The sequence below is a fragment of the Clytia hemisphaerica genome, unplaced genomic scaffold, assembly GCF_902728285.1.
Source record: "Clytia hemisphaerica strain Z4C2 unplaced genomic scaffold, Clytia hemisphaerica genome assembly, whole genome shotgun sequence".
Lineage (NCBI taxonomy): Eukaryota > Metazoa > Cnidaria > Hydrozoa > Leptothecata > Clytiidae > Clytia > Clytia hemisphaerica.
In genome coordinates this window covers 26,009-301,900 of record NW_027104433.1, presented here as the reverse complement: position 1 = coordinate 301,900, position 275,892 = coordinate 26,009, and the positions used below count along the sequence as shown (strand labels likewise).

Here is a 275,892-nt window from a genome sequence, read left to right as displayed (position 1 = left end):
AGATTTTAATTTCCATTTAGTACATTGTAAAAGCTTTCAAATAAAAGCAAAATGAAGGAGAATGTTTTTCTCCTTCTGTTTTAATAGCAATTTTAAGAAACATCATTTTTTTTGAGTTTTTTGGTTGATTTTTGCAAATTGTTGATACAATTGATGACGTCATCAAAAATTGCATTCAATTTTCCAAAAAAAAATTTGATAAATTTGTTTGTTATATGTTTAAGCATTGCTGTACCAAATTTGGTAACCAAATAATGCTCCTATCCTAAGTTATCCACGGGGGGGGGGGGGCACTATGTGCCCCCCCTTTCAGTTCTAAGGGACCCAAATAGCTCTCAGTAGGTAGGGTTTAAAGATATATTTCTTTACAGCATTTTGGAAACATAGTTTTGATTTTTCTCCACAAGTTTCTTTGAGATCACTACTAAGAACATTGTTCCACATAAAAGGACCCCTTATCTAATAGCAAACCTTTTGACATCTAATCGTGCACCCTGTATTTTAAAAGCATTTTTTGAGTATCTTGTTTGGTATTTATGATTTATTTGAGGAAATTGGTTCAAAAATAAGTCAGGACAGGTTTTAGTTTTAACGCTTTGCATAAATGCAATTGTCTGGTAGATCATGGAGGTATAAAGAAACAGGAGAAGTATGCTATTGTAACCATGCTCGCCCTACGATTAAAAAAATTACGAGGTAGGCATGCTCATAATCTCATATATCGTGCATTTTTAATGAGTTCTTTTGTTGATAGGTGAAATCTTATTGACTAACTTAAGTGTTGGAAATAAGATGAGACGAGATTCATTGTTTCTGACATTGGTGTAAGAAAATATTTGGACTAAAAAAGGGCCTGTAAACTTTGCAATCCTTCATCAAATGACAAGATTTTTCGATCAACATTTTCTTCAAGGTGAACCCTATTGCTTAATACTTTCCTCCAAAATTCTCCAGCGACCTTTTGTCTACAAATTGGGTCTGAAATTGTGTGTGCTTATAAAGAACTTTTTATTTTCTGGCTAGAGAAAATATCTTTTCAAAACAAAATTTAATGGATGCCAAAATTGAACGCAAACTTATTTCGTGGAGCTAAATTTTATTTTATTCTCGTATATTAGAAGGCTAGAAATCTTCGATGTTGAAAGTAAGAATGTACAGAACAGACTTGAGTTCTACTAAAAAGTCGTATTTCGTCGGGCGAGCCTAGAATTTCTTTTGATTTATTACATAAAAGAAATCAAAAGACTTTAACGACCAATTACCGACAAATTCATCTCCTGTCTTTCTTTATACCTCTATGGGTAGATGTTTATTTGATAGATATTAAGCGCGCCTAAGTCTTTAAAGTGATGATTAACCGGACTAAATTTATTTACACCAAACATGATGCGGAGTGCATGTTTTTGTTTACTAAAGAGTTTTTTTAAGTTCGATTTAAAAGTACTACCCCATATTATGTTACAATAATTTAAATAACTGTGAATAAATGCAAAGTAAAGTTTTTTGAGCGAGTTTAGTTCAAGGACTTGCTTAGCTTTAAAAAGAACTCCGATGTTTTTAGAGATTTGGTTTTAATGTGTTTATTCCAATTTAAGGATTCGTCAATTATTACTCCAAGGAAGCTTGTATCGTAAACTCGTTTAATTTCTGTATCGTTAATTCGTAAGGAAGGGAGTCTTAAAGGTAGGTCGTCAACTTTACTGCGTTTACAGAAAAGTATGTACTTCGTTTTTTTAACATTCAGTGATAATTTGTTAGCGACAAACCAGTTATTTATAAGGTTAAGTTCATTGTTAACTACTTCAAAAAGTGTTTTTAGGTCTTTGTTTGAATAGAAAAGATTAGTCAGCAAATAGTATAAAATCAAGTAGTTTCGATGTGTTATGTAGATCGTTTACGTAAATGAAAGTTGATTGCAAATGATTGCAGTAGATTTTAGCAACGAAAGATCTTCTTTCCTTGCTAATAAAGTTTCGATTCGATGATCAAAGTAATTCTACCATTTTCAATAATTTTTTTTAAGACAGAAAGCGATTTTTCTTGAAAAATCTACTTGGTGAAACTGAAAAGTCGCATACACGTTTTTTTTTTATAAGAACGTCAAAAATTTTCGAAGCCTTCGGATGTTCTTAGTTTTTTGGATTTGAAGCCTAAAAATGTTCTTAAAATGTTCTTATTTTCAGCATTTTTTGAGCATTTTGATGTAATTTCTTAAGAAAATGCATGTTTTTAAGTCACCAAAGCCTTAGAATGTTCTTAGAATGTTCTTAAATTTTTGGGCCTCGAAGCCTTATGTTCTTATAAAAAAAAAACGTGTAAAAAAGGTTTAGATAATTCTATTGAAACATATCAAAATTATCTTTCGTATTTTTTTCCTTGGGAAATACACGAACTTGTGTTGGTCGATTTTCCGATTTTCCTTGAAAAATACAAGGATTCGCTTTAGGTTCTTTCTCTTGCAAAATGCAGGAAAACTATATAAACGACTGGACATCTATCTTCTTTAGCGAGCCTTCGTTGCCGCGTCGTTGCCGCCTGTATTTCAAAATTGGTACAAAGAATTCGACAGTGTTTCGTCACAGTTTTATTGCTTTGAATTTCCGAATTATCTAAGTAAAAGGATTGATAGAGCTTGAGCATTACTAGAAATTCAGAAAAGAATTATTCTCAAATTTTTCATAAGTTTGCAACATATTTCATCAACATTTTTCAACTCTGAAATGCAGACATATACACAGCGTGTATACTTTTGAATATTTTTTGTAACTCCAATAATTTTTTATGACTTGAAGAAAATAGTATGCCAAATGTTGAGAGCATATAAGATTATCACAATTTCAATCCCATGCTCTCTAAAATTATTCCATACTTTTGAGTCATTTTTGAAATATTAGTCGGAGTTTTGACAAGCTGATGATGATTTTGCCTTTGTTATCTTTGTTATGATATAAATATAAGACTTGAGAAGAGTAGAATAACCCGTTCATCTTGTCCATCGTGCTACCCAAGGTAGTGAATTTTTGTTTCCTTTCCAATTTTCACACATTTTATATTATATTCTTTTGTTTTTCTTCCTTTTGAAAAAAAATCGCTTGTTTTTTCGAAAAAGTGTTTTTTTAAAGATATTTGTAATTTTAAAGGAAAAGTATTTGGTATTTTCGAAGGAAAAATTTATTATATTAAAAGCGAAGACTTTCAAAAAGGAAGGGAGAAAATTTTCTTTAAAAAAATACATGTCCCTAATAATACGGTCTTCTGTGTTTTCAAATAAATGAATTCTTAGTATTTCTGAAGGAAAAAGCTCTTCAGTAGCTCAAAAAGTAAAACGAAAAGGAAAATAAAATTGTTGGGTACAAACTTTTTACGCGTGAAAGGAAGTTATTTGTCGCGAGCATAAAATGAAAATTTATATACAAAACGGTCGTTTCTGGACTGCTTATTGATGTTTGCTTGCTATTTTACGGCGTATTTTATAAGTACCGCAAATTACAGCTTACAGTAGAGTCTTCACAAATCGAATGTCTCCTTAACTTCAACAAGTTTTATCAATGAAAACCCAGCTTTTGTTATTAAATTAATGCTATGCCTGACTATTCAAATATTTTATATCAAAAGCCACTGCTGTTTTGGTCTCTGCTGCGTATTATTTTATCATTATGTGGACTTTAGTTTATCTAATCTCCAAGCTGTATCTGGTACTCCGCGCTCGGCACGTACACACTCCAAAGGCCATGACTATGTAAGAAAATCTGCCAAGGTTGGCGCACCGCTTTGTTCTTTAGAGATAATTTTTTGGATGATCTGTTATGAGATTAAAGTTTATCTATCGTATTTCAAATTCAAATAATAATAAAATGATATTTTCTCCTTGCTGACAGATTTTTCACCGGAATATTTTCGAGGATTGTTTTCAACGAGGCTTCCATGACCGAAACTGATTTGACCAAGACACTGATGCAGGGATAATTAAGCTGATACAAAATATGTAAGCTCACTGCAAAGACTTCCAAGCACGAAGGGTTAACCCCGAGATTTCTGGATGGGAAATTAAACCACTAAATTTCCCATCCAAATTCTTTTCAAAAATTTGGTTGTGCTCCTAAATAACAATAGCCTCGTTAAACGATGTGATTTTCCGCAACACGAAAAGAAGTGTCATTCAAGTGATAACCTTGTATAGAAAAAACCAAAATTTCTTCGTTAAAGAATTCGCATGCTCGATCACCAGCACTCCATTTCCTGTTTCATTTTAATGAAATAACCACAGCTCGTTACATAATCGATATACACGTTTTTTTATTAGAACACCTAAAATTTGGCTGAGCCTGGTTGTGCTTATTTTTTTGGCAGTTTTCAGCCTAAATTGTTCTTAAATGCGTTCTTAAATTTTCAGACTACTCTGAATCGAAAATATCATACAAAATAAAAAGCACTTTAAATTGGTAAAATTTGGACAATATTTGACTCTCGATTTTAGAAAATCCATCCCTAAGTTCGGTTAAAACTGCTTGAAAAGAGGAAAAAATTGTAGTTTCTTGTCATTTTTTTCCAAACTGAGGCTGGGCTTGTTCCTATCATGTTCTTAATTTTTTGACGAATTTCAGCCTCAATGTTCTTATAAACTGGGTTCTAATAAAAAAAATCGTGTAATAGTTTTAAAAATAGAGTGTAAGAAATACTAAAATTGAACCCGTATTTAAACTTGCTAAAAGTTTGACTACGTTAAGTTGAATCTTTAATTAATCATAATTGCCAACAGCCTTAGCGTGCATTCTTTGGCTTCTAGATTTCGTGTTCAATTTCTCGTCACAAGTTAACCTTTAAATTATTTACTTGACAAATCTGAGAATACTATTGAAACGGGGGTATCAAAGCCAAAGCTTTATAACATAAAATCAGGTGCAATAAGCGTCATGCCAACCCCCTAACTTTCTCAAACGACCAGCATACTTAAGCTCAAAAGTACCATGTATTTGTTCGAAAAACACTAGCTCTTTTTGGAGAAGCACCAAAACATTAGCAAGATGATGAATCTTAAGTTTTTGATTTCTATCCTAGTTGTTACAACTGCTACAGGCGCACAGCAAACACAGCGATGTAAGTTACTTTAATACATTCGAAATGTCTGCTTTATCTGTTCACTTTCGTTTTAAAACGGACACTGCCGATTACTAGTATAAACGTAGCAGAGGTGTCAAAATACCGGCAATGCTTTCAAAGGGCCATTACTTTTGATACAGCCCTTGGGAGGGGGGGTCCGAATAAGCAGGGGGTAGGAAATTTTTAAATTCTAATAAGCGGGGGGATGGAATAAGAGGGGGTAATTTGAAGACAGAATTTTTTTGCTAGCTATTATTTCCATTTATACTGAGAGGGAAAAATCGTCTGAGACGAGAAGTTCGTAAAATGTGATCTGTGGAGGAGATCCTATTTATTGAAACATGAATGGAAAGTACACTCCTCCATAATGCTCATTTTCTAAATTGCTCGTCTCAGATAAATTAATCGTCTCAGTATAAATAGAACTATTTTTGAAATCTACGTAAAATACTGTGTCGATTGACATATAATTTGAAGTCATTTGCAGAGGCGGATCTGGGATTTTTCTGAGGGGGTTCAAAAATCTCTTTTCAAAAAAAATTTTTCGGAACAAACGTTTGGGGCGTAGATTTTGCACCCGCCCTGTTTGGGCGGTGTCACCTTTTTTCCATTCAACATGGGGGACGTTAATGAGCGCCTGCACGTCTGCAGTTCCCATTACCTATGAACTCCAAACATAGGCCTCAGCGGGGGACCATTCAAAAAGTATGTTCGTAAAGTATGCTCGAAAATGGCAAATTTTTGACTCCCCCTCTCCCCTTGTACGCTTTATGTGTACCCCCTCCTCAGCGTATGTACGCTTTTTAGTACACCCCTTAACCAAAGTCGAAATGTGTAACTCTTGTAACAGTAGAATATGTAGGCATCCAATCGTATTTATAACAAAGTCTCAAGAAATTAAAAGAATCTATAAGATGAACAAAAATACCAAAGGAGAAATGAAAAATAACAATCGCAAAAACCATTTTTTGATGTGAAAATATTGCGTTCTTCTCCCAAAAAAGACAGTTTAGGAAAAATTACGAGCGTACGTACTTCTCCTCAAGGACCCCCTCCCCCTCGTACGTTTTTGGGAGTATCCCCCCTCTCGAGCGTACGTACTTTTTGAATGGTCCCATGCGTTGAAAGGAGGGCGGTAGGCCAATTATCTTTTGAGCCGGCTTGAACAGCCAGATGCTGAACGCGTAATAATCGTTTGTGGTGATATTCATATATACATTGGGAAATTCCCTAACTGCAATTGCGCACATCTAGTTTCTTCTTTTCAATCTTATCACACAAAACGTTCATAAAACGCAAATATAGTTAGTATTATATTTCTTATAATTCTTTGGTTTAACCTTTCATTTTAATAAAACAGACACCCAGAGCATGCTCAGAACTGCTTGTTTGGTGTATATTCTTTTATATATTCATGGCTCTTGCAGAAAATGTTTTTGAAAAAGCCATAGATAAAAGAGCAAATAAATGGTTTTGAAGAAAAGTTTGAAGAAAAAATAAGACAATTTATACTATTAAATACTTTACACACTTCAGTTTCATTTCGTGAATATTTAAAACATAGTAAAAAAGCTCGATAATTTATTCTTATAACCATTTTTTATGGAATTTCTTTGTAGCGAATTAATTGGCTGACAATCAAGCAAAAACTTTTCATGTTGAGTACACGTTTTTTTTTATAAGAACAAACTATATAAGAACATAAGGCTTCGATGCCCAAAAATTTAAGAACATTCTAAGAACATTCTAAGGCTTTGGAGACTTAAAAACATGCAATTTCTTAAGAAATTGCATCAAAATGCTAAAAAAATGCTGAAAATAAGAACATTTTAAGAACATTTTTAGGCTTCAAATCCAAAAAACTAAGAACATCCGAAGGCTTCGAAAATTTTTGACGTTCTTATAAAAAAAAAAACGTGTATGTTTACATTATAAAACCAGAAATGGATAATATTTTGAAAACAGTGATCAAGTTAAAAAATAAAGGAGATTATTTATCTAATACATATAATACAAGGGAATACAATAAGATGGAAAAATAAAAGATTGCCAAAAAGTGGAGTACACCATGAGTACTGATATAATGTGTTTTATGTGCAAATAGACTCAAGAAATTCGAGCTCTCAAGTTTGATGTTTTTAAGCATTATTAAAGGTACTAACAGTAATCATCAACAATCTGTAGGAAAGCACTTTTTCAACTTTCACAATTGTATGGAGTGTTGTTTATAATTATTTTGGGTAGAGATTGTTGTTATTTATCATTTCATAAATTCTGCATTCAATCGTACTCTTCTATGCTTACTTGTAGGGGGTGGAAGATGCAGGGGCAGTACTCTCAGAGAAAATTCATAAAATTTGATAAATTAGAGGTCATTACAAAATGCTAATTGGGTGATTTTTTCCAAAAAATTGCAAAATGTCCACCTACAATTAAGCAAAAGAGGGTAATTTTTTCAGAGGTCACCAATGTCTCTTTTTGTATAAAAGTACACCATATTTTCATATGACCACGTAAAAGTAATCTTAGTTTTGTTTTGCAAGTATAAAGTGGTATGAACTCTCTCTTCTTATGACATGACGAAACCAAAAATATTTCCTCGCATCACATTATCTTGAAGCATGCATGAAGGTTCACCTTTCCAGAAATTTCATTCTTCAACCAAATTCAATCAAATTGCTAAAATGTTGTTCCCTAACCTTTCTTCCAGTCTCTGTTATAAAACAAATTTTGTTTTGTTTTTCTATTATTGTTTTCAAAAATAAAGCTAGCTAGCTTTTTTTCCATGTGAAATTCATCAATGTCCAATGATGGGAGAAGAATCTCTCGAAACGTAGCAATGTGAAATTCATCAATGTCCAATGATGGGAGAAGAATCTCTCGAAACGTAGCCAATCGCAAATCTCGTGATCCCTATGTAGCTAGGTAGATTTTTCCCCGTGATATTCCCGATGCCCGATGATGGGAGAAGAGCCAAACGTAAATTTGTGATTATATTCAAGACACGATAAACTTCCACCAAATATTCACAAATAAGTCCTTTCCCATAAATAAATTCCAAACTTCATTTATCAAGCAAAATTGATTTAAGTTTTGTTTTTGTTGGTATGAATGCTTTTCTTCTAAAGATAAACCAAAACAATAATGTTTCCTCAGAATGAAGTCTTTTTCTTTTGTCACTCTTCACCACATCAAACAAAAGCAGATAAAAATTCCATCACACAGAGTCTTTGTCAAAATCATCATACATTGATTGATATTGTTGTGTGATTCTCAAATTTACTGATTAAATTGAACCAAAAATGTCCTCAAAAAGATAAGTAATTGCCTGATTATTACCACTTTTCAGGACTTCAATTCCTTTCTGTAAAACACTGCATTGAACGCTTGCAAAGAAGTGAGGTCGTTTGCCGTACGAATGGCTACTTTTCAAATCATTTCAATATTTTGCCGGCGACGACATGCGGGTAAAAGTTATTTTTGTAGGAGAATCTTTTACGCTCAAAACGGTCGGTCTCGTATTTTCGAGAAATTTCCTTGAACCACCTCAAATTTGCCATTTCACTGGATGCATTTTCTGAACCAGGTTCAAAATCAAAGATTTTCCTAGCACAGAACACAGCTAGATATTAATCCCGCAAAAACTAGTGTATATGTATAAGAATTGCGAAGCGATTCAGGCAAGTCACTCGATTCGCAAGTTGCAAGCAAAATATTTATAGGGTCACTAGAATCGTAAATAAAAACCCTAAATACAACTGCTCAGGTCCAGGAAGACTGTGCCCCTTTAGAGATTTACTCAAACACTTCAGGCGTACAACAAACTTACGACGTTTACTCCTACGAATTTGAGGAAAATTATACAAATTGTTTCACAAATCGTTGGAAAATCAGCAATTTCAAATGAATTTGACTTATATACCCTAAAAATATTTCTTTAATCCATTATGCTCTTCTCTACTCTCTAAGAATATTCAATAAAAAGTTCAAAAATTGTTTTTGCTCAGAAAAGTTTGTCTGCCTTAAGCATTGAGTATTTTTAGTTATTAGTTTTTGTTTTGAACTTGTTTTACTTCCGGTTTCGAATTCCTTGCGTTCGAAATCGAACTTTCGAGTTTCGAATCTTTAATTTCGAACGTTCGAATTATAAAAAGAACATTCGAAAACTTTTTTTCAAAATTGCAATTTTTTGATACACCCCTTAACGAAAGAACTAACATAAACACCCCTGTGTCACATACCCGCTGGAAAACTTGGCAAAAATTTCGTCTCCGGTAGAAAAATCGAAAAATACCCCTTTAGCCTCTTCAAAAAGTTTCCCTTGCAGAGAACCCAGAGGCAACAAAATTAAACAAACTTAAAACATCACCCGGTTTATTGAGACAGGGATGTAAAAGAAGGAGGATTTCAAGACTAGAATTTAATGGAAATAAGTCGACTTATACAATTTCAAAATTCAATAATCGTACGCAGTTAGGAATATCGTATAATTGCATCATAAATTCTGAAAAATTTAACAACGTTCTAAAATTATATTAAAACTATTAGCGCTGTAAAATCCTGAGATGAAAATTATGAAAAACCAGATAAAAAGTAAAGATCTGAGATTTTGAAAGAATTCTTCAACGATACTACTAAGCAAAAACTCTATATTTTACTGGCTGTGTATTTTTTCAAAGTTGGGAAATCTAAAGGCTCTTAATCTTAAGTATGTTGGAGACAAGTATGACAAGTCTTTCACCCTTGAGTTGTTGACAAACAGGAGCAAACTCTTCACATAAAAAAGTTAAAAAAAATCTGTGACTTTTTTCTCGGCTGTATTAATTGTAGCACAAAATTAAAAACAGTTAAAGTGCATCATAAAAATAAGGTCAAGTTTTGTCGATGTATTTTGACATTTTACAAGTCATTAACATTACCATTACCAACAATAAAATCCTTTAAAATACAATCCCATTTCAATGTTCTATTTCCCTGACCACCAATGCGTATTCATAAACAACAAACAACAACCACGGAGTCCATATCATCGAGGGTCGGCCAAGCCAAAATTTAAAAACAACAACAGAGAAACAGTTCTTCTTCCACTCAATAAGAGGAGGAATAAATTCTTCCAGGTTAGCCATATCCAAAATATTTTATCTTTTTCCCATTTCAAAACATACTAAAATTCCAAATTCATGTTGTGCTCTCTAGACTCTACTACCAAGATCCAATCATCTAAGGAATGGTTCTCCCACCATCATAATACAGTTTATTTTCCAGCTTTGAACCTCTTTTTGCAACGAAGCAACAACTCCGTTTAGGCTGCTGTCCTGTTGACGAAACAATAAAAATTCCATCTTCTTTCTTTCTCCAGCTGCTTTCTTCGTTTCTTTTCATCAAGCACCGTTTCTTTTCAATTCAAAGCACCAACGTCTCTTTTCAAAACAACAATGATTTTATTTTTCAAAGACAGAGTCAACATTCGAATTCAGAGTCAACATTCGAATTTGGAAAAGTTCGAAAATCTTTTCCCGAGTCAATGCAACGACTTCTTGAAAAACGAGCGTTTGAACGCTTCCAGCCCGCGCTGATTTTCCAATCTCTTTTTTAAATTTCCTAATTTAAACATTAGAGTGATAATCGAAACAGAAACTCAAGGCAAGATTATCTCCGCAGCATTTTAGATCTGGTATACATCCTCTACACTAAAAACCAATTGTTCCAAATTTACGGAAGCGACGGATAGAAATGTATGAGAAAGTGCCGCCTGATGGATCGAAATGATGTTTTCGGTACCGTAGAAAACGCACATCAATTTTTCCTTGGCGCTCCCCTGGTATATAGAATTTAAAGGTACATGCGCACGATAGCAAAACTGCTTCGCTCATGTATATTCGCTTCGCAAAAAGTCACAACAAAGATTTTTTACAGCGCGGGAAAGCTAGCTACGCCGTACACACATAACCTAAAGATTTTTTAGCGCGGAAAAAGCTAAGTTTGTCGCGCACACCACGGAAACGCACGCCACATGCATACAACCCCTGGTAAAGTAATATCGAGATATGACCAAAAAGAAAAATCAGTTCCGATCAGAAAACTAGATTTCACTTGAAGAAAGGGTCTTTGTTTTTTTTATGTACTAAAAGGGTTGGGGTGGTTCAGCTGAACCATTTGAACCCCCTCAGATCCGCCGCTGATTTGAAGCAAAAGTTAGACCACAGGAGCCTCTGAAAGTCAAACTTGCGATAAAGTCCCGAGAGGTTAAATTTTCGATTTCAGAAAAAAGGGGCTCGGCAGTGAACGTGTTATAAAGTCGTTCGTGCTTTTCATACGGCTGATTTTTACACAAATAGAAATAAATGTCAAACTGCAAATAAAATCTACTAGCTTTTAAAATATAATACCGATTGAAATCAAAGTAGTGGTTGTTATAGAATTACCTCTGGGACTAAATTCGACCTTTGTTTCATAATTATATTTGTAGTGAACTGTGGTACGAAAACAACAATATCAGAAATCGCATTGGTCGTTGATTCCTCTGGAAGTATCGATGCTGAAGAATATAGAAATCTAACAAGGTATGAATTTTTAAGCTTTTGAGAAAAATCTTTTTGCTAAAAAGAATTTGATCTTAACTGAACACCGGGTCTGAATAAAAAATTGCCACAGTCAAGACAAAATCAAGTTTTGTAGCATAATCGACAATTTGATGCTAAAATCCCATACGAATTCTCGGAATTCGCAAATAGAGTGTCTTTAAAGAATTAATGTCTTTCGTTGTAAATTTCAAGATTTTGACTATCCACAAAGTTCTGATTCGCCAAGTTTGTACTTGAAAGTATTTAAAAAATATTCCAATACTGTAATTATAGTAGCTGTTCTTAGTAAAAAGCAACATGAAAAAATAAGTAGATAATGAATGATCAAATGAAGATATTTACTCGAGGCACTGAAATCCTCTCATCAAAACATTTTTTTTTAATTCTTAGTTTCGCTAAAACCATTGTCCAAAGAGTGACAATCAGCAGTAATGGAAGTCATATGTCATATACCAGTTTCTCAACAAACGCATATATCGAAATCTCCTGCGATCAATTTACCACAACTGCTGGATTCGTTGGTGAAATCGATCAGATAGACCGTGGCAGACATGATGATTTTACCAACATCCAAGATGGTTTGATCAAAGGTGACCAATCACTGCAACAGAACGGATGTGGAGACAGGAAAGACGCCAAACAATTCGTGATTCTGATGACTGATGGAAAAGCTAACCGTGGTGATAGTGAGACCGCCCATATAGAGAAGGGCGAGGCAATTCGAAAACGTGGCGTTGAGATATTCGCCCTTGGAATTGGAAATTCAGTTGATATGAAGAATTTGGAATTGATTGCTGGTGATTCAGCGCATACACACAAAGTGGATGATTTCAAGAGTTTGTTGGATGATGGAGTTCTACAGAAAGTGATTTCTATTGCCTGTCCACCTGAGACTGATGGAAGAACGACCCCAACAACAACGACCACCCCTACAACGACAACGACCACTCCTACAACGACAACGACCACCCCTACGACGACAACAACAACTACCCCAACCACCACAACGACGACGACCAACTCAACAACAACAACGACCACCCCTACAACGACAACAACAACGACTACCCCAACAACAACGACGACAACGACCACCCCTTCGACAACAACAACGACTACGACCACTCAAGTTCCACTTTGCAAATGTGAAATGGACACTAACATGCTACCGTGCAAAATGTCAAATATGAACTATCAAGGTATGTTTAAATCAAAATATGCGTAAGGGTGCGTTAAGTCGAATATAAATAGTCGTTTTTGAGGGGACTGGGACTACAGTATGACTAGTGTATATAGAACAAAGGGAACAAGGAAGTGTACTAATTGTCTTGAATATGGTAACACCTTTTAATTTTGAAAGTCTCTTGATAGGGATGCAAAATATATATCATAAGAAATATCATAGCCTATATACGGACCCATATACCTTATCGGGGATAACTTCGTCGGGGAAAAGTGACGAAATTTTGGACAAGTGACGAATATTTTCCCCGACGAAAATTTTCCCCGGCCTTAATGCGTTTACCAACTACCAGCAAGTGACAAATTTTTCCCCGACGAAAATTTTCCCCGACGAGGTTTTCCCCGATAAGGTAAGCTATGGAAATACACAATCCCAAAATTTGTATAAGTTGTAAACTGGTACTAGTCTTTGTTTTAGATCAATGTACTACAACAAAATTACAGATGAAATCAATGTATCTACAAGAGCGTTTGAACAACCTTACAAGTATGATTTCTTCCTTCAACAACTGCAAGCAATATCTCTCAGACGTCATTCTTAATACTGGAACAAAGAGTGATGTAGCTAGAGCCTTACCAAACTATGAGGAGTGTGTCTTAAATTTGGATTGCAAACTGGCTCAATGGAAGGCCCATGCACACTTGAAGAAAACAGTCGTGGACGAGAAATTGAAATTAAGTCAAAACCAAATGTGGTGGACTGAAAAGTTTCGTGAGTATTTTTTTGTTGACTTTCCCGCCAACTACTTTAAATTGAAAATTTTTTCGGAATTTCGCAATACCTGTATTTGTATTGGGCTCTTCCAGAAAATAACCGTGCATGGGGGGTGGAGGATATAGTGTCCAGGGGGTAGTGAAAAATATGCTGTCCGGGGGGGGGGTCAAAAGTAATGATGTTCGGGGGTAAATTTCAAAAAAATGTTATATCCTCCACCCCGTATTCAATTTTTTTCTATTGTAGACTTCCCTTAAACTTTTCGTTGATATTAATGAGTGTCGTTAACTAAGAACAAAAAAATTAAATATCCTGAAGCTTGAATTCCAACAAAGTTGACTAAATTTGAGTTGACTAAAACACCCCCGTTTCACAGACCCGGAAAATTTGGCCAAGATTTCATCCTGGTGGAAAAAAGACTTTTTCTACAATTTCGGCCCCACTGGGAAATTGACTTTACTTTTATCCACCATTTAGGCCATTTAAAATTCAATGGAAAAAATGCACTCCAAGACCATGATGATCAATTGGGTTTTTCCACTGGATTTTTTGAGCTGGGAACAAAAGAACTAATGGCATTTTATAGAAATTTTCATCCCCACTGTGGGAAAGAGTCACACCTGGACTGTGAGACAGGTGTGTAGTAAATGATAGCTTTCCAAAGTCGAGCATTAAGCTAGACGATCCTATCGTCTACACAAGATCACTAAAAAAGGGAATAGTTTAGGAGAGGCGTGATAAATTCGGGTGGGGTAAGCAGTGGCGGAAATGTTTACAGTGTTCTGCTCCAAAACTCTACTGCCACTTTTTTCCCTTAAACCGCCCTTACGCCCTAACTCTTTCCCGCGTTTACTGACTTTTAAACGGACGATAGCATCGTCTAGCATTAAGCATGAAACTTTAAAGTAAATTCTATTTTTCAGTTAAAGGTGACTACTGATACAATGGAGGTATGTGACGAAGGTCGAGTTACCCACGAGATGCTTCATTGAAGGAGATGCAGGAGTTGCATCATAGCATATTACTACAACAAACCATGTGAAAATAATATACAAACATTCTAAAGCTTATTCTATGATTTTATCCTTTTTTTATTATTCACTTATATTGTAAGATTTTTTACTTTTGATACCTAGTCACTCATACACTATATACTTTTACTGTATTTCTACGTTGAAAATATTATTTGTTCAGCACTCAGCAAAAATCTTCTTTTTTTCTCACTGACTGGTAAATATAGAACATAATAAACACAGCAAGGAAAAAACCAACGAGTGACAAAATGACTCCATTCTTGACTACAAGAACATAAGGCTTCGATGGCCAAAATGTTAGAAATAAGTTAAGAACCTCACATGCTCTAAAACACCCAACTTCTAAAGCAAAAAGGACAAAATCACTCACAAAATGATGAAAATAAGAACATTTTTAAGCTTAAAAATATAGTAATTCAGAACATCCAAAATATTCAAAAATGTTTGATATTCTTCTAAAACACCCATGGAAACCATAACAGAAAACAGTGAAAAATGAAAAATAAAGCACAAAAGTTACCGCAAGGAAAATGAAGAAAAGCCAAGAATACAATGAAAAACCCAACCTGACTCCATTAAAAGAAAGAGGGTGACGTGACAGACGGGATCTAAGAAGCCTTGACGTCATTTTCACACAGCCTCCATGAAATGGCGGTATCCACGGATGGCTATTCATTAATTAACACATGTGTCTGAAAAATTGCTTCTTATACCTGGAGGTGGAGTGACAAAAAAACTTTTTAAGGAATGACATTCAAAACATGTTTTTTTTAAGAACATCCAAAATCTTTTAAGCCTGCCGATGTTCTTAAATTTGAGTATTCAAAGAATGATCTTAAAGTGTTCTTATTTTCATTATGTTGAGAGTATTTTTGTGCATCTTCCGTCCGTAAAGCCTCAAAATGTTATCAACTTGTTCGTAATTTTTTGTCATCGAAGCTCTATGTTCTCGTATTGCTCTTAGGAAAAAACGTGTATTGTCATGAAAGTTGGGAGCGAAAAACGTTACTCAATGCTTCAAGGGGGTTTGAAGGGGTTCGAAATACCGTTTTCCCGTCAAAATATTTGCTGAATCCCGAAATCCCGAAAATTGAAAAAATAATGACACCGTCACACCGGCTTGTACAGGGCAAAACGTACCTAAATACCGTCACCGTCTGATTTTAAAATACCGTTTTCCCGTCTCTTTTTTCGTCAAATCCCGTAATACCGTACTAAAAAGGGCCAATCCCGTCACACCGTAAAAGTACAACCCCCCCTTCAAGGCAGATAAAGTAAAAGCATTTTTCTGGAATAGTGTTCTTATAAAGTTCAGAAAAGATATTGTTCTCCATCATGGAGGATAAGAATACCTTAGACGGTTATTCTCGTTATGCTATTTTATAATTAGCAACATTTGTGTGTAATGACATTTAATTGCAAAGTGAAGTAATTACATTAACAACATTGTAATCGAAGGGAAGGCAGCATCAAGATGTGATATCTGGTGCAACCCTTCTTCCTTTGAAATAAGTTTCTTTTTATGCCTTTCATTTATAAGAAAAACGCTTTTGAATGTTGAGAGGATCATTCTACAATTTTCCTTCAATTTCATTCGGCTGTCCTGTAAAGTTATTGCTCGGATTTAAAAAGAATATTTGATTGAAAGTTCTGGGGCCTGAAGTCAAGTAAGGCTTTAAGTAAACTCATTGGGCCTGGTGATAACAAATTTGATCGGAAGTTCTGACTTGATTTTGATTAACTTTTGATTCTTATAAGAAATACTGTATATTTTAAAGATGACATAAATGATTAAGAAAACGAAAAACAAAAAAGAAGCAAAGCAAAACATCCTTACATATCATCATTCTTTCACACGCTGGTGGCAATTTTCTTTGGTCAACAAAACAAAATTTTTCGTCACTACAAAATAATTCACGACCAAAAATAACATCCGCTAATTCTTTTTCGATATATAGAAATGTAACGGGTGTTCTAAGTCTCCTCATCCTGGGTACCTATTCAGTATGATTCCTTTGAACAAAAGAAGAAAAGGAAAAGGTTTGGCAGTGGAAAATTCATATAAAACCTTCTTGAACTAGGACCATGAAGAACATTTATCATTTCAAAAACTTGCTTAACTGAGAGAGAAGAAGTGTATTTTGAAAATGAAGTTATTGGCATCTTTGGGATTTGTCCTGCTCATTGCAGCTCTTCAAGCAGGTATGCATGGTTAATAAATGAACTCATTCGAAAAAAAACTTGACCCCAGAGATATTTTTGTTCTCCTGACTAAAACAATGTGATAAGTGTTTCTCCTCGGTGTCTCGTCGATACTAGTACCTCGACCAAAAGCCAAATATTTCATTTTCACCACGCAAAAAGCGATGGTCGATATTTAAATTAGTAGAGAGAATAATAATAAGGCATTTAAAATGTCTTTTTGGGGGAAGGCATTCATAACGAAGTTATGACTTAGTTTATGACTAGTTTATCAAGTAAGTTATCAGAGATCGGCAACCTTGTAAGCACTTCGATTCTCTCTAAAATCACATGATCTCGAGATACAGACAACTCTCTCTCTAATCCGACCCTTAATAGTTCGAATCTTTATGTAATTCGAAGTGAAACATTGGTTCCCACAGTCAGAAGGTAGTGTTAAATTCTCTATTTAATTCAAATATTTCCTAAGGCGAAAGGATTTCTTGGTCCCTTGAAGATCGAATTAGAGAGTCAACTACGATGATTTAATAAGAAGTCTAATTGATTCTTTGTATACTAATTACCTAGATGCTGCTGAAAAATGTCAGTCAGAGGTGGTGGTCACCTTAGATTTATCAGATACAATCACCATAGAAGAATTGAAGCAAGTTAAAAACTTTGTCAAAAATGTCGGTAAAGAACTCTCCAAAAATAAAGATAACCGAGTTGGAGTGGCCTCTTTTGCTGAGACAGCAAAATCTGAAGCTGAATGTTCACAAGGTACAATCAGATATGATCAATTCTCATCACAAGTCAATGCAATCCAAAAATATGGTGAATTTACCAATATTGAGGCTGGTTTATTGAAAGCTGAAGCTATGTTAGATCGCGCAGGATGCTCCTTGAGTCGACCGGGACGTCATATCATCCTCTTGGTTTCTGATGGTAATGGCAACTATGGTTATGAATCTTCATTAATGCGAGAAGCTGAAAGAATCAGAAATAAAGGGATCAAAATTTTCTCACTTGGTATCCAGAACCAACATTACCGCGAAGGTGTCTTGACTCGAATCTCTGGTCATTCTGAATACGTCAAACCAGTTGCTGGTTTTGAATCTTTGAAAGATATCGACTTCCGACAAATCATCGACAAAATCTCATGTTTTGCCAACGTTGTCAAACCAACAGCAAAAATAACCACAACTACTCCTAAACCAACAACAACGACAACCGACGAGCCAACGACAACCACCGACTATTACACAACAACTACCGAAGAACCAACGACAACCACCGACTATTACACAACAACCACCGAGGAGCCAACGACAACCACCGAAGAAATAACGACAACGACCGAAGAGCCAACAACAACCACCGAATACTACACAACAACGACCGAGGAACCAACGACAACGACCGAAGAAATAACGACAACAACCGAGGAACCAACGACCACCGACTATTACACGACAACCACCGAACCAATCACGACTACCGAAGAAATCACAACAACAACAACAAAGAAACCCATGCCAGTACCAAAAAGTAGGAAATGCATTTATGTTTTCACTCACGCAACACGTCTTTATCTACAACATAAGTTAAACGTAGGCAATCACCTGTTTCAATAATTTCCTCCACTTAGATTTCACAACCTAGATTTTAATTTCTTAATTCCAAATTTTTATTATTTCTAGCATGCGATTGTGTTATTCCAAAAGACTTCATGCCATGCTTAACCTGGACCAAAGCTGATATCTTGACCAACTTCGAGGGTAAGTCTTCTTTCCACAACCCATCATTTTATTAAATCCTTCTTACATGCCTCATTTTAATGTGACGCTCCTACCACACTCTTTACTTCGGTGCAAACCTTTTTCTACAGCCCTTTGTATCTTTTTATTGAAGTTGTTCCACTTACATTCCCTTACACTTTCACATTGGTGTAAAACCATCCATATCCCTTATATATTGTGCAAAACCAATTCCTCATCCTTAACATCGGTTGGTGTTTATGTCTTTTTAAATCCTTTATATTGGTGAAAAACTCTGACCACATGCCTTATTACCTTGGAGTAAAACCTTCTCTACCTAACTTACATTGGTCTAAAACCCTCTCTTCGTCCGTTACGTTGGATTGGTGTAAATTTCTTTCCACACCCTTTACATTGGTGTAAATCTCTTTCCACATTCCTTACATTGTTGTAAAACCCTCTCTTAAATTCCTTCTTTGGATACAAAACCATTTCATAACCCCTTACATTGGTGTAAATTTATTTCCACACCCTTTACATTCGTTACAGGTGACTGTGTTGTTGACAAGTTTAAGAAAGCTTTGGAATACATCAACCACCGTGCAATGGCCATCGTCGGCAAATTGCTTGCATTCAGACAATGTCAAAAACACATTCAAGATCACATCATCACCACCTCCATCAAACAATTCGGTTCAGGACTTCCTAGTTCACCAATCATTGACAAGTCTTCAGTATTGCAGAGATTGTTCTTAAAAGAATCACAATGTGAATTTAACATTCGTGGTCGTTTGATGCAATGGAAATTACAATTGATGACTGTCAGACAAATGATTGAACATGAAATCTTGTTCCAACAAAATGGATTCTTCAGTGCTTTTGACTGTAAGTAGACTAATAGATTGGGCTATGCCAGAAAATATCCGTACATGGGGGGGGGCTTGGGTTGAGGATATATTGTCCGGGAGGTAGCGAAAAATCATCAAAATTTGCTTGTCCGTAAGGTAAATTTGCTCTGTCCGGGGGGTCAACTGATGCTTGTCCGGGGGGTAAAACCTGTTGTCCGGGGGAGGGCAAAAGTTACTTTGTCCAGGCGGTAAATCACTGATAATTGTTATATCCTCCATCTCCCCATATTCAAATTTTTTCTGGAAAAGCCCATTTTTAGTTAGAATTATCAAGATTGCAAGCGTTGGACTCCCTTTGATTCATATTTGGAATAGGCAAGCGCTCGTTGTGAACTGGTCCGAAACGTAATGTATTTGTGCCATTTTTCAGGTCTCCCTTTATCAAAACTAATCATCCATGTCTATCAAACAGAAAGGGTGTCTTTAATAGATTGCACTATCAATGAATGAATTACGTAACAACTATGATAAATTGAACATAAGCTTTATGATGAAGAAAGGAGGTGCGCTTTAATGCTCACACGGTAGAACAAAGAAAAGTATTTCGTAAAACATATTTTTGCTTTGTTTTGAAAATGCTATGTAAGCAAATGATAGGTAAGTTAAATGTAGAATTTGTCCTTTAACGGGTTCAGGAAATCAATTTTTTTCTTTTCTTTTCAGCCGTTCCATCTGGTAAAGTGAACACTGGTGCATTGTTGAAGAAAATGATGATGATGAAGAAAAAATAAATTACCAAAAAAATGAAAATGAAACTTTTTGAAAAGTCACGATGTCTAATTTATTAATTAGTTATTATTATGAATGAAGACTAAAGAAATTGTTATAAAATCTTATTAATTTATCAACACAAAACAAAAATTATTTTTTATATGCATTTTATACTTTTACTTGCATTAATTTTTTTGAAAAAATAAAATTTTATTTATTTGTAATTTAAAAAAAATATTTCTGTTAGATGAGATTCTTAGTTCATGAAAAATAAAGATCTTGCAATAGAATTCAGAATTTACTCATTATTTAAGATGATATGATATAAGTGATTCGAATCAAACAAGTTCACAAACTCAGAACATATTCTACACCCCCTTCTCACAGAACCACTGGGACCCTTTCCCACTGGAAAAATTGGCCAGAATATCGTCCCCGGTGGAAAATTATACTCCAATCTTTGTCCCCATTGGAAATAATAAAATAAACCAATCCTCACAACAAAATATCATGCTCTTTTTCTCATCCCTCCTGAATTTTCTGACTTGAAAAAAAAAAGAATTTGAATCTTCGATCATAAAAATTATAGGAATATCAATCGAGTTTCAGTCCGTTATTTTTACCCCCGCTGGCTGAAAAAATCCTACCGGGTCTGTGAGAAGGGGGTGTCTAACACTAGCTAAATTCAGGAAAGATCATCAAACACTGCAGATAACTACAAAGAAAGACCTTCCGAAATTCTGCATACCGTAGTTATCGAAAGTGATTTAAAAAGCATACTAGCTGAAATGTCTCCACAGATTCGATGGATAAAATAAATGAATGGGATTTCGGACAGGACATGATATGATGAAATATCTACCATGCTTATGGAAGAAAGTCATTTGTTATCTAGAAGAAATTCTACGGCACCTCTTATTTGACAGATGATTCCAAGTGACTGTTTGATTGATTGATTTAGTTCTTCCTAATGCAAACTATGACACAGATAATCTCTAACTTGGCGGGAGTCTAAACAAAAAGGGTATAGACCTATATTAAAGAATCGAAGAAAATTTTATGTAAAATTTGAAATATCGCACTGGCTTACTTGTGTGAACTAAAACTCCAAATTAAATGACTTTCAGCTTAAGATAATACTGGAGATTTTGACATTGTCACGTCACGTTAATTTCAAACAAGATTATCATCTTTATTTATTTAACTGTAGTTTCGAATGAATTTCAAATGTGTGCCAAAAAGAACCATCAACGACTTTTTAGAGACGGCTGAAAAATTAACGCAACATTTCATGACCTTGCATTTCCTATTTTCTTTTATAAAAAGTTGAGGCTTTACATCTAGCGAAAACATAAGAACAAATTCAGACAATATTGACTAAATAAGAAGGATTTCAGAAATTACTTATTCTACATCTCTTTTAGTTCTGAAGTGAAGAAAATAGGCGTATACGAAAACAACTTTTACAGTCTCAAAATTTCAAAAAAATAAGAATATTAGTCCCAGCCAAAGTTTGATGTTATTTATAAAAAAGTGTATAAAAAATTTTGAGAATTTTACAGACCGACAGAAAGAACTCAATGTACCCGAGGGCGGGGATGTTAACATTTAATCACAGGATTAGTTTAAGCGAGAAGTATTAAAGGTCTTGCTGAAGAATGGAGAAAATAAAAATGAAGAATCGAAAAAACAACAAAATTCAAAGTAATTAATTGAAATTCCTGAAAATATTATGATTAATGACTTTAATAAATGAAATTTGTCCTTGATGATAAATGATTCACGTTTGAAAACCATGTGCTTGCATTGAAATGTAAAGCATGGACCAGGAAGGTGGGTGTTTCATACAGATCTGGCAAACTTGCCAAGTAAATAATTAGGGAGTCGGGAATAATATAAATAGGGCTGGTCCTTGATCAAAAAAAATTAAGAAGTGCAGATACTGGAAAGCCATAAAGGAACACGTTTGCAAAATATGGTATAAAAGAAGACAAGAAAGAAGAATATTCAGGAATTAAGGTAAGTGGTACTGATGTTTGTTCTTAAAGGCCAGGAACCCACCAGGAAAAACCAGCCAACACTTCATTTAACATTATTTCCCAGTGTTGGATTTAAATATTGGAAAAACGTTTAAGGCCAGTGCAAACTGGTCCAACATTTTATCCATTCGAATGTTTGATGAAATGTTGGACCGGTTTGTTCAAATGTAAAATTTTCCAAAAGAAATGCAAATTAAAAAAGAAAAAAGAAGAAAAAAACGTGTTAACTGAAATTTGTTTGCCATCGAACATTTGATCCAGCATTTGTGGCAAGATCAAAGACTCTTAAAGTCTTAATATTCGAAAGCTAAACGTTTTTCGTTTTTCATTTTCATCCAACAGTTCATCGAACATTGAAAAATAATGATGGATGAAATGTTGGACCTGGTTTGCCCCGGCATCAACATTGCGTCCAGAATAAAGACAGTTTTCTGGAAGCTTTTAAGTAAAGTTATCTTGGTTGGGTTCGAACCCACAACCTTCATTTCCAGGTCCTTATAAATTGGATTTACACGCGCACAGAATATTCCGCTATAAATAAGGGTTCAAGGTGTACCCGGTTCCGCAATTCCGCTAATTTTTTCCGAATTTCCGTCAAACCGTCTAAAAACAGACCGAAATTCCACCACCGCAAATTCCTTTGAAATTCAGGATTTTTGTCAAAAATTCCGCGAATTTCGAATTTTTTTGGCCATTCCGAAATTCCAGAAACCATTTTGCAAAATTTCGTTTCTCCGCACTAAAATTGTCCACCTTTCCGTCTCCGTCAGAGGGCCTATCCTAATTTGCGAAATTCAGTGTAAATGTTCGTCAAATTCCGTCAACCGTTCGAAAAAAGGGCCGATCCCGCTCCTCCGCCAACCACCCCCCCCCCCCCCCCCCCCAATAAAGACAAAGCAACCAATACTATATAGTTCAACTAATTAGCAATTAGTAAATAGCAGTAAAATAATCAAGTGGAAAATATTTACTAAATTAAGTACAAAACACCCACTTTATTTTGGTGTTTCGTTGCAGCATTCGAAAATTCAATAATTATCAATCAATGAAAAACTAATTGGCATCAATAGAAAGTATTCCGGACGTTTAAATGAGAAATTAGCTTTGTAATTATATGACCTGTGGTTTCTATAGGTTTATAAAAAACAGTCTTGGGTGAGGAGTGTAGTTAATGAATGAACGTTGGAAAACAGGATCAAGCCAATGACTGTTTCAGCAAAACATCTATTCTAATATGATTTTTCTCTCATAATTGGGCATTGTCCTCCACATTGCCCCATGATGGGAGAAGAGCCTCTCGAAACGTAGTCAAACGTAACATCTATTTTACCAAAAAATTGGCCTTTTATCACAATTTCCTACCCTTACAGTGCAGTTCAGTGCAGTTTTTTAATTTTCTACCCTTACAGTGCACAAGCCGAACTATGAAAAACCTACCCTTAAGGGCCGAACGTCTGGTAGGTCATTTACCTTGACTGGAAGATTGGAAGATTCTTAAAAAAACCGAATTAAAAAATGTTATTTTCTCATTCTAAGCCTCAGCATGTTTCTTGGATGTTTCTTAGTTTTTAGGCATTCTGAGCCTCATGTTTCTTAAAAGTGTGTTTCTTAAAAAAAAAAAACGCGTACGTCGTTTCACATGGTGGGGGGATATGAATAATCAGATTGCTATGTTTCTCACGTCAAGACTGGTTGTTGATTGTCGCCAATAGAAAACATACAAACATTAGTAACTGCGATGACGATACATTGGTTGAAAATACACGACGTAATGTTTTCTACGGGAACACTCCGTTGTTTCCAGTAGTGGCAAATTTTGTGCATTTTTTCTCTATTTCAAACTTCTTAAATTTGCCACTACTGGCGAAAACCCGAATGTTTCCGTAGAAAACATTACATCAATAATATCCGAAAACCCTTCACCAACTTTAGTTAAATTTTCTCATTAATGGAATCGAGATAAAGCTGTTATTCAAACGATCGACTCGATTTATATTTTCTTTTTTTTAGTGAACCGAAAAATAGATTGAGATCATTTATTGAAATGTGGCAAATTCAAATCTTGGCAATCTTCGCGATGGGTAAGTCAATACTAATTTTAATTTCTCAGAAATTTATACATACGAGACTTCAATTTTTACCAGAATCTTGTATCAGATACTTGCTTTGGAGTGACACAACATTTAATACTTTAAAGTTTAACTAGCTTGGCGTCCTGAGTCGCCATGTTGAATAACTTCCTAATTTCAAAAACTTTTTAATAGTGAAGGCTTGTTTATTTAAAATATGGAAAAGATCCTCCTACTCTCAGGTTCCAAATATACGACCCCCCCCAGCTGTCAAAGACCTTATTTTTGGGTTTTCAGAAGTACAATTTCAAACCCCCCGGCAATTAGGTCACCCCCCCCCCGTTTATTTAAATCTCGAAAAATTTTCAACCCCCGTTTATTTGGAATCTAAGAGTACATGAGTTAGAACAACATATTAGAATAATTAAATTAAAGTACAGTGGTGTTTCTTTTACTCGAACACGCACGGGGATAACACATATTTGTTAGAGTTAAGGAAATTTCGGGTTTTATAATCGGGATTATAAGGTATTGTTAATTGAAGGGACAAAAAAACTAAAAACTTGTTCGAGTTAAGGAGAAATTTCACTTATAGAGGTTCGAGTTAAAGAGACAAAACTTGCGTTTTTCAATAGCCATCAATCCATCATTTGGAGTGAAACCAGGAGAATTCAACAAAATCATCGAGCGATACGATGAATGTAGACCAGAAAATTATAACGAATTCAACGAAACATGGCGATTTCATGAAAGAGAGACTTTTAGATTTGTAAAGGAAGATGATACCAAGATTACTGCGGGATGGTACCGGTTTACGATTGGCTCTTTCCGTATGTTGGAACAAACGGAACTATTCCAAGATGTCTTAAGAAACAGGGTAAGTAAATACGTATAACATTGAGTCTCAATTTTCGGGACAAGCTGGAGTTTTTACAAGCTCTCGTTTGATTTGGTTGGTCGTTAACCTGTAATAAAACAATTTTGTTACTTTTTCTAAAGAACGCGTCATCTCTATTATTCCAAATGACCAATTAGTGAAGTATCTTATAAATACTCCAGCTCATCCCCAATTTTCAGCCAAAATATAACAACAAATGAAGAACAAACGAGGCTCATTATGCTAAAATGACCAAAGAACATAAGAAATTAAAGCTATTTAATGATGATTTAATGATAATGATGATTACACTATGAGCATCATTTTTAGGAACGGCTTAAGAACATCAGCTAAGCCAAGGTTTATTAGTTAAAAAAATCCTTAACGCTTGGAGAGAAAAGTGATCATTGAGTCTAGATAGACTTGATTATAATGTAATTAGAACAAATAAAATTCCCGTTTTAGTTTGAATTAGCGAGGTTCAACTTAGCCTATCTCTATCCCAACACGCGATTGCGGTGTCGAGGAAAAAGCCGTGATCGTCTGGTACAGACAAGGTTCAACTATTTGTACTGAAGATTGATTTCTTTCTTCGTAGGAGACCTTCAAACCGAGCGGTGCACGTCAATTCCAATCTTTTGAATTTTCACCCTTTCCACCGAGGTTATTTCAAGGAACAACACCTTTGTATGTGTTGGATACTAAACATCCTGACATCCCTGGAGGTAAGTTGACGGTAACCTTGTTTATTCAAACTTCCAACATGGAAATTAAATGAAATTTTAAGAAAGAAGTCAATGAGGCTCAAAAATGCCTAAAAATAAGAATAATTTAAGACCAACCATCAGCCTGAAATGGCTGAATTTTTGGCAAATTAAGGGTCAAAACGGTAAAAATAACTTGAAGTTAGAACAGGAAAAGAACAATTTGAGGCTAAAAGTATCAAAAAATAAGAACAGCCTTCACAAATATTTGCTGACTCTTATAAAAAAATAAGTTCCACATCAGAGACATGCATGTCAACAAAACACAACTGATAAGCTTTAATATCAATATTCTCATTTAACTTTTTTTATGCAGAGTCTATAGAAAGCACCTCATCAGAGTGTTATTATCGTACTGTTCTGAACGTCTTTGGACCAAGTCAAGGTATCACCAGACAATGCAAGAGAGATGAGCCTGAAAGACGATTTTGTACATTTTATCATTTTTGTGTTGAAGAAAAAGTCAACATCACTGTTCGACATTGTGGATCACATTATGTCTACAAGCTGAAACCTGTCCGTATTTTACAAAGGAATAGGTTTTTTGAGATTCCCAAAAGTGGATTATATTGTGGAACAAAGAACGAAACAATCCCTGAGCCTAGAGGTAAATCAATCGTGAATTTTCTCTTAAAATTTTTTTAAATTTTCCGTAACACACTAAACAGTTGACGCTCTCTAATCCGATGTTCTATATCTGACGTTCTATCATTCGATAATATTGAGAGCTACTGCCAACAAGAAACACTTATAAACGATGCTCTACCTTTTGATAAGCTCCCTTATTCGGTGAAAATCCAATTCCCCTTAACCCTTTGAGTGCCAGGGTCCTTTTTTCTAAGTTTTTTTTTAAAAATTGCTAGTTCAAACTTTAAGGGCTTATATCTTCTGATCTAGAATGAATTAGAAGCTCGTATATAGCTCGTTGGATAGCTTAGAGTCTCCTCTTTCTTTTGGGCGCCTTCGGCGCCGCCCGATTTAGGAAGGGCGTGGTGGGCGGCGGCCAAGGGGGGGGGTAGGTTAGGGGATTAAAGCAGTCAGGCCCGCTGCGCGGACCTGACTGAACTGATGGAAAGGTGCCCAGTGGTAAAACTTCAAATCGACTCACTAGAAGACAGAATAAAGTAAAACAGGGCCAAATTTGGAGGTTCTTGGATCACTCGTTGACCAAAAATAGTCAAAAAACGGTCAGAATCTCAAAAAAGTGAATTTTTGTCAATTTTTTGCATTTTTTTGACTTTTTCGCTTAAAATCTCGCTGGAAAGACTCACTTTTGAATTTTTTTTTGCTTGACCATAAAGGACAATCTAATTCCTACGAGTTCGACCAAAAATAACGATTTCTAAATCAAACTGGGCATTACAGGAGGGCTTCGCCCTCCTATATAGCCCATGTCGTATATATATACGACATCGGCACTTAAAGGGTTAAAAATCAAATTAGAGAGCGTTAACTGTTAGGATTATAACTTAAGTTTAACTCAAATCTCTCAGTAATTTCAGTTAAAGTATCGGTCCCTCAATTAAAAGGTCTTGCTTTAGCGACTATCCAAAATTTGAATTCTTCATTTTTGCCGATTCTTTGGCATCCCCCTTGAAGATTAAAACACAGAGAGAAATCTCACAAATTTTCGCCTGGGTTTTGAGTTGGAGCCAGCCCAAAAAGAAAAGAGCAGATTCAATTTAACACAGTACTATTCTTTATAGCGCCTTGTATTTGCCAAGTCAAGAAGGACGTCCAAGAAATCCTTGATCAAACCAAGTGCCAAGTTGATTACGAAGGTATTTACTGACATTATCTACTTTAATGGGATAAATTTTCATGGTATTAAGTTTCGCGAATTTGGGTGTCATCCGTGAAATTAAGTCCCGATGGAAATTTGGAAAGGTTTAATCCGCAAAATTTTTTAAACAAAACTCAAAAAATGTCAAATTAACTACTGGCAGCAAAGAAGCACTAATAAAGCGCATTTCAACAACCAATATGTAAAATCTGGCAGTAAAAAGACATAAAATCATGAAAATATTGTCTCCCGATAATGCCTTCCACGAAATTAAATCCCCGCGAAAATTTATCCCATTAAAGTAAGTAAAACCTATTTCTCGATATTTTAAGGAAAGTTTTCTCAGAAAGTGTCTTCGCACAAGCAAACCTCTTATTAGGTAAAAAATATTAAATTCAAGAAAAACTGCTATTACCATAGTAGGGGGGAAATTTGTTCGTTTTTTTGAGGTCGCTCGATTATTTTGGTCAAAGCACTTGTTATACATTTTTGGAAAGGTAAGGGGTAGGGGAATCAAAATTTCAATGTTTCCAATTTTTTTTCGGACACTTTGGTGTGATTTTCGGACAAATATGACGGTCTCAGGCAAAAATCATAGGGTCAAAAATTAATGAAAATTTTAGCTTGAGAAAACGGAGACCTGTTGTATATTTGTGGAAAGCTCTCAAAAAATTAAGATTAGAGATATATTGCAAGTATAGGTGATTTCTGTACCTAACTCGAGATATTAACCCTTGAAAACCGTGTTTTTCAGCCAGAAACAGCTTTTTTGTCCAGTTTTTGCGCTTTTTGAAGCTCATATCTCGAGTTAGGTACTGAAATCACCTATACTTGCAATATATCTCTAATCTTAATTTTTTGAGAGCTTTCCAAAAATGTACAACAGGTCTCCGTTTTCTCAAGCTAAAAGTTTCATTAAATTTTGACCCTATGATTTTTGCCTGAGACCGTCATATTTGTCCAAAAATCACACCAAAGTGTCCGAAAAAAAATTGGAAACATTGAAATTCGGACTCCTCTATAGTTGTACTTTCCAAAAATGTATAACAAGTGCTTTGACTAAAAAAATCGAGCGATTTTACAAATTTCCCCCTACTATATGACATTTATCTGGAGAGACAGGGGCGGGAATTTTTCACCGGGGAGCTCCACTGGTAAAATGAAACAGGGATGTGGCAAGTTGGCTTCCAATAGAAAAAATAATGATATGAACATATGTTTTGTTTACGATTTTAGGTAACGATCGAAAAGTTTTAAAATCCATTACAAAATGCTTAAAAAAAGAGCGCAAAATGATTTTAAAAGAATTGAAAGTATCATCTAAATGTCATATAAAGCTCAACAAAGCATTATGGAGGAAAAAAGCAAAGAAATTTACAAAAGAGAATCTCAAGTCACAAATCAGTGGATGTGAAAGCGTCAAGAAAACCTTGATTAAAGGAGTTTATAACAGGTTGGCATTGACACGCAAATTCACCACCTCTAAACTACATTAAAACCTCTAATTAACGGACACTCTAAAAGGCGGACACCTCTGATTAGCGGACAATTTCATTTTCCCCGGCCGTTTCCTAGTCAAATCCTCATAAAAAAGTTTCTAAAAGGCGGACACTCAATTAGCGGACCCTCTGATTAGCGGACAATTTTTTTCGCACGAAATGGCCAAAACCCCTATTTTAGCTCTCCAATTAGCAGACATTTAATATCAAACGTCTAAAATCGAAAAAAAAAATTTTAGATATTTTTATTTCAAGCACTTATTAGTCTTATTATTCAAATTATTTCTACAAATTTCCAGTTCCCCTTGACGCATTCAACAAATTTAGGTAGGCCAAAGGAATCATAAATCACTGGTACTTCAAGTCCGTACCCACTACCTCGATTTAACCTCTTGCCAGTCACTCGAGCTCTGTTTTAATAACCTTCCTCTTGTTCTTCTATGGCCTAGTGTCTGCAGATAAGTACTTTAGACCCCAATTTTGTATTTTTAACACCCTGGGATGGCCTAATTTCAAAATTGGAGCTCCGAGATCAAAAGTTTCTAAAAGGCGGACACTTCTAATTAGCGGACACTAACCCCTTTCCCCGATGGTGTCCGCTAATTAGAGATTCCACTGTAAAAGGAAGGAAGCACTGACAAAAAACGCCGAAAATCAATAATGGGCTAAATTTTGACAAACAAATATATTCAATTTTATTGTTTGTAGTCTATTTTTTAATTTCTGTTTCCTATATATTGTAATTCAATTTTTGAATTAATTTTTGAATTATGCTGGTCATAAGAAAATATATGTCTTAAGTTGAAAAATTGCGCTTTAGTCTATCAGAATTAAAAATTGACTTGGAAAAAAATTCTGCGTAAGGTTTCTTGGTACCGTTAGAAGCGCAATTTTATGTACATTAACATACTCAAAGCCTCGCGATGAGGCCCTTGGGGAAATTTTTTTATGGAGCAAAGTCTGAAAGGTACTTTTTCTCCAAAATTACCGTCACATTGAATTTTTACAAGTGTTTTCGTTCATAATTTACAAACATTTAAGCCTAAAACATCCAATAATATTCATTGTAGTCAGCTAACTTAAGTACTAGATGGATACTAGATTAGAAATGGGTATTAGAAATCGGGTTTTCGGGTTAGAAAAATCGGGAAATCGGGGATAATATCAGGCAAATTTTTGAATCATTTTTCCAGAAAACACTACGAATTACATTAGCAATCGTATGCTGTACAAAGTTACATATCTATCTAAGTCACAAATAAGTTTTTAAAATATCGGGTTTTCCGGGAGTTTTATCATCTTTGGTGTTTTGCAAGTATAAAGTTTTGATCCCGTACGGTTTCTCTCTAGCAGCTCTATTTTTAGAGACAGTTGGAGCACCAAAATTGGCGAGCGGGGCTAGTGTAGTTTTTATCCGAGGGGATTAAAACGGAGGCGTTACGAAAAAGTTTTTAAGTAGTGGGTATTGAATAAATATGTTGAGGACCTAGGATTTGAATTGTGGTTAGAATTAGGACTAGGATTAGGATTAGGTTCATTATCACTAGGAATAATATATTTATTTTCAAGTTTGGAAAGTTCTACCCAAAGATTAGAAGAAATCCAAAAATCATTTCTCAAAAGAATAACTGGCACTCCAAAAAACTATTGGGATTGTCTGAAAAAGCTAAAACTTTACTCACTTCAAAGAAGAAGGGAGAGATATCGGATCCTGTATACATGGAAAATAGCTGAAAATCTGGTTCCAAACATCAACAATAAATTTCAATTCAAGGAACTCCCAAGATTGGGAAGGATGTGTGTTCGCACCCATAGTTCAAAACTACATGATAGCACGCTTGTTGTGCAAGGTGCTAAGTTATTCAATTCAATGCCCAAGAGTATTAGAGATATGAAGAATGTTACAGTCGAAAAGTTCAAAAACCCTCTAGACAGACACCTCAGTTCGATCCCAGACGAGCCACAGATCCATGGTTACACAGCGTGCAGGAGAGCCGACTCTAACTCCATTCTTGACATGAAAACTGTTTAGTTGCCGACATCCTTCCTTTATTCAGGTTTGATGGATGCAGCATTGTGGTGTGAAGCAGAAAGTTTCTTGCCAGAGCATGAAGCTCGAAGACAACCAAAAGTAACCAAAAGTAAGTAAGTATATGTATATTTGGCTTTGGTACGGCTCCTACCGGGGGAGGGCATTCGATTTTGAAAATGACCGTACGTTCGGCCAAAAATCAGGTCTCTGAAATCGGACCCTTACAATACAGGAAAAATTTGGCTGAAAATCGGCCCTTATAGTGCAATTTTTCGCAATTTTTTGCCCTTCTCAGGGCAAAATTTTTTGAAAATTCTCAAATTTTACCTCAAAATTTGGTATTTTCTCAAATTTTACACCCTTACAGTGCACTGTTTCCCACTTGCTCACAAATCAACCCTTACAGTGCACTTTCCAAAGTCCAAAAAACCTACCCTTAAGGGCCGCACGTCCGGTAGGTTACTTACCTGGAGTGCCCCCCCCCCCCCCCGGGAGCTCCTACTACTTAGAAGACATCAAGTCTGTCTCGAAATTGAGATTTATTGTTGTTTTTCTTTTCCTTTTCTGTACGTTTTTGAGGTCAAGTATTTCGGAGAATTAGTAAATAAATTAAGTTATTTTCGGTTCGCAAATAAGAAAATTTGTGTAGACTGTTCCGCCAGTACTAGTCAAAAATTAAAAAAGTTTTGTTCAAGTGGTAAGACATTTCATTCGAATAGAAAGAGTTAAAAATTCTCAAAAAAGTCAATGAATGGAATTTTCGGAGTTGTTAAAAAAATCTCTCGTTTAGACCATAAACGGCCCACTTTTCGCCCTGCCTATTCTAATTGTTTGAGCAGGCAAAAAGTGGGCCCGAAGTTAAAAGAAGACCTTGCATTGACATCAAAAGGGGCAACAGAAAAATTTATTTCGCCTTAGAAAATTAGAATTAAATTATTTGATTATTCTTTCTTTCTTGACAGCTCTCGCATGGGTACTAGGGTTGCGAACTGAAGGGATGTACCACCCGGCTTTCGAGGGACTAAAATAGGAGGACATTTTGGTGAATTTTACGATCCTTATTGGGCTAGGACCTAATTTGACAAAATTTCGATCTTCCTGGGGACAAAAAGCTGAAATTGATTTTTCCTACCCTTACGGGGACTGTCAGGTTCCAAAAAGGCATCCTTAGGGATAGCTGATACCCGTACCCTTCACTTGTGCACGGCTCGATTATTGCATAAATTAAATGAATTAAGCCTTCAAGGCTTGTCGCTTTGAACGGCGTGAGCATTTTTGAAAGTTCTGAAGTAGCCAATCAGCGAGAAGGTAAACATGCTGATTGTGTGTTTGTTTTTATCATGTACCATTGTTTGTTTTGATTTTTTTACGCACAACTCTTTTCTAACTTTCAATTGAAGGATAAAAATGCTCAGCGACCAAAACGCTTTGGCCGTGCGCGTTGTTGGGCGACCAAAAAAGCTAAACTGTACTCTCGATAATTAGACCATATAAGAGGACATACTGAATTTTTCATGCACGTACTTTATTCTTCGGTAGGAAAAATTTATCAATTATACAAATTAATACCTTCAGAAGTATAAAACTAAAAAGAATATTATGAGAAAATAAAATATAAACCCTTGAAGATAAGATCGGATAACCAAGCGATATACTAATACCATTGCAGTGAAGATCATGAATTAATTGCCAAAGTATTTGCAAATCAACTGAACGCCATTAAGAGCTGAGTCATCACCACCTCCTTGGTTGGATTCGATTTGTGTTTTGATGCCAGTAATGCGGTAACCTGTTGGACAATACTCAGTAGGCGTCCATTCTCCCCAGTCCCCCTCACCGCTCTTGTACCATGTTTCATTTTCTGTGCACCACATCCGGATAGCGTTGGTAGTCGAGTCGTCTTGGAAAAGATTACCACCCTGGAGGAAGATTAAATTAAAAAATATCACATAGTATCCTAATCCTTCTTAATACCCATTTGTAAAATGTGCATGTCCCAGAGAGAACCGCCTTCTCTTCGTAGAGTTTTTATGGTGGCAAACATGACTCAATAGTTTCTCACTTCATTTTAAGGCTAAAAACCCTTCCCTTAATGCCTACCCTCCTCTAAACGGAAATCTCTACTGACCCCAGGATTCTTGTGATTGCCACCCTTTTTAGGAAGGGCAACGTTCCCATTAAATGTACATATCTATACACAGAATGTAATGACAACTGTTGATATAAAATGATTTTAAAATGTCTTCACGGCTCCAGGATGTCAAAGGGATCCCATGTGCACCCACTGATTTCCAAAAAACAAAACCTTCATTGTCCAATTCGGTAAAGAAAACTACCACTCAGTAAAATTCAAAGCTTAAAACTCAAAAATACCCGTTAAAGATGGCGAAGGGAAAGAATGAAGGAAAAAGAATGAAGGCAAACCTGTTCTTCTTCGATTTTCAGCGTAAATCTTGAGAATCCATTTTGGCACGTGTTTGATTCACCTCTCCATTCTCCCCAGACTTGTTGTCCACTGGAGATCTTGGTGAATAAACGATCACTGCATGTCATCAAGATAGCATTCAATGCAGAGTCATCGGTGAAATGAATGGATCCACCCCCTTGGTCGCTCTCAACTTTGGTCTGGAAACTAACTACCCAACTGCCAGATGGACAATGATCCCATGATTTCCAGCTACCATATGCATCTCCAAGCGTTAAAACTGAAAGTAAATAAAAATTTACTTATAATTTATTTAGAATTTACAGGCTGAGAAAATAACACTACGTACCCGATTCTGCAACAAAAAGAAGCGATATGGTCGAATGTTCTAAGGCGACGGCGTAACACAACCCAGGAGTACCCGGTTCTAATCCCCGCTCCTTCCCATGTTTTATTCAGTTCTTAGATAGCTGTCAAAGTTCTAGATTACTGGGCTGCCCAGGGAAAACATCGACTCTATTTATCAATCAGCGAAGCGAGATCTATAATTATCCTCTTGCTTAACCTTTCTAATGACTGATTCTAACAAAGGATTGCACTTACTTTTATCTTTGTAACAAGATGCAGGTTTACAGATGCTGTTTGCTCTCTTCTGCTTGGTCTCTCCATCACAACCACTACACGTGCGATTTCTTGGTTTGTTGAACATGTGCCTGTACATCTCCAATCCGTCCATTCTTTAATTGAAAAATAAATTATTAAATTCATCATACCTTATTGGCCCAAACTTAGTCAGCCTTAATTTTAGTCGGGCCTTAATTTTAGTCGGCCTTAATTATTAGTCAGCCCTAATTTTAGTCAGCTCGTCAAAATTTAGTCACTAAGGGCCGACTAATAATTAAGACCGAATAAAAATGTGGGTCATTTCTAAATTTACAAGCAGATGGAAAAAATGAGAAAGCTTAAAATACTGGAAAATAAGGAGAGCTTAATTAGAAACTTTTAATTTGGCCCAAATTTTTAGTCGGCCTTAATTTTAGCCGGCCCAAATTTTTATTCGGCCCTAATTTTAGTCACCGAGCCAAAATTTAGTCACTCAAGGCCGACTAAGTTTTGGCCGATAAGGTAGGTACCACAACTAAAGCTGGCGTTGAAAGATCATGTAAGAAATAAAGATGCGAGAAGTCATCGAAGTATAACTTTCGATTTATTTTTAAGAAAGCTTAAAAGGGCATTAAACCTTTTCGGAATCTCAGAGATTCCTTACCTTACAAACATAATGTTAACAAACAAGAAATAAAGAAATGTCAAAATTTAGAAAATAAAACTTACCAGTGCATTGGTGTTTGTTGGCACTAGGATTGCAGATGGCATCTACAGGACATTTGTCATCGATTCCACATCCTTCTTTCGTCTTGCACTCTACACCCATCACTTTGCAGTAATCCCAATACAATGGTAAAAACCAACTACGGATCTTCAAGCTGTCGCTGATTTGATGTCCTCCAACTGTAATGTTGTTCCTCTTCAAAATAGAATTGGTAAAAAGGTTGACGATAGGAGACAGCGTAAACTGAATAGGGACAGGTTTAAAGTCTTGTGTAGACCAATCTTTAATATCGGTTGGTCGTGATCCTCGAGTGATTACGACATCCTCCACATCTGATCGACTCATTCCTCCAAGGTTCTTTTTGTCGCTATCTGTGCATTTCTTAGAGTCCTCTTCCACTTGAAGGCCGAAGATTTTTGATCCAGCGACTTCGCTACACTTTTGCAATGTATCGACATTGTAATGTCGGCGAACTTCACCAGAATATTTTGTCTGGTGGATAAACTCGGCGCCAAGGACAGTGTGAGCTAGAAAATGAGTACCAAATTCACTCACAAACTTTTTGAAAACGTTCACTTGGTGTTGTTGGGATACCGAATACAACTCTTGGATAGCATTCTTGAAACTGTCAGTAAAAGGAGGGTAGCGAAATTGTTGCAAACGTAATTGATAGGAGAGACAGATTCCAACAGAGGTCGTCACGCGTCTTCTTTGAAAAGAACGATCTTAGTGATTCCATGTTTTCAGAATTACGCCATCCTCTTTGGAAGGGTGGTGGAATAGTTGATGTACTTGACGCCTCCACGCCCTTGATATTCACACCCACTGAGACTTCTCGCTCTACACCGATCTGTAAGTCCATGCCACTTTCAGCTGATTTCATAACGTGGTTGCTTGAAAATTTAATTGTAAAAATTTTATTCTATTCAATTGACTCTCGTTAATTTGAACTCGAACGGAGAATTTCATTTGTTCGATTTACAGAGAGATTCGAATTATAGAGAGTATTTATTTCTCCCTGACGGGAACTGAGAAAAATTTCGTGGTGGCCACGCACGAAATCAATATTCTTGCCATTTGTTTCTGTCAAGTATTCAATCTTCAACGATCAAAAAGTTCAGAATAACCTTTACCTTTAACGTAGCCTTATTTATAGTAAACGTGAATAGTGAAGTTCATCAGAATAACAGTACAGATAACAATTAAAAGGTGAAATGGACTTTTCCAGAAAAAAAACGTTACCCCCTGTTGAGGAGGTCTATCCCTCTTATCAGACCTTACCCCCTTGGAACGGAAATAGACCTCCTCAACAGGGGGTATACGGTTTTTTTCTGGAAAAGCCCAATAAAAATAAAATTAATTATCTATTTTGCACGTAAACTGAGGCAACTGAGTAAACGGCTTATAAGGGGTGTTTGGCTGTGTCTGTCATATCTATTTGGTCAGTAAACTGGGGCAACTGAGTAAAACGGCTTATAAGGGGTGTTTGGCTGTGTCTGTCATATCTATTTGGTCAGTAAACTGGGGCAACTGAGTAAACGGCTTATAAGGGGTGTTTGGCTGTGTCTGTCATATCTATTTGGTCAGTAAACTGGGGCAACTGAGTAAACGGCTTATAAGGGGTGTTTGGCTGTGTCTGTCATATCTATTTTGCACGTAAACTGGGGCAACTGAGTAAACGGCTTATAAGGTATTTAATATCTATTTGGCCAGTAAACTGCGGCAACTGAGTGCAAACTTGCCCTAAGAGCTATAAGTTTGTTTCTCATAAAGAAAATAATTACAAAAAAGCAATATGCTTATGTTCCTGATATACATTGTAAAAACTGTCAATACCGATCACTAAGTTTCATTCAAGAGTTATAAGCTTGTTTCTTATAAAGAAAAAGCTTACTATGTTTCTTATAAAGAAAAAGCTTACTAAAAATTAAAATGTTAATTATCTGCACTGCCCCGATTTGACTGTCAATACTGATCACCAAAAATAGTGACCCCGCAAAAATATGACCCACGCAAAAATATGACCCACGCAAAAATTTTGACCCACGCAAAAAATATTTTGACCCAAGCACCCACGCAAAAAAATGACCCACGCAAAAATATTGACCCACGCACTCCCGCAACCCACGCACCCACGCAAACCACATAATTTGTCCCATTAAAGTAAGTAAATACTATTTCTCGATATTTTTAGGAAAGTTTTCTCAGAAAGTGTCTTCGTTCAAGCAAACCTCTTACTAGGCAAAAAATATTAAATTCAAGAAAAACCGCTATGACATTGAAGTTCCTGAACCGCTTCTTATCCAGAGAGACGACAGGGGCGGGAATTTTTCACTTAGCAATCTGGTGAACTTCATTGGTGAAATAAAACAGGGGTGTGACAAAGTGGCTCACAATACACGTTTTTTTATAAAGACAAACTATATAAGAACATAAGGCTTCAATGGCCAAAACATTAAGAACAAGTTAAGTTAATTTCTTAGGAAATGGACCCCAAAACCACGCAAAAACAGACCAGACAATGCGAAAAACTTTTGCGTTAGCAAAATACCAAACAACAAAATTATCATTGATTGTGATGGGGGGAGGAGGAAAGGGTTGTAGGGGAAAAAATAAATAGGGAAGTTCTGTTCGCAAAAAAAGTTTCCCCCATTGCAATTTGATATATTGTTTTCATGTGTGAATTGTTGTTATCCAAAAAAGTAAAAATCTGCTTTTTTTTTTCCGGCATTTTCAGCCGGAAAAAATTTTTTCTCTTCGAACTCGCCATTTTTGAGGAAGTTGCGGCAGCTTTGGCAAAAAATAAAATTCCAAGAAAAAAAAACGTTTTTCGAAATCGGGCTCCGTCACATTTTAGGTATTGTCATATTGCATCAGTGTGCAAAATTTCATTAAAAATATATAAAAGTACAGCTCGAGGAAATTCAGCCATCGTTTTTCCGGCGAAATAGGTTGTTCCGGCGACTTTTTAAAATAGTTCCGGCTTCAAAAATCAATTTTATTGAAAATTGAAACAAGCTTGATGTGGGCATTGCTATTTTATTTAATTTTTTGAATGAAAAAAAAAAAAAAAAAAAAAAAAAAAAAAAAAAAAAACAAAAACCATAAGGAAAAAAAGTCAATTAAAATCTAGAAAAAACGGCGCCCGATTTCGGCATATTTCTCAAAAATCGAATTGCCATGTTTTGGGCATTGTTAATAGCATCTTCTTTGAGAAAAAAATCAGAAAAAATAATGATGAAAAACTAAGTTTAAATGCCAAAAAAACCCAAAAAGTTTTTTTTTTCCGGCTTTTCCGGCATTTTCGGCCGGAAATAAATTATTTTCGAAAAATCGGGCTCCGTCACAATTTAGTATTGACATTTTGCATCAGTGTTGCAAATTTCATGAAAAAATATAAAGTACAGCTCAAGAATCGAAATCAAGAAATACCGTTTTTCCGGGACTCGCGGTCGGAATAATAAATTCCGGCGGCTTTTTTTTCCGGAGATTTTTTAGAAAATTCCGGCTTTCCGTCACAATTTAATTGTTTATGGAAAATTGAAACAGTTGATGGTGGCAATGAATGAAAAAACAAATTATTATGGAAAAAGAAAAAAACGAAAAGAAAAAAAAACGGTTTCCCGGCATATTTCCGGGCATTTCGGCCAGGCAAATTTTTTTTTTCCAAAATCGGACTCCGTCACATTTTGGGCATTGCCATTTTGCATCATTGTGCCAAAAATCAGAAAAAGCTAATGAGCCAATCCTGAGAAAAGCTGGTAACAGACGGACGAACGGACGGACGGACGAACAGACGGACATCGGTTAATTTAATAGGACCTCTACCCCACCGGGGTAGGTCCAAAAAGTTTAAGAACATCCTACGTAAGGCTTCAAAAATTTAGGATGTTCTTATAAAAACAAGTGATACTTTTATGGACCTACCTGGTTATGCATTTAACAGATATATAATTAATATCTACGCGAGCGTGAACAATCAATCATTCAGAACACAAATAGTGACGATCTATTAAAATTAGTTGTTTTTTTCTTATAAAAAAAACGTTTAGAAACCAAAATTTCATGCTCTTGAAATCTTCTTTCATATTCAAGACTTCGTGACCAAAAAAACATCTATCTCATCAAAAAATTGAGAACTTTAAGTACTTAATTAGGCTAAGAACATTGATGTATGCTTATTAATAGTGATTCTTATAGATAAACATGCCTTTTTTGAGCCAACAAATTTTTTTTGAAAAAATCTGCTTCAGCCATCTTTTACCTATGATGGTACCCTACTTTCATGCAAAAAATCAGAAAAAGTTAATGATCCAATTTTTCACAAAGTCCAAAAAACCCGTTTTTTCCCCCAAATTTTTTTTTCGAAAATCGGGCTCCGTCACATTCGAGGGTTTATAGTTATGCATCTTTGTGCAAAAAATCATAAAGATCAAAGAGAAGCCATCCGAGAAGCGCTATACCTAAGTCGTAATGATAATGTGCATATATAAATAAATATGAAGTTGGCCAGTTTTTTTATAAAAACACGCCAAGCAAACAAAATTTCATGTCTAAACACACACATTCTTCAAAACGTAAGCCCTCTGAGCACAAAAAAAAACATAACATATCTCAAAAAATTGAAGTAATTGGCTAGATTATTGTTGTTGCTTATTAAGGTTCTTATAGATAAAACATGCGTTTTTTGAGCCAACAAAATTTTTTTGAAAACGAAAAGGAAGGAAGCACTGACCAAAAAAAACGCCAACAACTTTTTTTGTTTGTTGTCATTTTAATTGTTTCTTTTTTAATTAATTTTTTGATTTCTCACTGTTTTTTTTTTTTTTTTTATTGGAACATAACGTTTTGTAATATGACAATATCAATATATTGTGGTCAAAATTTTTAAATCTGTCTTAATTTGAACATGCTCTTTAATGTTGCGATAATGTAAAATTTTAATAATTTATAATTTTTATTATGCATACAAATTTAAAAAACAATATGCAAGCTCTCTGTCTAACAAATTTAAATGTATAAAATAAAATAATACATGGTTCAAACTACGGCTTATTCCAATTCCTCCTTTTTTTTTAAAACTGTAATAATAAACAAAACTCTAAAAAAAATATACCATAATATCTAAGATGAAATTCTTTTCACGTGGCTGACCCAAACTCCTGGATGGGAAATGAAGCTACTTATTGCCTATCTAAAAGGCGCAACCCTTGTGGTTTTCATACAATCGTCAGATTGAAAGTAAAACTCATCGCCAGATTTCGAAAAATATACCGCTTAAAAGCAAAGAAAAGGCTCGATTCAATCTGTCATTCTAAATGCAGCACTTTGTCTTTCTCGAGAAAGATTAGGCTTTAAACTCATTGACTGGGCCTTCAAATGAATAAAGTACTATGTATATATTCAATCACAATAGAAGATGCACGCAGCCCAGAAAAAAAAGATTAAAGGAAGTAATTCCAGCGAGCAGCTCAACAATCCTTAAAAAGTTTAATTTTGGCGAGGCATTGAATTTGCCAAAATCGGTTTTCGCCGAAATTAATTCCCTTAAGGCAACTGTTTAGCAAGACATTTTTTACCCTACGTAAACTAGTGATAGTAACCTACGGAGTCAAGACATAAAAATCTAGAGATTGACCCCTCAGAAAATCATCATATTTATCATCTCAACGAATGTTGCTCGATGGATATACACAAATATCAAAACTCAAATTAACTTACTTTGATATGGTCATCTTCGCCGATAATGCAGTGTCGTATTAGATCTTATTTCATGAAGATATATCATGTACTTAACAATGGTCACCTGTGATATGCGCATCGTCCATTGTTGGCATCAAGTGGCATCTCCAGACACTCCAGCAATCTCATCTGCTTCCTCGCGAAGTGCTTCCACTTTTTCTTGCAAAAGCATCTTTAAAGAAATCGAAAAATTTACATACCAATTGTAATATGTTTAAAAGTATTTTTTGATACAACATTTACTATCATAAAGTGAATTCAGGACTAAACAAGCAACATGCTGAATGGACCTACCTGATGATGAAACTTAGATAGCAATAAGGAGAAAAACAATCATTAAAAAAATATAGCGGTTAGCGAAAATGCATTAAATTTCATCATTGATTGTTGATAGGGGGGAGGGGTTTAGGGAAAAAAGAAATAGAAAGTTCCGGTTGCAAAATTGCAAAAGTTTTATTGACGATTGAATCATGCTTGATGGTGGCATTGTTATCAAAATTTTTTTTAAGTGAAAAAACAAAGAAATATATGGAAAAAGCCCAATTCAAATCTGCAAAAACGGCGATTTCCGGCATACTTCCGGCATTTTCGGCCGGAAAAACATGATTCTCAAAAATCCGAATCGGCCACACTTAGGGCATTGCTGATACACATCTTTGTGCAAAAATCGGGAAAAACGGTTAATGAAATCTCGACAAAATGGCAACAAACCGGTTTTGGCCGAAATATTTTTTTTTCCAAAATCAGGCTCCGTCACATTTTAGGTATTGCATTTTGCATCAGTGTGCAAAATTTCATGCAAAAATATAAAGTACAACTCGAGAAATTCAAGAAAAACCGTTTTTCCGGCGATATTCGGCTGTTCCGGCGATTTTTAGAAAGTCCCGCCGGCATCAAAAATCAGTTTTATTAACAATTGAACCATACTTGAAGGTTGGTTCCCATTGTTATCAATAATAATTTTGCGTGAAAAAACAAAGAAATATCAGGAAAAAGTCCAATGAAAATCTGCAAAAACGGCGATATCCGGTATATTTTTGGCATTTTCGGCAAGAAAAGAATTTTTTCTCAAAAATCGAACTCGGCCATGTTTTGGGCATTGCTATTACACATCTTTGAGCGAAAAATCAGAAAAAACTAATGATAAAATCTCGAGCCAAAAAACCGGTTTTTCCGGCATATTTCCGGCCGGAAAATTTTTTTTTCGAAAATCGGGCTCCGTCACATTTTGGGCATTGCCATTTTGCATCATTGTGCCAAAAATTAGAAAAAACTAATGAGCCAATCCTGAGAAAAGCTGGTAACAGACGGACGGACATCGGTTAATTTATAGGACCTCCAAGGTAGGTCCAAAAATCATTTTTAAAGAATGAATGGTATACCTTAGCAGAAGATATGATGAGATTAGCTTGCTTTCTTGGTAGAAATTCAATCTCTTGACAGAGCTTTCCAACTTCAGCACTAGCAAGGTCTTTCAGAGAGTGATAACCTTTCTTGAATAATTGACGAGCACGCGCCTAAAACAGTTTTAAAAAGCATGATATACACCATTATAATGTCTTCTGTGAATTATATCACCAACCACCGACAGCTGATTGGTTAAAAGTGACGTAAAATCTATGAATACGTTAAATGTAACCAATCAGCTAGCATGACTGTGAAGTAATACCGAGTTTATGTATGTGTGTTTTTCAGCGACGGAGACGGTAAGGTTCTAATTTGACTAGATCATGACCAACTGAGGACGACGGTTAATCAGCACTTTTACCGTCCTCGATTTTGCGGGTCAGAACTGCGGGTTTTTCCAAATCGCTTCAGTCACTTTACCGTCCTCAGTGCAAATACATAAACTCGCTAATGTCTGAAGAAGGGCAGTCGGCAACACGGGAGGGCAATTATTTCCCAAACAGGAAGGTGGTGTTGACCGAAAAGAGAAAACTTCCATATTCTTGAATTTTCCACCGATCTTATGTGCGACATTTGGGAAGTACATGTCAGAAAGTAAAATAGGAAAAATGGAGTCAAGAGGTGGCAAACTCGTGCCGTGGCGTGAAGTTTTCCACCTTTCCATTCGAAAAATTATTCCCCGTTACGTCCTTTAAGGCAATGCTTGTCATTTCAATATAGTGTTGTCGACTCAAAGACTTTGGTCATTGACAACTATCTGTAGTTTTCTAAGACCTTAACATTCCGTTTGGTTAGCGAGCTTTTTTAACCAGTTGAAAATGGGGCTCGTTTTTCAACTCGAATCAAATTAAAAAATTTAGATTATGAGCCTACCTGTTTGACTCCGGGAATTTCCATCAACGGTAGCAGATCAACATCTCCAGTATTAGTGAGATGAGATACCAAATCTTGAAAGAGCAACTTCAAGGTCCAGAATTCTGGAATCTCCTGCAATTGAAAATCAACCAGTTGAATAAAGAATCTCACTTCACTTTGATTTTTATATTCAAAGTCAATGGATCAAAGGCCAAATACACGGTTTTCTACCCGGGGGGGGGGTTTACTTAGGCAAATGGAGGGTACGGTATGTGCCGCCCTTCAGGGTACCTTTTTGGGACTTCCAAAGTCCCGCTAAGGGTAGGAAAAATCAGAAAATCAAATTTCAGTCCCAATAAGGGTCGGATAAATAGGAAAATTTCAACTTTTTACCCCCTGAAAGATCGAAATTTGGTCAAAATTGGTCAAATTTGTCCCGCTAAGGGTCGCAAAATTCCCAAAATTTTCCTTTGTTTTTTCCTTTTTAGTCCCCGTAAGGGTCCAAAGTTCGAAAGTCGGGCGGCACCCCCCCCCCGTTAGCTCGCAACCCTAGTACCCCTCCCCCCGGGTTTTCTACAAACGCAAAACTGAAATTTGGCCAAAATGTAAGAACAACAAAAACTAAGCTCGGCCGCATATTTAGGCAATCAGACTGCGGGACTAACCGGGGTTTTCAGGTATTTTTGACCGAACAAAAAAATATCGAAAATCGGGCTTCATTTCCATTTAGTATATTTGTGCAAAATATAAGAAGAACTAATAAGTCGTTCCCTAGAAAAGCTGGCAACAGACAAACAGACAAAAGGACGTACTGGCTAGTCTAGCAAGCTAGACGACTAACTTATACATAGTAGAAATAAAGCAAAAAGTAATGAATGGAACAATTTTAGTCGTCTAGAAACCTTTGTGCACTAACTCCAAATAAAAGAAAAGTGTCAATATTGCAATTATAATTTTTCCCTGCTCAAAATAATTCTTGAGAAAAAAAATATGTGTGGATTTGTGTATTGAAAGTTTTTCATTTGAGTTGATTTCGTTTTGAGAGTTTGTTGTTGCTTGATAAATTGTTTTCTCGCTACGCAAGTTTCTGCGTAGCTAGCCCCTGTATCTATAAAGCTGGAACACCGGATTCTTCCAGTCGTTTATACAAACTAAATCCCGTATTATTATTATTAGTATTGGTATTATTAGTATTACACGCATTATAAACGACTCCAGTCTACGTACTGGCAAATAAGGGTTAATTTATAGGACCTCCAGAAGGTAAATATGAAATTACATGAGGGTGGAAGATAAAACATTACATTTCAGAAGTTGACCCTCCCCGGAAAAAAATTGGTTTTCGCCTCTTGCAGGTGTAAATAGATAGCTCATGATATTTTTCGGAACCAAAACAACATTTTCTGGAAGAGCTCAATGGGCTTTTCCAGAAAATAATTTTACCCCCACTGTTGAGGATATTGATTTATCAAACCACCTGGATATCCTACTTTATTAGTAAAGACCCCCTGGATTTCCACTCTTAAAAATGTGCTCAACCCCCTGGATATCCTCTCTTATAAAGATATCCCTAGATATCGTATTTTTTTACTTGAAAAGACACTTTACCCCCTGGATATCCACTTTTGAACAAAAATTGTTAACCCCTGGATATCCGATATCCTCAACAAGGAGGGGGGCACGGACTCTTTCTAGAAAAGCCCATTTATTTCAACAAAGTAATAATATATCTAAAACTTACTGCCGTGAAGTAGACAAGAAGTGAAGTAAATGATGTTGCTGACGACAGCAAATTTTGCAAAAAACCACGAGTAGTTTCAAAGAGCTCTGCAACATACCAAATGGTCTTCTTCTTGACCAATAAGTAAAGCATCAATGTCAGGTAGAAACGCTTATACGTAGTTTCTTCGAACTAAAATGGAAAGTAAGTCCGTGTCCATCAATTACACCTTTTTCATAAAAACATTAAAATTATTTTTGAAACCTTCGGATGCTCTTAACTTTTTCAGTTTTTAATCCTAACAAAAATGTTCTTAAAAAATGTTCTTAAAATATGTTCTTATTTTCACCATTTTGTGAGTGTTTGTGCAACCTGTTAAGAAATTGGTGTTTTGAGGCCGGTCCCCACTTAAGCGCGCTGCGATCGCACTTTATATGGCAAAGCTTCCTCGCTATTGGTCAAAAGAAGAATGAAGCAATTTCATTGGCGCGATCTGACGTAACGGTTGATAAAAGTTGAAATGTATTCAACTTTTTTTTCGAGCTCGCGGTATATTTTTATGACGTAATCTTTTTTCCAAGCAAAAAGGATTGAAGCAAAACGGTGCGATCGCAGCGCGCGTGAATGGAGACCAGCCTTTAGAGTACGCAAAGCCTTAAAATGTTACAGCGCTGTGTAAACCAAGCAAAGTGGTTCTTTTAAAAGTCATTAAGAACTGGAAAATTATTTTGTGTGCGTTTGTGTGTTATCTTAGACCATGTTCACACGATACGGTTCCGTTTCGCTCCGGTATAATTTTCGTTACGGATCGAGTGTGTTCATATTGGTTTCGGAACGTTTCGGAGTAAGAAAACGAAGCAGTTCCGTTCCGATGAAAAAAGTGGAGCGAAACCGTTTTGATCTGTTTTGCTTTGTAACGTCTTCTTTTTTGACGTTTTGAAATTTGACATTCACACTTGTTTCGGAATCGTTTCGGAACGGAACAGAACGGATCTGTAACATTTGAAAATGGTCTTAGGAAAAATCTATTGGGACTTCAGATGAGAAATTGACTTTACTAACTAACCTTTTTGGACGAACTCCCGGTGGCTTTCTTCATTAACATGCCTTCTTGAATACCAATCATTTCCGCTGCTTTCGTTTCATTCTCGTTGAGTTTGGAAAACTAAAGTGAAAAAGACATACACGAACAGGTTGATAACAGTTTTTTGTTAAGAACATAAGACATTCATCTGCATCTAAAACACCCGATTTCTTTGAAAAGTGCGAACAAAAGTACTAACAAGATGTTTAAAATAGGAACACGTTAAGAACATTTTAGGCTTAAAACTCAAAAAGTTAAGAGCATCCGAAATGCAACTTGAAAGCGTCAAATGAAATGTATGTACCTAATTTTAAATTTTTTATCTCTAAAGATTCGCATTATAACGGACACAGTTAGCGATTATACCCTTCAGTGGGCCACCCGGTATAGCTTATATCCATATTTAAAACAAATAACGGTATATTTCCTTAGGCATTTTAATTAATGTGGTAAGCAAGCCAAGTCAAGTAAGTGACCCGTGCCCTTAATGAAAAGTTTAATATAAAAGGGGTTACTCTTAGGTTCCAAATAACCCACCCCCCCCCCCCCGCTTGTTAATTTTCGAAAACTTTTTCAACCCCCCGGACCTTATTAGGACCCCCTTGTTTATTAATTTTTAAGAATATTTTCAGCTGTCAAAGAGAAGACCCCCTATTTTTCTCTAAATAGCATGGTTTTAGCCTATATCTACCTTATCTTTGGGTTTTCAGAAATACAATTTCCAGCCCCCCGGCAATTAGGTCCCCCCCCCCCCGTTTATTGAAATCTCAAAAATTTTCCAACCCCCCTCGCGAGTATGTATGCCCCATGACTCCTCATATTACTGCACCATATTTACATTGCAAACTCTCTTAAGAGAGCCTTGACCCATCGTTGGATCAGAAATTTGATGGAGAATACAACGAGAGAAGCTATGAGGCTTTAATTGACTTTAGGCAAGCAAACATTTTCACACTTTAGGCACGATGACGTCACCAAAATAGCAAAAATGCAATATCTTGAGTGTGGGTAGAATCTCTTTGGTCTTTACTAAGCGTGAAAACCAACCTGGCGATAATAAGTCATCCACTTCACCGTCAATATAGCTGTTTGGTCGATCGGCGTGGCCAAATATAACAAATGTAGTTCAGTAGCCAACACGATCCCTTGTAGTGATTTCTTCAAGTCTTTGTAGAGAGTTGGTACGAAGTCTATATCGATGCAACCTAGGGAGATAATGAATATTTCATTACACGTTTCTTAAATAACAATTTCAAAAGAACATGCACTAATTTCTGACCAAAACCAAAAAAAAAACTTCCAAAAGAAATAGCAAAATATAAAAAAACATATTCTTAGAAAAAGGTGACATTAGAACACTCGTAGCAAAGCTAATTATTGACCAAAAAACGTCGGTAAAATCGCCTAAATTTCCTCATTCGCCGTACCAGATTTAAAAAGCTTCCGGCGTGCCGGGATAAAGCATCTTATGTTGATAAAGTAAAGTTATTGAAGGAATTTTAGAAAATTTGTGCTCGCGAGAAAGTCCTTTTTTATTTTGTTCTGAAAATTCAGTGTAAGCAAATGGTATTGAGATACGTTAAATAATGCCTTAAATATACAGTTGCCTCTTTCTTATTCGATCTCCATGGGACTATATGTTTCTTCGAATCATAGTGAGCGTTTTACACTGAGGGGACCAATGTTTTAGTCCAAATTACAGAAATAATCGGATTGTAGAAGTTCGAATTAAAGATAGTTGACTATAACCTTTAACAGTAGCTCGTCCGATGTCAGTGATGACCAGTTTACTGGGAGTTAATCCAACATTGACACCGTCCACTGGATCATCGGTGGTTCGCTTCTTATCATTGGTGTCATTGCTGACGTCAGCTTTATTTTGTTCATCTTTCGTTTGAGATTCTCCTTCTATAGTGATACTTTCTTGCGAGTTCTCTCTTGACGGACATGGTGAGGCTATAATGAAAAGATTTACAGTTGGCGCTCTCCAATTCGATTTTTAAGGGCAATTGGATTATCGAATAGTAGAGCATTGGTTATAAGAGTTTCTTGTTGATGGTGACTTTCAATATTATCGAATAATGGAACGTATATTGAATAGTAGAACGTCAAATTAGAGAGCGTCAACTGTAGCTAGATATTTCTCAAGATCATTATTTTTTTTACTTTTTTGAACAGCTAGTTTTGCCTGGCTGATACTCTGCCTTTTGTTCAGTTATCAAAATTTTCAAGGAATTTCCAACATTATTCAGTGTGTAATCGAATTCAATTATCTATGAGCAGGATTGGCTTCAAGAAAAGAACGGCAGGGAGTTAGTAACAAAAGTATATGACATCATGGTTAGCGAAAAATATTTTTCTAATTTCAAACCTTCCAGATTCCCTAAAGCGGTATTTTTAAAGGGATAATCAGATGGTCTGAGATATTTTGTCTGCAGATAGCATCTAGGATGTTAGGAAAAACCTCTAAATTTTTCGGTGTACTTATTTTTCTAGCTCAAGTTATGCCACTTTGAAATCTCGAAAAATGGGACTTTTCAGGGACTTTTCACACTTTTTTCTATTGTTTTCAAGAAAAAGTTCAAAATTTCAAATTGGCATAAGTTGAGTTAGGAAAATAAGTACACCGAAAAATTTAGAGGTTTTTCCTAACATCCTAGAAGCTATCTGCAGGCAAAATGTCTCAGACCATCTGATTATCCCTTTAAGGTCTAAAGTTGTGTTTTTTTTTAGAAAAATGTGGTTGGACCAAAGCTTGCCCTCCCTTATTCATACATTTTCTTGATATCATCGACATAGACATTAAAGCTTCGATTTGTTTGTTGATCATTTGGAAGAGAGACTCGCTGTCTTCTCTCTTGGGTTTTTGGTTTTCTTTATCATATGTTGCTGCATTAGTGCTCGTCTCTTGCACATGGTATAGCGTGGTTCGGAGGAGATTTTCTAACTCGGATACAGAATCGCAAATCTAAGACGAAGAGAGAATTTCTTAATACAGTGAAGTCTCCGTAACTTAAATGCACACGGGGAATGCAAATTTGTGCGAGTTAAGGAAATATAGATTTATTTCAAATTTTTGTTTCGGTTAAAGGCGGGATTATTACAATTAGCATTTAGGTTTGCCAACATTATTCAAAATTTGTCTTATCATAAAAACACTGGAAAATAGCAGTATTCTCGGTAGGTAGAGATTCTTCCGAAAGGTCGTCCTTAAGGGAAAGGTAGATTTATAAAGTAGAGTAGAGGGTCCTCTGTACACTTTGATACCACCATGCAATGGACAACACATGCGTTTTCTAATCTTCTAACCTCGATTTCTTGGTTAAACTCGTAGGAGTAGGAGAAAAAGTTTGGTGTACGTTTTTAGAGAGTACGTTTTCTGTTTTGTTTTAACCCTTTGAATACATTTTTGAAAATCTAGAAAAAATTATATAATTTCTATATCTATAATAAACTTAATACTTCATAATGATATTAAAGCTTGTAATCTGGAAGTTAAACAATCCTTTTGGTACCATTTGAAAGGTAATTTGATATTCTTTCAAAAACCATACGGTCAATGCCCCTTTAAATCGAGTCGTAAGGAGCTGGGACCTAAAGTATGGGATTTTGTATTTTGCGACTATTTCAAGATGTAAAATCGCGTCCCTCAGAGCCTAAGGGTGAAATGATTTTGATTTGGAGTTACTCCGAAAGTAATAGGGTTCAGAGGAATTTCTTGATAAGGTTGGGGTAGGTTGACAAAGAATGGGGTTCAACTTTAGAGGGTGCGGTATCAACCCAGTTTGAAAGTGTGCAAAAACAACTAACCTTCAAGCCGAGCAGGGACAGAATCAGCTGCCTGAGTCCTTTCCCTTTTTCGTACATCAGACTGCTTGAACAAGATCCCATAGCTCCTCTGATCAATTTGTGGAGTTTATTCTTGTCTTTCTTTGCGATGACTAGGATGCTTTCACCTGAACTGTCAATCCCAGCCCTTCCGGCTCGTCCAATCATTTGCTTGTATTGAGCACGTGACATGCATTGGTTTCCGACATATGGTGATCGAAGTATTACTCTTACAAACAAGAAAAGATTAAAATATTAACTCTTAACCCTACTTGGACCAGGTGAGACAAAATAATTCCTGACAAAGATTTTGTCGTTACACTTTTAAAATTAGAGCTATTGCCTTGAAATTTCAAAAGTTTTCCTAGCTTTTATTTTACCCCATTATCCAACAAAAAATTTTTGAAATTCAAACCCGCAAAATTTGATGACGTCAGCATTTTAAAAAAGTGACCCAAATTTTACAGGTAAAAGGCTCGATTTTTTTTGAAAATGCAAACTCTGATAGTTTGGGAACCAGTTAACGTATGGACTTTAACTAGATGTTGTAATGCAAGAAAGAATTGAATTTTTGGATGACGTCATTTTTTTCAGAATGGCGCGCGATTTTCGAAAAAAATAATATTTTCGATTTTGGCGCCTTATACAGACCCAGAATTTGACAATTTCGAATATCTTATTAGATATTGTCGAAAGACAATTTATCTAGCTATCCAGAATATCAAAACAGGAGCTGTTTAAATCATGAAGTTCTTACAAAAAAGTGCTGACGTCATCAAACTATGAGTAACATCAAACTTTTCTTGGTATAAACATAAACTTACATGATAGAATTTTCAAGCTTTTTCAACCCTTTTTGTGGATTTTATGGAAGGGGGGGGGGGATGTTTTTTCCCCCCTCCGAATTATTTAACCTCAAAAAAGGCCCGGCCCAAATAGGGTTAAAAGAATTTCAATTTGAAATAATTACAGTAGATATTTTAACGTTATTGTCTTGTAAGTGCCATACTTAACATAAGATTGAACATTAAATTTTCATAGTCGTTCTTTATTGTGTTTTAAATTTACAACAAAGATTTCGAACGACTTAGTGAAGGTCTATACAAACAAACATTTGACGTAAATAACTTGGCTATATAATGTTCGTCACCGGCATTATTGAATTCAAAACAATGATGGCGCAATTTAGTTTGGTAAATCGTAAAATAAAACAAAAAAGATATAGTGGGCTATGGAATTCTTATCGAATCCGAAATCAAAACATTCTTGAAAATGATCACTCAATAATACCTTTTAGCTGGTAAATTGACACCTGCTGCTAAGGTCGACGTACAACATAATAGACAGAGAACGCCAGAAGAATAAGCTTCCTCTACAAGCTTCCTCTCATCCATGGTTAACCCACTGTGATGGTAAGCTATACCGAAGGGTATGGTCCTGGCCAGGGTCTTACAGACACCGTTGGCTACGTTGTGAATGTTTTGAAGGAGGGCGTATTTCTCTTCTTCCCGATGGTTCCTCAAGTCTCTTAAATAGGTGACAAAAATAAAAATTATGATAGATAACATGAGATGTAACCCATAGTGGGACTATGTCCCATCTCCTCCATACAGAAATTATAAGTTCTTATAAGCCTGGCACTGTCTGTAAAGAATCTCACAGGAAGAATGACAAAAATTCATCGTGACCTTTTAACGGAAAACTCAAAAGGGGAGTCTGGTAACACAAAAAAGACTTCAGTTTGTTACAAAAGCTTGAAATTTGTCCCAGATGTTCCGTAAGGGTTGTAGAACTTAATTTAAACAGTAACACCTAGTTTTATCACCTTGACAAATGCAATAATGCCTTCACCAGGTGTTTTGGCAAAAAAGAAATTCAGCGAAAAGAGCATGGAATTCCGATGCCACGTTCATTAATACCTTGGTAGACCTTGTGCGATCAACAAGGCAACATTTTCACAATTTTTCTTAGTAGCACAAAACACCATACAAGAATGTTGGGGAATCACTTCCAAGGCTAACGAACACAAATGGTCAGGATCGGAACGTTTGTTCTCTTCTTTAAAACCCTATGAGAAAAATTAGAGTATACACGTTTTTTTTTAAGAAACTAGTTTTACCAAGCAGCCTCAATGTTTCTTAAGAAATCGGCCTTTTGAGCCTTTAAAAACGTTTCTTACATGTTTCTAAACTTTTTGACATAATCAAGCCTATTTTTCATGCAAAGAAAAAAAAGCATTTGTTTTGATTGGAAGGTTCTTAAAAAAAAACTAAATAAACAATGTTATTTTCTCATTCTCAGCCTCAGCATGTTTCTTAGATGTTTCTTAGATTTTAGGCATTCTGAGCCTCATGTTTCTTAAAAGTGTAGTGTCAACTTTAGAAGCGGAAATCACAATATCATTGGACAATTTTGAGTCATAAATAGTCGAACGTGCGCAACGCACTGGGCTCAACTTCAGTAGCTTCAAATTTTTTATAGCTATAGGCCCAATTGTAGACCCCAGATATTCACCCAAGGAATAAGTGTGCAAAATTTCAGCCAAATCCGACCATTTTTGAAGTCTCCAGGCTGCCCCAAAGTTTTAGCCTCGTTTTGGCGAAAAACTCGTCCCCAGTCTCCAAAAAGTAAAATTTTCAAAAAATGGAAAAATACCCCCAGATATTCACCCAAGGAACAAGTGTGAAAAATTTCAGCCAAATCCCACCATTTTTGAAGTCTCCAGGCTGCCCCAAAGTTTTAGCCTCGTTTTGGAGAAAAACTCGTCCCCAGTCTCCAAAAAGTAAAATTTTCAAAAAATGGAAAAATACCCCCAGATATTCACCCAAGGAACAAGTGTGAAAAATTTCAGCCAAATCCCACCATTTTTGAAGTCTCCAGGCTGCCCCAAAGTTTTATCCTCGTTTTGGCGAAAAACTCGTCCCCAGTCTCCAAAAAGTAAAATTTTCAAAAAATGGAAAAATACCCCCAGATATTCACCCAAGGAACAAGTGTGAAAAATTTCAGCCAAATCCCACCATTTTTGAAGTCTCCAGGCTGCCCCAAAGTTTTAGCCTCGTTTTGGAGAAAAACTCGTCACCAGTCTCCAAAAAGTAAAATTTTCAAAAAATGGAAAAAAAACACCCCCAGATATTCACCCAAGGAACAAGTGTGCAAAATTTAAGCCAAATCCCGCCATTTTTGAAGTCTCCAGGCTGCCCTAAAGTTTTGGGGCATACACACAGACAGACATTCCCAAATTCTACAAAGTTGAGAACCATCCATAACATACAAACTTCGTTAAATTTCTTAACTGCAACAAGCAAGCGCATTGGAGGAGACGAACAACTAGATCTTTTGGTCCCGATCCTTCTCTCATAAAACCATAAAACAGGAGATGTGAACAATAGGCTGAACGTTTTGATGATGACTTTAGCTAAATGGTTTTACACAGATTTCATTTACTCGTATTTTGATTGGTTCTCCATTTTACGTCGAAAGAAACGGGCTTTTTTTTGAGACGAGAAGACAAACTTTTTTTTCAATAAAACTATTTACATTTGTGTCAATTCATATTGTCATAAGGAGTAAAAACGTGAAATAATGGCTTCCTCACCGACAGTACGAGAGAAAAGATTCATAGTCAGATCTTGACTATCCCCACCAGAAATGACTACACGCTGATGACTACTAAATGACTACTAATTTTATAAGAATGGTGTAAATCCATTTCATCATGGATATTCTTCTTCTTCTTTTTTGGGAAAATCATCCTAAAATATTCTTACTGCATTCTTAGGTTAAGATCCTAATTCAGACTAGATTTAACATTCATTTAGTACATACGTCTCAAGCATAAAATTGACATTTTTGTGAAAGGAGTGAGCATTACCCCAAATTGACAAAAAATGGCATTCTTAGCTTGAGTAGCAAAATTCCACGAGGGTGATGTTCTTAGCATTATTCTTAAATTTTTGGCCATTTTCATCATGGACATTCTTATATTTTAAAGTGTATTCTTATAAAAAGAACAAGCAACATGCTGAATGGACCTACCTGATGATGAAACTTAGATAGCAATAAGGAGAAAACCAATCATTAAGAAAATATAGCGCTTAGCGAAAATGCATTAAATGTCATCATTGATTGTTGATGGGGGGGGGGAGGGGTTTAGGGAAAAAAGAAATAGAAAGTTCCGGTTGCAGAATTGCAAAAGTTTTATTGACAATTGAATCATGCTTGATGGTGGCATTGTTATCAATAATTTTTTTAAGTGAAAAACAAAGAAATGTATGGAAAAAGCCCAATTCAAATCTGCGAAAACGGCGATTTCCGGCATATTTCCGGCATTTTCGGCCGGAAAAATCTTTTCTCAAAAATCGGACTCGGCAATGATTTGGGCATTGTTAATACGCATCTTTGAGCAAAAAAACAGAAAAAACTAATGACAAAATCTCGAGAAAATGTCAAAAAACCTGTTTTTCCGGCATATTTCCGGCATTTTCGGCCGGAAAATTTTTTTTTCCAAAATCGGGCTCCGTCACATTTTAGGTAGTATCATTTTGCATCAGTGTGTAAAATTTCATAAAAAAATATAAAGTACAGCTCGAGAAAATCAAGAAATACCGTTTTTCCGGCGAAAATGGGCTGCACCGGCGATTTTTAGAAAGTTCCGGCTTCAAAACTCAGTTCTATTGACGATTGAACCATGCTTAATGGTGGGCATTGCTATTAATAATGTTTTTGTGTGAAAGACAACGAAATAAAAAAAATAAGGAAAAAGTCCGATGAAAATCTGCAAAAATGGCGATTTCCGGCATATTTCCGGCATTTTCGACCGGAAAAATTTTTTTCTCAAAAATCGGACTCGGCCAAGTTTTGGGCATTGCTAATACGCATCTTTGTGCAAAAAATCAGAAAAAACTAATGATGAAATCTCGAGAAAATGCCAAAAAACCGGTTTTTCCGGCATATTTCCGGCATTTTCGGCCGGAAATAATTTTTTTTCGAAAATCGGGCTCCGTCACATTTTGGGCATTACCATTTTGCATCATTGTGCCAAAAATCAAAAAAAACTAATGAGCCAATCCTGAGAAAAGCTGGTAACAGACGGACGAACGGACGAACAGACGAACGGACGGACATCGGTTAATTTAAAGGACCTCTACCCCACCGGGGTAGGTCCAAAAAGCGTGTATTGGATTCTTAAATTCGAAGTATGAATCAATTTGAGTTACATCATCACTAGCTCTGTTTCAAAATAATATTTTTCTATTTTTTTTTTTTATTAATTTAATTCAATTTTATAGCAATATATTTCGCTGATCTACTGACCTCTTTGAAACAGAACCTTTGATTTTATATTTTTTCACAAAGTTTTCCCTCCCATTCTATTTTATCAAACGTTCTTTGAAGACTTGTAAGGATGGTGCTTCAACAATATCTTCTTCTAGATCATTCAAAAGTTTAACACTTCTGTAAAAAAGAGAATTGCTTTGGTTTCCCCGAAAGGAAGTTTGGTACCAGTTTTACGCCTGGCTGAATCGTTTCTTTCATTTAGAGGCTCGATAAAATGACGACGCTATAAAACCAAGTAACGTGCAAAAGATAGAGAACGCGGAAAATTTTCAAAAAAAATTAATTATAAAATAAAGAAAATTTATTTTAAAAAAAATAAAGCGAATTGCTTTGATATGCGAGATTCGAAAAATAATTCTCATAGCAACATACTAGGCCAGCATGTCCAAACAAAGAGACATTTAAGGCTAGTTTTGTTAGGCAACGCAATAAAACAATAGAACTCTTTATCTAAAATTCAAATAAGTTATATGCATAAATGGGCATCCATTTTTTACAATTCTCATCATTTTTGGTTTGAAAAACGACGAAATAAGGTAAGAGTCTTCTTTTGTAAATTCTCTTTCAAAAGGAAGACTAGATGAATTGGGCAAAATTATGTATGGGAAATTTCATTGTCGGTTTCTGAGGCCCTGTTTTCTCTTGTCCGAAATAGATAGGTAGCGTCCAGGTTCACTAGTCAATGGCCACCAGGCTAGGCAAAACAACGTTTTCTTTGAAAGAAAAAAACATCAAAGTATTAGGTTTCTTTCTTGTTCGAAGATTCTTAGCCCGAAAATTCCCAGTTCAGGGCAACACATTTCACAGTCTCACTACTTTAAGATATTAATATTATATAGTCTTGTGATTTTTTAGAAACAATGGAAGGCTTGACTATCTTCGCTTTGGTCCTTGCACTGACCACTACTACCTTGGCAAATCCAATGGGCTGGGGTGACGAAATGGGCTGGGGTGACGAAATGGGCTGGGGTGACGAAAAGGGCTGGGGTGACGAAAAGGGCTGGGGTGACGAAATGGGCTGGGGTGATACAGTCTACAATGCGGCGCCCTGTTTCATCCGAAACTGCCCCAAAGGTGGAGACGAAATGGAACCATCTAAGTCCTGGTCAGATACAGTCTACGATATGACACCCTGTTTCATCCGAAACTGCCCCAAAGGTGGAGACGAAATGGAACCATCTAAGTCCTTGTCAGATACAGTCTACGATATGACACCCTGTTTCATCCGAAACTGCCCCAAAGGTGGAGACGAAATGGAAGATGAAAAATCAAACGATGAAGACACACCTGAAGCCATCTGAAGCCTTGTCGTAGTGACTATTTGAAAAATTTACTTTAACTTTAACTTTATTGTAGTAATTTCAATTTCACTTAGATCATTTAATAGAAAAATTTGGAAGGGATTAAATGAAAACTTCAATGTACGATTTTCTGACACCTCCCTGACCATTTGTGTTTTTAATAAAATAGAATCCCGCAACTGATCTCATTTAAACACCCACCAACCACCAAATATTCTTTCCTTCTCGACCATTTATCTCCTTCGTTAGTAGGACCTTTTCCAAGATCCACCATCCATTTCTAATAAATATTATCTTTATTAAAGAGTAGTGCGCAACGCACCGGGCTCAATTTCTTGACCTTCAAATTATTCAAGATTTTTAAGGCCAGATTGTAGGAAAACAAACGAACAAGGAATAAATGTGCCAAATTTCAGTCGAATCCCACCATTTGGGGAGTCTTTAGGCAGTCCAAAAAGATTTAACCTCGTTTTGGAAGACTAGTGCCCAGGTCCCAAAAATTCTACATTTTTGAAATATGAAAAAAAAAGTCATTAGATATTCAACCAAGGTGTGCCAAATCCGACCATCTTTGAAGTCTCCAGGCTGCTCCAAAGTATTTGGGATATACACACAGACACGAACACACAAAAAGGCATTCCCCGATTCTAGTAGGCTGCACACATCCCCTCTAATATGTTTTGATATAGAGAATGCGTATATCGTGAATAAAATTCCCGCTCGAGAATTACCCCCACCTTAGTGTTCTCGAGTTATAAACTTGATTAGCTAGATCTTTAGATTTCATTAAATTTGAATTTAAAATTTGAATGGCCAGAGATTAATACAATCATTGGAATTTTAAATCTATTTAAAGGAAATCGAAACAGGTTACCCCAAATTTGGGTATCACCTATATCAAAACATATCAGAGGGGATGCATGCAGCATAAGATTCTAGGTCATCTGAAGGAACACTTTCAAAAAATAAAATAGTTCCAAAAAAATCTATCAAAACGCCTTGCATTCAAATTCAAACAGCTTCAAGAAGACGATAAAATCCTAGGTCATCGCGGCTAAAAAACTTAAGTAAAGTGTTGAAATATCTAAAAAGTTATATCTGCAGGAGCAGACGCAAGAGTGAAAGAAAACACAACTAATTTGGTTATACAGTTGACGCTCTCTAATTCGACGTTATACTTTTCGATAGGCTCCCTTATTCGATAGGCTTCCTTATTCGATGAAATTTGAAGTCCCCGTCAACAAGAAATTCTCATAAAGGTCGCTCCCTTATTCGATAAGCTCCTTTATTCGATGAAAATCCAATTCCCCCTGAAGATCGAATTAGAGAGCGTCAACTGTAATTCTTTCACACATTCCTTATATCGTCGTTGTTTAAAACCTTTCGTCATTTTTCTGAGGCCAGAGAAAAGCACAATAAATTTCCGAAATATATTGCTGCTGATATTGCTTGCATTTTCGGTTAGGAAGACACATGATTGAAAAAAAAGTGTTGAGACCTTTTTTGATGGAAAAATGTTAGAACACCCTAAAAGGCCTCAGAAGGTCAAGGCCATCAAGGAATAGGTCACACAAAATAAAAGAAGAGTTTAAATTCTTTTTTCGGAAGGTAATTCTTGTAATTTGGGAGCTGCAATGAAAAACGTTGGTCAAAAAACAGCTGGAAAAGGCCTTAAAAAGGTCAAATGTAGCCAGAGAAAGGTGAAAAAGTGAATGAAATCTTTACCTACTCTTAGGTTCCAAATAAACGTCCCCCTCACTTGTTAATTTTTCGAAAATTTTCCACCCCCCCGTTTATTGATTCTTAAGAATATTTTCAGCTGTCAAGGAGAAGGCCCCTTTTTTGGCTCTAAATAGCCTGATTATAGCCTATATTTACCTTATTTTTGGGTTTCAGAAGTACAATTTCCAACCCACCCCCGGCAATTAGGCCCACCCCCGGCAATTAGGCCCCCCCCCATTTATTAAAATGTCGAAAATTTTCCAACCCCCCGTTTATTCGAACCCACCGAATAAATTTTGTTTGGAACCTAAGAGTACAGGACTTCTGATTTATTTTTATTTTCTCCATTTCCTATTGGTTATGCCACTGAGTGGGAGTGGGGGGCTGGTAAAAGTTTGAGCATTTCTTCAGGGCTTTCAGCTGGAAGTACTGATTGATGTAAGAGACTAAATTGTTTTAACGTAAACTTTATCGATAATTTATTTTTATTTTGGGGGGGCGGTAAAGGTTTGAGCATTTCTTCAGGCCTTTAGCTGGAAGTACTGATTGATGTAAGAAACTAAATTGTTTTATAACGTAAACTTTATCGATGATTTTGAATGATTATACAAACCCTTGAGTTGACGAACACGAGAGAATTCTAATCGACGTCAGTTTTCTACAAGTCAATTTTGACCTCGTTTTTAGAAAACCTCATAACTTTACAAAAAATTCGTTTCAGACATTGAGGTCAGAGTGCTCTGAATTAAGTCGGACTTTAGCCGGACAAAACTTGAAGTTGATAGTACAACAAAAAAAAATTGTCAAAGGTAAACAAGTTTGAGATAAATATGCATATATTTATTTCAAGACAAATGCGATAATATTTGTAATGCATGATAAAACATTGATTCTACTGCCCAGCAGCAAGTATAGAAAAAAAAAGAAGAGTTCTTAAAATAAAATAGGTTGCAACGTTAAATGAAAACCACGTGAGAGCTTGACACCAGTTTATCATCAAATGTAAATTTTAAAATAAAATTCTCCATCTACTGCGGAGACAACAAAAAAGGCTTGTAATTTTTTATAGAATTCGAATTAAAATCTCGGTCGTTGCTGTTTTCGACAATTTAAAGTTCGGGCGAAAAAGTCACTTTTGGGCAAATTGATAAATTTATTCGAATATTTCAATTTGGGAGGGGTTTATAGACTTCTAGGCTATATTCGAGCCCTATTGAACCATTCTTGGACTTTTAGTTATCCTCAGATCCTAATAAGGTCCTAAGTATTAATTCTAGCGTTAAAACTCTACCAGTCGAATCTAATTTAGAGCGCTTCCAAATCGTTTATGGTTGTCAGATTTCGTGGGAATTTCCCTTTTTTCTCAAATATTATGACTTTGATTGTAGATGGCGGTTTTTTTTGCTCTTTGAAAATATAAATATTTATTAATAATACAAAAATTTACTGCCTTTTTTGGCTCCCTTGCAGATTATACTGAAACAGACTTCAGTAAAAATTCAAGGAGTTTCAACTAAGACTTTATTAAGATTTTAGGCCCTTATCAGCTTCGTGTTCTTACAATACAAAGAGAATGCATTTTGACTTACCACAGGGTGTGTGATTTGTCGGTTGACCACGCACAGCTCTTCGTCTGTTTTTGCCATAGAATCAACTTTATACAAAGTGTCCTCTAGTTTGACATATTCTGTCAATTCAACCTGAAAAGAGCGAAATAGTCCTAAGTAGTCATATAGGATCGACTTTATACAAAGTGTCCTCTAGTTTGACATATTCTTATTTTTGCTTATCTTTACTATGTTTCAACTATTCGTCTAGCATGCTAGACTAAATGGAATGAATCGTTTTTTGCAATCTAACACGCTACTTTTAATTGAAACCAGCACATTTTGGTTGAGGCTTGGTTGCTTTCACGTTTTCACAAGGCTTATTATATTTTATCATGTCTACTTTATTCATTTATCGACTTAAAAGGGGTAAAAAACCATTTTCTTGATAATTCGTGAAATGTTAGGCCAGGATTAGTCTTTCCTTCGTTCTAAGGTTAAGGCCAAAATTAAGCCAAAGGTTCTGGTATATTATTTTAGACAAAAAAAAATGAAGGTAAAAAATACTTTAACTTTACCTGACAAAAATTATGACCACTTTAACCTCAAAAACAACTTACAGGGCGAAACTCATTGGTGAAGATCTGAGCGTTAAGGAACTTCTTCAAATCATCCATATTACCAAGAGTTGCACTCATACCAATGATTTGAACGTGTGCTAAAAGAAAGATAGTAGACGAATTAAGAGCCAGTGACATTCATGAAATAATACATGAACGACCAAAAAAAAAAGATTTTAAATTCAGTTGGGTTTTCGAAAAACAAGTCTTAGAGAATAGACCTTATCGGAGTTTTTGATTTTTCTAAAAAAAGTGATGCATTGTGGGATTGCCTTGAGTGTATTACAATAGAATTCCCTCGAGGAATTCCTAAGAGATTTCTATTGTAATACACTCGAAACAATCCCACAATGCATCGCTTTTTTAGAAAAATCAAAAACTCCGATAACGTCTATAGGTAGGCCACTCAGTATCAATCTTTGCCATTGGATAAATTTTTCGAAAGTGCATTTGTTTACATCAAAGAAAAGATATCATGCTCAGTATCTTGAGGTCTGCCTGCTCTATAGCACTTTAAAGCATTTAAAGAGTTCATTTACTCTGTCATTATATCATATTAGTGCTTAGTCTTCAGGAGCGGGTAGTGGAAGGTGTTTTTTCATTGGTATAATCGGGAAAAAGTGTACCAGTATGGCAAAGTACCCGATTGGGATTAAACATATTTTTTTATAAGGGTCCAGCCCTGAGAATGGCCAAAAAAAAGAGCAACTTTGTCTTAGCAATCTAGATTGCATACTGAGCATTAACCGGGAAAGGAACCAAAAAATACCTTAAAAAAGGCATTTTCTGCATTATTTGGCATTTAAATGTGTATGGATGGTATTTTAATACCAAATTTAAGGTGTTTTAGACAAAAAATGAGATGGAAAGTCAAAGTTTTTGAAGTTGCTAGGCATTTTTGGGTCAAAATCCATAAGCAGCTTTTTGGCTGAAATCCGGAAAATCTTTAGTAACTCCAGACCTGATCCGAAAATTGGGATTGCTTACAGACAAATGCGTAATCCTGCATCAAACATGCAAGCTTTTTATAAGCAAAAGGTTTCTATGATGATACTGGCTACACGAATTCCCGCTAAAATGCCAAAATTTTGAAAGAAGAATATTTTAAAATCAGCTCCCCCTCTGCCCCGTTATTCCATTGTCATTGTTATTATGGCAGTGTTAAGGTAAGTAGATCCTATATAAAATGTCAGATTGAGTCAGTAAAAGATAATAAACGAGGAAAATGGACAGAAATCGTGATTTCCCCCAATGTATATTGCAGATAATGTTGACCTTCCATTTTTAAAAATCAAAAGGTGTTTTACACATCGATTGTCTTTCAAGAATTACCTTTTGATTTTGAATCACGTACATGTTTTTTATGAGAAGATCTACATTTTTTAAGCCTTTAGTTGTTTTTTATTTATTTAGTTTATAAAGCTTAAATATGTTCTTAATTTCGCCATGTTGTGAGTGTTTTTGTGTAATAATTTCCTAAGAAATTGGGTGTTTTAGCCTACAAAGCATTAAAATGTTTATAAAACGTGTATTTTGAAATCGTGAGAATGTTAATATAAGAGGAGCTACGGATGTTAGGTGTGGTATATCATGCTCGTGATGAAAAGTTACAGGAAAATTGATGGTTGAGACAGTGTTGGTTCGTGATATTATTTCGAAAGGAGGTTGTCAATGGAAAATTAACATTTTAAGTAATCTATATAATTCAATCAATCATTGTATATGCAATTGAGCAGAAATTGTATTCTGATTTCTTAAAGCATGTGCCTCAGAGAAAAATGTTTGATTCAATTTAGTTAGATACTCAGTGGTCAAACCAAGATTTTTTGTCCGGGACGGAAAAAGAATTTCAAATAGCAATTTCAGCTTGAAATTTCGGCAAATTATGTTCAATTTTGAGACCGAAATCCCTCTTTATTAACTTCACTAAGACGGAAATCCGTCTGAGACGGGGGAAGTTTGAACACTGGATACTCAGTAGAAGAGTTCTTAGGCTAAAGCCAGTAAAAATGAAGGTGGAGTTGTTTTGTGGCATGCATAAACCTTACGCTTAAGCTCCATCGGTGTAGAAAAGGTGCTTCTAGAAAAAGGGTTTTCTTCTGTGACATTTAATAAAAATTTTAAAGGTCTTATTGAAGCTTCCACATTATGACGAGTAAGACTTTTATAGACTTATCTTGTAAAAAGTTGCGGCTAAGAAGATTTTAGCATTTAGCATTAATCGATGACGATTCTATCCCGGTAAACTGTTCAATTTCATGGGGGTCGAAAGACATAGAGATACTTTTAATCAAAAGTATATTTTTACTATGAGCTCGACCTTCAAAAACTATAATTATAAATGTTGAGCACAAACCTGAGTACCACCAATAGAAAAGAAAACAGTGCCGTAGCTACGGGGGGATTATTTTTTAAGAGTGATTTTTTCATAAAATGGAGTATTTTACCTTTAAATTTTATTTTTGTTTTTTGAGTGTGTTTTTAGCCAATTTAGAGCTCTAAATTTCAAAATTTCCCCCTCGGGCCAAACCATAGTTGGCCCTCACTTATGTCTTTCTGAGTCTTATTTCCCTTTCAGATTTTACAGGAGAAAAACTAGCCTGGATATCCAGACAGTAAACTATTTCACCGTCTAGTTTTTTTTTATAATCTTGTCTCTGGTTTACGGTCTGGTACAACTAACTCGTCTGCAGGGATATTTGCATTTGTCCCTGCATTTTCGAGTGCATCATTTACGATGTTTTCGATTTTTTTTATGCGCGCGCATAATTTATGGGAAAAGCTGACAAAAAAGATAAACAAATCAAAAATGAAAACTGCATGTTAATTTTTAAAAAAATGGCCGATTGATGGAAAGGAACCTTTATAAATGTGACTGATGTTTTGATGTTGTTTAAAGTAGTTTGGAAAGTTCTTTTAGTTTGTAAAGAGGTTTTATTAAGAATTTGTTAACAATGGTTCACTCAAAGAGAGTATCAAACTGTACAAACTGTACCAGACTTTTTTAGTTGCACTTGACTCTAAAATTTTAGAAACTGTGTATGTCGATGTAAGTTTTTTTTGGATAGAACCATTAATTTTCCTGCAATATCTACGACCTGAATTGATAACATTTAATCTCATTCCATGTCAATCAAAGAAAAAAATGATTGAGATCTACCTGAGTTTAATTGGCAATTAAAATCATTAAAATACCTGTATTACTCAAATTGAATGATTACTGTAACTAAAAAAATTGGGGTATTTTAAATGATAGGAAAATCGTGATTCTGATTTCCCAAAGTAATAAAAGGGTTTTACAGTAAAGTGAGAAAATAATAAGAAATAGTACTATGTCATTATACTATCTTTAATTTTTGAGGTTTGACCTTTTCTTATGTAACTAATTGACAACGAAGCTGTATAAAAGATGGAAGATTTTGGTTTGAAAATCATACAAACGACAACGCAAAGCAACCAAAGCAAATCCAGCAGAAGTTTCAGCTAATTGACGATTGAAGTCGACTTGAAATATTTAAAAAATGGAGGCATTGAAATTAATGGCATTCTTCGCTCTGGCGATCGTCCTCACAGAAGGTATACTATCTTAACTCTAAATACTCTCCAGGCTGGAAATTTGAAAATCAGTAGGAATCAAAACGGATTTGAATATTTTCTACTTTGGACTTCTTTTTGACCAGAGATTTTAAACCTTAGTTAGTTTAATTTTTATCTTAACTAAGTCTACATAATTATTTCTAACTTCCTTCATAGGAAAACCTGCTTTCACAACCCAACCAACTCGAGCTCGTGTCACAGAAGCATGTAAGTATGGGATGTTGTACTTTTACGGTGTGACGGGATTGCCCCTTTTTTAGTACGATATTACGGGATTTGACGAAAAAAGTGACGGGAAAACGGTATTTTAAAATCAGACAGTGACGGTATTTAGCCTTATTTTCTGTCATCATACCGGTATTGTAACCTCTACAAACCGGTGTGACGGTGTTATTATTTTTTTCAATTTTCGGGATTCCGGGATTCAGCAAAACTTTTGACGGGAAAACGGAACCTCTACAGACCTCCCCCTATCTGTATCAACACAAGAATGATGACAGCTACCAAAACAATCTGTCCAACGTAATCACTCTAAGTTTCAGGCTAGCACGTTTGGTCTGCGCTCCCGGGGAGGCAGTGGGTTCGGTTTACCAACTGATGGTATGTGTGGCGAAAAAATTGGCTTTTAGAATGGCATCATTACAGTGCAGAAAAAAATCGGTGAAATTTATACCCTTACAGTGCATTTTTTCAAATTTTAAACTCTTTTAGATAAAAAAAATCAACACTTTCGAGCAAAAGTTTGCAATTTTTCCCAAATTTGCTGAAATTTCCACCCTTACAGTGCATTTATGAAAAACATACTCTTAACCGCCGCAAATACCCGTCGGTCAATTTGCCTGACTGCCCCCCCCCCCGGGTTTGCACTGTAATATGGGAAAAAAACTCCTAACGTATTTGGCCTAATGTAAAAAAAAACTTAAAAATCCTTTACAGGTGTTTCATTGGATGAGTGCGGTGTTTTTGGTGGAACCAAAGTCGGTAACTTTCGTCATCCTGACAACAGCAATTGGTTTTACACATGTTTTGAGGATAACAGACAACCGGAATGCCAACAATGCAGTGCACCCAACCTTCACTTTATCAACAAATGTAACATGTGCTTAAGAGAAAGCGACGGTAAGAACTCTTAGTTTAAACTTAGTAGAAATGAACTGTGGGTTGAACCTTTTATTGACACCGTCTACATACAGTGAAACGGTGTTCCATGCTAGTGCAATCTGCAGGCAGAGTACAGTTGACTCCCTCTAATTCGATCTTCAAGAGGGACCAAAAATTTCATTCGAATTAAAGAAAGATTCAAATTACAGAGAGTGATTTATACCACTCTCCAGCTGAGGGGACCAATGTTTTAGTTCGAATTACAAAAAGATTCGAATAACAGAGGTTCGAACTAGAGAGAAATGACTGTAATAATAATAATATAAGTTAAGTTTGTGCCAGCATGAAAAAATGTGTCGCAATTGTAAGCTAGTTCTTTATACGTCGATAATAGACCTTATCGGAGTTTTTGATTTTTTTAAAACAGCGATGCATTGTGGGATTGTTTCGGGGGTATTACAATAGAATTCCCTCGAGGAATTCCTAAGAGATTTCTATTGTAATCCCCCCGAAACAGTCCCACAATGCATCGCTTTTTTAGAAAAATCAATAACTCCGATAAGATCTATTCTCCTACACAGGGTTGCTCCAAAAACTAAAAGTGCAAAAAGTATGGCGAGGTCAGTTTTTGTTTTCGAGCTTAGTGACAACAGTAACATTTTCGATATCTTGCTCTTTCATCTCCACAGAAACCAAAGTCACGTGTCCAACGGTCGTTGCCACAGTAACAGATACGGTTGCTCCCGTCACATGCGATACTACGTTCTGTACAACCCAAACTGACGGAATGTTTGCCGTACTTAACGACAAAACCAAATTCTACCATTGCAGTAACAAAATCACCTATTGCAAACAATGCCAAGCTGGATTGGAATACGATGACTCATGCAAAGCATGCGTTGACCCTAACAATCACACAGCAAAACCTGACCCCGCTAATTAAACATAATTCAACGATCTAACAAGCAGTATCAACAATTTTTTGATACTGTAGTATTTTTTTATAAGCATTTTGATCATTTTCTTAAGCAGTCCGTACTTGTTTTAGTATCCGATACTTTTTTTCTATTTAGCATTTTACTTAGTTTTTGTAATTTTGTAATTTTCTAAACAAATTAAGATACATGTTTTTTTGAGTTTTTGTTGCAGAATTTCGATAGCTTTTACTTTTCTGATTTAGAAGATTATTATTGCAGATTATGTCCGTACTTCAGTTTGAATCTATTTTTATTTCCTTTTAAGATTTTCTGCAAGAAACATCCCCGACTTTTTTTCTCCCTTAAGGAATTACTAGGCTAGCAAATAAATCGACTACATATCTTTAAGAATAATTTTGAGAGAAAATGAGGATCAAAACATAAACGAAAACCTGAAAATTTCAAAATTGATCGACTTTTACGCTATTAAAGGCCGGACTCCACTTTATCGCGAAATGTGCGAAAACCCTTTATCAATCGCTTTTGCCTTTAGAAAAGATCACGTCATTAAAAAAGTCTCGAGCAAAAAAATAAAATATTAAAAGAAAATACAATAATAATAAACTCTCGATAAGAAGAACACTATGAAGATTATCTAAAACTTATTGGAGAAAAAGAATTCCCTCCATCTTCATTTCAAACTGTGACATGCGCAGTAACAACTTACTGAATTTGAACATGATTTTGGTCAGCAATATTTCCAACAAAGCTGCACGACCTCCGCCTTCACCAATCATATGAAGCTAAGAAATGAACAAATACAGATTAACGGATGAAGCTAGTATATATTCTTATATGCATTCTTGAGACAAAAGGAAATTTAGATAACCCTAAACCTTGCATAACTTTCTAGTGCTCAGAACTGCTATTTGGGATTTAAAGGAATATCACAATCAATTACTTATTCATATCAAAACATGAATTTGATCTTTTGTTTTGATGATCTTGAATAGGCTTTAAATTCTTGCCTTTTTGGTTTCTCCTTCGTTTGAATTTCCCTGTTGTGCAGGACCACGACCAGGGAGCTTTTAGGATCATATTTCAGGGGTTTATAAATTACCGTAATTACCGTGTGGCATAAAGCAAGCGGTTTTTAGCAGATTTTTATGATTCAGCCTACGAATCGATTAATTTTTCGAATTTCCTCCTTGTACTCTGCATTAGCGAGTTTATGTATTCGAGAAAAATCGAGGGGGACGGTATAAAGCAAAGTTGACATGTCTCCAAAATCACCGTCCACTTTGCTCGACGACGGTAAAAACACCAAAATACCGTGTTTTTTAGGTGAGCAAAGGCGATATAGAGTCGTACATCAACTATCGACTTTGTTTTGTATCAATTTCACTTACAGCCGCCTTCGATATCCTCCGAGACATAAACTCGGTATTCCTTGAGAACCGAATTGGATCGGATTAATCAAATAATGATAGCCGTATTCTTAATCACCGTTCAACACACCCTCCTAGAATACAATGGAATCTCTTTAACTCGATCACGCATGAGAAGAGCAAATTTGTTCGAGTTAAGGAGATTTGGATTTATGGAGTATAGTTTATAACGCGTTGCTAACTGAAGGAAACAGCTAACTGTTTGGAGTGATAGAGGCTTGAGCTATCGAGACTCCACTGCATCAGGATTTGAGTTTTTAGATTCCTATTCTAAAGATCAAATAAAAACAATCTTCATAAAATAATTAATTACAAACATATAATACTTTGGGTACAAACGTACAAACTTTCGCGAGCAGGAATTTTTTCGCGATTTGCGCGAATTTTAATCCTTTTTAGTCCATTTTTTTATTCTTGAAAGGGCCATTTGCGAAAAAACCCTTTTAACCCGATTCAAAGAAGTATTTGTCACCCAAAGTAATTTTTTCGTGTGAAAATATTCATTTTTACATCTTTTTTCGTTAAATTCGCTAAAGCAAATGCCATAAATTTCGCAAATTTTTACCTCTGCTCGCGAAGGTTTGTACACCTAAGTAATATATAAATCCGAGAAAGTATACAGTTGTCGTTCATTGACAACTTATGGCCGTTGACATCGTTCTTTCACTTGCTCTTGAAGAATCCTTACTCATTTTGTTCATCAACAAATTCCTCGAATATGAAACTGTATTCAACTCAGGTCGAAAAATGGCTACATAAACGCGTTGAAAATAACAAAAAATCACTAAAATATTCATACATAATACACCAACAATCCAATACACAATTTCACGATTCAAAATATCTTTCTGGAAAATAGATATAGGGTAAGAAACGGTGAGAACCAGTATGTTAATAAAACTACCATAAACGATTGACATGGTTTCCTTAAAAGCACCCGGTAATCGCCGACCACGGAATGCTTGGATGAAACAAATGAACTGTAGTAATATGGTAAATCCAATAACAAAATTGAGTTTTGATTCGACACCACAATAAGATGTCCTCGTCAATTTTTCTTGGTCGACCCAAATATGAATTTGGACAGGATCCGTGTAAGCCAGCACGAATAATATCAAGTTGAAAGCCAAGACAAGGACCAAAATGAAAAAGATTTCACCAGCTTTTGATTTTCGTAAGTCTGTTCGAGTCATTTTCACTCGCATTGTAAATGCTCTTAATACTTTTTGCGATCTGATGAGTATCATACCAATCATGAGTGTGTAAAACAACGTAAATGTTATCAATCGAAGAAAGCATTTACCAATAGAAGGCTCACCAAAGTAAGCGAATAGCTGGACAATTAATCCTGTACAAATCATAAGCAAGTGGGCATACGTCATAGGAATATGAGCAGCTTTCATCACAGGAGTAGTTCGATATCTCACGAAAGCAATAAAAACTAGAAGGCAAAATAGTAAGCCAATACAAGTCAAGAGAAAAGCGAATATTGCGAACGTTTTTTGAGAAGAGATGCTTGGTTTACTATAAGGATCATAGCAAGAGTTTCTTCGTTTATTCGGAAGGTGCATTATGGGACATTGCCGACACGTGGTGTTTCCGTAAGAGCCTTTATAAAAGCCGTTCGCACAGGGTTGACACGTCCACCGGTACGATTCATTCCAGTATGTCTGATTAGCGGCTAACTTGGTATACATGTATTCTGTGCCAGGTGTACAATCGACTGGTGGACAGGCGGTTGGTGTTTTATAGGGCGCTAACATGAGAGAGAGAACACCAATATCTAAGGAGCTTTGAATCTGTTTGTTGTTAACATAAACTTTGAAATCTCTATAATAAAAACTCTGGCGAACATACCATTTCAAAATGAAAAGATCAGTTAAGTAGCGAGCTTTTTCTTTGTACTGTTGTATAAAGAAATTCAAGTCCTCGTAAAGTTTAACAATGTATTCCAAAGAAAAAACACCTTTCAAAACATTATCCAACATTCTATAGTGGAAAAGTCCAGCGTGTCCATTAACAATGGATAACGACCTTGTCTTTCGTTCATAGCGGCTATCACGTAACGATATTATAAACCCGGGGCCCGTAGATAACGGCCTGTAGTTCTCGTTGACGAACCATGTTTTATTGGAACGTCCATAGTCCCTTAAAAACAGTTGTTGTTGAATGGAAGAGCCGATTAAAACTATAGTATTGCTACTGTCATTCTTTAGCTTTGCTACTGTAGGCGTAAAGTGAAACACATTGACAATTTCAATGTTGAAACATGATGTAGATTTGATAAATAGATCTCGGTAATTTTTGAAATAAAATTCAGAATTCGAATATTGGTCTTGGAGAAACACAATAGTGACGTATTTCCAATTCATCGTTTTGGTCAAGTTTTGAAAACTTGATTTCACCTTATCGACAGCGCCTAGCGTTAGTGAGGGTAGAATAAACGCGTTTTGTTGAAATCTAATGTCACTTCGTAAATTTAAAACCAGAATATCTGTTTTACTTAACATTTCAGCGAGGAGTTTAAAAAGGTGGTCCTCTAGATATGTAAACATGATAAGGATGTTAGGTCTGTATTTCCAGTTGGTGATTTTACGTCTAGCTTTCTTGGAAGGATCCTTGGTTATGGTGAATGTTGGATTCAACAGCAAATCAACCAGTAAAGTCACCAGTTGCTCAGCATTATTTGTATCAGTGCCACCACATATATCAAAGTATCGATAAAAGAAAAGTCTTTTATTCCTGAATAATGGGTGTATGTAGTCATTTTTCTTGAAGAAGAAATCCACAGCTTTGTTGTGATATCTGGATTTCAAATTCAATGTTGAAGTTTGGTTTATTGGTAAATTATAACAAGATTGACCAATCCCAAGGACGTTGTATGGATCACCGATTGGAGATAAATATCGACCAACAACCCCGTGACATTTTTTGTTCATCAAATAAAGCAGTATTGCCAGACAGAGCTGGAGATGTCTGACCATATCTGTTCGAGAATCGGCTTTACATCTTCAAATTAATTGAACGGGTATTCTTCAAATTGTTCGGTAACAGTATATTATAGAGTTCAGTTTGAAATTTTGGTTGATTCGAGGTGATATTTGAGTAGAACGTAATTGTTGTATCAAAAGCGAAAAGCTCGATCTATGTGACTTTGAACTCGTTCTAAGCTAGAGTCAATGTAGTCTCGAATTTCACAGTTTATTTCTTGTGTTCACTTCAAATCAACAGTATTCGCGAAATACACCTGCAGGGAACATAGTCTTTATTAAATAACATATTGGATTAAACATCTACTGGAGACAAAAAGAAAGTTAAATATTTAAAAGTGAGAGGGCAGAAAGAACATGATAAAAATGAACAGTTTTATTGTAAAGTTGTCCCGCTGATTAAATTAAACTCTGATTACATACGTTTTCCTTGATCATTTGACAAACTTAATGAAAATTATCAAACAAAATTTCAAATTTGAATTCAGATAAAGCCGATAAAAAATCAATAAGACATCTCTCTTTAACCCTATTCATACTAGGCTTTTAGAGGCGGTTCAAAACTAGGGGGAGCTGTTCCTGTACCATCCCTAAACTTTTGATCTAGTGGGTCTTTTTTTGGATGAAATTTGGCACACAAGATCCTTGTCATGTTTTTTTGTTGAATTCACTCATCATGCTCAAAATGAGTAAAATCCGAAAATTTACTTCGTTGTTAAAAATAGCTATTGTATTCTAAAAAAGGCTTAAGAACAAAATGCCCTTGGTCCAAAATGCTTATTTTATCCTAAATATTAAATAAATTTACGGTTTAAACGATATATTTGACATAAAGAATAAATTTGTATTGGAAATGTGTCAATTGTGTGAAAATTTTTAGGTGTAAATTTTTTCTATTTTAAAGCTAACAGTTAATAATTTACAGAAAATTTCATGCCAAAAGCTCATCAGGAGCTATTAACATTAGTTTAACCCCCGAACAGAAACAGCCCCGCCCCTGTTAAAGCCTCTTTGTTTTTTACAAGACATTTCGAGAGAGAAAGTCTAACATACAACCAGTGATCCCTTCATCGATATGATGTAGAAAGAAGTTTTATTTTGGCAAAATCTTTTGGTAAAAAAAAAATCTTCAGTGCAATACATTAAAATAGCACTGAAGATGATGATTTTTTTACCGGAAAGCTTTTGGCTGAAACGAAATAAAACTTCTTGTTCTTTATACGTTATTCTCTGGAATGCCTGATTAGAGCTTTATCGATATCTACCAGTTTTATAAGTAAAAGTTTAGTTTTCAAAAATTAAAAGAAAAACTAGATTCGACGAAAAGACATTCAATTCCGTTCGTACATACAGTTCAAACCCAGACAAAAACGGAAAAAAAAAAATCATGTTACAAAATTAACACCTCCCCTCTTTTAAAAAACAAAATTCAATTTAACAATCAGGTTCTAGACTAGAATCGTAATTCAAATACAGACTCCTTTTTCACAACTTCTATAAAACAAGATGAAAATGATAGCTGTCCAGATAATTTGAAATACTTCTGGCAGTAGAATGGAATCGTTTATGATCCATGTAATACAGTGGTATTTGGTGTTCCACGACAATACAATAATTGTCATGGGATAACTTCAGTTTCTAAAAACTAAAATTCTTTATTTCCATTATTTCTTGCTTATTTTCTACTGTCTAGATTAAACGTCTAGCATACTAGACTGTTCTAACTGGGAAAATTATTTTGACCCCCAGACAGCAGGTCTGACTCTCCGGACAAGCATCAGTTGACTCTCCTGACAAGCATCAGTTGACCCCCTGGACATTCAAAATTATCCTCAAACAGAGCAAAATTACCCCCAAACAGAGCAACTTTACCCCCCCCCCCGGACAAGGCAAATTTTCTAGATTTTTCACTACCCGCAGCGGACACTATATCCTCCATCCCCCATGTACAAAAATTTTCTGGAAGAGCCCAAATATGCAAAAGGTGGCATAATAACAAAATGTATAATTATTTAAGATTATGATTCGTTAGTGAAAAGCGGAGTATTATTTTGCAGAATCCGACGTTTGTGAGGTTTTTCGTTTTCAAAGACCTCTCAGTTTAGAAAACACAAGAGAAAGCATACCTCATCTACCACAACTTTCCCAAGCTCCTCAGTTCTTTCATTTTCAACCAAACTGTTGATGATAGCATTTGCCTGATGAGGAGAAAGGAATTCTATATATCGTAAAGGAGAAAACCTTAAATCAGGCAAGTTATTGTCGAGAAAAACTTCGTCAAAAGTTTTTCCCAATAATGAAGTGAATAAAATAATTTATTATGCTTGAATTGAAACAAATGATGATTTGTCGTTGTTTTACTATAGGTTTTCCAAGTAGCTGAAAGTAGCTTGCAATCTAAAGAGGATTATCTCGCCCAAAATCGTTCGAGCACGAGGCTGGTGGTGAATCAAAAGAATCCGAAGATTGTTAATGAGACTAATTAAAATACCAAAGGTTGATTTTTTTGGCAGAGTAAAAAAAAAGCATACTTTTTCAATAGTTGCAATGAATATAGAATTCTTTCTTCTTCGTTTCTTAGGCGGCAGACAACCTTTCCTGGAGGCATATTCTTCGATGTGAAACCCTAACTGCACAGCAAAGGGCGATAAATCACGAACCTAAAAACAGGAAAACATATAAAAAACAGAAACACGACCTCACTATTGTCAAGTAAGATTTGCCTAGAGCTAGAAGGATACCCAATCATCAAAGAATTTCCTTAAACACAATAATCAAAGATTTTTCTGCAAACGCAATAATCAAAGTACTTCAGAAATACAACAACAAAAAAGGATTTTCCTTATCAAAATGAAAAATTTTCCTTGAGCAATGAACCAACCATCAAAGATTATCCTTGAAGAACATATAATACTATAAGATAAAATTTATCAATTTCTTAAAGAATAAAAAATAATCACAGATTTATTTTCCTTGAAGAATACACAACATTCGAAAAATAATCCTTTATAATGATAAAACTTTCCTAGAAAAAATAGAAAAATAGAAAATTATCAAAGATTTTCCTTGAGAAACATACAATAGTCAAGGATTTTACTTGAAGAATACACAACAATCAAGGATTTTCCTTGAAGAATACACATTAATTGAAGATTTTCCTTGAAGAATACACCACAATCAAGGATTTTCCTGTAGGAATACACAACAAGCAAGGACTTTCCTTGAAGAATACACAACTATCGAAGATTTTCCTTGAAGAATACACAACGACAAAGCATTTTCCTTGAAGAATACACAACGACAAAGCATTTTCCTTGAAGAATACACAACGACAAAAGAATTTTCCTTGAAGAATATACAACAATTAAAGGATTTTCTTTGAAAAATACATAACAATCAGGTATTTTGGTCTTATTAAATTCAAAAGGAAACCGGCTACTAAAGGATTTCTTGCGTGCAAAAAGTTGTTTTGATTTTTATATCTTTGTGGAAAACATGCTAATCAATTTTTTAGTGATGACTATTTTATCTTTAAAGTTTTCTTTTCAAATTATGACACTTCACATTTCTCACATATCAACAATCTGTGATGTGATAGGGAGCGTACAATTTAAAATAAAAGAATTTTTAAAACAGAGCTGATTGTCTTAGGTTTTGAAACTCTCTATTGTTTCATTAAAACCTCAGTGCGCATGCAATGCATCCGGAGGATTTCAATTTTCAAAACAAGAGCAGTGTGCATATCCCGAAAATTAGGAGTTTTACGCTCGAAACGCAGGAAAATATGACATAGCCTACAAAAATATCTGCTCTTTTTTGCCAGCTTGGAAGGATTTGCGATTTTTTGAACAGATCCCCCAATTTTCAGGCCACCAATTTCATACTCAGAACAGCTCGAATTACGAAACAAAGAACGTATATTAGATTTCAAGCTGGAAACAGGGTTTTATTTTTAAATAAAGCTACTTTAACTACAAAGACACTTCATAGAGCAGATGATGACACTTTTCCTGCTGGAAAAAAATGAAAAAGGTTTTTGTTAATTACATGACATATGTGGAATTCAAAACCCACTGATTACTTCATCTGACTCTGTCAGATTCTATGTCTAATGAGTTGGTTAATAAAATATCATTTTATTCATCAAACATCTTGTATTTTGGTTATTTTCGATTCCATCGTTTTCATTAATTGTGCAAGCTCTCTTTTTTTGCCAAAAACCTTGTTTAGCAAATTTTGTTCAAAAAGTCTCATCTCTAGAAACACATTCGTTATGTCGCAGATTAAAAAAAACGAAATTTTCAAACGTCTATTATAACACATATAGCTTATGCCTCATTCTAAATTTTTTAAATGCAAAAAAAATGTGTGTTAAAAATTTGGCCTGATGTCCCTTTTTAAGAAATCAAAGGTTTCCATTGAAAAATAAACAACAATTAAACATTTTCTTCCAATGCAAAAATAATCCAAGAAAAATGATAGAACTTGTGAAAAGAAATCATAATCATTAAATAAAAATTTACGATATCACTTAGATTTCAAAATAGCTTTAAGTTTCAAAAAGAAACGTGAGTATGTACCTTTTCTTGCACAATGGAGACATAGGGCAGAACCAGAATCACATTACGTTGTTTGACTAGGATTTCCTGCATCATCAGAATCTCAGCCACTAATGTTTTACCACCACTTGTTGGTAATGAATACACTATATTCTTTCGATTGATAACTGATGAAAGATTCAAACAATCATTTTGCCATTCTAAGATAAAGATGTTAAAGGTTATATAAAGTATTATACTAATATTATATATTACAAAAGAAAACCATGAACACTTTTTATGAGCAACAAATGGCAGTGGTCACATTTCCAAAGAGCTACATCTAAAGAAGAATTCCCTTGGTACTTTATTAGTCTCCTCCACTATGCCTGCAATAGAATTGAAAACAAAAGAGCTCATATAAAATAGTATAGAGACTGGTAGAGAAGGTCTGATAAAGCCTTTCAAAATGTGTTTACCATATAAGCTAGGGATTCCCCTTATCTGTAGTAACATATCTTTCACAGTCATTGGTAGTCCATAAAATGTATTTTCTGGATAACTGTTCGCTGAAGATTCAATATCTGTTAAATTCATGTTCACCAGAGCACTTTCATTCTTTGTAAAATTGAAATCGTCAAATAGCTTTGTTTCATTTGATTCTTTTATAACAGTTTTATCAATTTTAGATTTGTCTGGTTGAAAAAGATCTACCCCTGATGATTCCAATGGTAAACAATGGTCTAGGACATTTGTTTCATTATTCTCTCCAATAGTTCTGTCACAGAGAAAGTCATCTTCAGGTGCTGATAATGTTTTATTTGGGTCTTGAAAAGAAATTTCAACGGAATTGTTGGATTCATCTTTTTCATCGATAGGATCTATGCTTAAACACGTGTTCAAAATCGATGTTGAATTTCCAGGTGTTTCACCAACACTTTGTTCGAAATCTATAGTTTTTGCTAATTCCCTATCAGGAGTGTCTAAAATCCTTGTTTCGTCTTCATTGGTGTATGGCTCCATAGTTGAAGTGTTGCTTCCTTTCTCAGATAGGCATTGTCTTTTTGATTCAGAACGTAGCCTTCTGTTATTCTGCTTACGCTTCTTACTACCGCTACAACTTCCAGATTTTCTTACACTTCTACGCACAGGTGTACTTTGGCACTGTTTATTTGATGAAGATTTGGTGGAAGGCATTTTGAAATCATCTTCGTCATTATTAAAATTTACAAGATCTTTGTTAGGACTTTCAAAATTGTTTACCACAGCTGATCGTGATGCATCTTTTTTGATAACCTTGAACAAGGGCTTGCCTTGGCTCTTCCTCTTTAGCATATTCATAATTTTTCATACATTTACTATCTAAGATGAGACAGACAAGAGGTAAAATAACAGGTGTTAGAAGAATATGTAATAGTATGATCAAACCAGACGGTCATAATCGATAAAATTGATCATCAAGTTAAATCGATAGATAATCGATATATCGTTATTAATCAAAATCTATAATCGATAGCTAATAGATATTCACAATTTTTTAACCTTGATTTTAGCTATATCAATTGCCATTGATCCCATCGATACGATGGATTAGTTATCAATTATTAATTTATGGATGTTTTGATATCAATTATCAATCAATGTCATCGATACTAAAGTCTGTCTCAAAATAATTTGCAGCTGAGACAAAAATGGCTGTAACTTTTGATAGAATTCAAATCAAGTTGCGATTTTGTGCTCATTGAAAAGATATTTGTGAGTGGAATATTATCAAGCAAAGAATATTTGAGATAAAAAGAAAAATGAAAATGAAAAATGAAGAAGAAAAAAAATCAACTTCTTGTAGAAATGTGGTATGATTACCATTTTCACAGGAGTGATTCTTCAATCTTAGATCATCATCACTGTGAAAAACAATTTCAAAAATATTCATTCAATCAAAAGATATCAAACAAAAATTATTGCTGGTTGACTGTATTAAAGTAGTAAAAAATGACAAAAAAACAACCTATTGTCAATCAATAATAATAAGGTAATTGAAATTGATTGATAGTTCGTCGATAACAATCACTGGCTCATGTAAGTATATGATAGATAATTGATGAATAATCGATAATATGTGGCAAGGTTATCGATATTAATCGATTGCTCATCAATATCAATCGTTGGCTATTCGATCGTTAATCGATATTCACAATTTGTTTGACCTCGATTAGCTATTGATGATCGATTTTATCGATTACAAACCTCTGGTGCAAATAAGCAACTCCAACTGAAAAACCATTTGACCAACTGAAAATCTTTCGTGTTGGTCACGATGTCCAAATGAAAAGATTAACAAGAGCCGCAAAGATGCGGATAAATATTTCCTTTAAAAATGATAAAATAATTATTGATGTCCTCAAAAGATTTCAAAGTGCTTTATCTCAGATAACATCAAGCAACACAAGTCCCCAAGAATTTCAAAATTCGTTTATGTAATTGCAAGTATATGCAGGATTATTCCTAAGATGACGAAGGTTCAAACCTACGGATTACGGAGTATATCCAAACTGAACTCGACTGAGAATAACAATGCAGAAACCAAATTGGCTAGACAACCTTTAATTTTCGTTACTCTCGGGTACCTAATAGCCCGAGGGGAGGGGGTACTTTTCCAACCCGGGGGGGGGGATACTTAGGCAAAAATAGGTGCTGGAGATGTGCAGACGGTAAGGGTCGGGTTTTTTACCTTTCAAAGTCTCTCTAAGGGTTGCAAAAATCAGGAAATTTCAGAGTAGTCTCTCTAAGGGTGGGAAAACTCACGATTTTTAGAAAAAAATTTTGATTTTGAGAGAAAAATTACATTAAAGTCTCACTAAGGGTAGGGAATTTTTGAAAATCAGAGAAAATTTTTCGAAAAAGTCTCTCTAAGGGTCACTTTTTCACTAAAATTTGGTCTCTCTAAGGGTCGGTTTTTGGAGGTCCTGTTCGCACATACTCTTAGGTTCCAAATAAACGGGCCCCCCCGCTTGTTAATTTTTCGAAAATTTTCCAACCCCCCCGGACCTTATTAGGACCCCCCCGTTTATTAATCTCTAAGAATATTTTCAGCTGTCAAAGAGAAGGCCCCTTATTTTGCTCTAAATAGCCTGATTTTAGCCTATTTTTACCTTATTTTTGGGTTTCAGAAGTACAATTTCCAACCCCCCTGGCAATTAGGTCCCCCCCGTTTATTAAAATCTAGAAAATTTTCCAACCCCCCCCGTTTATTCGAACCCCCCCCGTTTATTTGGAACCTAAGAGTACCCCTCATTCACCAACCCTGGTACCCCCCCGGGTTTTCCACCCAGGACATTCTTATTCCAACCCCCCCGCTTATTAATTTTTGAGAAAATGTTTTTGAAAGTTCCCTTTTTTGTCCCAATTCTGCTGTATTAGCCTCCTTTTAAAAAATAGACCTTTTTCCAAAGAGGCCACCCTGTTGAATAATTATGTAGTCCAGCAGAAAAAAAGTGATAAAACCATGCATAATTATTACAATATGCATGATACAGTAATTATGCATGGCTCTATCATTGTTGTTATGGCTGGACTACATAATTATTCAACAGGACATGCTCTTTGAAAAAAGGTCTATTTGCCACCCATTTTTATTCCAACCCCCCCCCCCCCACTTATTAAGTTTTGAGATTTTTTCCAACCCCCCGCTTATTCCAATCCCCCCGGCTATTAGGTACCCGAGAGTAGGTGGACTTTAGTTGGATTTTAGTATTATACTAGCCGTCACCCGGCGTCGCACCCGCTGAGTAGAGTGTTGTGTTATTGAACACATCAAAAGGCCTTGGGATAGTGCATAATTATATAATTTTATTTTAAGCGCTTATTGTCAGAAATATTAGCCTAAAAGGGGAAATATCTGAAATGAAAGAATGACAAAAAGGAAAAAAGTTGTCGCCAGGCCAGGAAATCACTTGAAAAAATTGTCAATTGACACTAAATTTTTCTTCATTTTTTAAATGCATATGTGGAAGAAAATGTCAAGTTTTAGGGTACATTGAAGAAAATATATATTCATAACAAATGTTTTCCATCTTTTAAATGCACGTGTAAGAAATCTCCAAATTTATAAAGTTTTCCACGTCTTCAAACGCGCATTGAAGAAAATAAATTCATAACAAAAGTTTTCCATCGTTTAATTGCACATGTATATAAGAAATCTCCAAATTTATAACAAAAGTTTCAACCTTTTGCCTTTAAAACGCACGTGGAAAACAATCTACAAATTCACAACCAAAGTTTTCCACGTTTTAAATGCACGGGGAAGAAAATCTCCAAATTCACAACAAAAGTTTCCACGTTTAATACACACGTTCCAATTGTTTAATTCCATATTCAATACAATCAAAATTTTAAGAGTTAACATTCTTCATATTGGCCAAGGTGTTCCGGTTATATCAGCTTAAAAAGTTTGAAATTACAGTTCTGTGAACCGCAACAGAATTTTCCCCACAAAGAGAGTTTTCACTAACTGTCACTAACCAGTTAATTCATTGTTTTAGATAAAAACACCAAGGGAAATTCAATCATTAACCAGTCAATTTTGCTCCATGTTTAAATTTTTAGCTCAAAGCTAGCTAAATCATAGTTCATCACCAACCATCGCCATCTGCGATCTGACCATTGCGCATTGGGTGGTGCATACCATAAAAGTGAGTTCAAACTTTTTTTTCAGGTATTACATGGTCAGATTTATCCACAATCACTTTAGGTAAACAGGCAAAATTGAAGTTAGCTATTATAGCTTGTTGTGAAAGTTGTAAGTTGACAAAATGCCCTGTTTTTCCAAGACCATCAAGATAAGAGATTGTATCTCTCACACCAAGAGTATGTAAACGAAACATCAAATCCAGACAATCGTACAAAAAACATGATCCAATTCAACTCATGAAAGCATAAAAACCAAAGAAAAATAGCGAAAGAGCAACATTTGTTGTCTATTTTTTGCCTCCATCTTTGTTATGACTGTTAAAAAGCAGTGTGGTCCGATCAACAATACGCTTTCGAACCGGGCGACGTTTTCCGATCGGCAAGGAGAATAGACAACCGTACGCATATTTCCTACGACGTGTCTTGGAAAAATGACGTCTTCCGCCTCGAAAAAAGAACATCCTACTGTTTTTACCGCCGGAGCTTGATTTAAAAAGAGACTCGTGTACAAACTCACGAAATTGACCAAAACCGAGCGTTAGACTTGGAGGAGAAGAAGAAGAAGAAGAAGGAGAAGAAAAATTACCGTTTTAACAAATATTTCCTTCTGGAAAGGAAATATTTAATAAAACCATTAAATTGAGTTGAAAATAATTCGTTTACACCCCTGTCTCTTAGCCTATTTTTAATTACTCATTTCCTTTGTAGCTTTCAAGAGTATGTTCTTCGTAATTTTATTAAGGAGTGTTTCTAAGTTCAATTTCTTAGCGACTCACTTTCTTCGTAGCTTTAACAAGTGTTTCCAAAATCACTTTTTAATATTGACAAATATTTAACAAATTATTCGAACAAAGCTTCTATTGGTTGGCCAGGTTAGGGGGTTTCACTAAATTCAAAACTGCACCAGTTATATTCGATAGGGAAATTCCCATTTGGGTTTTCCTGAAAGCCAGATAAATTGCGGACCCAACCATAGGTCGGGGCTAAATCTACGAAGTCGCAAACTTGACCTATGCGGCTTCAAAGTTGAAAGTTAAGATTTTCGTGACACTTCTTAGGATTTTTCTGCTTTCCTTTTGCATCTGGAATTAGCCCCTACCTCAGAGGACCTCACATGAAGTAATGTTGAGTTATTTCAAGAAAAACAAACTTTCAAAAGTTGCTCAAACCTGTGCAGTTTTCGAAAAACTACGATTTTAGTACATAACTTTAAATGTATCCCACAGCCTTATGCTTGCATTTATGATGCTAATTTTTGCATTTTGCTAATTTTATTCATAGTTGAAACTGAATGAATAAGAATCGATAATTGGTCGAAATTAAAGAATGAAGACACCAATTTTTCAATTCCCAAAAAACTAGCTATTTTGCAGACAACTGTTATTCCGGCCCCTTAGCTAAGTCGAGTAGGTGCGACTATCCACTACACAGGTATTAAAATAGGATAACCTTCTCAATCCCCTAATTAGGAGAGGCGAAGTCCCCTAATTAGGGAATACTTTCTTGATTATAGAATGATCTCCTAATTTGCAATGTTTCTCGACTGGCTAGATTGTCACATACCGTCGTTTTGTATAAGATTTCTATTTTCACACAAAGATTCCCATCAATTTTTTGAAATCTTTCTGCTATTTTCCTGGGATAATCCAGCATTAGATTGGAAAGGGTTTTTTTCTAAAGGTATATATGGAAAATCTTGTGTTTACTTACGAAACTGCCTAACTCATAGTTTGTCCCCCTTTTCTTAAGGGGGATGACACCTTCCAAAAAAATGAAGAAAAGCAGGGGGGGGGTCGGTAGTAAAATCTCAGACATAATGACGTTTACTACGGTGGTGGTGTGACGAAAAATCGAAAAAAAAATTTACTACCCAGGGTAGTTAAATACTAAAATGGGTGGTATCTATGTGTTAAATGTTGAAAAAATTTTACTACCTGGGTAGTTAAAACTGGTAAAATTAGCAAATTTTAGCTATTTTTTGTAATTCTTTTAATTTTCTGGATGACTTTTCTGAAAAAATCTGAAAATTTTTATAATTTGAAAAGATTTTCTGTTGGAAAGTTGTTTGCTGCAAACAAAAAATTCTCGAAATTTTTTGTCAATATAAAAAGACTTTAATTCTAAGGGAAAAACATTAATTTTTGCACTACGTGAAAAATGTGTCACAGAAATAATCATTTTTTAGCTTTTTTTGCAAAATTAGTCCGAAAAGCAACCAAAAAATAGGTGGTCTCCATGACAAATTGTCCCAAAAGCTTTTACTACCAGGGTAGTAAAATACCTCTTCCAAGAGTCTGGGTGGTGGTATGTAAAAATTCGTAAAAATCCTTTTACTACTCATATATGTCTGAGATTTTACTACCGACCCCCCCCTGAGAAAAGGGGATCAGAAATTTTTATGAAAAAAGCAACAGTTAGTGAAAGTACCTCGATTTTAAGCATGTTCAAAGTTCAAAATAACGACTTTCTTTTTATTACGGAAACCAAACAGTGAGAACAAGTCATGAAAATAAAAGTCAGCGCTCCGTGGTTGTGACGTACCATAGTTTATGAAATTGTTATAAGATGAAATAACATACTATTTTCGTAGACTAGTCGGAATACTTTCTTTTACTCGCGGGATTGATTGTAACTTTTCATCTTCGTTATTTTTAAAATGAAGCACAACCGAAAAAAAACGAAACTTCAGAAAGTTGCGTATTTCCAGTGAGTAAACGATTCTGACAATTAACAAAATTGATGATGATGATTTTTTTTCGGTCAGGCAAATGTCTCGTATTGGGGGTTCTAGTCTTGACCCCTAAGCCTACGCGAGATTGAAGCGTTTGGGTAAACGAGACAAAACTCCAAAAAAGCTGGTTTTTTGAAGCGCTTCCGTGCGATCGAAATATCCCTGTTTGTGACGCACTGTTTAAGCTTAGACTGAAAAAGAAGAAAGAAGTTTATTATTTCTCTTTCTCTCTCTAACAGTTACATCAAAATGCCTCGAAAATGTCAATATGAAAATTGCGTAATCAGAGAACGTATGTCTCGCTCATTATAAAAAGGCCGAGACAAACTTTCAATAATTGGATTGTAACATCGAGTTAAGTCTCTTTTGTTAAGTCACCAGGGGGTAAATAAAACAGACCTTGATACATTTATCGTTCGTTTCAACTTGACAATTCGTTTAAAACTCAGCCTCCTAAATATTTGGGGTAGGTAAAATATGTACAAAGAAATTCATACTTTTCCAACCCGGCCACTCTTTAAAAAAGAAGCGAACAATAAAATGTAATTACCCTTTCCAAATAAACCTCTTCGGTGGCGAGCGTAGTCTACTCTGACGTAATTGTAGAATTTATGTAATGGGAGTTTGACATAGTAATGTAATGTTGTTTGGGGAATTATGAAGTTCTCTGGAATTCCGATTGCATTTATTCAGGTTGATTTTTTATGACTTCTAATGGTACTTTTTCTAACGAGTTTGATTACTCTGTTCTCACACTTATGTCTTTTTTTTTCGCGTCCTTTTTCGTGATTACTTTTATTTATATTTTAAAAGACAGGTAAGAAGGCATATTGATGTAACTGTCTAAAGATATTTTCACATATATATTTGTTAGCTATTTATTTTTGTCCAAAATTCTTGGGGGATAGGCATTTTTAAAGGTTGGGAGATGCCAAGGCAAGAAGGGCGGGGGGATCATTTAAGAAGGGGGATCAGACCCCTTTCAAGAGCTACCCGAAGCCATGGTCTTTTTTCGCCTTAGAAAAGTGGCAAAAAAAGAATCTTATACCGTCAACTGCTCTAACTTGGGATTATCTGACACAACATGGGACGGCAATTCGGCCACCATTTTTCACCACCAAACCTCCAAAAAGTCATTTGATTTGACTCAATGAACGGCGTATTAAAAAATACACGAAAACAAATTTGTTGTCAAAGAGATTTAACAGTAAGTGAAAATACAGACCAGATATCAACCAGTCCCATGTTTCGACCAATCGTCCCAAGTTAGAGCAGTTGACGGTACCTGCCTACAAAACAAACAACACGCAACTAAAGACACAATTATTGAAAATTATTTAAAATATCAGCTCAGACCGCCCAAACAAGGTTCAATTACTTGGATTACTCAAAACGTAGTCATCTCCATTTAAGTTTGGCCCCCACCAGCACTACTTAATTTGAAAAAAATAAAGTCAGAGTCAGAGTCAGAGTAATTTTTTTTGCTTTGGATAGAGGCGGAGAGGGGTGCATTCAAGAAAACAAGAAAAGTCAAAAAGCTTGCCATTGCATACTGTTGACAATACTCCTTTATGGATTCCTTCATGTGTTGATAAAGCTGGGCTTCTTGTCAAAATTAACTGGAAAGCTCTTGAAACTTTTCAGAGCACGTTTTTTCTTTCTCAGCTTTTAAGCCGCCATGTTTGTTTATAATTTTTTTTCGCGCCAATCCAAATCGCCAAACAGGCGGCAGAGCAACAACTCCCACGGTGGGCGGCGGCGAAAAGATTAATACCGCCCTTCACTACAGTTTGTGGATTCCCAAAAAGGTCGGGAAAATTATTGTCTGTAAACAGACCCCCGATATCTACGGCTGATTTCAAAGTTCATTGCCGAAGAGGATTGTACTACGAAGCGATAAACGTGAGATGCACTCTGGTAGGAAAATTATTTCAAGTTCTACATTTGAAAAACACCCAGGGGAGTACACTAGGGGAGTACTAGAGTCCTAAAGAAGTAATATAGCTTGGGAAGTTTCACATAAAAGAGGATAACTCATTTCTGGAACACCCGGTATCTTAGAGTGGGGGGCATACGGGACTTCGTAATACCGATATACCGATCACTTTTTCTCTCAATTACCGATATATCGATAATTTTTTCGTTCAAATACCGATACCGATCAATTTTTCCCCATTTTTTAGGTACTCGTCCCCCGGAGGGGGTACTTAGGCAAAAATGGGTGCTTGGTATGTGTGGACGATAAAGGTCGGGTTTTTCATCATCCAAAATTCTCTATTACAATTACCAAACTGTAGCGTGTTGGGTAGGTACAGGCTGGTAAGCAAAAGTAGAATTTTGGCTTAAGGGGCCCCCTTGTAGGCTTATTCTGGTGCCCCTTTTGGTCGCATTGGTATACCGGAATTTGAACTTAAAATTTAGGTCATTATAGAAACATTTAGGAATTGCGAGCGAAGCGAGCAAGAAAAATTTGCGACATTGTTCATCAAGATGGATTGAGTAAATCCTAGCAGAGGCATAGCCACGAGTTTTCGTTTCGGGGGGGGGGGGGGCGAGATTGGAAGAATTTTGACCTTTTTTAGGGGAAATTTTCAGAGAAAGTTTTTTCAGAGTAAATTTTTGCTCTAAGCAAGCTCAAAGTTAGCGCGAATAAGGTCACAAAAAGTGTAGAATGCATAAAATTTCATGTCGCAGAGAGTTTGCTTTGTAATCTTGGCGCCGCAGGCTAAAATTTTTGTCTAAGAAATATCAAACAGCTTAAAGGAGGCCTTAAAAAGGTCAAAGGTAGCCAGAAAAAAGTCACAAAAACTACAAACCCCTTCACATTCTGTTGGGAAAACTTTGACCTTTTTGGTCAATTATTTTTTTCTTTGGTGGGGGGCGATCAATTACACTTTATGGTAATTTCAAGATTTTGGCGTTCAAAAAAGCTCAACTTGGGGAGGCGTGGCCCCCTGTCAAAACGCCAATGGATCGAAAATGGGAGCTTATCAAAGAGTAGAACGTCAATTTAGAGAGCGTCAACTGTATTCACGGCAGAAAAATGGTCATTCACATGTCAAGCAGACCCCTGACTGAGCCTCTTGCCTTATCAAAATTGCAGGAATGATTTTTCAAATCGGCGCCCCTGAGTGTTCCTTAATTTGTACTAATTTACGTATGAGGGAGGGATTATTTAGTAGATCAGCGCTCAGAACATATCGTTCATATATTCGAATAGTAAAGGAGGCTTTGGCCAAATAGAAAATTTTTGAAAGTCAACCAAATAACATAAACTCTAAAAAAGCCATGAATTTGATACTTATCAAGAAGATATCGTATGTAAGCAAAAAATGACTTTGAAATTACTTCAACAAAAGAAATTATTTTGAAGGGAGAGTATTTCATTGTATATTTCATTCTTCCATCATTAAATAAGAAAATTAATCTTCTTTGATGTCTTCAACATCTCCTTTAAGGCCATCAATGTGTTCTTGAAAGTGTTCTTTGTGTTTTTCTTGCATGTCTGTAAGATAATCGATACCGTCTCTCATGTAAGCTGAAGCTTTGTTCAAAGTGTCCTCAAGACGAATAGCCAAGTCGTTCAAAACATCTTCGACCTGAAAAAGAAGATGATACCCGAAGGGAAAGTTAATTTAGAAATTCAAACAAGAATTGAGACTGGAAAATTTCTCGTCATAGGAGATTGCAAGACATTGGGAATGGATAGACTAAATCAAAAAACGTTGAAAGTGATTTTGGAAATACCTACATGTTTTTTAATAATTATAAGCAAAGTGTCTGCCCCTATATCAGGCTCGCATTATGCTTAGCATTCTATTGTACTCAACAATAGAGCCATTGTTTGGTACCAAAAACTGAACCTGCATATGCTTATAAACATTATGCTTGTAGAAAAAACATGTAGCTAAATTAATGTACATTAACCTAAGAATGGCAATTTATTAACGTGAGCATTTTAATAAAATAAATACCACTTTATTGCAAACCTCTTACAGGTGTCTTATTAGCGAGTTTATGTATTCGAGATAAATCGAGGAGGACGGTATTAAATAAAGTTGATTCTCCAAAATCACCGTCCACTTTGGTGGTCCACTTACCGTCGTCTGTTTAGGTGAGCAAAGGCGATATAGAGCCGTACATCAACTATCGACTTTGTTTTGTATCGATTTCACTTATACCATCGTCTTCAGTATCCTCCGATACATAAACCATAAACTCGGTATTAAGGCCCGGACCAACGGTAAATTTTGCTGGTCAAAGCACAAAAAAAAACTACTTAAAATCACCAGTCTTAAAAGTCAAAAAACAAGGTGGGAGAAATAACGGTAATTATCTACCGTCTGAAAATAACGAACAGGTGTTGCGTATAAAAACTTACAGAGATAATTTTGTCCATAGCATTATCATTGAGTTTATCCAAAGCATTGGCAACTCTGTTAAGACCATGGTTAGTTTTGTTGGTGACATTCATCATATGTTTTTCGTTATGAACTCGAATCAATTCCAATTCGTCTTTCAAGTCAGACAATCTATCTTTGAGCTGAAAATAGAATGCCGAAAGACACATTACAATACGAATTATACGGAGGTTTTTCAAGAACCTCTCTATTGTTGGGTACCGATAACAGAAAATACTTTTAGGTGGTTTTCGCAGAAATACAAGTTGATAAAGATTAATGCTTAAGAAGAACATGTTACAGATGAACATTGAAAGTGAGCTTTTATATTCTCGTTCATTCAAACAATTTTGGCCTAATCTAGGTACCCTCACAAAACTAATTTGAAACAATTTTGAAATAAGCAAATATCTAAATAATAAATACATACTGAGGGTTTGTCATCTCCACCAAAATAATCGGTGACTTTATCAACTGCACCTTTACCAGCATCGACGACATTCTTGCCAAAATTGGTGATCTTATTGAAGAATCTTTTGTCATTCTAAGGAAGAAAATCTGATATAACCATCTAAAAAACACCCTTCTTGTCCAAATCATTCATCTTTGCTAATGTACCGGGTGTACCAGAAGTACATTTATTCCATTGGAAAGAGAAAAGATAAAACGATAAACTTAAACTTTGGGTCATTCATTAATTTGGTCCACTAGAACAAAAGTTATGGCTATGCTAAAAATGAATAATAATTTTTTTTTTCTGAGACTGCCCAAAAACGTCAAAAATTGAGCTATATCAAATTTTGATAAGTGACATGCGATTGCACGAAGCATCAAATTCCATTAGGGGTCTAGAGAAATCTAAGGCTTGATTTGGGGATACATTGGATAAAAAACTTTATCCTTCCTTTCAAAAGAAAATAATTTGATCCTCCAAAAATTCAAGCTAACAGCCCTGTCTCACCGGAACAATGAAAATCTTATAGCCGACTTTGGACAATATCTGTTTCAAGAAGTTACAAAGAAAATTATGATAAAAATTGGTGAAGAACTTACAGCAGGCTGTGCTGCAGCAAAAGCAATAAAAGCAATCAAAACCAAATACTTCATGATGATGATGATGATTTTTGTGTAATTCCAAAATCTTTAAAAACGAACTAGATTGGAAATAAAAGCATGGGTGCCAAAGCTTACCAAATATATAGAGATTTGGGATACATATCACTTAGTTTCTAATTAATCTACAGTGTTTATTTAGAATAAATAATCTAAAAGTGCAAATGATTACTTTTATTGGGTAATATTCCGAATCCAAAAATGCCAACTTTTGCAAAAAAACATTTTAATTTGACCTCTACAAATCAATACAATAGGTCTATGTTAAAAATGATTTCTCCTGGTCCATTCTGGTATGAACTCAAATGTCCTACTTTGTTTGAAAGTACAAATTAGAAACGATGTTTGAATTACGTCCAAGGAGTATGCACCTTTCCAATGATAAACTGATTATCGTCTAAAATTTCCTTTGATTTCAATTAGAGCCTATTTAGTACCTCTTAAGACTTCGTTAGGGGCCAATGTAAGGAAAAATTTCGATACCCGATAGAGCGGTTTTTCATACATATAAAAGAATAATTACTACAACGGGATCTTTTTGACAGCATCTCATAGATATTTTTAAAGCTCCAGGAGGGGCTCTCGATTCAAAAAACAACCGTACGTGCGATCCAAAATTAGGAAAATTAGGCCGTTGAAATCCGACTCTCACAGTGCAGAGAAAGTTTAGCCAAATTTGTTGAGATTTAGGCGAAAAGGGTCGATCCCTTACGGTCCATTTCCTTGGCTAAAATACGGTCATAATTTCCATTTAGACAAAGTAAAAAATATCGAATTAATACTTTAGGTACTTTTAAGTTTTCCACTTTTTTAATATACTGGTCGTTCCAGTTCAACGATATCGATCTTCGGTTTTCGTCTACAGAAAACTGTACATTGATTCCATGGTAAAAGTCATCAGCTTTTGATTTCCATTAAATTATGAACAATAAAATCCAAGTGAAGTTCAGGTACATAGTTCTCCAAAGCCAAATTTTCTTCCTAAACAAGTTTAGGTCCTCACCACTTAGTCTATTTGGCTACCAATACATTTTTCTCTTCGACAAAATTTTCGATATTTGATATTTCCAATCAGCCAATCAAATTGGTACTCTTGAAAGGACGGGGGTAAAGAATCTGAAAGCGTACCTGAATACAAGAAGATGAAAAGACATTGAAAGTATTTTGAGAAAGGGAATAATATGGAGCCGCAATGGTTTACACTAGGAAAAAGTTTCGTTAATGTAGCACAGCAGTTTTGCTAGAACTTATTTTGGACAATTTTGGCGAAATTCCTTCGGGTACCTCATTCTAACGATGTACCTTATTATAGCAAAACAAATTTTGAATGTGCTTACATCTCTCTGGTTTATCTTTTTCATTCAGTCATCAAACACTACTCCTCTCGCTGCTTTCTTCCTACAACGAAAAAATATAAGAAGCAAAAACAGTTATTTTAGTCTAGAAGTATGTAAATGAATTCTCAACAATGGCAAAAATGGCTTTTGAAATTCTCAACGGTTACAAAGAGTTTCAATAGTAAAAATAATATCCAATAATAAAGTCCAATAATAAAATTTGAAGCGCCATTCGATTCTATATTTCTTTCAGCTTTAGTGACAAATCTCCAAGTCCAAAAAAACGCACCCAAAATTTGTCTTTTGTTTTATATCTTTCTCATCAGGTTGTCTCATTTCTAATTTGTCCCAAGTAAAGTTTCTTCAGTCAGTAAAGGCTATTCACCCTCCTCATTTTTACTAAGAGTTCGAATTTGGATTCTTAAATCCTCCATTTTTGGTGACCCTGGAGGTTTGATATGTGAGTGAACTTACTTTCTGACGCCAGGATTAACAATACTGCTATTTTTGTTGACTTTTGGTTTTGTAACTTTGGGTCGTTTCACGTCAGGCTCTAAAATGTAAAAAAGAAACACACTAAAAACAAAGAGGTAGAATCGAGACCATAGTGCAATGGTAGAGCATCCGGCTACGGTGCGCAAGGTCCCCGGTCGGGTCATGCCAAAGACTACTTAATGCCTCTCTACTTGACAATTAAAAGAAGGATCAAGGGTAAGTGGAGTCCTCCCCTACGTCCTCCCCTACCTTCGTGTAGATAGCTATCGAAAGAAGAGCCTTGTGATCGCTTCCGAATGCGGAGGTTTTTGAGATTGAAATATTAAAGAGACCTTTGAAAGTTATTTTCAAGGATTAAAACTATTCCAAATCCCCCTCAGACATGATTTTCAGTCATTTTGAGTATTTTGGAGTCCTCAAACAAATTTTGAAAATTTTACTTTAAGTACACAAAGCATGAAATTCGGCATAAATTATGAGGATTTTACATCATACAAAAATTTGTCCACTTTTTTTCGGAACACATTGTATGAACGATGGAAAGACATTGTATGAACGATGGAAAGACATTGTATGAACAATGGAAAGACCTTGGCAACGAAAAAAGCTCCCACGTAAATATTTTGCCACAAATCATCCAATCTTATGATATTGTGATAAATAAACATTGCATTGGGATATTACCAAAGATGGAAGGTGTAATAACGGATGTAGAAGGTTCTGCAAAACTTCTTTTATTGTTGCTCTCTTCAAGCTCTAAAAATTGACACCAATAAGGTAAAAACTACTTACTCTTTCGTGCTTAATTGTAGATGGGGTCACTTTGCAATTTTTCGAAAAAAAAACAAAAAAAGCATTTCATAATTACCCCCATTTTATGAAATTTTTCTGAAAAAACCTTCATTTTCCTCTAGGGGGTTTAGGAAGATCACCCAAAAATTAATTAATATTGACCCCCCCCCCCCCCATTTTATGGATTTTCCCTAGAGCACCACCCCCTGCTTATTCTAACCCTTTATAATTAAGCACGAAAGAGTATATTGTTGTTGAACATTATTTAGCAGAATTCTCTATACTGAATTTATTTCAAAATTTCGAAGTTTAAAAAGAGGTAAAAACTATATATCATATTAATGCTCGCGACAAATGGATGTGAACTCATCATTTAAATGATACGAAAGCTATGCTTCAGCCAACTGAGCTTTGATCGATTTTGACAAAATCTAACGGAGGCAAGGGAGAAAATTTGCCTCGATGAAAAAAGAGTATTGATGCGAGTCAAGAAAGATCGGTAAACTCATTTTATCTTCCTATAAAATTAAACCAAATACTGGTAATAGCTTCAAAAACAAACCTTTGACTCTTGCTTTATATTTTTCTAGTTCGTCGGCCATTTTGAGATAGGAGTATTGTAAGATAGTCTTTCGTTCCACTGCTGTTGTACTGTGGCATTTCAACGTTAATGAGAGACTGTCCTTTTCAAAACGTGTTATGACGTACTCATCAAATATGGTAGCTTTCACTGTGTTGCTTTGGAAACAGCTCCTGTGATAAAGTATCGAGGCATTTTAGCTCTGGTTTAGACGGCCCACTTTTCACCTTGCCTATTCTTATTGGTCAGCTCCGATGACCCTTCAAATCCCTTTTTTCCAGCCGCAACTTAAGAGTTTGGTTTTTTTATTCCGATTTCCCGATATCACTTTGATTTCTAAACTTTCTTCCGATCGGGTTAACTTTTTGCGTACTTTTAGCGTGCGTTGTTTTTACAGATCATAATGTGGTGTTTCAAGATGGCGGCTCAAGCAATAAGTCTTTTTCGTTCGTTCGGTGTTTATCTCTTGCCAGCTTTTATTTATACAATCATTACATCTTGTTGAAATGGCTTTTAAACTTATAACTAAGGAAGATGCAACACTGGAGTTAAATTATAAGGATGTTCTTTTCTTTAAAGTATGAAGATTTTAACTTATTTGCTCAAGTTTTTTCCTGAATTGTGAGTTATTTTTTTACATGCTAGATATAAACCTCATTTATTTATTTTGTAGCATGAAAACATATTTTTTCATTTTGGACTTGAATATAGAATAACGACCAACAATTACTGGAATTTGATGGAGTGTATATATATTACAGTTCACAGCTTAATTATCTGATTATTCACAAAAATAATGTTTTCTCGAACTTGAGTGTTTTCTATTTTTTGATTTGATAGGCATTTTATATGCTTGTTCTTCTGGACTTGGAGATAATATTGATAAAGTGTAAATGGAAATTGATCAAGTATATTAAAGTATCGCTCCTATGTGAATTTGAGAAAGACCGAAGTTCTTCATCAAATTATTGACGCAAAAATGATTTTTTTCTAGACTTGCGTTTTTCACTGGCAGTTACGTTTGTTTTTTTGGACCGACTTGGAGATAATTATGATAAAGCGTAAATGGAAATTGATCAAGTATATTAAAGTACAGCTCCTATGTAAATTTGAGAAAGAACGAAGTTCTTCATCAAATTATTGATGCAAAAATGATTTTTTTCTAGACTTGCGTTTTTCACTGGCAGTTACGTTTGTTTTTTTGGACCGACTTGGAAATAATTATAATAAAGCGTAAATGGAAATTGATCAAGTATAATAAAGTACAGCTCCTATGTAAATTTGAGAAAGAACAAAGTTTTTCATCAAATTATTGATGCAAAAATGATTTTTTTCTAGACTTGCGTTTTTCACTGGCAGTTACATTTGTTTTTTTGGACCGACTTGGAGATAATTATGATAAAGCGTAAATGGAAATTGATCAAGTATATTAAAGTACAACTCCTATGTAAATTTGAGAAAGAACGAAGTTCTTCATCAAATTATTGACGCAAAAATGATTTTTTTAGACTTGCGTTTTTCACTCATGGCAGTTATATACATTTGTTTTTTTGGACGGACTGACTTGGAGATAATTATGATAAAGCGTAAATGGAAATTGATCAAGTATATTAAAGTACCGCTCCTTGTGAATTTGAGAAAGACCGAAGTTCTTGATCAAATTATTGACGTAAAAATGATTTTTTCTAGACTTAAGTTTTCACTGCGATTTGAAAGCAGACACTTGCATTTGTTCTTTTTGACTTGGAGATAATTATGATCAAGCGTAAATGGAAATTAATCAACTATATATATTTAAAGTGCAGCGCCTTATGTAAATTTCAGAAAGGCTGAAGTATTCTTCATCAAATTATTGACAGAAATTATGTTTTTCTAGACTTGCATTTTTTCACTGTGATTTGATGGCGGACACTTATACATTTTGGACTAATAATGATAAATAATAAATGTATATAAATGGATTAAATATTTTTTAATAGATAAATATTGCACTTTTAAGCATATTTAGGCTCAGATTAGGGAAAATACAGTACAATAATTACAGTCTTTCTGGGACGACACCGGGTATGCTAAACATAAAACTTTAAATTTGAATAAATTTTAGATCAGTGTAAACTTTTTTTGAATTTTTCATTGCTTATTATAAAAAACATGTAGTTTTAAGCTAAACTATTTCTCTGCAGTTTTAAGATGAATAAGAATGACACCATTTTAACTTTTACTGATTTACAGCATCTTTGTTTTTGAAACTTTTTTGATCTTTTGTCCAGTTTGAGCTAGAATATAATTATAAGTCTAAGCTTAGTGAAAAATGAAAAGTGTATACAATTTTGTGATTTTTGATAAGTACAGTATGCCTTGCTTTTAACTTCCTTGCAAGGATTTTTATTTTCATGAATCTGTTGTTGATGTAGCCTTTTGTTGCTGTTCATCTGTATATCTAATTTTTATTATCTAAATATCTATCCTAATAATTAAGAGACGAATAATTATTCTCTCATACAGATTGTAACATGGCATATTTTTAATCCATATTGTATACAAACGTAAATTTGATGATTTTTTCACTCTCGTTTTAGTAAATCATATCAATTTTTAACAACATATCTTTCTAATCATATTAAGCAATTTAGGCTGACCTTCCAGCGCAGCTGGTTTATTATGAATTAAAGTGGGCAGAAAGTTGGTTGTCTAAAGTCGATGCATAGCCCTCTGTTGATGGCACTTCATTGACTTCTTTCAATCTTTTTGCACAGTTTTTAACAACCACTTTTCTGCCCACTTTCTGCCTACTCTATCAATTTGAATAAAAATCGACCGTCTAAACTAGAGCTAACATTTCTTAATTCTTCTTTACAACTCTTGGTTCAGGCAAAACAAGGGCAAGGGGGTATCACCAAGATGCTGACAGTACGGTATTCAGGCATATCGGGAAAAGATTATCGTTGTGATGTCATCAACAAAAAAAACAGGTAGAGAGTCTATCAGCATGCTTCCCTGACACCCTTCCTGGAAATTCTTGAGATTCGAACATAGTCTTTTGCGGTACAAGTCGGCGGATTGGTAGCGAGTCATAGTGATAGCCTCAACCAGATGATGAGTAATTGAAAAAGGGCTTTTACTAACATGTAAATCTTACCTGATATGATCCAACAAAGAATTTCTGTCTGAGAATCCCCCATCAGCTACCTATAAATTTGAAAGAAGATTTCATTTCTTACCCTCCTGAAATCTTGTATTTATAATAAAATAGCTTTAGCACGCTCAAGCTACTTTTGCAAGCAAAAGAGGGATCCGAGAAGATCAGTTCGTGGCAAACGTTCTCTTTTAAAAAAGATCATCACAGTACTTCAGACCAAAAAGATTAATCATCTAACACATAACTAAATCCATATGAAGTGATAACTGGACGACCTTCTTACATAATGAGCCTTTGTCGTCACTTTAGAGAAAAACTGATGCAGAAAGAAATTTTCTCTTCCTACATTGGACATTGGACAAAAAAACAAAAGGAGTCTGTCTAAATAAATGGACTTTCTTTGTCTTACCAAGTCAGTAATGTTGCCATCAGAAAGTGTGTAGGTGAAAACATTGCATCCATCACATGTGCTGAATGAAAAGGACGGAAAACTGAAATCAACTAGAGGTTGTTCATGTTTGGTTATGTTACGTAATGACCGCCATTATGAAAGCAAACATTTACTTTGCGCAATGGATCACCTCTGCAGATTCGAACATTTACTACCATAAGAAACTGCGTAGCTCAGTCAAACATGTACCTATAGAAATATTTCCCATAAACAATTTTTCGTCACTCTCCGTCCCTCCCGGTTTCATATACACAACGTTTGCCTCCATAATGGCAGAAAATGTGTAACTAAAAACCTCTGTACCTACTAAAATATTTTCCGATAAAACAAATTATTTTCGTCACTCCCATAGTTCACGTTCCTATAAGACCATGTTCACACGTGACGGTTCCGTTTCACTCCGAAACGATTAAATGATGTCATTCTATTGGTTACATTCAAGTGTTACGTCACTTCTAAACAATAGAATGGCTTCATTCCGTTTCGGAGCGAAACGGAACCGTCACGTGCGAACATGGTTTAAGGTATCATTGATCTCTTGCTACTGTCTTGGAAAAAATGAAGCTTTCTTACCACATCATGACAGATTTGTCGTCACCATCATCAGTTTTGGTGAAAACGGTTAATTTGGTATCTCCATCGATTTCCAGATAACAATAAAGATTTTTTAGTTCTTCTTCTATTGATTTAGTATGTGTACTCATCTAGAAGATGAAAGTAATATTAAAAGGAGTATGAACGAATCTCTAAATGAAAAGTATAAAGGAAATCACAATTCATGCGGTTTTCACCACTATAACGAATTCAACAAATTGTATAGCCTAAAAGGATAGTCAGATGGTTTTAAAATATTTTGTATAGGTTTTTAATTTTCAGCAAAAAAAAAAAAAAATTTGACATAAATCTTAAATCTCGATTTGGAAAAGAGTTAACTAGACAAACAAATTTGAAAGTTTCGCTTAGGACGATGAAACGAATCCACAAGTGAAAAATCTCAAACCATCTGATTATCCCTGTAAACGAGTTGTCCTACCTAATACGTAACCAATCAAAAAGTTTTCATAAAGGGTCTAGAAAAGAGCTAGGGAAATCTACCAATAACGAATAGTAACGAATTTGAGAGATAGAATAAGAATAAGTAAGCAACATTGGTAAATAAATCTAATTTCTATGCAAAAATATTGTGTACATTGTTTGTATAAAATATTTTGTTAATATAAAAATTAAATACAATTCTTACAAAATGATAAAATAAATAGAATGTCATAAATTTGAAATAAAATTTTATATTCAATCAAAAATAAAGTATAATGACTGTTTTTGCAAGATTTCCGTGAATGTTAAAAATGCTAAATAAAATTCAATGGTTAATGGTCAAAAACTTGCATTTTAGATGGGACAAGCTTTCAGGTGCCATGTAAAATTTGGATTTTGAGCATTCCAGTTGTTGATTCGAATCACGCAGCTCTTTGAACGTACAAAGGAACGGTGATTTTGACATGCTGTGAATACAAACCAGAATCAATGTTTCATCAATTTTCGAAATTCCTTCCTCGTATTTTTCTTTGAACGCTTCACGGTCATCCACTAACGATAATGTCGAAACAGCATTCGGGAAATCAATCGGGCTTATCAATTCCGAATCCCGATTTCCCGAGACTGGTATAATCAACCCAGCTACAATACACCAATGTGCTTTACCACCCAGGAATGTGCCTGGTCGATGATCACTCAGGCTACGATCATACGGAACAAGGATCGGATATCCGGCTAAAATCTCGTTCACTAAAACAGAAACGTCCCAGTTCGTCAGAACATTAGTATGTAAACCCAGGGCTAGCTGGCCGACAAGTGAACAATTATAAGCACAGAATAACTCTCCGTCTGAACTGACTCCAAGTTTGAGTGCCGTTCTCAGTGCACTTAAACCAGACTCGATTTTCTCCATCGAAGCATCTTTTACACATTCCTTACATATATTCAACTCTTCTCCCTCTCGTTTCGTTGAGCGGCCTTTCACGCTTTCATTTGCCATATTGAGAACCGACACACCACAGGACGGTCCAGCTTGTTGTTGCCATGGTATTGGTATACAAAAGCAAACATAATTGCAACATTTCACTGATTCAACATCACCATACAGATTAGCCATCTTTTGGGACAAAATTGGCAACAATTTAACATTCTCCATAGCTGGTTTTATGGGATATTCATCCAGTAATCGTTTCCTTAACCAAGTATTACAGTTCGAATCTGCAGGTGGTGACATGTTGATGCGTTTAGCGAATAGACCTTCTAATGCGGATACTTGGTTGGCGTTCAAGAGTTTGGAGTTGCTTCCAAGGGATGAGACGGCTTCGCATTGATTGTAACCAAGATGCTCGTAAAATGTGACCTAGAAAGTTAAAGGAGAAAACAATAATATACATTTTCATTAATTAAGTCACATTCAACCTCTGTCTCCTCTTGTAGCAATTAAAGTAAGTTGGTCTAATGTCGACATCCTTCATCTAATTTCGACACCCTTCTTTTTAGAGATAGGAATAATACGAAGGTTCATAAAAGGTTTTTCCTCCCTGACTGCTAATCTAAGGATATAGTTTCAATTAGTGATCTTCGCCTTCATAATATCATTCTCTAAAGAAGAGTATCAGGATTAGATGAGGTATGTCGACATTAGACCAATTTACGGTACCAAGGTGATTATCTCTCTTGAGACCTCCAGTCGTTTTGTAGGGCAAATATTATACCTCTAAGACATTCATTTGGGATAAGTTGTCAGTAAATTATTTCCAAAACGAGGCGCGAGTTGGTTGTAATGTAATTTGTAAAAGACCCGTTTCAGTCCTCTTTAGTATTAAGAGTGATTGTGTAAGAGTGATTGCGCGCACTGACTATAAAAGACAGGTGGAGTCAAAGCAAGGGGATAAAAAGGAGACATGACAGCTAAATTGAAGAATCTTTTTAACTGGTGTAGAGTGAAAATAAGGATAATTTATAGTATTTCACCATTGTAGATAAAAATGTGCAGCTATCAATAAATTTATAGGAAAACCTTTTTTTTCCGTTCGCCAGGTGTCTGAAAAAAGGGTCAGTTCCGTAAAGTCACACTACACTGTTGAAATAATATTATTCTAATGGCATTTAAAGGATTTTTTAAGAAAACTCTTTGTTAGTATTTCACCTTGTCATCTGTGGAGAGATACATGTAGGATAAACCAAGCGATCGAGCATAATCTTCTGCTCTTTCAGTCAACACTCTGCCAAAACCTGCAAAATCAAATGTTGTTTTAGTGCTCTAGACTTTTTCATAAACCTTATCGGGGACAAGTAGGAATAAATTTAGTCACCCCAAAAAATTTTAGTCACTTTTCTCCGAAAAATTTTTGAGATTAGTCCCCTTCAACTAGAAAATGGGACACGTCCTTTCAGTTTCAAATGTGTAAATTCATATAGGAAGAAAATGATGTTAGGACTTTGAGAAACGTCAAACGGGATTTTAATTTATTGCCTATTTGGACCTATCAACGAAGGTTGTAACTTTTGATTCAAAAGAGATACCAAAAGAGATATAAAAAATCTGAATGCATATTTAAAATCAGTGTGGTTAAAAGTTTCGGAAAAGTATAAGTTCCCTTTCAACCTTCTTCTCCATTTCCAAATTTTTAAAAATTTCTAAAAAGCTTACATCAACACGCTCGAAATAATATATTAATGTATTTTTGGCACATCTAGTCATTTGGCGCAACGCTAGTTTTACTCGGGGTAAAAACGTTGGAGGATGGGCAGAAGGCTATGGAAAGTCGGGGGAAGTTTTAATCACTAGCCCAAAAAAGTCAGTTACTTCCCACTTCTATCCCTAAATGTATAAGGAATTTTATTGCTTCCCTGGGGCTAAACCACCATTACTTAAATCTTTAGCGGGGAGAAAAAGTGGCGCTCTCTCCTAACCTTTTTTTTTCCGAAATCCGTCTTACACGGAGGAACTATGAACACTGTTACAAAGCAATTATGTCATACAAACCTAAACCACGGTAATCACTATCCACAACTAATGAATAAGAAATACAACAAGCACCATCTGATCGTCCATCAGCTTTGGCAATCTTGACGTGTCCAACGACTATATCCTCGCCTGCTGGTAGTCTCAATTCTTGAGAATTTTTATCCTGATCTCCAGAGCTGGAGCTGGTTATTTCATCACTGTGATCAATATTCTTAGACTGTTCAACATCTCCAGAGCTGTTAGTAACACCAGGAATTTCTACATCTTGAGGTATATTCAAAACCAGTGCTAAATGACATGGTAATGAATCACGACCATCTTGTACCATACTTCTCAAATTTCGATTCAGTTCAAAGTCTTTATGATTCCATTGTTTTGCAATGATACGAGCTGCCGGTTCAGCAAATTCTGTTTTCTTGTGAATGATCTCACATCTTAGATATTGTGCAAGATTAACCATTTCTTCAAGTGTATTTTAATCTATTTATAATTATTTCTCTAAATGATAAAAACAGACAGACATTTAATTTTGGAAGAGTATTGTGAAGATTTACACATTCACATATCTAAAAATTTTGAAACCTTTGGAAGAAGTCTTAAGCCTAAAAATGTTCTTACATGTTCTTATTTTCACCATTTTGTGAGCAGTTTTGTCCATTATCCTAAGGAATTGGGAATTTTAAAGTCTGCAAAGATTTAAAATCTTCTTAACTTTTTGAGTTTTATTTAGCCTAAAAATGTTCTTACATGTTCTTATTTTCACCATTTTGTGAGCAGTTTTGTCCATTATCCTAAGGAATTGGGTGTTTTAAAGTCGATCACCAGATCTCTAAGAACAGAAAGAAAAAGTTTCATGCTAAGGTCATTTTGTAAATTCAAAATTGCTAACTGTATTTGTGAAAAAAAATACAAACCTATATGCCAATCCATCTAAATTATGAAATAAAATTGAATAAATTCTTTGTACCGTATTAGAAAGTGAACGTTCCTAAATCTTATTATTTTAATTTAACCATTCCTGAATCTTGGGGCGGTAGCACGGGGTCAAAAACCTTTCGTGAATCTTGGTTAAACTCAGAAATGTCGATTCGAACTTAACCAATCAAACAAAAACAAAGTAATTAAAAAACTTCTGTTATTGCCCTATACTGCCAAGACAGTTAAATGGAAAAAAATCTACTAATATTCATTTATTATAATTTGACTAAATTCCAAAATATATTCTACCTATCATGATTCTATCATAATGTCATATTAATCGAATGAAAAGAAATCAAAATTGAACATAAAAATCAATCATATTTTAGTGATCAAAATTGCAATCCCCATAAATTTCAAAAATATTTCTAATATTCCATCCTTAACCGTTCATCTCATTTTTTCTTTCCTGCTTCTGGCAATCTTGAAAACCCAATAACAAACTTTTTCCGGCAAAGCTAACAAGATGAGTCTTATCATTTCATGCGATGGGTATCCACATGCAATAGGGGCAACACCAAGGGTTCGAAGAGCTGATGCAACATAATCTTGAGGAGTCGGGATAGTGGGAGCTGGTCTCACTTTGGACATCTTAGAAGAAACATACATTGTGGTCAAAACTTGGTGATCGACGATCCCTTGACATTCTAAACGTAGCGTTTCAGCCATCTTCAATACAAATGATTTAGTAGAGGAATAAACATTTGCCATTCCAGATTTCAAGAAGACTGTTCCAGACGAGATATGAACAATAGCGCCACGCCCTCTTTTGACCATTCCACCTTGAAGCATGTGTGTCATACGGACCACGTTGAACATATTTACTTTCATGATGTTAGAAAGTCGATCGTGATCCAAATCGTGGAGCATTTTCAAAGGGCCACCATAAGCCATTCCAACGTTATTGATCAAAATACCAATATCCAAACCATTCAGCTCAGAAGCCATTATTTCATAAGCTTTTTCATCGTCAATATTACAAAAGTCATGTTGAATAATTTTCGTTTCAACATTACTAGATTCTTTGATTTCAGAAGCCAATTGATTCAACTTTTCCACATTACGGCTGATGAGAACAACATTGAGTCCTTTAGATGCAAGTTGTTTAGCATATTCTTTACCGATTCCATCAGTACAACCCGTCACTACTGCCCATTGACCATATTCCTTCAAATTCTTACGAAAATAAGGGATGCGAGTCAAGTAATAAGTACGAACGATAAACCAAGTGTATGAAACAATATGGTATACAATGTACATCAAACATAACCAGCCAAGATAGACCAAGTATGTTTCTTCCATTTTCTTCCTGTTTTTAATTTTATTTATCTGCAATGAAAACAAAAATATTATATACCATGGATTCTTGCACCTTTTTTTTAAATACATTAGATGCTTTTTTTTATAAGAATAGTGTACTTTCGATGAGGGTCAAGTATTTTTAAGAAATTGCCAAAATTGAGGGTGAAATATTCTTAACGTATTCTTAATTTTTCAGACTTTTTTTACAAACATGAGAAATGATCAATTTGAGAGTTTTGTACTTTTGAATGAACATTTGGAGCTAAAATTACATTTCTGTCTAACAAAGTAAGCAGTTTTTTTTTATTAACCAAATACAAAATGACAGTATTCTTATCAAATTCTGTGAAACTCACCCTAGAGGTTATTCTTAAGGTATTCTTACGATTTGGCCAATTTTCACCCTGATATTCTTATAGAAGATATTCTTATAAAAAAAGCCTGTAAATCTTTTCTGGCCTCATTTTGATGCAGAGCGGCCATCTCCAACTCTATACATAAATATATTCCCAAAAGGTACTTTTACTAAATTAAATTATGGAAAGAAAATGCTAACGTTTAAAAGTTGTAACTTTCTTTTGTGTATCATTATTTCAAAGATAAAAGAATGTGTGAATGGGTGAGTGGACGGTTGAATGAATGAATGACTGGTTGGAGAACGAACGAACGAACGAACGAACGAACGAACGAACGAACGAACGAACGAACGAACGAACGAACGAACGAACGAACGAACGAACGAACGAACGAACGAACGAACGAACGAACGAACGAACGAACGAACGAACGAACGAACGAACGAACGAACGAACGAACGAACGAACGAACGAACGAACGAACGAACGAACGAACGAACGAACGAACGAACGAACGAACGAACGAACGAACGAACGAACGAACGAACGAACGAAAACAATCGAATGGAAAAATTGAAAAGGAAATTAATCTCTTTTGCCCTTTGCATCGCTTCTGCTACTAAAAGTATATGTATGCACCAAATTGCTGATTTTCTCCGACAGACAAATCATGAATAAACGATGGAGTTCATGAACTGGAGTACCGCAAGCTATGGGCGCAATGCCGATAGTACGAAGAGCTGACGACACATAATTTTCAGAAGTAGGTGTTGCAAAATCAGGATTTGCTCCAGTCATTTTTGTCGACACTTGCATAGTGGTGAGTACCTGGTGATCTACAACTCCTTGACATTCTAAGCGTAACGATTCTGCTAGCTTCAAAACAAACTGTTTGGAAGCCGTGTACGTGTTAGCCTTTGCACCTTTAAAGAATACAAGTCCAGACGAGATATGAACCATTGCGCCACGCCCTCTTTTGACCATTCCACCTTGAATCATGTGTGTCATTCGAACAGTTGAAAAATTGTTCACTTTTATGATGCTTAACATTCGATTAAGGTTGAATTCGTCAAAAGCTTTTAGAGGACCACCATGAGCCATTCCAACGTTATTGACCAAAATTCCAATATCCAGATCCCTTAGGTCAGAAGCCATTGATTCATAAGTTTTTTCATCGTCAATATTGCAAAAGTCATGTTGAATAATTTTCGTTTCAACATTACTAGATTCTTTGATTTCAGAAGCCACTTGATTTAACTTTTCCACATTACGGCTGATGAGAACAACATTGAGTCCTTGAGATGCAAGTTGTTTAGCATATTCTTTACCGATTCCATCAGTACAACCCGTCACTACTGCCCATTGACCATATTCCTTCAAATCCTTACGAAAATAAGGGATGCGAGTAAAGTAATAAGTACAAACAATAAACCAAATGTATGAAACAATATGGTATACAATGTACATCAAACATAACCAGCCAAGATAGACCAAGTATGTTTCTTCCATGTTCTTGCTGTTTATATTTTGTTTTATGTCTACAACGATAGCAAAATATAATAATCTCTATCTCGCACACTTACTGTCATGCAAGCTTTATCAACCACGCTTTTAACTGAATTTACTGGAAAATTTCAAAACGACTAACTAACCAGTTCGGAAAATTGCATAGAATTGCAGCACTCCGAAATTCCACAATTTTAGCTTTGTCAAATTCTACAACGTTAAATTTTGCAACTTTTCCTGTCCACTGCAAAATATTGCAACTTTTGCTTTTGAAAAGGGATCTCAAAACATGTAAACTTCGCTTTTTTCGAAAAAAATTGGTCGGCGTTCATAACTTTCAATTACAAGCTTTAAAATTGAAAGCGTTGCGTAGAATTACAGCGCACCCCTGGCGGAAGCGTTGCAAAAACCATCAACGTTGTGGAATATTACAGGGCTGCAGAATTATGCAGTTTTCTCTTGCTGAACTGATGACCGTACAAAGGCTTCCCGAGCGATTCGAATAGCAAATGTTGATATTTCTAACACCCGATTGTATGTAATCCATATTATCAAAAACGAAAGAGCACACGAGAATAATATTGGTCAATTTTAGACTAAAACTTGGAAGGTCAGCTTTTCGGAGTACTAATATATAAATGATGTTTCGAATTAAAAATGATTAGATATTACAAGTATACAAAAATTAGCGAGTTTTTATTTTCATGTTACTTTTAATAACTGTTCTATAAATGGAATCACTTAACCACTCTGGTAAGCTGATCAGAATTAAACGAACGAATTCATGAGCAGGATATCCACACGCAACATTAGTAAGACCAAGGGTACGTAAAGCTGATGAAACATAAGCATAAGCAGTTGGTGTTTTAAAATCGGGTTTACTATCTGACATTTTCGTTGATACTTGCAGAGTTGTCAAGACCTGATGATCGACAATTCCTTGACATTCTAAGCGTAACGATTCTGCCAGTTTAACAACAAACGACTTTGTGGCAGCATATGTATTAGCCATACCAGCTCTAGTGAAGACAGCTCCTGATGAAATATGAACCATTGCGCCACGACCTCTTTCGACCATTCCACCTTGAATCATATGTGTCATTCGAACCACAGAAAACATATTGACTTTCATGATGTTTGCCATTCGAGTTAAATCGAATCCATGAAAGAGTTGTAAATCGTAGCCATAAGCCAATCCAACATTATTGATCAAAATACCAATATCCAAACCACTCAACTCAGAAGCCATTATTTTATAAGCTTTTTCATCGTCAATATTGCAAAAGTCATGTTGAATAATTTTCGTTTCAACATTACTAGATTCTTTGATTTCAGAAGCTACTTGATTTAACTTTTCCACATTACGGCTGATGAGAATAACATTGAGTCCTTGAGATGCAAGTTGTTTAGCATATTCTTTACCTATTCCATCAGTACAACCCGTCACTACTGCCCATTGACCATATTCCTTCAAATTCTTACGAAAATAAGGGATACGAGTCAAATAATAAGTACGAACGATAAACCAAGTGTATGAAACAATATGGTACGTGATGTACATCAAACATAACCAGCCAAGATAGACCAAGTATGTTTCTTCCATGGTGTAAGCTTGTCTAATGTTTTATTAAACTGTAACGAATAGAAGTATGTAATGCTTTTGAAAAAACAAACACCCCTGTGTCACAGACCCGCTGAGTCCCCAGCCCCACCGGAAAATTTGGCCAAAATTTCGTATACAAAATTTCTCTTTCGTCTGGGTAAAATAACCTACACTTTCAGCCCCACTGGGAGATTAACAATGCCTTCATCCCAATTAGAAATTCAATGTAAAAATTTGCACACCAAAACCCATCCCGACTGGATTTTTTAAGCTTGGCACAATAAAATTTCTATCTCCACTGGGATTTGAACAGAAATTTTCATCCGCGCTGTGGGAAAACTAGTGCTGTGAGATAGGGCATAATCAGTCTAAAATAGGGCAATTTTAAGGCATATTGTGGGGTCAAACCGAAACTTTCTCTCCTTGGAACATAGTTGCACCTCCTTATTCACTATATTATTTTTCAACCGTCAACTTTTGACAATGAATGGCAAAAAAATACCATCCGGAAAAATAGTCAGGTAAAATATTCGAAGAAAATAAGTTCGTCACTTTCCCGACAAAAAAAACGAAATACATTATGATATTTGAACAGCTTTATAATTTGTAGCTTAATCTCGATAAAAAATGATTGCGAAATTAAATGGAGCTTTTTTAGAGCGGTGTAAGCTGACACATTATGCTTACTTTGAAAATATTTTGATTATTAAGTTGTTATTTCTTTCAGGTACTATTGGGGGTTTTGGGGCTCGGTGGAAAAACTTGCATTACGTTTAATGTTATTGAAGGACTAACTTATTCAAACCGTAAAATAGTCATCAACTCAAGAAATGATTTGGGCAGTTAAAAAGATGGATTGCCTGCCAGAAATGGCAGGCATTTGTAAGGCCTAGAATACACGCTTTTAATGAATTTTGAAGTCATTAACAAATGTGAAAAGACGAGAGAATGGTAAATGCGCTTTGGAAATTGAGATTAGATTCAGACTTGTAAACAAACAAAATCATCTATGTAACTGACTCAAAAAAACTCTATATTGATATAACGAAACTTCTTTCAAACTCTGTTCATTGCTTAGTAAACTGCCTGGGAATAACTTACTATTCTTTTTTATCCTCCCCAATTCCCCTTATACTTTAGTAAGAAATCTTTCAGTTTTCTATTTTCACTTTTCAATAGGTTTAAAGCAGGTTCAAGGAGCCAGCGAAAGCTTTTCTATCCCAAAATTTTAGGAAAAAAATCATGGTTAGTATCAATGGCTGTATTTGTTATTGCTTTTCAAAAGAACCAGAAAGAATGGTTATTATTAATGGTGGTTAGTTTCCTGCAGCGTATAAAAAGGGTGTTGTAAAGATTCAAGATAGGTGATGGTAGCCACTACAGGGTATTAAAAGGGTGGTATGAGGATTGAAATGGCTGGTGATAGCTACTACATGTTACTAAAAGGGTGGTATAGGGATTCATATGGGCGGTGATATCTACTACAACGTACTAAAAAGGGTGGTATAAGGATTTGAATTGGTGGTAATAGCTACTATATGGTAGTAAAAAGGGTGGTCCCATAAAGAAGTCCCAGAAAAAACTAGTACCATGTAATAAAAAAGGGTGGTGGTCCCAGACTTTTTAAGAATTACCGAAAATCAGGTTACTACCCCATGGGTTACTACACTGAACATGTACCCCCTCTGTTCACTGTAATGTGCAGATTTCCAACGTTCAATAAAACGTTTAAACAGAAATAAAATCTGCAACGGAGAAAAAGAAGGATGTAGCTGTGATGGAGTTTTAAATTAAATAGCAGTTTTTTACTTGTCGAAAAGAAAACTAAAAGAAGAACTAGAAGAAATTAAATAAAAATTTGGAAAATTTCGGATGAAAAATTAAGAAATAAAAATAAATTCTGTTACTGTTTGCTCCTCATTTTTCATGAGCAGAATTTTTACGCTCGAAGATATGACGCAGCCTATAGTCACCAGGGAGTGTGTATGAAGTGAAGAAATAGAAAATAAATGAAATCATCTTTGACAACAGCAGTTTTATTGAAATATTATATCCAATTGATTATTTAAGATTCATAAAAAATATTTAATTTGTTTACATTATTTCCTCATATAAAATCATAGTCACAAAAATTATACCGTATTGCTTCGAATAAACGCCCCCTCGTAAATTTTTTGATTTTCAGGATGGGCGTTTATTCGATGGAGCGTTTAAAGGAGGGGCGTTTATTCAAAGTAATACGGTATTCATAAAATTCAAAATTCTAAAATGTCTTCATAATAATCAAGCGTGGATAAAAGAAATTTACAGAACGAATTCAAATAACGAGCAGACGGGGAGCTCCGAATCCGTCCTGTATATATCAATTTATAAAAATACAGGACGGATTCAATTCACTTACTAAAACTAAAACTAGTTTAGAAAGTTGTGTTTTTTCTATAAAGAAAGTATGACCAGTGAAATAATAGCAAAATTTGATTGGCTGTGTTATCAACTGTCATTTGGAGCTGGGAAATTGAAACTCATCCAAAACCATGCAGTTTATTTTACCATCAGTATAGAAAAGAAGAAATCAAGCTAATTGGGAGCTCGGTATTTTCAAATGCAAATATTCAAAAAATAACTATATCGAGCATAGCGGATATCCAATTTTGTTTGTTCAAACAGGGGGGGGGCACGCAGTTACTACAAGACATGATGTGTATTAAGTGCTTTTTCAACACTTTTTTTCAGGACCACCACCCTTTGCAGTTACTACACCTTGGTAGTAACTGTTTTCAGAAAAGATTTCCAGGTACCACCCCTGTTTTTGAGTGATATCATCAAAAACATGCTCGAAATTACCCTAAATTGCGATTATTTTTCAACCTAAAGCCATTTTTGTGCTAGATTTTCTTCTAACTTACTTGGTTAACAGCTGTTGAAAACATTTTAATGATAATTAGGGAAAGCATAATTTCAAAGTTGGGTCTGAGAAAAATTTCAAATTTTTTTCGTCCTTTTATAACAAAAATATTTTTTTTAACAAAGAATTTTTTCACAAAAAAATTCATTTTTTGTGAAAAATTTTGAAAGTTCTTTAAAAAGAATCAAAATATAAGCACTTACTACACCAAAAGTGCTAGTTTTAGTGTTTGGCACCACCCCCAAACAGCAGTTACTACACTGTGTAGTAACTGTTTTCATAACTTCTGAATACAGTACCACCACGGTAGTAAGTGTCATACTGTCTTGTAGTAACTGCGTGCCCCCCCCTGGTTCAAAATACGATACCCAGAGGTTAATATTATTTACAAAAATGACAGGAAGATTATCTGAGAAGTTGGATATCTAGGGGTCTCTACGCACTGTAAAAGTTACGATATAAATGGGTAGCAAAAACAAAGCAATAATCAAAATTATGAAACCAACCTAATGTTTTTCTCACTCGCTTTTCTCGAGGGTCTTTAAGCGTCTGTTTTTACAATACTTTTGAAAGCTTTTGACAAACGGTAATCTACCAAAAACAAAAGGTGGAAAGGTCATTAAGATTGACCCAAGAATATCATGAGTCCAGTACCCAAAAGTGTGCGGCGTTAAGCCAACGGTGCGTAAAGCTGCGCCAGCAAAGGTGGCAGCATCTGGGGTAACTCTGGTGACTTTAACACTCCCTTTGGTCATATTTGTGGCAACAAAGAAGGGCGTCACTAATTGATGATGGACGTCTTTGCAGTGTTTAGTTTCAGCTTGGAGATTCTGGACGAAAGAGTTGACGAAGGCTTTAGTAGGTGAATAAACACTTATTAAACCGATCGGATAATAACCAAAGAAGCTGGAAATGTGAATCATAATACCACGTTTTTGTTGAATCATTTTCTTCGTCAGCATATACGTCATATGCATTTCACCAAAGGTGTTGGTATGCATGACACGGATATGTTCAGCCATCTCCAACTCATCATACAAGCGATCCCACTTACTGGACATACCAACGTTATTGACCAAAACTCCAACATCCAGATCTGAGATCACATTCCCAATACGTTCTTCATAACCCTCAGGTGTAGAAAAATCAAAAACAATATATTTGGTGTCGACACCATGAGCATTTTTAATCTCCTCAGCCACTCGTTGTAATTTCTCTTCCGTTCGGCTGATCAAGACGATGTTGAATTTCTGCTTGGCGAGCTCCACAGCATAAGCCTTACCAATACCATCAGTAGCGCCAGTAATGATAGCCCATTGACCATACTTCTTGAGGTCATTATAAATACCAAAAGAAGGTAGAACATGACACGTGATCATAAACAAGACGAATTTAATGACACGGTATGACCAATATCCTAGCCACGTGTAAAATATCAAGGATAAAAGCGCTGACATTTTTGTATTTTATATCTTTCTAAATAAAATGGAAAATAATAAAATAATTTGAATAAAGCAAAAATTTCACCATAACTTTGTCCGTCTGTCTGTCTGTCTGTCTGTCATATTTCGGCCAAAATTTGTTCACTAAAGCACAAAAATTGCATCTCTCAGTTACATGAATTGTCCATTATTCTTTAAACGATCCCAAATTTCTGAAAACTCCTTTCCTACATAAAAGAGGTGTGTTTTCTAGCAACGTTTCTTTCTACATACACACATGTATCAATTTGCAGAGAGCTCAATCAAACAAGCTGAAACAAACTGAAATAAGAGCTGCAAAGATTATCTATTTTGATAAAATAAATTCATTGACAAGAGATTATTGAAATATCGTGTCAATACTTGCTCATGGAAACAAATAGTTTCAGGTTACTTTCATTTTGCGAAATCTGTCCATGCATTAGAAGTATTTATATGTATCATGTTTGGAAAGGCTGTATTTGTAAATTAGATGATATATTGAAAATTGGTTTAGTGTTTCCTAATTTTTACTGATGATATGGTGATCGGAAGACACCGAAACGTCTATATATATGTTTATAAATTTTATTCAACTAAAATGAGAACACTTCTGTGCTTGAACTTCAAGTTGAAAATATTCAGGAGGATTAATCAATTTAATTAATGTTTCTGTAAAAATTTCATTTTCCTTGGGGTTTGAATAAAAACAACTATGTACACAGATAATATACAAGCAAACCAATTTTTAATATTGTTAAAAAACGAGCCGCGATTGAGAATCCTCTTTAAGTTCAATGGTTAATTACCGGCTAAAGGTACAGCTTTACCAAAGGTCTTCCAAAATAATGAAATTTTCATGCAATACAAACCTCTCAAACTGAAAACCGTTTTCATTCGTCAAACCTCAAGTCACTGAACTTTCAATCATTTTAATCAACGAAACAGTAGAAAGTTTGCCGTTTTTGAGTTGTTCCTTGGTCTGCGAGTCATTAGTTACTTTGATGCATATAGTTCGTATCAGCCTCCGATATTTTGGCGTGTTGACCGATTTCTCAGCGCGGTATATCGTTTTCTCGATCGACAAAGCTATAGCGTGGTCATCCTAACGAACAAATATATATGAAAAAAACTAAAAGTTAAAACATGAAAATTCGTCGGCTAATCTATTACTGCTGATAACATGTGTAGTCAAAAAAGATAAAATCCCATTTAATTGTCCTAATTATATGCTTATCATCGAAAGTTTGATGGCTTTTAAAAACTTCATTCAGAAAACATAAACTCTGTTCTAAAAAAATCTTGCTATTCTATCTGTATTTCGAAAGAATCATGTAACAACTTTTCCAAAAACTTCTTCATTTACTTATTACTCCTACGCATTCGTAGTCTATAAGCTGACTTGAAGTTTTTATGAGCTCAATTTTTTATAAACTTTCACCCGAGGTGTGGTATATATCCAGCAAGTTTGCAATCAGATTATATTACAAGATCTTCCTGTAATATTAATCCATTTTCGGAAGATTTTGTTCAAGAAAATCAAAATTCATTTCCAAACGCAAAAAAAAGATGGTTGCAGCTTTATATTTTCGCCGTTTTTGTATAGGCGGTTTTCACATTTTTAACATTTTTAGAGAACAATGGAATTTTTCTATTTTCAATCGTTATATACATTTGATTTTAATTGCTAAGAAATTTTGTAACATTCCCTTGCTAATGAAAGAGACGTAAAGTTACTTAATTTTTGAATGATGTTAATTAGAATCCATGTTCACAAAAATTATTTCAAAAAACCCTTTTGGAAATGAGATTGTTTGCAAGTTTCTAAAATTATTATTTCAATCAAATAATGAAATACTTCGAAGGAAAAAGGCCTAGGTCAATAATATGTCCTTTTTAGGGTCTGCATTTTGTGATTTTAAAATTACAGGGAAGGTGAAAATAAAAAAATGTAGTGTTTCCGGAATGCGGGTTAAGGAAAAAAGCTTTCATGGGGCCGGCCGAAAAATTTTTTTTGTTGCTATTTTTGATAACTTAAGATCATTGAACTTTAAAGATAACTTTTATGTACGCCTTGAATATGTATCAACTACTAATGTAGTCTGCGGCCGGGTCAGAAAATTATTTTTTTTCACCCGGCCGGTTTCCAGAAACACTACATTTTTTCATTTTTGCCCAAACTAAAGTTATTTAAAAGTATAAGAACAAGCATAGATACAGTGGAATTTCTAGAATTAGAACACGCACGGGGAACACAAATTTGTCCCAGTTTTTGAGACTGGTTTATAGAGTTTGTTAATTTGAAGGGTCTATCAACTTGTTCGAGTTGAAGACACGTTTGCGTTAGAAATGGAGACTCCATAATCCAATGATCTAAAAAAACAGGGGCTATTTATTACTGCTAAGGACAAAGAATGCAGATGCGGGTAATAATCAATAACATTTGTTTTAAAGTGGCATTCTCCGAAATTCAAAAGCTTTTAAGCATCTGAAGAATTAATTCCATGAAGGGCCATTCTGAACAAAGAAAAAGAACGAAAACTGAAACCTAAACAAAAACGACAACTTCCTATAAAAGAAGGGAAATCTGTTCAATCTGCACATGAAGGATTTTTAAAAACTTGTCCAGCAAAAAGGATAATAAAGAAATCAAATACGACTTACTTTAATGCCGATTGCTTTCCTTAAAAGCTGTTTTGCTTTTGTTCGGAACTTTTCCGTCTTCAAGTCAGACCGTACATCTATTGGTTGGCGTGCATTGATCTCTCTATAAAACTTCTTCCATTTCTTAAGTAGTAAACGCGCCTGTTCTTTGACCTCTGGATCGGAATGATGACGTAATTTATTGACCACGTGACCAACTTTCGTCTCTAGTAGAACACTTTTTGAAGGGATAGCTTTGTGCAGGTCTTTTAGTGTTGAGATGAGAAATTGTGGTGTGGTTTCTGCGTTTTTCAGGATTTCTTTCTGACGATGCACCTGTTCCACGATAACAACCCTCTAAAAAGATTTGATTTCGATTGTAAATACAGTATAGAGGTTTTTCATGTTTGGCTATCTTACGTAATTTCAGCCATTATGGAAGCAAACATTCGAACATGTAGAGGATACATTCGCAAATCGAACGTTTGCTTTCATAATTGCAGAAGTTACGTAACTTAAAAACAAAACATAAAAAACCATCTATTGACTACCTGGATTGTGGATGCTATCAGATTCAAAGTTTCAATTACTTTTTAAAACAAACCCTAAAAAATGGTTTCTTGGAATGACCAAAAGTTGACCCTGTCGGATATTTCTACTCCCACTGGCTGAAAAAAACTTACCGGGTCTGTGAAAAGTGAGAAGGGGGTGTGAAGTTTCAATGAAAAATCCTGTGTACTTTACCATTGTGCAGTGCATTAAATTCAATTGCTCACCGATAATGACTCAATAGTGGTCTGTTTCTTCCTTGGCTTCTGAGGTCTACCATTTTGTTTGTCATTGACCTGATCACGTGGTGTTCTAATCACGAATTTATCCATGCTGTAACTTTTTTATAACTTTTTGTATGCTCTATATGTTTTATCTAAAACGGTAAAAAGGAAAATACGATAAATAGCTTCATGAGAACATACTTTGTGTACAAAGATTCCAATAAGGAAAACCATTTAATGGGATAATCTGATAGGTTGAGACATTTGGCCAGCAGAAACGTTCCGTGGTCACGAGTAAAAACTCCAAAGTAATTTTGACTTAACTATTTCCCAAAGGATATATTACCACAATTTGAAAACAAAACTAAATATGGGTGCTAACATGGTTCTAAACAGTCTTAAGCTGAAATTCTTAACAAATTTCAAGACTTGTAAATTGAGCTTTGAAGAATTTTGACTTTGGAGAATAGCTAGGGCGAAAATAAAAAAATGTAGTGTTTCCGGAAACCAGCCGGGTGAAATACAATTCTTTCTGACCTGGCCGCAGACTATGGGTTCATCTATATGGTTCATCATAGTGAAAATCAAGTTGACCGTTCAAGCTATCAAACGTCGTTTGGTTAGATATTCTCGCTTGTAAATAAAGTTTTGTTCGTTAGTAGTTGATACATTAATATTTAGGGCTTACTTCATACTGTTTGTACATAAAAGTTATCTTTAAAATTCTATTTCAATGATCTTAAGTTATCAAAAATAGCCAGAAATAGCAACAAAAAATTTTTCCCGCCAGCCGCATGAGAGCTTTTTTCCTTCACCTGCATTCCGGAAACACTACATTTTTTTATTTTCGCCTAGGCAAAAAATGTTTTTGAAAATCTTTTTGCTCATGGCGATAAAAGAAACCAACATCAAGTATTTTCAAGAAGGATGCTGCTACTTTTCAGGTTATTTCTATTGTAAAATTTATATCAATTATCGAAATAATTATGCATAACTTTTAAATAGAGATTATTCTTCTTTAATTTGTTTGTAAACTAAATTTAGTATTTTAAATTCAAATAAATCCACCAAAATATAGTACTAATTTATATATAATAAATTAAAAAAATACATTTAGTAAAAGTGATATAAAAGATCGTCCTACTAGAAATCAGGTCCAAGACTTTTAATACTTTTGTGAAAATATAAAAAAGGAAAAATTATCAATATATCAAGTATCTACCAATTTCTCAACCAAAGTTTCAACAAGATACACCACCCATGTTAAATCATGTACTTAAAATTACTTGGAAGTAGCACCAGTGGATTGTGCCGGTTTAGCTGTCAAATCTCGTTCATATTTACGTTGTCGTTCTTTCTCCTTTGCAGATTCCAATTCCTCTCTCTCTTTTTGTAATTGAAGTTTCTGTGCTCTGATTTTAAACTTATCTATCCTTGAAGTTAAATTGTTCATCTCTTTTTTCATTGCAACCAGTTTCTTTTGATATAATTTCATTGTTTCAAAAGTGTCAGTGATCTCAGCCAACATAATATTTTCTTTGACTTGTGTTATTTCGTTTTGTGTAATGTCTCGTAATACCCCTTGATTTCTGAGCAGCTCTGTAACATTGTCTTGCACTGGTTTCAAATCATTCTGATAAAGTTCTAATACACCTTTTGATAGTTCTTTTGAGCTTTCCAAGCAAGGAGGAATTTCATTTTCATTTCCCGATGCATCAGTTGCTGTTGAATTGTGTGAGCTTTCCATTTACTAACAGTTGGTCTAATTTAATAATACTGATGATTAATAATAAAAAATTTAATAATACATTTTTAATCTGTTATAAAACCAAAGATCAAAGAACTTGTGGACAGCGAACACTATGTATTTGTGTGCTAAAATCTAAATCTATAACTATGTAACCAAAACTGGTAAGAAAAACAAACAATTTTTGTAGATTTGTATTTTTGTTTTGTTTTGTTATGATATCAGACAAACAGAAGATTTGAATAAAAATATTCAATTGTTCTAGTGGCATTCAATTCTATTCTGTGTTTGGGGTATTATAAGGCTTACAACCCTGTCTCTTTAGAGGTTTTTCAGAGTGTCTCCCATTTTGATACCAACTTGCGAATTAAGGTGGAAGCTAGAACCTTTCGCAACTCTTATACAATGGGCTAGTCCAAAAAAAATTGTACAAGGGTATTAATGAACTTTTTTCACTAACCCCCCTGGAAATTTTGGATAACAAACGCCCTGGAATAGCAAAATGAAAAAAAGCTACATGAAAATGCACAAAAAAACTAGAATTTAGCGAATGTGATTTTTTAATTTCTCCCCCTTTTTTGATAAACATCCAAAGTTTCAATCATCCAGACATTCCAGAAACATTTGTTCGTCAATAGTTACAACTTATTTTCCTGCCACAGCAAACAAATTTTGAAATGTTGCAAAAACGTTTAGCCCGTGTCCACCCCAGCTTTCTTTTAGTAAAAACCAGAACGCTTTAGCATACATAGAAAAAAAGTTAGAAGGGTTCAAAGTTCACAGAAAAATGAAACTAAGCTGGAAATGATAGCTAAAATCAAATTTTAGCACAAAAGCTGAAAACCTCAACTTTCAGATGGTGTATGTGCTGCTTACATAAAAAAATCCGCAATCTTGTCGAAGAATCGCGATTTCTTCTATTTTTTCGAAATTCCAGACGGCCTGTACTGTACCTGTACATTTTCAAATAAAGCATCATGTGATAGATTTGAGTCTGATCTTACCCAGGGTTTACTAAAAAAAACGCAATTGAAAAGATGAACTAGCTCTTTAGCGACAGCCATTTGTTTCCATGTGCCATTGGGTCAATAATTTTCCGCTGCCGTAAGTCAGCGCTAAGTCGTGTTTTCACTTTGACGTTGCAAAACATCAATATCTTTGGAAAGAGAAGAGATATTTTTTCATTTTTGACAGTTTTTTAATTTGTTGCCCTGATAATTTTCTGATTGATTTTAAAAAAAGAAATAAAAGATTTGAATGATTTAAAGGTAAGTAATAATGCAATAAGTTTGTTTTGGTAAATTCTTCCTTGTTCCGCACCAAAAATCCTGACGAGTGCGCACCCTACCGTCAACTGCTCTATCTTGGGACTATCTGACAAAACATGGGACGGCAATTTGGCCTCCATTTCACCAAACCTCCAAAGTCATTTAATTAATATAACCGCGAATCATAGATAGCAAATAATGTGAATACGCTACTCTGACCAGGTAGGGGTTTCACACCACAAAAAGAACAAATCTTTGTGACGAGAAACATTTAAATGCGATCGCAAAACAATGGAAATGCGTCAATCCGTTCAGCTGGCCAAAATGACACAAAAATGACAAAATGGCCTGTCAAGACTTTTTAATATCTTTTAGTTTGGGAAAGCAATATCTCAAATAAAAAGTATCTTGACAAGGAAAAGATGAGCTTTTCATATAGCCAAACAGAATTGCCATAGCTTTTACCAAAAAAAATATATATGGTGAAGATCAGAGATCTGACCTCAAGCAGAGAAAGTGTTGAAAATACTAAATAAAATAAAGATGAAACATAAAAAGGCACTAATATTTTTATAATTATACGTTTTTTCCATTTTTTTGAATTTTTGTAAATATAATCAAACCAATCAAACATCCTGTCAAGAAATGAGAATTTTATGCGAAAAAGAACCAACAAACCAATAGACATAAAGTTTAAAAAGCCAAGCAGAAAAACACAAACACCAAAAACCACTCAAAAACCCAACCAATGCATCTGGAGTCCCTGACTTGCAACAGGCGCAGCGGCTTTAAACATGTTTTAAGGACGTCCAGCACTCAGCCTCCCCCAGATTCCATAACCCTGAACCGACCCGCAGTCCAAACAAACTAACAAACATAGAAAAATAAACAAAAACTCCCACACAAATACAAAGAAACAAAAAAGGTACAAAAACAACAGACAAGAACAAGACAAACGACAAAATACGAGTATCAAAAAACACAAATTTTCAAAAAGTAGGCCCAGAACCGGGTTTGACACCTAAAGTCCGTGCAGCCGTCTGTACGGGAAAGAACGAAAAAGAAAATGACTGAGAAAACTAACATACTAACATAATTAAGATATAAAAAAAAAAAAACAAAAAAAAAACTGGAAATCTATCAAAACACTTTACAATTTGTTTTCGCAAGAAAGATCTTTCAGCTCCCTGATTGAGCATGCGCTTGAAAAGTTCTGAAATTCTGGGCAGAACATCTTCAAAAAGAAGAGTGCATCTAGCAATGCGTAGGACCTCAGAATATATAGAACTGTAAAAGATGATTGATGGTAAATTACTATCTTTATGTGGCATTCTCACGATGAAAAAGGGAAAGGCGTCTCTCTTGTCAAACAATTTGTAGCAAAAGATGTTATTTTCAATGCTTATATCTAGATCCAAAAACGTTGCATGTGTTCCATGATGTTCAACTTTCAACTGTAGCTCTTCCGGATATATATCATTATAACATGAGAAAAAATCATCTCTGTCATTAATAGCGCAAAGGTCATCAATAAATCTACCAACTGAATGAAAATTGTATGCTCTAGGAGAACTAGTAGATATCAAATTTTGTACATATTTAGATTCGTAATAATAAAGAAAAAGGTTAGCCCAAAATGGAGCTGGATCTATTCCCATCGGGATACCGATGTTTTGTCTGAGTATATGATTACCAACTTTGAAATAGCAATTCTTGATTAAAAATTCAACACACTCGGATAAGGAAATGTCGGTAAAAAATCTGTTATCTTTTCCTTTTGCTGTCCAATAGACTGAATTTGCAGAAAATCCAAGTTTATTGCGACAGGCCCCATCAAAAACGAAATTAATGATATCTGTCAAAGTTTTTACAAGTAATTCATGAGGAAGAGTGGTATAAAGTGTAGCAAAATCGAAGGTAGAAATTCTTTGTGCTTTTTTCTTAGCATTTATCCGATTTAGATGTTCAATAACCGGTGAAGAATTTTGAACCACCCAAAATTAGCTAAACCCAGAAAAGAATCTTGATTTTCTGTGAAAACTTTCAACATGTTTGTAAAGAACTTTAAAAACATTTGAAACAACTGCGGTCAACGGTTTGGTGCTACAAGTTTTAGAGGCTACAATAAATCTGAAACCAATAGGATTTTTAAGCATTTTTGGCATCCAATACATGATGGGAAGAGTTTTCATTTTTTCTATCAATCCTAAACCAAAGCGCTTACACATTTCCTCATTCGTATTGATGATGGTATTGAAGTCTATGTCACTAGGCAAGTATGTATTATTGCCTGAAACCTCAGCAATGAGTTTGGCGACATAGAACTTCTTACAAATAAAGGCAAAGTTTTTGGAAGCTTTATCTATCGTCACTATGACGTATTTACGATGGAAGGATTCAAGATATTGCTGTACATTTTGATCTTTAAGCACAGAACTAGTTTTGAAAACTTTAGTTTTAGGTTTCCAAATGTTGATTGCATCTCTTACTTTTGACATAATTGCTTCTTTCCACTCATTCAAGGATGACTTTTTAATACCAGATTTTGCTTCAATGTTAGTTAATAACTATATAATATACAATCATCCAGATTTCGAAGAATCTCTTCCAAGGCTCTATCAAAATTTATAGTTCTAGGTTCTCTATAGTTGGGACCCTTGGCTAAAAGTTTTCTGAGTTTGTCATTCTCGACAACACGCAAATCACCAGTGATAACATGTTTATGAAACTTATCAGAAAATGGAGAGTTACAACAATCGCATGGGTCTGAATCAAGGGAAAAAGAAACATCATCATAATGAAAATGGAATCAACAGTCTCTTTATAATTCAAGATTTTATTTCTTATTGTGTTACCTAATTTATATGTCACAACTGGTCTATTTTCTTCATCACAGATTTTCTTTGGTAAAAGAGATACGATAGCAGGGTGCTTTAGAATAGAAGGAAGATGTATAATTTCAATTGCTTTATTATGGAAAAAAACGCTACAGATATGTTTAGGCGCACGCTTTGATTTTTTCTTACTTTCAACAGGACTATAGAGAAGAGTTTCGATAATGTCAAGAACATAAAGATAGTATTGTTCAGACGGAGAATTGAGTATAACCAAAGGACTATGCGAAAGGATGCTAAAGGCAATCTTCTTCAAAGTTGACTTTTTCAATCTATTTAAAGTGACACGCAATTGATAGAAAGCATTGCTCTTGTCATTCGAACTGTTGTTGTCAAAGGAATGAAAGAAATTTTCATGTGAAGTAACGATGTCATGATTATTTCTGTTATTCCGGCTATGAAAAGTAAGTGGAACAGTTCTAGCTATTTTTGAAAATAATTTACCAACTGGAAGGTCTTTGTCATGTCCTCTGGCCCTTTCATTTAGACCATAGGGATAAATAGTTCGCAATTCTTTCATCCAAAAATCTTCTCTATCTACTCGCGCTTTTCTTGCAATAGGACAAACTTTTTTACCGACATATCCGTTTCCATCAAACAATTCAATAACTTGAATAGAAAAAGAAGCACCAGGACATGCTTCTTTGAAATGTTTTATCATGTGTTCGCATCCAGTTTTTGCTGTTCTATGGATATTCATTCTACTACTTAGCTTTATGGTTGTTTCGCCCACATATTGGATATTGCAATTCAAACAGGAGAGGAGGTAAATAAGGTTTTGAGAATCACAAGCGACAGGAATGTTAGAATGGTTGATTAAAGAATAAGATTTTTTGGTCACATTTGAGACAAAAGTGGGTTGATTGACTAAGGAAGGACAAGTAAGACATCTTCTTAAATGAGAAGCAGTCTGACCGGTTGGTTGTTTCCCATTGGCAGATGGTAAAGATGTGGAAGGACTTCCTTCTTCCGCTGAACCAACTACTACGGCCTTACCCTGGCGAGAAGCAGCCAACCTCCTGGGGCGGTTCCAACCATCCCCAGGGTGCCAGGTGCACCAAAAAAAAGTATGCAGGTTTGTCGAGATATTGTGAGTTTTAGGATTTAAATTTTTTGTTCATTCTTTTTTTATCTTATACTTATAGAGGATGCTCTAACTTGAATTTTGAGCTATCATACATTAAATTGGAAAAAGTTACTTGAAAAAAACTGACTTTTTCCCCATGTTGAAATTTTAAATACCAACAGTTTAGTTTCTCCATCTTATTTGCATGTCATGAACATTTCCAACACGGGCAACACAAGCAAACTCAATGCAGACACAAGTTCTTTGAGCAACTAGTCGAGGAATGGTGATCTATTTTTTCAAAAGTTTTCTCACGTGGCACACATCAAAACCTCTCTTGAAGATTTCCAAAACTTTTTTAAGCTTTTCCAAAAATATCATCCCACATGGGAATAACTTGTTTTACCATATTTTTAAATTCCGTAACGAGTTTTGATGAACACAGTTGCATTTTTTGGTATTTTTATGTGTAAAGAAGGTAAGTGTCAAGAGAAAAGTTTGCTCACAGTTTTTGATGATTTTTTGAAATTTCGACATTGAAATAATTTTTGAATTACTTTTTCAAACCTAATGTATGATAGGTCATACCTATAGTGAAAATACAGGCCAGATATCAACAACATGTGGATTACGTGGTGCGTTTGGGGCATTAAGAGCAGATGCAGCTAAGAATCAGAAGAGCTCAATATAAAGTGGGATCATGGGGGTCTTCAAATCTTCCTGAAATTTTGACACAAGGTCACATATCTTGGGTGGATCACACACAAAAAATTTCAGCTCTCTAGCAACAGCGAAAATGTAATTTACAGACCAGTAATTTACTGACCAGAATTTAAAACTTTAATAACTAGGCCAATTTTGATCTGATTAAGCTGAAATTTTGGACACTGGTAGATTTTGGTACTATCTTTCAGTTTTTAATGAAAATTTTTTTTTCGGGTCAACAGGAATTCTGCCATTTTGATTTTTCAATTTTCCAAAAAATCTTTACCGGATGACTCTAGGCTTGATTTCCCAAAAAAGGGGTCTTCAAATTTTCAACTTTTGTACCTTTTCGGAAAGCTCTAAGGCTGTACTTTCAGGATATAAAAAAATTTCCATGGAGATATTTTGTCAAATTGAGAGAATGACCGCCCAAGTTCAGCTTTTCACTGATTTTCATTTTTCCCTCGTTTCCAGGCCCCCGTATTTCAAAGTGAGAGGTCAAATAAAGATTGGAAATTCAATATTTGGATTCAGATTTTTTAGTTGTTTCAGGATATGTATGGTTATAAGTACTTTAAAGCAATATCTGAAGAGCTATCAGGCTTAGAAAGTACAGGTAAAAACATGCGATTTAGGCAGATTTTAGGTTTTTTGCAGTTTCCCACCCCCTAAAGCCCCTTCTGGGTGAGAAAGGAGTGTCTGTAAGCTGCACCTTTTGGTCCATAGCTGATGTACTCCATACATAATAACACAATATACTGAAAGAAACTTTCTCAGATAGCTATACTTAAAGCAAAATCAAGCTAAAGTTTGAGAAATAACGGTAGATTACCACCTTTTACCAGATTACCAGATTTTTCCTTTTTCCATAAAAAACTTTAGTGATAAACTTTATTTTCTTTTGTTTGCCTTTAAGTAGCTATTTTTAAAACTGTTGTATTTAATTACACTTGACAAAAAAGAAAGTTTTTCTAAAAGTATATCTACGATTTCAATTTTTAGCTTTTTTCGATTTTTGAACTTTTAGGGGCCACCTAGAATATTTTTCCAATAGGGGCCACCTAAATCCTAGGGGGCACCTAAATTCTTAGGGGGGACCTAGGACCTGCTTATAAGCCATGCCTTTTTATGAAAGATCAGCAGAAAAAGTGCCCTTTTTGGTTATAACGTACGCTACCCTGCCTTTCTAGAATTTGGCCTGGACCCTGTCTCTTTAGCGGCTTTAGAGGGATTTTTAAAGTGTCTCTTATTTTGCTAGCAACTTGCGAATTGAGGTGGAGTCTTGATCGCTTCACAACCCTTATACAATACGGCTAGATTTCAGCTCTAGAAAAGAGTGTTGAATTTAGACGAGGGGTGTAGACATTAGACCAAGTTACGGGACTAGCTAGTTCCCAAGCTTTCTTGCAGTATCAAAGATTAATGCTGCGAAAGCGTTATATCGTTTACTTGACTCGCAAGCAAAAAAATGTGCCGCAAAACTTCTAAAGGGATTCATGAAAAAATAACCCGGCGCTTTTTAATGAAATTAACATTTTCAAAAACTATGAGAAATTGCCTAAAATTTGAGCTATAGATGAACAAATTTTTAAGCCAGGCCAACCTTGAAAACTAATTTGAAGATCAACTTCCCAAGAAAAAGATCTACAGGGAGACGAAACCCACAAATCCGCACACCACCGGATAGGCTATTTCCCAGAAATTTTACCGGACCACAAACACAGACCCATTTAACATGTGCAGAATTATTTTTACTTTACCATATAATCAAGGCCTTAGAAATCGAAGCGCTGTCTCAGGAATTGAATGACAAAATTTGGTTGGTTGATATTCGGGCTGCTGCACGTTCGCAATGGGTCATTTTGTCTCATTTTAAGTTTTCAAGTTTTAATCAATTTTCTTGGCTTGGGAACTTGAACTTGATTAAGGTAAATCTCATCCTTGTTGTTGCATTTACATCCTGTAGATGACTGATGTTGTTTTTTCTGAAAGCTTAATTTCCTAGTGTGACTAACCCAGTTTTCAGAGCATGTCATGGTTGCCCCCAAGGAAAATTTCCAACATAAAACTCTGCCCCTAAGATCCGTTTCCTACCACAAAAAAAGACAGAAAAACAGATAAATATAGCCAGTTTTCAATGATTATGCCCCTGAGCTGAACTGTAGATATTATCAAAATTTTGCCCCTGCCCTTCTTGAAAAGTAAGCAATCTCTGCCCTCGATCGAGATCTCCATGATTTCTGCGTGAATCCTTTCGCTACACCGGACGCAATAAGTCTGGTGTCAGTCCGGTGTTGCATACAGGGAATTTTGGACGCCGGACATTTATGAAACAAAAAATTAAGAAACACCGGAGGAACCGGGACTGGTCATGTATGTCCAGTGTTTTGATTGTCCGGTGGGAAAAAATATCCTTCTCCGACAACCGGACATCCGACTTCCTTAAGTCCGGTTTCAGAAATTGTCTGGTGGTAAAAAAAAATCTCATTTTACACCAGACTTTCGCGTGTCCGGCGTTCGTTAAGTCCGGTGCGTCGGCAGGATCCTCTGGTGTGACAAACTGTCTTGTTTAAAGTTTAAAGTTTGTCAAGCAAACTAGACTCAACTATGACTGAGGATTGGTACATGATGACCTTGATGAATCAGATGAAAGTTATGTTCAAATAGACATAGACGATAGAAATATTAAAAGTACCTAACCTAAAGCTTTATTATTGCAGAACAAAAATCCAACAACCATATTTATTGCTCAACAGCTGAGGCTACCATTTTAAATGCTTCAAGTGATTTCGTGTCCAAAGACACGAAAAAAGTTTTGGCGCCAAAGTTTTCGCTCGCATTTTGCTCGCTAAAGGCCGGTCTTTATCTGATATTCCGATGGCGTATTGGCGGCCGCCCACGCTAAAGCTCTAAAGGAGCGGGCCAATATACCATCGGAGAGAAATAGTAGTCATCCATTGATGTGCCGACATAAGTTTAGCCCTCATTTTCGGGGCCGTGCTGAACGCTCAAAAATTGTTTTTTTGAGATCTGGCGCCTCAAAAAGACCGTCAAATCACTGTCGTTAGTTACCACGTCATGAGTATGTCGGCAAAAATTACAAACAACATGGCTGATGTAATTTTCAAAAAATGTGTGCTGTTATGGTTGTTTTTGGTTTCTTTTGATGGATTTTTTGTAGTTTAACTGTACTTATCACTCCCTGAATATTAGTTTTAGTATCCAGTGTAATTTCTGTATGTGCACCAACCCAAAAAATGTGTTTCTACCACAGAAAAGTTGATAATCATAACTTTTGTTTTTGTCATTTGTTTGTTTTGATGGCTTATTTTTTCTGCACTTTCTCAAATTTTATACCATTCAAAGACCAAAGAAACTAAAGCAGGTATGTTCCTTTATGGGCTTAGGCTTTTATCAGTAACTTTTATGTTGTTATCTATCTTAGACCGTCCTCCAAATATAACTGTTGTCCACCAGAGCCAACCGTCAAACCGACTTCAGTGTTCCAGAACTGAAGTTTTTTGGATAAAATCTTTATTAAACTTCACAAAAGTGTTCATTGAGGGTTAGTATTCATTTACTATAGCTTTAGTTTTTCTTTTAGTGTTATTATAGATGCTGATTATGACTTTTCTCTTCTTTCAGGCTTTTTTGTGTACAATGTTATTTCTATTTTGTTTTTGCTTCTGTGATCAGTTTAAAGAAGGAAAAATACTTATTTGAGTATTTGTACATGCCCTCCTTGTGAAAAGAATGATAATATTTTGCATGATTCCTTCTCCAAAAAGTTTTGTATTTGAATTTATTTCGTGAAACCTTTTGAAGTTTTTTCTGACCCAAATTTTGTCGGCCATGACACCTTCCCTGTCCAAATTGCATTCGGGCCCATTTTTCTAAAAAATTACGCGGTCAGGCGAAATTCCGTAATGTATTTCTTCCAGATGTTGAAAATTTTCCCGACCTTCAGAGCTTTAGCGTGTCGGAAGAAAATTTCTACATCGGGTGCCAGATAAGGCCGGTCTCCACTTGCGCGCGCTTCAATCGCACCTTTTGGCTTCAATCCTTTTTGCTTGGAAACAAGCCGTATATGTATAAAAGTTGCGAAGCGATCCAGAGCCACCTCGATTCGCAAGTTGCAAGCAAAACATTTAGTTCCAAATAATAGGAAAATTTCATATTTTCAAAAATACGGAATAACTAAAAATGTTTAAAAGGAAAAAAAAACTTTCAAAACAAGAAGCAATTTCATATTATACTTAAGTTCAACAGATTGCAAGGATGGAAAAATGTCTTGTACATTTGGAAAAAAAGTTTTAATCTGAAAGAATGCCCTAAGGGAAAAAACTCCACTCTCAGAAGCCATTTTCCATTTCAAAAGCATTCTGAAAAGTTATAAAAACATTTTATAAGGCCACAATCACAAATAACTAGTGTTCGCGCTGTCCAACTGACTGATAATATTTTTCTTAATTTTCCGAACACTGCAATACAGTACTGTAGCTATTTATTCAACATTTTCGTTGGATTTGATTTCTGCCCAAATTTTTTAACCTAAAAACGACGCAAACCAGCGCAAAAACCAGTTATTAGTGATGGTGGCCTATTTTCAGAAAAGATATCAAAAAGGAAAAAAAAATTCATACTGTACCAGGAATTATTTCCTTATTTTCAATTAGTACGTAAAAAATCGCAATTGTAATCAACAAAAGTTTTTCACATTTTAAACGTGGAAGACAATAGACCTTTTTTCAAAGAGGACATCCTGTTGAATAATTATGTAGTCCAGCCATAAAAACAATGATAGAGCCATGCATAATTACTGTATCATGCATATTGTATTAATTATGCATGGTTTTATCATTGTTTTTCTGCTGGACTACATAATTATTCAACAGGGTGGCCTCTTTGAAAAAAGGTCTATATTATATATAGTTGACGACAAAGCTTTTCCATGTTTTAGATGCATGCCAAAAAAAAAATTATAAGCTCAGGTGAAAATAAAAAAGTGTAGTGTTACCGGAAACCGGTCCAATGAGAAAACTTTTTTTCTGACCCGGTCGCAAAAATATATACTTAAATGCGATAAACTTTTGTGGAGATTAAATTTTGCGGATTTCACGGATTTGGGTGTCATCCCGAAAAATCTGCAAAATTAAATCCCATTGAAAATTTGGGTAGGCCTTATCAGAAAAATATTTCTAAACAAAACTCAAAAAATGTTAAATAAATACTTTTTGAATGTTTACTGGCATCAAAGGAGTTCTAATAACGCATTTCAACGACCAATGTGATTTGACAGTACAGGCAAAAAATTTGTAAGAATATTGTCACACAATAGTGCCATCCGCGAAATTAAGTCCCCGCGAAATGTTTCAATTTTGGGGATTGGTCCAACCGCGAAATTTAATTCCCGCTAAAGTTTATCGCATTAAAGTACTATATATGAACCATCATAAAGAAAAGCAAGTTGACTGTTCAAGCTATCAAACGTCGTTTTTCTTACAGTAGATATTCTCACCCAGTTGTAATTAAAAGTTTGTGCATTAGTATATACTTGATACATATAGATTACTTCATACTGTTTGTGTACATAAAAGTTATATTTAAAGTTCTATTTCAATGATCTTAAGTTATCAAAAATAGCAAAACAAATTTTTTCCAGCAAGCTGCATGTTCTCATGACAAAAGTTTTCCAAATTTTGAACGCATGCAAATTAAAAGTTCATGGTTTGCTACAAAAGTTTTCCATATTTTAAACCCATTCCAAAGATAATTTCATATTTCACGACACGTTTTCCACATTTTAATCAAAACGGAAGATAATTTCAAAGTTTACGATGAAAACTTTTAATTTAAAAAGTTATGTAAGGTGATTTCCAATTGTTTACATCCATATTCAATGTCTTTACGATTAGCTTATACTTTTTCAGAGGTTGACATAACATTTATTCATCAGGCCGCCTGGCTCTGTGGGTGTGGTTGTCAGCTTCAAAAGTTGGAAATAAGCTGCTACCGTATATAATTTCCCCCTCAAAGAGGTTTCAATTACCAGTTGTGTGTCATTGTTGTAGAAGAAGCACCAAGTAAAATTCAATCTATAGTTAATTTTGCTCCAGCAGGTTCAAATTTTTCCAAACAACAAAAATGAATCAAGGCAAGGAACTTCAGACTTTTTTAAAGCTCCAAGTGTTTCATTTCCAGGCACAACATGGTCAGATTTCTCCAAAAATATTCATTCACTTGCCCTGTTACAATTCATTTACATGTACAGGCAAAATTCAAGTTAGTTTGTTGTCAAAATTGGCAAACTTGTCCTGTACTGTTTTTTCAAGAAAATGCATCTCTCATTCCAAACCAACAGAATTGAAAAAAAACATCAAATCCAGGGAGGTATAATAAGAAAACGTTTTCATCCACCAGTTCTTGTGCCAATCAGACAAAAAACATGATCCAATTCGACTCTTGAAGCATGAAATCGAAGAAAAATAACCGAGGAGCAGCATTTGTTGTCCATTTGTTGCCGCCATCTTTAATGTTTTGACGGCTAGAAACCAGTATGGTCTAATCATCAATACCCTTCCGAACCGGGCGACGTTCCACGATCTGCAAGGATAATAGAGCAACGCAGGGATGTTTTCCCTCGACGTGTCCTTAAAAATAACGTTGTCCGTCTCAAAAAAAGCCACTCTACTGTTCTTTCGCTCGGAGCTCGATTGAATACGAGCCATGTAGTCATACACGGAGTTTCAAATTCGAATACGTCAAATTTAATGTAGTGGAGATAATTTTCTCTATCATTTCGTGGAATATTCTTCATATTTTATCCCCTTAATATTCATTGTCGCGCGACTCGGAGATACGAAACGTTTTTCCCATCTCCTGCCTTATAGATGGTTGAAAGAATGGAAAGTTAAAGGTACGCACACACGATAGCAAAACTGCTTCGCTCATGTACATTCGCTTCGCAAAAAGATTACGTCATAAAAATGAAGCGCGCGCTCGAAAGAAAAGTTGAACACATTTCAACTTTTTTCAACCGTTACGTCAGATCACGCCAATGGAGTTGCTTCATTTTTCTTTTGACCAATAGCGTGAAAGCTTTGCTCGAAAAAGTGCGATCGAAGCGCGCGCAAGTGGAGACCGGCCTTAAATCAAATCTTATTGTCATAATCTTAAAAGTAGTAGTATCGATAGTCGAGGCAAATGGTAAACATCAATGTTTAGAAAAAGGGGTTACGCGCGCTCCAGAACGGAGTATACCATGGAATTACCAGCAACTCCGACCCCTACTATAAGTATAGCGCTATTCCCTTTAAGTACGTTCCTCCACTCTGTTTGCGTTGCAAATAATAGTGAGGTTAAGTATACCAAGATAATCACGACGACGGACGAAAAATGTAATAGGCTAGTGGAAATACGAAATTTGATTGGTTGAAACTCACTAGCCTGTTATGTTAAATTTTCGTTCGTCGTCGTGATTTTACCTTTTTTTTTTTTTTTTTTTTTTTATATATAAGTCTTTGCGATAATAACTTTGCCTAAAAAGTATACACGATGAAAATATTAATGATAGCGATTTAAAATAAACTAGTCATAGCTTTCACTAAATGCCCCCACAGAAAGGTCATGTCATGCACTTATAAAGCTTTTAATGCTTTAAAAATTAAAGCATAGAAAATAATCAAGAATAATTGATTGATTTAATTATTTATTGATTGGTTGAAAAAAAAATCATATTCCGTTAACAAAATACTTGAAAAGAATTCATGCAGCTTGACAATTTAATAAAATTCAAGGAAAAGCTGGAAAAAATTCTCAAAAACATATTTCAAAAATCATGGTGTCATTATCTTACTGACTTACTTCACATCTCCTTGTTTGTTTTTTTTGTCTTACAACAATATATGTCATGATCATTCACTAAATAGACCTTTTCCGATAATGCTGCAGACATCTTAGATTGTAGGCAAAATATATAGCGGTGAATAAATCAACAAGGTAACTAACCAATCAGAAATAGCTTGTTTATTTTTCATTTGCTGCTATATATTTCAACAATTCTCTTTGCTACTTTGCCTAATAAACAATAGACCTTTTTTCAAAGAGGACGTCCTGTTGAATAATTATGTAGTCCAGCCATAAAAACAATGATAGAGCCATGCATAATTACTGTATCATGCATATTGTAATAATTATGCGTGGTTTTATCATTGTTTTTCTGCTGGACTACATAATTATTCAACAGGGTGACCTCTTTGAAAAAAGGTCTATAGTAAGATGATAAGATGATAAAATTTATCAAAAAGTTCTGCGCCATCTGAAATAGACCAATCCTAGTTAAGGCCCGGGCTCCACTTGCGTACGCTGTGATTGCAGTCAAAAGAAAAATAAAGGAAGTCATTGTGGTCCATTCAGACTTACAGTTGAAAAGTTGAAATGTGCCTAATTCTTTTTCAAGTGCATAGTACTTTTTCATGATGCAATCTTTTCTCCAAGCTGAAAGGATTGAAGCCATTAAGATATGATTGCAGCGCAGACAATGAAGAGACGGGCCTTCAGGAAAATAGACTTTTTGAGTTTTCAGCTATATACTCTCACTTTATGGTGTTCCTGTATGACTGTCTGTGTTTCTAGTCTAACCACCGTTAAATGCCTTAACTTGGAAAGCTAGAATTGGAGCTATTTCACAAAACCCCTGGAGCGTAAAGTTATTTAGGCTATCACAACTGCATGAAAAAGTTGAATGTGCGCATGCAAAGTTAAACGAATGTAAAAAAACTTTTTTCAGGTTTTTAAAATAGATTTACCACACTGAACAAACAGTGAAAACACTCTAAGTGAGGTAAATCTATTTTGAAGATCAAAAAAAAAAAACATTGACATTCAACACATTCAACCACTTTTGGATTCAACTTTACTTATGTGTAGATTCAACTTTTTTGTACTTTGCCGGTATCTTGTTTTACCAAGTTAAGAAGGACTTTCTCGAGTTACGACTATATGATGGTATTTAAAGCTCAAGAAGCTCTATAAACAATAAAGCTAATTATTAATATTATAATAACAGACAGTCGAGCACACTGTCATATTTTAAACGACAAAAAAATGAGTAATCACATCATTTAGCGCCACGCTAAACAAAAGAAAAAAAAGAAAGATCAAAGGCTTAAAAAAAAAGTACTTAAAACGTTCAATAACACGTCGTGGTGAAAACAAAAATACAATATTCGTTTAGCGGCTCTTATAAGGAACACATTGATATATATTTCTGCTACCCCACAACTTGCAGTCGAAAAATTGAGCAAAATATTGAAAATATTTCTGCGGTGAAGTTTTTCGAATTTCCTTATAGAAATCTCATGTTTGGCACTCCTACACGGTAGAAAAAGTGAAGAGACGAGAAATATGACGTAAACACGATGCAAGTAGTAATTATATTCCCAAGTGATTACGAAAAGTTATTCTTACAACAATGGTAAGTTTTTTATTACGTCTATTAGGATGACGTCTTTGCAGATTCCTGTGAGAGTTACTTTAAGAAGGTCATTGACATGCGAATGAGTTCGAGGATATTATCTAAGGCCCTCTTTATATCACGATCGATAGGGGATAAAAGCTTGCTTTTTTATGCTTTCTCACAAGCATTAATGTATATTAAGGCATATTAAAATATAGTATATTAAAAGCTCGGTAAAATAGTGGGAAGAAATATTATTTTATCAGGTACGTATTATCCCTGTATCACGCGAGTGGTATTTTAGCTCTCCCGCCTCTCGCACCTCCCTGTGTCACAACAAAGGAAATATACCATATTACATCCCTGTCTCATGCGAGTGTGCGAGTGATGTTTTGCTTTCCTATCTCCCTGTCTCACAACGAAGGAAATACACATCATGATGTCCTTGTCGGAATACACATTACATCTCTGTCTTGTGCGAGTGGGATTTTTTACTTTCTCGTCACTTTTGTCTTAATGACGCGACTTAGAATACCGCTATTATTACCCTAAGTCGATTAATTTTCGCATGTACTTTTTTTTAGAGAATGGAGAATTTTAATTTCTTTTTCACTAGATTTCACCAAATTTCTTTAGTTTTAACGGATTTTCAATTTATAGCAAGAACTAAGTTTTGCGAAAAGGGCCAAAACTCATGAAAATTACGAATTTACCATTTTCATCGACCTCTAACGTTAGAGGTCGATGTCATTTTCAATTACTCCACGCGAAGTTAGAGGTCGATGCCATTTTCAATTACTCCACGCGAAGTTTAATCCATCTAAAGCGGCAGATACGTAAGGTATTTGAGTACAGAATTTCACCGGTTTGGGGACTGTAAAGATCTTCTAACGCCACCATGATGGACATTTAAAAATGTTAGAAAGGTTTTGAAACGCTGTTGTGTGTCAACTGTTTCATATTTGATCGGTATTAAGATGTGGTTTTGCCAGTTGAAGATTAAAATATTTTGAATATATTGCTTTTCTTTCTAGATAATCCAAATGGACTTGCCGAATAATGGTACAGCTATCAAGTATCCCGGATCGAGAAGTCAACGCATCGTAATATTGCACATACAACATTAATTAGGAAAAGGTATTTCGTTCTCGAATGTTTCACCTGGTTTTATCGTCATCCTTTATACCATTTTAATATAATATGTATCTTTTCTTCTAGTAAAATAATTTTGTCATACACCCCTATTCAAGGTTCTATCTAAAGATAAGCTCGATAATCTAATGAAGCCCTGGATATACCGCAAAATTAGTTTCATGACAATTTTTTTTTAATTCATTCGTTGCCTTTTATAGGGACCACTGGGTGAACCGATAATCAAGATCGTTCTCAGGTAGACGTGACTCTTAATTGTCAACTTGACTAAAACACGACAGAAAAATCGTTTGTTCACCATCGAAGCGCGAAGAACTATGCACCCGATTGTATCCACGGAGATTATATATACAAATTCTTTTATTACACCCCTATATCAGTGACCCGGTCAGCTCCACTCAATGATGAATTACCCGGTGAAAGAAATTGCATAGAACCCAAATCAAAGATCTTATTTATGGTCTTACCGTCTTACCCCGGTCAATCTCAGTTTTTTAAGAATTCTTGAATATTAGTTGAAAGTCAATTTTTCCCTACTACCAGAGGAAGTTAAAGGTTATCACTTAGTGAGCTTTGGAGATCCTATATTAAGACCCGTTGGGTTTCAAAACTTCACTGGGTCACTGAGAAAGGGGTGTTCTATTATATATGAAATATAGAAAATGTACGTCTATGCGTGTTAGTATAGTCCGTTTATGAATTGGGGAGAGAAAAACTCCATATTGAGTAATTAAGTCATTCTGAGGAGCTCAGATAGCCGATAGAACTTTCCAAAGGGGATAAACTTGAAAAATTTGGGGGGGGGGAATGATGAAAATTTCGAAGAGTTAACAAAAGTACACGCCGTCGCAATTTTTCCCCGACCATTTAAAACCCCAAATTTTCTTCCCCGTTAAGATATTTTGCAATAGAAATTTCCCGCTGTAGGTCCCCACCGGGTTCTGTGATACAGTGTTGTGCAAATTATTATGTTCTTCTGCTATTGCTCGCTTATCCTTCTGACATGTGATCTTCACAGCTTTGGTAAAAAAAAAAAAAGGAAAAGCAAATGCTTGATGAGTTTTTTTGTTCTTATAAAAAGTCTTCGTTTCTTGCTCCATCTTGATTCCAAAGAAGACAGGCCCTAAAAATGAAATCGGAAAAATGATCAAATTATATCTAATCTCACTAATTATGCCAATTAACTAAGTGTTAATAAATCAATCGTTGCAAAATCAATTTGCTTGCATGTTCTCGAGTTTTTGGATATCGTGGGATTTGAAGATTTCTAGTGTTTTAATAGATTAATGTGCTTTGATAGATTCAAAACACAAGTTACTCTGCGGTGGAACATTATGATGTTCTCATTCGATAGGTCTTTTTGCTTTTCTTTTTTGTATAGAGATGACTTGAAAAGATCGCTCAGTACTCGACTGACAGACAAAGATAAATTACAGTTTGAACAAAAACATCAAATGTACATTTGAAAACTTAAGCAAATTTCTTTAAAGATTCCAGAAAAAGAATTGAAATCATTGCTGAAATGATCTTCTGACTAAATTACAGTAGTTGGTATTCAGTTTCAAGACTAGAAACAAAATTTGACATACAAAACACTTTTTCCAGTCAATGAATCAGCTCATCATCATAACCAGTCTGCCATTTTGTTTGTTTTGATTTGCACAATATTACAAGTAATATTGTAATTCGTGTTATGGTGTAATCACTATACTTTTTCTATAATTTGCATTTATAACACTCGCTTCAGCTTTTCAATTCTTAATCAAAACTAATAAAATGTAATACGCAATAATGGTAATAGCATATAACGTAATATAAAAATATGTATAACATTTACCGCTGTATAATTTACCGCCATATTTTTGCGGAACACTTAATTGGCCGGAAAGCCGATTACGACGCAAAAACAAAAACAATTCGCAAAAAATCGAGATTCCAGTCCAATATATTGCGTGAAGCTATGAATGCCTCCTCAGTCGCTACGCTCCTTGCGGGGGCAAAAAGTCCTAAGAGCTAAAAACATTCGCAGGAGATAAAAGAAGACATCACTGTCTTTTCACCCATCCCCTTTTTCAGCGATGTTTATTTATGTACATTTAAATTTACGGAAAAAAAAAATAAAAGTGAAATGAATTTTCCACAAAATTATTTACAGTATTTAAACTTTTAATAATATTTTTCAATGTCTAGATTGATAATGTAGTTTTTGACAGATTTTAAGAAACAAAGCTTTGACTTTTTTGTACATGTTTCCTTTAAGTCATTGTTTAAAATATTATTCCACATAAAAGGCCCTCTATAGTTAATAGCGAATCTCTTGGCCTTCAATCTAGCATGTTGTATTTTAAATGCATTTCTCGAATACCGCGTGCGATACTTGTGATTGATTTCAGGAAATTTATCTGTAAATAAACCTGGACAAGTTTTAGTTTTGACGCTTTGCATAAATGCAATTGTTTGGTAAATATTTAGCTGATAAACATTAAGCGCACCTATCTCTTTAAAGCGACAGGTAACCGAACTAAATTTGTTTACACCAAACATGATACGTAGTGCATGCTTCTGTTTACTGAAAAGCTTTTTAAGGGCGGTTTTAAAAGTACTACCCCATATTATATTACAATAATTTAGATAGCTATGTATAAATGCAAAATAAAGTTTTTTAAGTGAGTCAAGTTCCAACACTTGCTTAGCTTTATAAAATATTCCTAGATTTTTAGCAATTTTATTTTCGACGTTTGCTATATGTTTATTCCAGTTTAAAGATTCGTCAATAATAACCCCAAGAAAGCTTGTATCGTAAACTCGTTTTATTTCAGTGTTGTTAATGGTCAATGTCGGTAGTTTTAGAGGTAAGTCATCAGTTTTATTATGTTTACAAAAAAGTATGTATTTAGTCTTTTTGACGTTTAAGGATAGTTTATTGACTATAAACCATTCATTAATGAGATTTAGTTCGTTATTTACAATTTCGAAAAGTGTTTTTATGTTCTTACTAGAGAAAAATAGGTTAGTGTCGTCAGCAAACAGTATAAAGTCAAGTAGTTTAGATGTTTTGTGTAGATCGTTCACGTATATTAAAAATAGTAATGGTCCTAAGATTGATCCCTGAGGAACCCCACAGACAATCTTTTTTGTCGTCGTTGTCAAATCGTCATATGCTACACATTGTTTACGTCCAGTTAAATAGTTCTTAAACCAGTCTAAGTTGGTACCTGTTATCCCGTATTGTTCAAGTTTTGAGATTAGTATGTCATGGTCAACAGTATCAAATGCTTTTGAAAGGTCAATGAAGACACCAATAGTGAATTTATCTGCTTCAAAAGAATCAGAAATTTCATTAATTAGTTCTAATAGTGCATGTTCTGTCGAGTGTTTTTGTTGAAAACCAAATTGTTTGTTGTAAAGAATATCATGTTCTTTGAGATAATTGTAAAGTCTGTTATACATAATTTTTTCTAGTATTTTTGAGAAACATGGTAAAACTGAAATTGGTCTATAATTACCTGGATCGTTTTTATCTCCACTTTTGAAAACTGGAGTTACTTTCGCAATTTTCATATCATTAGGAAAGATTCCTTGTTTGAGAGAAAGGTCAAAAATATGTAAAAGAATAGGTTTTATGATATTATAAGTTTTTATCACAACGTTAACATCAATTTCATCGATGCCTGGACTTTTGTTGGATTGAAGCGAATTAAAAGCTTTGTCGAGTTCATCAAAAGTTAGTGGATTAGATTCCATCGAGGTTTCATAGCTATCTAGATAAGACAAGACATCACGATTAGATGCCGGTATTTTTGATGCAAGGTTTTTTCCAATCGAAGAGAAAAATTCATTAAAGATTTCAGCCATATCTCGTTTTGTTTTGTAGATATTATCTTTGTAATTTAATTGCTTTGGAAATTTGTTAGGCACATTGGCTTTTCCAATGATAGCTTTTAAGATGTTCCAGGTTTGTTTTGAATTTCCTTGAGATTTGTTAATGCGATTTGATAATAGCTCTTTTTGACTCTTTTTCTAATCTTTTCAAAAACCTTTTTGTAAGCTAAATATTTCTTTTCATTTTTAAAGGTCTTATATCGTAAATACTTGTCGTATAGCTTTTGTTTACGCTTAGAAGATTTTAGCAATCCAGGTGTCATCCAAGGAAATTTGATCGATTTTGGGTGAATTGTGATCTCTTTCTTTGGAAATGTTCTTTTATAACATCTTGTAAACATTTCATTGAAAGCGTGAAAGGAATGTTCGGCATGGTCAGTCTCTGTAACAAGTTCCCAGTTTAGAGCTCGTAGATTGTCACAAAATTCCTTTGTCGATTTGTTGTCAGTAAAGCGTTTAAAAATAGTTGTCTCAGGTTTTTGAAGTTCGAGATCTTTTTCACAAATCAGAAAATTTGGAAAATGATCAGAAACGTCTGATTTAATAATTCCTGTAAATTTACCGAAAAAGTCATTGGTAATAATGTTGTCAATTAGCGTTGTAGTTTTTCGCGTAACTCGTGTTGGTTTGTTAATTGTTGGTACCAAATTATGTTGAAGAAGAGTATTTACAAAATTTTTAACATGTTTATTAGATTCGCAATGAAGAAGGTTTAGATTAAAGTCACCCGCTAAGTAAATACTTTTATTGTTTAAGCTATTATTGTTTAAGTGATTTTTTAAGTGTTGTTTAAATTTTTTTAAATTACCAGAGGGTTGTCTATATACACAAGAAACTGCAATATTACGTGAAAATTTGTTTAAGATTTCTATTGTTAAGATTTCACAATCGTTATCATTCACACTGAGGTCTTTTTTACGGTTATAATTTAAAGATTCATGCACAAATATACAAACACCACCACCTTTTTTTCGTAATTCATGTGATCTTGATTGATGTAAAACTTTATAACCCGGTAGAGAGAATTTAGAGAAGCTTTTTTTGTTTACATTTTCTTCGCTTTCTGCTTCATCCTTTTACCGATTTACTTAACCTCACTAATATTGAGGTAATCCAGGATAATCACGACGATCGGCGAAAAATTTAAGGCTAGTGAAAATAAGCTATTTTATTGGTTGAAACTCACTAGCATGTTACATTTTTCGGCCGTTTTCGTGATGATGCCGATTTGCTAGTTAACCTCACAAATATTTAAGAGTGTAGAGAGTCTTGAGAAACACTAGTGAAAGGTGAAAACAACAGCTTTTTAATTGGATATTCATTTTCTGGGAAATCTGTTAGACAAATCTAGAGTGCCTTTTCTGGGTACATATGTCGGGGGAAAGTGACGAAAATTATAAGAATTAAGGCGACGACATTTTTCCTAGTTGAAAAAACTTTTATTTACCTGTTTTTTTATCCCCAGCCGAAAATTTTACAACAGCCCTAAAATATCTGAAAAACGCATTGGCCAAAGGGAATGTAAAAAGAAATTCCAAAATACCAAAATTCTAAAAATTTAAAAAAATCCCGAAAATTGAGTATATTGCACCAGCCCAGGGAGCGGGGGTACCTTTTTTCACCTTCACGAGGTCCCAGGTAAATGCCGCAAAAAACACATTTCAGTCCCATCAGGTCGCTTTTATTCAAAAGAGAGTCCCACGAACGAAGAGTCAATTTTTCGAACCTCTCGCTGCGTATTATCAGCTTTTTATGCTTTACTGATAGCGCCCTTTTACTTCCGCCTTGTAGTTTCGAATGTTTTTATTCGAAAATTTAATTCGAACGTTATAGATTCGAACGAAAATATTCGATTTAGGTGTTGCATCTTTTGACAAAATAGAGAAGCATTTTTCGATCCCAGAAGCTTTGTTTCGCAGTGAGGGGTGTGTTGCAATTTTTCAGAGATGTATTTGCAAGTTTCTAGACTGATAATTGAAAATGCAGATGGTGTACAGTATTATTTCGATAGAGAAGAACCCCTCATTCTTTAATAAACTTTTCACTTTCTCCTCGCATTCATCCCACGTCTCATTGTCGCTCTCCTTTATCCCATCCACTCTTAAATTGTTGCGTCTGTTACGGTCTTCCAATGTTCTCATTTTATTTTTAAAGTAATCCCTTTCTTGTTTGGCAAAGTAGTTACAATCTCTAAAGTTATTCACTTGTTGTTGGAGGTTGTTGCACCATTGCTTGTCGATATCTGATATTTTCTTATCGATTAGGTCTTGCGTGAATTCCAAAGACTGTTCAATTTCGGTAATTTTCAAATCCTGGCTCTTGACCTTTTGCTCCACGTTTGATATTCTCTTTCCAATATCTTCGATAGATTGATTTATGGAATCAAGTCGTTCATAAATTAGTTTTGAATTTGAGGAAATGAATTTTTGTATGTTTTTATCATGCTCCTTCAGCGCCTCTTTAATGAAATTTTGCATTTCTCTTTTGACATTATCATCCATATTTCAATAACAAGACAAATTAACAATAAACAAACAATAAACAAGTAAACAAACAGCAATCAAACAAACCAAATTAGTTTTGTAAAGTTTAATAAGATTTTCACAATTTTCACAATTTTTTCTCTTTTTCTCTTTTTCTCCTTTGCTTCACTTTTGACTTATTTTTCATCAAATTTGATTTTTCATGTATGAATTCCGAAAAATGGGGATAAAAACTTTATAATACCGAAATTCCAAATAAAATTCATGTATTTCAGATACCGAAACTATTTCAGCATTCCGAAATACTGAAGGAATTTTGCCCAATTTCCACAATTCCGAAGAAAACAGGGTCGATTTCCGCAATTCCGAAATACTGTACGCCCCTCCCTATCAGGGGGGTGATTTCAGTCTGGCACTCTTTTGCTAATAGCTCACTGAAAATTTTTTCTAACAGTTTCTGACTTTTAATATTATCTTATCAGCAGCAAGTATACCAAATTTTACAATTATGCACCCACCAGATCAGGTTTTATGACTTTTTTTGTGCAGGCATGTCATAAAATCCAGCTAAAACCTGTAAAATCCCAAAACTGATGCCTTCATCAAAAACGACGTCATTGTTTTTTGAAAAAACTTACTCATCTTCTGCATGGATTTTAAACGTCAATTTTATTAGTATGTTAGAAACTAGCCTGGATATCCAGGCTGTAAATTATTTCACAGTCTAGTTTAGATATTTTATGTTCTGATTTACAGCCTGGTCTCCCTAGAGCGATTTGCATTCTCATATGAGAATGCAGTCCGCTTGCTTGCGCTCACTTCGCTAAAACCGTAAGGGCCAATCTTCACGGTGTTGAGCAATTCTAAAGCAAAAATAGGATAGTCCTCCAGCTGCTAGTGAAGATAGGGCTTTCTGTTACACGAAAACATGAAAAAGAAGAAAACAGAGGCAAGTGCATTTTCCAAGAAAACATGGTTGGTCATGATAATGCATGCAAACTTTTTTATGGACTTTGGTGTAATCTTTGGATGTTTTTAATAGTTTTAGATCTTGTAAGACTGCTTTTTATTAATTTCTGTTTTGCTGCCCTGGGTTGGCTAGGAAACATGGGTTTTCACTTTCATTCTCTAGGGAGACCAAGCTCTATAATTTAAGAACTTTGTATGTTGAGGTAAATTTTGTTTTTTCTTAAATTTTGAGCTTGGATATCCAGGCTAGTTAGAAACCGGCAAATAAGTTAATCTTTTTTTTTTGCTTTTAGAATGTCAAAACAGAATTGAAAAATCTCAATTCGTTCAGCTTTAATCTCTATCACCATAGAGGTAATAAAAATAGATGGAGAGTCCATGGCTTTTTGTTCTATTCTGATTTATCATAGGAAGCAAACAGCTGTTTGGTTGCTTTGGGAATAAGATGATTAATTTTGGGTATACTCGTGGGAATATTTAAGATGAATGAAAAGACATTACATTTTTAACAAGTATATCGAAATAAAAATGTCATGTCATGAAAAATTGAAAAAAACTTCACATAATAATAAGCAGAATACTCCAAAATTCTAGGGGAAGCTGCCCATGAAGCCATCGATAGATTTAAAAAAGAATTACGTGTTACGATTAGGAACCTTGTATCGATCATTTTGTCAAAGTATGAAAACCGCTGCCCACTTAGACGTGAAGATTTTAACATAAGCATAAGAAACTTTCATTGATAATGTGATGCAACTCTCAATGTTAATAAAATGCCAACCCAAAAATGTGTCCTTATGACATTAATATACTCTTTAATCTTGCACCTGTTGAAACTGTTTCGAATCGCATTTTAACAAGGATTTTCGGCAAAATTAAGTTTTTCAAAATCAACCAAACAGTCTCTTTCTGTTTTATAAAGTTATAAATTGATGTTTTTTGCTTCCAATGATGGTACATCAAAGAAAAGCCGCTTTGAATAGATTTATAAAAGATTTCAACAACCATTTAGATCATTACCTAGACGTTTTCTCTCCATCTATATCTTTATTACCTCCATGCTATCGCTGGAAAAAGTCCCTATCACGACGTCACGCGAACGGCTTTGGGGTCTCTTTTAAACTCAACAAAATTTTTTCTAAAGTAAAGACTTTGTTTATTGGTTCTTTTTATGGCTCTCTGGAAAGAGAAACAAACAAACAAATTTCCGAATATTTAACTTGCCAGTCTCGTAAGGAGAAGAACATATAATTTCATTTATTACTGGTGCACACAGTAGTTCATTTTTGAACATTTGTCCGAAGAAAAAAAAACTGTCGAAAAAACCTTATACTTTTTTTCAAAGTTATTGCAAACCCCTGTTAAAAGATTAAAGGTTCGCCTCTCCCCTCTTTTTTTTTTTTTGGGCAAGGTTATAAATATTTTGTTCCAATTACAGATAGAGATTCTTTTGATCAGGTCAGAGTGTCTTCACTGTTGGTGCAATAGATTACATTTCAATTCCATCTAAGTTTGATGATCAACTTTTGAAGGTCCGGAGTCCTAAATGGCTATGGGAAGGAGCACAAAAAGTTTAAAAATATAAAATTTTTATTCCTAATACTAATAATAAATTAAATTTTATAGATGCATTTTGCAGTAACGTAACAAGCTCGTCAAAAAAAAAATCAAAAAAAACAAACAGCTAATCTCAACCTAAACTTTGAAGAAAGAAATTGCTAAATTATTTCTAGTAGATAATCTATAAATATTAAAAAATTGGGGGAAATCAAAGGAAGTGTGTTCGTGCATAACAATGGAAAATTCAATTTAAACAAGAGTTGCTGAGTCAAATTAGGGTTCAAATGAATGCTTGTGTTGAGCTTGGTGAACAATGAAAAAAAATGTATTAAAAACATAAAGAGACATAACATTACTGCTAAGATTACAAACAAGGTGACTGAACTAATTACTATTTAAAGTGATCCTAACTAGAAAAAAAAACATAACAAAACAACTGTCATTTTTCCACTATTTTGTAATAAAAAAATTAAATGGTAATTTTTATGTATATTTATATAATTTCATTAAAAAAGCAATTTGTAGAATGAAGTAAAATTCTTCTTTTCATTCAATCACCCAATATTCCAACACATTTTTATGAACATGCGTGAAAAAATCCTTCTAAGGTGGACACGAATTATCAATCATATCTCTTGTCTAGATAATATGCTATGCGCCCGTCGCATACTTAAATCAATCAATTTTACCATTGAATGTAAATTTCACACCATTGCTGTACCAAAAAATACAAAGCAAGTGATATCTTAATCTTCTGTGATCTTTCCTCAAAATTAGCGCCATTATCAAAATCATTTAAGACCATGTCTACTCATTCAGTCTTGATTTTATCTCTTGAAGACACCACGAAGATATTCAAATGAATCATTCCAATTATTATTTCATTACTTTCAATTCAATACATTCCCCTACTATTATCAATTCAACGTACTACATTTTACAATTGACCCATGTTATATCCATTCCTATGCTATATCCTGCATATTATACAAAAAGCCACGATACATAATAGGATAATCACCAGAGAGTTATAATATATAAGTGCACGAAACTTCGGCTGCAGATCACCTTCGCGATACCAGTATATCTACAGAATAAAAGAAATTTGACCTTTCAAGAACTTCTTTAAAAATCTTCAAATAATCAATCTAAAGTAGGAAATGTAAGCCTAGCTGGGAGATGGGAAATGCAAGGTAAAAATATTGTTCCCTCATTTTTAGAAGCAAAATTTTGGTTAGAAAATATTTGAGGTTTGTCGTCATTTGTTAACCCTCCAAAACAACCTACAGGCACAACAATCGGGTAAGAATTTGGGCAAATCAAGGGGTGTCAAGGGTTGAAGTCAAACTCTTGAAGCCAAAAGTATCTACCATTCAAAGGTGGATACTTGGTTCATGGTTTTAATTGCTAGGAATAGTTCTCCATTTATTCATGTAAGGATAGTTTGATTTCTATAAAGAGTGAGCACCAATAATAATTCTAGATACCCTGGTACATTTAGAGAATATATTGATCGTTGGTCCTTTTCTTGTTGAGGTGTTGAGTTTACATACATGTAAAAATGCCTTCTTCTGTTTCTAAAAAAATAACTGGACTTCTTCTGTTTCTTAAAAAATGACTGGACTTCTTCTGTTTCTAAAAAAATGACTGGACTTCTTCTGTTTCTAAAAAAATGACTTGACTTCTTCTGTTTCTAAAAAATGACTGGACTTATGCTGTTTCTAAAAAATGACTGGACTTCTTCTGTTTCTAAATAATAACTTGACTTCTTCTGTTTCTAAAAAAATGACTGGACTTCTTCTGTTTCTGAAAAAATGACTGGACTTCTTCTGTTTCTAAAAAATGACTGGACTTCTTCTTCTGTTTCTAAAAAAATGACTTGACTTCTTCTGTTTCTAAAAAATGACTGGACTTCTTTTGTTTCTAAAAAAATGACTGGACTTATTCTGTTTCTAAAAAATAACTGGACTTCTTCTGTTTCTAAAAAATGACTGGACTTCTTCTGTTTCTGAAAAAATGACTGGACTTCTTCTGTTTCTAAAAAATGACTGGACTTATGCTGTTTCTAAAAAATGACTGGACTTATTCTGTTTCTAAAAAATGACTGGACTTATTCTGTTTCTAAAAAATAACTGGACTTCTTCTGTTTCTAAAAAAATGACTGGACTTCTTCTGTTTCTAAAAAAATGACTGGACTTCTTCTGTTTCTAAAAAATGACTGGACTTCTTCTGTTTCTAAAAAAATGACTGGACTTCTTCTGTTTCTAAAAAAATGACTGGACTTCTTCTGTTTCTAAAAAATGACTGGACTTCTTCTGTTTCTAAAAAATAACTGGACTTCTTCTGTTTCTAAAAAAATGACTGGACTTCTTCTGTTTCTAAAAAATGACTGGACTTCTTCTGTTTCTAAAAAAATGACTGGACTTCTTCTGTTTCTAAAAAAATGACTGGACTTCTTCTGTTTCTAAAAAATGACTGGACTTCTTCTGTTTCTAAAAAAATGACTGGACTTCTTCTGTTTCTAAAAAAATGACTGGACTTCTTCTGTTTCTAAAAAAATGACTGGACTTCTTCTGTTTCTAAAAAATAACTGGACTTCTTCTGTTTCTAAAAAAATGACTGGACTTCTTCTGTTTCTAAAAAAATGACTGGACTTCTTCTGTTTCTAAAAAATGACTGGACTTCTTCTGTTTCTAAAAAAATGACTGGACTTCTTCTGTTTCTAAAAAATGACTGGACTTCTTCTGTTTCTAAAAAATGACTGGACTTCTTCTGTTTCTAAAAAATGACTGGACTTCTTCTGTTTCTAAAAAATAACTGGACTTCTTCTGTTTCTTAAAAAATGACTGGACTTCTTCTGTTTCTAAAAAAATGACTGGACTTCTTCTGTTTCTAAAAAAATGACTTGACTTCTTCTGTTTCTAAAAAAATGACTGGACTTCTTCTGTTTCTAAAAAAATGACTGGACTTCTTCTGTTTCTAAAAAAATGACTGGACTTCTTCTGTTTCTAAAAAATGACTGGACTTCTTTTGTTTCTAAAAAAATGACTGGACTTCTTCTGCTTCTAAAAAATGACTGGACTTCTTCTGTTTCAAAAAAATGACTGGACTTCTTCTGCTTCTAAAAAATGACTGGACTTCTTCTGCTTCTAAAAAATGACTGGACTTCTTCTGTTTCTAAAAAAATGACTGGACTTCTTCTGTTTCTAAAAAAATGACTTGACTTCTTCTGTTTCTAAAAAAATGACTGGACTTCTTCTGTTTCTAAAAAAATGACTGGACTTCTTCTGTTCTAAAAAAAATGACTGGACTTTTCTGTTTCTAAAAAATGGATGGACTTCTTCTGTTTCTAAAAAAATGACTGGACTTCTTCTGTTTCTAAAAAATGACTGGACTTCTTTTGTTTCTAAAAAAATGACTGGACTTCTTCTGCTTCTAAAAAATGACTGGACTTCTTCTGTTTCAAAAAAATGACTGGACTTCTTCTGCTTCTAAAAAATGACTGGACTTCTTTTGTTTCTAAAAAAATGACTGGACTTCTTCTGTTTCTAAAAAAATGACTGGACTTCTTCTGTTTCAAAAAAATGACTGGACTTCTTCTGCTTCTAAAAAAATGACTGGACTTCTTCTGCTTCTAAAAAATGACTGGACTTCTTCTGTTTCTAAAAAACAACTCACCAGCACTACATTGGATACGCAAACCATAATAATAACAATTCCAAATATAATATGGACAACAATCAGTTTGTATAAGAAAGATGTCAGCACAACTGCCTGTGATGAAGAAAAAATAAAGTAAATTCAAACACTGAAATTGTATTGGGTTTACAAAAAAGCATATAAGCCAGGTTAGGGTTTATGTTTAACATAGGAACATCAAAATTTTTGAAGCCTTCGGAAGTTCTTATTTTTTAGGGTTTTAAATAAATGTTCTCACAATATATTCTTATTTTCAGCACTTTCCAAGTATTTTGAAAATAATTTTTTAAATACATGTTTCAGAGCTTGAAAAGCCTTTGAAAATATTGTTTAAAAAAATGTTTATTGAATCTTTGGCCTTCAATCTCAATGTTCCTATAATATCATCACTTATATTTTTCGAAAAAAGAACTGTAAAGGCCCATTCCCAGTCGATTCAATTGTAAAAAATCTTGACAAAAGAAATTGGGTGATTTTGCTACTAAAGAGAACAAGGATCTGCTAAGTATAGATCACAAACTATATATTAAGGAATTTGAATTCGAGATAGTTTTTGGAAAGAAAGTAGAGACTTACAACAACTGCAACGACTGTCAAAATCCCTAGTGCATAATGAATGTAAGTTTCCTAAAAAAAAACAAAGACAAGAATTAGTTTTAACTTCAGGGTATGCACAGTAAGGTTAAAATCCTCCAAAAGTGTACAAATAATCAAACCACTGAAAAAAGTGTTCCAAATTGAGATCAAACTCAAGGGTCAAGATTTTTGAAGAAAAACTTTGAGCACTTTGAGCACTTACTTTTTTATTAGTTTCACCGAACAGAGGGCGATCCATTCCACCATACGATTGATAAGATTGATCCATGATTGGTGTGTTCATGAAACACTTCTATGTCTTCAATAATTTGTTTGCATTCACAGGCTAATTGTCAGCAACAAATGGTTTCCATACAACAAATTTGTTTCAGTAAAAAGGATAGGTGCAGTGAACAAAATGAAGTTATCTGATAGAGTCAGTGACTTTTTTTCTAAAATAAAAGTGAAACAGAATAAAAAGCCCAATTGATTATGACGATGACGATGTTATCTTATGTTGAATAATTAAAAACAATTCCGCGTAAAAAAAAGAAGTAAAACGACAAAGAAAAATCTAGTAAATCCTAATTATGCATCAGTGTTTTATTGTTTTAAATACTAGAGTTTCAGTCAATTTTATTGTCAATATGGTTATGACATTGGGATTTAAGAACAATCTATACAACAATGCTTATCTCACCACAGTGGAAAAACAACACTCGAAAGATGAGCTTTTCATAATACTCACCGTGATTCCAATAAAAGTTCATCTTTGAAACTACTAAAAAATATAACACTTTTCTGGTAACTTCTTACCCTATCTTTGCTCACTCAGTTACAGAAAATCCAACCATTTGTCATAATTTTTCAAGCTTTAAAAAAGGGAGGGACTGTTTTCCAGAAAATTGGAGAGGGGCAGAAGAATTATTCTAATTTTCAAGTGGGGAACCAACCTATGTTTAATGTAGTAACTTAAAGGGAATAGCGCTATACTTATAGTAGGGGTCGGAGTTGCTGGTAATTCCATGGTATACTTTGAAATACATGCTGATGTCAGCCCGAAAGCTGATTGGCTTAACCGACAGTTAAACGCGGTTTAAGAGTATAGCTAAAACTTTGTTATGTTTTCAACAGTAAACGAAAGTGAATGAAGACAAAATGTAAACAAAAAGATTGCAAAGAAGTTTTCGAATAAATTCACAATAGAATGTCTTCATTTAAAAATAGAAACACTCGATTTCATTCAAAAGAAAAAGACATTCTTTTTTTCTTTCAGTTTTATGTAAGTCTTTTTGTGTTGTTGTTGAACATTATAGTAAATTATATTCACTTTTTGAATATATTTTTTGGAATAAAGTCACTTTTGGTTTTTGTTATGATCCAACACTCCTAAATACTCCTCCGTATGGGTGTTTGTGCCAATGCTAGATCGGCATTTCATAAATATACCATGCGTCGTTCCCTTTAATTAATCAACAATCCTTATCAAAACTCAATATTTTATTCTCATTTTACACACTTTTTTTTGACACATTATATTTTTCGATAAGCTTTTTTCCTAACCTTTTTTTGACATTTTTAGTCAAATTTTCAGCACTAAAATTTGAACATTTTTACAACCACTTATCCTCTGGAGGTCTATGACCCCTCATTCTCTTTATATATAGGTTTTGAAAAAAATTTAAAATTCGAAAAATCTTCTGGAGTGGCTAATTATATTTAACCCTTTAAGTGCCACAGTCATTTTTAAATTTTAAGTTTTTTAAAGAAAAACTTTTTGGCTTAAAATCTTGTTGGAAAGACTCACTTTTCATTTTTGCTTGACCATGAAGCCCAATCCAATTCCTACAAGTTAGACCAAAAATGAACATTTCTAACTTAAACTGGCAGCCAATTCGATTGACTTCAAAATATGCCATTTTTGCCCTGATTGCCATTTATATTTTGCATTCGATTGACAAAAATTTGGCAAATGTGGCAAAATTTGAGCGCCATAAATGCCAAATAAAAAAGATGTGGTGAATCTGGCATTCTTGACACTTTTGGAACTTACCTCCATACAAAACACTGTTTCCACGAGACCTGTGTTCTTTTCGCTCTAATTTTGCCACTATGCACTAAGCAAAACAATGCTGATCGGTTTAAAAAAATAATTGCCCGCGCGTATAAACACTTCGCTTTCTACAAACACTGACAGAGAACCGCTGACAAAGCATCACAAATGGTAGTGTAGCGGTGTAAGATTTTGCCACAAAACTGTGATCTTTTGACATTGAAATTGTGGATTTGGCAAAGTTGGTGAGTATGGCAAATTTTGAGGTCAATCGTATTGGCTGTGGGTATTACAAAGCCCATGACCAATATGCTTGTCATTGGCACTTTTAAAGGGTTAACATCATTATTAAATTTGAGATTACACATCCAGCAGCCATCAAGAAACATTCCTGTCATCTTAAAATCTATGATCTCGCATGAATTTTTATTATCCAACTCACCTTCCATGCAGGGCTGCATGCCTGGTTATCCATTAATTCTAATCATCCTTTTTCTCCTCGTTATTAAGCTTTATTTAAATTTTAAAATATTTCATTGCTCTTAACATTTTATTTATTCATTCATATTTCATTTATTTACAAACAAATGTACAGATAATGGGTCCTAGAACCCTTTAGTACGAAATTTATAGGTACACACTTTTTTTTATAAGAATAGTGTACTTCAGATGAGGGTCAAGTGTTCTTAATAAATTGCCAAAATTGAGGGTGAAATATTCTTAACGTATTCTTACTTTTTTAAACTTGACTTTTTACAAACATGAGAAATGATCAATTTGAGAGTTTTGGACGTGGCTAAAATTACATTTCTGCCTTTTAAAGTTTTTAAATTTAAGTCTAACAAAGGAAGCAGCTTTTTTCTGTTAACCAAATACAAAATCACCCTAGAGGGTATTCTTAGGCAATTACTTTTTTATTTTCTGGTTTACGGACATTATGAGGAAAAGTTTTGGACAGAAGGATGGAAAAAAAATGAAAATAAAATTGATGTTTTAAATTATTTAATTTTCTTTTTTTTTAATCGGAAATAGGAGGAAATAATAAAATAAAATTTTATGAAATTTCGAAAAAGTATTGATTTTTTAAATAAGTCTCTCTTCAACAATCTTCTTCTTAGCAAACGTGCAGAAAAAATTTACTCTTGAAGTTGTTTTTTGTGGATAGGGAAATTCCATGGGGAAGTTCCCTGACATTAGGGGAAGGATCAAAGTATCTTTACATTGGCAGAATAGGGCACAGCTGTGTTAGATCGTTTAACCCTCTCTCTCTTTCTCATCTTTTCTTTTGTTATCCTGTTTCAAGTAAAGGTTTTTTTTAATTATTTCTTCTTTTTTGAAGGTCGGAGGAGAAAAAGTAAATAAAAGTTTTTCAAATCTCTATTTTATTTATTTTTTATTTTGACAAAAAAAACAGCCGCGGATCCGTAAAACAATAAATAAAAAAGTATTTGCCTTAGGGTATTCTTACGATTTAGCCCATTTTCACCCTGATATTCTTATAGAAGATATTCTTATAAAAAAAAGCGTGTAGATATGCAGTGAGGATCTTATCGCGATTCTCAGATTTACGGAAAACCCCAGCTTTTTGCTGATTTTTGCCTCAATTGCCCAAAACCCGTAACCTTTTTAGCTTGAGGGAGGAGATTCAAGATACTTTAATCGGACTAAATTTCGCATGAATTTAATTTCACAAATAAGCCTGAAAACAGCTGAAAAATAGCTATTTTTTTGCCACAAATGGCGACTTTGGACTGGTTTCTCCGCTGAAAATGTGTTTTTTTGCTAAAAATGCGAAATTATTTGGTGGATTTTAATTCGGGGAATCTCAAACGTGTTTGCAAGTTTTAATTTTGCGAAAATGACAAAAATTCGCGAAATCGCAAAATTTAATCTTGCGAATATTAATTGGATTAAAGTACCAGTTTCCTTTGTTATCTCAAACCAGAGCTAGAAACTTTGCATTGGAGCTGTTAAAGTTGAAGACCTTGGACATGCCCCTTTAATGTTTTGACCGCAATGTAAGGTCTTCTTTTTCTCCTTGCGTCTTGGATGTTTTGGTCAAATTGTATCAGGCTGATTTTTATGGAAATGCTTTCTAAACATATATATACTCATTGTTTTTTATTAATGGCAGTTGAATATTTTTTCTTAAAAAGCTTTTTCAGTTAGTCGAAGTACTTCGATTTTTGAAGCGTCTTTATGTCACATAGAACAAAAAGAAAATAGCAAAAGAACAAAGGCATTACTGTCAACTGCTATAACTTGGCATGATTGGTCAAAACATGGGACTGTTGCTATCTGGCCTGTATTTTCACTTACTGTTAAATCTCTTTGACAACAAATTTGTTTTGATAACTCCACCAAGTTTATCCATCATACTTTCTGTCATAACATGTCACAATAACTTTCACTGATAGCGTGCCCTTTTCAACTTTTTTGTTTTTATTCAAAATGACTGGACGCCGATTGGAGAATTAGAGAACGCCCACCGCCTAATTGCCTATCGCCCGATGGCATTAATAAATATATAACAAATGGGTAACTTGCTGTGCGAGTGACATCAAATGCTCCATCGTTTGCCACTAATTTGGTCTTCTTCGTTCCAGACATTTGCGTGTGTTCTACTAAGGAATTTTTTCATATTTTGTATTTAAAAGCCTACTCGGTGCGAAAGAGAAATTGTGTATTTTTAAAAACCCTGTTCATTAACTCAAATCAAATTACTTTGGAGGTTTGGTGAAATAGTGGCCGAATTGCCGTCCCATGTTTTGTCAGATAGTCCCAAGTTAGTGCAGTTGACGGTACCCATAGCGACCATTTGAAATCGCAATGTTACGGAAATGGGAATCCTCATATTGAAAAAAACATCTTCTAAAAATTTCATTTTTCCCCATAAATGCGTAAATGAAAAAAATGAAGAAGCTTTTGTTTTCTGATTGTCTTTTTAATCTGCCATATGAAGTGTTATAAATTTCCTTGTAGAAAGACACATTCTCCTACGAAGAGCCTTCAAAAAGATGACATAGGAAAAAGTTGTTAAAAAGTTAGCCTGGATATCCAGGCTGTAAACTATTTCACAGTCTAGTTTTTGATATTTTATGTTCTGGTTTACAGCCTGGTCTCCCTAGAGCGATTTCCATTCTCCTCTAAAGAATCCTGCATTGTAACACGCATGCGTAATTTATCGTTCTTTTAAACCACATGTAGTTAATTCTCGTGATAAACGAAAGGGAATGAATTGCTAGGGGTGGTACAGTCACTTTAGGTCGGGGTTGTGGACGGCGAAATTTGTTGTTTTTTATGAAATTTGTCGTTCTTTTTGTCTATTTTTAGTAATGCAGGATTCTTTAGATAAACCCCCTCCCATATGAGAATGCAGTCCCCTTGCTTGCGCTCACTTCGCTAAAGCCGTAAGGACCAATCTACACGGCGCGGAGCAATTCTGAAGCAAAAATAAGATAGTCCTCCACTTGCTAGTGAAGATAGAGCTTTCTGTTACATGAAAACATGAAAAAGAAGAAAACAGAGGCAGGTTCATTTTCCAAGAAGACATGGTCTGATGGTTGGTCATGATAATGCATGCAAACTTGTTCATATGGACTCTGTCGACTCTGGTGTAATCTTTGGATGTTTTAAATGGTTTTAGATTTTGTAAGGCTGCTTTTATTAAGTTCTGTTTTGCTGCCCTGGGTTGGATAGGAAAGTTTTGGAAACATGGGTTTGCACTTTCATTCTCTAGGGAGACCAAGCTCTATAATTTTAGAACTTTGTATGTTGAGGTAAATTTTGCTTTTTCTAAAATTTTGAGCTTGGATATCCAGGCTATTAAAAAGTATGTCATTTTATCTTAACAATTTCGTAAACTATATACGTCACAACCACAAAAAATCGAGGTACTTCCAGTAACTGTTTTTTGTCCACTTGTAGCCGCTTTGTAAATATATATATTGTATGTAAAAAAAACAGTTTTTTTTGGGTGTTTCCGTGCAAACTCGGATCTTTCAGATTTTAGTCGTTCAAATAGAATTTTTTTATATTACACAGTACAGGAAATAGTAGACGTCAAGGAAGGTAACTATTAAAAGAAATTCTCCAGAGCTTTTTTTTGTATCATTTTACTGGGTCAAAAAACTAGACTGGTGCCGAACTGGGCAGGGGACTCTCTATGTAAGCTTTTTCCCTATGATCAACACAGATCACAAAGCTTTTTATATTACTGAAAAATTTAAGAACAAAGAGCCTCCTATTTAGCATACCTGAATCTCCTAATTTGGATAGTAAAAAACTTTGGTATCCTAATTTGCAATAATCCATGACTACTGCTGACTATTATATATATTAATATTAAGCCTACTAGTTTCTAATCCTCTGATACGACCCTCGACATGGCCCGAGCTGGCCCGAGAATTCGGGCCGTGTTCAGGCCACACGCAGGCCACGCACGGGCCACACGCGGGCCAATATTTGAAAACATGATTTAAACAGGCGTGTAATTTCAGGACTGAATTTTTTTAACATTTTCTTTGAGAAAAACTTGGTTTCTCTTAATCAGTGCATCACGAACAGCGATATTTCGATGGCACGGAAGCGCTTCAAAACATCAGCTTTTTTGGAGTTTTGTCTCGTTTACCCAAACGCTTCAATCTCACGTAGGCTCTTAGGGGTCAAGACTAGAACCCCCAATACGAGACACTTGCCTGACCGAAAAAAAATCATCATCATCAGTTTTGTTAATTGTCAGAATCGTTCACTCACTGGAAATACGCAACTTTCTGAAGTTTAGTTTTTTTTCGGTTGTGCTTCATTTTAAAAATAACGAAGAAGAAAAGTTACCATCAATCCCGCGAGTAGAAAAAGTATTCAGACTAGTCTACGAAAAGTGCGCTCGCGCGGCGAATAGAATATCTCACAAATTAATATATGCATAAAACTGAGGAAATCCTTTCTTTCTTATGCTTAGGTGACGTCACCATCGATCCTGACTTGACAATGGAGAACCAAATTTGGCAATGCATAATTATTACGAGCGGCCGAAAAAGTTCGTGTGACGTAAAAGTTGCGCGATAAACGAAGCCCTAGAAAAATGCCCACTAAAATTTTAAATAGGAATTAATTGAATATTTCACTGATGAAGTATCATACTTTTTGTTTTTTGTAATTATTATAAATTCATTATTTTTAAATACTATTTTTTGAAAGTCAAAGGACAATTAAAGTTGAATTTAAGCTGATTGGGTGGATATTGGGCGGACGGGCGTTTTGCACATTCCGAGATAGGAAATTAAACAAGAATAAAAAACGGGGGCGTCTTAATGTAATATTAATTCATTATTATTTTTATTTTTTTTTCGCGAATGAAAAATGAATTTTTGATTTTTGAATTGGACTGACCGTAATTGCAATTTACATAAATTATTGTGGAAGTGAACGCTTTAGACAAATGTTTGTGATCAATCAAAAAGACAACTTTTGTGAGAATGTTGAGTTTTGTTTATAGGGCGGTTTGTGACAGTATAGACCTAACTGTTCATACAAAAATTACGGGAAACGCATATTTGGACTTTGTACCCTATCAGTATAGACCTAACTTTTCATACAAAAATTACGGGAAACGCATGTTTGGACTTTGTACCCTATGCTGCACTCAAGCACTTGGGCCAAAATCCCGCAAAGGCAGGACAAAAATCAGTTTTTTGAAGTTTGCAAAAAAACGCCACATAGAAGATCTTTCAAATTCAGTATGTGAATAGAGCAGTAAAAAATACAACTTTTCTATTTTTCCTTTTTTTTCCAAAAGTTCTAGTAATGAAAATAAAGGGATAATGATAATTGAATACTATCCATCGATGAGCCACCGGCACTATCGTAAAGCTAGAATCGCTTCGCATACTCTTCGCTTGAGAAAATGATTGACAGATTGAAGTTTTTCATCCCCGCGGTGCGCGCCGCGCGGGAGCTCGGGCGCTCTGCGAGAGTTCTCGGCTCAATCCTCGGACCGCGCTAAAATGGTAGACTGAGCTGCGATAGATCATTTCGATGGAAGTTGTTGGAATGTTTACAAGGCTCTTGACAGAAAATCGTTTGTTTTATTGTCAATGATGACAGTGTGGTTATTACTTTTGTTAGATCTGACAAATTGATGTTTGTAAGTGCACTTTATAGTTTTGATTCCCATTGAAGAATCATATTCTGGTTTTCATGTTATTAGATGGTGTTTTAGAGCTTTAGGTCTACACTGCCTATGCTGCACTCAAGCACTTAAGCCAAAGTCCCGCAAAGGCGGGACAAAAATCAGTTTTTTGAAGTTTGCAAAAAAAGGCCACATAGAAGATCTTTCAAATTCAGTATGTGAATAGAGCAGTAAAAAATACAACTTTTTTTTGCAAAAGTTCTAGGAATGAAAATAAAGGGATAATGATAATTGAATACTATCCATTGATGACCCACGGCACTATCGTAAAGCTAGAATTGCTTCGCATACTCTTCGCTCGAGAAAATGATTGACAGATTGAAGTTTGTCACCCGCGCAGGAGTTCGCGGAGCGTTCTCGGCTCAATCCTCGGACCGCGCTAAAAATGGTAGACTGAGCTGTGATAGATCATTTCGATGGAAGTTGTTGGAATGTTTACAAGGCTCTTGACAGAAAATTGTTTGTTTTATTGTCAATGATGACAGTGCGGTTATTAATTTTGTTAGATCTGACAAATTGATGTTTGTAAGTGCACTTTATAGTTTTGATTCCCATTGACGAATCATATTCTGGTTTTCATGTTATTAGATGCTGCTTTAGAGCTTTAGGTCTACACTGTGTGACGCACTGTTAATTATATTAAATATATATATGAATGTTGTAAATTCATATAAATATTAAATGTCTTATTTGGTATGAAAACATAGTTATAAATATATATACTTAGGGTGGAAATATTTGCTAGTAAACTGGTCCTGGTTTTAAACTGAAGCGTGTCCACGGGAAGCTCGTAAAGTTTTTTTGAGCGATATAAACAAAACAGACAAATCTTATTTTGTACTATTTTGTTTGACTGGACATGCTGAATCAATTTAACATTTAACATGGCCCGAACATGGCCCAAATGACACTCGGGTCATGTTCGGGCCAAAAGAATTGATAGGGTCTCTCGGCCCGAACATGGCCCGAAGAGGCCTGAGAATTCTCGGACCATGTCGAGGGTCGTTCAGTTAGGGAAACCATCCAGGATCCTGCCATTCTTTAAGCCAGTAAAATCTAAATGACACTTGTAAACTTAAGTTTCTTACCATTTTCCATCGAAAACAACCAAAAACAATGCTACTTCCCAAAGCCGGAGACCGAAACAAATTATCTTCCAAGATTATGGCGCCCTTTTGGACGTAGATACTAAACCCCGAAACGGGTGGGAAACTAGTGGAAACGAATGCAAACGGGTGGAAACGAGTGGTGAAACGAGTGGAAACGAGTGGCGAAACGGGTGGAAACGAATGAAAAACAACTGGAAACACATGAAAACGAGTGGAAACGAGTGCTAGGGGTTCATATCAAACTAATAATTTTTTTCAAATGTCTCTTAAAACATTGTTAAAAACAGAACGCTGCTTTGATAACAGAATGGAAGCGATTTTCTTTTTGTTAGTAAGTAAGCAGCTTATTTTCATTTGAAACCAAATCCAGTATTTCAGATACTTTTGTGTTTTGATGTTATATGTTTTTTATGGTTGGATTTTTTATGACAAAGAAACATGGTTGTTGCTGCAAAGCATATATTCTTGATATTTCCTTAGGATGTGAATGATCACTGCAAAGTCTTTTTAATATAAGGGAAATTTTTTTCCTAATAAGACCTGTCTGTACTGTGTTGCTTGCTTCCAATTTTTAAAACCTTCCCTTTATTTTTATCAAAGGGTGTACATAAACCTTCCTTTTCTGGGCGTCCTTTTGTGTATCTGGACCATTGTAAAGCCCTCGGAAAAGCCCTCCAAACGATCTGGTATAATCTTCGCACCACAATGAAAATTAACACCAGGAGAGTTTGTAAAAGGAAGATTTTAGCTTTTTGCATTCCAAACTATAACACTAACTACAGTGTTTGTTTACTTCCAGCGAGAGCGACCAATCTTGGCTTGTTTACGGTGTTTGTCAGGAAAGATGAAGTCTTGTAAGCGGTGAGTTTTTTAATATATTTTAGATCACATTTTTTATCCCAATTGAAATAAAGCTTTTCTCTAATTGGAATTCGTTTGGGAAAAAACACAACAATTTGTGTGCCATAATATAGCATTTACTTCTCTGAAATATAAAAAAATTACCAGAGTTTGTTTGGCAATGGTTTGTTTCAATTTGAGTTAACTATTGAGGCAAGGTGAAGCGTGACGCTGCAGATCAAATCTGTGTTTTGACTGGACTCGCCAACCTTTATGATTATAAAGGTACAGTCTGTTTAATGCAACAATACTCTTTTTAATAAATTCAAAATCCCATGAGTGTGCTGTTATATTGCTTTTCATTTTATATAAACATTGTATCTTTAAACTCTTTGATGTTCATTATTTGTTCGCGTAATTTAATTTCGTGAAAGAGCAATGCAAAACGATTTTGCAAAAAGGCCGAAAATTCGGGGAAACGTGTCAATTATATTTTGTTCAAATTTCGACCTGTTCGTGTACAAAAAAGGTGGTAAAAAAGGATGGAATTTTCAATTTTGTTTTAAGGGGACTGAATAAAATTAGTTTTAACGATTTTTAGTGGGAAATATTTTTTTCGGTGAGCAAAAAGTAACGAAAATTTGTTTATCCAAACATCATTTTTATACTTCTTAATACAATATATTTTCGCCAAAACGTAAAGGTCCATCAAGTATATGGCACCAATCACCATTAGAATCTGAATAGAACGCGAATGCCAAATTATCTTTACCCCCTAGCACTCGTTTCCACTCGTTTTCATGTGTTTCCAGTTGTTTTTCATTCGTTTCCACCCGTTTCACCACTCGTTTCCACTCGTTTCACCATTCGTTTCCACCCGTTTGCATTCGTTTCCACTAGTTTCCCACCCGTTTCGGTGTTTAGTATCTACGCCTTTTGGATCCATTGTTAAGGCCATTTAAAATGGTGGAAAGAGTTGCGGAAAAACAAAGGCGCTCGCTGCGTCGAGGGTGGTAACGCCAAAGCGCCCAATATGATCTTCCAACAGAAGGCGAGTTAGTTGCCGCGCAAGTTACGTCATGCACTCCACCGCAGCGCATAACGAAGCGTGTTTAAATGAATATCATTAATTATAAGAAAATCTTATGTGTTTACTTTCAGTAAACTTTATTAAAGATGAAGAAGGTAAGAAGATAAAAAATGCGCTGGATAACTTTCATTGTAACAGTTTGATCAATCATCGCTGAAAGTTTGAAAAAGTTTTTCCGACGCAAAAGAAATTGTCAGCCAATTAAAAGCACAGTGTGCTTATACTTACTATGTTTGCTACATCGTCTAGGCTAAAAAAAGTGCGAAAAGACACGAACGCCATTTTTTATTGAGTGACGTTATGATTTTTTTGATTGCGGCCACGTACAGGAACTCGCCAAATGTCGTTGCTAGGGGGGACAGTGAAAATTTCAAATTGGTTTCATCCGAATGAAACCAAGTTTTTCTGAAAGCCCTTTCCGTTAGAAAAAAAATGAGGGGTCAACCAGCTTGATATATATAGAAGTTAAAAATATAGACTTATAAAGGAGTTTTAGTCTTAGCTTCCTGCCCTGTACTTTCCTTCCATCACATTCTTGAAAACCTACCCTAAATCAATCAAGCATGGTCCAGTCCTAAGGACTCCCACCTCTTGTTGTTGAAACTAATCTGTATGTGTCTGTATGTTGCGCCCTTTTTCTGTCCTGTCAACAAAAAAAATTCCAGAAACAAAAAAAATGTACTTTGATACTTAATCATCATTTTTAAAGCTACAATTAGTCTAGCTCATACATATTTGATGTTGCAAAACACATTTCCACAAAAACAAATAGCATGTAAATTTTAGTTTTCTGACTGCATCATGAAGATTTTTCGGTTGCGCCATTATGAAGTCTCGTCGAAAGGTCGTGGCTTCTTCATAAAGACGAAAGACATGTCTGGACTTATTTCGTACTTTCCAGTCTCTTGTTCGTAGTTTTTCTGACTTCCTGGATCTATATGAGTTGTTTTCTATGTTTTCTAACTGACTGAATGGCTTACCGATAGATCGCCACCGGTGGGATTCCACTGATTCATGCCAGGAAAACGTTTCTGACGACTATTTATATTGTACAAACTGCGGACCAGGCTATATTAAGAGAAAATCCCAAAAGAGTGCTTTTTTCGAGCTCCAACCCTAACCCTAACCCTAACCCTAACTGATAATAACCCAATTCCTAGCCAATCTGATACGTAACCACACCCATACCCAACCCTACCAGGTCGCCTGCAGGTCTTGACACTATTTCCGCATATGCCGGATCCGAAAAATAGATATATGTCTTTCGCGTTTATGAAGAAGCCTTCACCTCGTCAAAATCGGGAAGAAATTCGGAAAAATGTGGGACACGAAGAACGAGAAGGTGCAGAGGATTGAGTTGGCAGGAGGCTTCGATTTGAAGCCCATTTTCGCAACTAAACTATAGTAGACGCTTTCGATTAGCGCTCGTCAGCACCTTGAACTGACTACCCAATTCCCCTCACATGGCATGGGTTGACCCGGGCGAAGGTTCATTCACTTGCCAAGTGAACCGCTGCGAGTGGGAATTGAACCTCAGTCACTTTGCAGCAACTTCCAACCATTCTTCGCCACGGCACGACGTCAGAACTGGGGTACAACAGAACACTTACTATACTAAAGATTATTAATCATGTGTTTTCAGTAAACATAATCTTTTTGTGAGTTAAACCATAGTGTTTGTTTTACCCTCGAAATTATTAAATCTTATATTATTGGTTGAAAAAGATGTCAAATGACTTTCCGTGGCAAAGAATGTGCCGACCAATCGAAATTCTATAATACATGATCAAAAACTGAGCAAATCGAATTTTTATCTCTTGTTATTAACAATAGAGAAACTCAATGGCTTCAAAGACAAAGATTTTTTATGTAAGGGCGGCCCCCAACGTTTTGTATTAATGGGCTATTTCGGATGCATAAATGCGTGAAATTCAAATTTGTTCTGGAAAAGCCCATTGAGGTCCCGCTTGGGGGCCTCAATCGTCAAACATATTCATGAAAAAGATAAAATTCAGGTTTTCAGGTGGTTGATATTGTCGCATTTTTCGAAGTATATACATTTTTTGACCCTATCAAATATTTTCAGCTAGTCCATTCTGTGCGAGGGAACCTGGGATCGATTTTTTGCACAAGAGTGGATATGGACACAGGTCTAATCACGAGACGGCAAAAAGGCATTCCCTTTCAGTTTAAGCTTAAAAACTTTAAAATTTACATTTTTTTATCAGGCTTAAAAAATAAAACACAAATATACAAGTATGAAATCTATTTATTTTTCCACTTAAAAAATTTGCATCTTGCCTCTTTGTTCGTCGCATGGCCAGAAGGACGTTTACAGCAATAAAATTGCCGACCAATATTCGGCCCCTCTTTCTTAACAGTCTGTAAAATACACGGTTCGTTGTGTCCACTACATTTTGGTACAGGTTCTGGTCCTTTAAATATACCCTTCCATTTCGTTGTTTTTGATTTATCATTTGATAAGCTTTGAAGACGTTTTAATTTGGTAATGTTATCAAAGTTTTTGTCAATCGTCTCAAAAGATTTAACATCAGCGTTGCTCTTAGAGATCAGACCAGTTGTATTTTCCAAACATTTACCCTTTCCCGAAGAATCAAAATAAGCAAGTAAATTATCTTTCTTCGTTTTTGAAACCTTTTTATCGTTTAATCTACAAAGCTTCAAACGCTTATTACTTGAGTTATCGAAATTCTGACAAATGTCACCCGATAATCTTTTACCGTTACTTGCAGTCACGGAATTCGCAAAGTACGTCTTTATGTTCTGCTGTTTACCTGATAGCTCTGGCATAAAAATAACACATGTGGATGGAATGATTGAAGAAGTTGAAAACGAGCATTTTAAGCTACATTCAACTGGGCAATGATCCGAACCATAAATATCTGGGCGAATATCACACCATTCTATAGCATCACTCTCGTAAAAATCTCTTGTTGTTAAAACGTAATCGATTCTCGTTCCGTAGTTTGTTTCTCGTGCTCGTTCTTTTGTATTCCAGCACGTAAAAGCTTCCCTTCGCGTAGGATGCATAGCTCGAAAAACATCTACAAGGAAAGGTGTCTTTAGAGAATCTTCTACAAAATGAAAATCATCACAAAATTGCTGCTTCCCATCATCACAGTCACTATTATCATATTGAGAATGTGGCGTGTCTTCATTGCTGGGTGGTGAAAAAGACTCACAAAAATCAATTGATACAGTTTTAGCAAGTGAGCTTGATTTGAGACCGTTCATAGATTGTAATTTATTAGACGACTGTTCCTCGTCATTACTGTTCTTTGTATCATTGTACTTAGAGTTGGATAACTCTTTCTTCTTAATCTGCGTTTTTAATTCAAGAACATCATCATGATCTCCAAATTGACGACCTCCATCATCATCGGTAATATCACTGTTTCTTATGCGAAGACTTTTTATTGCTCTGAACTCCGAAGATTCCATTAACTTAGAATTTTTAGCTTCAGAAATATCAATATTATTTATCGCATGGGTACACGGAAAATCCGTTTTTGAGTCAGCATCATTTAAGTCGTTTTCAACAGTCGCTGATACCTCTTGGGTCTTGACAAAGATTCGATTGTTTGACGATGAAGAAGTTTTCCGACCTTCTGATAGATCGTGGTAAGACTCATCCTTAGAATTGAATTCTGACAATGATTCATGTTGATGCGTTTTGAGTATGCGAGTGTTGCGAATGATAATACTGTTGAACCATTTTCGGCTGCGACTCGCTTCGAAATCCTGAAAAAAGAATTTACCATAAAATTTGAATGTTTAAGAGAAATGCTTAATATAAATAATCCTTAAGCCCTTTAAATTTTTAGATTTTTGCAGCCGGTCGAGAAATACAGAAGAGAACACCAGCGTGGTACATTCTACCAAACTGGGGCTAATAGGGTTAAAGGAAGAAATTTAAAATAAAATATTCTACCCATATTTTACATTCTTTGAGTCGCTCTGTAAAATAAAGAGATCTTTTGGCAATCGGTAGAGGATAGATTGTATATTAATATTCATAAGTTTCAGTCGAGCAGGTAAGATAGATAGTCTAGAGGTCATTCCTAAAATTCGAAATAGATTAGCGGGAGTAACAATGTATAAAGCTTGTTAGGCAGTTTGAGTACAGTCTTTTGAGAGAAGACGAGTTTCAAAAAAAAGACGTTGCAGTGAGATGAGGAGATAATTCATCTCGCGTGTGAACTTTTTCTGTTTACATCGATGAAATAAAAAGGTATTTTTCAAAACTAACGTCGTGAATAAGGATACGTAAAAATCCCTTTGGAGATTTTGTAAGTAATATAGACCGTTAAGCCCTTTTCTGAACAACAGAATTGCCAAGTTAAACTAAAATAGTCATTGTAGTAATTTTTTTCTGTTAGTTTACTAAGTTGTACGCATTGATGGGGAATCCATTGTTATAGAAACCAAAAACAAATCTATCTTCCTAACCGAAATAATCAGATAAACAGACAAGTCGCAAATTTTGATGAATTGAAAGAATCTTTCGTTTTAGAATGTCAAATACACATACAATGGAATATTCGTGAATGAGAATAGTTTGAGAACATGTGGACTCATTACAGGTAGATGATGAGTAAAAGTGAATATACGAAATTCATCAAACCTCTTACATACATCGATACTATAGTATAGCAATAATTCTGGTGCCAGACAATTTTGAAGAATTGCTGCAGACTTCATAAGAATTCAAATAAATTTAGTTGTTGTGACTTCGCTTCAACTTCCTGAAAAATTCATAATATCTTCGCATGTCGGAAACGAGATTGGGAGTATGGTTTGGTACGGAAGCCCATGTGCCATTTAGATTCTCCTTCAATCTCGTCAATGATTCCATTGACACCGGTGATTCCAACAATCTCCACCATCACATCCTTAAGGTTCATTATTTCCAGCATTTCATTCACAAAAACTATCTTCACCAGCATTGTATTCACCAGAACTATCAAATCCATCTTCAGAATCCACCAGAATCAATAAAATTTCCATTTCACAACCATCAGGGCAACCATTTTAGTTTCGCCGTTAAAATTTTAAAGGAAAACCTAAATGACACTAATGGGCTTCCGTAGTTTGGATCTTATATTGCACTTCGAGTAGATGTTTATGGAAGCAAAATTAAAATTACCGGCCATCAACATATTATTTCAAAAATGTAACAAAAATAATTGAATGTTCATGTCTTTTCACTTCAGCAGGGCCGTCGGCAAAATTGTTCGAAGAAATCTCGTGCAAAATTATGAGAAAAGAAAACAAGAACATTAAAATCATCGAGGTGAAAATCATGTTCTTACAAAAAAAAAAGCAATACAATAATTAGGAACGCAAACAAACGGTCATCTTTGTTAACAGTGAATTAATTACAGTAGCGAGGTTAAGCAAGAAGCTATCTATTAGTACTAGTAATCGTATATATAACATACGATTCCGAAGTAATCGTCAGTAAATAATCATTAGGACAAAAGTGTCCCCCCACCGAAGAGTGCAAAAAGTAGTAATAGTGCAATTAACGATTAATCGCACTCCTCTAAACCAATCAGATTCGAGTAATTTTGCACGGCTGACGATTACGTACGGAATCTATTACGTGAGTTTTTCGCAGGCTAGAGCCCAAATCTCAAGACTAACTCTGTCCCGTGAAATTTGACCTGTACGTCATAGTTTGGGGAGTGGATCCATTGCGCGAAATTCTCCAATCTCTTATAATAGAAATCGATTAGGATATAAGCGCGATCTAAGGGATATTTCCCTTACGTACGGAGAATGGGCTGAATCATCTAGGATCGAAAATCACCCGAAAAAAATGTAAACAAAAAAAACTTTGGTAAATATGTTTTTTGAAATTCTGACAAATTTGAGCTGAGAGAACTAAAACAAGAAATTTTTGGAAGCTATTATGAATAAAAACAAATAAGTGAAAGGATTTATTGCAGAAAAGAAGGGCAAGATGTAAGGTAATAAAATAATCTAACCCAACTAGAGGTTTCTTCTCTTTTAATCTTGCTCTCAAAATGAAAGTCCAAAGACATCCAAAGTAACCATTACAATAACAGTATGTACCAAATTTCTTTTTCATGTTTTTTAGTGTTTCTGTGGTGCCACCATCAAGTGTCGAGCCAAAGTTATAATGTTAAACCAAAGAAGCTAGCCAACAAACACAAAGACTGTTCTGCCAAGCTAAAAGGAATTTACCCCTCCACCCAAAAAGCACAACAGAAGAAATCTTTATCTATTTTTCCAATTTTAACTGCTATAAACTAAACGTCTAGATCCAATTTTTGCTCTTCATCGTCAACTATATTTGTATGTAACAATCATCCTGCTAAAGACCTGCTGTCACAACAATCACACAACCGCTGAACTTCAAACCATTCTCCAAAGTTATATATATAACGCTCTATCTTCTGGACAACCGCTACTGCTTTAAGTTCTCAATCATTTGATAAAAAATTTTAACTGGCTGGTCAAACCTTCAACTTCTTCGACATTATAACGTTCAAAAAAGTTTGGTTTGATTCTAAAGAGACATCTCCCTTCCTAAAAAGGTGATATCGGTACCTTGAAATGCAAAGAAGCAGAAGAAGGAACACCTGCCAAATATGAAACAGAAGACTGGAATTACACACTTTTTTATAAGAGTGTTTTTTTTGGTGATGGTGAAGCATTTATTAGAAATTCAGCTAAACAAGGATGTTCTTACAGATTATTTTTTGTTTATAAATAAAGCAGTAATTTTTGATTGGTGGTACCTATGTAAGCTAGGAATGATATTATGAAATTATCTATATATTAATAGTGGTAGTCTGTATGTCGTTTTGTCTTTCTTTCTTTCTGTCTGTGCTACTTTCGTTTTCGCACGCAATGTTTTTGTTCTTCCAAAAGATGACTTTTATTTTGTTCTTGCTCCACAAATTTGTTTAACGATATTCGCGCCGTTTTATAAAGACTTTGTTTTGATTGATAGATTAGACTTTTTCTTTCCTTTTTTTTTCTTTCTTTTCTTTTGTTTTATGCAAACCCTGTTTTATGTTTTCGAATGTAATTAACGACCTTATTTGATTTGAGACATTCGAATTCTTTTCAAAACAAAAGAAATCTTTTAAATTGAATCTATTAAAGAAAAGAACAAATTTAAAATAAAACACAAGAATCACATAACACCATAACAAGTTTGTTAGAACAACAGCAACATTAAAAATACAATCAAAAGGCGGTAAAAACTAGAATTCTTTCTTCGTAAAAAGGGACCTTTAAACATGTATGTCGATAATTATTTTGCTGTAAATCTAAGTCATTGTTGAATTTGAAAAATTATTGAAATTATGACGAAGTTTTTTTATAAAAAGCAACATAAAATTGGGCTATCACGCTTTTTTGTCCGCGTGTCCTAGCTGCCTTCCGGGGGGACTATGGTTGCGAGCTGACTTTCGGCCCTGCCCCTAGGACCCTTAGCAGAATAAAGAGGAGAAGAAACAAGGGAAATTGTGTGAATTTTAATTCACTTTTTGGAACTAATTTGACCAAATTTCTATCTTTCTGGGGGCAAAAAGTTGAAATTTTCCTATTTTTCCAATTCTTAGTGGGACTGAAGTTTGATTTTCCGATTTTTCAAACTGATGTTTCAAAAAAGGCACCCTTAAGGCCGGCACATACCCATACCCTTCTCTTGCGTAAGTACCCCCTCCCCTGGGCTGCGTTTTTTCGACGAATCGCGTGTCGTGTCTATTATTTCACTCTGCTTATCTTGACATCAACGTTTTCCTAAACATCAAGAACTACGCAAGCGAAGCGAGAAAAAAATCTAATTGCAGAGTCGTCTCGGACGTCGCTGGTCGCCGGTATTGTGTAATTTGGGAATGACGCCCTTTTTGTTTTCTGATCATTTTTGCCACAAAAATCTTTTTCAAAATATGGTTAAAAGATATGTCTGTCACCCGGGAGGGATAGAGTCAAACTTTGAAGAGATTCTTCCCTTTAATTTTGATTTTATCGTGTTTAAGCCACCTTCCCAACATCTCAAAGGACTTTAAATGCGTTCAGCGACGGCGTGCGACGCCGGGTACCGGCTAGTATATTTTTATTGATAGTGAAGATATGTAATATCTGCCATTGTATAAAAAAAGAAAAGTATTGATATATAAATAACTCAAACCGATAAAAACGAAAAAAGTGAAACATATTTTTGTTAATTATGTATATTCTTTTGGTATTCCTTATTTATAAATCATTCCGAAACAGAGGTAAATTTAGCAAAACGTCAAAGAGTTAATTTAAATAGTGGTATGTGAAAGAAAAACCTAATCAAAATGAAGATGATAGAAGAAAAGTAATATTGGAGAAATAATGAATTGCAAAAATTTCTAACAAACACACTTCCGTACAATCATTAATACAAGCTCATCAAAATGCATACAAACTGGGGACAAACACAAAACAAATACACATGCATACACAACACAAACCTGAAGTCCCAGACTTGTGTCTGGCATAGTGACTTTCCACGTGTTTAAGGGCCCACACTCAGTCGCCTTCCGAAAACATAGCAGAAAAAGGAACCGACCAGCAGCTTCTAAACAAACAAATAACAGACATCACAACCAAATACAGTTCAAATAAGTGATACTTTTATGGACCTACCTGGTTATGCATTTAACACATATATAATTGATATCTACGTGAGCATGAACGTTAAACAATCATTCAGAACACAAATAGTGACGATTTATTAAAATTAGTCGTTTGTTTCTTATAAAAAAACGTTTAGAAACCAAAACTTCATGCTCTTGAAATATTCTTTCATATTCAAGACTTCGTGAGCATAAAAAGACATCTATCTCATCAAAAAATTGAGTAATTTGGCTAAGAACATTGATGTAGGCTTATTAATAGTGATTCTTATAGATAAAGATGCGTTTTTGGAGCTGAAAAGTTTTTTTACAAAAATCTACTTGACCCATCTTTTACCTACTTTCATGCAAAAAATTAGAAAAAAACAACGATCCAATATTTCACAAAGTCCAAAAAACCCTTTTTTTAGCCGTTTTTTGGCCCAAATTTGCCCAACAACATTTCTTTTCGAAAATCAGGCTCAGCCACATTCGAGGGTTTATAGTTATGCATCTTTGTGCAAAAAAAAGAGTCAATCTCGAGAAAAGCTAATACCTATGTAATTGATAATGTGCTTATAAAAAAAATATTGAACTTGGCCAGTTTTTCTTTAAAAACACGCCAAGCAACCAAAATTTCATGTGTAAACACACATATTCTTCAAAAGTAAGCCCTCATGAGCAAAAAAAACATCTCATAAAGAAATTGAGTAATTTGACTAAGAACATTGATGTATTATTATTAGTACTATTATTAATAGTGATTCTTACAGATAAACATGCGTTTTTTAAGCCAAATAAATTTTTTTGCAAAAATCTGCTTGAGCCATCTTTACCTATGATGGTACCCTACTTTCATGCAAAAAATCAGAAAAAATTAATGATCCAATTTTTCACGCGGTACGCGATCGAAAGCCTTGACCAGTTTGTGGCCCCCAAAACGGAGAAGGCCCCCAAAACGGAGGTTTTCATTAAAATGAAGATTCTGACTTGTAGATTTATCAGAATTAAACGATTTTTTTTATTTTGAAAGAATGATGGTTATAATTAAAAATTAGCATGAAAATACAAAAACATGAAAAAAAACGACCAAATTTCAACAAAAAACGGTATCGCCTAGCAGAATTTCAACAAGAGATGAAATCGAAAATGTTGCAAATCGATGTACAGAACAAAATTGCATAAAAGATGACGACAAAATGAGATTAGAATGTCATAAATGTCAACGAACACTGCATTATGCATGCACAGGACTACCATCTTACCAAATACAAATGTTCCTGAATAAAGGCTATCGAAAATACCAATGCATAAATTGCTGTTCCATCGATCAAGAGCTACATCGAAAAATCTTGGACCAGTCAGAGAAAATTAAAAGCTGCACACATAGCCGTAAAGAAATTGAAGCGTGCGAAAATATTATCAAGGTGAAAAACGAGAATGAAAGGAAGTTGAATGTTGCGGTTAAAGAATTACAAGCTAGATGTCAGGGATACGTTAAAGAAAGGAACCATGTTGCCGATACAATTCAAGCTCAATTTTTAGCGCTGGAAACTAAACTTACCACTAAAATCGAAGCTACAATGAATGCGAAACCTATAGATAACAAAACGAAAACAAATTCAAAGAAAAGTTTTGCCGAAATCACGAAAACCAATGACGAATTAAATATATCCAGCATGAAACAAATACTACGCAGCGAAAAGGTCGAAGAACAAATGGAAGAACAGAGAAAGCAATCAAGGGAAGCTAACATCATCATCCATGGAGTGGAAGAGAATGGCAATAGAGATGAAAATGATTTCGTAAACGAACTCCTAAACGACGTTAAAATAAACACAGAGCCAACTTACGTCTCCCGTATTGGTAAAGAATCAAATCGTACACGACCAATCAAAGTTGTATTTAATGGCGGGCATGTAAAATACAATTTTATGAGAAACTTAAGGGAATTGAAGCAGTACGACAAGTACGCCAACATGAGCATCACAGACGATTTAACAATAATGGAAAGAGACCAAGTAAAAGAATGGAGAAGTAAAGCAAACGAGAGAAATCGAGCAATGCCGCAGAGCGATTACAAATGGAGAGTGCGAGGAGGTCCTCAAGGAGGATTATATTTAAAAAAGATATTTTGTAAAACAAGATCGGTTTAGTAACCTTTGTAATAAACCAAACCAATGTATGAGCGATTTATAGAGGCCCATGTGCATGCACGGTGGCCTGGAAATCTGTAAAACATTATTATTATTATTATAGCATGTTTTTGCTGGTTTGAGACAGATTCAAAATAACATATTTGCGTCTAAAGGAAATATTTTAACACCAAAATTAGATAAAAATTTCATATAACTTACTTTAGCTCCTTGGATATTGAAAATAAGTTATGAAAACGGGGTATAGGAAACTTTTCTACACCTAATGCCGTCCAGAAAATGCAAATACATCTGTGACTTTAGAGGCTGGGTAAAAGATATAGCATCTTGAAGGTCAACCAGTATTTTGGAGCCCTAGAATCAGCATCGACAAAACGGAAAATTCTAAATATGAGTTTTGCAAAATATAGGAGAAAAATATCTTTAAAGTTTAATATTTTCAGTTTCAGTTAAGCTTTTTTTCTAAAATTTTCACAGCTTATTCCATACATGAATGGAACTATTTTCAAAAGAGATTTATTTTCAAAAACTTGATTAAGACGTTGTTAAATCAAAATTGTTATTTTGAAAATTTCTAAATTTTCAGTTTGGACTTTGCAATATCGAAAATCTTGAAATATTTCATAAAAATCATAAATTTTACATCCATCGGGTCGCAAATTTAAGGGAAAACACGAATATTTTCATAGTTTTTCCCCCTATTACCACTGGGCTTAATAATTTGATTTTAACTACACCTCCGTTTTGGGGGCCCCAAACCTGCATTTTGACAGCCAGGGGTATACTGTAAAAAATTTATCAAATAAATTTATGCCCAAAACCCTCTAAATCATATTTCAAAACTATGGTCAAAATTTTGTATTCATATCTTAAAGATATCTCGAGAAATCGCTAAAAGTTCAAACCTCCGTTTTGGGGGCCATTAGAAAAAAGCTACCTATCTTTAAACGATTGAAAAATATTGTTGAAATTGAAAATTTTGAAAAAGAACTTTCAGGAAATAAAGTAGAGATGTTAAAGGTTCTTATGCAGCAAAAATTTTTGTAAAATCTCTTTTCCTCTAGATTTGAGAGAAATTTCAAATTTGATCGACGTTTTGGGGGCCACATACTGTAAAGAAAAAATACCCAGGATTCTTTTCCGTGTTCTCGTCGTTTGCGAAGGGCTGTTTTGACTGTAAAAATGGCATCAATGCAGCCTCGATCAGGTCTAAACCCACATTGCGGTTCGTGGTCAAGATTTTCTTCGATTGGTATATATTAATATATTAATATTTTTATATAAACGTAAAACATAACACATTTTTTTCTTTAACGATATTTCGACCACCTTGCGTGTCTTTTTCAATTACGTATCTTTTTCAAGTTGTTTGTTTGTTTGTTTCAAAAGTTTTATTTTTAATATTAATATTTATATTTATATAGTGAAGATATGTTATATCTGTCATTGTAGTAAAAGAATAGTATTGATATATAAATAACTGTAGTAAAAGAATAGTATTGATATATAAATAACTCAAACTGATAAAAACGAAAAGAGTGAAGAATATTTTTGTTAATGTATATATATTAATTCATTGAAATATTAAGTCATATAGACATATTTTTTGTTTATAAAAATGATGAATAAAATAGTGATCCAGGATCCAGTCTAAAAACTCACGTAATAGATTTCGTACGTAATAGATAGCTTCTTGCTTAACCTCGCTAGTATGCTAAACCTAAGACAGATCTTTTCTTGGCTTATCAGAAGGAACTATGGGGTAAGTTTTTTAAGCGCATAGTGCGGAAAGGGGTCTGATCCCCTCCTTCTTAAATGATCCCCCTTCTTGACATCCCCCAACCTTTAAAAATGCCTATCCCCCAAGGGTTTTGAGCTAAATTTTTTATGGTAAAAAGGGAGGGGAAACAGTAACGAAAAATTAAGCCTGGTAAATAGAATACCACTTTTTAGTGAAAATAAAGAACTTCCTTTCATGCAGAATAAATTTTATAACAGTGCTGGAAAATAATCTACAATATATGTAAGCCCCCCCTTCTTAAACGATCCCCCCTCCTTGCTACCCCCCCTTTTTAATGAAAATTTTTGACACCCCCCCTTCTTCACCTTTTTGGAAGGTGTCATCCCCCCCCCCCTTAAGAAAGGGGGGGGGGTTCGAACTATGTAAGCGACTGAAACTTGAGTAGGACGGAAATGGATATTTTTTAGCTTTACATGCGCGAAAACTATTGAAATAGAGAATCGGTGAAATTGCTTATCACTCCAAATGACTCATTCTTCAATTCAAAGGGTAAGGGAAGGGAAAAGCGGCAAAGCTATATTTTTGACGATTGAAAATAAACTTCATTTTATCCCATACTGTTAAAATGTTCTAGTGCAATTTTTTTCTGTCAATCAAACTTAAAACACTTCACGACTTCAAGGGGATGAAACTACATCCTCAACTTTGCAGCGGAATTGAAATCGTTTTTTAAAAAGGAAGGTTATACAGCATCCATTTTTCTTATTTTTAAGGATTTGTATTGATAAGGAGTTTATAATGATGAAAAATTTCTCGACAGGCTAGATATGACTCAAGCAGCGAAATGAAAGTTTGAACTTCAAATAAAGTCCGTCTCACAAAATTTAGGATAATCTTTTTTTACCAAGTTCGTGAAAGTGATAACCAGAAGACTACAAAGAAATTTTTTCTGCACTCTCTTCAGATTTCAAACATGTTGCCTTATTTGATCTACCTTAAGGGAAGAAATTTTCGCGGGAACTTAATTTCGCGGTTGGTCAAATTATTTTTTTTCGCGGGAATTTAATTTCGCGGTTCAGCGATTTTTGAAAAATTCGCGGGAATTTAATTTCGCGGTTGCAGGATATTTTTGGCCAAAATCGTTATTAAATAAGCAAAAAACCTGTTTTAGGCTTGAAATAGTACGAATTTGGGGGAATGCGTGAAATAAATTAAATTTCGCGGGAATTTAATTTCGCGGATTGACGATTTTGTAAAATTTCGCGGGAACTTAATTTCGCGGTTTTAGGCAAAATCCGCGAAAACCGCGAAATTTTCTTCCCGCGAAAATTTCTTCCCTTAAGGCATATGATCAAATAGTGTTCTCTTCGCGTAAAGAGAGATATCGAGAGGTTTGCTGCTAATATTTGTGAAAAATGAACATCCAAAGAACCATAAGAAGTAAGACATTAAAAGATGCTCTATCAAATTTTGTTGTTACTCCTATTATCGAATACTGCCATATCATCTCTTTGCGTTGCGTTTGGGATGTCAATGAAGAGGACTTACCTGAGGCTAGTTTCAACATCATCAAAAAGAAAGAAGAAATCGAAGCCAAAATAAATGAATTCGAGGATATTGTGATGTATTTTAGTTGTCTTTGTGCAATGGAGTCTACCGTACTGAGAAAAGAGCTTATCAGGGAGGATCCAGAAAATAGTGGAGATGATTACAAAGACGAATGTTTGATTCCTGGTGAGTGTTTTTTAAACTATTTTTCAACAAGGATACTTATAATTGAGTTAGATATAAGATATCATATGTAAAAAATTGATTTCTGAATTACTCAATTTATTGTTTTTCATAGGAATTTCTTTTTGGATTGGTGTTGTTTGTGCGCAAACCGAAGTTGAGAAGATTGAGCTCGCTTTGAAGAAAAAAATCATGAAGGCTGGACTAGACGTCACAACGTGCAAGCCTATCACTCCTAGAAGTAAGAATATAGATTTATTTTCTCGTTTCTCAGTAGTTTGAAATATTTTGCTTTCAATTAACCCTTTCAGTGCCAGGGTCTTTTTTTCTAAGTTTTTTTTTTAAAATCGCTAGTTCAAACTTTAAGGGCTTATATCTCCTGATCTAGAAAGAATTAGAAGCTCGTATATAGCTCGTTGGATAGCTTAGAGTCTCCTCTTTCTTTTGGGCGCCTTCGGCGCCGCCCGATTGAGGAAGGGCGTGGTGGGCGGCGGCCAAGGGGGGGGGTACGTTGCGCTGCGCGGACCTGACTGAACTGATGGAAAGGTGCCCAGTGGTAAAACTTCAAATCAATTCACTAGAAGACAGAATAAAGTAAAACAGGGCCAAATTTGGAGGTTCTTGGATCACTCGTTGACCAAAAATAGTCAAAAAACGGTCAGAATCTCAAAAAAGTGAATTTTTGTCAATTTTTTGCATTTTTTTGACTTTTTTGCTTAAAATCTCGCTGGAAAGACTCATTTTTGAAATTCTTTTTGCTTGACCATAAAGGACAATCTAATTCCTACGAGTTCGACCAAAAATGACGATTTCTAACTCAAACTGGGCATTACAGGAGGGCTTCGCCCTCCTATATAGCCCATGTCGTATATATACGACATCGGCACTTAAAGGGTTAACAGATTGAAATTATTTTTTAAAATAAATTTCCGTTTACATTTTTTTTATAAGAACATCCAAAATATTTTTGATTAACCTTTTGATTTTGAGCCTAAGAATTTTCTTATTTTCACATTTTTTGAGTATATTTACCAATTTTTCTAAACATTTTGTTTTTTTTAGAGTCTGCAAAGCTTTTAAAATGTTCTTTATTTGCTCTTATAAAAAACATTGAAATACCTCTTTCAAAGTAGGGTTGTGAATAAATTCTCAAAAAATGTATTCATTTGAATTCTTATTCTTCAGACAAAACCAGAAGTAACGAATATTACTCCGCAGCGCTCTTTCAGACATTGAAAGATTACAACCGTAGAGAGATGATCGAGCAAGCATGCAAATTCTACAATCTAAAGCTCTCTGAGGCAACTATGAAGCGTCATAAGGTACGTAATTTCAAACTTATCATCACTCTAAAACAACACGGCTCTCCTTAATAAGAAATATTTATCTTAAAACCAATTGTTTGATTGATTATAAATAAATCCTATAATTCTATATTTCACTGTGTTTTTGATTCCAAACAATCAAGTTTTCAATGTTCAAGATTTTTGTAATGTTTGTTTCATATTTTTAGTCCTCTCTACCGGTGGACGTGAACGTTGTCGGAGAAGACAAGGTACCAGCATCCCTAACCATTCGGCCAACGATACCCATAGACGTGAAGATGAAGCTGTTAAAAGGAATTGACGACATCAAATTTACACGTCTTGCCATCACTATAGTTGACGATTCTGATAGAGGTATGTTTATTTTGAATTTGACATATATTTTTAATATATTCATTTATAACATATATATTTATAACATAATTTAAGAATAAAAATGCTCAAAATACTATTTCCAGGACCTTAGAATTAGATCATATTTAGTGCTAAATTTTAGAACGTTCTTAATGTCCTAAAAACGTTAGATGGACTTCGAAACAACGTTATGTGTTATTTATAACTGAAAGCTTTCAAAAACTAAATTTTAGCCGCTGTACCATCAAAACCTAAGCCACAGAACAAGATTTGTCAAGCCATTGCAGAAATCGATAGGCATATGAAGAAAAAGGGATACGCTATATGTGAAGGTATGGTTTACAAAAAGCCCAAGGAGTGCAAGTTTACTTACGTGATGTGTTCGAAAATAAAGAAGTATCTGATGAGATGTCTGAAAATTACAAAGATTGCCGAGCTGTTGACTCCACATATTGAGAGAGTTACGGAATTGCTGTCTGATCCAGATTGCGGACTGATAACACCAATGACACGACTGTTCAACGTGATTGAAGTTTTGCCACATGGTACATGTTTTTTGATAACAGAAAAGCGTTTTGTAAAAATAAAGAAATTTGCACCAGATCACACACCGAGAACGTTTATTCGATACGAGTATAAGGCTGACCGTTGCTCCTATCCAATTCCGTTCATCCAAGGTAACCTTTTTTTCAAGCTAGGTTCAACATTTTTTCTTTGCTAAAGCGATCTCAAGTGAAAATGTCTTTCAAAAGATAAAATTTTTATTAGATGAATTGAATGTCATTTTTCTAACCAAATCTCTTGACTTTTCAGGTATATTTAACAGTTTTCCCAAGCAGAAGACGAGAGTGCACTTTCTTCAAAAATTCTACCAATTGTTGTTACATAAGATGTTCCCTATCAAAGAACGAAAACTGTTACTACACGGAAAATCAAATTCAGGAAAACCACCTGGTTTCTACACACTACAAGGTAAGAAACACCAAATTTTCCTTTTAATGCATGAACTAAAGATGTTTTCTCGAATGTCGTAAAATCATTTTTCACAATACGTGGTAGAATTTATTACATATGATGTACTCGTTACCTTCTAGGGCTGATTTCAACTGAACACATTGCAGGTGTCACGCAAGAAGGCCGATTCGCTGGCCACATGATAAAAGATTCAACAGAAGTAGTGTTCATGGATGAGTGGACATCCAACTCACTAAGCTGTGAAGACGCCAAGAGAGTTTTACAAGGTATCAATCAAATTAATATATTTTTCGTTGACTGTATTTATTTATTGAACTATTGACTTTTCATGGCAAAACGAGGTTGTTTATCAAGGTTTTGCTGTCTGTTGACATTGTATTATTTGTCTATTTAGGTGGACTTGTAAGGCTTATGATACTTTGCGCAAAGTAACGGAATTCCGTTAAAAATTAAAACCTTCTTCTAATTGGACAAATCCTAGAAAATTTATTCCCAAATGACACATAGAAGTATTCTTTTACATAAATACACATTTTAAGTTTAAAATTCGTTCAAAAAAGGTGGAAAAGGTACACTTTATTAAAAACCCATTTCATGCACTAAACTTTACTTTTCTTCAACACGGGGGTCGTAACGCACAAAAAACGAGATTCGCTCTTTCGAGAGAATTTTCTCAAGTGAATTAATCTCATTGTTGTATACATACTTTGTGTATGATTTTTTTCTCTTCTTGCTTATAGTTGTTTGCACTTTTGTAAGCAAAGCGTTTTGATATAGCTATCAATGATGCAGCGAATAACTAAATAATATATCATTACCAACGTTTTATAGGCTTTGGAGATTTATAAAATTACTTCCTATCCTATCATCAATAAAGTTTTAGAGACATCTTGCATATTTATTTCAAATGTGAAAGACGAAGAAACATTTTGGAACCTTCATTCAGAACCTGATATTTAGCGAAATTCCGTCTTATATCAATAAACTTGAAGTCATTTTACTTTTACAAAGAATGAGACAGGGATGTAAGACTAACTAGCACTTCCATTTACAACTTGATATTTAGCGAAATTCCGTTTTATATCAATAAACTCGAAGTCATTTTACTTTTACAAAGAATGAGACAGGGATGTAAGACTAACTAGCACTTCCATTTACAACTTGATATTTAGCGAAATTCCGTCTTATATCAATAAACTTGAAGTCATTTTACTTTTACAAAGAATGAGACAGGGATGTAAGACTAACTAGTTTTATATCAATAAACTCGAAGTCATTTTACTTTTACAAAGAATGAGACAGGGATGTAAGACTAACTAGCACTTCCATTTACAACTTGATATTTAGCGAAATTCCGTCTTATATCAATAAACTTGAAGTCATTTTACTTTTACAAAGAATGAGACAGGGATGTAAGACTAACTAGCACTTCCATTTACAAATTGATATTTAGCGAAATTCCGTCTTATATCAATAAACTTGAAGTCATTTTACTTTTACAAAGAATGAGACAGGGATGTAAGACTCACTAGTTTTATATCAATAAACTCGAAGTCATTTTACTTTTACAAAGAATGAGACAGGGATGTAAGACTAACTAGCACTTCCATTTACAACTTGATATTTAGCGAAATTCCGTTTTATATCAATAAACTCGAAGTCATTTTACTTTTACAAAGAATGAGACAGGGATGTAAGACTAACTAGCACTTCCATTTACAACTTGATATTTAGCGAAATTCCGTCTTATATATCAATAAACTTGAAGTCATTTTACTTTTACAAAGAATGAGACAGGGATGTAAGACTAACTAGCACTTCCATTTACAACTTGATATTTAGCAAAATTCCGTCTTATATCAATAAACTTGAATTCATTTTACTTTTTCATATAAGGAAACAGATATAAAAGCTAAGGCCAAGTAACTTTCGTTTAGAACTTGATATTTAGAACACCCCTGTCTCGCAGCCCCGGTCGAACTTTTTTCCTCAGTGAGGATAAAAATTCCTATTGGAACCCCAATGGGGATAGAAAATGTATTGTTCCAAGGTTAAAAAATCCACTGGGGATGGGTTTGGAGTGCAATTTTTAAACATGAATTTCGAATTGGTATGAAATCAAAGTCAATTTCACAGTCGGGCTAAAGTTTCAGGGTATTTTCCCACTGGAGACGAAATTTTTGCCAAATTTTCCATTGGGGCTGGGTTCAAAGTTTTTTGATACGAGACGAAATTTCGCTAAATATCAAGTTATAAATGAAGGTTCATTAGTCTTACATCCCTGTCTTATGCAATCAAATAGTAAAATGGCTTCAGAATTTATTGATATAAGACGGAATTTCGCTAAATATCAAGTTGTAAACAAAGTCTTACATCCCTGACTCCTGCAATCAAATAGTAAAATGGCTTCAGAATTTATTGATATAAGACGGAATTTCGCTAAATATCAAGTTGTAAACAAAGTCTTACATCCCTGTCTCTTGCGATCAAATAGTAAAATGGCTTCAGAGTTTACTGATATAAAACGGAATTTCGCTAAATATCAAGTTGTAAACAGTCTTACATCCCTGTCTCTTGCGATCAAATAGTAAAATGGTTTCAGAGTTTATTGATATAAGACGGAATTTCGCTAAATATCAAGTTGTAAACAAAGTCTTACATCCCTGTCTCTTGCGATCAAATAGTAAAATGGCTTCAGAGTTTATTAATATACGACGGAATTTCGCTAAATATCAAGTTGTAAAGAACGTCTAACTTCTTTGTCTCATTCTATGAAATAGCGCAAAGCTTGGCTATAATCTGTAACTTGAAAATTTATAGTTTTTTTCAATAAAATATTTTTTGATTCTTTGATAAATAGAGCAGAAAAGAAATCTTACAGGAGAAGTCTTGAATCTTAATCCATTGATTTTCTTATAAGAAAAATCTTTTTAAAATTGTTTAACAATTTTTGATAAACAAGATCAATTTTTGCAGATATACATTACCCCCTGATTTAAGAAAAAGAGAAAAGAGAAAAAGAACGGAACGAAATTCCGTTACTTTGCGCAAAGTATCATAAGCCGACTTGTAATGCTATCACAGAAGCACAAGGATGCAAGAAAAGTGAAATATATGTCAGGCTTTTACATCACAACAAACAAGAGGCCAAAATTTGGTACGAATACGAACAACCCGAATTCCGATTCATCATCGTCGTCATCAAGTTCTTCTTCTGAAGATGAAAACGATGACAACGTTAGACGCAACAAAGATCACGATGCAGTGTATAATCGTCTCCGTTGTTTTAAAACAAAACCACTCCCAGTGAAGGATTCCAGTGTTGCCAGTAAGTAAAATTGAACTCAAAAATATTATTCATATGTTTGAGTCATTTTGAATTATGCATTCAGAACTTTTTGGTTTGTAATAGATTATTTCTGAATATTGCACGGTTCGATAGGTCTAGTGCAATGGTGACTTCAGCTTTACATAATCGTTTGTTTAATTCTAAAATGCATTTTCCTTTATTTTTTTCTAGCCTGGCTGAGAAATAACTGTATGTATTCCATTACTGTGCAGAAGTCCTAAAAGAAATGCCTCTTTTCGAATCGTGCACGAACGAAGAGCTATTTAGATTAAAGCGAGAGGAACTTCGCACAGGCGCCGTCTTCAACGATTATGATGGTTTAGTCGATCAATTACTGGCAGATTCCGACTTCGAAAGTGAGAGTGCCGGCGAATCAACTTCATCTGAAACGACGTCTGAAGCTGAGTTGACATTCACAGAACACGAGATGGATTTGTATTTCTTGGGAGCTAATGAAAACGACCCTCAGAGATGGGAAAAGAAACATCCACTTTTCACGACACATCCAGATCGCATTGACGAAGCACTATACCAACTTCAAAAGTTGTCTGAGGAGGAGTGGAAAAAAATTCCAATAAATTGTCAAGATTTAAGAGCCATTTTTTTTAAGAGTCTTCAGGGTGTGATTCCTCACCCTCTTGGATTTTGCTGAAATTTAGACCAAATGATCTATCACACAAGAAAATAAGACCCTGAAAATTTCACCTTGATATCTCAAGTAGTTTTGAAGATACAGTGTCTCAAAGATAGGCTACTAAGCCAAAATTGACCCCTAAAAATCATGAACTCTGGTGGGGAGCAGATTTTGAAAGCCAATGAATTTTTATTCAAGTACATTAGAAAGCTGATTTAAAGTGGATTTCAAGAACTTTTTGTAGGGAATCAGAAAAAATCAAATTGAGTCTCCAAAATTTTCCCCGAAAATCTCTAGCACCTCCTGTAGAGGGCTTCAAACTTTGCGTAATCTGGGTTTGGAAGCACTTTTAGCTGGCTGCTGATGGTCCTTGGGACTTTTTCGAAGTAAACTTTTGACCATGGAGTGGTTTACTGGTGGGTTTTGGCCACAAAAATAACATTTTCAGGATTTCCATCTTTGCGTAACCGTCAAAAATGGCCGAAAAAATTGCTATTTTGGCAGACCTGGAGCAAAATTCAAGATGGCGTATCTTTTTAAGGCAACACCAAATTTTTTTGAAATTTTCAGCAAGGCTTCCTTAGTAGGTCTAGTTTATAGCCTCAAAAAAATCTCAATGGGCTTTTGAAGTCTCTTAAAGATATGATCGATTGAAAATTAGCTTAACTTCGTTGTTTTCTCCCTCGTAAAATGCTAAATCAGGCCCACTTAAGGGCTCTAACAGGATAATTTTTGTCAAAATATTGGTTGATCTTCTCTAGCCAACTTATCATTGGCATTAGGGGAACAACTGAAAAAGATTTCAGGTCATTTCCATCAACAGATGACATTTTATGACTGTTTCTTTATTTTTAAGTACAGAATATGTAAAAAAATGAGACTGGCATCTGGCCTTTCCTACCATTCCAGAGCCCATATTTCCAGGAAACGCCTCAACCTTTCACAGTTTGGTGAATAATAATCTTAAATATAAGCAGGCTACTTCGACTTAATGAGTTTAACAGTACTTAATTCCTATTCAAAAACTTTTTAGACTCATTCAGAAATCCTACTTTGACAATAATTTGCGCTTTACCGCAAAATTTCTAAGTCCAAGTGTCGTGATTAGCTTTTAGACTGTCCAATATCTCTATAATAGTGTACACTAACAGTCTTACTTGTTGATTCTTAAATAACTAGGCAACATTACTAGGGTGATAATTTATGAGATACTGCAAACAATGCTGTTTAAATCTTCTGGACAAGAAATATTGGACAGTCTAAAGCTAATCAAAACACTTGGACTTAGAAATTTTGCGGTAAAGCGCAAATTATTGTCAAAGTAGGATTTCTGAATGAGTCTAAAAAGTTTTTGAATAGGAATTAAGTACTGTTAAACCCATTTAGTTGAAGTAGCCTGCTTATATTTAAGATTATTATTCACCAAACTGTGAAAGGTTGAGGCGTTTCCTGGAAATATGGGCTCTAGAATGGTAGGAAAGGCCAGATGCCAGTCTCATTTTTTTACATATTCTGTACTTAAAAATAAAGAAACAGTCATAAAATGTCATCTGTTGATGGAAATGACCTGAAATCTTTTTCAGTTGTTCCCCTAATGCCAATGATTAGTTGGCTAGAGAAGATCAACCAATATTTTGACAAAAATTATCCTGTTAGAGCCCTTAAGTGGGCCTGATTTAGCATTTTACGAGGGAGAAAACAACGAAGTTAAGCAAATTTTCAATCGATCATATCTTTAAGAGACTTCAAAAGCCCATTGAGATTTTTTTGAGGCTATAAACTAGACCTACTAAGGAAGCCTTGCTGAAAATTTCAAAAAAATTTGGTGTTGCCTTAAAAAGATACGCCATCTTGAATTTTGCTCCAGGTCTGCCAAAATAGCAATTTTTTCGGCCATTTTTGACGGTTACGCAAAGATGGAAATCCTGAAAATGTTATTTTTGTGGCCAAAACCCACCAGTAAACCACTCCAGGTCAAAAGTTTACTTCAAAAAAGTCCCAAGGACCATCAGCAGCCAGCTAAAGTGCTTCCAAACCCAGATTACGCAAAGTTTGAAGCCCTCTACAGGAGGTGCTAGAGATTTTCGGGGAAAATTTTGGAGACTCAATTTGATTTTTTCTGATTCCCTACAAAAAGTTCTTGAAATCCACTGTAAATCAGCTTTCTAATGTACTTGAATAAAAATTCATTGGCTTTCAAAATCTGCTCCCCACCAGAGTTCATGATTTTTAGGGGTCAATTTTCGCTTAGTAGCCCATCTTTGAGACGTTGTATCTTCAAAACTACTTGAGATATCAAGGTGAAATTTTCAGAGTCTTATTTTCTTGTGTGATAGATCATTTGGTCAAAATTTCATCAAAATCTAAGAGGGTGAGGTATCAGACTTTCTTTATTCTGAAGGTTTTTAAAAAAAATGGCTCTTAACACGGTAAGATGGCTTCAATTAATCTCAGGAATTTTTTCACAATACAAAATCGAGCCACCGTGTTTGACAAAATAGCTAATTACATTTAATAGATAAAAACGGACAGCCCGTATTCCGGGATTCTGCTATGGCCCTGGTAAATACCTAGAAAATCAATAGAATAAACATTCTAAAAGACTTTACCCTTTTCACTTTTAGCTACAATATCAGAAAAGCCAACAATTGGGATGGAATCGACAGCTTTTACACTGAATGGCTCAGACGTCAGAGTGCCGGAGGGTCGTCAAAAACCACATCAACTGACAAACGTAATGATAAAGATTGTCCACTCAAGCGTCGTCTTCAAAAAGATGGAATACTAGACCAGCACCGTTCTTCTGATAGCAGTGACCTCGAAGAAGCACTCACACAACCAAAGAAAAAGAGGTTGAAAATCGCCAACGCGATTCAAATCACCGATTCTGAGAGCGAAACACCAAACGCAATAACCAAACGCTATTTAGCAGAAATATTGGACCGACCTAGCGTCGAGCTCAGTGACTTTACTGATAGTTCATCACACGATTCAATTGATGTAAAGCCTCTTCTACGATTCAAACAAGCAAATATGGACAATGAAGTGGTAACAATATCTACAGATGAAGAAGATGATAAATCCAAAGTTCCAAAATTGTTCAGTGCTAACGTTAGCGTACCATATGAAGAGGCTCTGCTTATATCATCCTCTGACGAAGAAAATACTAATTGAAAAATTCAGTGTTCGCTTAATTCTGTTTTCCCTTTTCCCAACTGACTTTAACGATAGGCTTTGTCAATTTCTACAGTTGTTACTCGTTGTTACCCGTTGTTACTCGTTGTTACCTGTTGTTACACTTTTTCTCGAACTAAGTCAAATAGGCCGAAAAAGTTTAAGTCCAGACTCGAAAGTGCCTCTTGTTACTCGTTGTTACCCGTTGTTACTCGTTGTTACCTGTTGTTACACTTTTTCTCGAACTAAGTCAAATTGACCGAAAAAGTTTAAGTCCAGAATCGAAAGTGCCTCTTGTTACTCGTTGTTACCCGTTGTTACCCGTTATTACCTGTTGTTACACTTTTTCTCGAACTAAGTCAAAAAGGCCGAAAAAGTTTAAGTCCAGAATCGAAAGTGCCTCTTGTTACTCGTTGTTACCCGTTGTTACCCGTTGTTACCTGTTGTTACACTTTTTCTCGAACTAAGTCAAATAGGCCGAAAAAGTTTAAGTCCAGAATCGAAAGTGCCTCTTGTTACTCGTTGTTACCCGTTGTTACTCGTTGTTACCTGTTGTTACACTTTTTCTCGAACTAAGTCAAAAAGGCCGAAAAAGTTCAAGTCCAGAATCGAAAGTGCCTCTTGTTACTCGTTGTTACCCGTTGTTACCTGTTGTTACACTTTTTCTCGAACTAAGTCAAATAGGCCGAAAAAGTTTAAGTCCAGAATCGAAAGTGCCTCTTGTTACTCGTTGTTACCTGTTGTTACACTTTTTCTCGGACTTGAACTTTTTAGACCTATTCGACTTAGTTCGAGAAAAAGTGTAACAACAGGTAACAACGAGTAACAACGGGTAACAACGAGTAACAAGAGGCACTTTCGATTCTGGACTTAAACTTTTTCGGTCAATTTGACTTAGTTCGAGAAAAAGTGTAACAACAGGTAACAACGGGTAACAACGGGTAACAAGAGGCACTTTCGATTCTGGACTTAAACTTTTTCGGCCTATTTGACTTATTTCGAGAAAAAGTGTAACAACAGGTAACAACGAGTAACAACGGGTGAGAAGAATTAGAAGTAGCTAAATCTAAAAATGAAAACGCCCACTTTCATAATACAAAAGGAAAAAAAGAAGAATAGGTCAGGGTTGGCTTTTCATTTTTTTTTTCTTTTTCGATTTTGAAATATCATTTACTATCTTTTCCAAATCTATTTCCAACATGGATTTCTCAAGCTCATCCTCATTGTTATCCAATGGTACCAAGCTTGTGGTTGAAGTCGATAAGACTTTAATTGAAATATTGTCCAATTCATTGTCAGTGCTGAGTTCAATAATGTTTGTATTTTTGTTTTCTGTTGAAGATTTTTCGTCACTCGATAAAAGACACATTCCCTCTCGTGGATCCCTTTTCAAAGTTGCTCTTTTAAATTTTCTTTTCCGTTTGTAACCTCTATTTAATTTTTCACACAAAGTCGAGTCAGACTCACTGGACGACGTAGAACTGTATTCCATTTTCATTAAGTTTTCTTAAAAAAAATGCAGAAATGAATTTAACACAGCATTGATTCCTAGTGCTTGAAAATTTAATATCGAATTGAAAACATATAAGATTTTGACCTCAAAATTTTTTTACAATGTTTTACGTACTACAAAGAACGCTATTATACAGTACAAGAGTAAAGCAACCATAAAAATTCATAAATTAAAACAAAAATGAAAAAATAATTCATTTTTTGAGGAGTTTTTTAAAAGCAGCAGAATCAGCACGTACCCTCAACGAATCACGGGTTCTTGATTGGTGGAAATCAAAAGCCTTATCTCGAATAATGGCAGCCCAGTTCTTGTCACCATGTCTTTTGATACCTTTTAAAAGCATATTATCTTCCATTGGCGAGAACTTAACTTTCTTGTTACCAGCCTCCTTCGAGGCGATCTCCCTTTTGACAGTGACACTATTGCTAATCTTTGTCTTGTCATACATGGGTCGTTTTTGAGAGCGAACAGGTGTCGATGCTTTAACTGAGCTAATAATTTCCATTTGAACGTCAGTAGAATCATCAGGACTGGCGTTTGAATTACCAACTGAAGAACACATATTTTGTACACGCTGCATAATATTGTTTACCTCTCTACATTGGGCATCTAAGTTATTGGACTCAAAGTTTTCTTCGTCCGTTTCAACAATGAAAGGGGTAGCACTACTATTAGCATTGTTCGAAGAAGAAGGTCCGGCCATTTGGTTGAGATTCATAGGGGAGGAAGATTTCGATATTGATGTTAAATCTCTAATTACCTCAGAAATTGCCTCTTGTTGATCTGTTCGTGCTGCTCCTAGCATTTTCTCCATGCACTTTTGTCCTTGTGTTACCACTATTCTCGATTGCTTCTTTTTGTAGTGTACCTTCGCAACATCTGAACTGTGTTTTTGGTCTTCAGAAATGATTTCTTGTTCTGATTTCGATAATCTATCTGCACTTGCAGTCTCAACGATCTGTCGATATCGAGTTGGATGAATGTACTTTCCTATAGCTTTATGTACAAGTAGAGTCATGGCAGTAGTTAAAGATTTGTATTGGTGTCCTGTCGTAGATACTAGCAGATAATCACAAGTTGGACTCATTAGTGGTCGTACGAAGTCTATATACGTGTCGAGTACGGTGAATACGTCCTCGGTTAAGATGAGGGTGTCAAAAAGGTATTTACCTGCAGTCTTGAATTCTCTTTGATCAACAAACCCGTCTGTTTTCTTGGCTTTTTCGATCATTTGCAAGGTTAAATACTGAAATGTCATAGGTCGGCTGCACTCCACTCTCAGGAACAAAAACGTAGTGATGAAACGAGTACAAAATGTCAAGTCCTGCTTGTTTGGTAGGGGTTCTTGGACATTTATTGATGATATCTCTGTAGTGCATGATGTGATACGGGATTACTCTTTCCATTTCTTCAAGGCTCGCCCAACTATCTCGACCAATCAAATTTTCCAAATCAAAGTTTCGGGTGCTGTCGAGTCGTTTTTTCTTTCTCAAGTTTTCTTTAGCTCTTCTTAAGTAGACTTCGGTGATTGTGAAACATCTCAATTTGTTATCATTGATCCCAAATGCTTTTTTATAATCCATTAAATCTGATATAGCTTTTACGTAGTTCAATGCTCCTGAAGAAGACATTTTCCATTCTTCTTCTAAAACAGTCAAAAACTTTAGTATTATAGTTGTCGAGCCTAAACAACAATCAACAAGTTCATAAGATAAAGGAGCTAGTGACTCGTTGTCACCAGTACTGTTCATCAAAAACTTCATAGCGCGTTTAGCTACCTGTTTCGCTTCTCTATCATGTTTACCTCCTCCACAAGTAGTGGTTAGCCATTTATAAAACGCATTTCCTATTCCTTCGTCAATTGAATAGTATGGCTTTGAACTGGTTGAAGCCTTTCTCTGGACAGCAGGCTGGTTTAGTTCAACTTCTTCCCTTTTCACCTCTGGTTGCTCGTCAAAATAATAGTACCAAGGATGTTTGTTGTCTATATGTTTTCGTAAACCTCTTTTACTTTCAAAGTCTGAATGTAGGCATAGCTTTGCTGGACAAGTGAATTTACCTTTTTCGTTTTCATCGAATGACAACTTTCTTTTCCCGTTAGCTGAACCATTGATCGAATGCCAGTCTACGAAGAGCACTCTTCTGCGAGCCATTCTCGCCCTTGATGAATAAGTTTAATAAGAGGACCTTTTTATATCATTTAGATTTTGCTTTGATTACTAAATGCAGGGGGTCATCTTTTATATTCGATCCAAATTATTTTGGAACCTTTGGAAAATTTGCTTTTTCATTGGCTCTTTCATTAACCGGGGGAAGTAAGCATTTTATCATTCTACCGCCTTTTCCTTCTCTAAGGAATTCAACATAATGTGAACCATAACCCTTTTTGTTCTTAAACTTTGGAGTATTTACGAACAATAAAGGATTACTATGATTTAGACCAGTTAGACTGTTAGTGTCGAAAAGGACCTTTTAGTAAGAAAGAAAATGATTTCTTAAAATAAAAACTTTTTGTTCCTACAAATACATTAAACTGTAGTAAAAATAAACGATAAAACTGTTCTTTTGATAACAATTAAATTAGGTACATAATCTTCCAATGCCCAAGGAATCAAATTATACCTTACATGAAAAGAATACTCTTTTCCCAACGGCAATAACGAATTTAATCCTTTTTCTATTGTACATATCGAAACCCGCATTAAGGTATTAATTATTCCTTAATAAAAGTGTACAAATGCAACCCATGCCAAAAGGAACGATTTATTCTGCTCAACGGATTAGAATAGGTGGATTAACTTCTCTCGTTGCTCCCAAGAGAGATCCATTGTCTTCTCATTGTTACAAGAAAAATCTGTAAATGACTGTGCGCACACCTCGTTTAGTTTTTTCATTGTTTTTATAAGAACAATTTTCCAATTTATACAGTTTCGAAAACGAATTTGTCCTATGATTCGATCAATTTTGATGATTTTGCAAATATTTTAAATCCTGCACCTAAGTTTTAGCATCAACAAACGCTAGACCAGTTTTAATGTAAATTTTTAATCTTTTGTCAATGGCAATCTTCAGATAAGTGAAAATTAACGTATGGTCTATAACTAAGAAACTATCGATGGGTCACGAATGGGTTGCATACTGGTGAAAGAAGACTGTATTTAGAATTAGGAAAATAAATTTCAAATTATTTGGCTAATTTCTGCATTGGATAGAAAGGGCTAAAAAAGTGCATTTTCTAATTTAAAATGTACCACGTGATACGTAATGACCAATGAAAATGTTGAAAGTAATGATTTTTTACAACTTTTTTACAACTTATCAAGTTTTAATTGCTAGCAAACTCGTAAAAAAGTTTGATAACCTAACGAGGAGTGTTTTCTATGAGTTCTTAATCCACCTATTCTAATCCGTTGTTCTGCTCATTAAGAAGAACAAATCTTTCTCCGCGGTGATAATAAACTGTTCCCTGATCAATATGAACAGTTTATGTTACGCGCAAAGGAAACAAATAGGGTGATTAATAAAACTCGCTTTGTTCTCTTTATAGAGGACTTGTTTGTTCTCAAAAAGAGAACGAAAGTGAACAGAGCGTACTCCCCTAGAGAAAACGTTCTCAAACAGTTCACTTTGGAACAGATTGGATAACAAATTTAAGTTCCTTTGTTGTACACCGCATAGTAAAATTGTGTTGATTATTTTGAGATTCGTTCAATAGACACAATTCCTTAAGTAGCATAAAAGAAGTATAATTCTCAAGAGTGAATGTTTTATTACAGATGTGATTTCTTTGTTAAAGTGATTAAAATTTGTGAAAAAAATGAGGAAAGTAGTTCACAAAAAAGTATAAAATCAACTACATTAAGGTACTGTAACCTGGCCATTTTTCATCAATATATTAAAAGCTCTTCGATTTTTCTCTTTCAGGAAGTCATGCCCCTGAAAGTAGTTTTGTCGTTCATTTTGCTCACAAACGTCGTGAAGTCCATGGACTACAATTGGATCGGCATTTATTCCATTTGTGATGCAGACCAAAATAATACAGAAGGGATATTTATCGAAGCTCAGAATTACAGTGAAATTATTGGAAACTTAACCATTGACTATGCTACATATCTAAAGGGTTTGTTTCCCGCTGTATTTGGTATCGAATTCAAAGATAAGAGTACCTATATAGCCTACAAAGTCTGTAATAATCATACGAAGTTATCATCTGTAGTGAGTGAGATCCTACTTGATTCAAAGTATGCAATTTTCGATCCTTCCAAAGAATTGAACGATTCAAATGTCATGTTGATATACACATATTTACCGAGCAGGATGAATCAATTTGTATTGGAAATTTTTTCCTTCGTAAATATTCCAGTCCATATATTCCAACTTGAGGAATACAGCGACGGTTCGTATTTACCGTTCTATTACAAAGAGTGGGTACAAAATCTCGTCCAACTATCTGACCGTTTACAATGGGAAGATTTGTTTCTGGTTTACATAACAACGAAAGAAGATGACGTCTATCCTTACCAACCTTATTACAATCACAGTATCAATGAATTTGTAGAACAGCGTAAGTGCATACAACTCCACAAAGTGAATGAAGATGAAATTTACTACAACAATTACTTTAATTCAACTTGGTTTGAAGGTCACACGAAGCCTGCAGTGGTACTGTTTGGCAGTGGAAAATCAACTTACAGTTCACTTTATTTCCTGACGAAGAGTCTTCAAAAACTCTTGAAGAATGATACCCCTATCCTTACACACGACGTTATGATAGATGACTTAAAGTCTTTCCAAAATTACGAGAATATTTACCCCTACTTTCTCAATGTACAAAGCGAAAAGAAAATTTCTCTGAAAAATGACTTTTTGAAAACACCTTTTTGGAGAATCTATCCAAGGTCACCATATTCAGAAACAACTATACAAAAAGTATCAAGTTTGAAGCCATATATAATGCAAGAAATAAATATGATACAAGGATTTATTCTTCAAAAACTTGTGAATTTATTTATGGTTTTATCTTACATGCCGCATAACCCATCACGCGCCATTTCCATTTTGAATCAACATAGAAGACAATTTAAAACAATCATTGAAAAACATCTCAATTCACAACAAGTCAACAGCGTGGTACACGCAGCAATATTCAGATCTGTCACCCTAGAACATTTCTTTAGCATTCGCAATTCGACATATTTCAAAACAGAATGTCCACAACCCATATGTGGACCTGGCAGGTATAAAGTGTACGGTGAAATACCAGGAGGTTATGGATATCGATGTGATTTATGTCCTGTCAATCATTACAAGTCCGTTATTAGTGATGGTGGATGTCAACCATGTCGTGGAAAGCTCAGTATTGATAATGGACTGCGCACAGACTGTATTGACCCTTATAAAGACGAGTATCCAAACGTTTGGGAAAGTCCTCTGTTTCAAGTTTTACTCGGTATTGACATAGCTGGAATGGTTTTAGGAGCAGCAACTTTAGCTTTGTTCCTGAAAAAACGAGATACGCCAGTCGTTGCGATGTCTGATTTGAAAATCTCATCATTACATTTAATAGCGATCGTCAGTATCTATTTGGTTTCGATCCTTCTGTATATTCTCAATCCTTCATTGGTGATTTGTAACTTGAGAATTATATTGGTGAGTGTGGGCTATGTTTTCAGTGTTAGTTTACTTTTCATTAAATCACATAAAGTGTTGACAGCTTTTCTCAGCAAAGTTCCTATCACGGAAAAAGAAGTGAGAAACACAAAGTGTCAACAGATATTTTTCATCATCACATCAATCGCTATTACAAATGCTATCTTTGTTGTCACTTATATCGCAAAGTCACCTTTGGCATCGTATTTGGATGATGCAAGCATGAAACGAGTTCATTACTGCGATACAAGTTTCCACATCAATGCTATCATTAGTTTTGTTATGATTGTGCAATTTGGTTGTTTCGTACAAGCCTTTCGTGGAAGGAATCTACCATGCGTTATGAATGATGGAATGTCTTTGGTTTATATTTCTTTTGCTTCAATCGTCATGTTTACAGTCATGTTCGTCATTGTACCGTTCCAAAAAGACGCGAGGAAGGAACTTTACCAGTATTTAACAGTGACGGTTAATACCTTCATTGCTCTCATTTTAATGTACACTTATCGAGCACTTCGTATGGTTTTATACCCGGATAAGAACACAAGACAATATTTTCATCAAAAACGATTTTCAAATATCCGGGAAAGTGCCAATGAAATTACCCTTCGCTAAACCACACAACAATCATTGACACATTGGTATCTTGACATTTGTCAATCGCAGTATATTCATTGACCGTACTTAAAGGGACAATAAGTTATAGCCGAAGGCTACCGGAACGAAACTCTTATGAAGGATTTAAAGCCACTTATTTCCTACATATATTGCACAGCCCGCCTGGTGTTCATACAAACACTGGATTAACGACATTCATCGTCGAAATTAGAAAAATGTAAAACACGAAAACAAAAATATGCTAGATTTAATTTTCGTAATTCGAAATGCACCGCAAATTTTAAGACTTCACTTTTTCTGCTTGGGAAAAGTTTAAGATTCGCCACTAAGCTTCGGCCTGAAACTCAATGGTCAGGGACCTCTTCTTGAGACCAATAACTACGATTCTCGAGTGAAATTCTTTTGGAACATTTGAAAAAGTCTTTTTTAAGAGGAAGGGTAAGTAAATAAGAGACTAGTACAATTGCTTAAAGTAGAAGTGAAATTTTACGAACTCTGTTTTGATAACAACATATGAGAGAATAGAGTTTTAATCGTCAAAGAAACCAACCACAACAGTAATTGATCGAAAACTCCTTTTCATCTTCTTGAATGGATATGTATTATTTCATAATACCAAAAGAATTACATTGAAAAGATGAAAACAACCCGAGGATATCAGAAATGATGATGTAGAATAAGTCTTTATTTAAAAAGTTATAAGTTTTTATTTTCATAAATTTTAATTTCAGTGTTGATTGCTAATTTCTTAACTCTAGTACAAGGTGTTTTAAAAATTCGACATACTATCTAATATATAGTTTGATCAGCTTTTTTTATTTAAAAATTAAAATAAAACCCATAGAAGCCTTGCTAAATAAAATTTGCTTTTATTAATAGTTTAGCATAATTTACGGGAAAAAAATAAGATTTAGCTGAAACTTTCTCCAGACCTTCTCTATAGGATGCTTATACCTTAGAAAAAAATCCCCTAAAACCCCACTGGTGGAACATCCCTTTTTTGGGCAATTTCTATTTTCCCCAGGCAAAATCCTAAGGGTGAAATTTTTTGAAAATTTCAAACTTATCTATAGACAATATCATGTATACCATTCGAAAGCTCTCGAAAAACTATATAGAAGACTTTTAAACGGTTATAGCCGATTTCCTTACCTAACTCGAGATATTTCATGCACAAGTTCCACTTTTCACAACATTTTGGTCTATAATTGACCATAAATAGCATCTTCTGAGTCTTGTTATTTATGTTGTCAATTTTTTTAGTTTCGCCGTTGACAAATAAAAGGAAAATCTAAATGACACTAATGGGCTTCCGTAGTTTGGATCTTCTATTGCACTTCGAGTAGATGTTTATGGAAGCAAAATCAAAATTACCGGCCATCAACATATATTTCAAAAATGTAACAAAAATAATTGAATGTTCATGTCTTTTCACTTAAGCAACGGCCCCGTCAGCAAAATTGTTCCAAGAATTCTCATGCAAAATTGTCAGAAAAGAAAAGTAGAACATTAAAATCATTGAGGTGAAAATTATGTTCTTACAAAAAAAAAAAATACTATAATTAGGAACGCAAACAAACGGCTATCTTCGTAAACAGTGAAATAATTACAGTATGCTAAACCTAAGACAGATCTTTTCTTGGCTTATCAGAAGGAACTATGGGGTAAGTTTTTTAAGCGACTGAAACTTGAGTAGGAGGGAAATGGATATTTTTTAGCTTTACATGCGCGAAAACTATTGAAATAGAGACTCGGTGAAATTGCTTATCACTCCAAATGACTCATTCTTCAATTCAAAGGGCAAGGGAAGGGAAAAGCGGCAAAGCTATATTTTTGACGATTGAAATTTAACTTCATTTTTATCCCATACTGTTAAAATGTTCTAGTGCAAACTTTTTCTTTCAATCAAACTTAAAACACTTCACGACTTCAAGGTGATGAAACTATATCCTTAACTCTGCAGCGGAATTGAGTTTTTGAAAAGGAAGGTTATACAGCATCCATTTTTCTCATTTTGAAGGATTTGTATTGATAAGGAGTTCATAATGATGAAAAATTTCTCGACAGGCTAGATATGTGTCAAACAGCGAAATGAACGTTTGAACTTCAAATAAAGTCCGTTTCACAAAATTTAGTATAATTTTGTTTACCAAGTTCGTGAAAGTGATAACCAGAAGACTATAAAGAAATAAAAACTTTTCTGCACTCTCTCAGATTTCAAACATGTTGCCTTATTTGATCTACTGTAACCTGGCCATAAATTTTTCATCATTATATTAAAAGTTCTTCTACATTATAAGCTTTTTTCTCTTTCAGGAAGTCATGCCCCTGAAAGTAGTTTTGTCGTTCATTTTGCTCACAAACGTCGTGAAGTCCATAGACTACAATTGGATTGGCATTTATTCCATTTGTGATGCAGACCAAAATAATACAGAAGAGATATTTATCGAGGCTCAGAATTACAGTGAAATTATTGGAAATTTAACCATTGACTATGCTACATATCTAAAGGGTTTGTTTCCCGTTGCATTTGGTATCGAATTCAAAGATAAGAGTACCTATATAGCCTACAAAGTCTGTAATAATCATACGAAGTTATCATCTGTAGTGAGTGAGATCCTACTTGATTCAAAGTATGCAATTTTCGATCCTTCCAAAGAATTGAACGATTCAAATGTCATGTTGATATACACATATTTACCGAGCAGGATGAATCAATTTGTATTGGATATTTTTTCCTTCGTAAATATTCCAGTCCATATATTCCAACTTGAGGAATACAGCGACGGTTCGTATTTACCGTTCTATTACAAAGAGTGGGTACAAAATCTGGTCCAACTATCTGACCGTTTACAATGGGAAGATTTGTTTCTGGTTTACATAACAACGAAAGAAGATGACGTCTATCCTTACCAACCTTATTACAATCACAGTATCAATGAATTTGTAGAACAGCGTAAGTGCATACAACTCCACAAAGTGAATGAAGATGAAATTTACTACAACAATTACTTTAATTCAACTTGGTTTGAAGGCCACACAAAGCCTGCAGTGGTACTGTTTGGCAGTGGAAAATCAACTTACAGTTCACTTTATTTCCTGACGAAAAGTCTTCAAAAACTCTTGAAGAATGACACCCCTATCCTTACACACGACCTTATGATAAATGACTTAGAATCTTTCCAAAATTACGGGAATATTTACCCTTATTTTCTCAATGTACAAAGCGAAAAGAGAATTTCTCTGAAAAATGACATTTTGAAAACCACTTTTTGGAGAATCTATCCAAGGTCACCATATTCAGAGACAACTATACAAAAATTATTGAGTTTGAAGCCGTATATAATGCAAGAAATAAACATGATACAAGGATTAATTTTTCAAAAACTTGTGAATTTATTTATGATTTTATCTTACATGCCACATAACCCATCGCGCGCCATTTCCATGTTGAATCAACAGAGAAGACAGTTTAAAACAATTATTGAAAAACATCTCAATTTACACCAGGTCAATAAAGTGGTACACGCAGCAATGTTCAGATCTGTCACCCTAGAACATTTCTTTAGCATTCGCAATTCGACATATTTCAAAACAGAATGTCCACAACCTATATGTGGACCTGGCAGGTATAAAGTGTACGGTGAAATACCAGGAGGTTATGGATATCGATGTGATTTATGTCCTGTCAATCATTACAAGTCAGTTATTGGTGATGATGGATGTCTACCATGTCGTGGAAAGCTCAGTATAGATAATGGACTGCGCACAGGATGTATTGACCCTTATAAAGACGAGTATCCAAACCTTTGGGAAAGTCCTCTGTTTCAAGTTTTACTCGGTATGGACATAGCTGGAATGGTTTTAGGAGCAGCAACGTTAGCTTTGTTTCTGAAAAAACGAGAAACGCCAGTCGTTGTGATGTCTGATTTGAAAATCTCATCATTACATTTAATAGCGATCGTCAGTATCTATTTGGTTTCGATCCTTCTGTATATTCTCAATCCTTCATTGGTGATTTGTAACTTGAGAATTATATTGGTGAGTGTAGGCTATGTTTTCAGTGTTAGTTTACTTTTCATTAAATCACATAAAGTGTTGAGAGCTTTTCTCAGCAAAGTTCCTATAACGGAAAAAGAAGTGAGAAACACAAAGTCTCAACAGATATTTTTCATCATCGCATCAATCGCTATTACAAATGCTATCTTTGTTGTCACTTATATCGCAAAGTCACCTTTGGCATCGTATTTGGATGATGCAAGCATGAAACGAGTTCATTACTGCGATACAAGTTTCCACATCAATGCTATCATTAGTTTTGTTATGATTGTGCAATTTGGTTGTTTCGTACAAGCCTTTCGTGGAAGGAATCTACCATGCGTTATGAATGATGGAATGTCTTTGGTTTATGTTTCTTTTGCTTCAATCGCCATGTTTACAGTCATGTTCGTCATTGTACCGTTCCAAAAAGACGCGAGGAAGGAACTTTACCAGTATTTAACAGTGACGGTTAATACCTTCATTGCTCTCATTTTAATGTACACTTATCGAGCACTTCGTATGGTTTTATACCCGGATAAGAACACAAGACAATATTTTCATCAAAAACGATTTTCAAATATCCGGGAAAGTGCCAATGAAATTACCCTTCGCTAAACCACACAACAATCATTGACACATTGGTATCTTGACATTTGTCAATCGCAGTATATTCATTGACCGTACTTAAAGGGACAATAAGTTATAGCCGAAGGCTACCGGAACGAAACTCTTATGAAGGATTTAAAGCCACTTATTTCCTACATATATTGCACAGCCCGCCTGGTGTTCATACAAACACTGGATTAACGACATTCATCGTCGAAATTAGAAAAATGTAAAACACGAAAACAAAAATATGCTAGATTTAATTTTCGTAATTCGAAATGCACCGCAAATTTTAAGACTTCACTTTTTCTGCTTGGGAAAAGTTTAAGATTCGCCACTAAGCTTCGGCCTGAAACTCAATGGTCAGGGACCTCTTCTTGAGACCAATAACTACGATTCTCGAGTGAAATTCTTTTGGAACATTTGAAAAAGTCTTTTTTAAGAGGAAGGGTAAGTAAATAAGAGACTAGTACAATTGCTTAAAGTAGAAGTGAAATTTTACGAACTCTGTTTTGATAACAACATATGAGAGAATAGAGTTTTAATCGTCAAAGAAACCAACCACAACAGTAATTGATCGAAAACTCCTTTTCATCTTCTTGAATGGATATGTATTATTTCATAATACCAAAAGAATTACATTGAAAAGATGAAAACAACCCGAGGATATCAGAAATGATGATGTAGAATAAGTCTTTATTTAATTCTAATTTTTATTAATTCTAATTTCAGTGTTGATTGCTAATTTCTTAACTCTAGTACAAGTTGTTTTAAAAATTCCACATACTATCTAATATATAGTTTAATGAGCATTTTTTATTTAAAAATTAAAATAAAACCCCTAGAAGCCTTGCTAAATAAAATTTGCTTTTATTAAGACCAATTTTGAGACAGCTGGTCAAGAATATATAAACTGGAGACAGCTAAAAACAAAATTGAGTATGAGTAAATCTCGATCTTTTGATTTCAAATCTAACGGTTAACTCACTTTCAGGAATGAGGGACAAATTCAAATTCAGTAGCCGACTTAGATGCTTAGAAATGCTTGCTTTTATTTAAAAAAAAATCTAAATGAGCAAAATTCAATATATATTGAAGAAAAACTGTAGACAATGCTATCACTAAAAAAGGGAATAATTTAGGAGGCGGGAGAAATTTGTGAAAAGGGAGTTTAACCCAGTAAGTAGTGACGGAGGTGTTAACAGTGTTTGCTCCAAACTCTACCGCCACTATATTTTTCGTAAACCACTATATTTTTCGTAAACCACTCTAACACCCTGACTCTATTGTGCACATGTTTTTCTTAGCGATTACTAAAACGGCAAATGATAGTTATAAGTCTCAGGTAAAATATTAAACTCCCTTATCCTGTAATACATCATCAAGTCTCAACAAGAGGGCGTTCTCTTTTTCTCCGTTTCAACCGGCCGTTCTTGAACATAGAACGAAGGTGACATTTTCGCAAACCTTGATCGTGAGAAAATAAATATAAAAAACGCCCATAAAAGATCAATACACGCTACGGATATATACAATACTCGGCCACCGTATAAATGGTAAACATAGCCACCGAAAGAGTTCCCTATAATCCAACCAATTCCTGTCTGGATAGAATCCATAATGGCGTAAATGGATGTTAAGATGTCGGGATCTGTGATACTTTTGATGTAAGTGACAGCTGCCGCATTTAAGACAGCCCTGTTTAAGAGGTGTAGAGGCTGCACTGTTAACACTAACCATGGGTTTCCAATGAACCCATAGACCATATATCTGATGGTGTAAGCGATAAACCCAATAATGAAGACGTTCCAAGGACCTCCGAAAAACTTGATCAATTTAGTAGAGAAGAAGTAACCAAGCATCAAAGACATCAAAGCGGTCGAGTACGCCAATGATAACAAAGTCCTCGAAGCTCCAAGTTCAATCATATAAGCCATAGTGAAAGATGAGAAGAGGGTCAAACTGATACCAGCTAGTAGAAGAGCTACCAGTAAAAATACGACTTTGACTTCGGTTAATTTCTTGAAGACAGCAATGTGGATTTTCTGATTGTTTGGCTTACGTCGGGCGCCATTTGAAGTTTGGTCTAAACATTCGTAGCCTTGTTCTGTAGGTGATATACGACCATAGAGGAATACAAGAATGGTTAAGTACATTATACTAGCTATGACGTATTGAGTATGCAATACAACGTAGCAAGAAATACTCAAATCCAAATTCAATGTATTGATGAGCTCTAACCATAAGTTGACCAACGGTACACCAAGTGCAGCGCCGGGACCAGAGATCATACGTTGAAAACCATAATCCATAATATAAGGTTGCTGTTCAATGTACCGCATAACAGCCGAATCGGTAAATGACAGATAACTACCTTGGAAAAAATCTTGTAAGATAATGAAAATGAGTAGAGTTGTAAATAGAAGTTGTCTGTGACTTTTGTCTTCAGCTGTTTCCATTGGAGGTTCAATGATGTTTTTGTCTGCTAGCGGAGATGGTAGGGAGTTATTGGTATTGAAAGGTGTATTAAAAATCGAATTTCCTTCATAAAAGTCAGTCACATTAGTTCTGAAGATAGTTGATTTAAAGTAAGGATTAACACTGGTATTTCTGCTTACTGACATGTTGAAAACAGGTGTAGTCCGATTACCGCCGCCAGTATTATTCAGTAAGTGAAAAAGCTCGTCAATCGGATCTGAATTAGTACCACGGAAGCTGTCCGACGTCTTCTTTAAGGGACACGTATTCTTGATCGGATCTCCGAGATACTTCGCAATGAACGGTTGCGACGACATCAACAAGATAGCTCCTATAAACTGAATCGTTAAAATCGTGCGATGACGTTTAGTTTTATCGGCAACGATGCCCCAAAACGGATTCCCGATGATCGATCCTAAAGGCATAAGACCGACTAAGAGCCCTGCTTCAGCTTTGTTAAGCCCAATACTACTGAAAAAGACGATTAAGAAGGGTTTGTATGACATTCGATGTAACCCGTATATAAAGTAGGCCAGTTTCAACGGGAGGGCGTTAAAATTGAGGGTGTACCACTTGGAGTTAGGGCGTTTTTCCTTTGGATTATGATGTCGATCTCGCATATTGATTGATCGATGATGATAGCTGCTGTTGTAAAGACTCTGATTGTCAGGTTTCATGTTGACGCAAGCCTGGTTTGGAAAGCACCAATTGATAATTAGATTATGCAAGTTTTCCTTTCTGTGATGAGGTGTCTTTCTGTGAGGTGTATAAAATCGAAGTTTCCAGTAAACAGCGAAGTAGAAGATTCAATGGGAGAGATTCGAGCGTAAATCCAAGCGCACGGCTTCCTGATTCCCCGATCAAAAACGATGCATGGTAAATCTTACACGAGTACTCTTCGTTACTTCAGCTTGAAAATATAGTGTAGCTTCAGAAAAGAACAATTTTGCAATCAGTGCAAACAGAGAAATGGAAAGGAATAGAAAAAGCGCTTCTCTGATTACTCAAATTGTTCTGATCGTTTGAAAACTCCTTTGTTTTGGTTTTAATTAGGTAATTAAAAATGGCTCAGAAAAATAACGACTCGTCATGCGCGAAGAGGATTTCTATATGGCTGTGTTTATAAAAGTGGATTGGTATTTTTAGTTTTTGGTCCATTATTACTCTTAAACTTTCAGTATCAGTAACAAATTTTACACTAACTTTTGCTCTAAAAATTCTCTAAAACTTCGAGAAAATTGGCAAAAAAGTCATTAAAAACAGATTTTTTTTTCTCGCTCCTTATTTAATTATGCCGTCGTGATGCTGTTATATCATTAAAGTCTATTCACGATAAGTGTGCACTCTTTTTTCATTTACCTATAACTTTTGAATGAATTCTTCAATCTTTATAAATTTAGTATCATTGGAAAGATATTAGTGAGTGGAACAATTTGAAATACAAAAATCTTTAAAAAAATTCTAAAAATGAAGATGAAAATGAAGAAGAAAAAAATGAAGATCTTGTAGAAAAGTGCTATAACTATCATTTTCACTGAAGTGAATCCTTGATCATCGAACGTTATCACTGTGAAAAAATTTCTCTAAAATAATCATTCAGTCAAAAGATATCAAACAAAATTATAAGCTGATTGAAGTCTAAAAACGCTGATTTCTGCTGTTTTCTGCTGTTTTTTGGGGTCAATCACTTATCAACTTTGTATCATAACTTTATATTGAATAAATATTTTAGTGAAATTTCTTCACAGTGATGACCTCCTAAGATCAAAGAATCTCTCCAGTGAAAATGAAAGTTATAGCACTTCTCTACAAGATCTTCATTTTTTTCTTCTCCATTTTCATCTTCAATTTCAGAATTTCTTTAAAGATTTTTTTATTTCAAATTGTTCCACTCGCTAATATCTTTCCAATGATACCAAATTTATAAAGATTGAAGAATTCCTTCAAAAGTTATAGGTTAATGAAAAAAGAGTGCACACTTATCGTGAATAGACTTTAGAATCGCTGAAATATTCTGAGCAAGAAAATTTAGGTACCTTAAGTGGATAAATTTTTTGGCGGGGATTAAATTTGGCGAATTTGGCGAATTTTGGCAAAATTCGCCAAATTAAATCCTCGCCAAAATTTCAAATTCGGCAATTCGCCAATTTAAATCCCCGCCAAATTTTTCGAAATTTCCCTTTCGCCAAATTAAAGGAAAATCATGTTTTTTATCGAGAAATTTCAGAAAACTATTTTTGCCTTTCTTAAGGGCTCTGACCATAGTGAATTTTTCATAATTGTCGTGTTTACAATGTGTTTTCTGACTGATGTAACCAACATAACTATAGCATGTTATACATTTTCTGTAAGGCCAAATATTCCTGAATCTGAAAATTCAAAAATTGCATTAAAAAAATTCGATGAAGAAGAAAATGAAGAAATTTGCGAAGACAAAAGATCTTGAAAAATTTTTTGTACTAGATGGTGTATCTTTAACCAAACTAAAAATAGATTTTCGGAAATTTTTTGTAAAAGCTTCTCTGTCTCAAAATCTTGAAAATAGTGGCTTTTGACCAATTTTTCATCCCAATTTTTTGCACAAAAAGAGTCATAACTTTTGAAACATCAATTTAGAAAATTTTTCCGAAAGATTTTAGATAGTTCAATCTTTTGCTGACAATTCAAAATAAATTCAAAACAAAAAGGTTAAAGTAGGTTAAAACCCATTAAAACTTAGCACTTTTTGTAAAAGAGGGTAATATAACATTTTATTAACGTCCTTTTAAGGTTCATAACGTCATTTTTGTAATTTAATTGCTAATTACTCTTGATAGAATAAATTCAGAAACAACTTATAAAGACAATTTTTTGTTAAAAGTGTCAAGGAACTCAATACAAAAGTTTTATCTCAAAATCTGCGTAGTCGATCTTTTGACTATGGTCAGAGCCCTTAAGCCGATCGTGTATTAACCGTATACAAACTATTTATACCTTTATAACCGATCTTATGTTACACGTATTATTTTTTCTATTCTGAGCTTCAACAAAACACCTCGATGTAAAAACACTTTTTTTGTCTTTCGCCAAATTAAATCCCCGCCAAATTTTCAAAAATCGTCCAGTCGCCGAATTAAGGGCTCTGAACATAGCCGAAAAATTGATTTTAGTATGTAAACATAAAAGTTATGTTTTAGGTTATCTGACACTTATAACAAAGAATTGTCTTTATTTAAATTATCTTTCAATCAAATCCATTAGGATTAATTAAGAATTTAATTGCAAAAATTACGCTATGAACTTGCATTACCTTCCCTTATAAAAAGTGCTAAGTGGGTAATTAACCTTTTGTTTCAAAGTTTTTTCATCCGCAAAGAATTAAACTGTTTTAAATTTTCTAAATTAATGCATCAAAAGTTATGGTTGTTTTTTATGAAAAATTGGGATGAAAAATTGGTGACAAAGCACCATTTTCAAGATTTTGAGACAAATAAGCCGAAATATTTTCCGAAAATTCATTTTTAGTTCGGTAAAAGATATACCATCTACCGCCAAAAAAATTACACAATGTTTTTTCTTCGCCGAAAATAAGCTCTTCAAAGTTGAAATACTCTTTTTTGCAAAAGTCTTCATTTTCTTCTTCATCAAATTTTTTCATTGCGATTCTTAAATTTTCACACTCAAAGATAATTGGCCTGACAGAAAATGTATAACATGCCACGTGGGCTATATCAAGTAGAAATTTATAATTTAACCGTGGCAAAAATTAAAAATTCACTATGGTCAGAGCCCTTAAATCCCCGCCAAATTTTACAAAAATGAGCATTTGCCAAATTAAATCCCAACCAAAAATCGCATTTTGGTCATTCGCCAAATTAAACCCACTCCAAAAATTATCAACTTAAGGTATCTTTGGTAAGAAAGAGGTGTCCCTAAAATATAAGCTTCTAAAGTTCCCGCATAATTTGACCTGAAACAAAAGAATTTCATCACGCCAAGCTAATGATACAAAGTTTTTAGAGCGACAACAAAAGAAATCCATTAACTCGAAACAAACTCCCTTAAGGGAAAAAGACCTGGTATATGACGAGCCGTGTTTCCACTGTTTTTGAGAAGCACTTTTTCTATTCCTTTCCATTTCTCTGATGAAAATCAAGATGTGTCAAGAAATGAAAGACCTTCTTCTCTTCAATGGTTTGCTATCTAAATGAACAATGTTTAACACGAAAACGAACTTGGTATAAAATGAAATGAAAACTTTTTATACCACAGCAATAGTTACAGGCAATATGATGAAACATGTTGATCGAACACAGCTTGCGTGAAATAGCCAACCTGTGACGTTTAAAAGGCTTTTAAGAATGCGAAGGAGAAAAAAGAGCTGGTTCCGGCAGTTTGGGAAGCTTATACATGCTCATGTTCGTGAATGATAGTCGTGAGAAGAAAATCGAATGACACCAGCTTGTGTTCTGTTTGAATGAAATTTACATTCTTGTTTATGTTCTCTTTACGTTCTTAAAACGCTTAGTCTTGGCAGAGGCTTAAAAATTTCGAAGCTATTACTGAGATCTGAAGCTCAGATAGCTCAAAGTCGTTTTTCAGATTTTTGCCAAAATTCCCCATCAAGACAGAGGGTGGGCGATATTTAGGTATAATTTACTAACGACAAATATCATGCCAACTCCTTTTTTTATGGATGGAAAAGCTGACTTTCTTTATTTTCCTTTTATTTGAGAAATGACAAAGAAATGATTGTTTTCGAAATCTTCAGTTTTCTGAAAAACGATTAAACAAAGGTTTTGGCATTTGATTCCATTGCATTGAAAGCCGTGAGGGGGTTAGAGAGGAACCTCTTGGATGGGAAATGGAGCCATTTATTTTCCTTCCAAAACGCATGATCAATAATGTGCTTCTCACACAAACACTAAAATAAAATATATCACCGGGTTTTGGAAAATGTACGACTGAGTAAAAAAAAACAAAGAAAGCGCTAATCAATCTGTCGTTCCTAAACTGTGAAACTCTTTAGGCTTCCCTTTTTCTTGCTTTGGAAAGGTTAAAGATTCGCATCATCCCTTCAGCTTGAAACTTAATGGTTCATTCTCTGTCGCAAATTATCGAAAAATCTTTGTCTAACTCAAGGTTAATACAATATATACCTGATGTGGGTCACAATGGTCAATTCTTTGATGAGAAACATTCAAATCTCCCACCACCATTACATGTCTATCGAATAAAAATCATGAAATACATAAAAAATCTACTACATTCGTCTACATTTCGTAAGGTTTTGAAATAAATTGGACCATTCCGAAGATACGAGCAATCAGTTTAAAAATGCATATTTTAATTAGGATAATATATTATCTGAAGAGGGTCAATCTTGGGTAAATAGGGCTCCCGGTGTAACAGAAAATATGTACTTCCCGGAAAATCACACTTCTCAGTACTGTCGTTTCGCATAAGATTCCCGTTTCCGTCCTAAGATTTCTTTGCCTCTTTTCTAGCAGAAAAAGAACAGGACCTAGGGTAGTTGAACAATAAGCTTGAAAAGGCTAGGCAGTTACATGTAAACACAACATTTTCCCTACCTTTAGGAACAAACCCTGTCCAATCTCAATCCGTTTATCTCGGGAAAAATGGCGGAAAGATTCCGGAAAAGTGATAAGAATGTTAATGTGGAAATGAGAATCTTGTACAAAACTTTTTTCCTAGGAAATATGTATTGGGGAGTACTTATTTCCGGGAAAAAAAGTACTGGAGTTGATTACCCTAATTCAATCTTTGGTAAAATAGGGTTCCCGGAGTTGATTAGGTGACATGAAATAAGGTTTATAGGCCAAATGCGTGAGAGGTCTGCGTAGGTGAAGAACGACTTCGACTCATTTAAGCATTCGAAATAGCTTAAACCCGATTAAATGGTATTTTATATTTTCAATATAAAATCACCACATCTTAGTTTGCAAAAATCAAGTAAGGAATTTTTTTGCAGACTTTTCATTTTCATGTAGCCTACAAGGGTGAAATGGTATACGTTCGAGCAAATCAGTGTACAAGGGTGAAATGGTATACGTTCGAGCAAATCAGTGTACAAGGGTGAAATGGTATACGTTCGAGCAAGTCAGTGTTAAAATTCATTACATACTTTCCAGCTTTCTCAAGGTGCCGACATCTCATTTCCAAAAGATGATAAAACTTCATTTTGAATTCATATCTCTCTTTATTGTCGACGACAGCCTTTGGACAGTACACGTTCACGATACAAAGATATCTCCCATCCTCAAGTTTGTGCTCAGTTATGATCACACGACCTAGAATAAACGACACAATATCTTCCATTGCAAAAAATAATTATATTTCGACAAGGACCCTTTTGTAACGAATATTCACTACACAAGCGTCCTTGTGATTTCGATCAACGCATGTCCAAGCTTATCTTCTACAAAATTTCATTGTCGTTCCAGAAAAAATACCAAAAACTCCTAAAAATGTGTAGTCCGAGTGATATGACTGGTTTTAAGGCAATTTTATTTTTTGATAGTAGAATTTACCTGGACTTCTTTATAGGGAACATCAGAATTATGAGGAGCATTAAGACTTTTTGAGAACAACAATTTGATTATGAAGTATGTTCAAAATCAGAAAGAGTCAACCACGGTAATGTTAATGCCTCCTATAATACATCAATTTCCACAAGGTCCTACCCAAGCTTTTCGAGGTGACTGTTATTGATGGACATGATTTGACTTATCACCACTAGTAATCATAAAAAACTGTGGAAACTGGCCATAGAAGAAGTCACGTCTTTTTCTACACAATAACGTCTATTCCACTTTACGGTATTTTCATATCTTTCAAGTTCAGCAGAGGAATGTAAAGAGATGGAAAAACAGCTTTTCTGATTACTCAAAGTTCAACGATCACTTCTATCGAAAATTCTATTGTAAAAACGTTGATTAGGTCATTAAATAAAAGTCCGAGAAAAGACGGCTCGCCATACAAATCTGACGGTTTCTACATGATTTGACGATAAAAATGAAAATTTGTTTTTCCTTTTTCGCCGATTATTAGTTCAATTTTTAAGAATAAGGAGCAATTTTTACGCAAATTCTTAACGCAATGATATTAAATTGATTCTTGTAAAACTGTCAGAAATATAGTCTAGCAAGCTAGACGACTAATTTATACATAGTAGAAATAAAGCAAAAAGTAATGAATGGAACAATTTTAGTTGTCTAGAAACCTTTGTACACTAACTCCAAACAAAAGAAAAGTGTCAATATTGCAATTATAATTTTTTCCTGCTCAAAATAATTCTTGAGAAAAAAATATGTGTGGATTTGTGTATTGAAAGTTTTTCATTTGATTTGATTTCGTTTTGAGAGTTTGTTGTTGTGCTTGATATATTGTTTTCTCGCTACACAAGTTTCTGCGTAGCTAGCCCCTGTATCTATAAGGCTGGAACACCGGATTCTTCCAGTCGTTTATACAAACTAAATCCCGTATTATTATTATTATTAGTATTACACCGCATTATAAACGACTCCAGTCTATCAGAAATAGAGTAAAATCGAGATGAAGTTATAATTTTCTCGAGTTTTAGCTTTCCATGTAATGGTGCGGTCATGGTGCGGTTATATCAGTAGAATTGCTAGCAAATTCTGAGCAAGAAGATATGGGTACCTTTTCGTATAGGAGAGGTGTACCCAAAATATAAGCCCTAAAAGTTTGTGAATAATCAGGCTTGAAACAAAAGAATTTTGTCACAACACGCTATTTATGCAGATTTCTTATAGCGACAACAAAAGAAACCTATCAACTCGACATAAACTCCCTTAAGGGCAAGAGACCTGGTATATGGCGAGCCATTTTTCCATCTCTTTACATTCCTCTGAGTTTAGGTCTTCGAGCTCTAAACATTTAAATTTTTGACGTTTTTTTTAACTTTCGAAACTCTTCAAATTTGAAATTTGAAATCAAATTTGCGTAAAAACATCAAAGTGAGCGAAACACGAGGTTGAATTTAGTTCTTTTTGGTCACGTGATTGAAATGTGGATGGGCGCGGATCACTGACCTTTTTATATTCTGGACCAAGCTATATCCGCCATCTTTGATCGGAGTTTTTTAAAAAGAAGTACCGGCAAAGAAGCCGTTGCAGTGTTAAAAATTGACGTCTAAAAGCCGGTCTCCACTCCTTTTGGCTTCAATCCTTTTTGCTTGGAAAAAAGATTACGTCATAATAATGCGCACGCTCGAAATGTGTTCAACTTTTTTCAACCGTTACGTTACAGAGGAGTTGCTTCATTTTTCTTTTGACCAATAGCGTGGAGGCTTTGCTCGAAAAAGTGCGATCAAACCGCGCGAAAATTTTTTAACATTTTTCGATCGGTTGAAAAATGCAGCAATTCCATTGCATGGCCAAAAAACTTTCTTTAACTTTTTTTTGTTTGCGCGAAACTCTCTTATGACGTAATCTTCTCTTTAGGCAAAAAAGGTCGAGGAAAAAAACTGTCGCCCATTTCACGCGAAAGTGAATATACCGGCCTTAATGGCGCTACATCATAAAAACTAACAAGCTCTCGGTGCATTTTCACCGCTATTTAGTAGTACTACCATTAGGGTAATACTTTCTAAAAAATCTGATCAAATATTTTGCTTGGCCGGAATTAACAAACCTTTTTCAGGGTATATAAAGGTCAGAGATTAATATCAATTGGTAAATAAAATATCAACCTCGAAATTCAAAACAAGTCGACTCCTAGACCAGAAAGATATTCAATGGACATCGGTGTAACTCACCAAGAAACGGGATAAAAAAATCTGGCGGGCTACGTGCAAGCTGAAAACAAAGGTTACGAAACAATCACCTTCGGAATCAAGATCTTTTAATTCTTGTGTAGTGAATTCATCATGAAAGGATGTTGGATAATATCCAATAGATTGTGTTTTTTCTGTGCTACATAACACTCCTGTGATACCCTCCTCTGCAGCTACAGGACAACACGACTTCTTACAATAAGTCACAACTCCTAGACAAAGAAAAACACTACAATCTTTAAGAACAGTTCAAATATATTTGAGTCATGAAATCAGGCAACATCAAAGAGCAGAAAATAATTCTTAGTTTAAAGTGTAGAAAAAAGCTTTTTAGGTTTGTCCTCATCCATGAACGAAAAAGTTTCTTTTAGAAAGGTCTGCGATTTAGACTTCACGGAATTCTCAGGTTCGTAAAATTGACTATTTCCAAATTGTTATCAACAGTTTCCTATATGTTTTAATTAGGACATCTGAGAGACCTAAATCTGCACGTAAGCCAAGGACACAAACTTTAGTGATTCAAATATAGTAGGAGAGCCTACCTGAATAGCCGCTTCTTTTCTTGGAGAAACTGAAGAAAGCAAGATATTCATCAATATTGCCGATGTCTGTTGTCAACAAATTCCCTAAGAAAAAGGAGACATGATAAATTTATATTACCATAGGTTTTGGTAATTTTCAAGGTTTTTTGATACTCAGTTGGCACGGCTCTCAGACAAGTTTTGTAAGATACTACTAGTTATATAAAGACATAATGAGCCATAAAAGGTGGGCAAAAAAGTGTTCAGCTCAGGCAAAAAAACGTACTACTTGCAGAGCAACCATAGAAATTCCATTTCTTTTTTATTGGATGTGCTGGGAACCTTGTCGTATATTTGATAGAAATTGTTTCTAGAGGGTTCAAAGACACCTAAGTGGTAACCCCCTATAAAATACATTTGAAAATTCAGACCTCCCTAGGAAATTTTATAGAAATTTTATTCCAGCTCCCTTAATGCAATCACTTCGACCCATCAATCAAAAGGCAATTTAAAAGCGCCGAAGGCAATTTTTTTCAAAAAGAAGGAATGCATATAATTTTTTAACTTCCAAGACCCTCCCTCGAAATGTAACGGGGTATAAACTATTATGGAACTATGAAAGAATGTCTTCAGGAATGTCGTAATAAGACAAAGAGAAACCAAAGTTTTGGAATTTCAATGGCACTAATTGCTCTTCAAGAAGCACATTTTTGTCCCACCCTGTATGGCTCCTACACTACTACTTTTTTTATAAGATACTGTGTACTTTGGCTGAGGGTGAGCATTATTCGTTTTTCTATTGTTTTAATCACTAGGCCCATTGTTCTAGCTCTGAAATCTCACCCTGATATTCTTAAAGAAGTTATTTTCATCAAATGAAGTGTGTATTATATTAAAACTAAAATAATAAGATTAGAAAGTCCAGTAATTTAAGATAATTGCACTCAACTTAAAACTAATCAGAACCTGCAAGAGTTGCTGTAATAAACTGGTAGAACCAATAACAATCGATAGAAAGATTAAAAAACCTAGGTCATTGAAAGGCTAGTAGAGGGTTTACTTCTCCAATCTAGAGAAAGACCTAGACTCTAGCCACCACCCTATTCAGAAAAGAGTTATGTGAAATTCTACTTTTCTCTTATTTTTTCGCCGACCGACCGACCGACCCTCTTTATTTGGTAGCTTCGCCCGTAAAACAACAAATAAAACTGAGCATCGCATAATGTAATTAATGAAATTCGTGTAAAAAGGTAAGAAATGATTGATTTTCTTTGAAGCCATTTTCCGGTTTTAATATATCGGACGGAGGATCGAGACAAAAATACCATTAGATGCTAGAAATTTCCAACATGTTTCGGCCAGGGCTGTTTTCAAGGTATATTTCCGGTTTTAATACATATTCCCCATTCAAATGACAGCATACAATATTCAATAACATCAAGTAAAGATTACAAGATTATAAAAGGCATCACCGCCAAATAGAAACTCTAAAAAGATGGCAAATCAAATTCTAATAACACGGCGCACATAACCCACAGTGAAGCTCTTTATGTCGGTGTTTTTTTTAGAATGTACCAAATTGTCTTTTTGGGGTATCTCCTGTTTAAAGCAACCTTTCTTAATGAAAACTTTTACACGAGTATTTCAATTTATTTTGAGAAAAAGAGATAGGATGAAATATTCCGATTTGTTTTAGTCCGGCTTTAATTAGATGAGTTGAACAGCTACAATTTAAGGACAAAATTAGGAGTAATCTAGGATGAGAGCTTTCTTCTGTGCGGATGGATGAAAAATTCCACAGTTGGTTACTCCTCATCTATAAAAGATTCCGTCTTTGATTAAATTTTACTCTCATATGGTGTTCCATAAATTATTAGAAAATATAAGCAAAACGACGAAAGGAGTAGAAAAGGATGAGATGAAATATTCCACTTTTCATGTCACCCGAAATCGAATTGTGGAATTCTTCATCCTTTTCTACTCCTTAAATTTGAATTTGAAAATTTATGGTATCAACAATAGGTTTCCGAAGGTTTTAGATAATAAAACCGTTTTAAAAAATTGCTATAGTAAAAATCAGAAAATCTAGATTTTCTGGAATATTTCATCTCATATTACTCCGAAACCTATACCATATAGATGATTTTAAAGATCTCTGAAAAGTCACTCAGGTACATTCTAATAAAAAACACCGACTTATATGTCTTCTAGCGGAAACCAACTCACGCAGGTGAATTTCGGCCTGGCTTAAATAAAAAAGAAGCTTATTATTTTATAAATCCAATAAATTCATAATAAACTCTACAGAGATGGAAAGGTGCAAATCTCAGCTTTTGATTGGAAGCATAAGAAATACCAAAAGTCTGAGTTTTTTGACTCTAAGAAAACAATATTCAATCTTTAAATCACTAGATTCACTAGATATGAATATTGGAAACTAACACTTTTAAAATCTAAACTGTACTCCGCAGCAAAAAGAAACCCGAAGATCTTACTTGTGATTTTGGTTTCTTGCAAACAAATGATATCTGCATCCAATGAATCAAGAAGTAGTTTGATTGATTTGCTTTTAATGCTTGCTGCTCGAATCCCATTCACGTTCCATGTCAAAAGTTTCATCACTCCAAATTTTGTAAATCACTATATGTTTAATACATTCTATTGGTAACCGTTAAAGCTGTAAAAGGAAAGTCATAAAATTATAGATATATAATGCAAAAAACCGATAGTCTTGACCATTGCCAATATATCCTAAGTAGATGATGAGGATATTTCTGGTAAGAAAGATATTTATTAGATTTAGATTTTTATTTATTTCCATACATTGATATCCTAATTACTGCCAATAGTTGTTTGGCGAACGTGACAGTCTTTTGAATAATTGATCTGGTAATGTCACCCAAATAGGTGAAAAAATTTGGAAAAAATAAAGTTTTGAGTTTCATTTTTATTCCTGGAAAATTTTTTTATTAATGACTTCAATTTTCAGAAAACATAAATATCAGGGCTTAATCAAACTGGCTTGTTCCAGAAATTTGACCTATAGGAGTTATAATCAGACAAATTTGGCAAAAAACTCTTTGTAGTTTACACTTCATTTGAGATAAAAATATGCATAATCTAATACTTGTCTTAGATTTCAGTCAATGGCTATTATATTAAGCTGCATTGAAAATTTTTAGCTTGACATAAAATGTTGTACATCTTCATAATCAGTAATTTATATGATTTTTCCTTGAAAGTTACTCAACTTTTTCAATAGAAAGGGTTAAATGGGTAATAATGCTATGTTGCGGACATAACTTTTTTCTTCCAGGGTAGAAACATAGGACATCTTTACATCATTTATCTATAATTTTAGAGTGTCTTTTTCTGTTGCCAAAATTTAAGGAATATTAGAGACTAAACCAATATATATAAAACCAAAAGATTTGGTTTGGTTTGATTTCAGTCATTACATGTTTTTCTTCGAAAAGAACAAAAGAAGACTTACCATTGATATTGAAACTTTCTCATATTTCTAATAGAAGAGCGTGTCCTCTAGACACAAAAAATTTAAAAAAGCAAGGAAATGCATGGTACTTACAAATGTAACTCTTTAGTATTGTCAAGGTGTTAGCATAACTGCTTAAGAGGGTTAAAAATCTGATAAATTCTTTAGATAGTTATGTCCGCAACATACAATTGGCTACATAATATGACTCTGTTTTGAACTATTTGAGCAATTCTAACTAGTCTGTAAGTGAATGTGTAGTATAGATTATGTTGTGTAAACACTAAACAATTAATTTAACATGCAAATTAATGCATGATTTATCCTTTATTCAAGCTCGCAGGCTCAGAACCATCATTTTCAAAGAACAGGGTTTCTTTTTCTGTTAAAATTTTCATTTTGGACCTCAACTAGGCATCAGAATATTTTTTTTCTATTTCTAATAGCCTAAGCATTACTTCCATATAATAAAACATCATGCCAGTTTGCAAATCACTTTATCAGCAACATTTTAGACAAAATAGTTATGTCCGCAATATGAAATACAGTATATGAAAGAGGTAAATAAACTGGAAATCTTGCAAATGGAAAATTGTGAGACTTAAAATGACCTTAGATGTAATAATTTGTCAAAGAGACCTAAAATTGGTGTTTGGAGGTTGAGAAAACTTCATGATTTGTTGCTGACATAACTTTTTGTTGCGGACATAACTGATTTTTGGAGAAACTGTTTTGTTTCACCGTCTCCCAACAAATAGCCTTTGAAACTTCAAATTTTTATAAAATCAAATGTATAAAATGATTCAGCTGAGTAAGGATAACTCCTTTAAAAATTTAAAGGATTAAATAGTGTGCGAACATAACTCAAAAATGTGAACGGAAAAAAGGCGCTGTTCACTTCAAAATAATGTTTCTTTTCGTCCATGATGAAACAAAAATAACTAATGTCTTAACCGTTATGTAAATCAGATGTGTAATCAGTTATTCAGAAGACTGTTGCGTTCGCCAAAACATCTATATCATGAGATGGATACATACTTATGCCAACAATTATCATATACTCTATGTCCATTTTTACAGAAGCCATCACCAGCAAAATGCTCTCAATTAAACGCTCTCAATTAAGTGTTAAAACTCCTATGTATCAGGAGTAAGGCTAGACTTTCCCCTTTTCGATCAAATTAAAACATTGATCTGAGCCCCCTGAATTTGCATGTTTTGAAAGTTTGATGTGTGTACTCCGTCTTTGTGGAATTTTTTAATGACAGAAAACATTTTTTTGTCTTTTTAAGAACAAATTTCTAAAAGGCTTTTGTTTTTCTGTAAATATTTCTTCTTGGTTTAAGAAATTCCATTTTTTATATATTGTTCTAATGATTATAATATTTATTTATACTGATTTATAAGATGCTTATTCAGTTTCAGTTTCAGCTAGCGAGCGATTCTTTGTAAGAGAATCGTCAAATAACTTCTTTTAGAAACATTGAACTTCTCTCGCTTTATACTTTAAAGGCAGAATAATAATTGATTTCCGGGTCAAAATGTTTGACACTTGATCCAATCGTTTGCTTATCTTTCTTGTGTGGTCGTTATTTTCATATTATATTCATTCCAATACTTTAATGCAAAATTAAGTAAAATTCATGGAATTCCGATACTTTCTCTTTAAAGTTTGCTTGGAATTCCGTGCCAAAATATATTTCAAAAATTGATGATTAAGTTGAAGTTGGTTTGATATTCTACGTTTGACGTTTGATATTCGTTTGATATTCGTTTGATATTCTCAAATTTGCGTTTTGAAGTTTTTGTGACTAATTTTGGAACTGGAAACTATTGGAAGCCAATAGAGTTTATTCTCAAGGGTGTGTGTGCAAAATTTCAGCGCTCTCCGTCGCAGTGTGCTCCCTCTAAAAATTTGTAACCGTCAAACCTCATTTCGGCCGAAATGACAAGTTGGGCTCCTGTGGGGGAGACCGGTTATCTTTGGAACTGGAAACTATTGGAAGCCAATAGAGTTTATTCTCAAGGGTGTCTGTGCAAAATTTCAGCGCTCTCCGTTGCAGCGTGCTACCTCTAAAAATTTGTAACCGTCAAACCTCATTTCGGCCGAAATGACAAGTTGGGCTCCTGTGGGGGAGAGCGGTTATCTTTGGAACTGGAAACTATTGGAAGCCAATAGAGTTTATTCTCAAGGGTGCGTGTGCAAAATTTCAGGGCTCTCCATTGCAGCGTGCTCCCTCTAAAAATTTATAACCGTCAAACCTCATTTCGGCCGAAATTTTGATTTCAATGAAAAACTTTTTAAACGTTGTTCATAATTAAACTTAAATATATATTTTATTTAGTAAAACATAAGAGACAAAAGATATGTGAATCTTATTTTTATTTTCAATATAAAAAAGAACACTTTATAGACATTGTACATGCATTGATATATTTTAGTATAAACATAGGAAGACAAAAGACATAAATGTTTTTTTTATATTAGATGTAAGAAAACAAAAAACTTTTTAAACATTGTACATACATGGTTATATATTTAGGTAAAACATAGAAAGACAAAAGACATAAATGTTTTTTTATATATATTAGATATAAGAAAACAGAAAACTTTTTAAACATTGTAAATACATGGTATTATATTTAGGTAAAACATAGAAAGACAAAAGACAAATGTTTTTTTTTATAAGCATACAAAAATCCGAAAACAGGCTCAGAGATGCTTAGGTCGAAAGCTTAATAAGGCTGAAAAATGCTTGAGGGGATGCATAAATTTAGGGAAATACTGAAAATCCGTAAAATTCCAGCTAAAAAAAGCAAAAATCAGGAAAAAAACATTTTTTCTCTTAATTTTTCACCATTTCTAAGCCTAGATATGCTTATAAGTGCAATGCTTATAAAAAAAACATGTATATTAGAAATAAGAAAACAGAAAACTTTTTAAACATTGTACATACATAGCTATATATTTTAGTAAAACATAGAAAGACAAAAGATATGCAAATGTTGGAAGACGAAACAAAAATAACTAATGTCTTACCTAAAGGTCAAACAGATTTTTGCTGTTGAGCAAACTTTCTGATGTTAAAAGTCTATACAACCAGATACAACACAAAAATTTCTTCAAATTTTAAGATAAACTCCAAAAGGAACCCCTTGGTTGTGTTTCTAGTCAAAGAGCCAAGCTAAAAGTTCATGCAGTCTTCTAGAAATACAAGCTTTTTATATATAACTATAAGAATATCAGGGTGAGATTTTGGAGTTAGAACAATAGGACTATTGTTTAGAACAATAGAAAAATAAAAATATTGCTCACCCTCACCAAAGTACACCATTCTTATAAAAAAGCGTCTATCGTTACTGATTGTTATAGCTAATCTTACTGCTTGCCTTGAAATTGTATTACACATAACTTAGTCCTTTGCAAAAGCTTTTTTGGAAAAAGTTAAGCCTCTTGGCACTATTCAGAGGGCAATTAAGAACTCAAGGGTGCATAAGTTGTATAATTTGATTAAGTATTAGTCTTATTTTTCCTAATGTTACTACTAATTTACATAATAATGACTTCCAATAGTTTCCAGTTCCAAAGATAACCGCTCTCCCCCACAGGAGCTCAACTTGTCATTTCAGCCAAAATGAGGTTTAACGGTTACAAATTTTTAGAGGGAGCACGCTGCGACGGAGAGCGCTGAAATTTTGCACACACACCCTTGAGAATAAACTCTATTGGCTTCCAATAGTTTCCAATTCTAAAGATAACCGCTCTCCCCCACAGGAGCCCAACTTGTCATTTCGGCCGAAATGAGGTTTGACGGTTACAAATTTTTAGAGGGAGCACGCTGCGACGGAGAGCGCTGAAATTTTGCGCAGATACCCTTGAGAATAAACTCTATTGGCTTCCAATAGTTTCCACTTCCAAAGATAACCGCTCTCTCCCACAGGAGCCCAACTGTCATTTCGGTCGAAATGAGGTTTGACGGTTACACATTTTTAGAGGGAGCACGCTGCGACGGAGAGCGCTGAAATTTTGCACACACACCCTTGAGAATAAACTCTATTGGCTTCCAATAATTTCCAATTCTAAAGATAACCGCTCTCCCCCACAGGAGCCCAACTTGTCATTTCGGCCGAAATGAGGTTTGACGGTTACAATTTTTAGAGGGAGCACGCTGCGACGGAGAGCGCTGAAATTTTGCACACACACCCTTGAGAATAAACTCTATTGGCTTCCAATAGTTTCCAATTCCAAAGATAACCGCTCTCCCCCACAGGAGCCCAACTGTCATTTCGGCCGAAATGAGGTTTGACGGTTACAAATTTTTAGAGGGAGCACGCTGCGACGGAGAGCGCTGAAATTTTGCACACACACCCTTGAGAATAAACTCTATTGGCGCTTCCAATAGTTTCCAATTCCAAAGATAAGCGCTTTCCCCCACAGGAGCCCAACTGTCATTTCGGCCGAAATGAGGTTTGACGGTTACAAATTTTTAGAGAGAGCACGCTGCGACGGAGAGCGCTGAAATTTTGCACACACACCCTTGAGAATAAACTATATTGGCTTCCGATAGTTTCCAATTCCAAAGATAACCGCTCTCCCCCACAGGAGCCCAACTTGTCTTTTTGGCCGAAATGAGGTTTGACGGTTACAAATTTTTAGAGGGAGCACGCTGCGACGGAGAGCGCTGAAATTTTGCACACACACCCTTGAGAATAAACTCTATTGGCTTCCAATAGTTTACAGTTCCAAAATTAGTCACAAAAACTTCAAAACGCAAATTTGAGAATATCAAACGAATATCAAACGTCAAACGTAGAATATCAAACCAACTTCAACTTAATAAATTGATGTCATCCATTTTAAGGGAGTAATGTTTTTTTTCTGGAATGGCCCAATGGCCCCTTCCCTTGCATCAGTGGAGAGAAACTTGCTGGTCATTCAAATACAAAGGTTAAATCAAAACAAACCTGATTAAATTACTGTTACAACACGTACCTAGGGATATTTCGGTCGCCAACTGAGGGAAGGGGACTCTATAGCCTCTAGAGAGGCTTTTAAAAATAAATCACTCGCTTTTCATCCGCCATCTTGGGTTGTATATGCAATAATGGCGGCAAATGGCTTAGACATTCTGATAAATAACGAAATTGCTCACGGGAATTTCTAACCCGCGCGAGCAAACCCGTACTGTCAATCATTTTTTAGACCTGTCAATCATTTTTAGCAGCATAGTCAGTCACTTGTGGTTCTGAAAAAGGTGTTTTTAAGATAGCAAAAAAAGACAAAAGTCGATTTTTGATAATTTTTATAGTTGAAAGTTTTGGAATACTGGATTTTCAAGAGAAGGGAAAGTCATGACTATATTGCCTCTCCATCTGCTAACCAACCTGATCCATTTTGAAAGGGGGACTCAGCAAACGGGCTGTAAATCCTGCTAGTGTCTATGAAATTAGAAATTTCCATCTGAGGGATTAGGACACTCTCTAATCTCCTTAAAAGTCTCAAAAGACTAAAAAGAGTTCTTGTATACAGTACCCATATTATACGAGCGTACACGGGCGGGCGTTATCTGATATTCCGATGGTGTATTGGCGGCCGCCCACGCTAAAGCTCTGAAGGAGCGGGCCAATATATAAATTTTCCCGACCTTCAGAGCTTTAGCGTGTCGGAAGAAAATTTATACATCAAGTACCAGATAAGGGCGGGCGATTAAATACTATCGCACGATCGATTAAATACGATCGCCGCGGGATGCGGGTCAAAAAATTCCCGTGAGCAATCTCGTTATTTATCAAAAAGTCTCGATAGATCTGTGTTGTGGAGCAATACGGTTTGTTTACAAATGGGAAGACGTCAGACCGGCCTCTTTTCAGACACGTTTGACTGGGCCATCAAACCAGTTTGACCTGCTAGGTCAGAAAGGTCTATCGATTTAGCTTTCTTTTCATCCGTCTATATATAAAAGCCCAGGATTTTACTGGGAAAAAGTCGATTGCATCTCAAGAACAAAGGTCCATTGTTCCTCCTACAAAAACCTTTTATTTTGATGGACAAAATTACGTCTGATGGTCTCAAGAGGTGGAGAATAACAAGCAAGCTCCTGCAAGATCAAACGTAGTCTGTAAAATTACTCTTGCACTGAGGCAAATTTTGGAAAAACAAAATGTTATCTGCAGCTCGGTTCGTTGCAAAAAGCACTCGAAGAACAGTTTACACATCAGCCCAAGACATGGCAAGATTAAGGGTAGCAGTTATTGGACAATCCAATTTTGGTGCAGAAGTTTATAAATCAATCAGAGAGAAAGGCCATGAGGTTGTTGGTGTTTTTACCATTCCGGATGTCCAGGTATATTCTTTTGTTTTTTAAATAAAACACATAATTTTTTAATTAGAGAAGTCTGTTTTTTACGTGTGTTTTTGTAAAGATGAGAGGTGTGGATTGGGTGTGTTATTGTCATTTGTGGCCATGCTTTAGCTCAAACGAAGCTTTTGGCTCTTAAAAACTTTTAACAAATTCATTTGAAGTGGATAAAGAATGCAGAATGTTCATATGTAGCCCTTCTAAGTACTCTTTATTTACTTTTTATCTGTCATTCTAAAAAAGCCCCAAAAAAAGTTTTGATTTTCCAAATATCTGTGACAATGCATTTCCAGGGAAAATTACAATAAGGCATGGAAATCAATACCGTAAGTTGGTCTAATCTCGACATCCGTCTTCTAATTTCGACACACTTCTTTAGAGATAGGAATAATATGAAAGTCGGAATTGGTGATTGAAAAAAGATTTATCCTCCCTTACCACTAAGCAAATAAAATAATTTCAACCTTTTTTTAATTTTTCAGAGCTCTAGAAAAGGGTGTCGAATTTAGAGGAGGGATGTATGGTTTTTTTGAGTCTCTCAATCATCCAATTTGGAAATCCGATGATTCACCATTTTTCTCACACTGTTTGAATCCGCTCTCCTGTATGGATAATGATTGGGGAGCAGTGATTCGTCTGCCAATTTTTGTGCAGTTTGTGATGTTAGTTACCGTAAGTTGGTCTAATATCGACATCCCTCGTCTAATTCAGACACCCTTCTTTAGAGAAAGGAATGATATGAAAGCTTGAATCACTGATTGAAAAATGATTATTCCTCTTTGACCACTAAGCAAATGAAAAGAGTTTCAACTTTTCTATAAATTTCAGCTGATAAAAAGGGTGTCGGAATTAGAGGAGGGGTGTCGACATCAGACCAAGTTACGGTACGGATGTAGAATGGGTGAAAATGGAAAAGCTTAGGTCCTTCTTCAGATAATGAGCCTCTCCAAATTTTTTTGTGCTTAGAATTTACTTCTTTAACCCTTTAAAGGGACATAACGTACTTGCGAAATTTGTAAACAAACTGTATGTAGCGGATACAAAATTAAAACAAATGTCACATGTCAAAATACAAAATAAAACCAAATATGGCTAATTTTGATTGTTCAATTGTTTTACAAGTTTGTTTTGGACACATGATTTCAATTGTTCTCTTTAAAGACACGTGGCTCGCACAATGTTTACATTTTACTACTTTAATGTCCCTTAAGTACCAATGACAAGTATACTAGACATGGGCTATATAGGAAGACGAAGCCCTCCTGTAATGCCCAGTTTGAGTTAGAAGTCATCATTTTTTGGTCTAACTCGTAAAACTTTTTTTGGATTAGGTTTCATGGTCAAGCAAAAAAAAATCAAAAGTGAGTTTTTCCAGCAAGATTTTAAGCCAAAAAGTCGAAAAGATGCAAAAAATTTGACAAAAATCCACTTTTCTAAGATTCTGACCATTTTTTGTCAACAAGTGATTCAAGAACCTCCAAAATTGGCCCTGCTTGACTTGATTCTGTTCTCTAGCGAATTAATTTGAAGTTTCACCTTTCTATCATTCAGACAGGTCCGCGCAGAAAGTTCTTTTTTATCTGAACTTAACTTAGTATTTTTATTACTGATGTCAGTTTGTCTTATGTTTTCCACTCTCAAGTTGAGAGTCTACTAATCAACATAAAGATTAAAAGATAAATTACTGACTAATTAATGACTAAAAGACAAATTTTCAAAGTGTATGTGACACTTAACATGACCAATCAGAAGGAAAAACCATATTTCAACCACTGAACTAGGCTATATATGTAGTACTAAATCACTTTGTAGTAATGCCACATTTTGTCATACCCAACATTTTTTGTAGTACTCAATATATTTCATAATATAAAAATTGACACTTTTGACAATTATGGACCTATCACACTTTGTATTAAAATCTATGGACTTTCTAATAGATAACAAATAAAAAACAGATAAAAAAATTCACTCCATTAAGAATTAGTGAATAAGGCCTTGGAGCGCTGAGGCCATTGTTTTTTCAGAGAAATAAAAAAAACTGAAATATCAACAAAAGCCAAGAAGAAAACGAATACCGGGTAGAGGCTGCTGATCCCGGGGCCTAGGCCAAAGGTAGCCCAACCCACCTGAGTTGTTTTATACTCAGAAGTGGCCGATCAAGCGGAACTTCTTTGGCTTGCTGGCTATCAAAAATCAACCTGGATAAAGACCTAAGACCACATAGCTTTAACACACCAGGTTAGCCCTGGACTACTGAGGTATTACTTTATTTTTTACTTCTTCCGTCCAACATCCAACGTTTCAATATCACATCTCAAGACAAGGGTCCTGTGGCTGGTCACACAGGCATTTTGCCAAATCCTGAGGAGCAGCTGCACATGACAGTGAATGGTTTCCCATGTGCAGCTGATCAGGTATCTGTATCCTGAATTATCTGTTATCTGTATTTGTCTTCCAACTAATTCTTTTCAACTATCCTGTTGGCTACGAAATTCTACTAAACCACTAAGCTAAGTACCTGCCCAGTCTCTGGTTTGGTGTTGTTTGTTTGCAGCCATGCCGACTCAGCAAAACTCTCAAAATACCACAAAAAATGCTGTACCAGTCGATCTCATCAACAATTGGAAGCAAGTACTTGCTGAACTAGCAGAAGAGGCCAGCAATGAAACAATTAGAAACTGCCTCAGACTCTACAATCCAGAAAAGCCAACTAAAGATAACATAAAAACCCTGAAATCATGCCGAAAGGATCCCATCATGGAAACACTGAATTTCCTGTCAAAAACAACCAACACAATGAACAAAGACAAAGCAATTGAAAAATTGTGTGTGGTCATACAGAGCTATTTTCCAGACATATGTCAAATATGCAACCAGTCATATAGAGTAAAAATGCATGACGATTCACTCTTAAAATGCGGCTCCTGTGGACAAGAAGTCCATCGACCATGCTACCTAAAACTGCTAAAGAACATTAATTTGATTGACCAAGACGAGGAATTGAGGTACTTAATCTACCAAATACCTGGTATGTTTTACCTTTGTCAACATTGTCAGGAAAATACAATAAATTTTCCACACAAAACAAGTTTAACCAACACTGCCAATTCCAGTGTGAATCATGTCAACTCTATCCAAACACCTACACAAACAATCAAAACTACCAACACCACATTTGTCGCAAACTCCCCACAACATACACCTGTATCTTCACCTACCAAAAGTATTACTGACCTCTCATCATACACCTCAATATCCTCCACTCGACCTCGATCAAGATCTCTTCCTCCAACGCCAAGGAACCGATCACTACCACTAACACCTAGTGTTATTATAGACAACAACAATGTAAATACAGACAGAACCCTTGATGGTGTTTATCTAGGAAGAACCGACTTCTTGAAGAAAAGATTTCAAAGACAACTTGAAAACAATACTAAGCTTACATCAGACTCTACAGTCCCTCAATCATCTGACAAATCAAAAGATGAAACCGAGATACACAACACACCACCAACCTGCCGATTTTATGTCAAAGGTAAATGCAAGCACGGTATTCGAGGCAAGAACTGCCAGTACAACCATCCAAAAGCCTGCACCAAACTCATGAAACATGGAAACAAGGGTCCAAAGGGATGTAATGCTGGAACTAAATGTAACCAATTCCACCCAAGAATGTGCTCTTCTTCAATCAAGAGAGGTGCATGTTTCAACACCCATTGCACTTTTGCCCATGTCAAAGGCACTCAAAAGAGACCAGAAACTCCAACAAAGAATCATGCTGACACAAATGATTCCTTGGATTTTCTCAAAATCCTGGACAACTTCCGTCTGCAAATGATTTCGTTCATCAACGAAAGTCTCAAACCACCACCACACACCCATCTCTCTCAAAATCTCCAACAAACACACCAACCACACCATCTACAGGACAATTTTCTTCCAAACCACCAATCAACAAGAACCCTGCACTAACAACCTTTGCTTTCTTGAACATACAAGGTTTATGTCCACAAACCGCACCATCTTGTGTTCCCTATATCAGAGATATCTTGACAACTGAAAATCATATTTTTATTGGATTAACAGAAACTTGGCTATCACCCAACCACAAAGCTGGAGAACTAGAAATCGAAGGCTACACCTTACATAGAAAGGACCGTGATCGTGATAAACCCAAACAAGGAAGATACAGTGGTGGTGTTGCCTTCTATCTGAGGGATGACATCTCTCCATTGTTCAAACCCCTACTCGAATTCTCAAATGGTGTAAATGAAGGACTTCTACTTTACTCTGAAGATCTTAACATTATCATTGGAATTCTATACAGACAGCCAACAAACCCAAATCACAAATCAGATGCACCAGAATTCGCAGAGCTTATATCATCAATAGTATCAAAGATTGAAACTCTCTATGGTTGCTGTCCTGATCTTTACATTTGCGGTGATTTTAACATTCCACATACACTCTCAAACCAACAATGTGTACCTACAGTGAACTGTGACAGATCACTCTTAAAAATTTTAGATGAATTCGCACTACAGTTCAACCTTTCTCAAATTGTGAATAAATCCACACACACCAACGGAAATATTTTAGACTTTCTTTTAACAAACAATACAGACATGATCTTTAACTACCAAACAACACCAACCATATACTCCGATCACTACAACATTGAGGTTGTTACACATTTATCTTTTAACAAAACTAGAATTACTGATACAGAAAAAATTTTTAACAATGACTTCGACAAATTCAACTTTTACAATAACAAAATAGACTGGGAAAACGTCAATAAAACTTTGGATGATATTGATTGGGAAAATATTTTAAAAACTTATGATTCTAACCCTGATGAACAATACAATGTATTCCTTGAGAAATGCATTGATGTTATCACCAAAAGCAACATTCCTTTACGAAAACCGATAAAGAAAACAATTATTCCACGCGATCGTCGAATTCTTATGCGAAAAAGAAAGAAACTGAAGAAAAGACAGCTCAACAAGAACACAAAGTCAAGATTGATTGATATCGAACTAAAATTACAAAGCAGCTATGCCAACGAAAGGTACAACCAAGAGCTAGATGCAATCTCCAAAATCAAAGTGAACCCCAAATTCTTCTACTCTTACGCAAAAAGATTTTCTAAAACCAAACCTAAAGTGGGACCATTATTAGATCCCATCACAAATAAGCTAACAGACAATAACCTTCAGATGGCCAATATACTTCAAGATCAATATAAATCTGTATTCACACCACCAAAATCACAATATGAAAATCCTGATCTCAATCCTTCGCAAGTTACGGAGAAACTTGATTATTTTGACCTCACAGAGGACGACTTTATTAGAGAGATACAAACCCTCTCTTCAAACTCAGCTGCTGGCCCAGATGGCTTTCCAGCTATATTTCTACTCAAAAACAAATCACAGCTTGCAAAACCACTCAGATTGATATGGCAGAACATTCTTGACAAAGGATTCACTCCGAAGATACTGAAAACAAGTTACATCACCCCTATTTTCAAAAAAGGAAATCAAGGATTGGCTGAAAACTATCGCCCTGTCGCTCTTACATCACACGTCACTAAAGTTTTTGAAAAGATTGTAAGAAAAAATTTGCAAGATCATCTGGAAAGAAACAACCTCTACAACAGCAACCAACATGGATTTAGGTCAGGAAGATCCTGCTTAAGCCAACTGCTTGCTCACACTGAACGTCTAATCCACTATATTGAAAATGGCTACAATGTAGATGTCATCTATCTTGATTTCAGTAAAGCATTTGACCGTGTTGATCACTCGATACTGCTACAGAAACTTGAAAGAAATGGCATTTGTGGAAAACTTCTATCCTGGATAAAGTCATTTCTTACAGGGAGAACACAGAGAGTCTCTGTCAACACAACGCTATCCAAAAATGCAGATATCATATCCGGGGTGCCTCAGGGTTCTGTGCTAGGTCCCCTTCTGTTTCTTGTAATGATACAGGATATTGATGAAGATATATACAACGCTGTCCTGTCTTCATTTGCGGATGACACCAGGCTGATGAAAGCACTGGCCAGTCAAAATGATGTCCAACTTCTCCAAAACGATCTCAACTCAGTATACAAATGGTCAGAGATCAATAATATGCAACTGAATGGACTCAAATTCGAACATATGCAATATGGAAAAAATGAAGAGCTGAAACCCTATTCAGTTTATTATTCTGATACTCGAGATCAAATTGAAACAAAAAGCCAAGTCAAAGACCTTGGAGTTACTCTAGATGTAGATATGAGCTACAATCAACACATCAAAAACCAAATCAACAAAGTGAAATCTATCAGCTCTTGGATATTTCGTACTTTCAAGACAAGGGACAAAGATGTCATGTTAACCCTTTGGAAGTCACTTGCCATTCCACACCTTGACTACTGCTCTCAACTATGGTCTCCATCAAAGAGATGTCTCATTCAAGAACTAGAGCTGCTACAAAAATCATTCCTGAACGGTATCCCCTCGTTGAGCCACTTAAACTATTGGGAAAAATTGAACCAACTGAAAATCTACAGTCTTGAAAGAAGAAGAGACAGGTACAGAATCATTTACACGTGGTGCATACTAGAAGACATTGCCCCCAATTTCAACTACAATGACGAGGCAGGCGGCGTGCATTCTTACACAAATCAGAGACTGGGTAGAAAATGCAATTTGAAAGCTATAAATGTCAAACATAAAAATATCTGGAGAGGTTGTCTCTCACAAGAAGGACCAAGGCTCTTCAATGCTCTGCCAAAATCCCTTAGAAACCTCACAAACTGTACCAAACAAACTTTTAAACAGCATCTTGACCAATTCCTCAGTACACTGCCAGATGAACCGCTGCTTCCTAATTATTTCAACTTCAGGAGAGCTGACTCTAACAGTACAACAGTAATGGTCAATCATCGGATTCAACGAATTGGATGAGTACCATAAAGTACATAATCAATAACGAAGTAAGTAAGTAATATGTGAAGATGCGCACTTTATACTAAGGTACAGACACACCTTGTTATAAAAGGAGATTTCCATCTCAAATGTATCCAGTAGCGTTGACAGGAGGGGCGCAAATTTTGTGTAGGAGAGCAGATTTTTATGACACAGCAGTTATCTTTTCATATTATGAATAGATAATTACAGGGTCTCTTCCCCCCATGCCTAGAATGAAAATTTTCTATTCCCCCCCCCCCTCATTTTTCCCCACCCTGCCTCCAAAAATTTCTCTGTCCCCCCCCCCCAAGCATAAAAAGCTGTAATTTGATGAATTTAACGCTTATTGTTTTCCCTAAGGTAGTTCTAATTCAAGAATGAATGGAAAGGATGGTTGTTTTTAAACCGTAATATTGCTGGTTGAAATAAATGAAAGAAAAACTAAGCATATGTTATACACCCAATTGAGTGATAGTAAAAGATACTGCTAAAATAATATAACAAGTCCTAATAAAGAAAATAAAAATCAGATGTTTTTCAATTTTGAATTGATTTTGGTGAGCCCCCCCCCCATGCCTAGAATGAAAATTTTCCATTCCCTCCCTCGTTTTCCCCCACCCTGGCTTCAACAAAAATTTTTCCCCCCCTATACGTCCTTCAAAACCCACTCCCCCCCTGAATCCAGGGGGGAGGGCACTATGAGTGTCATAAAAATCTGCTCTCCTACACAAATTTTGCGCCCTTCCTGTCTACGCTACTGTGTATCAGTCATAAAATAATGTATGAGTTAAAAAAATTACAAACTTTCATGTGTCTGACATGACCAGGCCATTTTAAAATCAAATCTTTTTATGTATGTTTGGTTGTATTTTTCAATGTTGTTCTTTATCTTGAAGATAATATCATTTGAATGCAATCTTTTCAAAACCAATCAAAACCTTAAGTTATTAATATAATGTCAAATTGATTAGATGTCTATCAGAAGGGGTTCCGTTTGTCAAACAAAAGGTCTTTACTTATATACTGTTACTTACTCAAAGAAAAAAAATTAGTGGATGCAGTCAAAAAGGATTTTTCAAGGAGAATTTAATCTTAGAGGATTCCTAGAAGAAAAAAAATTTGGGTGGAATTTAATTTGATTGATGAAAGATATTTTTAACTTAGAAATGGCATGCCATAAATTGTTCTTTAGCACAAGATCAGAAATTTTTGGGGTACTAAATTGCCAAATTTTTCTTTCGACCAAACTGTTCATGCCGCCAAATTTTTCTTTCCCCAAAAATTTCTACTACAGGTAGTTGTATTTCAATCCTTTAATCCTCAGGGTAAAGCTGATCCACTAGCACAAGAAGCTGAACAAGATGGCGTTCAAGTCTTCAAGTATAAACGTTGGCAATCCAAAAAAGTTGCCATTCCTGAGGTTGTTGAACAATATAAAAGTGTTGGTGCTGATCTCAATGTTATGCCCTTCTGCTCACAGTTCATTCCTATGGATGTTATTGATCATCCAAAACATGGTTCCATTGTTTATCATCCATCAATTCTGCCCCGTCATCGGGGAGCCTCCGCTATTAATTGGTATGAATCTTTTTTATGATATTATCTTATTTGATTCACTATTGGTTGCTGTAGATTCATCATCAAAACGCCTCTTCCATCATGATCTTACTAAATTTTACTGATTTTGATAAGGGATATTCTCAACTTCAGTTGAGCTAGAATCTGACAATGTATGTGTGTGTGTGTGTATGTATGTATGTCTGTCCGAAAACTTTGGGGCAGGCTGGAGACTTCAAAAATGATCGGGTTTGGCTGAAATTTGACACACTTGTTCCTTGGGTGAATATCTGGGGGTGTTTTTTTCATTTTCTGAAAATTTCCATTTTTAAGGGCGTGGTCACGAGTTTTCGCCAAAACGAGGCTAAAACTTTGGAGCAAGCTGGAGACTTCAAAAATGATCGGGTTTGGTTGAAATTTGGCACACTTGTTCCTTGGGTGAATATCTGGGGGTGTTTTTTTCATTTTCTGAAAATTTCCATTTTTAAGGGCGTGGTCACGAGTTTTCGCCAAAACGAGGCTAAAACTTTGGAGCAAGCTGGAGACTTCAAAAATGATCGGGTTTGGTTGAAATTTGGCACACTTTGTTCCTTGGGTGAATATCTGGGGGTGTTTTTTCTCATTTTTTGAAAATTTTCATTTTTAAGGGCGTGGTCACGAGTTTTTGCCAAAACGAGGCTAAAACTTTGGGGGCAGGCTGGAGACTTCAAAAATGATCAGATTTGGCCGAAATTTTGCACACTTGCTACTTGGGCGAATCCCTGGTGGCGGTTTTTTCATTATTTCAAAGTTTCCATTATCAAGGGCGTGGTCACAAGTTTTCGCCAAAACGAGGCTAAAACTTCTAGGCAGGCTGGAGACTTCAAGGGCTAATCCCTGTGGATGGTTTTCATTATTTTATAATTTCCATTTTAAGGGGGTGGTCATGAGTTTTTAGTTGAAATTAGTTACAATTTTACAATTGGGTCTACGAATGATTTAAAAACACTGAAGTTGAGCCCAGTGCGGTTAGCACGTTCGACAGTTTAGTTCAAAAGGGATAAAATTCAACAGCAATAATCTTACATTTCATTTTCTATAATTGCATTCTCATTTCAGGACTTTGATGGAAGGAGATCAAAAAGGTGGATTCTCAATTTTCTATGCTGATGATGGACTTGATACTGGACCAGTCATTTTACAAAAGTCAGTTGATATTGAACCTAATGAAACTGTCGATTCACTTTACAATCGCTTCTTGTATCCTGAAGGAATCACAACAATGGTGGGTTGTCTCATTTATTTATATAAATTAATTACAGTACAGTATGTGGCCCCCAAAACGGCGATCAAATTTGAAATTTCTCTCAAATCTAGAGGAAAAGAGGTTTTACAAAAATTTTTGCTGCATGAAAACCTTAACATCTCTACTTTATTTCCTGGAAGTTCTTTTTCAGTTTCAAAAATATTTTTCAATCGCTTAAAGATAGGTAGCTTTTTTCTAATGGCCCCCAAAACGGAGGTTTGAAATTTTAGCAAATTCTCGAGATATCTTTAAGATATGAATACAAAATTTTGAGCATAGTTTTGAAATATGATTTAGAGGGTTTTGGGCATAAATTTATTTGATAAAATTTTTACAGTATACCCCTGGTTGTCAAAATGCAGGTTTGGGGCCCCCAAAACGGAGGTGTACTTAAAATCGAATCATTAAGCCCAGTGGTAATAGGGGGAAAAACTATGAACATATTTGTGTTTCCCCTTAAAATTACGACCCGATGGATATAAAATTTATGATTTTTATGAAATATTTCAAGATTTTTGATATTGCAAAGTCCAAACTGAAAATTTAGAAATTTTCAAAATGACAATTTTGATTTAACAACGTCTTAATCAAGTTTTTGAAAACAAATCTCTTTTGAAAATAGTTCCATTCATGTATGGAATAAGCTGTGAAAATTTTAGAAAAAAAGCTTAACTGAAACTGAAAATATTAAGCTTTAAAGATATTTTTCTCCTATATTTTGCAAAAAAATGACAGAACCGTTTTTGCTGATTCAGCGGAAAATTTTATACCGGGTGCGCCACAAAAAAGGTTCTCACTTTAAAAGTAATTTTCTCGAAATCTAAAAATGTTTAAAGAACCATTTCTATTTCATTGGAAAGAAGAAAGATAAACTTAAATTTTGATGGGTTATTTATTAAATTCGAGTCATTAGGTCAAAAGTTATGCTCAATTGAATAAAAAAGTTACTTTCGGAAAGTGCTCAAAAACGTTAAAAATCGACCTATCAAATTAAACAGAAGCATAATTACATGATACATCAGTATTTTCGTTTCCAGTCATTAAAAATGATAATTAGCTGTCTAAATGACCTTATGTAAATGACGTTATATAAAGGAAGGTTCAATTTCAATGAAAGGAAGAAAATTTGTCGAAAAAGGCCAAAAAGTCTGGTAAAATTCATTAAAATACATGAATTATGGGTTTCGAGGTAGATCCAGCCTTACATATACTTTATCCAGTCTTGAACCAAAAATCTGAGGAAAATTTTGGTAAAAGGAAATCAAATTGATTTTTATGAAGATTTTAAACCCTTTCGACCCTTCAGTTTTAAAACTTATGTGTTTAGTTACTGCAAAATGCGCTTAATAATGTAAAGGCTATTGCGATTGCCAAATTTGAAATAAAAATTTGATAGGTCGATTTTTCACGTTTTCGAGCACTGTCTGAAAGTAACTTTTTTATTCAATTGAGCATAACTTTTGATCTAATAAATCGAATTTGATAAATGACCCATCAAAATCTAAGTCTATCTTTCTTCTTTCCAATGAAATAAGAATGGATCTTTTCAGATCTTTTAAAATTTTTAGATTCTGAAAAAATTAGTTTCAAAGAGAGAAACTTTTTTGTGGCGCACCCGGTATATAATGCAAATTTTTTGTTATAAACTATTAACTCAAGGTGATAGGAATAGGATTCCAAGATTTTTTACTTTTTCTCATATTTAGAATTTTCGGTTTTGTCAATGCTGATTCTAAGGCTCCAAAATACTGGTTGACCTTCAAGATGCTATATCCTTTACCCAGCCTCTAAAGTCACAGATGTATTTGCATTTTCTGAACGGTATTAGGTGTAGAAAGTTTCCTATACCCTATTTTCATAACTTATTTTCAATATCCAAGGAGCTAGAGTGAGTTTTATATGCCTAATTTTGGTGTTAAAATATTTCCTTTAGACGCAAATATGTTATTTTGAATCCGTCTCAAACCAGCAAAAACATGCTCATTTTTAAGTATAACCATCGTTCTTTCAAAATAAACAAAAATCGTTTAATTCTGATAGATCTTCAAGTCAGAATCTTCATTTTAATGAAAACCTCCGTTTTGGGGGCCGTCTCCGTTTTGGGGGCCATATACTGTACTTACAGTTAACTTGCAGTAAAAAGTTTGGACTTGGAGTTGTTTTTAAAAGGGGAAATGAACAATTTTTTCATATTTTTTGAATTTAACTAAATCACGTATACAGGGGTTTTGCTTGGTTTTAGTATGTAGGCTGGCGAATGAAAAATTAATTCTGGCAATTTCTAGATTCTAGGCTGGCGAACTCTTAGTATGTGCATTGTATTGATTAGCATAAATATGAACTTGAGGCTACAAACCACGAATTGTAATTTTTTTTCGTGCCTTAGACCAGCAAAATTCATCGTTCGCTGGGCCCCTTGGACCAGGGAAATTCATCGTTCGCTTGGCCCCTTGGACCAGGGAAATTCATCGTTCGCTGGGCCTAAATAAGACCCCTGGATATACTAACAAGAAAAGACAAATTTTCGACCAAAAATTTCTCTTTTAAAAGTTACAGCTCTTTTTTGTTGACAGGAAATCTAATCTTTTAAAATCAACACGGATTAAGGGGATTAAGTTAGGCCATCTGGTAGACATTAAATATTCAGAAAGTAACTGGAATAAAGAGCTTTATCATTGTACCCAAAAATACAGTGACATAAATTGGCTTCATTTAAACTGTTGTAAATTTTAGGTTGAAGCAGTTGAATTGATTGCTGAAGGAAAGGCACCAAGAATTGTCCAAACAGAAGAGGGAGCAACTTACGATCCAATCTGGAAAAAGAAAGACGTAGCTAAAGTAAAGCTATGTGCACTTCATTTTTCAATTGTCTGTGAAGCATCCTTTACTTCTTGAAGATCTTCATTTCCCATAATGCTTTCTTTTGTTTCATTTGTTTAATCAATACTCAAATTAGCTGCAATGTTGAAGGAACTGAGAAGTAGTGTCTTACTAGGTCTACAACTTTTACATACTGTTTAGATTGACTGGAACAAGCCTGCTAAAACATTACATGACTTCATTCGTGGAAATGACAAGGTAATGTTCTAAACACACACAAGTTATAATTTATATATGGGAACTTTATCTCTTGCTTTTACTCCTGTAGATTTCACCACTACTAATATCCCATAGTTGAAAAACTACATGACCTTGTGCTTTCATCATTGATCCTTTTCCAGTGTGGAATCGATGCAAAGTCCACGCCGAATTGCTATGGCAGTCTAAGGGGGAGTAAAGTAGATGCGTTTAAACCTGGAGTAATGAAATTGGGTGTTAGAATGGTGGTGCTTCTCTTGTCTTGAAAAGCTTTGACTTACGCCAATATCTATATCTGCTCCTTACGCCAATACGCCAAAAGTAATTACTGTCTCACGTCAAATATATTCAGCGTACTTTGCACTAATTCCAGGATGGATCCTTTTTCAGGGGTTTCAGTTTATTTCAACATGGCAGGGGATTCACTATTAGAGATTGGGTACCATATTATATCTAATGAGCGCTAAATCTTCTGCAAGGCCCTCCCCCATGAGGGGTCAAAATTTATTTTGAAAAGGCAAATGGTTTTAAAAAGAGTCGAGTAATGACTTTTAGTTAAGTGATGACAAAGGGTGTGACTTTTAGCTCAATCAAATTTAGTATGATTGTATTTCTTCAAATGTAAGTAGTAAACCCTCCTTCTGATCGTTGGTTGTTTGGTTTCAATTTATTTATTTTGGGTAGATAAAAAAGACTGAGTTTTTCGACATCATTGCAGTGGTGCATATCATGAATAGTATGGTTCACTTTCGAATAACTAAAAAAATGATCTTTTTTTAATCTTAGCTTCCTGGTGCTTGGTCAACCATCGATGGGAAGGTAATTGATCATGCTGCTAATTCTAAATCTCTTCTTCTAAATCACCCAACGAGAATTATAGTGCTATTTTTATCTTTCACTGGTCATTGTAATAGAATGCTTGTTAATAGACAAAAACCAACATTTCGTTAAGTGTATTTTTTACACAGTTGAGACACTTGAAGATAATATGAAGATTGAAATTCCATGCAGTAGAAATATTTTTCGATAAACCTTTGACCTCATAATATAGGGTTGTTCTTTAGGTTTCACCGGCACTGGTCTAGTTGTAATAAAATTCTGACAATGTGTTATCTTTGAATTTAAGTTGTACATATCAAGGATGAAGTGCGATACAGTGTGTAGATCCAATCAACATTAAAAGTGTGTAATAAGCTATTTCTATCTTTCCAAATATTAATTAGCAAGTGACCTTCTTTGGATCCTCAATGTACCACCGTAAAGAACTTCCACAACATACTGAAGTCAGCATTGATGGGCTTTCTGCTCCAGCACTTATTCATAATGATGGAATGATAATTACTGGTTCTGATGGCCAAAGGGTTTGTTGTTTTTTAAGAATATAAAGTGAGAATCTACAAAAAAATTACTTGCATAGTACAAATAATACTGCTTAAGTATATTGAATATATTAAAGTCTATTCACGATAAGTGTGCACTCTTTTTTCTTTTACCTATAACTTTTGAACTAATTCTTCAATCTTTATAAATTTGGTATCATTGGAAAGATATTAGTGAGTGGAATAATTTGAAATAAAAAAATCTTTAAAAAATTCTAAAAGTAAAGATGAAAATGAAGAAGAAAAAAAGGAAGATCTTGTAAAAAAAGTGCTATAACTTTCATTTTCACTGGAGAGATTCTTTGATCTTAGGAGGTCATCACTGTGAAGAAATTTCATTAAAATATTTATTCAATATAAAGTTATGATACAAAGTTAATAAGTGATTGACCCCAAAAAACAGCAAAAAACTGCAGAAAACAGCGTTTTTAGACGTCAATCAGCTTATAACTTTATTTGATATCTTTTGACTGAATGATTATTTTTGAGAATTTTTTTCACAGTGATGACGTTCGATGATCAAGGATTCACCTCAGTGAAAATGATAGTTATAACACTTTTCTACAAGATCTTCATTTTTTTCTTCTTCATTTTCATCTTTACTTTTAGAATTTTTTAAAGATTTTTTTATTTCAAATTGTTCCACTCACTAATATCTTTCCAACGATACCAAATTTATAAAGATTGAGGAATTCCTTCAAAAGTTATAGGTAAATGAAAAAAGAGTGCACACTTATCGTGAATAGACTTTAGCCCGTATATTCTGTAAGTTAGCCAAGCTGCTGTGAGCCTTGTGAAATCAATCAAAAGACTGCCAGAATATCCAAAACTACTAAGTTATCCACGTAAAATGTAGGCTTTTCTCGATTAACAATTAATTTAATTAATTATGTACTCTAGATAATAAAAACTTCTCTCATGAAAGCTAATTTGAAAGTTTCCTTAACTGAACATTGCCATTTCCTAAGTTTCGAAAGCCTCAACGTAAACCATATATTCGTTTTGATTACTTTATTCAAAGATTAACGTCAAAACACTTCAATTGGACGACGGTAAGATGATTGCATCAAATAAATATGGGCAGGCATCAGATGACGATGTTAAACTTGAACTGTCCTCAGAAGAAATGGAAATTGCCAATAAAATCAAAGTAAGCCTTAGCTTGTTCCAATCAATTTTCTAACACATTGCTTCGATAAAGATATTCAATGAGTAAAAGTTGGTCGTTGAGATTTATCAACTTCAGCTGATGCAATATTCAACTTGGCGAGACCAAGTTGATTTAAAATTTTCAAGGTACGAAAAATCAAATGAACAGAGAAAAACTGTGCAATTTATAATGTTATTCTATACCCAGAAACAAAGACAAAACATGTTTATGATTGTGTATAGAAAGTTGAATGATTAGCATAAAACGCCGCACTCATATGCAACATGGGAAATTTCTTTTCTCATTTATAAAGATTTCTGTAAACAAGAAAATGTTGTGATGACTAAGAATGAATGTTGTACATAAAAAGAGATGACAAAAAATGAAATCGCAACAAAAAATTCAAAAAAAAGATTGGACTTTGTAGGGGACTAATGGTTTGCCATGTTCATTATGGCTACGTATGATAGAAGATTTAAACTATGAAATTTTATCATTTGTAGGATATCTGGAAAGGAATCTTGAACTTGGGATCAATTGAAGATGATACAGATTTCTTTAAAGCAGGTGCAGCTTCAATGGATGTTGCTAGGTAACAAATTTAAATTTGATTTGAATTGCTTTCTTTTTTCAATTTCTTGAGTTTGAGTCAGCATTCTGATTCGCCCAAAGGAAGCCAATGTTTGCAAAAATGTGCCTAGATTCCTTGGGATTTTGAATTTTGTGAATATCTATACTTTTGTCTTCATTACTGATCACACCATGCTAAAGAATAATCTGAATTAAGTTCACAAAGTATTTGAAAATAACTAGTTCCAGACAGACTCGCAAAGAAATTGCCTCATCAAGAGGAATGTGCCATTATACAGTGTGTTAGGAAAAAATTTGGAACATTAAATGAAAGTAAAGTCCTCAAAAGTCGATCTTACTACAATTAAAATTTATTGTAATGGGAGAGTATTTCATTGCTCAGTCAAAAGATATTTATTTTCCAAGATTTTTAAAATAAGTGATTGAAAGGAGAAATGATGATCCTGACGAAGCAGACAGTAAAGGCCCTATCCTGGAATAGTTACTTTTTCTTAGATGAGAAAATCATAGCGCTTATCAGACACCGGCGACCCTATGTTCATGGCGTATCGGCGTATCACTCAATCTTGCTATTGCTTTTTCATGTGAGCAACTTCACTACCCTCAAATACAATGTCTGGCATACCTCCCTGTTCTCTTATACCAGAGTGTTGCGTGGTACCAAATTCTCCCGTATCCTCACATGGTATGAGTTAACACCTGAGTAAGGGTGCATGCCAATAAATCGTAGCACTGAGTGGGAATCAATCAATCAATCCTGGCTAGTTTTAGTGTGAAAGTAGAGAACGGTGAATCAATATCAATATTATAGTACTTTCTTTTTTTTATGAATTCCAGTTCCAAAAGGTCAAGTCCCCCGGTATCTAGAACAGGGCGTATAGTATTTCGGAATTGCAGAAATCGACTCTTTTTCCTTCGGAATTTTGGAAATCGGACAAAATTCAATCGGTATTTCGGAATTCTGAAATTGCTTCGGTATCGGAAATTCAAGAATTTTTGCTTCGAAATTATGGTATTATAACGTTTTTATCCTCCTTTTTCGGAATTCATACCTAAAAATCAAATTTGATGAAAAATTAGTCGAAACGAGGAAAAATACCCAAAAAATCAGTATCGGAATTGCAAGTATTTTTTACGAAATTTCGGAAATTTTGGCAAAATTATCCGGTATTTCGGAAATTGCAAACCCCGTAGGCCCCCCCCCCATATCTAGAATCAAAATTTTCTATCCCATCTCGATTTTCTTTACCCTAGCTCCAAAAAAGTTTTTACCCCCTCAAGAAAAAAGTTAAAATATTGAGGTGTCTATTGTTTTTCTTGTAGTTTTGAAATCAACATGTTAATGGAAGGATTTGAATTTTAGTAAAAATCTATACAAGTAAAAAGTGCTAAGAAAGCAAATGCCTAAGCATCTCTGAAGGGCGTCCCCTCATACCTAGAATGAAATAATCTTCTGTTCGCCTTTGTCGGTTGCTTCCCACACGACTTCACAAAAGTTTCTTCTTCCCGCACCTCCCTTTGGTCTCAAAGGTTATTAGGACACTTTCATCTTTTCGGCTTTTTTCCTAACACACTGCTTATTCAATAGCTACAGTATATTCAGCCATAAACAAAACAAAAAGAATGAACGATTTACGAATGAACTTTTCACATTGAAGATGAATGATTTCATATTCAAATTCTTTTAGATTGGTAGAAGAAGTGAAGCAAAAGTGTGACGTTGTTTTGGCTAACGAAGATGTTTACATGAATACTGAGTAAGAACTCACAAAATTCGTCCATAACATTTTGATTTTTTGTACAATTTTTCAAAGAAACCTTTTTTGCTTGACTATTCTCCTAGTCCTAGAATTCTCCTAGTCCTAGAATGTTCTCACTTGCACAAAATCTGTCAAAAAGCCAATGCAAAATACTATTTTTTTGATGTGATAGGTGGTTGATGGGAGTATAGTCCAATCAGGTTTATTTATCTTTCACTAGCTATGCCAATTTCTTAAAACGATCAGTGATGATTTCAAGAGGGCTTGGTGAGGAAGAATTCAAGTGTGATTATGTAAGTATTGTTTGATTCTACACTCACTGTTGACACTTTTTTTTGTTCGTGGTGCATTTGTATTGTTAAACATTTTGGTCCCTTACGTTGTTAATTTCTCGAGTGAAATAAAAGTATATACCAAACGCTGCTAATGAAAAGTAACTCGATGATATTCTGACCTTTGGTTTTCTTTTTATTACCCAAATTCTGAGCTTAGTTATTGTAAAAGTAGGACCTAGTAAAAGTACTCTAATTATAAAATATTTTTTTCTCTAACCTAAAGAATTCATATCCTTTATTTTTTCAAATTTCAGAAAACTGTTGAAGTGAATGGTAAACAGATTCAAATGCCAAATCAATTGTTCATCAATGGTGAATTTGTTGAAGCACAAAGTGGAAAGACATTTGATACCATCAACCCTACAGATGAATCGGTAAGTTTCCCAATCCAATTCAACAATGGCATTTAGAACGCCAAATTCTGAGCAAGGACACATCCCAGACTCGGACACATGAAAGGGAGACTTTGAGGTACCCTAGGAATGAGTGCTGTCTTTATACCGCTTCCTAAATTTATTATGTTTTCTGTGGCACTGGCGGCGAAATTTTTACCCTGGGTGGTGTGGAAACATGAAATATTTTAGGAATTGTAAGGGTTGACAGAATTTGAGAAGACAGAACATTTTTCCTTTATATCCTATCTTTTAGGTGTTAGCTGAAGTTTCATTTGGAGCCAAAGAAGATATCAACATAGCTGTTGCTGCTGCCAAGGTGAGTGATTCATCAGTCGCGATCAGTTAACATGAAAACTATCGCAGAAGAATTAGAGCTAAGACACTCAATAATTTCAACCAGGGGAGTTCGAATAGGAATGTACTGTGTGGAAAACTGCAATTTTCTGTCTTGAATTAGTTTTAACTACTGCTACAGTTATCCAAATTTTTTATCTGGAAAAGCTTGCTATCATTCTAAATTTGGTTGAAAGTGCTAATGAAAAAAGACATCCATACTGAATCGTTTTTTTTGTTCACCTTCCACACAGGAAGCGTTTTATGAAGGGCCTTGGGCTACAATGAACGCACGAGATAGAGGTACCCTCATGTACAAGTAAGTACCCGACATTTTTTGTATTTTATTTCTATAGAACTAGGAGTAAGTTACTTTTTTAATAAATAAATCTCTCACCAAAATAGATCTGTCGACCAAGACTTAATTTATTGTGGGTCAACTTAAAAACTACCAACTAGACAGGTGGTCGAACTCAATTATCTATATTTACCATTGATCAAAATTTCAAAGAAATATCACTTGCGCCTCCCCGAGGTACTTCCCCTTCTTGAAAAAAAAGGAAGATTCTCAAAGGGTTGACATATAATATGTAAATGTTTTTCTCAGGTTAGCAGACTTGATGGACGAACACCGGGAAGAGCTAGCTTACATAGAATCGATGGACTCGGGTGCCGTTTACACTTTAGCATTGAAAACACATATCGGAATGAGTATTGATACCATCAGATATTTTGCCGGATGGTGTGACAAGATTCAGGTGAAATTTCTTGCTCTCTGGCTAGTAGGGATTAGTGTTCAAATGTATATACACCCGACCTTAACGTTAATTCAAAAGAATTGGCTATTAAAGCGCTATATTCTGCAGTAAAACCTCTGATTAGCGGACAATTTCATTTTCCCCGGCCATCTCCTAGTCAAATCCTCATAAAAAAGTTTCCAAAAGGCGGACACTTAATTAGCGGACCCTCTGACTAGCAGACAAATTTTTTTTGGACGAAATGGCCTAAACCCCTATTTTAGCACTCCAAATAGCCGACACCGAATATCAAACTAGCCAGACTTCAAAAATCAAAAATTTATTTTTGAGATCTTTTCTTTCAAGCACTTATTAATTTCGTTATCTGAATTACATTTACACATTTGCAGTTTTCCCTTAACCCATTCGACGAATTTAGTATATTTCTAGATATTTTTTGAATTGAATCGTGAAAACTAATTTTTTCTCTTCCATGTCCTAGTCTGAAGTTATGATTAAGATCAGAAAGTAAAATTGTAAGATTGTCCTGGTGTTTTTCCAAAGAACGGATACTTAGATGGAAAGCAGAAAAATATTGAGAGACAAAGATAGTAGCAAGTAAGACTTCAGACTCGAATTTTATATCTCTGACAACGTGGGATGGCCTAATTTCAAAATTGGAGTATTCAGATCGAAAGTTTCTAAAAGGTAGACACTTCTAATAAGCGGACATTAACCCGTTTCCCCGATGGTGTCCGCTGATTAGAGGTTTCACTGTACTACCCATGACATGGGTTTATTCTACTCGCGATAAAGGACTGCCACATAAACAAAAGAAAATGCAATAGATATTTGGTTTATTCATGTTTCCAGCCTTAAAACCTATAAAAAGCTGGTGTTTTTAAAAAATTCCTTGGCGAAAATTATTTGTCTGTAAAAAGAGAATTATTGCCAGTTTTATTGACGAAATTTTCTCGAACATTTCTTTTGTTGAGATACTCGAATATGTGGTTTGAGTGGTAATCATCACGAGGAGCTACCTTTGTAGAGTAAGTCTTTACATTAAATTTTGGTTATATTTGGTTATGTTTTATCCTGTGGTTTATAGGGTGACACTATCCCGATCAACCACGCTCGACCAAGCAAGAATCTCTGCTTCACAAAGAAGGAACCGATCGGGTAAGTGGTTTCGAAAAAGAAATATGTTGTTTCACAAGATCTAAGGTCGTAATATACAAATGGTTGGTTGCGCCCCGTGAGATTTCAATAAGTCTTGAGAACCCCATTTCCCTCCTTAACTTTGAAAAAAATGCTTTCCCCCTTTTAGAAAAGTTATCCAGTTTCATAGATTTTTGATTTAAATAATGATATTAAGCCTTCATTATTTTCCTAGAAACTGTTTTACCTGTTTGAAGTCTAATAATCTTTTCCACTCTTTCCCTTGTCAAACGTTCATTTTTTAAGTAGTGGAATTTTATTTTCTTTAAAACATTATATTTTGCTTTAGTGTTTGTGGTTTGATTGTACCATGGAACTACCCATTGATGATGTTAGCCTGGAAAATCAGTCCACTTCTAGCCGCTGGAAACACTGTCGTCCTTAAGCCAGCTCAAGTATGGTTTCTTAAGATGCTATTCTAGAATCCCTTGGGAAATAAAAATCAATTCTTGTGACATTATATAAAAAAGGAAAAGTCTCACATAGGAACTACAAAACAAATGTCACTTTTCGTCAAAATTTATAGAACGGTCTAGTTCAGTCTAGTTTAAAGAGCAATTTACCATTTATTAATAATCGTTAAAATATTGTTAACATTCTAGTTTATCTATTTTCCCAGGCCAATGTTGTTTAAAGTCATTGAATCATTGAATGAATGACACTGAATGAACTCATTTTTTACTTTGTGGTTCACAGGTGACCTCAATGACTGCATTGAAATTTGCTGAGTTGGCAGTCAAAGCTGGCTTCCCCAAAGGAGTCATCAACATTGTCCCTGGATCAGGTAACAAATGAAATGAAACAGTTCTTCTTATTTCTGACTTTCTTTAACAAACTCATTGTTTGAGATGTGTTATAAGTCGAGAAATAAAAAGAAAACTTACAAGGGTTGCGCCATCTATGAAAGAAATGACGAGGTGCATTGTTGAGCTTACATTTGTATTTCAGATCATACTTCTAGGAATTGGCGTTTAAAAGGATAGGGCTTTTATTGATAAATCTTTATTTATTACCATTTTGTAAATTATCGTTTTTTTTTTAAGTACCCGATGTTACAGTACGAGTAGAGCCGTTTTAAGGGGCCGTTTATTGAAAATCCTTTCTTTGTGAAGGGGCGTCTATTCGAGGGGGCGTTTAAATGGAAGCGTACATTCGAAGTAATACGGTAACTAGAGGAAAAAAGATTTGACCGTCGGAAACATCTAGCATAAAAAAATGCACTCTGATTTTTTGTTATGTTTGCAGGAAGTCGTGCCGGTCAAGCGATTGTAGATCATTTAGATGTCCGTAAAGTTGGCTTCACAGGCTCCACGCCCGTTGGCGCCGGAATCATGAAGAGGTAAGGGAGAGACAAGGCAAGATTGTAAAGTGTGACAGAACAGAGATGAGAAAATTGAGATTTTTTTATGCTCATTTTTTATGGCGTTAGCCAGGGGTGGTCGATACTAAAATCTAGGACATCATGATGCTTAGTGACGTGGTGGTATACCCTAAAAACTTAAAAATCCTTTTGATACCGTGGGTTCTAAAATACCAAAAAGGTGGTATCCAGACTAAAATTGAGAATATTTTCAGTAACTTGGTACTAAAATTAGTAATTTTCGTAATTTTATGATTATTTTTTTTTCAGAATTTTTCGTGATTTATTCAGAATTTTTACAATTTTTAAAAAAGTTTAAAATTTTCTCATTTAAAGAAAATTTCCTAAGTTCAATTATTTTTGCATCCAGTCAAATGTCTTTAATGTTTGCTCAATTCATAAAGCAGCATTGTTTAAAAAGTATCAATTTTTGAGAAAAATGAATATTCTGTTGCAAATAACAGCACACAGTTTTTTTTGGCACACCCGGTATATGTCCAGGACTTTAGTACCGACCCCCCTGCGTTAGTTGGATTCTTTTTCAAGGTGCAGCTCAGTGGTGATTTTCCAAACTGTAGCAGGCTCTTTGTAAAATCTGATATTGGAGTATAGGTCATATTTTCTGGTTTATCCAGGTTAACTACGTTGTCTGGCATTATAGAATAAATTATTTGATTTGCATAAAGACCGTCTTTTTCAAATCTTCCATAATTGCGGATTTTCAGCGCCGCTGTCAGCAATATTAAGAAAGTGTCATTGGAACTGGGTGGAAAGTCGCCTCTCGTTATTTTCCACGACTGCGATATGGACAAAGCTGTCAAACAGGTAAGAATGGGGAAACATCGGGCAAAGTTTTACCATTGGTCGAGGATACATCGGGCAAAGTTTCACCATTGATCGGGGAAATCTTACCTTGAATCGGGAAAATCCAACGAAATGTCGCAAAATAGATTTTGGTTAGGGAAAAAGGAATTAACTAACTAAAAAAATTTTTTACACGATTGTACTAAATCATTTAATGAAGAATTTATGACATTTTTTCTTGTTTTATTTGGGTATAAGATTTTCAAGTTTTTTTTCAAGTTAAAAATTTACGCTATTAAAGATTCTAACTTTATAAAGAACTGTATCCTATCGTTGGGCTGCTTTGTCATTTTTGTAAACCTCAATTGTTTAATCTTTGAGGAAAATATCTTGTGTTTTCTAGCAAGCGTAAACTACTTTTTATTTTAGGGCACGCTAGCCTGTCTTTTCAACAAAGGAGAGAATTGCATCGCAGCCGGTCGTGTTTTTGTTGAAGAGTCGATTCATGATGAATTCCTTGCCAGAGTTGTAAGTTGACACAGTTTGAAGAGTTTTTCTAACTTTTATCCATTTTTATTAGAATCTTGGACGTATTTATTTAGTTTTTTAAGGTTTCGATCGTTATCGACGGCTGCCGTCTCTTTTACAGAGGATGTCCAGTCCTTCATTTAGCGGTCTAGAAGTCGTCTGTTTCCATCCATCTACGATTAGGTTTATAGTGCCTGCTGGCTAACGATGCACTGGCACAAAGTTTTTGTTTAGATCAAGTGTGTTTATAAGGTGTGAAGCTCCAGGGAACAAGGCTAGCACACACTTACCTCATCAACGGTGTATTGTAGAATCGATACCTTGCACTAGAGTGCAGTAGAACTATTTCAAAGAAACCTATACAAACTAGAACTTGGCATAGCGGTATACAATAGGACGGCTGACTGTCAGAGAAAAAGCCTCGTCGATACGAAAATCGAAAAAAGATGCTTTTTTGGACCTACCCCGGTGGAGGTCCTATAAATTAACCTTTGTCCGTCCGTCCGTTAGTTACCAGCTTTTCTCGAGATTGGCTCATTAGTTTTTTCTGATTTTTTGCACAATGATGCAAAATGGCAATGCCCAAAATGTGACGGAGCCCGATTTTCGAAAAAAAATTTTTTGGGGCAAATTTGGGCCAAAAAACGGCTAAAAAACGGGTTTTTTGGACTTTGTGAAAAATTGGATCATTAATTTTTTCTGATTTTTTGCACGAAAGTAGGGTACCATCATAGGTATAAGATGGCTCAAGCAGATTTTTGTAAAAAAATTTTGTTGGCTCAAAAAACGCATGTTTATCTATAAGAATCACTATTAATAAGCATACATCGATGTTCTTAGTCAAATTACTCAATTTTTTTTATGAGATAGATGTTTTTTCTTCTCAAGAGGGCTTACTTTTGAAGAATATGTGTGTTTAGACAGGAAATTTGGGTTGCTTGGCGTGTTTTTATAGAAAAACTGGCCAAATTCGATATTTTTTTATAAGCACATTATCAATTACTTAGGTATTGGCTTTTCTCGAGATTGACTCTTTCATTCTTTATGATTTTTTACACAAAGATGCATAACTATAAACCCTTGAATGTGACAGAACCCGATTTTCGAAAAAAAAAAAAAAATGTTTTTGGGCAAATTTGGGCCAAAAAACGGCTAAAAAAAACGGGTTTTTTTGGACTTTGTGAAAAAATTGGATCATTAATTTTTTCTGATTTTTTGCACGAAAGTAGGGTACCATCATAGGTATAAGATGGCTCAAGCAGATTTTTGTAAAAAAATTTTGTTGGCTCAAAAAACGCATGTTTATCTATAAGAATCACTATTAATAAGCATACATCGATGTTCTTAGTCAAATTACTCAATTTTTTTTATGAGATAGATGTTTTTTCTGCTCAAGAGGGCTTACTTTTGAAGAGTATGTGTGTTTAGACAGGAAATTTGGGTTGCTTGGCGTTTTTTTATAGAAAAACTGGCCAAATTCGGTATTTTTTTATAAGCACATTATCAATTACTTAGGTATTGGCTTTTCTCGAGATTGGCTCTTTCATTCTTTATGATTTTTTACACAAAGATGCATAACTATAAACCCTTGAATGTGACAGAACCCTATTTTCGAAAAAAAATGTTTTGGGCAAATTTGGGCCAAAAAACGGCTAAAAAACAGGTTTTTTGGACTTTGTGAAAAATTGGATCATTAATTTTTTCTAATTTTCTGCATAAAAGTAGGGTACCATCATAGGTAAAAGACGGCTTAAGCAGATTTTTGCAAAAAAAAATTGTTGGCTCAAAAAACGCATGTTTATCTATAAGAATCACTATTAATAAGCATACATCAATGTTCTTAGTCAAATTACTCAATTTTTTTATGAGATAGATGTTTTTCTTTTCTCACGAGTGTTTAGACATGAAATTTTGGTTGTTTGGCATGTTTTTATAGAAAAACTGGCCAAATTCGATATTTTTTTATAAGCACATTATCAATTACTTAGGTATTAGATTGATTGGCTCTTTCATTTTCTACGATTTTTTGCATAAAGATGCATAATTATAAACCCTCAAATGTGACGGAGCCCGATTTTTGGAGAAAAAAATTTTGGGGTATATTTCAGCTAAAAAAACGGCCATAAAAGGGTTTTTTGGACTTAGTGAAATATTGGACCATTGTTTTTTTCTGATTTTTTGTATGAAAGTAGATGGCTCAAGCAGACTTTTGTAAAAAATGAATTTTTCAGCTCAAAAAAAGCATCTTTATCAATAAGAATCACTATTAATAAACATACATCAATGTTCTTACTCTCGGGTGCCTAATAAACGTACATGTACGTTTATTTTTTTCGTGTCAAATTTCCCACCTGTACGCACCTTATTAGGAACTGCACGTTTATTTATTCTGAAGAATTTTCCCGCCTGTACGTTTATTCCCTCCTGTACGTTTATTTATTTTCACCCAATATCGCCCAATTCATACTGCAAAAATTTGTTATTTTTTGTTCAAGTAAGATATGTTGAAAGGCTGTTAATTACATTCGAACGTATTGTGGGAGATTTCGAGTGTTACAAGAGTAAATTCGAACGTTTTGCTTATATAGTACTTGTCATTGATCTATAAGATATATACCTATACTTAAGTCAGTCGTTTCAACCTGGATGTTCTACTTTTGAAAAATTGGTAGATTATTCCCTGTACGTTTATTTTAGACTGTACGTTTATTTATTTTAGCTCTGATTTCTCGCCTGTACGTTTATTTCAGCCTGTACGTTTATTAATTCCAATTTTATTCTCTCCCCCGTACGTTTATTTTGGACTGTACGTTTATTAGGCACCCGAGAGTAGTCAAATTACTCAATTTTTTGGAGATGTTTTTTTGCTCACGAAGTCTTGAATATGAAAGAACATTTCAAGAGCATGAAATTTTGGTTTCTAAACGTTTTTTATAAGAAACAAACGACTAATTTTAATAGATCGTCACTATTTGTGTTCTGAATGATTGTTTAATGGTCACGTCACGTAGATATCAATTATAAACGTGTTAAATGCATAATCCAGGTAGGTCCATCAAAGTATCACTTGTAGGTCGAAAAAGGGGGAGGGTCCTATTCCAATCACCACAGGACTAAATGAACATTCTGATATTGGTACTATGCTGTTATCTTAGCATTCGTGCGAAGTATTATCAAAAAGGCCTGCGGAGCTCATTTATTTGTGCATCGATAGAGCTTTTTTGTGGAAATTTGAACTTGTTGAAATTTTGTCCATGTAAAAAACCTGACCTACCTGAAGGTCCTATAAATTAACCTTTGTTCGTCCGTTCGTCTGTTACCAACTTTTCTCGGGATCGAATCATAGGAATTTTGTGATTTTTGGTACAAAGGTGCAAAATGATGATTACCAAAATGTGACGGAGCCCGATTTTCGAAAAAAAAAATTTTTGGGCCTAGGGTTTTTTGGACTTTGTTAAAAATCTGTTCATTAGTTTTTCCTAATTTTTTGTACAAAGACTTAGAATTACAGTGTACTAAATATGAAAAAGCACATTTTTCGAAAAAAAATTTTGAATTATTATTTTTGTTTCTACATTGTCTTCATTAAACTTTTATTATTCGTTTTATAAACAGGTAGGTCCATAAAAGTATCACTTGTTGTTTCTGAAACTTTGAAGCTACAATTTTTTTCTCAGATTGAAGAAGTGAAACAGTTGAAGATTGGAGATCCATTAGACCTTTCAACAGCTCACGGACCACAAAATCACAGGTACACATGCTTTTTTTGCCAATGTCCTTGATACATAATATCCTCTATTTTATAAGTCGACCACTTGAAATTCCATTCACTTAAATTGGCAAGTCGACTGGCACATATAAAAAATGTCTACTGATGTCTACTGTATTTATTTTTTCCAGAGCACATTTCGAAAGTCTATTGAGGTACATAGATGCCGGGGTAAAAGAAGGTGCAAAACTCGTGTACGGTGGTAAACGTGTTGGTGAAAAAGGTATTTTTAAAAACAACGATTTTGACTTACCTGCTACGCTTGTTTAAACCCCTTCAACCCTTATAGAATTTAGCGACGAATAGTCAGCCTTTTCACGTGTGTTTTGCACTCTCTAAAAATGAATTTCATATGTATAGAACTAGTGGATCGAATTTCTAAATTACCTCGAATTTCAAGCTAGGATTAACTTTCCAAACATCAAAGTTAACATACAAGCCTTCAAAAAAAATGTCAAAGCGTCTATCTAACATTGATCATGTTCTAGCGAAGTTCAAACAAGGAATGTTAATGAAATGTTATACTACTTTATTGCCTTACGGCTTATAAGAGCTCAAAAGCAGTATTTACTGATCAAATCTGATGTCTATTTAACTTTAATAACATCAGTCTAACATCTTCCCTTTCGTTATCAGGATTATTCTTGGAACCGGCCATCTTTACAGACGTGAAGGATGGAATGTTCATTGCAACTGAAGAAAGTTTCGGACCTGTCATGATCATCTCAAAGTTTAAAGACGGGTAAGCGACCATCTGAAAGTTGCTTGAGGTTTGAATTATGAAGACCGAAGAACCCTAGTAACACGCCCACAAACCAAATGTGTGATTCGCTAACTCCGTAATTAAACAGTTTCCCTCTACAACTTGATAGACGATTCCTTATCCAAGAGGTCTTGTTTGGAATATAAAACCACAAATTTCAAGGGCTAAAGAGACTCTTACTTTAACATTGGACCTAAAATCCAAAAGCTCCAATAAGACTGAGAAAATTCCCTGGAAGTTATTAAACCTCTTCAATATCAGAATAGTAGAAATAATGAATTCGCAATTCCTGCCCAAACTTTAAATTCTTAAAAACAATAAAATTCCTTGTATTCTCAATATATTCTGACGTTGATTCTAGCGATGTTGATGGTGTTCTTCGAAGCGCAAACTTGACAGAATATGGGTTGGCTTCAGGTGTCTTTACCAATGATCTAAGCAAGGTAAAGTTTGAAAAACGGCAAACCCTAACCTCATAACCCTAGCTATCAAAGAACGACCCGAACCCCGACCTTGGTCAGTGACTACCATCACTACTTATTCATTACTTTTTGTTTTTTATGCTATTTAACGACAAGTGGTTTAAAGAACGATAAATTACGCATGCGTATAAATCTCTATTTGGGTGAGCTGGAAACATTAGATGAATTAATTCGTAAACTATCATGTCTGGTGCGTTCTTGTTCAGATTTAATTTGTACAATCGCCAATTAAGAAGATAAGCTAAGAGGACTTATATAAGATAATTTGTTCAGGCGACTTGGGGTTTTGTTTTCAATTTTTGGAAATGCACGTTTAGCCCACAACCTAGCTCCATTGGCTACCCTGCTTTTTTAGACCCAACACTTAATAACATGGATTTTACATCTGTAATGTCGGCGTAGTGTTACCACTTATCTGAATTTGACTTATCTGTTACTTTGACCCTTATTGTTTTGTCAAATCAGGCGATGCGAGTCGCGGACGGATTGGATGCCGGTACATGTTTCGTCAACACATACAACAAAACAGATGTCGCTGCACCTTTTGGTGGATTCAAACAATCTGGTTTTGGAAAGGATTTGGGTAGGATTCGTTTGTTTTTCGAGATTTCGCTTTTGTTGTAAAGCAAAGTTAGTGCTCTTGAATCTTTATTGATCCTAGTACAACAGTATCTTGAAGTCGAGTATTTTTGGCGAGAACCAACTGGAGTAGCAGAGCAAATTACTTCTTTTTTTGCCAAGTAATGCGTATTTTACACAAAAATTAAGTGTTGTTTTAGAAAAATATGTTAAGGAACTTATTTTGACGAAAACTAATTTTGTTGATTTTTGGCGAAATCTACCCGATTCGCCAAAATTATTTTTTAAAAGATTTTTCCTGGTCGCTTTTGGGTAGTCGATCAGAACAAAAGTTTATTCAGATATAATTGACAGTGGAAACAAAAATTCCTTTAAATTTTGGTAGTCAAGTATAATTGCGAAAATTCTTTGTTTGTTTTAGAAAATCAAAAGCGGATGTGAATGTATTTTTGGATGAAAAATTTGCCATTTTTAGCGGTGAAATTTGGATTGCAAAAATTGAGCTTTTTTCTACTTTTTATGCTGCAACGTTTATTTTTACAAGGCTGTCAAATTTCAAGCAGGCCAAATTCTAGAAAACAGGGCACTTTTCTACTGTCTTTTATAAAAAAAGCTGTTTTTACCATTATTTTTCATAATTCAAGAGGGGGCAGCGTCCGATAACCGGACGTTAAAAAGGCACGAAAAATGGTCTGTTAAGGCAAAGGAAGATATGGGACCCGAAATGCCCCTTGCTAGCACTTTTCTGTGAAACATCAAACCTCCAATTTTTGAATAAAAACGGGGGTAGTGATGATAAAACAGTTTTTCAATCATTACACATTTTACGATCTTTTTACGATAATGACCTCATAGCGAAACTGTGTTTTGGGAATTAGCAAAGTTCTTTAATTACTTAAAATAACAAAGGCAATATAAGTTCAATATGCTTATCGTTTCAATAAAAGCAATCATACCTTAATTCCATTAACTTTCGCGCGTCTTTAATTTTCGCGCATCTCGTAAAAATAGATTATTCGCGCATCCTTTAGTTTTCGCGCAGCTTGCAGTTTCTGGGATATTTTTGAGTGTTTTTTGATGGGATTTCTACACGTTCAGAACGATCACTAATTCGCGCACCTTTTATTTTCGCGCGGCCGAGTGCGTATTCTGAAAATTAATGGAATTAAGGTACTGTGATTTCACTTCGTTTCGAAATAATCAATGATACCAATAATACCAATGCATCAACACTTAATATTAACCCTTTGACTCCGCTGTCGACCGCTGTGTTTGACCCTACAGCGCGCAGTGGTTTTTCATAAAAAGTCACCTTTTACGCAAACTGGTATAACTTTTAAACAAAACAACTTCAGCTAAAAAGTTATATATCTTTGAAAAGGAAAATTTATCTGCTTTCTTCTGAGCCATAACATAACTCCTATACTGCATTTTATCTCAGTCAAAGTTTCAAAAGGTTCAACACTACATTTTACGACACCGAAAAAAAGTGCAAAATATGGGCCAATGAAAATCTATTTTTTCAAAAGCTATTTTAGTGAAAAACAAATAAAAAACTTACAGAACAGCAGTAGAAGACATTGATGTGTTGAAGGATAAAAAAATTCTGCACTAAAACTGCCAAAATACTTGAAGAAATCTCAAATCCTTACCTCTAACTTTCATAACAGTCATTTCACCGCCTCCATCTTGAATTTGAACGTTTTTCAATTGTTTGTTTTGATTGCGCACTTCATCCTAACCCTTTGAAACCTATACTTTCCGGAATGGAAATTTATCGCTCTTTTCAAATATCATAACCATTTGATTCTCACAACAACAGAAAACTAAATATCATTGCTTAAATGACCATACATATAAAAGACGCGTATACGCGTCCCTCGTATATAGGCGCGGACGCACATGTGCGTCCCGCGTGGGCTAAGGGTTAACACTTTCCAACTTTTAATTGCACTGTTCAAGAAAGATAACATAACCGCCGTTTTTAGTAAAAATTTGGAGATTTGATATTTCACAGAAAAGTGCATGGGTATTTCGGGTCCCATATCTTCCGAAGGACTCGAGCTATGAAGTACTTTCGTTTTCAAAACTTAGAAAACGTAAGTACTTCGTATCTCCTGATAACGACATTTTCAGACCATGGTTCTGACCTTTTTGTTAATCAGCATAAAATTTCTGATCGATTGGTATGTAATATGCAGGGTTTTAAGGTCAAAAAATATTTTTCTTAGGCTAGCAGAGCCTAAGAGTCCATGTGACGAAAGAAAATTTTGAATCCACCATTATGGATTTCGAAATTCATGTAGAAAAAAAACTTTTCCTGAATTTTATTATTTAAACGGTAGACAAGACCCTCCGAAAATTTCAAGTAAATTAAGTAAGCCAATCAAATGTTACAGCCACGCAAATCTGGAACCAAACGTAGTCATATCAAAAAATCGAAATCTAAAGTGCTTCATATCTCCAGATAACGAAATTTTCAGACCATGATTCTGACATTTTTCTTAATCAGCATAAAATTTGTGATCGATTGGTATGTAATATGTCTATGTTTAAAGTTAAAATTTTTTTTTTTTTCAAGCAAGTGGGCTAAAAAGGGTTGAAAATCTAAAATCCGCCATTATGGAAATTTGTGCCTGATCCAAATAACGCCACACACGTTTTCTGACTCTTCAAGGACTATACTTCCATGATCAAAAGAAAAAAAATGACTAAACGCCGATGTGCATACGAGACCTAACTCAGCCCCTAAAGTATACCGCTGGACTGGAGTAAAAATAAACACATAAGTATAAAAAAAGCTCAATTTTTGCAATCGCCAATTTAACCGCTAAAAATCGCGAACTTTCCAGCCAAAAATACATTCAAATATAGCGCTTTTGATTTTCTAAAACAAGCAAAAAAAAAACTTCGCAATTATATTTGACTATCAAAACTTACAGACATTCTTGTTTCCACTGCCAATTATATCTGGATAGACTTTAGTACAATCATGGACAAAAGGTTGTAGACAAATGAAATTTCAGTGAAAAATGATGAGAAATAGAGCAAAATGACTCTTCAATGTGTCTGAAAAAGGAGGGAAGTTAAGAAAAACACTTTCGAAGTCGTTGCATTGCTTTTGAATTGCTTTTGAGGGAACCACAAGCAAAAAATCAACGTTTTGATACTGGTGTAAGCCAATTAATCAAGCCCTTGTGGTTTGGCCTTGTGGTTAGACTGCAGTGGGTGACTTTCAAAGACTTTTTGAACAGCTTTGAATGGGTTTGGAAAGCACCCAGAACCCCTTGGGAACTTGTTTTTGATCGATATTGAAGTATTTTGCAAATATTGCAGAAGTCTACAAACCTTTTGTCCATGATTGTAACTTTGTCAAACTTTGCCTCATTTTCTTCCAAATACATTCAAACAAGAATCAAGGATTAGACAATGATTCAAAATTAACAAAACATTGGACAAAAATAAATTAAGTTTAAATTTACATTTTCTTTAGGCAAAGAGGCTTTGAATGAGTACTTGAAGACAAAAGTTGTCACCGTCGAATATTAATCTCGATGTAAAAATCGCGTTATGATGATCAGATGATTATTTAGATGGTTGGTTATCAAGACATTGTAAAATACGTCTCCGACCGTCCCTTGGGTGATTGAACACTGTATATAAAAGAAATACTGGACAATTTTTTGGAGTTGATTTTTGTTTGATCCATACTCACACACAAAATTTGAGGACGAACCTGTTTTGCTTTGGCATGACGATTTAGTTTGAAGAATACTTTTGATACTGAACTGAGCCTTGTTTAACTTACGTCATAATGTCTGTTGTTTTTTTTTTCTTCATTTATTTTTTTTATCTTTCAAACTATTTTTAAATCCTAGCTATACCCCAATGAGAAGTCCATATTTTTAGGGAAACGTTTATTCTTGATATTCATGATGTAATTGTTTCGTTGATTAACACTCCAAAGTAAAACATTTGGCCGCCATTATTGTTTAGGCGCAAAAATTACATCATGAATACCATGAATTAGAATTAGTATATTGTAAATTTTTTTTGATGAAGTTATATAATTTTTAAACAGAAAATTAGATTGAAGTAAAAGAAAACCAATTAAATTCCAACAAATAATTCTCCCCTTGGAATAAACTGGTCATGTCCGTCGAGGTAACACATATTTGTGCCTCAATTGATGCTTTAACACATCCGAATTTGAATGAAGCAAAGAAACTACTAAGGCCGAAAATTTAAGTACTTAAAAACGGAAAGTTTTTGAGGAGTCTTTTACATGCTGCCTTTTAATAGATATTCAGAAAGTTCACAGTAAAATACTCAGAAGCATCAGTTGCACAAGCTTAGTCAGCATGCATGTTGAATAGCCCACAAAAAATGCTGCAAATAGCGAGCATCTACACTATACACATGAAGAACCGGGGTAAAGAAATTTGATAAAACAGAAGTATTCATACTATTGAATGAATGCAAATCCTGGCTGCAGGTCGTGTGAGAATGTCATAGCGGTAGTCCCTCTAAGGGCCGGAAAATTCATGATTTTTAGAAAAAATTTGTGATTTCGAGAAAAAAAATGTAAAAAAGTCTCCCTGAGGGTGAGACATTTTTCCAAAATCAAAGAAAATTTTTCAAAAAAGTCTCTATAGGGGCACTTTTTTACTAAATATTTGGTCTCTGTAGGGTCCTGAGGTCCCGTCCGCACATACTCCTCATCCGCCAACCCCAAATCCGCCGGGATGGAATATGGACTAGAAAATAATTCCTAACCTTGTACGGTAGCCTCGAACAGTAAAACATGAGGATTTGATTAATGGCTTCTAGACTGCGTGACATTAAGGTGGGCGTTATTTTGATTTCTTCAAAATTAACCTGAGCTAGACCAGTTACACGCTTTTTTCTATAACTTTGGATTGGGGTAATAAAGAAATTGCCGAAATTGAGGGTGAAATATTTGGATCGTATTGACTTTTAAACAAAAACGAGAAATGATCAATATGAGCAAATACAAAATAACTGTATTCTTATCAAAGTCTGTAAAACTTTCAACTTCTTAGAGGATATTCTTACGATGTGGCCATTTTTCACCCTGACATTCTTATATTATAGGAGATATTCTATAAAAAAAGCGTGTTGCTGTTGTCTGATTACAATCTGATGAAAACTAAAGGTCGAGAAACTTGATTTTCTTATGTTACTTTGGGAATATCAGGCGAGGCCAATTTAATTTGTTGTTTCACCGGACAAGCTTCCCAAGAAAGATGGTCGATCGGTCGGCGAAAAAATAACAATAAAAGTAGAATTTCACTATAAAAAAACTCCCGAGTGTCTTTTTATTTGACGTCAACTAGATAAGACGCTTTTGCAACGCTCTTCGAAAAAATGGCTGAAAACAAAAAAAAATATCAAAATTCATGAAAATAACATCAAAATAGATAAAGATCAGCCTTTCGAAGCAGCCTCGCCATCTCAAGCTTGCACGCCGTCAAGATGTACTGAAGACGAAGACCTGGATCGCTTAACATGCAAAAAATGTAAAAGATCAGTTCAGGAAATAAAGCACACATCAGAAATAATGCCGGAAACAACAAAAAGAAAACATACGTCGAGATTACCAAGAAGCAAAAAGAAGACTTAAGATCAACCGAAGAACAAAAACGGAAGGAAGAAAGTGAAAAGAGAGACATAGAATCTAAAAAAACTGAATATGATCGTTCACGGGTTTCGAATATTCAGGCTCAGATAAGGAAGAAGAAGAAAATGGGAAAAATATGACATATTTCGGTTCCGAGAACTCCTAGAATCATCTGATGACATCAACGTTTCAGAAATCAATGTTACTCACCACAGATTAGCAGGAGACAGAAAAACAACGAATTGCCGTCCTCTTAAAGTTACCCTGCAAAGTCAACATGACAAAGATCTTGTCATGAAGAATTTACACATGCTGAAAGAAACGAGGCAGATAAGTATAACGGAAGATTTCACAATCAACGAACGGAAAAAGATAAAGGATATGCACGAACATAAGCAAAGAAACTCAATAAAAACAATAACAATAAAAGATTCAACTGGCGCGTAAGAGGAAGCCCAAGAACAAAACTACGCATCGTTAAAAAATTACAAAACCAAACAAAAATATCTTCAAATTATAAGCCAAAATACTCTACAGAAGAAATAGTCAGCGATTGGGCATTAACAGAGGATGATGAATGATTCATTTTATAAAATAGGCAGTCGAACTCTATTAGCTTTAAAGCTAGTACAGATTTGTACACATTTTTCGACTTTAAAGAATATATACATTAACATTAACTCCTAGAAAGGCAGCAAAACTATACATCTTGACAAAAATGCGAAATAGAAAAAAAAGCCACAAAAAGATCGAATTCATGAACTAAGAACATGATCCACACAGTGTCGCTAATTTCAGTCAGATTCCAATACTGTCGTATTACACCTGACGTGGATATAACATAGTGCCGCGCGCACTAATCCACTTTAGGCTATTTTACTATTCTATTACACCTGACGTGGATGTAATATGTTCAACGTCAGGTGTAATACGTAGTATTGGAACCTGACTTGGAAATAGCGACAATGTGAGGATCATGTTTTATCCACGTCAGGTTCCTATACTATCGTCGTATTACACCTGACGTGGATATAACATGATCCACACAAGGTCGCTATATCCACGTTAGGTTGTTTTCGCTGATCTAGGTTTTTTCCCGGAAAATTCTCAACCTGACTCGGAAATAGCCATTCCGCGCGGACGGTGTTGGATCCACGTCATTCTACAAATAACCTGACGTTGCAGCAACAAAACTGTTTATTTTTTATTTCCATTTTTGAAATTTTACGGTCGGTCGGGCCCGTACAACAACTAAATCAATTTATTTTCTGTTGAGGTAATTTTATTGTCAAAACTTGTCTACGCACTTTTAATTTTCTTTTCTCGAACAAACAATCCTTTCACAAATATTTCTCATTTTTATCGTTTTTTTCTCCTACTTTACTATTGCATAATTGTGATAATTTTCTCTAAAAAACTAAAAAAAATATTACAAAGTGAAACTAAGGCTAAAATGAAAACTAAAAGTATATTATGTACATTGAATAATTTTCAGGAATGAAAATTTCTACCAAAAATGTATTTTTTATCGAGAAAATAGGGGAACAATGTTGTGATTTTTATTAGAATGGTGTTTTTCAATTTCATCATAGATATTCTTAACTCATCCCATTCTAACGGTATTCCTTAAGTTAGGATTCGAATGCATCTAAATTTAACATCATGGACGGAGTTAAAATTTTCATGCAAAGTTTTTCTACCCACCTGGAATTAACGGATTCCCGGTAACGAAATGTCCTCATCTCGGCTCTGGGATTTTATGATGTTTTCCTGTGGCAATACATGCACGAAGCAAAAAATGGTATTTTTTGTGAATGTTACAAAAAATGGTATTTTTGTGAATGTTTTGAGCATTACTGGGGGAGGGTAATTTGTAGGTTAAAATGCTAAAAAATGGCATTTGGGCTCTAGCAGAAAAAAATTGTACATGGGGGTGGAGGATATAACAATTTTTAGTGATTTACCCCCCGAACACGGTGACTTTTGGCCCCCCGGACAATAGGTTTTACCCCCCGGACAAGCATCTGCTGACCCCCCGAACACCCCAAATTACCCATGCACAGAGCAAATTTACCCCCGGACAACGCAAATTTTGATGATTTTTTGCTATCCCCCGGAAAAATATCCCCCACCCCCCATGTACAATTTTTTTTCTGGAAGAGCCCTTTGTAGGTTCAGTTGCCTAATTTCTTGAAGGTGATATTCTTAGCAGATTCTCAATTTTTGTACATCATATCATTAATGAATAATGCGTAGCAAACATCCAAAGAGTGCACAATACAGTTGTAGTGCTTCATAAATATGTATTTTCCAAAAATCAAAATGTTAAAAACATAACTAAAAGTTTCATGCACTTACGTACAATCATCAGATGTGACTAAAAACAGTGTTGAAAAGAAATTTATGTACAAGAAAAAAATTCTGATTCATTAAAAAGTGATTAAAACATGTGATGGGTAATTATTAAAAGATCGTTAAAAGATAAAAAAGACAAAGGTAGTAAAACTGTAAAATTCTCAAGGGTCTGGTGGGACATCTCCCTAGATCTCACCCTAAACCTCAATAACGGCACATACGAACCTTACTCAAAGCCAAACAGTCAACCAGTATATGTTCACGTCAACTCAAACCACCCACCAAACATTATAAAACGGATACCTGAAATGATCGCAGATCGTATCAGCACCATATCGTCGAACGAAAAGATCTTCAAACGTGCTGCACCCTTCTACAATGATGCTTTGAGCAACAGTGGTTACAAGTCGAAAATCAAATTCAACAAAAAAGCCGAACGACCTAAAAGACAAAGACGGAGAAATATCATATGGTTCAACCCTCCCTACAGCATTAACGTTCGAACGGACATAGCAAAGCGATTTCTCAAAATACTCGACAAAAACTTTCCAAAACACCATCGACTACATAAATTGTTCAATCGCAATAATGTGAAAGTGAGTTATAGTTGTCTACCTAACGTCGCAAGAATCATAACCGGCCACAACAAGAAAGTGCTTTCAGTAAAACCACAACCTCTTCAAGAAAAAATGTGTAATTGCCGCAAAAAAGCATCATGCCCACTTGACGGTAACTGTCAAAAGAGCAAATTGATTTACCAATGTACGGTCAAAAAATCAGAAAATGACGAAGGGGTTCAGTATATTGGTTTGACGGAAAACACGTTCAAAACAAGATGGTACCAACACAAACACACTTTTCGTCACGAAGACAAGTCAAATTCCACGGAGCTCTCAAAATATGTATGGTCTCTACAGAATAAGAACATCGAACCAATTCTGAAGTGGAAAGTTATCGACCACGCCCAACCGTACAAAAATGGAAGCAAATCATGTGACCTATGCCTTACGGAAAAGTACCACATTATTTCGTCAAAGGAAAAACTATTAAATAAACGATCTGAATTAATTTCTACGTGTCGTCATGCGGCAAAGTATTTATTAAAAAACTTCAAAGATGTCCCACCAGACCCTTGAGAATTTTACAGTTTTACCTTTGTCTTTTTTATCTTTTAACGATCTTTTAATAATTACCCATCACATGTTTTAATCACTTTTTAATGAATCAGAATTTTTTTCTTGTACATAAATTTCTTTTCAACACTGTTTTTAGTCACATCTGATGATTGTACGTAAGTGCATGAAACTTTTAGTTATGTTTTTAACATTTTGATTTTTGGAAAATACATATTTACATCATATCATTATGTAAAAAAAATTAAATATGTTTAAAATTTTTTTTTTGAATATGACGGCTAGAAAGAGTTCGAGAAAAAGAGACAAGTTAGAAAGTTCGATTCACGAGCCGAAAGTCTCGAGCCGCAATGTCCCCTCCTTCCGTTGGGAAGGTGAGGATAAAAAATTCGTTGCTTAGGGAAAAGAAGTGCAGCCTTGATATAACTAAGTCACCATTCAAACAAACTTATTGACGTTTTTCAAGTTCTTGAGCACGTGTTTTAATAAAATTAGCCACATAAACGTATTCTGATTTTGTGGAGAAAATTTGTCCTGAGACGCGAGTGGCGAGACGTCCTCCGACCACCGTTATGATCATAACTACATTATCACGCTCAATCAAATCAACAACAAGTTGGTCGCCGTCTTTTTGGGTTGTTCCGTAAACTTCATTGAAGATGTCCGGTAAGAAAACGATTCGCATGTACGGAGCTTTCATGTTGTCCGGGATTTCCAGTTCCGTAGTATTCCATGTCCGGGTGAAGAGTTCGACTGCAAATTCGACGAGTGGCGTAATGTAACTTTGTAGAAAACCCTAAAAAGATTTAAGGACATCTATCTTTTAAAGATAGTTAAAACAGGTAAAAACGACTTTGAAATTTAAATTCATATCTAAACTGTTAACCCTTTGAGCATCTTTGGAGGGGGGGGGGGGAGTTGATAAATTTTGAAACATTTATCCAATTGACTTCTAAGTTTGCAAGTGTCCAAATATGAATTGGCATCTTTGGTTAAAATTTTGACATCATTGATAAGCCATTGCCACCTGATGACGTCATTATTCTTTGAAATTACCGAAAATAAGACCCCCCTCTAACTTTTTTTGCAGCCAAAATTTCAACAAAATCGGATGAGCTATTATGCTGCAAGTGATCATTTCGGGTAAAAAAAGCTCCAGTAGTTCCCGAGGTCCGTTAGCTGGCCAATTTGTATTTTACAGACCGGTCTGCCAAGTGCTTAATACTCAGGGAGACGAATTTTTTCTGTTACTTGTCTTTTTATTTGACAAATCAGCCTTCAGGCACAAATTTCAGTCAAATCGAGTCAGTCAGTCACTCAATACACGATTTTGGTCAAGTTCACTTTCTGGTCTGTAAAATACCAACCAGACAGGTGACCGAACTAAAATTTTGCAAATCATCTCGTATTATCTATATCTTCCACTGGTCTGTCAAAATTTCAATGATAACACTTGCCAATCTTGAGGTTTTAATCCCTTGTAAAAAATGGGAAGATGCTCGAAGGGTTAAAAGATATCTTGTTTGCTCATATCAAGACCATTCTTGATGCCGCAAGCTTGTTTTGATTAATTATTTTTCACTGTTCATTAGTCCTGAATTTCTTGTTATTTTCCAACTAATACAAGCTTGAGTTTATCGACCCAGTAATAATAATATTGGAAGCTCATATTGGATTGGATCACGAGATTTACGTTTGGCTACGTTTCGAGAGATTCTTCACCCATCATCGGGCGATTTGAAAAATGAACTTACAATTCCTCCAATCTTTTCCATGTATTCTACAGCAAAACCAGCTGTGATGTGTGCCGCATAGTTACGCGTACCTTGTTTACGGAACCGAGCATGAAGATCACCATAGCAATTATGAGAGACTAAAGATGGCTGCATTGTATCGTGATACTTTGGGTCGATATACATAATGGCGCAACTCTTTGGTGTATAATACCACTTGTGAAGATTACCTAAGAATAAAATGAAGATATACAGTCCTTGCTGTCCTTCACACCTTTCAACGCAAATCTTCTACTTCTTCACAAACCTTTCCCTTCAAATAATGAGCCAACGACGAAAAAATACAAAGAAACACTCCAACAATTTCATCAATCCTGCAAACGGAGTTTTGGCCGTAAATTTTCTAATTTAACGCGTGGCAATAAATAATTATTTTAGACGCTACGCATGAAAAATTAGAGAAGAAATAATTACGAAATTCAGGCGTGCCAAATACGCGTTAATAATTAGGAGCAAATTAAATTGGAAGCGCTAAGTTAGGTAAAAATTTTTATTTGAGTCAGGGTTGTACAATATATATTACATAGTGTACCCCGGCTGGAACCACCAAACTAATTTGTCAGTAATTCTGAGCATAACACGCTTACATTGTGCTGTCGAGCCGGTGCAAAAACTCGAATTTGAAAATATTTATAAAATACACTACTACCACGCGTAATAATTAGAATTAAATTAATTTGGCAAAATTTCGGCTACGCGTTGAGAAGTAGAGTAAGAAAAATTACAATTTTTCGCTAATGACAGGGTACGCGTTAAATTAGAGTACGCGTTAAATTAGAAAATTCACGGTATTCACACTGGAAAAGAAAATGAAGATGGGGCAAAAAATATATTCGATCGAATTTTAAAAGCTTGGGGGGGGGGGGTAAAATTGGTGTCGGGTAAGTGCGAGCCATACGGGTACAAAAATCATTAAAAAGCAATTGAGTTTCTGTAAGGGTTCCAAAATTACAAAAATAAAAAATCGATTCCCTCGAAGGGCCATAAATTCTTGCAATTTTGAGCAAAAGTTTCAACTTTGGATGAAATTTTGTGAAAATGGCCTCTCTATGGCGGTAAAAACATAAAAAATGGACAAAACTTTCGAAATTCAGTCTCTCTAAGCATAGTATACTCTAAGGGTCGATTTTTGAACTTTGACTCGTTATCTCGCAAACCTAGCACCGCCCCGGGGTCAAAAGCAGACCTCCAATTCATTCTACTCCAAGAAGTCAGATGGAAAGGCGTCGGAAGTAAATTAATTGAACACGATAATTTGGGTACAAACAGAAATGCGAAGCTGGTGTCGGAATATTGATAAAGATAATCAAATTTGTCGAAATCGACACACCAGGCTTTATTGATTCACGTGTAATGAGAATCAATCTCAAAGGACATGGCTTCAACCTTCGTGTAGCGAATGTTGTTTTTCACCAACAGTCTGTAACGGTACCGATGAAGAGAAGAAAAAATCTCCGGCCTTAAAAATACCTGCAAAAAGCAACACAACCACAAAAAAACCCATCCGAACTAACTTATCGCTACTGAAGACTTCAATGCAACTAACATTTCAACGTTAGTCCTCCAAATTAGGCTCCTGGTGAACTACTGGAAGTACCACAACTCATCGAAAATCTTCAAGTTACTAACGGTTCCAAACTAAACCACAACCAACCCACTATCGAAGAGAAGGTTTTGATTTCTTTGAAAAATGGGAAGGCTTCTACAGATGTTCCACCTGAATTCCTAAAATCTCAGTAAACTCTGAAGATATGTTGAATGAGATCCATAAAACTTTCTGTGCCATTTGGGAAAGCTGTAACATTCCCACCAATTGGACTCACTGTACTAAAAGAAGTCCAACAGATCCCAGAGCTTACCGGGACTTGAAATCGGCACAATAATTTGTAAAACTCTTATCATTACCATCCTCAACAGATTGAAAGACTGATACGACCAGACCCTGCTCGACCAACATCAACAACAGCTTTTGTTCAGGCAGAGACAGAGGAACTTTCAAGAATCTATTCAATATAATGCCTGTTTAGCTATAACAGGCTGTTTTCGTGGAACGTCTCAAGAAAAACTATATTCAGAACTTGGTCTTGAAAGTCTTGCTGACAGGCGCTTTGCTAGAAGAATGACATTCTTCTATGGAATTATTAACAATTTAGCCCCTTCGTATTTACGTAACTACCTGCCAGTAAGACTTACAGCACCAGGTGGCCTTAGAACAAGAAATCCTATTTATCCTCTTAATATACGAACTGAGCGTTTCCGTAACACTTTTTTTCCGTACTGCATATCTCAGTGGAATGTTCTGGGAGGTAATATACGAGATCTACCTTCAATTATAAACTTTCAAAAAAGCAATCTATGAATTTTTGAGACCCAAGCAATCTCATGTTCCTGACATTCAAGGAGTGATCTTTCTTAATCGACTTCGGGTCGGTTTCAGCCATCTCAACGAGCATAAATTTAGACATGGCTTCCGCAACACTTTAGACCCTTTCTGTGGTTGCCGAACTAACTCTGTTGAAAACACTCAGCACTTTCTTCTGCACTGCTCTATATATTCCCATGCAAGACAATCTTTGTTCGACAAACTTCAGACCCTAGGCATTATTTTTCATCCGCCGCTTAACCCTCCTTTTTTCTGTCGGCTTTTATTATATGGGGATGAAAGTTTGACTTCAAATCTAAATAAATCTATTCTTTGTTCTGTTGTTGAATTTCTTAACGAAACTGGAAGGTTTAGCGGTGCTTTATTTTAGGCTTTTACCTAACAATTGTAGCTTCCTTCTCCAAGATTTTTTCTTTATTTACTTATTTATTTATTTTTACATAGTCTAGTACCTCTGGCGATATAACGTTAGTTCCTAGCGGGGGGAGGGACTATATTTTATGTTTAAGTAATGTTTTGTAATATATGTTCGTAGTGTACACGTGTTTTTGTTTCAATAAAGAAAAAAAAAAAAAAAAAAAAAAACAACTTTCAATTGAATTTTTGTCACCAAACGGTTACAGAAAATTACAGATAAAAATGAAAAAACCTACTAAGGTGTTATTTGTCGATCTCAGTGCTCTTTCGATAATGTTGTACAAAGTTGGCTTTTCAAATCAATCAAGCAAAAGTTCCCCCCAAACAACAACGATACTCTTTTTCGCACCCTTCAAGCCGTCTATTCGCACATCACAACTGCTTTGACGGCAACATCCGCCGATGACATCTTTAAACTGACGACATGGACATGACGAGTAAGACAAGGTGGTCCGGATTCTCCTCCCGCTGTACAATTTATTCATGGATTATGTGATGCGACTATACGTACACGAATGCACCAAAGAAAATTAAAATTCAATTCAATTCTCGTCAATTTGAAGACCAACAGCTTGCGCGCGAGAGCAAAGAATGTCTAGATATCCTGAAGATTGTCCTTAAGTTTGCTTAACTCGTTATTTAACAGATTCGGTCTACACATCAACATCAAGAAAACCAAAACAAAAATTTTTAATTTGAAATGTGGAAAAAGTTTAATTCGACTTCGTGTATCTTGCAAATTTACCAATCAAAAATGTCAAGATCTTCAGATATTTTGGCGACAAAGTAAAATTCGATGAACCCACAACTGGAGACGCAGAGATTGACCTTCGAATGAGCGAAATTACTATTAACTGACAAACTTCAAAATACATCTTAGTATAAAAGTTACGATTTTCAACTCCCTTGTCAAAAGTCGTCGGACCTACTCTTGCTAACCTGGAATCTATTAGTCGTTCAAATGCAAAAGATAAATTCTGTCTGTGGGTTGGTGTTGCGAAAACTCGTGAGAAATGGATGTAAACGTGAAGAATTTCGGTACACATTAACAAATGCCGATATTAGCGGTATGCAAAACTTCACAAATGACATCCCAAATTTCGTATATAACCTACATGCCAGCTCTTTGGGACATTCGTCGCGTCAACAAAACATTTCATTCATGGACGAAAAGACTTTTATTCGAAAGACAATAAACAAACAAAGCAAGGTCGTCCATTCGCAACACTAGAAGACAAGATGACAAAGAAGGTTCATGTAACAAAAGATTAATTCTATCAAAATGGATTATGATCATCCTAGGCGACAGTCGTCGCCCAAATAAGAAAATCCGATTTTTGTGGCAAAAAAATATTTTCCAAAAAAATGGATTCAACCATCTTTTAGGGAACCTTACTCTTAAACTTCAGAAAATCAGAAAAAGTTAAAAAAACATTTTTAGGCGCTTTTTGGACCAAATCTGCGAAAATTTTGTTTTTCGAAAATTGGGCTCCGTCACTTTTTGGGTACTGTCATCTTGCATCACTATGCAAAAAATCAAGAAAAGCTGGTAACAGACGAACGAACGAACGAACGAACGAACGAACGAACGAACGGACAAAGGTTAATTTATAGGACCTCTACCCCACCGGGGTAGGTCTAATAATGGACCAATCCCAAGGAAAGCTGGTAACAGACGAACGGACGAACGGACGAACGGACGAACGGACGAACGAACGAACGAACGAACGAACGAACGAACGAACGAACGAACGAACGAACGAACGAACGAACGAACGAACGAACGAACGAACGAACGAACGAACGAACGAACGAACGAACGAACGAAGGTTAAATTAAAGGACCTCCGAAGTAGGTCCAAAATTGATTAAAGTCACTAATTTTGAATGTACTTCAAAGTTACAAAAATTATTGTATGGATACTCACCTGGAAGTTTAGATGTCTGAGATTTTAATACCCACCCCTCACAACAACTCTTCAGAAGTCAGACGAAGCAAAGGAATAGAGCACAGAAAAAAGGAAAAAGACTGCAACCTTAATCCTTGAGGACAGCGAAATTGCTTTCCAGTTCTCCAACATGCAAATTGTAATCGTTTAAAAATCTGAGGCCTATTGTAATGCCAGAGTTCTTTTATACAAGCCATTTCAGGGATTAAAAAAATTGCCGAAAAGATTGATATAATAAGACTCATGAAAGACACTAAAAGAGGTAGTGTTTACCTTAAGTGAAGAGTTTAGCAGGTAACACATACATGTAAAAAATAATATTACCTACCGATATAAACGTCTACTCCATAGCTCTCAACTTGTAAATACATTTGTCCAGGTGCATGCGCACCATCAACTACTGATACCACTTCATATTTTCGACATAGATCTCCTAATTTCTTGATGGGCAAGACGACAGCTGAGGCGCTGGTGATGTGATCGAAAATGACCATTTTGATGTTCTTGTGACTTTGAAGCATGTTCTCAAACTCTTCAACTACCTGCAAAAAATATGTTTGGTATCATTCAACTTTCTTAAAACATCGTATAATATTTGGTATTCTTTTCAGCACTTTCATTAACATGGGCTCTTTTAGAGGTAATTAATGAAGGAAATTAACAAAGTTTGTGCGTGTGTGTGTGTGTGTGTGCGTGACAAGTGTGGAGTTTGGCGAAAGGGAAGTTGTCCAAGCATACCCTTAAAAAGTGTGGAGTTTGGCGAAAGGGAAGTTGTCCAAGCATACCCTTAAAAAGTGTGGAGTTTGGCGAAAGGGAAGTTGTCCAAGCATACCCTTAAAAAGTGTGGAGTTTGGCGAAAGGGAAGTTGTCCAAGCATACCCTTAAAAAGTGTGGAGTTTGGCGAAAGGGAAGTTGTCCAAGCATACCCTTAAAAAGTGTGGAGTTTGGCGAAAGGGAAGTTGTCCAAGCATACCCTTAAAAAGTGTGGAGTTTGACGAAAGGGAAGTTGTCCAAGCATACCCTTAAAAAGTGTGGAGTTTGGCGAAAGGGAAGTTGTCCAAGCATACCCTTAAAAAGTGTGGAGTTTGGCGAAAGGGAAGTTGTCCAAGCATACCCTTAAAAAGTGTGGAGTTTGGCGAAAGGGAAGTTGTCCAAGCATACCCTTAAAAAGTGTGGAGTTTGGCGAAAGGGAAGTTGTCCAAGCATACCCTTAAAAAGTGTGGAGTTTAGCGAAAGGGAAGTTGTCCAAGCATACCCTTAAAAAGTGTGGAGTTTGGCGAAAGGGAAGTTGTCCAAGCATACCCTTAAAGTCTGTCAAAGACTGTATAGAATCAAGCTAAACGAGTAAGCATTGGAAATAAAACCTGTCTCTGATATCTAAAATTCTCCAAACTGTCGGAGGCGAGTATAATAATGCTCGAGATGATGTCCTGCAGGTTTTAAACCACCCTAATTTTGGCCTTAAAAATCACCATTTAGTCTTATTTTGCACTTTATTATAACTAAACATTAATAACGCGGGGAACGCAGGGAACAACGAACCAGAACGAACAGAAAAATACGGACCAATTATCTTCTATTTGAAGAAGAAATACAACTTTCGAATTAATTTAGGTAGCGAACAAAATGATGCGGAATGTGATATTAAAATTTATTCGATTTCACCAACCTCATCTTCAGTTCGAATAGGGAAATTGAAATCCAGTTGATACATTTTGACATCCTGAAGGTCGGTATTGATTCTGATGGACTTCAGAACAGCTGAGTACGCCAAGTTGGTGCAAAGAACCCCGTCATCATCGCCGAAGTCAGAAAGAAAGGACCTTAATGTGCAACTGATTCCTGTTGAAGAAAGGTGTACGGAAAGATATTGCCAGGTGTGGTTTTTTGTAATAGTAAGGTTGTGCATATCAAAAGGATTTGAGTTTGACTGGAAAAACCAGTATAACTGGTCACTCAAAGAAATGTTCAGCAAATAAATAACCGTTAATTGGAAGTGTCTAAAAATTTTTATTATCATTTAGGTTTTAAAATTACTTACTCTGGGGGGGGGGTAACTTTTTATTAAAGCGCCATAACATTAGTAAAAACTCCCAAACATACATGGTGCGCCAAAAAAGTATACAGATTTGTCAAATTATTGTGAGCTTACGGTCAACGACTTGTTATTGATTCTTTTTTTATTATATAGAGGAGAGCTTAACCTAAATTTGGGTCGGTTGAAAACGTTGGTTACCCAATGTGGCTAGCTAAAAGTGGAAATGATGGGGGGAAATGGAAAAGTGGAATCAGCACTAAAAAATATTTTAATTTTCACTTACGGGGGAGCTTCAGATTGAGAAATCCAAAAAATATCAATAAATATACACTACGTACCAAATTTGACTTGAAATAAAGGAGTTTTTAAACTTAAATTTACAGGGGATTCCCCCTGTTCACCCTGGGTTGACATTATTGTATTACCAATGGTCCGTTGAAGTAAAAACCAGCAAAAAACATGTTATCTAGAGGATAACAAATTGATAACATTAGCAGTGGAGGCTTTAATCAGAGAATTGCTAAAATTTAGTAAACAGCCACCCCCTGCCACAACACTATCTTATTGGTACTTAATTTCGAGATATTTTAAGTCAAATTTCGCCAAATTTAATACCGTTAACACTAAATCGCTAAATTAAATACATGCAAAACATTTTCAAAATAGGCCGAAAATCGAAAATACTTATTTGCTACTCTTAATTACTATTTTTCTCACTAGATTTGATACTATTTTTGGTATGTTTACACCCAATACGTCGTGTTTCAAGCGAAAATCAGTCATTTTCTTGCTTTATTCCCAATTTTTGAAAATGCCCAATTTAGTGAATCGCGCGAAATTTAATATATGCGAAAATTTCCAAAAACTGACAATGGCGAAATTTAATACACGCGAAACACGTTTCCTCAAAAAAAATTTCGCGATGTAACCCGCGAAATTTAATACCAATAAAGTATATTGAATCGACCTAAACTTAAATGCGTTTTTGCAGAGCATTTTTAATTAGAATAAAAGAAACATTTCTTTACTGACCGAAGAAAAATATCCGAGACAAATTCGCACATCTCTCTTCCCCTAATAGTGTGGTCGTGTTACAAAAGTACAGGCTGTTTGTAGGAAAAAAATAATATATAGCTGAAACTTTCTCCGGACCTTCTCTATAGGATGCTTATGCCTCAGGAAAAAATCCCCTAAAATCCCACTGGTGGAACATCCCTTTTTTGGGCAATTTCTTTTTTCCCCAGGCAAAACCCTAAGGTCAAAAATTTTTGAAAATTTCAAACTCTTTTTGAGACAACATCATGTATACCATTCGAAAGCTCTAAAAAAACTATATAGAAGACTTTTAGACGGGTATAGCCGATTTCATTACCTAACTCGAGATAATTCACGTAGAAGATGCAATTTTTGGTCAATTTTAGACCAAAATGTGGCGAAAAGTGGAACTTGCGCATGAAATATCTCGAGTTAGGTAATGAAATCGGCCATACCCGTTTGAAAGTCTTCTGTATAGTTTTTTGAGAGCTTTCGAATGGTATACTTGATATTGTCTGAAAATGAGTTTGAAATTTTCAAAACATTTCGCCCTTAGGGTTTTGCCTGGGGAAAAAAGAAATTGCCCAAAAAGGGAATGTTCCACCAGTGGGATTCTAGGGGATTTTTTTCCTGAGGCATAAGCATCCTATAGAGAAGGTCTGGAGAAAGTTTCAGCTATATATTATTTTTTTCCTGTAAATTATGCTAAACGACCCCACTATAATTCTGAACAATAAAAAGCTTTTTGTTTGCCTTCATTTGCCGTGTAGATTTTTTCTTCTACAATCCCGGACAAAAGGTTTTAGACTTTTTAAAAATGCATGAAAAATTGCAAAATAAGCTCTGAAAACTCATTTTTACCAGGGCCAATGTTGTTTTTATTGGATTTGGAGAGTTTGGGTGATAATTCCAGATGCCAAACCCATTCGACATTGAAGGAAATGAAAAAGTCTTCAGGCAAGTCTTCATTTTTTGTCTGAGATTAAAGATTGAAGGTTCAATGAGTTTTGCTCTTCATCCAGCTTCAACTTTTTCTATTAGAACATATTTGAAAGTCATTTTCAGTCTGTGGAAGTCTAAAAATCACAAGGACTAAAGCCACAAGGACTGCTAGCAAGCCTATAGGTGTCTTCTGCCAAATAACCACTTATGGTTCATTTGAGGAATTTTCCAAGTGTCAAAAGGGCTTTTTTTTGGCACTTTTGAGTAATTTTTGAAAAGTCCATGATTTAAGAGCGTAAAAGTCAATGTAGCTTTATATAAATCACTAAACATACTGGGAGTTTCTCAAGATCGACCAGAAATGGCGACCACGACCAGTGACCAGATAAATTAGGGTATTTGAGTCTTTTCCCTTTCTCCAACGTAGAGTGCTTTTCCTTATCATTCAAATACATTGTATTGAAGAGTAAGCTCACCCCTGTCTCACCTATTTAGAGCCACGTGCCCACGTACCATTTTGACGCTCTTGGAGCTTGATAATGTGTGAATTTCTATCCTTTTGTATTATCAGTATCAAAATAATTAGTGGTACACAAAATTTTTTGAAATTGGTTTGTGAAGCTTTGTATTTAATTATCAGCATATTACATATTTCTGTCGAAATTAGTCATTTTGTAAGCATAAAGACAATAGAATAGAATAATTGATTAGATTAAAATCTCTAAAACTGGCCTTTTCATTTTTTTCCTGCTACAATATTTTTGTCAAATACCTTCAAGAAAGAAATTTTAGCGGAAAGAAAATTTGGCGGATTTGGCCAGAATCCGCCAGAATAAGTTCCCGCCAAAATTTCTTTTTTCCGCCATCCGCCAAATTAAATTCCCGCCAAATTAAACTTTTTGAAAATAGGATCTCTTTTAAGATGGTTTTGCATTTTTTTTGCTGTTTTTACGCCATCTTAAGGATAAATTTTTCAGCAAACGCCAAATTAAATTCCCGCCAAATTTAGTTTTTTCGTCCATCCGCCAAATTAAATTCCCTCTAAAAAGCTTTTTTGGCCATCCGCCAAATTAAATTCCCGCCAAAATTTCTTCCTTTAAGGTAGTATCACTTTGTCAAGAAAATGACTGGTACTTCAAAGGTCACATTTTAGTATTCCGAGGACTTGGTTTGGACATTCTCTACGCCCGTTAGAGCAGATAAACTCGATAATCCAAATTCATCTGGTCGCAGGTCGAAGTCGCTGGTCGTGGTCGCCATGTCTGATCGATGTTTAGAAATTCTCTATCGGTAGTTGAACTGATAAAACACAGATGTGTTCAACGTTGGTTTTATGAAAGGTTTCTTCTTTCATCATTTATAGTAAGAAATTTTAATTTATAATAGAATACCTGTTGCTGTTGAAAATATATCAGTTCTATTTACAAACTTTCAGCCCACCAACTCAAGGTTCCCATTTAGGGTTCCCTACTCGTGTTCCCACTTAGGGTTCTCATTTTTTATGTTCATTAAGGGTTCCCAGGTTCCCCCATCCCACTTTTTTAGTATGCCAAATATTTCAATTTAAGTTTCCTAATCGTTGAAGCTGTATAAATGTAGTCTGTAACTGTAAAATTTTACAAGATCGAAAAAATCTCTCTCGATAAATCGGGCAGTTACAGCGATTTTTTGGCTTTCCATTCCGGTCTGCAAATTCTTTTAGGTGCCCAAATAATAGGTAGCCAAATTTGGTACCCAAAGTTTTTGAACTGACCCCTAAAATTTGGTATGTAAAACTTTAAAATCAGTCAAGTCCCGGGGATGGGGGGGGGGTTCTCGATTTCTAACGACGGCATATGCTGCCAAAAAATTGCCTTTCAAAATGGGACCCTTACAGTGCAGCACTTACAAGCAGTGAGTAAGGTACCCTTACAGTGCATTTTACCGAAGTTTCTGACCCTTACAAGCAGTTTGATTTCATATCTTATTTCGCTGAAGCCAACTGAAATGAGCCTGAGATGTCGACAAAATATACAAAACAAATCAAAATTGGTGTGAATCAAAACTACCTATAAAGATACATCAGATTTTTACTGTCAGACTCAATTCAGCAGTCCCCGAACTAACCATTACAGTGTATCCAGCTAAAAACTATTAAAAGAAGGCACACAACTGATCGATTGACGTCAAGTATCGCTATGGTGGCATTTTGAGAGGCTTTCTGAAAATTTGGGTGGTTTCTTTCGGGTTAGTCTAAAAAGCAGGGTAGCAAATTATTGGCTACCCCAATTGGGCTAGGTTTTGGGGTACCCCTTTTTTTCCAAATATTTAAAGCCTAGTGTTTTAAATTGTGAGAACACAATACCAGAACCTTTTATTAACAGTCATTTAAAAAAAAAAGATTTAAATTTGCTCCATAACTTTAGTTACTGTATGGTAGTTATTTTTGTAAACAGTACTACAATCCTTCGCAACCTAGCCCATTTGGCTACCCCCAATTGGCTACCCTGCTTTTTAGACCAACCCGTTTCTTTGTGTTTTTAGCTATTTAACCGGTGGAAATTTTCGCTTTTATGGACTGGAAATTGAAAATTTCGACATACCCAAAACTTCATTAAAAACAGTGAGCAAAGCTTTATCTAAGTTAATTACCACTTTAAACAGTCAAATAGCCCTAAAATGATTATACTTTTCAATCAGTAGCTCTGAAATTGCGGAATCAAAGTCAAAGATAAAGTTTTATATATCAAAATGTAAGTTAAGCTATCCTCTATAGAATTAAAAAAATCGATAAAAATCTTTAGCTGTTAGCTCACGATATCTTGACAAACATTTTTTTGGTGCACACGATATTTAAAACTAAACAGAATCAAAGAAAAAAGAAAACTGATAAAACCTTCTGTAATGTTATCAACAAAGACCAGATTCTCCACGTCACATCCAACATTCAATGCAACTCTTTGAAGACTTGCAGCATATTTATTGTTCAACACCGTGCGGAAGAATTTGTCAGGGCCTGCCTCCATTTCTTTCTGAGGGGGTAAAGGAGGGATAGATTATCATTGAATCATAGTCTGTATTTATAGGAACAAGGTTTCCTTATTCCAAGCAAAAACTCACAAAAAGTAGCATAGCATCAGTTTTTACGCAACACAAGGGAGTTTATGACTTTCAAGGCCCTTAAGCGGATTAAATCCCAAGAATTCACATTTTGTTCTCGTTCTAGATGATAGGTCAAAACTTTGCTCAAAGACCTTTTTATTGTTCAATCAATTTTTTTGGACCTACCCCAGAGGTCCTTTTTAAATCAACCGATGTTTGTGTGTTCCAATAACTAACTATATCCTATTCGTTCGTCTGTTTTATTACAAATTCTTTTACCTGTATATTCAAATTATGTTCCATCACAGCATTTGGGACAGTACCATAGGACCCATAATTCACCACAGCATAATTACCAGAATGCAACCAAATATATTGCCATGGTAACACCATTCCAAACTCTGTACGAATTAGCATTCCACAGTTCAAATACCATCTTAACTTTTCGTGAAGGAACTTCAGTACAGGATTTTTGGAGTTTCCAGCCATAGCAATATAACGTAACAATTTGTATGTGATGTGTATGCCACCAACCACGGAACCAATTATTCTAATGGATTTTGAATTCTCCAATAATCTGTCAGTATTAATAACTGGCATCGCGGGTAATAACTGCTTCAACAATAATTGTGCCATTATTTCTTACTCCTTTCTCATTCTTTTATTACTAAAAACAAATACTGTCATGAGGGATTTATGAATAGAATTTTGTATGTTTGAGCCTGAACCTTACCTGTCAAAAAGTCCTGAAAACCCTGAAAACACTTTGTCGGAAACACCTTTTCTAAACCTTTCATGCTTTTAGGTGTTTTTGGCAAAAATTATTTCCCAGAAACACCTTACCTCTCGAAGTGGTGTGTTTTCGGTGTTCCTGGGATTTCCTCCACAAGATCCAAGCCAAAATGCATTACCTGAAACACCGGCAAGTTTCTGAACCATTCAGTTTTTTCTCTGGTGTTTGAGGTGTTTTTCAAGATTTTGAAGCTTTTGCAGTGTCCTGTTTAACCTCTATGCAGCTCTTCGTGCTCCACGCATTCCACGCATGCGCTTTAATGGGAATGGTTCTGCAAGAAGACCTGCAAAGGTTCTCGGGTTTTCTTTGATGGCTGACACTCTGAAATTTCAGAGTACTTTTCACGGTTCAATCGCAGGCATTAGCATAAAATTAATCGATTTGTTCGGGCCACCTTAGGATGTATGGGATGAACGCCCGAAATTGACGTTATGGATGCTTGTCTAATATTTGATTTTTCTTATGGATCTTGAGACCTATAAAGGAAATTCCAATGTTCCAAATGTTGTTTATTTAGTTTAGTGTAGCTCTGACTTACTCTAACAGAAATGACTGCTCATACTTTTTGATTTAAAAAGCTTTGAAAGACGGTTTTGAAAATTGTATTTTTTCACACTATTTTGGCTTGGATGTTTTCCCATTTCTGTTCAAGATGATGGCTCTTAACACCAACCAAATTGTTAAAGGTACATATGTTCTCTTATGTAATGAATACTTCTCTCTTGAGGAATTTGAGGATTTTTTTAGAATAATTATAACTTGTGACGTGTGCGAAATGTGTGTCAGGCATTCAACCGCTAAAAAAATTCATTCAAACACCAAGTAGGTTGACTAGTTTAGGCTCTATTTGTATTATTGGATAGTTGGACACCCTTTTTGGATGAAATAATGGTGAAATTTTATACTTGTTGGGCTTTTTTAAGCGGTTTGAATGCTCAGTTTTTTGGGTTGCATACTTTTGCAATCAGACTTCAAAAACCTTTCATGAGCTGTAGATTTGGAAGATAAACAAATGCCAACTCTAAGCTTTGGAAAATATTTTTTGGCTTGAAAAGGTCTAAAAACTCCCAAATTAAACGATACTGTTTACGATTTTGTAGCTATGATATTTTCACAGGTGCTCAAAGGGCATTCCAGCAATAAAAAAGTTGGTATTTTTGTCAGGTGAAGAGTCAAATTGTTCCATGCTTGTTATCATCTGAAAAATTTTTTAGAACATTTTCAATACAGTATTTGACAAGATATATACAGAGGTTTTTGCTACTTAATTCTTACAAAAAGAGATCCATATCTGGTCACCTGTGTCATAGTTTTTCCCCAGACCCCCAAACGCGATTTTGTAAAATTCCGCTGAATAAACTTTTCAGATCATCATATGCCTTAGCAATGGTGATTGGTTATGAGATTATGTTCTGTCTGAACCAATCAGATAAAAATCAAGTTAGAAAATCAGGAAATTTAGCCAGTCAGGACTTTTTTTAACAGTCGGCTTTGATAGGCCAGTGTGGAAACGATGCAAAGTCTGCGCCAAATTGTTATTTGATTAAACTGAGGTGCACACCAAAAGAAGTTCTGGAGGCAAATTTGCAGGGGGGTCTTGAAAATCATGACCATGAGCCATATTTTAGGAATCCAAACTGAGTTGATTTTATTAATTCAAATGATTTGAACAACTACTTTTTTTAAGTATCTTTATCAATAATTGTTTTGTTTCATTAAATACGAAATGAAAACAAAAATGAAAACAGATAAAGAAAAAAACATTGAGCTACGTTTAGACAGTTTGCTGACAACGACCGTTTTCTTTCTGTAAAACAATCCCCCTATATTGTTGGAATATTGTAAATGAAGCTGACAAATTTGATTAATGAATTAAAAGCGCTTTATATTCTATTTACACTTTACGTCGTTAAATGGCGTTCAAGGGAGAGTGAGGTGGATGCGTTTAAACCTGGTGTAATGAAATCAGACGTTAGAATGATGGTGCTCTTGTCTTGAAAAGCTTTGACTTACGCCAATATCTTACTTTATATCTGCTCCTTAGGCCAATACACCAAAAGAAATTACTGCCTCAACCTGTCGACTTGGTGAACAGTATATTAAATATATTCGGATTCGATATACTGTTCACCAAGTTGACAGGACAGTGTTTGAAAACTGAACCATTTGTGTTCAAAAGCGTTTCCTGAAAACCAGGTAAGCAATAAAAGTGTTAAAAAAGCCAGGTACCTGGAAGTATTCTTAAATTTAGGGGGTCCCGTGTATGTTTGGGGGTACCTTCATTTTCATTAGTGGGGGTGGGGGCTGCTGTTATTGCATGAAGCCATGGTGGCCAGTGACCCTTGAATTCCTTGAAACCTTTGAAATGCCAAATTTTGTGGTCATTTTCAGCCATTTTAACTTTCAGAAATACAACATTTTTCCCACTGCGTGGGATACAAACATCAGTGAATTAAATGAGAAAACATACTTTTGGAACCCCTGAGAGTCATATTCCACGCTCATTATTAAGGGGTTTTCCCTTTAACCCGTTAAGTGCCACTGGAATTATATGAGATTGGCAGGTCTGGGTGATAGAATGGGTGGTTGTAAAATCAATTATCAATTATCAGCCAATCTAAAGCACTAGAAATAAAAGATTTTCTCAGTCGGGCACTCCTTTACCACAACTATAAAGAAAGTATCTGTTGAAGAATGTTATTGAGGTTCTGTTCCAAATCAAGGGGATTGAAAAAGCTGATTTGTTTGAAAGACTTTTATAGGTTTTTATGATTTTGTTAAAGAAAATGTCTTATGGGTATTTTATGCATTTTAAGGGAGTTGACGATTTAACCTTGAGAGTTGAAAATTCAACCTTTCTCCTATTGTCGACAGATTTCCTTGAAATCCTTGAAAACTAAAGATCATCTAAAAACCCTTGAAACCCTGGAAAATTACAAAAATGACCCTTGAATTTTTTTGAAAAAGAAGTGCTGGCCACCATGGAAGTATTTTCCCAGGAATGACAAAAGAGCAGAAAATTTTTAACAATAAAAAAGGGGGTAACTCAAAGTTAGGGGGCTACTTTAGAATTCTAAAAATTTTGGGGGTACCTGAACCCTGGAGGACCCTATGCATCAGACTAACTTAGGGTATTTTGAATGTTTCCAAAACTTCGTTCCCGAGCGGTACCAAACTTAAAGACAATGTTAAAGAAGGCCATAAAATCTTTCTTTTATACCCAAATCAACCCCCTGAAAAACCATAGTTGTTTTGGCAAACGTGACAGTCTTTTGAATAACTAATTACTCCACATACATCCAGTAGAGACCAAAACTCCTATATCAAGGGATTTATATACGGGATTTGGAGTGCGAGCTGATTTTACTTTCATTTTCATCAGAGGTTTCACTTTCGATTTTGAGCCAATATCTTAGCAACGGGGTGCTCGTCCATAGTTACAGGGTTTTATGCAAAAAAACAAGCATAGAAAGTTTTCCAAATCCCCTATTTCGATTGATCCAATATAAAATGAAACTTTTTTCATGTTTCACATTTTAGCACCAATTCTTCAAAATGAAAATATTTAAGATTTAAAGTTCTTCTTTTATTCAATGATTTTCTATGGCACTTTGTTGACAATCTAACTCTCGCATCAAATTCCCGCTTTCTTCAGTAAATTGAAGATGAAAAAAAACCTGCTAAGCCTTAGGATCACAGATTGAAACGAATATACAAAGGGTGGGATTTTATAGCCGCCCGTTGAGCAAGGCACTGAGAGGCCACGGGTGCCAAAAAGAAGGGCCGTCTGAAATGCGGCAATCTCATTGGTGGAAATTTGGTAAACAACTGCGAAGGAGCACCAGGGGAAGCAATCAGTAGAAGAGAACCACTTTCGTTTTTGTAACCGATTTCAATATAAACTTCTCTCACGGGGATTACTTGTCAATGTGTTGGTGTTGTGTCAACTTGTCAGCATTAGCGAGTTTATGTATTCGAGATAAATGGAGGGGGACTGTATAAAGCAAAGTTGACATGTCTCCAAAACCACCGTCCACTTTGCTCGACGACGGTAAAAACACCAAGATACCGTCGTCTGTTTAGGTGAGCAAAGGCGATATAGAGCCGTACATCAACTATCGACTTTGTTTTGCATCATTTCACTTACCGTCGCCCTCGATATCCTCCGATACATAAACTCGGAATTGTATTGTTGTAAAGGGAAAGAGGTAAGACTAGCCTAGTTTCTAATCCTGAAAAGGAGTTTAAGCTTAGATTGACTACTTTCCTTCAGCCAATAAAAACATGATAAATTATCTTGTCTCTAGGTAACGATTGGCAAACGATATCATCCACCAGGATGCATCCTCTCTTATTTTCCTCCTATTTTCTATTTTCCTATCTTCTATCCTGATTTTCTGACTTTCTCAAGTGTTTCTAACTTTGAACATCTCAATTATGGTAGAAATGAAGAACTTATAAAGAACTTTTCAAATACTTCTCTGATACCAAAAGATGATAGAGACCAAAACTACAGTCAAAGACGTTCGGGATCACTTTAGATGTGGGTATGAAAAATGACAACCATATAGAAAATGTAAAGTCAAAGGCATCAGTTCATGGATATATCGAAACAAGGGACCTTACTGTAATGCTGACCCTATGGAAGACATTGGCAGTCCCTCACATTGATTACTGTCACAGCTATGGTCACCATCTAAGAGACACCAAATGCAACGACTAGAACAGCTTCAAAAATCATTCCTAAATGGACCATCTTCTTTACAAAATCTCTGAACTATTGGGAGAAATTAAAAACTAAATACAGTCTGGAAAGGCGTAGAGAAAGATACTTGGTATATTATCTTAGAAAAATATTCTCCAAATTTCAACCACTATGAGAACAAAGGGGGTATCACCTGCTACAGAAACCAGAGGCTCGGACGAAAATGCCACCTTTAAAGAAGTAAATTCTAAGCACAAAAACATTTGGAGAGACTCATTATCTGAAGAAGGAATTAAAGGGAGAATCAGATGGTTGCCAAGATTGAGATATTTCACTACTGAACCTACAGGGAAAAACAGACTGTATTTTTCCTTACCCAAAACTTTTTAATTAGTGTTTCTTAATCTCCAACTCAAATTCTTGGTGTTTAAAAGATCTCAAAAAGCAGTCGCCATGTTTATTTTTATGGATCTCGTATCGCGCTTTCCAGTTTGTTAATTGTAAACCAAGTTGGCTTACAAGCTCACCTAATTCCGAGTGACATTTGCTTTCACTTTCGTTTGTTTATGCGGACCTTGTTCATGGCTTGGCAGCAGGTTTTAGGTGCCCCCTAAGAATTCAGGTGACCCCTAAGATTTAGGTAACCCCTGGTCGCCAAATATTTTAGGTGACCCCTAAGCCAATGACACGTCATTTTTTTCGAAAATCCTTTTCATTCAGACAATCAAACAAATACAATAGTTAGTTTAGCTTGTTGCTAAATAGAATAAATGCCCTACTAAGAAATAGGAAATAAGCTAAGTACTGTGGGTTCATGCCAGATTATCAAGGTTTTGTAAGTCAGATTGCAAATCCCTTGTCAGACAGATTTTTTATCTAAGCAATGCAACAGAATTAAAGAATTTTTACAGATAATATATTAGATACCAAATTTTCAGTTTTTGAGCATTGCATAGATTGGGCGGTTCAAGTTATAGTCCGTTAACCCCCTGTGAGCGACATGGATTTTTCGTAACAATTTACTTTTGAAAAACTTCAGGATTTCCGTAACATTCAAGATTTTTTACGGGGAAATCTTGGATTTTCCGAAACTTGGTAAGAAAATAGAGCAAATTTTATGGATTTTCCAATACATATATATGACTAAATAATGAAGGAAAATCCTGGATTTTCCGAAACCTTTTTCAAATATTTCAGGATTTCTAAGTGAAAAAAAGATCCCAAAAACCCTGTCGTCCACAGCTGTGGTAAAGGTTTTTTTCTGGAACTGCCCATTAAAATATAAGATAAAATTTTTATTAAAATAAAATATCAATTATTAGTACTCGTAACAAAGGAGAAAATACCGTAATTTGCACTCGTCCTTCTGACTCGTGCAAATACTATTTTCTCCTTTGTTACTTGTGATTAATCGTTAATTGCACTCCAAACCATACGATTCCGAGGTAATCATCAGTAAATAAGGACTTGGGAGAGAAAAGAATAAGGGGACAAAAGTGTCCCCCCGCCGTAGAGTGCAAAAAGTGGTAATAGTGCAACTAGCGATTAATCGCACTCCTCTAAACCAATCAGATTCAAGTAATTTTGCACAGCTGTGACGATTACTACTGTAATCGCTATTATCGATTAAAAATCTATGGTGATAATTTAATTGAGTGCTAAAAATTTGTGAGTATGGATTAGCTATTGATTATTGTTTTTAATCTATATTTAATCAATCGATTGATAATCGATTAGCTATCGATTTTAATCGATGACCGATTTTGTCGATTAGTAATGTCTCGAGATCAGAACACATCAATTGTATAAGAAAATGGAAGGTCATAACATGTGGTGGTCTCCTACCCAGTCAGGACCTCCTTTCACTTTATTGATATTACGCAAACGGCAGTGTGTGCTAAATCATTTTGGTTTCGCTTTCAATTTCAAGCAAAGGTCTTAGCAACAGGGCGTGCGTACATAGCAATGGGGCTGGGTAGAAAAATCTAAACATAGAATTACAAAAAAATACCGATCATCGTATAGATCTCTACCTTGGATTATAACTAAATATATTATATCTTCAAACAACCTTTGCCCGCTATCAGCCCGCCCAGTAATCTTTGCTCGCTTCAATTCTTAGATAATGAATAAGAGAGGTGCACTTAGCTAAGCCGTGCTCGTGGGCGATAAATTTATGCTTACTTTTCTTGTATATTTTAGTGGTATTTATGCAATGAAAAGGATGTTGACAAAATATGCACGGCGCTGACAATATGCACGGCATTGATTATGACATCATTAAATGTCAATGTCGATTCAACGCCCGTTAAAGAAAATAATTTGGGGTTGTTCTAAAAAGCAAGGTAACCAATGGTGTAGCCAATTGGGCTAGGTTATGGGGTACCTCTTTTTGCCTAAACTTTTGAAATCTGAAACCTGTTTTCATGTGGAAATAACTATTACAACATCTTGTTAATGATTCCATGTAATAAAATTTAAGATTCCTTTCGAACTTCAGCCACAATAGCTTTTTCCAAAGGTACTGAACTTTGTTACTTCTCAAGAGACCTGGCGCCATTTTGTCTTCCTTCTTGGCTTCCTTTGAAAATTTACAGACCCGAATAAAAAATATATACAAAACAGTTTTTAACATTTTAGATTTAGATTTTATTTATGTTTTTAATTGTTATTTCCGTGAAGCTGTAATTCGATGATAATATCGCCTTTGGGCCATATGATCTCTAATCTTGTCATATCTTAACAATCCTTTGTTATTGAATCTATTGTTTAATTTGAATCATGTTTAAATGTTTCAAACAATTAATTCCTTTCAAAATTTTTAAATATGGCAGCTTATAATAGGTACAAAAGGTCTTTTGAAATAGCTCTATAATAATGAAGCTCTATTTCTTACTCCTCGTGCATTAACACGTGGTAATTTATATCTTTGTTTATCTTTGGAATCATACATGATCAATCTAAGTATCAATCAGATTCATGCTCCCTGGTCAGTAAAATATGGTTCTATGCATTCATTTTCGGTATTTCTGTAAAATATTTAGGTACCCCACAACCTAGCCCAATTGGCTACCCCAATTGGCTACCCTGCTTTTTAGACCAACCCAATAATTTGTAAGTAAGTTCTTTTCATTGTGAAATTTAGAAATAGGAACAATTAAAGGATCAAATTTAATATTTGTTTCCTATAATCTAGATTATATTAGCGTTAGAATACGGTAAATTTTCACAAAAATATTTCGCAATGGCGGTACGCCCAATCGTGCCCACAGGAAATTTCCAATTTTTAATTATCGGGAAATGGGGAAACCGATTCACCACTTGGATAAAAAACGTACGGAATGAAACCTGACAGAAGGTTTTCAACCAGATTTATTCAGATCACGTGCGTTTGCTTAGGGTAAAATGGCGAAATGCAAAAATCAATTTTGGACTATATCTTTTTATTCCATGAAGAGATTACTTTCAAATAAAAAATATATTGACAATGAATGGGTAAGCTTTCTAGAAATCCAAACATAAATTGTATAGCTTTTACCAAAAAATAGCACTTTAAGATCAGAAACAGTCAAAATACAGCTTTTTCCAATTTTCATCGAGTTACAGGAATTAATTCCTTGTTTGTTTTGATCTGAAATTTTCAGTAGGGGTATAATGGTTCCCTTGCTCATATCAGGGGACCCAAGTCGGGGGTAAGAGAATTAAAGTTTCTAAGTAAAATTCTAATTATCACCCAAAAAAGTGCCTTTTTTTCTATATCTTTTAAAAAATAGATAGTCCCAGCCTTATCCCTCCTTCAGTAAAGCTTCCTATACCTTATCTGATTGGATAAAAAAAAGACCGTGGGAACTGGAACCGAAAATAATTCTCATTCTAAAACAAGATGGCGGCGAGAAAAGCATGTCTTTTGCTTTGGACGAAAGGTTGTAAAATCTTATCTCATTTACTTTACTTAGTACAGGCTTCTTCAATGTTTGGGGAAGGTAAGTCTATAAAAGTTATTTTTGATTTTCGGTGGAAAAAAATTGACAGGTACAAAATGCATAAAACATAGTGCATAATGCATAATATAGATCGTGTTCAAAAAAGAATGACATAATTCAACTTTTTTAGTGATGATTTTAAAAAGCCTATAAAATGTGATATTTTGTGGCTACAGTTAAAAAAATAAATTCCCACGTCCCAAAATGACCAAAATTTCTTTTGCATTTGAAACGAAATTTCTAGTGATCTTCAGAGGCTAGTAATTAGCTTTTAAAGTGTGTGAAAGATTGTGGCTAATTTTTTGAGTGGCTAATTCTATCAACTAATTTCAAAAAGGTATAGCAACTTCAATTTAAAAGATCAGTCACCCAAATTTTGTAAATACTCCTTGCAATTGTGATATTTGACTTGAGGAAAAACGTTTCAACAGGCATTTCACGTACTGACTTTATTCACCGTGTAAAAAAGCTGTAGTTATGAAATTTTGGGATATTGTGCTAAATATGTGGCTAATTTCATAGAAAGACTTTTTGTAACACTTCCTGTATGATTTTGTGTTAAAATGTGTGGCTATTCAAAAAATATGTCTAATTTTTAAACAAATCACTTTTTTTAAGCCTAATTTATAGATTTTCCCTGTCATGCTTTATTGCCACAATTAATCACATATCAATTTTAAAGAAAGGCATGCAAGGTATCAAAAGAAAGCCAATGAAATTTTCGAAAGATTAGACAAGGTTATTTTTTTCACTCACTATGTGAAAAAATGTGGGTAGCCTTTTTAACAATCCGGAAATTTTAGTAAGTCTTTTTTTTTTAGCCACGTAGAATCACAGGACAACTATTAGTCGATACTTTTGAATTCAGAAAGTGAAAATTTGATCTTCAAGCTATAGTCTCAAACAATTCAGGTATTTTGTGAATGGATGTGGCTACCATTTAAAATAAGGGCCTTTTTTAAAAAAAGTGTGAATATTAGCCGCATGATTTCACAAAAATTAGTAAGTAAATACTTGAAATATGTTCTATTTTTTACTAATTTTTCAAGAACACCAGATTCATTATTTTCATCACTAGTATTTATTTGCTATATTGTTTTTTTAATTATTGAAAAAATATCAATACAGCGAGTTCGAGCCACAATTTTTCACATTTATCACTTGAAATTCTTTCACATAAGTATATCTTAGAAAAATTCAATCTGTGATCTTCAACTTTGAACCAGTTCCAAATGTGGATATTCAATATGTGCTTAATTGAGGCTATTTTAAAGAAGATAGAAAATGGGTAATATTAGCCTCAAAACTACACATTTTGATTAAAAAAAAATTCCAGTTAATTCCTAGAGTCCTAATCCACAATCCTGCATTTTCCCCTCTCTCATGAAACATTTGCTAAGAAGTTACAAGACATTATCCAAAATCAACAAAAATTGTATTTTCCAATGTGTCATTCTTTTCTGAACAGAATCAATAGTATTGTGTAATTTACAGAACGATTTTATATTTTCTAAAACTCTCATTTGTAGAGGTTAAAACTGCGAAAACCACTTCAGAAGAGTTTCGGAGTTTCTTAAGTAAACATTCCAATCAGAGGAATTTCCCC

General features: G+C 35.0%; 20 protein-coding genes and 2 long non-coding RNA genes across 23 annotated transcripts; 7 read left to right on the top strand and 15 right to left on the bottom strand.

Moving 5' to 3' along the window:
- The first annotated feature begins 4,979 nt into the window (after positions 1-4,979).
- On the top strand, positions 4,980-14,837 carry LOC136820722 (uncharacterized). The gene is made up of 5 exons (XM_067076944.1): positions 4,980-5,097; positions 11,570-11,663; positions 12,075-12,883; positions 13,345-13,638; positions 14,565-14,837. The coding sequence occupies exons 1-5, from the start codon at positions 5,025-5,027 to the stop codon at positions 14,579-14,581; spliced, it is 1,287 nt and encodes a 428-aa protein (XP_066933045.1). The 5' UTR covers positions 4,980-5,024; the 3' UTR covers positions 14,582-14,837.
- A 1,925-nt stretch (positions 14,838-16,762) lies between these two features.
- On the top strand, positions 16,763-20,520 carry LOC136820698 (uncharacterized). Its single transcript, XM_067076904.1, has 5 exons — positions 16,763-16,877; positions 17,445-18,404; positions 18,557-18,634; positions 19,163-19,498; positions 20,185-20,520. The coding sequence occupies exons 1-5, from the start codon at positions 16,823-16,825 to the stop codon at positions 20,250-20,252; spliced, it is 1,497 nt and encodes a 498-aa protein (XP_066933005.1). The 5' UTR covers positions 16,763-16,822; the 3' UTR covers positions 20,253-20,520.
- A 5,300-nt stretch (positions 20,521-25,820) lies between these two features.
- Positions 25,821-27,716, top strand: LOC136820689 (uncharacterized). The gene is made up of 3 exons (XR_010848629.1): positions 25,821-25,942; positions 26,298-26,588; positions 27,688-27,716. It is a non-coding gene; the product is annotated as an uncharacterized lncRNA (long non-coding RNA).
- Positions 27,717-32,811: 5,095 nt separating this feature from the next.
- LOC136820688 (vitelline membrane outer layer protein 1 homolog) lies at positions 32,812-35,939 on the bottom strand. The gene is made up of 4 exons (XM_067076889.1): positions 35,053-35,939; positions 34,324-34,457; positions 33,720-34,000; positions 32,812-33,214 (listed from the first exon to the last, which is right to left on the bottom strand). The coding sequence occupies exons 2-4, from the start codon at positions 34,454-34,456 to the stop codon at positions 32,978-32,980; spliced, it is 651 nt and encodes a 216-aa protein (XP_066932990.1). The 5' UTR covers position 34,457; positions 35,053-35,939; the 3' UTR covers positions 32,812-32,977.
- A 4,270-nt stretch (positions 35,940-40,209) lies between these two features.
- LOC136820618 (helicase POLQ-like) lies at positions 40,210-76,061 on the bottom strand. Its single transcript, XM_067076816.1, has 18 exons — positions 75,284-76,061; positions 74,847-75,025; positions 72,798-72,926; positions 72,393-72,464; positions 66,556-66,631; positions 60,214-60,311; positions 59,636-59,746; positions 51,606-51,754; positions 50,977-51,213; positions 49,669-49,915; positions 48,634-48,826; positions 47,608-47,814; positions 46,906-47,063; positions 45,841-45,939; positions 44,796-44,966; positions 43,073-43,186; positions 42,175-42,309; positions 40,210-40,964 (listed from the first exon to the last, which is right to left on the bottom strand). The coding sequence occupies exons 1-18, from the start codon at positions 75,999-76,001 to the stop codon at positions 40,887-40,889; spliced, it is 3,171 nt and encodes a 1,056-aa protein (XP_066932917.1). The 5' UTR covers positions 76,002-76,061; the 3' UTR covers positions 40,210-40,886.
- On the top strand, positions 55,504-56,437 carry LOC136820619 (uncharacterized). Its single transcript, XR_010848626.1, has 2 exons — positions 55,504-55,559; positions 55,879-56,437. It is a non-coding gene; the product is annotated as an uncharacterized lncRNA (long non-coding RNA).
- Positions 63,735-66,119, top strand: LOC136820620 (uncharacterized). Its single transcript, XM_067076817.1, has 4 exons — positions 63,735-63,789; positions 63,967-64,017; positions 64,747-64,929; positions 65,601-66,119. The coding sequence occupies exons 1-4, from the start codon at positions 63,735-63,737 to the stop codon at positions 65,852-65,854; spliced, it is 543 nt and encodes a 180-aa protein (XP_066932918.1). The 3' UTR covers positions 65,855-66,119.
- Positions 76,062-85,588: 9,527 nt separating the features above from the next.
- LOC136820665 (uncharacterized) lies at positions 85,589-87,798 on the bottom strand. Its single transcript, XM_067076862.1, has 4 exons — positions 87,678-87,798; positions 87,055-87,168; positions 86,606-86,767; positions 85,589-85,823 (listed from the first exon to the last, which is right to left on the bottom strand). Exons 1-4 carry the CDS (start codon positions 87,729-87,731, stop codon positions 85,647-85,649), a joined length of 507 nt encoding a protein of 168 aa, XP_066932963.1. The 5' UTR covers positions 87,732-87,798; the 3' UTR covers positions 85,589-85,646.
- A 57-nt stretch (positions 87,799-87,855) lies between these two features.
- LOC136820629 (protein PAXX-like) lies at positions 87,856-95,235 on the bottom strand. Its single transcript, XM_067076825.1, has 8 exons — positions 95,105-95,235; positions 94,490-94,550; positions 94,081-94,130; positions 90,924-91,114; positions 90,254-90,325; positions 89,549-89,627; positions 89,075-89,135; positions 87,856-88,865 (listed from the first exon to the last, which is right to left on the bottom strand). The coding sequence occupies exons 1-7, from the start codon at positions 95,233-95,235 to the stop codon at positions 89,099-89,101; spliced, it is 621 nt and encodes a 206-aa protein (XP_066932926.1). The 3' UTR covers positions 87,856-88,865; positions 89,075-89,098.
- Positions 95,236-95,670: 435 nt separating this feature from the next.
- LOC136820671 (uncharacterized) lies at positions 95,671-99,041 on the bottom strand. Its single transcript, XM_067076868.1, has 3 exons — positions 98,556-99,041; positions 97,716-97,801; positions 95,671-96,926 (listed from the first exon to the last, which is right to left on the bottom strand). Exons 1-3 carry the CDS (start codon positions 98,995-98,997, stop codon positions 95,892-95,894), a joined length of 1,563 nt encoding a protein of 520 aa, XP_066932969.1. The 5' UTR covers positions 98,998-99,041; the 3' UTR covers positions 95,671-95,891.
- A 567-nt stretch (positions 99,042-99,608) lies between these two features.
- On the bottom strand, positions 99,609-100,877 carry LOC136820654 (very-long-chain 3-oxoacyl-CoA reductase-like). Its single transcript, XM_067076850.1, has one exon. It carries the CDS (start codon positions 100,815-100,817, stop codon positions 99,906-99,908), a length of 912 nt encoding a protein of 303 aa, XP_066932951.1. The 5' UTR covers positions 100,818-100,877; the 3' UTR covers positions 99,609-99,905.
- A 492-nt stretch (positions 100,878-101,369) lies between these two features.
- Positions 101,370-102,742, bottom strand: LOC136820655 (very-long-chain 3-oxoacyl-CoA reductase-like). Its single transcript, XM_067076851.1, has one exon. The coding sequence runs from the start codon at positions 102,680-102,682 to the stop codon at positions 101,759-101,761; it is 924 nt and encodes a 307-aa protein (XP_066932952.1). The 5' UTR covers positions 102,683-102,742; the 3' UTR covers positions 101,370-101,758.
- A 341-nt stretch (positions 102,743-103,083) lies between these two features.
- Positions 103,084-104,542, bottom strand: LOC136820656 (very-long-chain 3-oxoacyl-CoA reductase-like). Its single transcript, XM_067076852.1, has one exon. The coding sequence runs from the start codon at positions 104,280-104,282 to the stop codon at positions 103,365-103,367; it is 918 nt and encodes a 305-aa protein (XP_066932953.1). The 5' UTR covers positions 104,283-104,542; the 3' UTR covers positions 103,084-103,364.
- Positions 104,543-107,539: 2,997 nt separating this feature from the next.
- LOC136820726 (very-long-chain 3-oxoacyl-CoA reductase-like) lies at positions 107,540-109,209 on the bottom strand. Its single transcript, XM_067076948.1, has one exon. The coding sequence runs from the start codon at positions 108,642-108,644 to the stop codon at positions 107,706-107,708; it is 939 nt and encodes a 312-aa protein (XP_066933049.1). The 5' UTR covers positions 108,645-109,209; the 3' UTR covers positions 107,540-107,705.
- An 88-nt stretch (positions 109,210-109,297) lies between these two features.
- On the bottom strand, positions 109,298-112,222 carry LOC136820727 (transcription elongation factor A N-terminal and central domain-containing protein 2-like). 2 transcript variants are annotated; one of them, XM_067076949.1, is made up of 3 exons: positions 112,067-112,222; positions 111,312-111,647; positions 109,298-109,752 (listed from the first exon to the last, which is right to left on the bottom strand). In XM_067076949.1, the coding sequence occupies exons 1-3, from the start codon at positions 112,169-112,171 to the stop codon at positions 109,555-109,557; spliced, it is 639 nt and encodes a 212-aa protein (XP_066933050.1). In that variant the 5' UTR covers positions 112,172-112,222; the 3' UTR covers positions 109,298-109,554. The 2 variants fall into 2 exon arrangements, with proteins under 2 accessions (XP_066933050.1, XP_066933051.1); XM_067076950.1 differs by lacking the exon at positions 109,298-109,752 and adding an exon at positions 110,847-111,020 and having other exon boundaries at positions 112,067-112,216.
- Positions 112,223-113,345: 1,123 nt separating this feature from the next.
- LOC136820628 (biogenesis of lysosome-related organelles complex 1 subunit 6-like) lies at positions 113,346-113,810 on the bottom strand. The gene has a single exon (XM_067076824.1). The coding sequence runs from the start codon at positions 113,808-113,810 to the stop codon at positions 113,346-113,348; it is 465 nt and encodes a 154-aa protein (XP_066932925.1).
- A 25,279-nt stretch (positions 113,811-139,089) lies between these two features.
- On the bottom strand, positions 139,090-155,394 carry LOC136820674 (transmembrane protein 243-like). Its single transcript, XM_067076870.1, has 5 exons — positions 155,351-155,394; positions 143,745-143,973; positions 143,522-143,572; positions 142,925-143,020; positions 139,090-140,333 (listed from the first exon to the last, which is right to left on the bottom strand). Exons 2-5 carry the CDS (start codon positions 143,823-143,825, stop codon positions 140,217-140,219), a joined length of 345 nt encoding a protein of 114 aa, XP_066932971.1. The 5' UTR covers positions 143,826-143,973; positions 155,351-155,394; the 3' UTR covers positions 139,090-140,216.
- A 1,666-nt stretch (positions 155,395-157,060) lies between these two features.
- Positions 157,061-211,688, bottom strand: LOC136820694 (DNA-(apurinic or apyrimidinic site) endonuclease 2-like). Its single transcript, XM_067076892.1, has 7 exons — positions 211,597-211,688; positions 205,606-205,787; positions 203,132-203,215; positions 202,640-202,801; positions 199,917-200,082; positions 198,931-198,997; positions 157,061-158,565 (listed from the first exon to the last, which is right to left on the bottom strand). Exons 2-7 carry the CDS (start codon positions 205,727-205,729, stop codon positions 157,069-157,071), a joined length of 2,100 nt encoding a protein of 699 aa, XP_066932993.1. The 5' UTR covers positions 205,730-205,787; positions 211,597-211,688; the 3' UTR covers positions 157,061-157,068.
- On the top strand, positions 168,724-170,867 carry LOC136820724 (uncharacterized). The gene is made up of 5 exons (XM_067076947.1): positions 168,724-169,079; positions 169,192-169,317; positions 170,262-170,398; positions 170,590-170,755; positions 170,860-170,867. The coding sequence occupies exons 1-5, from the start codon at positions 168,761-168,763 to the stop codon at positions 170,865-170,867; spliced, it is 756 nt and encodes a 251-aa protein (XP_066933048.1). The 5' UTR covers positions 168,724-168,760.
- LOC136820695 (major facilitator superfamily domain-containing protein 6-A-like) lies at positions 192,031-194,870 on the bottom strand. Its single transcript, XM_067076893.1, has one exon. It carries the CDS (start codon positions 194,467-194,469, stop codon positions 192,703-192,705), a length of 1,767 nt encoding a protein of 588 aa, XP_066932994.1. The 5' UTR covers positions 194,470-194,870; the 3' UTR covers positions 192,031-192,702.
- A 747-nt stretch (positions 211,689-212,435) lies between the features above and the next one.
- Positions 212,436-246,145, top strand: LOC136820711 (cytosolic 10-formyltetrahydrofolate dehydrogenase-like). The gene is made up of 27 exons (XM_067076928.1): positions 212,436-212,947; positions 221,261-221,514; positions 222,592-222,757; positions 225,512-225,616; positions 225,800-225,856; positions 226,643-226,675; positions 227,080-227,217; positions 228,257-228,385; positions 228,889-228,977; positions 230,665-230,733; positions 230,957-231,029; positions 231,326-231,445; positions 231,720-231,782; positions 232,054-232,118; positions 232,407-232,557; positions 233,645-233,715; positions 234,044-234,149; positions 234,451-234,538; positions 235,000-235,093; positions 235,840-235,939; positions 236,348-236,446; positions 240,124-240,197; positions 240,347-240,438; positions 240,852-240,957; positions 241,340-241,421; positions 241,926-242,043; positions 245,533-246,145. The coding sequence occupies exons 1-27, from the start codon at positions 212,765-212,767 to the stop codon at positions 245,586-245,588; spliced, it is 2,781 nt and encodes a 926-aa protein (XP_066933029.1). The 5' UTR covers positions 212,436-212,764; the 3' UTR covers positions 245,589-246,145.
- Positions 246,146-251,438: 5,293 nt separating this feature from the next.
- On the bottom strand, positions 251,439-265,506 carry LOC136820613 (uncharacterized). The gene is made up of 6 exons (XM_067076805.1): positions 265,085-265,506; positions 264,600-264,735; positions 259,379-259,551; positions 258,038-258,251; positions 252,923-253,131; positions 251,439-251,964 (listed from the first exon to the last, which is right to left on the bottom strand). The coding sequence occupies exons 1-6, from the start codon at positions 265,439-265,441 to the stop codon at positions 251,617-251,619; spliced, it is 1,437 nt and encodes a 478-aa protein (XP_066932906.1). The 5' UTR covers positions 265,442-265,506; the 3' UTR covers positions 251,439-251,616.
- Between the last annotated feature and the right edge of the window lie 10,386 nt (positions 265,507-275,892).

What these genes read in the sequence shown, in the direction of transcription:
- LOC136820674 (XM_067076870.1), bottom strand. Translation starts at nt 143,825, where the DNA reads ATGAACACACCAATCATGGATCAATCTTATCAATCGTATGGTGGAATG. An exon ending in TCGGTGAAACTAATAAAAAA is followed by an intron (nt 143,573 to 143,744) that starts GTAAGTGCTCAA and finishes GTTTTTTTTTAG; the next exon opens with GAAACTTACATTCATTATGC. An exon ending in GCGTATCCAATGTAGTGCTG is followed by an intron (nt 140,334 to 142,924) that starts GTGAGTTGTTTT and finishes TTTATTCTGTAG; the next exon opens with ATATACTGGTATCGCGAAGG.
- LOC136820620 (XM_067076817.1), top strand. Translation starts at nt 63,735, where the DNA reads ATGGAGGCATTGAAATTAATGGCATTCTTCGCTCTGGCGATCGTCCTC. An exon ending in GGCGATCGTCCTCACAGAAG is followed by an intron (nt 63,790 to 63,966) that starts GTATACTATCTT and finishes CTTCCTTCATAG; the next exon opens with GAAAACCTGCTTTCACAACC. An exon ending in GTGCTTAAGAGAAAGCGACG is followed by an intron (nt 64,930 to 65,600) that starts GTAAGAACTCTT and finishes TCATCTCCACAG; the next exon opens with AAACCAAAGTCACGTGTCCA.
- LOC136820724 (XM_067076947.1), top strand. Translation starts at nt 168,761, where the DNA reads ATGAACATCCAAAGAACCATAAGAAGTAAGACATTAAAAGATGCTCTA. An exon ending in AGACGAATGTTTGATTCCTG is followed by an intron (nt 169,080 to 169,191) that starts GTGAGTGTTTTT and finishes TGTTTTTCATAG; the next exon opens with GAATTTCTTTTTGGATTGGT. An exon ending in CAAGCCTATCACTCCTAGAA is followed by an intron (nt 169,318 to 170,261) that starts GTAAGAATATAG and finishes CTTATTCTTCAG; the next exon opens with ACAAAACCAGAAGTAACGAA.
- LOC136820711 (XM_067076928.1), top strand. Translation starts at nt 212,765, where the DNA reads ATGTTATCTGCAGCTCGGTTCGTTGCAAAAAGCACTCGAAGAACAGTT. An exon ending in GATGTTTACATGAATACTGA is followed by an intron (nt 230,734 to 230,956) that starts GTAAGAACTCAC and finishes ATCTTTCACTAG; the next exon opens with CTATGCCAATTTCTTAAAAC. An exon ending in TAGCTGTTGCTGCTGCCAAG is followed by an intron (nt 231,783 to 232,053) that starts GTGAGTGATTCA and finishes CCTTCCACACAG; the next exon opens with GAAGCGTTTTATGAAGGGCC.
- LOC136820655 (XM_067076851.1), bottom strand. Translation starts at nt 102,682, where the DNA reads ATGGAAGAAACATACTTGGTCTATCTTGGCTGGTTATGTTTGATGTAC.
- LOC136820671 (XM_067076868.1), bottom strand. Translation starts at nt 98,997, where the DNA reads ATGGTTAATCTTGCACAATATCTAAGATGTGAGATCATTCACAAGAAA. An exon ending in TAGTGATTACCGTGGTTTAG is followed by an intron (nt 97,802 to 98,555) that starts GTTTGTATGACA and finishes TTGATTTTGCAG; the next exon opens with GTTTTGGCAGAGTGTTGACT. An exon ending in ATCTCTCCACAGATGACAAG is followed by an intron (nt 96,927 to 97,715) that starts GTGAAATACTAA and finishes TTAACTTTCTAG; the next exon opens with GTCACATTTTACGAGCATCT.
- LOC136820726 (XM_067076948.1), bottom strand. Translation starts at nt 108,644, where the DNA reads ATGTCAGCGCTTTTATCCTTGATATTTTACACGTGGCTAGGATATTGG.
- LOC136820629 (XM_067076825.1), bottom strand. Translation starts at nt 95,235, where the DNA reads ATGAGTACACATACTAAATCAATAGAAGAAGAACTAAAAAATCTTTAT. An exon ending in ATGGCAACATTACTGACTTG is followed by an intron (nt 94,131 to 94,489) that starts GTAAGACAAAGA and finishes TCAAATTTATAG; the next exon opens with GTAGCTGATGGGGGATTCTC. An exon ending in ATATAAAGCAAGAGTCAAAG is followed by an intron (nt 90,326 to 90,923) that starts GTTTGTTTTTGA and finishes GTCAATTTTTAG; the next exon opens with AGCTTGAAGAGAGCAACAAT.
- LOC136820722 (XM_067076944.1), top strand. Translation starts at nt 5,025, where the DNA reads ATGATGAATCTTAAGTTTTTGATTTCTATCCTAGTTGTTACAACTGCT. An exon ending in CGCACAGCAAACACAGCGAT is followed by an intron (nt 5,098 to 11,569) that starts GTAAGTTACTTT and finishes TTATATTTGTAG; the next exon opens with TGAACTGTGGTACGAAAACA. An exon ending in GTCAAATATGAACTATCAAG is followed by an intron (nt 12,884 to 13,344) that starts GTATGTTTAAAT and finishes TCTTTGTTTTAG; the next exon opens with ATCAATGTACTACAACAAAA.
- LOC136820695 (XM_067076893.1), bottom strand. Translation starts at nt 194,469, where the DNA reads ATGAAACCTGACAATCAGAGTCTTTACAACAGCAGCTATCATCATCGA.
- LOC136820694 (XM_067076892.1), bottom strand. Translation starts at nt 205,729, where the DNA reads ATGAAACTTTTGACATGGAACGTGAATGGGATTCGAGCAGCAAGCATT. An exon ending in GCAAGAAACCAAAATCACAA is followed by an intron (nt 203,216 to 205,605) that starts GTAAGATCTTCG and finishes CCTTTTTCTTAG; the next exon opens with GGAATTTGTTGACAACAGAC. An exon ending in AAAAGATCTTGATTCCGAAG is followed by an intron (nt 200,083 to 202,639) that starts GTGATTGTTTCG and finishes CGTTTATTCTAG; the next exon opens with GTCGTGTGATCATAACTGAG.
- LOC136820656 (XM_067076852.1), bottom strand. Translation starts at nt 104,282, where the DNA reads ATGGAAGAAACATACTTGGTCTATCTTGGCTGGTTATGTTTGATGTAC.
- LOC136820727 (XM_067076949.1), bottom strand. Translation starts at nt 112,171, where the DNA reads ATGGATAAATTCGTGATTAGAACACCACGTGATCAGGTCAATGACAAA. An exon ending in CCACTATTGAGTCATTATCG is followed by an intron (nt 111,648 to 112,066) that starts GTGAGCAATTGA and finishes AAATCTTTTTAG; the next exon opens with AGGGTTGTTATCGTGGAACA. An exon ending in GGAAAGCAATCGGCATTAAA is followed by an intron (nt 109,753 to 111,311) that starts GTAAGTCGTATT and finishes TTTGTTCGTTAG; the next exon opens with GATGACCACGCTATAGCTTT.
- LOC136820618 (XM_067076816.1), bottom strand. Translation starts at nt 76,001, where the DNA reads ATGCCTTCCACCAAATCTTCATCAAATAAACAGTGCCAAAGTACACCT. An exon ending in TCACCAATGAGTTTCGCCCT is followed by an intron (nt 59,747 to 60,213) that starts GTAAGTTGTTTT and finishes CGCTCTTTTCAG; the next exon opens with GTTGAATTGACAGAATATGT. An exon ending in TGTCCCTGCTCGGCTTGAAG is followed by an intron (nt 48,827 to 49,668) that starts GTTAGTTGTTTT and finishes TCTTCGTCTTAG; the next exon opens with ATTTGCGATTCTGTATCCGA.
- LOC136820654 (XM_067076850.1), bottom strand. Translation starts at nt 100,817, where the DNA reads ATGGAAGAAACATACTTGGTCTATCTTGGCTGGTTATGTTTGATGTAC.
- LOC136820628 (XM_067076824.1), bottom strand. Translation starts at nt 113,810, where the DNA reads ATGGAAAGCTCACACAATTCAACAGCAACTGATGCATCGGGAAATGAA.
- LOC136820698 (XM_067076904.1), top strand. Translation starts at nt 16,823, where the DNA reads ATGAAGTTATTGGCATCTTTGGGATTTGTCCTGCTCATTGCAGCTCTT. An exon ending in CATTGCAGCTCTTCAAGCAG is followed by an intron (nt 16,878 to 17,444) that starts GTATGCATGGTT and finishes CTAATTACCTAG; the next exon opens with ATGCTGCTGAAAAATGTCAG. An exon ending in ATTCTTCAGTGCTTTTGACT is followed by an intron (nt 19,499 to 20,184) that starts GTAAGTAGACTA and finishes TTTTCTTTTCAG; the next exon opens with CCGTTCCATCTGGTAAAGTG.
- LOC136820688 (XM_067076889.1), bottom strand. Translation starts at nt 34,456, where the DNA reads ATGGACGGATTGGAGATGTACAGGCACATGTTCAACAAACCAAGAAAT. An exon ending in ATCTTGTTACAAAGATAAAA is followed by an intron (nt 34,001 to 34,323) that starts GTAAGTGCAATC and finishes ATTTACTTTCAG; the next exon opens with TTTTAACGCTTGGAGATGCA. An exon ending in TGAAAATCGAAGAAGAACAG is followed by an intron (nt 33,215 to 33,719) that starts GTTTGCCTTCAT and finishes ATCTTCCTCCAG; the next exon opens with GGTGGTAATCTTTTCCAAGA.
- LOC136820665 (XM_067076862.1), bottom strand. Translation starts at nt 87,731, where the DNA reads ATGAAGTATTTGGTTTTGATTGCTTTTATTGCTTTTGCTGCAGCACAG. An exon ending in TTGCTGCAGCACAGCCTGCT is followed by an intron (nt 87,169 to 87,677) that starts GTAAGTTCTTCA and finishes TTTCTTCCTTAG; the next exon opens with AATGACAAAAGATTCTTCAA. An exon ending in CTATGGACAAAATTATCTCT is followed by an intron (nt 85,824 to 86,605) that starts GTAAGTTTTTAT and finishes CTTCTTTTTCAG; the next exon opens with GTCGAAGATGTTTTGAACGA.
- LOC136820613 (XM_067076805.1), bottom strand. Translation starts at nt 265,441, where the DNA reads ATGGCACAATTATTGTTGAAGCAGTTATTACCCGCGATGCCAGTTATT. An exon ending in AACATAATTTGAATATACAG is followed by an intron (nt 264,736 to 265,084) that starts GTAAAAGAATTT and finishes TTACCCCCTCAG; the next exon opens with AAAGAAATGGAGGCAGGCCC. An exon ending in TGTTGATAACATTACAGAAG is followed by an intron (nt 259,552 to 264,599) that starts GTTTTATCAGTT and finishes TTTCTTCAACAG; the next exon opens with GAATCAGTTGCACATTAAGG.